Source organism: Hemitrygon akajei, unplaced genomic scaffold (assembly GCF_048418815.1).
Source record: "Hemitrygon akajei unplaced genomic scaffold, sHemAka1.3 Scf000080, whole genome shotgun sequence".
Lineage (NCBI taxonomy): Eukaryota > Metazoa > Chordata > Chondrichthyes > Myliobatiformes > Dasyatidae > Hemitrygon > Hemitrygon akajei.
In genome coordinates, this window is record NW_027331966.1 from 27358 (window position 1) to 310222 (window position 282865).

A 282865-nucleotide genomic window follows, 5' to 3' on the forward strand; every position below is an offset into this window, starting at 1 on the left:
ACTAACTTCGTTACTCCTCTAATTTTGCCCCACTTTCTTTTGCCGATAACATCATTCATGTAGAAGCAACAATGTAGAAACAAGGCCATGCCAGAAGTATTTAGACTGCCTACTCTGATTAACATGCACCGGGAACATCTCTACTATCCATGCACCTATCAGAAAATTTCAAACGTTGAAATCGAGCATGTATACACCACTTGTGCCGGCAGCTCATTCCACACTCTCGCGACCCTCTGAATGAAGCAGATCCCCCACTTTTTCCCCCTTGAACTTCGCATCTTTCAAATTTACCCCATCACATCTGTTTGTTGTCCCCACGAACCACAGTGGAGAAAGCATTTTTTTTGTATTTGCCGCATCTGTGCCCTCATGATTTTCAATACCTCTGCCAAATCTCCTCTCCATCTTCTGCTTTCCAAAGAATGCAGTCCTGACCTATTGAAACTTCCCTTCTCATCAGGAATTCCATACGAGTCAATATATTTGTGAAATGTTGTTGTACTTTCCTGTAGAGAAATAACCAAATTTGCGCACGATACTCAAGTTAGGCCTCACCAAATCATGTATAACTTCACCCCGAGACCGTTTTGCCCAGCAACTAACCTGTTAACCCTGGCCAACCTATTAACTAACCTATTAACCCTGGCCTAACCACTGGGACATTTAGAATTATCAATGAACCTAATAAGAGGTAAGTCTTTTTAATGCGAGAGGAAATCAGAGAATCCCGAGGATCCCATGCCGATTAGGAAAGAACATATAACCTTGCCCGCAGAGGACGCCGTAATTAAACTCCGACGTCCCGAATCTTACTATCGTTATGCGAACTGCTACTGTACCATTGCCCCGATATATCATGATTCCACATCACCCATCTAGTCACTCAGTCTCGCACTGGCAACTTTCTATCCATCTATCTATCTATCTATCTATCTATCTATCTATCTATCTATCTATCTATCTATCTATCTATCTATCTATCTATCTATCTATCTATCTATCTATCTATCTATCTATCTATCTATCTATCTATCTAACTATCTAAATGCGTGTGAATGCATGTATGTATGTACAATACTTAGAGATAAAGCGCGGATCAGGATTTTCCAGCCCAGAGACCGTTTTGCACAGCAACTAACCTATTAACGCAGGCCTAAGTAGTGGTCAACCACGGGTTAGAATTATCAACCAACCTATTAAGAGGTAAGTGGTTTTGATGCGAGAGGAAATCAGAGACTCCCGAGGATCCCAGGTCGATTAGGAAGGAACATATAATCTTTCCCGCAGAGGACACCGTAATTAAACTCCGACATCCCGAATTGTACCATCGTCATGCGAACTATTACTGTACCCTTGCCTCTATATATCATGAGTCCACGTCGCCCATCTCTAGTCACTAGTCATAAGATTGTCTCGCATTGGCCGGTTTGGTCTCTTTTTTCCTATCAGGACTCTGCCAGCACTGATGAATCACACTGTTCTCCAGCCCTGTTTTGCATTGGCTTCCTTTTTCCATTCCCTTCAGCATGTCTGGTACGGTGTTCTGTATCAATAGTTTCATGCGCGCTGATGTCGGAACAGGTCGTGGGAAACGAGAATCCCAGACGGGGAAGGATAAATAAGTAAATGCAGAACACAATCCAGAATATTTAACAAAATGGTTCAAGTGGTTCCAGTTAAATATCAGAGAATGTATACAGTATACAATCTGAAAATCTTACTGTTCGTAGACATCAACGAAAAACAGACGAGGGCACCGAGGAATGAGAGACATAAATTATCTGTGAAATGTCCTCCTATGAACCTCAATGCATGTACGCTGGTGATAGTCATTTCAAACCAATCAAACTGACTTTCTAGTCTAACTATGCCTCTGAATCTCATAAATCTATAAATCCACTCGGTTATACAAAAAGGACGAAACCAGATTTTGTCCAAAATCTTCGAAAGCAAATGTTTTCTAATTCAGTCATCATCTGGAAAACATCATCTGCGCCTTTATCAGACTCTCCACATCCCGACTGAAATACAGAGGCCAGACCCCAATGCAATATTCCACTTGCAGCCTAATGATAATTTTATAAAGAATCGTCAGAAATTTCTCGATTCCCTAATAGTCAGTTCATCGACTGATAAAAGCAATCATCGCACAGGCCTTCCCTACCACCCTACCAACATGTGTAGCCGTTTTCAATGCGGTGTGAACTTGGATCCCGAGATCCGTCTCCTCATGAATATTGCTGTGAATGTCAACATTAAGAACATACTGTCTCTTTACATGTAATGGCCTAAGGTACAAAAAACTGCAACTGGACGCCCAATCATTAGCAGGAAGTAGAGATAGATGTAAATAGGGAGGTAAGGGGAGGATACATTAAAAATAATAGGGTGTAATACTTGATGAATTTATCCTCCGAAATACTGCGCGGGACTGCCCAAGCGTCAACAACTTAGATTGGCTGAAGTGCGTTCATTGCTCCCAGGAATGCTTTGTGAGGTTAAACAAAAAAATGATACTGAAAGTCAAATGGTTGAATTCGATCACCTTTGAAGGAATGAGTTTGTTCGATTGGCTGCTCTGTTAGGGTGGAAGTTGTTTGGGACCGATGGTCATCACTCTGCTGGGTTACAGGTGTTTAGACAGAACAGATGGAACCGATATGCAGACATTGAAGTCTAAGACCTTAAATGCGGGGACCGTAATTTAGGTGGCAGAGGGAAGGAAATCGGAAATGACGCCGGGAAAGTGTGCAGCCTTTAGGAAAACAGTGGAAGAATGTTCGTGTTCGAATCAAGGGCAGTGACGACAAAGTTAGAGCAGTTCTTTTGGCAATGGTCATGGACGGTATGGCCAGGAAGAAATAAACAGGTATGTCCAGATACAGGCAGCTTGGATCAAAACAGGTCCTTGTGACGTAAAAGGGTCGTGGCAGCACTTTAGTAGAACCATGAATACTCCTTTTTTAAAAAAATATAAAAGAGAAACGTGAAATATTGCCTTTAAAATACTGTACGAAATTCTTGAGGATATGTACGTAGTAGATATGTAGGGTGCCACCGACATTTGCACCGTACTGTAGTAATTTTATGCATTGCACAGTCCGGCTGCCGAAAATAAATCATGACACATGTGTGTGATGATAAACCTGTTTCATACATTGATTTCTATCGTAGACTGAGGGCGGGGAGGGGGCAGGGTGAGAGGAGATTCCTGATTGGGAAAAGGGGATGGGAGAGGGGAAGGAGCGGGAAGCACCAGACAGATATTGTGTAATAAACAATAAAGAAATTGTTTGGAATCAATTCTCCTTGCCGGGAATTTCAGGGATTTACATTCCTGCCACCTATCCCACAATCCTCCCGTGGAGGTCCATCCTCCCAATTCCCAACATCTTTGATCCGGAGAGATCTACAAGGATACAAGGCACACTGCAGACGGTGGAAATCTAAGATGATACCCACAATGAGCTGGGTGAGCCGAGCAGGTCAGGCAGCTTCTTTGGATGGGAGAAAACAGTGAACGTTTCAGACAGAAACCCTTCACCTGGACTGGAAAGGCCCAGGGAACGGCTAGAAGCGAAGATTTGCAAACTCGTTCTCCTCTCTACATTGACAATACAGTACTGTAGGAAGGTCTCAGGCACCCTAGGTACATGTATGGGCTTATGACCTTTTCACAGCACTGTCTATATGTATAGGGTATATTTGGTGGAAATAGATATCTCCAGCTTGGTATGGAGTAGACGTCATTAGCGTCATGGGTGATCTATGTGTAGAACCACAGAAAATGATGGAAGTATTAAATGAATACATCTGCATTTACTCGTTAGACGTACGTAGCTTTTCTTTCCAATGGAGGGGACCGAGCTATCTGAAGCACATCAACAGTAAAATGGATGAAGTGTTGAGTTCTTCATGACTGTACTCAAATCATGGACAGGTTTATCCCGGGATATTATAGGAAACCGGAGCAGAGTCTGTTGTGTCTTTGGGAGAGATCCTTGTCCAATACTTATCAGAGCCTAATGTATTGAAAGTGCAGGAGACAGCTAATGTTGTGTCCTTATATAAGGGAAGCAAGATACGAGCCAAGGAACTACTGGTTGAACAGCTTTTCAACAGTCGAGAGTCGGCTAATGGATAGGGTTCGGATGGGCAGGATTTACCTGCAGTGAGAAGGAGTAGCGCCGACATGCAGTGAGTTTGACAGAGTGAGCAACTTGCAGTGGAATTCAGTGTATGGAGGTATGAGGGATGCACTTCGGAACGAAAGGTTAATGTGTCGAAAAGTTTCTAACTGAAGAAAATTCGGAAGTGATAAATACATAAGGAATTTTGGGACTATGTTCTAGATTCCCGGAAGGCTAATTTACAGCTTAATTTGGTGTTATGAAGGCAAATGCACTGCGGGAACTCATTTCCAGAGGACTCGAATTTGCTGCCTCGGAAGGTGTGGAGGCCGAGTCACTGGGTCTAGCGAAGAGAAGGGTTTAAATATTTTGATTGGAGAGGGTGCTAATGGCTTATGGGAGGAAGGAGATTGGGGTTGAGGAACAGGTCACCCTCTAAAGGATAGGTGAAAGAATTCGATGGAACGAATGGCTTACTTCTATTTCTACATCTCGTGGTTTAATTGTTTTATCCGATGTTAGTTGATTGTCTGAATCAGCCATCGGACCTTCGCCCAAACCCTTACTAAATTGCCTATTGGTGGCTTCCACTACATTGCGGTCATTAAACCTCTTTGTTACTGAGTAAAGTACACCCAGGGAAACAAAGAAGGAAGGTTCCTTCCTCATAAGTTCATGCAATAACCTTTAGAAAATTACTCGCTTCACATGATAATTCGACTTTGAGCAGAATACTGTGTGTAGTAGAACACATCCAAAATTTCATACCATCGCACTGAACACAGGTAAACTCGACAGTCGAAGTTAGGATATCAGAGGACGTAGATTTTGCCTGCTGAAAGGGAACTGAAAGACGTGCTGATGTTGGATACAATCAGATAACTCTCTTTGCGATCCGGCCTGCTCAATCTGAGCAATCTGAGCCGGTCCCGATCTGATGTCCGGGAGCTCAGAGAATTCCGCCCCATCTCCTGATGACAGGAGTATTTCCGCTCGGAGACTCGTTTCCTTTCCATCGCCGAGATGCAACGGTTTTGCAGGTCAGTTGAGCGTTGCGTATTTACGCTGTGATGAGGGATACATTATTAAAAGAAGGATGGCGGTAAGGAAAGCGGGAACATGGGGAAAAATGAAGAAAATAAATTTAATGAGTTTAATAACTGGTAGGGGGTCTGCGTCGCGGGCTGCGGGTCTTTTCCCTTGCTGTGTCTCTCGGGAACGAAACCAGTTTTATGCTCCCTGCAACCCCACTCTCCTGTGACAGACCGTTCTACAGTGTGCAGATGGAAAACACTGCGATTGCCTCTGAGAAGAATTTAAATAGTTTGTTTATTAATTAATTGAATAATTGACATGAACGGCTGCTTCGCAGCACTGATGAACTGCTTTCTAAACCTGCTCTGAGTTATTCCATAAATAAAAGTGTTTGTGCAGCAACTGAATACCAGCAGTATGTCGCCAGAGTGTTGAAATATGTATTCCGAAACATTGTAATTATTCTGATCCAATCCGGCAATAGTGTAATAAAGGAATTCGGCAACAGTCACCGACCACAGTATAATGAAGCTTCCGGAGATGGTGAGAAGTAAGATCACAGACCTCCTCCTGCTCTCCATCTCCGGGTCACTGCGGTTCTCCGCCTTGTTCTGACCTCTCAGCCCTTTACGGACGCGACTAGTCACCAAAATGTGCCTGACTGTCAGAGCGTTGAACAGCAGTATTAACACGAACGGGAGTAACGGCGTTAGAACGGTAGAAAACCAGTTATATCCCACCCACCCGGGATCCGTATAGTAGCCCGGCTTTGTAATACAGTCCCAGGGGATATTGTCGATCACCTTCACAGGACGATATCGAAAGAAGTAGGGCACATCCTTCAAACAGAGCAGAACGCCGGTTGTTGTCAGAACTACAGCGGCAATTTTTCCGGTGTAATACTTTACTTTCTGCTTCTGCCAACAGATGGCGACAAACCGATCAAAGGTAAAGCTGACGGTGAACCAGACAGAACAGTCCGTGGCTGCCACTCTCACAACAGAGATCACACTGCATACCGGGGTGATGTCCAGGAAAGTCCCGGGGAAGTAATAATAACTGACCCGCCACAATATGACCTGAAAGATAATAGTTAGTAGATCCGCCGCTGCCATGGCTACCAGGTAGCGAGTGGTGCAGGTGGAGAGGCCGCACTTACCCCGGGACAGGATCACAATCGCCACTAAATTCACTAGGGGAACAGAAAATAGAACTCGTGAATTACTGTCTGTCCGTTCCGTGTGTCTCAGGGCAGAGATAAGCTGGAACTTTGGAATCTATTCATTTCTGGAGGTTTAAAGGTTGCAAAGCGGGAGACGCAGATGCCTCACACGCTTGCATGCTAGATGAAAGGTAACAGTTTTCTATACTGGATAAAGAGCTGCGTTTGGGAAGGATGCATTGTCAACTGATCACTGAGTGTGCGTTGGAGAAATAAATATAAATCTCCTGCCATCAGATTTTCGACTGATGTGTAAAGGCTGGATACCTCGGCAACTTTCTCAGGGGTAGTGTTCACGTCCTCATGTCCTGACACATCCTCCATACGGCGAAGTCCCTCTCCCTCCGCCTCGGTCGATTTACAAAATTCAAAGCAAGTTAATTTCACCGTTTCGCATGTCACCGTCTCCTCCTCGACTCTCCTTTGTCACCCACCCGCAGGCTCCTCCTCGACTCTCCTTTGTCACCCACCCACAGGCTCCTCCTCGACTCTCCTTTGTCACCCACCCACAGGCTCCTCCTCGACTCTCCTTTGTCACCCACCCACAGGCTCGTCCTCGACTCTCCTTTGTCCCCCACCCACAGGTTCCTCCTCCACTCTCTTTTGTCACCCACCCACAGGCTCCTCCTCCACTCTCCTTTGTCACCCACCCACAGGCTCCTTGTTTTAAATTCTGCAACTGCTCTTATCCGCGGTTCCTTCTCATTGTATCAAGGTATTGGATCGGAAAATACCCAGTTTCGTTTTTTAAATATTCTGGACTTTTTAGATATCTTTCATTTAGTGCTTAAAGCATCTAATTTCTGAAGCAACGCCAATGCAGATGCTTCGCAACAGCTTCTCCTTTGGAGTTTGCTTCAAAACACTGCAGCAATATTCTAAATTATTTTCGTTTGTGAGCGGAGTATCACATGTGATACACCCCGTCTGACCTTTACCAAACATTGCTGGTTTGGCTCTTAACTCCCACCCCACTTCACGAAAAATAGAACATGCAAACGAACCCTGGTGCAGTAAAACACCCACAGACCCTGATTTGAATTTTCTATGCTCCTGATGCTTCGGAGTTTCAACCACAAACGATGTTTATCCGTCTACCCTGAATCTCTCCGGGGATTTGCTCTACCCGTTCCATTCAAACTTGCAGCAATTCCTTAAGACACAGTGTAATGCATTTAAATTTGAATTTGAAGCATATTGCATGATCACTACGAAATTACAACAAGTAGGCGGTAAAGGTACCGGTCACGATGGATTATCGGAGTTTACTTTGCCAGCGAATTTGCATTGATCAATCAAAACTACCTTGCATGAATCCGATTCCCAGATCTCCCTCTCTACATCTGTTTAAGCTGCCGGTTTATTTTCAGCCGAGAACACGGATTAAACTGCAAGGGAACTTCTGAACGAACACAGAGTTTTGTCACAATGTCTGCACCGCACTCACTGATACACCAGCAGCACAACGCTGTCGGTAACTGAAAGTGTCCAAGTACTGTGCACACAAATCTGCAAATGCTAGTTCGCCTCTGTTCTTACCAGGAACACCGATAACGGAAACGATCAAGTAATATATCTTTCTCACGCGGTAAAATGTTTCGAGCATGTTGTGTGAGATTCAGCCTGTCTTCCAGCTGCCCGCGATCTCGCTGAAGAAACTCTGAGCTGATGAATCTCCACGGTCATTCATTTATACTCGCTCCAGCATGCTGAGTATTTAAAGATGCACAAGGCTGACGTTTTAATTCCCGACAGATAGGGTAAAAATAAACATGATTTCATTCAAGTAAAATCCCAATTGTGATGAGGTGTGGGTAGCTTGACACAAAATTGCAAAATCTCAAAGACGATTCGTGAAGTCTTTGAACTTTGTTGTTGTGAACGTTGTTGGGAAACGCTCTCCGGCTCATCTCTGGGTTTCATGATTGTTGGTCGTCTTGTCCATTCCAAGGCTTTGCCGTCAAAGGTGTCATCAAAGGTGTAACGTCATTGGGCTGCACTGTTTCACTCCGGAAATCGCCTCGGTTACAGATGATAAAAATCGAAATATGACGTTTGTAAGTTGCTGTTAATGCAATAACCAACATAGTCTCTCTTTCATTTGAATGAGGAAACAAAGAAATAGCGACGAATTCAATAAGCCCTGTTATTTCCCTCCGTGACGGACGCCAGCAGTATGCCAGTCGCTCAAGAATATCAAGCCATAGAAGTTGCTATTACTCAGGAGAAGGTGCCTGCGAGGCTGACAGATATGGAGTTAAATTCGTCATCTGGACCGGATGGAAGAGGCTTTAGTATTCTGAAACAGGGATCTGACAGACTGTGGAAGCATTAGCGGCGAACTTTCAATACAAATTGGATTTTGGAATCATCCACATGACTAGAATAAAGGAAATGTCAATCCACCGAACTTATTAAGAAGAGAGGTAGTCAGTAGACAGCACATTATACGGCAGGTAGCTTGACCTCCGTGGTTGGAAAGATGAACTTTTATGAATGACGATGTCTCGGTTACATGGAGGCACGTGATAAAATAGGCCGAGTTACGGAAAATACGGCCTGAAAGCTGTTGGAATTCCTTGTCAAAAAGAAAAGGCAGACGAGATAAAGGGGAATCAATGGATGTTGTTTCACTGGATTTTCAGAAAGCCTTGTATAAGATGCCACACTCGAGAGTGATAAAGAAGGTGGAACATCATAGGTATTACTGGAAGATGCGATGGTGCATAGAAGATTGGCTGAATGACAGGAAGCAAGGAGAAGAAATAAACAGGACTAATTCCCGTCGGCGTCGTGCGAGAAACGGTCAGTCCTGAAACCACGAGAACGGGTCCCATTCCTCGAAGAACCGAAGTCAGCGTGTAACTCCAGGATAGGGTCTTCAAAAATCTTGAAAGGAAAAGAATAAAGATATTAAAGATGGAAATAGAACTGTTTCCGAAGTTGCAAGCAAATGATTCGCCGTTTAGAGCCATCTTAACTTCGCTACGTATTCTAGATTTACTCTAGAGCACGATATACTCTAGATTTACTGCGACACCAATTCTCCTAACCTTCCATGTTCGCAGATGTACGTCACTTCATCGATATCTGCCTTCAGTGTGTCCAAACAGCGACTTTCCTACCTCCTGCGGTGCCTAGCGGTACCTCGACGCTCAAATTCACTCATTGCCATGGATTTCATAATGGGATTACCACCTTCTGAGGGGGCCACGTGGTCATGAGAGTGGTAGATCAGTCGTTCAAATCGGCCATTTAATTGTCCTACCCACGCTTCCGTCAGCCGATGAGACGGTGATCTTAGTTATACACTTAGCTCACCTCCACCACTGCTTCCGTCAGGATGTTATGCAGTGCCGACGCTCCGAATTCGTCTTCGATCTAGAGAACCTTCAATTTCCTCCTCCGACATCAGTAGAATTCTCCTCTGGTGATTATCCGCAGACCAACGGTCAGTCAGAATGAACAAATCAGTAGTTGAATGCGTTTTTCAATGATATACCGTCTCTAACCTTTACACATGGAAGAAGTATTTTCTCTTCACCGAGCAGTCCCACAGGCTATGCGCCTACTCTGCAAATTGTATATCACCCTTTGATGACTTCCTGGCTACCAGCCTCCGCTGTTCCCTGCGGAGGAGCCCGCGGTGGAGGTTCCGTTAGACAGAGTCCTGGTACGCTGCTGCTCAGTACTTCCATGAGGACATGGAGGGCCATTCCAGCTGCCACCTATGCCTACTGCCGCCATGCCAATTGCTCTGCCGCCCATTTAGACTTAACAGGCTTGGGGAATTGTCTGGCTGTCCACTTGATATCCGCCACTGCACAACTACTTTCTCCCTCCGGTTTGAAGATAATGCAACGCATCATTCAAGTCACTTACCGTCTCCAGCCGGCACCGTCCCTCAAGATCACACCTATCAACCACAAGGTCTACCCCAAGCCGGCTGTCTGTTGATCACTCAACCTACCCGATTCTTTACCTCCGGAACCTCGGACGGTGAAATGTGGTCCGGTGTACACGACTCACAGGTTGTTGAATGCACATTAACATGGATGATCGAATGGAAGGGATGCTGTTTATTGGGTGCCGTTGTTGCATCTTGGATCCTTCGCTCAACGATGATTTCCATCGAATGGATCCGGAACATCCTGGAACGTTAGGGACCGGCCGTCGTTCGTTGCGGGGATCCTATCAATTCTGCTCCCGCTGACATCTCCTAGCCTGCACATGCAGGTCTAAACCTGTATCTACGCAGCTAGTGGGATTACCCCGCCACCCACTGAATACTCGTCACCCGCAGCCTATTTAACCCCAGCTCTCAACCACCGTCATTGTTCTATCATAGAAACAGCCGTCCGCAACCGGTCATTCCTTGCTTTCAGTCTGCCTACATAATGTATACCTTCTTGACCGTTGTGTTTATTTGCATTTCACCCTTGTTTCGTGTCCCCTCGTAGCTTTTTTTTTAATTTTGCCGACTGTAATTAACATGGCTTATCCATTTCGAAACGGGATCAGTTGCATTCTGACAAATTGGAATCTACTTGCATTGGGATAGCGACTTAGTTAGACATGGAATGGAAAGTCGATGTAGGGGAAAGATTATGACCCTACACTGGTGGTTGGCGGTGCAGCTGCAGGACAGGAGCATCTGGTCTAACTCTTACTTGAGCTGTTATTTGCGCTATCTCTTGCGGCAGTAATGCCAATGCCAATGCCGAGAAGTAATGCCGTCGAAGACAACAACGAAAAACAGAAATGCATAAAATACAGGATTGCACTTACTTGATCTCTTTGATCTAGCTCTTGGGCGATCAGCTAACTGACTGCAACGATCGTTCACGGATTTGTATAAATCACTAGCTGAATATTCTACAAAGAGGATAAATTTAAAATATGGATTCTTAGGACTGCATTTCAGTGAATGACCAGCGTACGCTGTGACATCATCACTTTGTTCAGCGACTTTGCAGGAGAAAACATTATCATAATGGTCAACAATGTGCTTGGATTAGTAATGACGCCGTCAACGTTGCCAGAAATGATATCACCATCTCAGCTCATCATCATCATCAGCAGCAGCAGCATCATCATCAACAGCAGCAGTGATAACATCAGAGTGACAAGTGACGTGTTAATCAAAGCGCGATGCAGACCATTCAACCTATGTAACGGAAGTATCTATATGAGCAATAAACCAGACACGTAATAATTCAAACAGTTCAATAGTATAGTTAAGGTGTCCGCTTTATGTCAGCTGTCGTGCTATCCCCGTCCAGGTAGTGACACTCCAGATGATCAGGCAGATGCGGGTGAGTGCGCTTGCTGGACAGTTTAAGCACCTTCATCAAATTGTGTTTCACTTCAATCCCCATCTGCAGAGACCACTTTATTCTATCCATTTTCACTAATTACAGCAATATTTCCAAATTATTTCAAGATCTTTCACAAAATGCATGGAGGTCGGTGACCAGTGGTGTGACTCAGGGATCTGTTCACGGACCCCTAGTCTTTGTGATTTTTATAAATGACCTGGATGAGGAAGTGGAGGGATGGGTTAGTAAATTTGCTTATGACGCATAGGTTGTGGATAGTGGATAGTGTGGAGGCCTGTCAGAGGTTACAGCAGGACTTTGATAGGATGCAAAACTGGGCTGAGAAGTGGCAGATGGAGTTCAACCCAGATGAGTGTGAGGTGGTTCATTTTGGTAGGTCAAATATGTTGGCAGAATATAATATTAATAGTAAGACCCTTTATAGTGTGAATGATCAGAGGGATCTTGGGGTCCGAGGCCAGCTGTGCAGGTAGACTCTGTGGCTAAGTGTGCATACGGTGCATTGGCCTTCATCAACCGTGGAAATGAATTTAGGAACCGAGAGGTACTGTTGCAGCTCAATTGGACACTGGTAAAAACCCACTTGGAGTTTTGTGCTCAGTTCTGGTCGCCTCACTACAGGAAGGATGTGGAAAGGCTGAAGAGGAAATTTGCAAGGATGTTGCCTGGATCGGGAGCATCCCTTCTGAGAATAGGTTGAGTGAACTCAGCCTGTTTACCTTGAAACGAAGAAGGATGAGAGGTGACCTGATAGAGGTGTGAACGATGATGAAATGCATTGATCGTGTGGATAGTCAGAGGCTTTTCCCCGGGGCTGAAATGGCTGCACAACAGGGCACAGGTTTAAGGTGCTGGGGTGTAGGTACAGAGGAGATGTCAGGGATAAGATTTTTTTCGCAGAGAGTGGTGAGTGCGTGGAATGGGCTGTCGGCAACGGTGGTGGAGGCGGATACGATAGGGTCTTTGAAGAGACATTTCGATAGGTACATGAAACTTAGAGAAATAGAGGGCTATGGTTAAGACTAGTCATTTCTAACGGGACATGTTCTGCACAACTTTGTGAGCCGAAGGGAATGTATGATGCTGTAGTTTTTTTTTCGTTTCTATGTTTCTAAACTAAATCTTTTCGTTTGTTCTACATATCCATACTATAAGGAATTAACTACGTCGCTTCTTGACTGTAATTAATCTGATTAGGATTGTGCAACAATTCTCCCTTGTTGTTGTTACTACACATCCTGCTTGGAACCACAAAAACTTGTATATTTATTCGCAGCATACATTATACATTTTTTCAAATGTTAAGTGTATTAAACGTCTAGTAAACATGAGTTAAAGCTGTAAATGATGTCGTCTCGATATTCTAATGTTCTCCGATGGTTCCATTATCAGCAACAAGGCGCACCTATTTTAGTAAATTATGTTCTTTATCCACTGAATAATGCCGGGGTTTGCATCGAGCCCGGAGCGCGCAAATATATGAGCGTAAGACGTCTTGAAAATAAATGAATAACACCGAATTTCATTTAGATATACAAAAATAAAAATATGCCGGAAAATCACTCTCTTTCTCTGGAGGCCTCGAAATATAAGCACGGCCCAAATTGATGATACAAAAAAAAAAGAGTATTTTCGCTAACCACCTGGTCATTCTTTAAAACAGTAACAAAATACAAGTTCAATGTCTTTATGTTCTGCTGTTATTTTGGTCGTTCGTTGGTACAGTGTCCTCACACCTCTCTCTCTCTGAACTGTATAACCGGTAAACTCCAATGGAAATCGACACGTTCCACAGGATGGAAATTCTGCCTGTCATCTCCTACTCTGCAGCCGATCACGAATTCCATCCGTGGCTGCAGTTTTGATGTATTGATTCTGCAGTTTGTGAGTTTTGGCATTACCAGCATTTTTATTCGCTGGCAAAGGAGCGGGACTGACCAATAAATTCATGACCAATGTGTGCCAATATCGAGTGTCAGTGTGATCAGATGCCTGGGCATCATCGCTGACAGTGTGATTGCGTCGGGGAACATATTTATAAAGAGGGATATTTTCGCTGTGTCTATCAACAGACTGGACGAGCTACGAAAGTACCAATATAGCCAGAGGTGATTCTGAATGTGCAATTACATTCTCTCTGTGCTCAGCAATGAGACCCGATAACATTGCGTTAATGAGGGAACAGGACAAGCAGAGACATTATGTGTGTGGTTGCTGACATTTCCGAGTAAGCAGTGATGATACCAGTGTGGCCAGTAATGTACAACTGGAGTGGCCACAGTTCCGTTCATTCCCGTAATGGATACACCTTAAGGAGGGAAATAACCAATCTGTTATCCTTTGCAATCGATGGTGAAATGCCATGATGTTTTTTTGGGGAAAAAAATTCTCATTTGAGCGGTGTATCCATAAGTATTATTGTCATGTTAAACGAAGACTGGTGAATGACACCTGTTCGGTTTTAATTAGCAGACCCACAAGCCGCTGTAGCAGGTAAGGAACAATCACACAATTGGGAGTATTCCATGGATACCACACTCCTCCCCCGTCCTCCCACCCCGGACTGACCATGTGGGGTCTGGTATCACACAATCACACTATTGGGAGTATTCCATGGATACCACACTCCTCCCCCGTCCTCCCACCCCGGACTGACCATGTGGGGTCTGGTATCACACAATCACACTATTGGGAGTATTCCATGGATACCACACTCCTCCCCCGTCCTCCCACCCCGGACTGACCATGTGGGGTCTGGTATCACACAATCACACTATTGGGAGTATTCCATGGATACCACACTCCTCCCCCGTCCTCCCACCCCGGACTGACCATGTGGGGTCTGGTATCACACAATCACACTATTGGGAGTATTCCATGGATACCACACTCCTCCCCCGTCCTCCCACCCCGGACTGACCATGTGGGGTCTGGTATCACACAATCACACTATTGGGAGTATTCCATGGATACCATACTCCTCCCCCGTCCTCCCACCCCGGACTGACCATGTGGGGTCTGGTATCACACAATCACACTATTGGGAGTATTCCATGGATACCACACTCCTCCCCCGTCCTCCCACCCCGGACTGACCATGTGGGGTCTGGTATCACACAATCACACTATTGGGAGTATTCCATGGATACCACACTCCTCCCCCGTCCTCCCACCCCGGACTGACCATGTGGGGTCTGGTATCACACAATCACACTATTGGGAGTATTCCATGGATACCACACTCCTCCCCCGTCCTCCCACCCCGGACTGACCATGTGGGGTCTGGTATCACACAATCACACTATTGGGAGTATTCCATGGATACCACACTCCTCCCCCGTCCTCCCACCCCGGACTGACCATGTGGGGTCTGGTATCACACAATGAACCGGATCAGGTGACAAATCTCTCCGCTGCTGAGCATATCGGACACAGTAACCACAACTCCCTAACCTTTCCCGTCTGCGGACAGACACACTTTGGGGGTGATAAATAAAGCTCCACACTGTATCTGACCAGTGTCCCAGGGGTGGTCGGTGCTCACACTGCCGATGAAGTGGTGTAAATACTGTGGGGTGGGGTGCACAGATAGCTCCATACTGTGACGGACCGGTGTGCTGGGAGACCCCGGTGCCTACACTGTAGGTAAAGTTGGGGAACACGCTGTGGCGGGGATGTTGAGGAAGCCGAGATTGTTCTGGAACAGGTCTCGGATCGTGGTCCACAATTAATATTATAGTTATGGAGAGCGTTCTGTAAGCTGATTGGGGGCAACAACGATTCCTTGCTCTGGGTTTCGCCCACACTCCGACGGCCAGACTGAATGAATCAACCAAGATGTAGAACGGACCCTAAGAAACCTGGCCTTGGAAAGACCTGGTGTATGATGTGACCAGTTGATTTGAGCAGAAGCTGCCCTCAACACCTTACAACATTCGGCGCAGGGGATTTCACAGTTTAAGTGTTAATTTGCTTACCCACTACCTCTCGTTTTGGAATAAGAATCCCAGGTTAGGTTCACTGCGGCCGAAGATTTCCTCCAACGCTGCAAGAACAAAATGATTCGGGGAAGAGCGATTTTTGCTGACTGCCCGTGGAACGGAGACTAATGAAAACCGATTGAGAAGTCAGGGACTGGTTTATAAATCTGTGACTAGTGGCGGGCAGTAGGGATAGTTGTTGGGTTCTGAGGTTTGAGCGGTACAAATTGCTGATGAACCTGAGGATCCTATACACCCCAACGCGTATAAAACATAATTTTGTTAGATGACGTGCCGAATCTGTGCAAACTTCTAGGAAAGCAGACAGGCTGCCGTGGCTTCTTTATAACTGACCAATAAGACCATAGGATGACGATGACATTCGTCTGTATCGAAGGACAATTGTTATGTGTGCTGAACAAACCAGATGGAAATGGGGTCCAGAGCTGACCCCTCCCCCCCCCCCCCGGGAACTATGCTGCTGATGAGAGAGAGAGATGAAGAACAGGGGTAGAGGCAACTGCTACAGATAAGACAGAGACGAATGATTTAAGTATTATGGGTTCTTCACTGATGGAAAGGTAAACAATCATTTGCTACAAGGACACTTCTTTGCTCGTTAACATTCTTGCTGAGACAGGAGGGAGTGGCCTAGTTTGATGGACATGATCATGTTGAGTTGATGGACGGCTGATATCCCATCAAGGTGAGTTAAACGACGGGTCTGCGGAGACACAGACAGACAGACCAGTGGACACTGAAAAAGTGTTTGCACCCACAGGAAGGTGGGGGCCTGGAGGATCGGTTCAGGAGAATCGGTCTGGAGTACGGTGGATGAAGGCAGACCGGTGGGGACTTGTGTGTGTCCGCCCTTGCCTGGGTGACGAGTCCGTCACTGAAGAACGGTCTAACCTGCAACGGAATGGTCATAACCCATGACCCCCAACGGTACAACGGAACAAAAAGACTACGGAAGGTTTGCCTGCTGCAGCTGCTCAACTCTCGTTCTCTCTCTCTCTCTCTCTCTCCAACATTGCAACACAACAACAACTACCTCAACACGAACTGAACTGAACTTTATATTCTTCTATGACAATTCATTTACCCCTAGACATTGATAGAGCTTGTTTCTTATTATTGATTATTATTCCTACACTTCTATGTTTATCATTGCCAACCTGTTTTATATGTGTATTTGCATTATTGATATTGTTTTGCTTATTTTACTAACAAACACCTTTAGTTACAGTATCACCAGACTCCAACGTATCATTCCTTTTCTGCTGGTCATTTAACCCAGTCACGGGGTACGTAACAAATTGGTGCATCGTCTCGGGATTTGAATTACCAAATTGAGGGGCCGGTGAATCTGGATAGATTTCCCTTATCTGATCTGGTTCTGTGAAAAACCACAAAGACAGGCAGCAGAAATAGATGTTGACGAGTTTCTGTCAAGTCCGAACCCTGTGGGTTTATAGAAGGCTAGAAAGTCTGAGTTGTGGGAAATGGTGGAGTCCTTGGAACTCAAGGAGGTTAAGAAAGGGATGACGAAGGATGAGATACAACGTAAGACAGCTGAACATTATGTCACGATGCAGATATTCAAGGCGAAGGTGTTAGAACACTTTCCTGTAGGGAAAGGGGAGGTTCAGTTACGTCTAGAAGAGATGCAGCTGGAGAGAATTAAGTTGGAGGCGGAGGAGGCAGAAAAGCAGCGACATTTCGAGAGGGAGAAATGGCAACGTGTGGATAGCGGGGCAGACCATGGGGAAAAGTTTAATGTTAGTCAGGAGATTAGGTTGGTACCTCCGTTCGAGGAGACGGACATTGATCGGTACTTCTTGCATTTTGAAAAAGTGGCCGCGAGCCAGAAGTGGCCTAGAGATAAGTGGGTGGTGTTGTTACAAAGTGTACTTAAAGGGAAGGCTTAAGGAGCATATGCTGCGTTGTCTGCGGAGGTTGCAGAGGATTATGAAGAAGCAAAACAGGCTATCCTTCAGGCGTATGAGCTGGCACCCGAAGCGTATAGACAGAAGTTCAGGGACTTAAGGAAACAGTGGAATCAGACGTTCACAGAGTTTACCTACGAGAAGTGTGTGTACTTTGACCCTTGGTGCGCTGCAGAAGGGCTGGAGGAGGATTTCTACCGCCTAAGAGAGTTGATCCTGATCGAAGAATTAAAAGCTTGTGTTCTGGATAATATCCGGACATACCTGAACGCGAAGAAGAATAACTCCATATCAGAATCTGCCAAGCAAGCAGATGAATACGCCTTAACCCATAAGATAAAATTTTCCACAAATAAGATCTACCAGAGGGGTAGTAGAGACGGTAGCGAAAGCCCACCGGCTAAGTCAGAGAATAAGCAGGGAACTAGTGGAAAGGGTAAGGAGGAGGAAAAGCAGGCTGGAAGGAAGCTTCCCAGCTTTACGTGTTATAATTGTGGGAAAACTGGACACATAGCATCTAAGTGCCTGGCTCCGAAGAAGGAGAGAGGAAAAGGAAAGACGACAACCCCGACTGGTTGCATTGAGCCGGTCAACAGACCGATGAGGAAGGCGAGGTTAGATAGAGCCCAAGAGGGGCGTGAGAAGTTTATTTCGGAAGGGATGGTATCTGTTAAAGAAGGAGAATCTCCAGTTCCAGTGCAGATCTGGAGAGATACTGGGGCTGGTCAGTTATTTATCCTAAGGAAGGTGTTAGAATTCGGTGTTGAGACCGAGACTGGGGAGGTAAATGGGTTAAAAGGTATCGGAAAAGGGACTGAAGCCGTACCTTTGCACAAGATATATCTGAAATGTGACCTGGTATCTGGACCAGTCGAAACCATGGTGCCAGTAGATGAGGACTGGGCGGTGGTACACCAGGTGGTGGTTCCGAAGGTTCATCGGGACGAAATTTTGAACCTGGCCCATAAGATACCCCTAGGTGGACACTTGGGAGTGAGGAAGACAGTAGATACAGTTATGAAAAATTTTAACTGGCCAAATATGAAGAAGGATATTATCAACTATTGTAGAAGGTGTCACACCTGTCAGGTGGTAGGAAAGCCAATACAGGTTATCCCTAAGGCACCCCTCAGACCTATATCCGCCTTTGAGGAACCTTTTTCCCTAATCCTAGTGGATTTTGTGGGTCCCCTGCCTAGAACTGCGAGTGGGCGACAGTACGTGATGACCATGATGTGTGCTGCCACTACATTCCCGGAGGCTGTGCCTCTGGGGAACATTAAAACTCCCGCGGTGGTAAAGGCACTCATTAATTTATTCACCACGGTAGGATTGCCTAGGGAGATACAGTCAGATCAGGGGAGTACCTTCACGTCCCTGACTTTTCAGCAGATGTTGACTCAAATGGGAGTTAAACAAATTCTGGCCTCGGCATACCACCCGGAATCTTAAGGGGCGTTGGAAAGATTCCACGCGACTTTAATGACCATGATTAAAACTTACTGTCAGGAAAACACTCGAGACTGGGATGATGCATTAACACTTCTGTTATTTGCAGTGAGGGACACGGTTCAGGAATCTCTGGGGTTCAGTCCATTCGAGCTCGTTTTTGGTCATAGGCCCAGAGGACCTCTAACCTTATTTAAAGAGAAATGGGCTAGCCCGACAGTGCATGTCAATGTGATTGACTATGTTTTGAAGTTCCGTGAGAGGCTCCACAAGGTTTGCGACCTTGCAAAGAAAAAACTCAAAGACTCCCAAACTAAAATGAAGCAATGGTATGATAAACGAGCCCGAGAACAAGAATTTCAGGTGGGCGATAAGGTTTTGGTCCTGTTCACTGTAGTTGCCAACCCCCTACAGGCGAGATTCCAAGGGCCGTACAAAGTGATTAAGAAAATAGACTCTCTGAGCTATGTGATCGAGACTCCTGATTGAAAAAAGCCGAGCCAGTTAGTACACGTTAATATGTTGAAAGGTTATCATGATGTAGAGCCCGCGCCAGTCGGTGCTATCACGAAAACTGATGAGGCAGTAAGGATTGATAAGGAGGGGCCCGAACGTTTTGAAAAGATAAACATAGTGCCCACCAGACTAGAGAACTCTGTTATTTTGGCCAACTTTGCTGATAAGGTCAATCATTTGAAGCCTGGACAAAGAGAGCAGCTGACAAAGCTAATTAACCGACATGCAGATTTATGCCCAGATGTTGCAAGGAGGTGCAAGGAAACAGTGCATGGTGTTATTGTTACTTCAGCGCAGCCTATTAAGCAGCCCCTTCGTCGGATGAATTTGGAAAAGAGCAAGCTAGTGGAAAAAGTAATTGAATATAAGCTAGCTGCTGGTAATATCCGGAAATCTTCTTCAGCATGGGCATCTCCATGTCTGGTTGTCCCAAAACCTGATGGAAATGTAAGGTTCTGTAAAAATTACAGAAAGGTGAATGCCATCACAAAGTCTGATGCTTACCCTATCCCAAGGGTGGATGATTGCATTGATAAAGTGGGTAAGGCGAGACACATCATCAAGTTTGAATTGCTAGAAGGATACTGGTGTGTTCCTTTAACTGACAGGACTCGAGAAATTTTAGCATTTGTCACTCCATCAGGGTTATATGAGTATAATGTCTTGCCTTTTGGAATGAAAAACGGTCCAGGGACATTTCAGAGAATGAGTGACTCTGTGATTAAAGTATTAAAGAACACAGGGGCTTACATCGACGATTTAGTGGTTTGGAGTGATACATAGGACGAGCACATTGAGGCTCTGGATGAGCTGTTTAAACGAATATCTGCAGCCAATCTCACAGTAAACCTCGCCAAAAGTGAGCTCGGCCATGCCACGGTCACGTACCTGGGGTATGTGGTAGGACAGGGGCATCTAGCTCCTGTGCAGGCGAAAGTACAGGCTATTTCTGAAGTTCCCGGGCCGACTGATAAGAGGGCACTGAGAAGGTTTCTGGGGATGGTGGGGTACTATCGGAAGTTTTGTAAGAACTTTTCGGATATTGCCCTCCCTCTTACAAAGCTCTTGCAAAAGGATGAAACGTTTGTGTGGAGCGATCCTTGCCAAGAAGCCTATGGGAGGCTGAAAACTATACTATGTTACCTCCCTGAGTTAAAAGCACCTGACTTCGAAACCCTTCTCCCTGGCAACCGACGCAAGTGACGAGGCTGCAGGGGCAGTCCTACTGCAGAGAGCTGAGGACGAAATTGAACACCCATTGGCTCATTTCTCTAGGAAGTTCAATGTGCATCAGAGGTATTATTCCACTGTAGAAAAAGAATTACTGTCACTTGATCTGCAGTAACAGCATTTTGACGTTTACATTTGTCCGGCACAGAAGCAAGTGATAGTTTATACTGATCACAACCCGTTGGTATTTTTGACTAACATGAAGAATAAAAATAGACAGTTATTAAGTTGGAGTCTGGTGTTATAAGAATTTGATATTAAAATACAACATGTAAAGGGAACTGACGCTGTAATTGCTGATTGTTTATCTAGATGTTAGATTTGAAATTATATCTGTGTTACTCTGTTGGTTAATGACTGCATCTGTATTATATTAGATTCTGTAATGTGCCCTACTATTGAATCCCCCCCCCCCCGGTAAAAATACTTTTAAGGGTGGGGGTGTTATGTGTGATGAGCAAACCAGTTGGAGATGGGGTCCAGAGTTGACCCCCCTGTGAACTATGCTGCTAACGCGAGAGAGAGGGATGGGGGGGGAGGCATCCTGTTGCAGATGGGAGAGAGAGAGACAAGGATTAAAATGGATGATTTAGTATTATGGCTTCTTCGCTGATTGTTGACTTTAACGCCAAGGACATTTGGCCTGTTTGTGTGGATCACTGCTGACACAGCAGAGTGATGCCAGGTGCCTGCTGAGACAGGAGGGAGTGGCCAGTTTGATGGACATGGACATGGTCAGTTGATGGATGGCTGATACCTCGTCAGGGGAGATAAAAGACGGGTCTGCTGAGACACCGGGAGATACGTCACGAGACACTGCAAGAGTGTTGTGCACCCACAGGAAGGTGGGGGCTTAGAGGAACGAATCGGGAGATCGGTCACAAAGCTCACAGTGTGACGGCAGGACCGGTGGGGGCTTGTGTGTGTCCACGCACACCAGAGTGACGAGTCCACCACGGAAGAACGGTCCAGCCGAGAACGGAAGGGTCATAACCGAATGACCACATCAGTACAACGGAACAAGAAGACAACGGAAGGTTTGCCTGCTGCAGCTGCTCACATCTCTCTCTCTCTCTCTCTCTCTCTCTCTCTCTCTCTCTCTCTCTCTCTCTCGCTCTCTCTCTCCAACGTCACAACAACAACTACCTCGACTTAAACTGAACTGAACTGAAATCTGCATTATCTTAAGACCATTTACCCCTAGACTACGATAGAGCTTGTTTTTTTTTCTTATTTCTACGCTTCTGTATTCATCATTGCTAACCTGTTTTATATGTATATTTGCATTTTTGATACTGTATTGCAAAGTTTACTAATAAACACCTTTAGTTGCAGTACCACCAGACTCCAAAGTATTATTCCATCCCTGCTGGTTTGGTAACCCGGTCACGGGGTACGTGACAGTATACTCACTTTGCCCTGTTTTCTGTAGTTGCTCGTATGAAGGTGGTTTACCTCCTTATGCAAGTACTTCTCTGACAATAGATGTGTAACAGCCTAATATAATATTGTATGGAAAAACAAGATAACACTGATGCAGACATGTTTTATACGTTCAACAAGGGGCTTTGTTAACGCAACAGAGTTAGTCAGTCTTTCAATGTTCGTCCTCAGCCTGGTCAATCTTTCGTTGAACTCCCTGTCGGTTGCTGCCGCACGTTCCAGTATTTGTTTTTAAGTTTTCCTGCGAGTGAGCTAACGGCTGTCCGTCGTTTTAAGTTTTTCTAGTCTGTAACTACACAAACCCGCACTTCTACGGAGAGATTCGACACCAAACATGTCGCTTGTTGTCGGTAGATGTGTCCTGCGCATGCGCAGCAGGAGGAGATTCGCCGAAATCTCCGTTTCAGTGTGGATAGAGATATTTTCAAAAACGCATAGTGTGGACGCCTATCGTTTTTACGCGAAACCGGCGTTTTCAAAATTATCCGGTCTAGTGTGGATGTAGCCCAAGAGTTAGCAATGTTATGCATATATATAGGTATAAATATAGTTCTCAATCTCATTCAAGCTCAGTGGCAGGAGTTACAGTCTTACGATGGTACGTAAGAAAGTTCCGTTCAGTCCACAGAACTGAGGCGAGAGAGAGAGGTATTTGTAATCCGAATAAACAGGTGTCGCTGATCTTCCCGTTGCTCTCCGTATCCTTCAGGTGAGCCAAATGTTGACTACACCATGGGTTCCGTCTTCAGGTGGTAAAGCTACTGACCCAAGCAGGGGTTAAACACAGCGGTACTTCCCACACAGTGACAGCCATTGGTCCAGTTCCACGACGTATGAAGTAACTCCAACAGTGATTTGCCTTCTTCAGTGAACTATCACGCCCAGACAAGGGTAAACACGCAAGTGGTATTCACAATGGCTTCCGCCTCACTAGAGAACCCACTCCTGAGGATTAACAGTCTGACAATCACACTTCCGTATTCGAACGGAATCGAACTCACCCCTCACGGGCTACTTGGAGGGAGAGTCCAAACAGAGTTCTCTTTGTCACTAGGTTTTCTCTGATTCAAACCTTCCTCTCCTCTCTGCAAACTTCTTCTCGCTGCAGCGCTTGTGAGAGTCATTTATCAACACTCTGGATCGATCTCCACTCACCCCTTTTAAACTCCTGAATGTTTAAATCAGCCACCCCACGCACTGGTGTATTTCATTGACCGAAGCCATCTCGACTCTGACTGTGCCCTTGTATATTGCAAATCTACAAACCTCTGGTGAGACCGCACTTAGAGTATTGTGTTCAATTCCGGTCACCTTATTATAGGAAGGATGTGGAAGCTATGGAGAGGGTGCGGAGGAGACTTACCAGGGTGTTGCCTGGTTTGGAGAACAAGTCACATGAAGTAAGATTAGCAGAGCTGGGACTTTTCTCTTTGGAGTGTAGAAGAATGACAGGGGACGATAGAGGTCTACAAGATTATGAAAGGCATAGTTAGGATGGATAATCAGTCCCTGTTTCCCAGGGCACCAACAGCAAACACCAGAGGGCATCAGTACAAAATTAAGAGGGGAAATTTAGGGCAGACATCAGGGATAAGTTTTTTACACAGAGGGTTGTGAGTGCCTGGAATGACTTGCCAGGGATGGTGGTGGAGGCTAAAACATTAGGGGTATTTATGAGCCTCTTGGACAGGCACATGAATGAAAGAAAAATGGATTTATTTATTTATCTATTTATTTATTTATTTATTTATCTATTTATTTATTTATTTATTTATTTTTCTTTATTCTCTTTCGGGATAATCCTTATCCGTGAATGTTCGGAGATAACTGGAAGGATTTTTTTTCCTCTCACTTTTTAAAAATTTTATCCTCAATTGGACTGCCCAATCTTTCTTTTTCTTTATTTTTTTTCGTTCTTTTTTTGGTTTCAGTTTAGTTAGTGGGGTTTTTGTTCCCTTTATCAAATAAAAATTCCAATTTTTTATGATTGCTATGAGGAGTTTTAATTCTTTTGACCGTAGTATATATAACAATGTAACATTTTACCTGTCTGATTTTGACATTATATACGTTCTGATTTGTATTACTTTCTTTTATATTATCTGTTTGCTAAACTCCTCCTCTGATTTGTATATTCTTTAATGGAAGATCAATAAAAAGATTGAAAAATGAAATGAAATGAAAAATGGAGGATTACGGGTTAGTGTGGGTTTAGTACTGTTTTTAAGGATTATATGGGTCGGCACATCATGGAGGGCTGAAGGGCCTGTACTGTGCTGTAGTGTTCTATTCAAAACAAGCCGCAGGGAAAAACATTCATTGTCCATCAGATAACTCCACCTCCCTCACCATAGTAAACAAGTCTTTCTCACCCCCCCACACATCCCTTCCAATTTCTCTCTCTTCCCCCCCCCCGTTCCTATCTCCTCTTCCTTTCGACTTTCTGGCTCTCTCTCTCTCCCCTCCCTCCCTCTCTCCATCGCCCCTCCCCGTCTCTTATCTCTCTATACCCCATCCCCCTCTCTTTCTTCATCCCTCTCCGTCTCTCACCCACTCTCTATCTTCCCTCTCTGTCTCTCCTCCCTTTTCAATTCCTCTCCCACTCTCTCTGTCCCTCCTCCCGCACCCTTTCCACACACACTCCTTCGCTACCCCCTTCACTCGCTGCTTTCCCTGTTCAGTTTGTCTCCCCTCTCTCTCACATACACTGTCCCTTTCAAACTTATCACTCTCACTCTTTGTCTCTCCCCATCTCTCTTTCTCTCTCTCTCCTCCCCCACCCCATCTCTTCTCAATTTATCTCTCTCTCTTTCTCTATGGCAGACCATCGCCTGCCTGGTTGTGAATGTGATCTGCGCCCTCGCCTGCACTCCCGCCGTCATCCTGTACTCGCTGAACGTCCGCATCTTCCCCTGCATCGGGTACTGCTACACCGGATGGCGGATGGTGAGTGTTCCGCCCGCCCCCCAACACACACACACACACACACACACACACACACACACACTCACACACACACACACACACACTAGCGAACCAGCCCTCATCAACACACCCCCACCTCGCACCCACGGACTTCCCCCTCTCCCACGGCGCTACCTTGCTCCCCTCGCGGTAGCGCTCCCTCACTCCACGCCAAGCCTCCTCCGAACCCTCCCTCCCCTGTGTTGTAGCGGCCTCTCTCTCCCCTCTTCCCCCTCCCTCCCTCGACCACTTGCTCCAGCAGCTCGTTCCAGAGACGGTGCACCCGTATCCCTCTGAACCTTTCCTATCCGTGTCCCTGTCCGAGTGTCGTTAATGTACCTGCCTCGACCACTTCCTCCGGCAGCTCCTTCCAGAAACGGTGCACCCGTATCCCTCTAAACCTTTCCTATCCGTGTCCCTGTCCGAGTGTCGTTAATGTACCTGCCTCGATCACTTCCTCCGGCAGCTCCTTCCACAGACGGACCACCCGTATCCATCTAAGCCTTTCCTATCCGTGTCCCTGTCTGAGTGTCGTTAATGTACCTGCCTCGACCACTCCCTCCGGCAGCTCCTTCCACAGACGGACCACCCTCTGGGTGAAAAAGTTTCCCCTCGGGTCCCCTATTAAATCTCTAAAATCTGTGCCCTCTGGTTCAAGATTCCCCGACCCTGGGGAAAAGTCTGTTCACGTTCACCGTATCTGTGCCCCTCGTGGTTTTCACACCTCTGTAAGGCCCACCCCCCCCCCTACGCTCCAGGGAATGCTGTCCCTACCTGCCCGACCTCTCTCCGTAACTCAGCCCCTCGAGTCCCGGCGACACCCTCGTAAATCCCCGTGAGCTCCCGCCTCCGGTACACGGTGCCCTGTCCGATGGCGGTCATGCCAAACGCCGCCTTCACCGTCCCGTCTGCCTGTGACCCCACTTCCAGGGAACCATAAATCTAGGAAAATCTAGGAATCTAGGAATAATGGTGCATAGTTCCCTGAAGGTGGAATCTCACGTGGATAGGCTGGTGAAGGAAGCTTTTGGTATGTTGGCCTTTATAAATCAGAGCATTGAGTATAGGAGTTGGGATGTATTCATAAATTGTACAAGGCATTGGTGAGGCCGAATTTGGAGTATTGTGTACAGTTCTGGTCACCGAATTATAGGAAAGATGTCAACAAAATAGAGAAAGTACAGAGGAGATTTACTAGAATGTCACCTGGGTTTCATCACCTAAGTTACAGGGAAAGGCTGAACAAGTTAGGTCTTTATTCTTTGTAGCGTAGAAGATCGAGGGGGGACTTGAAAGAAATATTTAAAATTATAGGGGGGTAGAGTTGACGTGGATAGGCTTTTTCCATTGAGAGTAGGGGAGATTCAGACAAGAGGACATGAGTTGAGAGTTAAGGGGCAAAAGTTTAGGGGCAACGCGAGATGGAATTTCTTTACTCAGAGAGTGGTAGCAGCTTCCAGTAAAAGTGGTAGAGGCAGGTTCGATTTTGTCATTAAAAAAATGGACAGGAAAGGAATAGAGGGTTATGGATTGAGTGCGGGTCGGTGGGACTAGGTGAGAGTAAGCGTTCGGCACGGACTAGAAGGGCCGAGATGGCCTGTTTCCATGCATTAATTGTTATATGGTTATAAACCAAAACTTGGCGTGTTCCGTTAATCGAAGGCTAAAGTTCTCCGTCTCTCACCCCTCTCCCTCTTTCACCCCTCTCCGCCTCTCACCCTGTCCATGTCTCACTCTCTCTGTCTCTGCCCCTCTCTGTTTTCCACCCTTCTCTGCCTTCTCTGTCCGACCTCTCTCATCTCCTGCCTCACACCTCTCTCTCCCCCATCTGACTCTCATGTCTCTCCCTCGATCAACTGTCCTCTGCCACCTCTCTTCATTCTCCCCCTTCCCTACCCCCATCTCTCTCCCACCCACCCCCTCTTCCTCACCCATTGCCCCCATTCTCTCCTTCCCCGTTTTGGTCTCCCCACCTCCGCCTACCCCAATACCCACTCTCCCTCACCCCTCTCCCATCCCCGGCCATTTCCACCCATGCCCCTCCCTCCCTCTCTCTCTCTCCTCTCTGTCTCTCACCCCATTTCTCTTTGTCTCCCCACCCCCTCCCTCCACTCCTCTCTTTCCGTCTGACTCTCTCCCCCCTCCCATGCTCCCTCCGCCAAACACCGAATCTCGCAGAGGTTTGTTAGCGGGATCACGGTGATCTTGCTGGTCAACTGCCTGGTCTCGCTGGTGATGTCGGTCCTCACGGCCATCGCCAACTGCAGGGACCTCGAGTGCTGCGTCGCACAGCCTCCGGTGGTGAGTGGGATCTTCCTGTGCACGGGGGGGGGTGGGCGGCGAGGGATGGGGTATGGGTACCAGAGATGGAGGAGGTGAACACCGTGGGGAGGGAGCAGGAGAGCGGGAGGGGTAGAGAGAGATGGGGGCAGAAAAGGAATAAAAGGGTGGGGAGAGGGGTGGAGAGAGGAGGATAGGGTGGAGGGGGTGGAGAGAGGAGGATAGGGTGGAGAGAGGATGATGGGGTGGGGAGAGGAGGATAGGGTGGAGGGGTGGAGAGAGGAGGATAGGGTGGGAAGAGGGGTGGAGAGAGGAGGATAGGGTGGGGAGAGGAGGATAGGATGGAGAGGGGTGGGGAGAGGATGATGGGGTGGGGAGAGGAGGATAGGGTGGAGAGGGGTGGAGAGAGGAGGATAGGGTGGAGAGGGGTGGAGAGAGGATGATGGGGTGGGGAGAGGAGGATAGGGTGGAGAGAGGAGGATAGGGTGGGAAGAGGGTTGGAGAAAGGAGGATGGGGTGGAGAGGGGTGGAGAGAGGATGATGAGGTGGGGAGAGGAGGATAGGGTGGAGAGGGGTGGAGAGGATGATGGGGTGGGAAGAGGGGTGGAGAGAGGAGGATAGGGTGGAGGGGGGTGGAGAGAGGAGGATAGGGTGGGGAGAGGGGTGGAGAGAGGATAGGGTGGGGAGAGGGGTGGGGAGAGGATGATGGGGTGGGGAGAGGAGGATAGGGTGGAGAGGGGTGGAGAGAGGAGGATAGGGTGGGAAGAGGGGTGGAGAGAGGAGGATAGGGTGGAGGGGGTGGAGAGGATGATGGGGTGGGGAGAGGAGGATAGGGTGGAGAGGGGTGGAGAGGAAGATGGGGTGGGAAGAGGAGGATAGGGTGGAGAGAGGATGATGGGGTGGGGAGAGGAGGATAGGGTGGAGAGAGGATGATGGGGTGGGGAGAGGAGTATAGGGTGGAGAGGGGTGGAGAGGATGATGGGTGGAGAGAGGAGGATAGGGTGGAGGGGGTGGAGAGAGGAGGATAGGGTGGGGAGAGGGGAGGAGGATAGGGTGGAGGGGGTGGAGAGAGGATAGGGTGGGGAGAGGGGTGGAGAGAGGAGGATAGGGTGAGGAGAGAGAGGTGGGGGAAGAGATGGAGAGAGAAGAGGGGACATAGAGAGAGGGTCTCATCTCCTCTCCTCACCTTATCTTTCTTCCCTCCCCTCATCGATCTGACCCCTGCCTCTCCCCCACGCTGCAGAAAATGGTGGTGATCCACGCCAACCAGCCCGCACCGCCAGACCTCGCCTCCATCTTCTCCGGCAAGCCGGCGCCCACTCCTGCCTTTGACGGGCCCCAGTGACGACACGTCCACGTACTCCACGGGACAGCCTGAAGGATTCGGGCCGAACGATCTGAGGCTCAGCCCAAAAGAAAAGTCAAAGCAGGACTTTCGAGACTGAGGAGGGGAGGGGAGGGTAACGGTGCTAGCCTCTTCCCGTAGTCACATTCCTCCCCCGTGGGAACCCCGCAGTTCCATCTCCCTTGTTACGAGCCGCCCTCTCCCACCCTCGGCTCCCGTCACTCCTGAAACACTCCGCTCTCTGTCCCCTCGCTCTCCCCTCTATCACCGCCCATCTCACCCTGGCCGGCGGCCATTTTGTGATGGTTACCATTGACAACCGCTCTCCCCGCATCATAGAATGGGGCAAACCCTTTTCCTCACCTTTCACTCACTTCCCTCCCTTTTTATTCAATCTTAACTCCTCATCCCTCCTCTCCTTCCCCTCGGTGCCCGCTCTCACATCTCTCCATTTAACCTTCTGCCGACTGCCATTGTGTGACAGTCAGACCCTCCTTCCCACTCACCATCTTGTCACCCTCCTTCCCATCCCATCACTCGCAAACCCCTTCCCTCCCTCCCCTCGCTCTCCTCTCCCCGCCATCTCGACGCTCTGCATCGTATGCTGGTTGAGGCTGCCATGTTGCGATGCCAATCTTCACCTCTCCTCATCGACCTCTTTCTCTCTCTCTGTTACCCAGTGAGTCACTCCCGTACTCACCCCGTCACTCCTGACACCCTTTCCCCTCTCTGGCCCCTTGCCCTTTCTCCCGCCATCCACCACATTTTGGTGAACATTTTCTGATGGGAAATTTCGCTCCCCCACCCAATCCCTTCTCCCCCGTCCGTTGAGTGAGTCACTCCCCTCTCCCTCGTTGAGACAATGATCTCCCCGATCCATCAGCCCTGACCGCGTCCCCGACCCCCGCTCCCCCTTTCTCCTTCCGACGCCCCACTTTTTTGCTGCTCGTCTTATTTGTGAAGGAAATGTCACCACCCATTCATCCCCCACTATTGAAAACGTCACTCCCCCACACCCCACATCCTGTCCAATCAGACCACTCCCTCCCGTCCCATCACTTCCCCTCTCTCCCCGTCCCATCACTCCCGCTCCCTTCCAGTCGATTCACTCCTCCTCATCCTGTCGTTGTCTTCTCCATGTCGGCCACCAGTTTGTGACAGGGACTTTCGCCCCTCCCCTCTCCGTCCCCTATTGAGTCAGTGACTTCGCCACGCTCACCATCTCCTCAGTCCACTCCTCGTCCCGTCACTCCTCTTCCTCCCAAATCCCTCACCCCTCCTCCCCAAAACCCACATGTATATGTGTATGTGCGAATATCTGAGATATATACATTAGTTTATTCAATGACAACATTATTAGAATTAGAACATATACACAATATGGAAAACGATATAAAGCACACATTAAAATACTGTTATTACAATCAATAACAAACTCGATCCCGGGATTGTATCCATGGGCACCGCATGTTCCTTCGCCATCGATTCTGAGTGTGACAATGGCCATTGTAAGTCAGTGTCTCACTCCATCCCTGGCAGCCACATTAACCAAGGATTCGCCCATTTTAAATCCGCGCGTCCCTCCCTCTCTTGTGCTCACTTCTACCAAAGCCGTCACTCCCTCCCCAGCGGCCATTTCAAGTGAAGCGTCGGACATCCCACCTCTCCCGGATATTGATAGCGGCTCCCTGACGCCCGCGAATTATATACAATATCCCGCAAATCGGTTTTTTTTTTGGGAACGAGAGAGAGAGAGAATTGAATACTCTTCATGGCAGAGTAAAAAAATATAAAACGTACTTCACCCCAGACTACACTAAAGTGTTCCCCTGCCTAATAGGGGTCAGGAATAATGACAGTGTTGCTCGCTGCCCTGTCTGCAACATTGGGTTTTCTATTGCCCATGGGGGGGGGGGGGGGTTAAATCACTGTTGAGGTGAGTTTAACGGGTGTCATTCGTTCATTAGCATAGCTAACGCTATTTAAACTAGCTGGCTGGCTGCTAAGGAGCTACTCTATTGCAGACATCCCACCTCTCCCGGGAGTTCCGGGAGTCTCCCGCATATTGATGGTGTCTGCTTCCCTGAAATGAGATTTTGCAGGGTGGGATTAATTGAGTGATGGAATGGTGCAGAGGGAGATTCACTGTGTGTTTGGCATTGCAAATGTGTGATGGGACGGTGTGGAGGGAAATTCACTCTGTGTCAGGTCCTGGGTGTGAGTAAATTTACAAATGTAAATTAAACAACGTGTGAGCTGCTGACGTGCGGGAATAAATAAACTGCTTCCGACTCACTCACAGTCACACACAATTAACTGACCGGCGACAAGGAGTGACCGGTTGAATAATCAGTCCCGTTTCTCACCATCACTCTGTATCGGGGAACCTATGATTATAAAATCACACTTCAGTCCACTGTGGCCGGGATGTTAATCAAGGCTGTTCACAAGTCTCCAAACAAATCCACGGTGAGTTTGCAGTTCCCTGCCTCCGTATCCCTCCCCCCCGTCCCAGCCTCTCTTTCTCTCCTTCGCCCTTCTCTCTCTCCCCTTCAGGCTTCTCTCTCTCTCTCTTCTTCCCACTCTCCCTCCACCCCTCTGTCTCCTCACCTGCCTCTCTCTCTCTCTCTCTCTCTCTCTTTGTCAATTTAACATCATTATATCGGCCAGACTACCGAATGCACCGTCCTCAGCAAAGGGAGCAAAAGGATTCTCTCCCGGGATCATCCCCCCACCCCGGGACACCGGTGTCCCAGACTGAGCCCCGGACCCCAGGGCTCTTCCTGTCCGGGTAATTCCCCGGGGAGTCTCCCACACGCACTTCCGGCGGAAGCTGCCCCGCCGGACGGCAGGCGGAAACACGTCACTGCGGGACCGCTGCGAGCGACGCACACAGCGCGGGGCCCGAGCCGGTTCCGTTAAAACCGTTGGGAGTCAGCCCCGGCGCGCGGCCGTTAAAGGTAAGGGCGGGAGTTAAAGGGGAGGGCGGGGAGTCGGCCAAATGTCCCCATCCCGCGGGCGGAGATGTTCACACATTCAGATGTTCACAGATTCACTCTCAGTCCGGGTCTGAGTTCCTGCAGAGATCTCAGTTCCTTCCTCCCGGTCCGACTGAACCGATTGGGCGGGGATGTTCACACATTCAGATGTTCACAGATACACTGTCAGTCCGGGTCTGAGTTCCTGCAGAGATCTCAGTTCCTTCTTCCCGGTCCAACTGAACCGATTCCCCCACAGCCTGAAACAGATGGGAGAATAAAGATGAAATAAACAGATTACACTACAGTGTCAGTAACAGGTGACTGGGGTTAATGTTTCAACAACACTCACAGACAAATATCACCAGAAAACCCGCGGATCCGCTGATATTTTATCACATTGAACATTAACACAAACACTCACTGGATCCACTTCAGACTCGGGTGGGTCAGTATGAGGCGGCGGAGAGCGGGGGCAGATCGGTCTGTCAGTGAGTTTGATCCCAGGTCCAGCCCCGTCAGTGATGGGTGTGTACTGAGAGTGGAGACGAGATCCTCGGCACCAGAATCTGTGAGACCGACTTTCCCGAGCCTGGAGATGAGAGAGAGTGAGGGTGAAGGACACAGAGAGACAGGAGACGGTACAAATCCCCAGTGTTTATCAGTAACACAATTACTGATCACATTAATGTTCAGTGTCAGACACCCAGTGACTGTAAACACAATCTCCCCCAGCCTGGAGATGAGAGAGAGTGAGGGTGAAGGACACAGAGAGACAGGAGACGGTACAAATCCCCAGTGTTTATCAGTAACACAATTACTGATCACATTAATGTTCAGTGTCAGATACCCAGTGACTGTAAACACAATCTCCCACAGTCTGGTACTTACCACAGTTTCTGTATTTTACACTCCGGGTTCCTCAGAGCCGCAGACACCAGTTTCACTCCTGAATCTCCCAGTTTATTATAACTCAGGATCAGCTCCGTCAGTGATGGGTTTGTACTGAGAGCGGAGACGAGATCCTCGGCACCAGAATCTGTGAGACCGACACCCATCAGCCTGGAGATGAGAGAGAGTGAGGGTGAAGGACACAGAGAGACAGGAGACGGTACAATACCCCAGCGTTTATCAGTAACACAATTACTGATTTTTTTCTTCAGCACGACTGCGCAAGTCTGCCAGTGAGAACAGCGAGAAGAGTTTAAAAGGAAGACAGATTTACAGAGCGAGCATCAGAGGAGCGGGAGACAGAGTAGGAAGGCTTTGGCTCAACGGGGCTTCGGCGATAAATGGTCGAGGCGAGGTAGGTTATCTGTTTACAATACAGACAGAGAGTATGTGTGTGAGGCTGGTTTTCTGTGCTCGGTGTCAGATGTGGGAGATCCTGGAGACTCCCAGCCTCCCGGACGGCAACATCTGCACCCGTTGTGTCGAGCTGCAGCTCCTTAGGGACCGAGTTAGGGAACTGGAGATGCAGCTCGATGACCTTCGTCTGGTCAGGGAGAGCGAGGAAGTGATAGAGAGGAGTTACAGGCAGGTGGTCACACCGGGGCCACGGGAGACTGAGGAAGTGGGTCACAGTCAGGAGAGGGAAGGGCAATAAGCAGATACTAGAGAGTACCCCTGTGGCTGTACCCCTTGACAATAAATACCCCTGTTCGAGTACTGCCGGAGGGGGGTGGCCTACGGGTTGGGGAGCATCAGTGTCAGTGCCTCTGGCACAGAGTCTGGCCCTGTGGCTCAGGAGGGCAGGGAAAGGAAGAGGAAGGCAGCAGAGATAGGGGACTATAGTTAGGGGATCAGACAAATGATTCTGTGGTGGCAGGAAGGAAACTCGGATGGTAGTTTGCCTCATAGGTGCCAGGGTCTGGGATGTTTCTGATCACTTCCAAGATATCCTGCAGTGGGAGGGAGAACAGCCAGAGGTCGTGGTACATATTGGTACCAGTGACATAGGTAGGAAAAGGGAAGAGGTCCTGAAAGTAGACTACAGGGAGTTAGGAAGGAAGTTGAGAAGCAGGACCTCAGAGGTAGTGATCTTGGAATTACTGCCTGTGCCACGTGACAGTGAGAATAAGATTAGGATGAGGTGGAGGATAAACGCATTGACTGAGGGATTGGAGCAGGAGGCAGGGATTCAGATTTCTGGATCATTGGGACCTCTTTTGGAGCAGGTGTGACCTGTACAAAAATGACGGGTTGCACTTGAATCCCAGTGGGACCAATATCCTGGCAGGAAGGTTTGCTAAGGCTTCTGGGGAGAGTTTAAACTAGAATTGCTGGGGGGAGGGAACCAAATTGATGCGATGGAGGAGAGGGAGGTTGGCTCACAAATAGAGAGAATTTGGAGACAGTGTGAAAGGGAGGATACGCGGGTGATAGTGAAGGAGGCACTCAGTCCGATGGTTTGAGATGTGTCTATTTTAATGCAAGGAGTATGATGAATAAAGCGGATGAGCTTAGAGCGTGGATCAGCTTTCGGAGATATGATGTGGTGGCCATTACACAGACTAGGATGGTGCAGGGGCAGGAATGGCTACTTCAAGTGCCAGGATTTAATTGTTTCAGAAAGGACAGGGAGGGAGGCAAAAGAGGTGGGGACGTGGCACTGTTGATCAGAGATAGTGTCATGGCTACAGAAAAGGAGGACACTACGGCATCTCTGGGTGGAAGTTAGGAACAGGAAGGGGTCAATAACTCTACTGGGTGTTTTGTATAGACCACCCAACAGTAACAGGGACATCGAGGAGCAGATAGGGAGACAGATTCTGGAAAGGAGTTTTAATAACAGGGTTGTTGAGGTGTGAGATTTTAATTTCCCAAATATTGATTGGTATCTCCCTAGAGTGAGGGGTTTAGATGGAGTGGAGTTTGTTAGGTGTGTTCAGGAAGGTTTTCTGACACAATATGTAGATAAGCCTACAAGAGGAGAGGTTGTACTTGATCTGCTATTGGGAAATGAACCTGGTCAGGTGTCAGGTCTCTCAGTGGGAGAGCATTTTGGAGATAGTGATCACAATTTTGTCTCTTTTACCACACCTTTAGAGAGGTATGGGTCAGTTAAGTTAGGGAAACCTTTAATTGGAGTAAGGGGAACTATGGGGCTATCAGGTTGCAACTTGTAAGCATGAATTGGAAACAGATGTTGTCAGAGAATAGTACCGAAGCAATGTAGAAAATGTTCAAGGGATATTTACATGGGGTTCTGAGAAGGTGCGTTCCAATGAGACATGGAAAGGATGGTAGGGGACAAGATCTGTGATGTACAAAGGCTGTTGTAAATCTAGTCAAGAAGAAAAGAAGAGCTTACAAAAGGTTCAAAAACGAGGTAGTGATATGAATCTGGAAGATTATAAGGCTAGCAGGAAGGAGCTTAAGAATGAAATCAGGAGAGCTGGAAGGGGCCATGAGAAGGCCTTGGCGGACGGGATTAAGGAAAACCCTAAAGCATTCTGCAAGTATGTGAAGAGCAAGAGGATAAGATGTGACAGAATAGGACCAATCAAGTGTGACAATGGAAAAGAGCGTATTGAACCGGAGGAAATACCGGAGATATTTAATGAACCATTTGCTTCAGTATTCATGTCGGAAAAGGATCTTGGCAATTGTAGGGATGACTTGCAGTGGACTGAAAAGCTTGAGAATGTAGATATTAAGAAATATGTGGTGGAGCTTTTGGAAAGCATCAAGCTGGATAAGTCACCGCGACCGGAAAAGGTGTACACCAGGCGACTGTTGGAAGCAAGGGAAGAGATTGCTGAGCCTCTGGCGATGATCTTTGCATCATCAATGAGGACATGAGAGTTTCCGGAGGATTAGAGGGTTGCGAATCTCGTTCACTTATTCAAGAAAGGGAGTAGGGTTAGCCCAGGAAATTATAGACCAGTGAGTCTTACTTCAGTGGTTGGTAAGTTGATGGAGAAGATCCTGAGAGGTAGGATTTATGAACATCTGGAGAGGCAAAATATGATTAGGAATAGTCAGCATGGCTTTGTCAAAGGCAGGTTGTGCCTTACGAGTCTGAATGCTTTTGTTGAGGATGTGACTAAACACATTGATGAAGGAAGGAAGAAGATGCAGTGTATATTGATTTCAGCAAGGCATTTGATAAGGTACACCATGCAAGACTTATTGAGAAAGTAAGGAGGCATGGGATCCAAGGGGACATTGCTTTGTGGATCCAGAACTGGCTTGCCCACAGAAGGCAAAGAGTGGTTGTAGACGGGTCATATTCTGCATGGAGGCCGGTGACCAGTTGAGTGCCTCAGGGATCTGTTCTGGGACCCCAAGTCTTTGTGATTTTTATAAATGACCTGGATGAGGAAGTGGAGGGATGGGTTAGTAAATATGATAATGACACAAAGCTTGTGGGTGTTGTGAATACTGTGGAAGGCTGTCAGAGTTTACAATGGGACATTGATAGGATGCAAAACTGGGCTGAGAAGTGGCAGATGGAGTTCAACCCAAATAAGTGTGAAGTAGTTTACTTTGGTAGGTCAAATATGATGGCAGAATATAGTATTAATGGTAAGACTCTTAGCAGTGTGGAGGATCAGAGGGATCTTGGGGTCCAAGTACATAGGACACTCAAAGATGCTATGCAGGTTGACTCTGTAGTTAAAAGGGCGTACAGTGTATTGGCCTTCATCAGTCATGGGATTGAGTTTAAGAATCGAGAGGTAATGTTTAACAGTTGAGAGATTATGAGGGGGGATAGATCGAGTTGACGTGGATAGACTTTTTCCATTGAGAGTAGGGGAGATTCAAACAAAAGGACATGATTTGAGAGTTAGGGGGCAAAAGTTTAAGGGTAACACGAGGGGGAATTTCTTTACTCAGAGAGTGGTAGCTGTGTGGAGCGAGCTTCCAGTAGAAGTGGTACAGGCAGGTTGGGTATTGTCATTTAAAGTAAAATTGGATAGGTATATGGACAGGAAAGGAATGGAGGGTTATGGGCTGAGTGCCGGTCAGTGGGACTAGGTGAGAGTAAGCGTTCGGCACGGACTAGAAGGGCCGAGATGGCCTGTTTCCGTGCTGTAATTGTTATATGGTTATATGTTGCAGCTATACAGGACCCTGGTCAGACCCTACTTGGAATACTGTGCTCAATTCTGGTCGCCTCACTATAGGAAGGACGTGGAAACCATAGAAAGGGTGCAGAGGAGATTTACAAGGATGTTGCCTGGATTGTGGTGCATGCCTTATGAGAATAGGTTGAGTGAACTTGGCCTTTTCTCTTGGAGTGACGGAGGATGAGAGGTGATTTGGTAGAGATGTACATGATAATGAGAGGCATTGATCATGTAGATAGTCAGAGGCTTTTCCCCAGGGCTGAACTGGCTAACATGAGAGGGCATAGTTTTAAGGTGCTTGGAAGTAGGTACAGAGGAGATGTCAGGGTTAAGTTTTTTTACACAGAGAGTGGTGAGTGCTTGGAATGGGCTGCTGGCGGCGGTGGTGGAGACGGAAACGATCGGATCTTTTAACTCCAGGAAGGCTACATGGAGCTTAGAAACATGGAGGGCTATGGGTAAAACTGAGGTAATTCTAAAGTAGAAACATGTTCGGCACAGCGTTGTGGGCCAAAGGGCCTGTATTGTGCTGTAGATTTTCTATGTTTCTTTGTTTCTACTGATCACATTAATGTTCAGTGTCAGACACCCAGTGACTGTAAACACAATCTCCCACAGTCTGGTACTTACCCCAGTTTCTGTATTTTACACTCCGGGTTCCTCAGAGCCGCAGACACCAGTTTCACTCCTGAATCTCCCAGGTCATTCTCCTCAAGTCTAAACACAAACAGACAGATTGATGAACAAAGTGATTCAAACCGTGGGTCTGAGGGACTTTCTGTCTCTCGGATATTTCAGGAAACATTAAACCCTTCAGTAAATCACTGATCGGAGTTCCCATCACTGTCAATGTCCCTCACTGCCCAGCTCCAGCGTATTCACCAAATGTCGGTAATTTAGTCTGTCGGTGTGACCCTGTAAACTCCACATATTCTGTCCCATTCCCCGATGGCTAAACAAAATGTTCCTGACAGAAAAGCAGAAATGTCAATGGGACACAGTGAAATAGACCCACCCGAGCTAAAGGGATGGGGAAGAGAGATCCCACAAGAAGAGTGGGGGATGGGAACAGAGGCCCCACACGAGAAAGGGTGATGGTGAATAGAGATCCCACATGAGGAAGGGGGATGGGGGAGAGAGATCCCGCAGGAGGAAGGGGAATGGGGGAGAGGGATCCCATAGGATGAAGGGGGATGGGGGAGGGGAAAGAGAGATCCCACAGGAGTTCGGATGGACGAGAGATCTGAAAGTAGGAAGGGGGATGGGGAAGAGAGATCCCACAGGAGGAAGGGGGATGGGGAAGAGAGATCCCACAGGAGGAAGGGGAATGGGGAAGAGAGATCCCACAGGAGGGGGGATGTGGTAGAGAGATCCCACAGGTGGAAGGGGGAAGGGGAAGTGATAGATCCCTGAAGAGGAAGGAAGATGTGGAAGGGAGACCCACAAGAAGGGTGGGGTATGACAACAGAAGCCCCACAGAAGAAAGGTGGATGGGGAATAGAGATCCCACAAGAGGAAGGGGGATGGGGAAGGGAGATCCCACAGGTGGAAGGGGGACGGGGAAGGGAGATCCCACAGGAGGAAGGGGGATGGGGAAGTGAGATCCCACAGGAGGAAGGGGGATGGGGAAGAGAGATCCCACAGGAGGAAGGGGGACGGGGAAGGGACATTGCACAGGAGGAAGGTCAAAGGGGAAGGGAGATCTCACAGGTAGATTGCTACCCATGCACCGTGCTAGTGAGGCTAGAAATAGGAAGATAATGCAGCTAAATACGTGGCTGAGGGGATGGTGCATGAGGGAGGGGTTCATGTTTCTGGACAATTGGGCTTTCTTCCAGGAGAGGTGCGACCAGTTAGAATTGGACAGTTTGCACCTGAACTGGAGGGGACGAACATCCTTGCCGGTAGGATAGGCAAGTTCTGCTCAGGGGGTTTTAAACCAGATTGTAAGCGGAGGGTGCAGTGTGTTAGAGCTGATAGTGATGTGGAGGAGGATACGGGTCATGTGAGGACTGCTTGTATAGACAGATATCAAATGTTTGTACGTGATAGAAATGTTCTCAGGTACATCTATTTCCATACGAGGAGTATTGTAGGTAAGGCAGATGAGTTTAGGTCGTGGATTGGCACATGATGATATCGACATCATTGCTATTAGTAAGACTTGGTTGCAGGAGGGGCAGGACTAATAACTATATAAACATATAACAATTACAGCACGGAAACAGGCCATTTCGGCCCTTCTAGTCCGTGCCGAATGCTTACACTCACCTAGTCCCACTGACCCGTACTCAGCCCATAACCCTCCATTCCTTTCCTGTCCATATACCTATCCAATTTTACTTTAAATGACAATACCGAACCTGCCTCTACCACTTCTACTGGAAGCTCGTTCCACACAGCGACCACTCTCTGAGTAAAGAAATTACCCGTCATATTACCCTTAAACGTTTGCCCCCTAACTCTCAACTGATGTCCTCTTGTTTGAATCTCCACTATTCTCAATGGAAAAAGCCTATCCACGTCAACTCTATCTATCTCCCTCATAAGTTTAAATACCTCTATCGTCCCCCCTCAACCTTCTATGCTCCAAAGAATAAAGACCTAACTTGTTCAATCTTTCTGTGTAACTTAGGTGCTGAAACCCAGGTAACATTCTAGTAAATCTTCTCTGTACTCTCTCTATTTTATTGACATCTTTCCTATAATTCGGTGACCAGAACTGTACACAATACTCCAAATTTTTAACATTACATCCCAACTCCTATACTCAATGCTCTGATTTATAAAGGCCAACATACCAAAAGCTTTCTTCACCACCCTATCCACATGAGATTCCACCTTCAGGGAACTGTGCACCATTATTCCTAGATCACCCTGTTCTACTGCATTCTTCAATGCCCTACAATTTACCATGTATGTCCTATTTGGATTATTCCTACTAAAATGCAGTACCTCACACTTATCAGCATTAAACTCCATCTGCCATTGTTCAGCCCACTCCTCTAACTGTTCTAAATCTCTCTGCAAACTTTTAAAACCTACTTCATTATCCACAACGCCACCTACCTTAGTATCATCTGCATACTTACCAATCCAATTTACCACCCCATCATCCAGATCATTAATGTATATGACAAACAACATTAGACCCAGTACAGATCCCTGAGGCCCACCACTAGTCACCGGCCTCCAACCTGACAGTTATCCACCACCACTCTCTGGCATCTCCCATCCAGACACTGTTGAATCCATTTTACTGCTTCAGTATTAATACCTAACGATCAAATCTTCCTTATTAAACTTCTGTGCGGAACCTTGTCAAGGGCCTTAATGAAGTCCATATAGACAACATCCACTGCTTTACCCTCGTCAACTTTACTTGTAACCTCTTCAAAAAATTCAATAAGGTATGTCAAACATGACCTTTCACGCACAAATCCATGATGACTGTTCCTAATCAGACCCTGTCTATCCAGATAATTATATATACCATCTCTAAGAATACCTTCCATTAATTTACCCACCACTGACGTCAAACTGACAGGCCTATAATTGCTAGGTTTACTCTTAGAACCCTTTTTAAACAATGGAACCACATGAGCAATACATCAATCCTTCAGCACCATCCCCGTTTCTAATAACATTTGAAATATTTCTGTCAGAGCCCCTGCTATTTCTACACTAACGTCCGTCATGGTCCTAGGGAATATCCTGTCAGGATCCGGAGATTTATCCACTTTTATATTCCTTAAAAGCGCCAGCTTCATGTTCCGAGGTTCCGTTGTTTCAGACGTGATAGGGGTGAAGGATGAAAGGGGGAGGAGTGGCTTTACTAGTCAGGGAGAATCTCACATCTGTGCGTAGACGGGAGAGCCTGGAGGGCTCGTCTACAGAGGCCATATGGGTGGAGCTGAGGAACGGGAAAGGTGTGACCACATGAATAGGGTTGTATTATAGACCGTCCAATAGGCAGAGAGAATTGGAGGAGCAAATCTGTAGAGAGTTAGCAGACCGATGTAAGAAACAGAAAGTTGTAATTGTAGAGGATTTTAAATTTCCACATATTGACGGGGACTCCCAGTCTGAGAAAGGGTTAGATGGCGTGGAGTTTGTCAAATATGTTCAGGAAAGTTTTCTAAATCAATACATTGAGGTACCAACGAGAGAGGGTGCAGTACCTGATCCCCTATTAGGGAACCAGACAGGTCAGGTGACAGAAGTATATGTAAGCAAACATTTTGGGTCCAGTGACCATAATGTCATTAGTTTCAAGATAATTATGGATAAGGATAGGACTGGTCCACCAGTTAAGGTTCTGAATTGGTAAGGGCCAATTTTGTGGAAATGAGAGAGGATCTGGGAAAAGTGGATTGGGATAAGTTGTTTTCTGGCAAGGATGTGTTCAGTAAGTGGAACACCTTCAAGGGTGAAATTTTGAGAGTGCAGAGTTTGCATGTTCCTGCCAGGATTAAAGGCAAAGTTAACAGGCATGGGGAACCTTGGTTTACAAGGGATATTGGCGATCTGGTTAAGTAGGTGTTTAGCAGGTATAGGCAACAAGGGACAAATGAGGTACTTGAAGAGTATAGAAAATGTAAGCGAATACTAAAGAAAGAAATCAGGAAGGCAAAAAGAAGACATGAGGTTGCTTTGGCAGATAATGTGAAGGTAAACCCAAAGGGTTTCTACAAGTATATTGAGAGTAAAAGGATAGTAAAGGACAAAATTGGTCGCCTAGAAGATCAGAGTGGTTGTCTATGTGTGGAGCCTCACGAGATGGGGGAGATCTTAAACAGGTTTTTTGCATCAGTGTTTACTCAGGAAACTGGCATAGCGGATATGGAATTAAGGCAAACAAACAGTAGTGTCATGGAACATATAGAGATTAAAGAGGAGGTGTTGCTTGCTGCCTTACAGTGAATACAGGTAGATAAATCCCCCAGGCCTGACATGATTTTTTCTCGGACCTTGAGAGAGACTAGTGTAGAAATTGCAGGGGCCCTGGCAGAAATATTTAAAATGCCCTCAGCCACGGGTGCGGTGCCGGAGGATTGGAGGGTAGTTCATGTAGTTCCGTTGTTTGAAAAAGGCTCCAAAAGTACACCAGGTAATTACAGGCCAGTGAGCCTGACATCAGTAGTAGGTAAATTATTGGAAGGTGTTCTGAGAGATCGGATATACAAGCATTTGGACAGCCAAGGGCTGATTAAAGATAGTCAGCATGGCTTTGTGTGTGGTAGATCGTGTTTAATCAACCCTGTAGTGTTTTCCGAGGAGGTTACCAAGAATGCATATGAAGGAAAGGCTGTGGATGTTGTGTAGATCGACTTTTGTAAGGCCTTTGACAAGGTCCCACGTAAGAGGTTAGTTCTAAAGGTCCAGACACTAGGTATCCATGGAGAGGTTGTAAACTGGATTTGAATTGGCTGGGTGGGAGAAGACAGAGAGTGGTAGTGGATGATTGCTTCTCAGACTGGAGGCCTGTGACTAGTGGTGTGTCTCAGGGATCTGTGCTGTGACCATTGTTGTCTGTTGTCTATATCAATGATCTAGATGATAATGTGATAAATTGGATCAGCAGGTTTGTGGATGACACTAAGATAGAGGCGTTGTGGACAGCGAGGAAGGCTTTCAAAGCTTGCAGAGGGATCTGGACCAACTGGCAACATGGGCCAGAAAATGGCAGATGGAATTTAATGCAGACAAGTGTGAGGTGTTCCATTTTGGAAGGACAAATCAAGGTACGACATACACGATAAACGGTAGGGCACTGAGGAGTGCGGAGGAACAGAGGGGGTCTGGGGGTTCAGATACATAAGTCCCTGAAAGTGGCGTCACAGGTAGACAGGGTTGTAAAGAAGGCTTTTGGCATCCTGGCATTCATAAAGCAGAGTACTGAGTATAGGAGTTGGGATGTTATGGTGATGTTGTGTAAGATATTGGTGAGGCCAAATTTGGAGTATTGTGTGCAGTTCTGATCACCTAACTATAGGAAGGATATCAGTAAGTTTGAAAAAGTGCAGAGGAGATTTACTAGGATGTTGCCAGGTCTTCAGGAGTTGAGTTACAAGGAAAGATTGAACAGGTTAGGACTTTATTCCTTCGAGCATAGAGGAATAAGGAGAGATTTGATAGAGGTTTACAAAATTATGAGGGTAGAGACAGGGTAAATGCGAATAGGCTCTTTCCACATAGATTAGGAGAGATAAATATGAGAAGACATGGCTTCAGCGTGAAAGGGGAAAGGTTTATGGGGAGCATTAGGAGGAACTTCTTCACTCAGAGGGTGGTGAGATTGTGGAACGAGCTGCCATCTGCTGTGGAAAATGTGGACTCACTCTTAAGCTAAGAATACATTGGATAGATACATGGATGGGAGAGGACTGGAGGGTTATGGACTGGGTGCAGGTCAATGGGACTAGCGGAATAAGGTTTTGGTACAGACTAGAAGGACCGAATGGCTTGTTTACTGTGCTGTAGTGTTCTATGATTTTATGATTCTATGGGGAGGAGAGTTCCATCAGGCGAAATGGGGATGGGGAAGAGAGATCCCAAAGGAGGAAGGGGATGCGGAAGCGAGATCCCACAGGAGGAAGGGGGATGAGGAAGATAAATCCCACAGGAGGAAGGGGGATGGGGAAGAAAGAACCCACTGGACAATGGGGCATGCCAAAGAGAGATCCGACAGGATGAAGTCGATGGGGGAGAGAGATCCCACAGGAGGAAAGGGTATGGGGAAGAGAATTCCAACAGCAGGAAGGGATGGGGAAGAGAAATCCATAGAAGGAAGGGGGATGGGGAAGAGCGATCTCATAGATGAAAGGGAGATGTGGAAGAGAGATCTCACAGGAGGAAGAGGGATGGGGAGGAGAGATCCCGCAGGAGGAAGGGGGATGGGGAAGAGAAATCCCACAGGATGAAAGGGAGATGGGGAAGACAGATCTCACAGGAGGAAAAGGGATGGGGAAGAGAGATCCCACAAGAAGAAGGGGTTTGGGGAAGATAGATCCCACAGGAGGAAGGGGGATGGGGAAGAGAGCACCCACAGGAGGAAGGGGGATGGGGAAGAGGGTTCCCACAGGAGGAAGAGGGATGGGGAAGAGAGATCCCACAGGAGGAAGGGGGATATAGAGATAGATTAAACAGGATGAAGTGGGAAGGGGTTGAGAGATCGGCCAGGAGGAGTAGAGATCTTGAAGAGAGTTCCCACAGGAGGGTGTGGGATTGGGAAGAGAAATCTCACAGGAGGAAGTGGGTTGGGGAAGAGAAATTCAACAGGACAATGGGGCATGCCAAAGAGAGACCGACAGGAAGAAGTCGATGGGGGAGAGAGATCCCACAGGAGGAAAGGGTATGGGGAAGAGAGTTCCAACAGCAGGAAGGGATGGGGAAGAGAAATCCATAGAAGGATGGGGGAAGGGGAAGAGCGATCTCATAGGTGAAAGGGAGATGGGGAAGAGAGACCTCACAGGAGGAAGAGGGATGGGGAGGAGAGATCCCACAAGGGGAAGGGGGATGGGGAAGAGAGACCTCACAGGAAGGGGGGGGGGGGGGTTGTGGAAAAGACATTCCACAGGAGGATGAGGAAAGAGTAATAGAGAGCCCACAGGAGGAATGGGGATGGGGGCGAGATTCCAAAGAATGAAAGGGGGATTGGGATGAGAGGTCCCACAGGAGGATTCCAAGGGTAAACGATAATCCTACAAGACGAGAGGATGTGGAAATTTTTTGTACGTGTGTGTTGGGTCTGAACAGAGGCCCAGAGGAGATGCGCCCTCGCTCTTTGCGTATCTGGAAGTGAGCAAAGTCACACACGGGGAGGACAATCTCACAATGGTATTTCTTTCCTTCTCACTGGGACAGTCTGCTGACGGTCTCTTGTCCCTCACCGGGAAGGGGGTGTGAATCTCTGACCCACCTGCTGCAGTCAGTGTCGGTCTGGGTGTCAGTAACAGTGAGAAGGAACATTGTCAATGGACGTGTCACAGGCAGCGAGAAACACGGCCATTCCTGTGATTTACTACCATTAAACCAATGGCCGTTGTTCACTGATCTGATGAAGTCTCCAACATCCCTTCACAAGGAACCACAGAATCCTCCCATCATTGGGGAATTACTGACCAATCCCCTGGTCATTTGTCACAATTCATCACAATCTGATTTACTACAAATTTACCAAAATTACTTTACATTGAAACAGCACAATGCGACAGTTTCACAGTTCAGAGTGAGAGATAAATCAAGTTACCTCAACTCCTGGCACTTGTGCAGCCCGGGTCCCAGCCGCTGGATTCCTTCACACTGAATGTGGCATTTCTCCAGGTCGAGGTGTTTTATTGTATCACAGAGTCCAATGGCATGAGACAGGACCGCGCAGTCAATCGGGGTCAGTGTCATTCCACTGAATGAAAGTGTTTCCAGAGATCCCAGTGCGGCCTGAGCCAGTCCACGATTCTGAGACTCAAACAGGTAGTGCAATGTGTTCAGGAGGCTCCTTTTACCAGCTTCACTCCCCATGTTTCCACTCTGATGTTTAACCTCGTTCTTCACCCAGTCAATCACCCGGCAGGTTGTTTGATGAGGAAATGGACCCAGAAACTCCTCCAGGCCCCGAGCTGTCATTGGGTTGGAGAGTCCAGCAACAAAACGGAGAAATACCTCAAATCGCCCATCTCTCGTGTTGTGGACTTCAGTGAGGAATATCAGGATATCCCCGAGATGTGGATTCAGGAATTGTGCGACTGCAGCTACAAACTCTTGGATGGTGAGGTGTGGGAATGTGTACACCACGCTCCGGGCAGAATCCTCTCTCTCCAAAAGCTCCATCAGGAACCCGGACAGGAACTGGGAAGGCTGCAGATTGTAGTTGATCAAATCTCCATCTGTAAACACAATCTTCTTCTCGGACACTCCTCTGAAGGCCATCTGACCAACCCTGAGAAACACATCACGGGGGTTCTCAATCTCACGGCCGTGGTTTTTCAGGATGTTGTAAATATAGTAGGAGTACAGTTGGGTGATGGTCTTGGGAACTCGTTGTGGGTCCCTGACTCTTTGTGTGAAGAAGGGGCCCAGTGCCAGAGCGAGGATCCAGCAGTAGGAGGGGTTGTAGCTCATGGTGTACAGGATCTCGTTCTCCTTCACATGTTTGAAAACAGCTTCCGCCACTGTCTGATCTTCAAAATGCCTGATGAAGTATTTCTTCCGTTCCTCACCAGAAAATCCCAGGATTTCAGCCTGGATACCGATCTTTGCCTTTTCCAATAAATGTAACGCAGTGGGGCGGGTGGTCACCAGCACTGAACACCCTGGGAGCAGCTTGCCCTGGATTAAACTGTACACAATGTCAGACACTTCACACCGCCACTCGGGATCTGGGCACTGGTGCTTGGGTTCTGTATCTCTCCGACTGTCAGCAAAATTTATTGTGTGTTTGAATTCATCCAAACCATCGAATATAAGCAGCAATCCCTCTGGGTTCTTCCAGACCTCTCTCAGTAAATTCCCAAAGTAAGGATACTGATCCAGAATCAGTTCCCTCAGGTTTATTCTGTTGTTAATGGAGTTTAAATCCCGGAATTTGAAACTGAAGACAAACTGGAACTGTTGGTATATTTTCCCCATGGCCCAGTCATAAACAATCTTTTGAACCATCGTTGTTTTCCCGATCCCCGGGACTCCGGCCATTGCTGCCGAACTCCCAGATGTGGAGTAACTTTGGGAAAACCTGCTCTGGAACAACTGATCAGTCCGGATTTTTTCCAGCTCTCCACGGAGATGTTTCTCTCTCCACTCCTCGTGGTCTCTGCCTCTTGCCAGCAGCTCATGTTCCACCAGTGTCCGATCTCGAACAGTAGAAATGACCGTGAGCTCAGCGTATCGATCAACCAGCTGGAAAACCTTCACCTTCTCCCTCATCAGGATCGTGTTCACTCTCAGTGTTTCAGTTTGTGCCCGCAGAGTCTCCTTGTGTTTCTGTTGAACATCTTCCATGGGAACAGACAGTGGACAAACTGTTAGATGCCTCAACTCTGAACTCAGTATTTAAGCACACAAGAGTTAGCTCACAGCTATTGCATTAATGGATTCGTCAATGGATGTTCCTACAGTAAAGTAAATTTGATTAACAGACCCCAAAATGGACAGGGAGGCCTGGTCTAGATAAAAATCCGATCATCACATTTCCACATTAACTGTGATGTGAAGGTCAGTATTTCCCTGGTAGTTTACTGAGCGACGACTGTCCTGTACCGAATAATCTCCCACGACTGTCATAACTGTCATTTTCTTCTGTGGAATAAACTTTTAATCGGATCCTGTCATGGGTGTGTGGTGTCTCACTCTGTGACTGAAACTCAAAGTGTGTTTGGATCCTGTCAGGAGTGTGTGGTGTCTCTCTGTGTGTTAGGACCATGTAAGTGGTGTGGGGTCTCACAGTGTGTCTGGACCCTGGCCGATGTGTGTGTGGTCTCACAGTGTGTCAGGACCCTGTCAGGGGTGTGTGGTGTCTCTCTGTGTGTTAGGACCATGCAAGTGGTGTGGGGTCTCACAGTGTGTCTGGACCCTGGCCGATGTGTGTGTGGTCTCACAGTGTGTCAGGACCCTGTCAGGGGTGTGTGGTGTCTCTCTGTGTGTTAGGACCATGTAAGTGGTGTGGGGTCTCACAGTGTGTCTGGAACCTAACAGGTATGTGTTGGGCCTCACAGTGTGTCAGGACCCTGGCCAGTGTGTGTGTGGTCTCACAGTGTGTCAGGACCCTGGCTGATGTGTGTGTGGTCTCACAGTGTGTCAGGACCCTGTCAGGGGTGTGTGGGGTCTCACGTTGTGTCAGGACCATGTCAGGGATATGTGCCCTCTCACAGTGTATCAGGACCCTGTCAGGTGTGTGTGGCGTCTCTCAGTCGGTCTGGACCCTGTCAAGGATGTGTGGGATCTCACAGTGTGTCAGGACCCTGTCAGGGATGTGTGGGGTGTCACAGTGTGTCAGGACCCTGTCAGGGGTTTGTGGGGTCTCACAGTTTGTCAGGATCCAGTCAGGGTTGTGTGGTGTCTCACAGTGTGTCAGGACCCTGTCAGGTGTGTGTGGGGTCTCACAGAGTGTCAGGACCCTGTCAGGAGTGTGTGGGGTCTCACAGTGTGTCAGGACCCTGTCAGGGCTGTGTGGTGTCTCACAGTGTGTCAGGACCCGGACAGGGGTGTGTGGTGTCTCACAGTGTGTCAGGACCCGGACAGGGGTGTGTGGGGTCTCACAGTGTGTCAGGACCCTGTCAGGAGTGTGTGGGGTCTCACAGTGTGTCAGGACCCTGTCAGGGCTGTGTGGTGTCTCACAGTGTGTCAGGACCCTGTCAGGGCTGTGTGGTGTCTCACAGTGTGTCAGGACCTGTCAGGAATGTGTGGGGACTCACTGTTTGTCAGGACCCTGTCAGTGGTGTGTGGGGTGTCACAGTGTGTCAGGACCCTGTCAGCAGTGTGTGGGGTCACACAGTGTGTCAGGACCCTGTCAGGGGTGTGTGGGGTCTCACAGTGTATCAGGACCCTGTCAGGGGTGTGTGGGGTCACACTGTGTGTCAGGATCATGTCAGGGATGTGTGCCCTCTCACAGTGTATCAGGACCCTATCAGGTGTGTGTGGGGTCTCACACTGTGTCAGGACCCTGTCAGGTGTGTGTGGGTTGTCACAGTGTGTCAGGAACCTAAAATGAGTTTATGGGGCATCACAGTGTGTCAGGACCCTGTCAGGGGTGTGTGGGGTCTCACAGTGTGGCAGGACACTATCAGGGGTGCGTGGGGTCACACAGTGTATCAGGACCCTGACAAGGATGTGTGGTCTCACAGCGTGTCAGGACCCTGACAGGGGTGTGTGGGGTCTCACAGTGTGTCAGGACCCTGTCAGGGTTGTGTGGTGTCTCACAGTGTGTCAGGACCCTGTCAGGTGTGTGTGGGGTCTCACAGTGTGTCAGGACCCTGACAGGGGTGTGTGGGGTCTCACAGTTTGTCAGGATCCAGTCAGGGTTGTGTGGTGTCTCACAGTGTGTCAGGACCCTGACAGGGGTGTGTGGGGTCTCACAGTGTGTCAGGACCCTGACAGGGGTGTGTGGGGTCTCACAGTTTGTCAGGATCCAGTCAGGGTTGTGTGGTGTCTCACAGTGTGTCAGGACCCTGTCAGGAGTGTGTGGTGTCTCACAGTGTGTCAGGACCCTGTCAGGGGTGTGTGGGGTCTCACATTGTGTCAGGTCCCTGTCAGGAGTGTGTGGGGTCTCACATTGTGTCAGGGCCCTGTCAGGGGTGTGTGAGGTCTCACAGTGTGTCAGGACCCTGTCAGGTGTGTGTGAGGTCTCACAGTGTGTCAGGACCCTGTCAGGAGTGTGTGGTGTCTCACAGTGTGTCAGGGCCCTGTCAGGGGTGTGTGGGGTCTCACATTGTGTCAGGAACCTGTCAGGAGTGTGTGGTGTCTCACAGTGTGTCAGGACCCTGTCAGGGGTGTGTGGGGTCTCACATTGTGTCAGGACCCTGTCAGGAGTGTGTGGTGTCTCACAGTGTGTCAGGGCCCTGTCAGGGGTGTGTGGGGTCTCACATTGTGTCAGGACACTGTCAGGAGTGTGTGGTGTCTCACAGTGTGTCAGGGCCCTGTCAGGGGGGGTGTGGGGTCTCACAGTGTGTCAGGGCCCTGTCAGGGGTGTGTGGTGTCTCACAGTGTGTCAGGGCCCTGTCAGGGGTGTGTGGTGTCTCACAGTGTGTCAGGAACCTGTCAGGGGTGTGTGGGGTCTCACAGTGTGTCAGGATCCAGTCAGGGTTGTGTGGTGTCTCACAGTGTGTCAGGACCCTGTCAGGAGTGTGTGGTGTCTCACAGTGTGTCAGGACCCTGTCAGGGGTGTGTGGGGTCTCACAGTGTGTCAGGACCCTGTCAGGGCTGTGTGGTGTCTCACAGTGTGTCAGGACCCTGTCAGGAGTGTGTGGTGTCTCACAGTGTGTCAGGACCCTGTCAGGAGTGTGTGGGGACTCACTGCTTGTCAGGACCCTGTCAGTGGTGTGTGGGGTGTCACAGTGTGTCAGGACCATGTCAGCAGTGTGTGGGGTCACACTGTGTGTCAGGACCCTGTCAGGGGTGTGTGGGGTCTCACAGTGTGTCAGGACCCTGTCAGGGGTGTGTGGGGTTTCACAGTGTATCAGGACCCTGTCAGGGGTGTGTGGGGTCACACTGTGTGTCAGGATCATGTCAGGGATGTGTGCCCTCTCACAGTGTATCAGGACCCTGTCAGGTGTGTGTGGGGTCTCACACTGTGTCAGGACCCTGTCAGGTGTGTGTGGGTTGTCACAGTGTGTCAGGAACCTAAAATGAGTTTATGGGGCATCACAGTGTGTCAGGACCCTGTCAGGGGAGCATGGGGTCACACAGTGTATCAGGACCCTGACAAGGATGTGTGGTCTCACAGCGTGTCAGGACCCTGACAGGGGTGTGTGGGGTCTCACAGTGTGTCAGGACCCTGTCTGGGTTGTGTGGTGTCTTACAGTGTGTCAGGACCCTGTCAGGTGTGTGTGGGGTCTCACAGTGTGTCAGGACCCTGACAGGGGTGTGTGGGGTCTCACAGTTTGTCAGGATCCAGTCAGGGTTGTGTGGTGTCTCACAGTGTGTCAGGACCCGGACAGGGGTGTGTGGGGTCTCACAGTGTGTCAGGACCCTGACAGGGGTGTGTGGGGTCTCACAGTTTGTCAGGATCCAGTCAGGGTTGTGTGGTGTCTCACAGTGTGTCAGGACGCTGTCAGGTGTGTGTGGTGTCTCACAGTGTGTCAGGACCCTGTCAGGAGTGTGTGGAGTCTCACATTGTGTCAGGACCCTGTCAGGAGTGTGTGGTGTCTCACAGCGAGTCAGGACCCTGACAGGGGTGTGTGGGGTCTCACAGTGTGTCAGGACCCTGTCAGGGGTGTGTGGGGCCTCACAGTATGTCAGGACCCTGTCAGGAGTGTGTGGGGTCTCACAGTGTGTCAGGACCCTGTCAGGGATGTGTGGAGTCTCACAGTGTGTCAGGACCCTGTCAGGTGTGTGTGGGTTGTCACAGTGTGTCAGGAACCTAAAATGAGTTTGAGGGGCATCACAGTGTGTCAGGACCCTGTCAGGGGTGTGTGAGGTCTCACAGTGTGTCAGGACCCTGTCAGGAGTGTGTGGTGTCTCACAGTGTGTCAGGGCCCTGTCAGGGGTGTGTGAGGTCTCACAGTGTGTCAGGACCCTGTCAGGGGTGTGTGGTGTCTCACAGTGTGTCAGGGCCCTGTCAGGGGTGTGTGAGGTCTCACAGTGTGTCAGGACCCTGTCAGGAGTGTGTGGTGTCTCACAGTGTTTCAGGGCCCTGTCAGGGGTGTGTGAGGTCTCACAGTGTGTCAGGACCCTGTCAGGGTTGTGTGGTGTCTCACAGTGTGTCAGGGCCCTGTCAGGGGTGTGTGGGGTCTCACATTGTGTCAGGACCCTGTCAGGAGTGTGTGGGGTCTCACAGTGTGTCAGGACCCTGTCAGGGGTGTGTGGGGTCTCACAGTGTGTCAGGACCCTGTCAGGAGTGTGTGGGGTCTCACAGTGTGTCAGGACCCTGTCAGGGGTGTGTGGGGTCTCACAGTGTGTCAGGGCCCTGTCAGGGGTGTGTGAGGTCTCACATTGTGTCAGGACCCTGTCAGGAGTGTGTGGTGTCTCACAGCGAGTCAGGACCCTGACAGGGGTGTGTGGGGTCTCACAGTGTGTCAGGACCCTGTCAGGGGTGTGTGGGGCCTCACAGTATGTCAGGACCCTGTCAGGAGTGTGTGGGGTCTCACAGTGTGTCAGGACCCTGTCAGGGATGTGTGGAGTCTCACAGTGTGTCAGGACCCTGTCAGGTGTGTGTGGGTTGTCACAGTGTGTCAGGAACCTAAAATGAGTTTGAGGGGCATCACAGTGTGTCAGGACCCTGTCAGGGGTGTGTGAGGTCTCACAGTGTGTCAGGACCCTGTCAGGAGTGTGTGGTGTCTCACAGTGTGTCAGGGCCCTGTCAGGGGTGTGTGAGGTCTCACAGTGTGTCAGGACCCTGTCAGGGGTGTGTGGTGTCTCACAGTGTGTCAGGGCCCTGTCAGGGGTGTGTGAGGTCTCACAGTGTGTCAGGACCCTGTCAGGAGTGTGTGGTGTCTCACAGTGTTTCAGGGCCCTGTCAGGGGTGTGTGAGGTCTCACAGTGTGTCAGGACCCTGTCAGGGTTGTGTGGTGTCTCACAGTGTGTCAGGGCCCTGTCAGGGGTGTGTGGGGTCTCACATTGTGTCAGGACCCTGTCAGGAGTGTGTGGGGTCTCACAGTGTGTCAGGACCCTGTCAGGGGTGTGTGGGGTCTCACAGTGTGTCAGGACCCTGTCAGGAGTGTGTGGGGTCTCACAGTGTGTCAGGACCCTGTCAGGGGTGTGTGGGGTCTCACAGTGTGTCAGGGCCCTGTCAGGGGTGTGTGAGGTCTCACATTGTGTCAGGACCCTGTCAGGAGTGTGTGGTGTCTCACAGTGTGTCAGGGCCCTGTCAGGGGTGTGTGGGGTCTCACATTGTGTCAGGACCCTGTCAGGTGTGTGTGGGGTCTCACAGTGTGTCAGGACCCTGTCAGGGGTGTGTGGGGTCTCACAGTGTGTCAGGGCCCTGTCAGGGGTGTGTGGTGTCTCACAGTGTGTCAGGACCCTGTCAGGGGTGTGTGGTGTCTCACAGTGTGTCAGGACCCTGTCAGGGGTGTGTGGTGTCTCACAGTGTGTCAGGACCCTGTCAGGGGTGTGTGGTGTCTCACAGTGTGTCAGGACCCTGTAAGGGGTGTGTGGGGCCTCACAGTGTGTCAGGACCCTGTCAGGAGTGTGTGGGGTCTCACAGTGTGTCAGGACCCTGTCAGGGGTGTGTGGTGTCTCACAGTGTGTCAGGACCCTGTCAGGAGTGTGTGGGGTCTCACAGTGTGTCAGGACCCGGTCAGGGGTGTGTGGGGTCACACTGTGTGTTAGGACCGTGTCAGGAGTGTGTGGGGTCTCACAGTGTGTCAGGACCCTGTCAGGGGTGTGTGGGGTCTCACAGTGTGTCAGGACCCTGTCAGGGGTGTGTGGGGTCTCACAGTGTGTCAGGACCCTGTCAGGAGTGTGTGGGGTCTCACTGTTTGTCAGGACCCTGTCAGGGGTGTGTGGTGTCTCACAGTGTGTCAGGACCCTGTCAGGGTTGTGTGGTGTCTCACAGTGTGTCAGGACCCTGTCAGGTGTGTGTGGAGTCTCACAGTGGGTGTGGGGTTTCACAGTGTATCAGTACCCTGTCAGGGGTGTGTGGGGTCACAATGTGTGTCAGGACCCTGTCAGGGATGTGAGGGGTGTCACAGTGTGTCAGGACCCTGTCAGGGGTGTGTGGCGTCTCACAGTTTGTCAGGATCCAGTCAGGGTTGTGTGGTGTCTCACAGTGTGTCAGGACCCTGTCAGGTGTGTGTGGGGTCTCACAGTGTGTCAGTACCCTGTCAGGGGTGTGTGGTGTCTGACAGTGTGTCAGGACCCTGTCAGGGGTGTGTGGTGTCTCACAGTGTGTCAGGACCCTGTCAGGAGTGTGTGGGGACTCACTGTTTGTCAGGACCCTGTCAGGGGTGTGTGGGGTCACACTGTGTGTCAGGACCATGTCAGGGATGTGTGGGGTCTCACAGTGTGTCAGGACCCTGTCAGGGGTGTGTGGGGTTTCACAGTGTATCAGGACCCTGTCAGGGGTGTGTGGGGTCACACTGTGTGTCAGGACCATGTCAGGGATGTGTGCCCTCTCACAGTGTATCAGGACCCTGTCAGGTGTGTGTGGGGTCTCACACTGTGTCAGGACCCTGTCAGGTGTGTGTGGGTTGTCACAGTGTGTCAGGAACCTAAAATGAGTTTGTGGGGCATCACAGTGTGTCAGGACCCTGTCAGGGGTGTGTGGGGCCTCACAGTGTGTCAGGACCCTGTCAGGGGTGTGTGGGGTCACACAGTGTGTCAGGACACTGTCAGGGGTGCGTGGGGTCACACAGTGTATCAGGACCCTGACAAGGATGTGTGGTCTCACAGCGTGTCAGGACCCTGACAGGGGTGTGTGGGGTCTCACAGTGTGTCAGGACCCTGTCAGGGGTGTGTGGGGCCTCACAGTATGTCAGGACCCTGTCAGGAGTGTGTGGGGTCTCACAGTGTGTCAGGACCCTGTCAGGGATGTGGGGAGTCTCGCAGTGTGTCAGGACCCTGTCAGGTGTGTGTGGGTTGTCACAGTGTGTCAGGAACCTAAAATGAGTTTGAGGGGCATCACAGTGTGTCAGGACCCTGTCAGGGGTGTGTGAGGTCTCACAGTGTGTCAGGACCCTGTCAGTGGTGTGTGGGGTCTCACAGTGTGTCAGGACCCTGTCAGGGGTGTGTGAGGTCTCACAGTGTGTCAGGACCCTGTCAGGAGTGTGTGGTGTCTCACAGTGTGTCAGGACCCTGTCAGGGGTGTGTGGGGTCTCACATTGTGTCAGGTCCCTGTCAGGAGTGTGTGGTGTCTCACAGTGTGTCAGGGCCCTGTCAGGGGTGTGTGGGGTCTCACGTTGTGTCAGGACCCTGTCAGGAGTGTGTGGTGTCTCACAGTGTGTCAGGGCCCTGTCAGGGGTGTGTGAGGTCTCACAGTGTGTCAGGACCCTGTCAGGTGTGTGTGAGGTCTCACAGTGTGTCAGGACCCTGTCAGGTGTGTGTGGTGTCTCACAGTGTGTCAGGGCCCTGTCAGGGGTGTGTGGTGTCTCACAGTGTGTCAGGACCCTGTCAGGGGTGTGTGGGGTCTCACATTGTGTCAGGACCCTGTCAGGAGTGTGTGGTGTCTCACAGTGTGTCAGGGCCCTGTCAGGGGTGTGTGGGGTCTCACATTGTGTCAGGACCCTGTCAGGAGTGTGTGGTGTCTCACAGTGTGTCAGGGCACTGTCAGGGGTGTGTTGGGTCTCACATTGTGTCAGGACCCTGTCAGGAGTGTGTGGTGTCTCACAGTGTGTCAGGGCCCTGTCAGGGGTGTGTGAGGTCTCACAGTGTGTCAGGACCCTGTCAGGTGTGTGTGAGGTCTCACAGTGTGTCAGGGCCCTGTCAGGGGTGTGTGGTGTCTCACAGTGTGTCAGGGCCCTGTCAGGGGTGTGTGGGGTCTCACAGTGTGTCAGGACCCTGTCAGGGGTGTGTGGGGTCTCACAGTGTGTCAGGATCCAGTCAGGGTTGTGTGGTGTCTCACAGTGTGTCAGGACCCTGTCAGGAGTGTGTGGTGTCTCACAGAGTGTCAGGACCCTGTCAGGGGTGCGTGGGGTCACACAGTGTATCAGGACCCTGACAAGGATGTGTGGTCTCACAGCGTGTCAGGACCCTGACAGGGGTGTGTGGGGTCTCACAGTGTGTCAGGACCCTGTCAGGGGTGTGTGAGGTCTCACAGTGTGTCAGGACCCTGTCAGTGGTGTGTGGGGTCTCACAGTGTGTCAGGACCCTGTCAGGGGTGTGTGAGGTCTCACAGTGTGTCAGGACCCTGTCAGGAGTGTGTGGTGTCTCACAGTGTGTCAGGACCCTGTCAGGGGTGTGTGGGGTCTCACATTGTGTCAGGTCCCTGTCAGGAGTGTGTGGTGTCTCACAGTGTGTCAGGGCCCTGTCAGGGGTGTGTGGGGTCTCACGTTGTGTCAGGACCCTGTCAGGAGTGTGTGGTGTCTCACAGTGTGTCAGGGCCCTGTCAGGGGTGTGTGAGGTCTCACAGTGTGTCAGGACCCTGTCAGGTGTGTGTGAGGTCTCACAGTGTGTCAGGACCCTGTCAGGTGTGTGTGGTGTCTCACAGTGTGTCAGGGCCCTGTCAGGGGTGTGTGGTGTCTCACAGTGTGTCAGGACCCTGTCAGGGGTGTGTGGGGTCTCACATTGTGTCAGGACCCTGTCAGGAGTGTGTGGTGTCTCACAGTGTGTCAGGGCCCTGTCAGGGGTGTGTGGGGTCTCACATTGTGTCAGGACCCTGTCAGGAGTGTGTGGTGTCTCACAGTGTGTCAGGGCACTGTCAGGGGTGTGTTGGGTCTCACATTGTGTCAGGACCCTGTCAGGAGTGTGTGGTGTCTCACAGTGTGTCAGGGCCCTGTCAGGGGTGTGTGAGGTCTCACAGTGTGTCAGGACCCTGTCAGGTGTGTGTGAGGTCTCACAGTGTGTCAGGGCCCTGTCAGGGGTGTGTGGTGTCTCACAGTGTGTCAGGGCCCTGTCAGGGGTGTGTGGGGTCTCACAGTGTGTCAGGACCCTGTCAGGGGTGTGTGGGGTCTCACAGTGTGTCAGGATCCAGTCAGGGTTGTGTGGTGTCTCACAGTGTGTCAGGACCCTGTCAGGAGTGTGTGGTGTCTCACAGAGTGTCAGGACCCTGTCAGGGGTGCGTGGGGTCACACAGTGTATCAGGACCCTGACAAGGATGTGTGGTCTCACAGCGTGTCAGGACCCTGACAGGGGTGTGTGGGGTCTCACAGTGTGTCAGGACCCTGTCAGGAGTGTGTGGGGTCTCACAGTGTGTCAGGACCCTGACAGGGGTGTGTGGTGTCTCACAGTGTGTCAGGACCCTGTCAGGAGTGTGTGGGGTCTCACAGTGTGTCAGGACCCTGTCAGGGGTGTGTGGTGTCTCACAGTGTGTCAGGACCCTGTCAGGTGTGTGTGATCTCACAGTGTGTCAGGACCCTGACAGGGGTGTGTGGGGTCTCACAGTGTGTCAGGACCCTGTCAGGGGTGTGTGGGGTCTCACAGTGTGTCAGGACCCTGTCAGGAGTGTGTGGGGTCTTACAGTGTGTCAGGACCCTGTCAGGGGTGTGTGGGCTCTCACAGTGTGTCAGGACCCTGTCAGGGGTGTGTGGTGTCTCACAGTGTGTCAGGATCCTGTCAGGAGTGTGTGGGATCTCACAGTGTGTCAGGACCCTGTCAGGAGTGTGTGGGGTCTCACAGTGTGTCAGGACCCTGTCAGGGGTGTGTGGTGTCTCACAGTGTGTCAGGACCCTGTCAGGAGTGTGTTGGGTCTTACAGTGTGTCAGGACCCTGTCAGGGGTGTGTGGGCTCTCACAGTGTGTCAGGACCGTGTCAGTGGTGTGTGGGGTCTCACAGTGTGTCAGGACCCTGTCAGGGGTGTGTGGGGTCTCACAGTGTGTCAGGACCCTGTCAGGAGTGTGTGGTGTCTCTCGGTGTGTCAGGACCCTGTCAGGTGTGTGTGGGGTCTCACAGTGTGTCAGGACCCTGTCAGGGGTGTGTGGGGTCTCACAGTGTGTCAGGACCCTGACAGGGGTGTGTGGTGTCTCACAGTGTGTCAGGACCCTGTCAGGAGTGTGTGGGGTCTCACAGTGTGTCAGGACCCTGTCAGGGGTGTGTGGTGTCTCACAGTGTGTCAGGACCCTGTCAGGTGTGTGTGATCTCACAGTGTGTCAGGACCCTGACAGGGGTGTGTGGGGTCTCACAGTGTGTCAGGACCCTGTCAGGGGTGTGTGGGGTCTCACAGTGTGTCAGGACCCTGTCAGGAGTGTGTGGGGTCTTACAGTGTGTCAGGACCCTGTCAGGGGTGTGTGGGCTCTCACAGTGTGTCAGGACCCTGTCAGGGGTGTGTGGTGTCTCACAGTGTGTCAGGAGCCTGTCAGGTGTGTGTGGCGCCTCACAGTGTGTCAGAACCCTGTCAGGGGGGTGTGGGATCTCACAGTGTGTCAGGACCGTGTCAGGAGTGTGTGGGGTCTTACAGTGTGTCAGGACCCTGTCAGGGGTGTGTGGGGTCTTACAGTGTGTCAGGACCCTGTCAGGGGTGTGTGGGGTCTCACAGTGTGTCAGGATCCTGTCAGGGATGTGTGGGGTCTCACAGTGTGTCAGGACCCTGTCAGGGATGTGTGGGCTCTCACAGTGTGTCAGGACCCTGTCAGGGTTGTGTGGTGTCTCACAGTGTGTCAGGAACCTGTCAGGGGTGTGTGGGCTCTCACAGTGTGTCAGGACCCTCTCAGGGGTGTGTGGGGTCTCACAGTGTGTCAGGAACCTGTCAGGGGTGTGTGGTGTCTTACAGTGTGTCAGGACCCTGTCAGGGGTGTGTGGGCTCTCACAGTGTGTCAGGACCCTGTCAGGGGTGTGTGGGGTCTCACAGTGTGTCAGGACCCTGTCAGGGTTGTGTGGTGCCTCACAGTGTGTCAGGACCCTGTCAGGGGTGTGTGGAGTCTCACAGTGTGTCAGGACCCTGTCAGGGGTGTGTGGGCTCTCACAGTGTGTCAGGACCCTGTCAGGGATGTGTGGGCTCTCACAGTGTGTCAGGACCCTGTCAGGGGTGTGTGGGGTCTCACAGTGTGTCAGGCCCCTGTCAGGGGTGTGTGAGGTCTCACAGTGAGTCAGGACCCTGTCAGGAGTGTGTGGGGTCTCACAGTGTGTCAGGACCCTGTCAGGGGTGTGTGGGGTTTCACAGTGTATCAGGACCCTGTCAGGGGTGTGTGGGGTCACACAGTGTGTCAGGACCCTGTCAGGGGTGTGTGGTGTCTCACAGTGTATCAGGACCCTGTCAGGTGTGTGTGGCGTCTCTCAGTCGGTCTGGACCCTGTCAAGGATGTGTGGGATCTCACAGTGTGTCAGGACCCTGTCAGGGATGTGTGGGGTGTCACAGTGTGTCAGGACCCTGTCAGGGGTTTGTGGGGTCTCACAGTTTGTCAGGATACAGTCAGGGTTGTGTGGTGTCTCACAGTGTGTCAGGACCCTGTCAGGTGTGTGTGGGGTCTCACAGAGTGTCAGGACCCTGTCAGGAGTGTGTGGGGTCTCACAGTGTGTCAGGACCCTGTCAGGAGTGTGTGGGGTCTCACAGTGTGTCAGGACCCTGTCAGGGCTGTGTGGTGTCTCACAGTGTGTCAGGACCCTGTCAGGAGTGTGTGGTGTCTCACAGTGTGTCAGGACCTGTCAGGAATGTGTGGGGACTCACTGTTTGTCAGGACCCTGTCAGTGGTGTGTGGGGTGACACAGTGTGTCAGGACCCTGTCAGCAGTGTGTGGGGTCACACAGTGTGTCAGGACCCTGTCAGGGGTGTGTGGGGTCTCACAGTGTATCAGGACCCTGTCAGGTGTGTGTGGCGTCTCTCAGTCGGTCTGGACCCTGTCAGGGGTGTGTGGGATCTCACAGTGTGTCAGGACCCTGTCAAGGATGTGTGGGATCTCACAGTGTGTCAGGACCCTGTCAGGGATGTGTGGGGTGTCACAGTGTGTCAGGACCCTGTCAGGGGTGTGTGGCGTCTCACAGTTTGTCAGGATCCAGTCAGGGTTGTGTGGTGTCTCACAGTGTGTCAGGACCCTGTCAGGTGTGTGTGGGGTCTCACAGTGTGTCAGTACCCTGTCAGGGGTGTGTGGTGTCTGACAGTGTGTCAGGACCCTGTCAGGGGTGTTTGGTGTCTCACAGTGTGTCAGGACCCTGTCAGGAGTGTGTTGGGTCTTACAGTGTGTCAGGACCCTGTCAGGGGTGTGTGGGCTCTCACAGTGTGTCAGGACCGTGTCAGTGGTGTGTGGGGTCTCACAGTGTGTCAGGACCCTGTCAGGGGTGTGTGGGGTCTCACAGTGTGTCAGGACCCTGTCAGGAGTGTGTGGTGTCTCTCGGTGTGTCAGGACCCTGTCAGGTGTGTGTGGGGTCTCACAGTGTGTCAGGACCCTGTCAGGGGTGTGTGGGGTCTCACAGTGTGTCAGGACCCTGACAGGGGTGTGTGGTGTCTCACACTGTGTCAGGACCCTGTCAGGAGTGTGTGGGGTCTCACAGTGTGTCAGGACCCTGTCAGGGGTGTGTGGTGTCTCACAGTGTGTCAGGACCCTGTCAGGTGTGTGTGATCTCACAGTGTGTCAGGACCCTGACAGGGGTGTGTGGGGTCTCACAGTGTGTCAGGACCCTGTCAGGGGTGTGTGGGGTCTCACAGTGTGTCAGGACCCTGTCAGGAGTGTGTGGGGTCTTACAGTGTGTCAGGACCCTGTCAGGGGTGTGTGGGGTCTCACAGTGTGTCAGGATCCTGTCAGGGATGTGTGGGGTCTCACAGTGTGTCAGGACCCTGTCAGGGATGTGTGGGCTCTCACAGTGTGTCAGGACCCTGTCAGGGTTGTGTGGTGTCTCACAGTGTGTCAGGAACCTGTCAGGGGTGTGTGGGCTCTCACAGTGTGTCAGGACCCTGTCAGGGGTGTGTGGGGTCTCACAGTGTGTCAGGAACCTGTCAGGGGTGTGTGGTGTCTCACAGTGTGTCAGGAACCTGTCAGGGGTGTGTGGGGTCTCACAGTGTGTCAGGATCCAGTCAGGGTTGTGTGGTGTCTCACAGTGTGTCAGGACCCTGTCAGGAGTGTGTGGTGTCTCACAGTGTGTCAGGACCCTGTCAGGGGTGTGTGGGGTCTCACAGTGTGTCAGGACCCTGTCAGGGCTGTGTGGTGTCTCACAGTGTGTCAGGACCCTGTCAGGAGTGTGTGGTGTCTCACAGTGTGTCAGGACCCTGTCAGGAGTGTGTGGGGACTCACTGCTTGTCAGGACCCTGTCAGTGGTGTGTGGGGTGTCACAGTGTGTCAGGACCATGTCAGCAGTGTGTGGGGTCACACTGTGTGTCAGGACCCTGTCAGGGGTGTGTGGGGTCTCACAGTGTGTCAGGACCCTGTCAGGGGTGTGTGGGGTTTCACAGTGTATCAGGACCCTGTCAGGGGTGTGTGGGGTCACACTGTGTGTCAGGATCATGTCAGGGATGTGTGCCCTCTCACAGTGTATCAGGACCCTGTCAGGTGTGTGTGGGGTCTCACACTGTGTCAGGACCCTGTCAGGTGTGTGTGGGTTGTCACAGTGTGTCAGGAACCTAAAATGAGTTTATGGGGCATCACAGTGTGTCAGGACCCTGTCAGGGGAGCGTGGGGTCACACAGTGTATCAGGACCCTGACAAGGATGTGTGGTCTCACAGCGTGTCAGGACCCTGACAGGGGTGTGTGGGGTCTCACAGTGTGTCAGGACCCTGTCTGGGTTGTGTGGTGTCTTACAGTGTGTCAGGACCCTGTCAGGTGTGTGTGGGGTCTCACAGTGTGTCAGGACCCTGACAGGGGTGTGTGGGGTCTCACAGTTTGTCAGGATCCAGTCAGGGTTGTGTGGTGTCTCACAGTGTGTCAGGACCCGGACAGGGGTGTGTGGGGTCTCACAGTGTGTCAGGACCCTGACGGGTGTGTGGGGTCTCACAGTTTGTCAGGATCCAGTCAGGGTTGTGTGGTGTCTCACAGTGTGTCAGGACGCTGTCAGGTGTGTGTGGTGTCTCACAGTGTGTCAGGACCCTGTCAGGAGTGTGTGGAGTCTCACATTGTGTCAGGACCCTGTCAGGAGTGTGTGGTGTCTCACAGCGAGTCAGGACCCTGACAGGGGTGTGTGGGGTCTCACAGTGTGTCAGGACCCTGTCAGGGGTGTGTGGGGCCTCACAGTATGTCAGGACCCTGTCAGGAGTGTGTGGGGTCTCACAGTGTGTCAGGACCCTGTCAGGGATGTGTGGAGTCTCACAGTGTGTCAGGACCCTGTCAGGTGTGTGTGGGTTGTCACAGTGTGTCAGGAACCTAAAATGAGTTTGAGGGGCATCACAGTGTGTCAGGACCCTGTCAGGGGTGTGTGAGGTCTCACAGTGTGTCAGGACCCTGTCAGGAGTGTGTGGTGTCTCACAGTGTGTCAGGGCCCTGTCAGGGGTGTGTGAGGTCTCACAGTGTGTCAGGACCCTGTCAGGGGTGTGTGGTGTCTCACAGTGTGTCAGGGCCCTGTCAGGGGTGTGTGAGGTCTCACAGTGTGTCAGGACCCTGTCAGGAGTGTGTGGTGTCTCACAGTGTTTCAGGGCCCTGTCAGGGGTGTGTGAGGTCTCACAGTGTGTCAGGACCCTGTCAGGGTTGTGTGGTGTCTCACAGTGTGTCAGGGCCCTGTCAGGGGTGTGTGGGGTCTCACATTGTGTCAGGACCCTGTCAGGAGTGTGTGGGGTCTCACAGTGTGTCAGGACCCTGTCAGGGGTGTGTGGGGTCTCACAGTGTGTCAGGACCCTGTCAGGAGTGTGTGGGGTCTCACAGTGTGTCAGGACCCTGTCAGGGGTGTGTGGGGTCTCACAGTGTGTCAGGGCCCTGTCAGGGGTGTGTGAGGTCTCACATTGTGTCAGGACCCTGTCAGGAGTGTGTGGTGTCTCACAGTGTGTCAGGGCCCTGTCAGGGGTGTGTGGGGTCTCACATTGTGTCAGGACCCTGTCAGGTGTGTGTGGGGTCTCACAGTGTGTCAGGACCCTGTCAGGGGTGTGTGGGGTCTCACAGTGTGTCAGGGCCCTGTCAGGGGTGTGTGGTGTCTCACAGTGTGTCAGGACCCTGTCAGGAGTGTGTGGTGTCTCACAGTGTGTCAGGACCCTGTCAGGGGTGTGTGGTGTCTCACAGTGTGTCAGGACCCTGTCAGGGGTGTGTGGTGTCTCACAGTGTGTCAGGACCCTGTAAGGGGTGTGTGGGGCCTCACAGTGTGTCAGGACCCTGTCAGGAGTGTGTGGGGTCTCACAGTGTGTCAGGACCCTGTCAGGGGTGTGTGGTGTCTCACAGTGTGTCAGGACCCTGTCAGGAGTGTGTGGGGTCTCACAGTGTGTCAGGACCCGGTCAGGGGTGTGTGGGGTCACACTGTGTGTTAGGACCGTGTCAGGAGTGTGTGGGGTCTCACAGTGTGTCAGGACCCTGTCAGGGGTGTGTGGGGTCTCACAGTGTGTCAGGACCCTGTCAGGGGTGTGTGGGGTCTCACAGTGTATCAGGACCCTGACAGGGGTGTGTGGTGTCTCACAGTGTGTCAGGACCCTGTCAGGAGTGTGTGGGGTCTCACTGTTTGTCAGGACCCTGTCAGGGGTGTGTGGTGTCTCACAGTGTGTCAGGACCCTGTCAGGGTTGTGTGGTGTCTCACAGTGTGTCAGGACCCTGTCAGGTGTGTGTGGAGTCTCACAGTGGGTGTGGGGTTTCACAGTGTATCAGTACCCTGTCAGGGGTGTGTGGGGTCACAATGTGTGTCAGGACCCTGTCAGGGATGTGAGGGGTGTCACAGTGTGTCAAGACCCTGTCAGGTGTGTGTGGGGTCTCACAGTGTGTCAGTACCCTGTCAGGGGTGTGTGGTGTCTGACAGTGTGTCAGGACCCTGTCAGGGGTGTGTGGTGTCTCACAGTGTGTCAGGACCCTGTCAGGAGTGTGTGGGGTCTCACTGTTTGTCAGGACCCTGTCAGGGGTGTGTGGTGTCTCACAGTGTGTCAGGACCCTGTCAGGGTTGTGTGGTGTCTCACAGTGTGTCAGGACCCTGTCAGGTGTGTGTGGAGTCTCACAGTGGGTGTGGGGTTTCACAGTGTATCAGTACCCTGTCAGGGGTGTGTGGGGTCACAATGTGTGTCAGGACCCTGTCAGGGATGTGAGGGGTGTCACAGTGTGTCAAGACCCTGTCAGGTGTGTGTGGGGTCTCACAGTGTGTCAGTACCCTGTCAGGGGTGTGTGGTGTCTGACAGTGTGTCAGGACCCTGTCAGGGGTGTGTGGTGTCTCACAGTGTGTCAGGACCCTGTCAGGAGTGTGTGGGGACTCACTGTTTGTCAGGACCCTGTCAGGGGTGTGTGGGGTCACACTGTGTGTCAGGACCATGTCAGGGATGTGTGGGGTCTCACAGTGTGTCAGGACCCTGTCAGGGGTGTGTGGGGTTTCACAGTGTATCAGGACCCTGTCAGGGGTGTGTGGGGTCACACTGTGTGTCAGGACCATGTCAGGGATGTGTGCCCTCTCACAGTGTATCAGGACCCTGTCAGGTGTGTGTGGGGTCTCACACTGTGTCAGGACCCTGTCAGGTGTGTGTGGGTTGTCACAGTGTGTCAGGAACCTAAAATGAGTTTGTGGGGCATCACAGTGTGTCAGGACCCTGTCAGGGGTGTGTGGGGCCTCACAGTGTGTCAGGACCCTGTCAGGGGTGTGTGGGGTCACACAGTGTGTCAGGACACTGTCAGGGGTGCGTGGGGTCACACAGTGTATCAGGACCCTGACAAGGATGTGTGGTCTCACAGCGTGTCAGGACCCTGACAGGGGTGTGTGGGGTCTCACAGTGTGTCAGGACCCTGTCAGGGGTGTGTGGGGCCTCACAGTATGTCAGGACCCTGTCAGGAGTGTGTGGGGTCTCACAGTGTGTCAGGACCCTGTCAGGGATGTGGGGAGTCTCGCAGTGTGTCAGGACCCTGTCAGGTGTGTGTGGGTTGTCACAGTGTGTCAGGAACCTAAAATGAGTTTGAGGGGCATCACAGTGTGTCAGGACCCTGTCAGGGGTGTGTGAGGTCTCACAGTGTGTCAGGACCCTGTCAGTGGTGTGTGGGGTCTCACAGTGTGTCAGGACCCTGTCAGGGGTGTGTGAGGTCTCACAGTGTGTCAGGACCCTGTCAGGAGTGTGTGGTGTCTCACAGTGTGTCAGGACCCTGTCAGGGGTGTGTGGGGTCTCACATTGTGTCAGGTCCCTGTCAGGAGTGTGTGGTGTCTCACAGTGTGTCAGGGCCCTGTCAGGGGTGTGTGGGGTCTCACGTTGTGTCAGGACCCTGTCAGGAGTGTGTGGTGTCTCACAGTGTGTCAGGGCCCTGTCAGGGGTGTGTGAGGTCTCACAGTGTGTCAGGACCCTGTCAGGTGTGTGTGAGGTCTCACAGTGTGTCAGGACCCTGTCAGGTGTGTGTGGTGTCTCACAGTGTGTCAGGGCCCTGTCAGGGGTGTGTGGTGTCTCACAGTGTGTCAGGACCCTGTCAGGGGTGTGTGGGGTCTCACATTGTGTCAGGACCCTGTCAGGAGTGTGTGGTGTCTCACAGTGTGTCAGGGCCCTGTCAGGGGTGTGTGGGGTCTCACATTGTGTCAGGACCCTGTCAGGAGTGTGTGGTGTCTCACAGTGTGTCAGGGCACTGTCAGGGGTGTGTTGGGTCTCACATTGTGTCAGGACCCTGTCAGGAGTGTGTGGTGTCTCACAGTGTGTCAGGGCCCTGTCAGGGGTGTGTGAGGTCTCACAGTGTGTCAGGACCCTGTCAGGTGTGTGTGAGGTCTCACAGTGTGTCAGGGCCCTGTCAGGGGTGTGTGGTGTCTCACAGTGTGTCAGGGCCCTGTCAGGGGTGTGTGGGGTCTCACAGTGTGTCAGGACCCTGTCAGGGGTGTGTGGGGTCTCACAGTGTGTCAGGATCCAGTCAGGGTTGTGTGGTGTCTCACAGTGTGTCAGGACCCTGTCAGGAGTGTGTGGTGTCTCACAGAGTGTCAGGACCCTGTCAGGGGTGCGTGGGGTCACACAGTGTATCAGGACCCTGACAAGGATGTGTGGTCTCACAGCGTGTCAGGACCCTGACAGGGGTGTGTGGGGTCTCACAGTGTGTCAGGACCCTGTCAGGAGTGTGTGGGGTCTCACAGTGTGTCAGGACCCTGACAGGGGTGTGTGGTGTCTCACAGTGTGTCAGGACCCTGTCAGGAGTGTGTGGGGTCTCACAGTGTGTCAGGACCCTGTCAGGGGTGTGTGGTGTCTCACAGTGTGTCAGGACCCTGTCAGGTGTGTGTGATCTCACAGTGTGTCAGGACCCTGACAGGGGTGTGTGGGGTCTCACAGTGTGTCAGGACCCTGTCAGGGGTGTGTGGGGTCTCACAGTGTGTCAGGACCCTGTCAGGAGTGTGTGGGGTCTCACAGTGTGTCAGGACCCTGTCAGGGGTGTGTGGGCTCTCACAGTGTGTCAGGACCCTGTCAGGGGTGTGTGGTGTCTCACAGTGTGTCAGGATCCTGTCAGGAGTGTGTGGGATCTCACAGTGTGTCAGGACCCTGTCAGGAGTGTGTGGGGTCTCACAGTGTGTCAGGACCCTGTCAGGGGTGTGTGGTGTCTCACAGTGTGTCAGGACCCTGTCAGGAGTGTGTTGGGTCTTACAGTGTGTCAGGACCCTGTCAGGGGTGTGTGGGCTCTCACAGTGTGTCAGGACCGTGTCAGTGGTGTGTGGGGTCTCACAGTGTGTCAGGACCCTGTCAGGGGTGTGTGGGGTCTCACAGTGTGTCAGGACCCTGTCAGGAGTGTGTGGTGTCTCTCGGTGTGTCAGGACCCTGTCAGGTGTGTGTGGGGTCTCACAGTGTGTCAGGACCCTGTCAGGGGTGTGTGGGGTCTCACAGTGTGTCAGGACCCTGACAGGGGTGTGTGGGGTCTCACAGTGTGTCAGGACCCTATCAGGAGTGTGTGGGGTCTCACAGTGTGTCAGGACCCTGTCAGGGGTGTGTGGTGTCTCACAGTGTGTCAGGACCCTGTCAGGTGTGTGTGATCTCACAGTGTGTCAGGACCCTGACAGGGGTGTGTGGGGTCTCACAGTGTGTCAGGACCCTGTCAGGGGTGTGTGGGGTCTCACAGTGTGTCAGGACCCTGTCAGGAGTGTGTGGGGTCTTACAGTGTGTCAGGACCCTGTCAGGGGTGTGTGGGCTCTCACAGTGTGTCAGGACCCTGTCAGGGGTGTGTGGTGTCTCACAGTGTGTCAGGAGCCTGTCAGGAGTGTGTGGTGTCTCACAGTGTGTCAGGACCCTGTCAGGGGTGTGTGGGGTCTCACAGTGTGTCAGGACCCTGTCAGGAGTGTGTGGGGTCTCACAGTGTGTCAGGACCCTGTCAGGGGTGTGTGAGGTCTCACAGTGTGTCAGGACCCTGTCGGGTGTGTGGTGTCTCACAGTGTGTCAGGACCCTGTCAGGGGTGTGTGGCGCCTCACAGTGTGTCAGAACCCTGTCAGGGGTGTGTGGGATCTCACAGTGTGTCAGGACCGTGTCAGGAGTGTGTGGGGTCTTACAGTGTGTCAGGACCCTGTCAGGGGTGTGTGGGGTCTTACAGTGTGTCAGGACCCTGTCAGGGGTGTGTGGGGTCTCACAGTGTGTCAGGATCCTGTCAGGGATGTGTGGGGTCTCACAGTGTGTCAGGACCCTGTCAGGGATGTGTGGGCTCTCACAGTGTGTCAGGACCCTGTCAGGGTTGTGTGGTGTCTCACAGTGTGTCAGGAACCTGTCAGGGGTGTGTGGGCTCTCACAGTGTGTCAGGACCCTCTCAGGGGTGTGTGGGGTCTCACAGTGTGTCAGGAACCTGTCAGGGGTGTGTGGTGTCTTACAGTGTGTCAGGACCCTGTCAGGGGTGTGTGGGCTCTCACAGTGTGTCAGGACCCTGTCAGGGGTGTGTGGGGTCTCACAGTGTGTCAGGACCCTGTCAGGGTTGTGTGGTGCCTCACAGTGTGTCAGGACCCTGTCAGGGGTGTGTGGAGTCTCACAGTGTGTCAGGACCCTGTCAGGGGTGTGTGGGCTCTCACAGTGTGTCAGGACCCTGTCAGGGATGTGTGGGCTCTCACAGTGTGTCAGGACCCTGTCAGGGGTGTGTGGGGTCTCACAGTGTGTCAGGCCCCTGTCAGGGGTGTGTGAGGTCTCACAGTGAGTCAGGACCCTGTCAGGAGTGTGTGGGGTCTCACAGTGTGTCAGGACCCTGTCAGGGGTGTGTGGGGTTTCACAGTGTATCAGGACCCTGTCAGGGGTGTGTGGGGTCACACAGTGTGTCAGGACCCTGTCAGGGGTGTGTGGTGTCTCACAGTGTATCAGGACCCTGTCAGGTGTGTGTGGCGTCTCTCAGTCGGTCTGGACCCTGTCAAGGATGTGTGGGATCTCACAGTGTGTCAGGACCCTGTCAGGGATGTGTGGGGTGTCACAGTGTGTCAGGACCCTGTCAGGGGTTTGTGGGGTCTCACAGTTTGTCAGGATCCAGTCAGGGTTGTGTGGTGTCTCACAGTGTGTCAGGACCCTGTCAGGTGTGTGTGGGGTCTCACAGAGTGTCAGGACCCTGTCAGGAGTGTGTGGGGTCTCACAGTGTGTCAGGACCCTGTCAGGAGTGTGTGGGGTCTCACAGTGTGTCAGGACCCTGTCAGGGCTGTGTGGTGTCTCACAGTGTGTCAGGACCCTGTCAGGAGTGTGTGGTGTCTCACAGTGTGTCAGGACCTGTCAGGAATGTGTGGGGACTCACTGTTTGTCAGGACCCTGTCAGTGGTGTGTGGGGTGACACAGTGTGTCAGGACCCTGTCAGCAGTGTGTGGGGTCACACAGTGTGTCAGGACCCTGTCAGGGGTGTGTGGGGTCTCACAGTGTATCAGGACCCTGTCAGGTGTGTGTGGCGTCTCTCAGTCGGTCTGGACCCTGTCAGGGGTGTGTGGGATCTCACAGTGTGTCAGGACCCTGTCAAGGATGTGTGGGATCTCACAGTGTGTCAGGACCCTGTCAGGGATGTGTGGGGTGTCACAGTGTGTCAGGACCCTGTCAGGGGTGTGTGGCGTCTCACAGTTTGTCAGGATCCAGTCAGGGTTGTGTGGTGTCTCACAGTGTGTCAGGACCCTGTCAGGTGTGTGTGGGGTCTCACAGTGTGTCAGTACCCTGTCAGGGGTGTGTGGTGTCTGACAGTGTGTCAGGACCCTGTCAGGGGTGTGTGGTGTCTCACAGTGTGTCAGGACCCTGTCAGGAGTGTGTTGGGTCTTACAGTGTGTCAGGACCCTGTCAGGGGTGTGTGGGCTCTCACAGTGTGTCAGGACCGTGTCAGTGGTGTGTGGGGTCTCACAGTGTGTCAGGACCCTGTCAGGGGTGTGTGGGGTCTCACAGTGTGTCAGGACCCTGTCAGGAGTGTGTGGTGTCTCTCGGTGTGTCAGGACCCTGTCAGGTGTGTGTGGGGTCTCACAGTGTGTCAGGACCCTGTCAGGGGTGTGTGGGGTCTCACAGTGTGTCAGGACCCTGACAGGGGTGTGTGGTGTCTCACACTGTGTCAGGACCCTGTCAGGAGTGTGTGGGGTCTCACAGTGTGTCAGGACCCTGTCAGGGGTGTGTGGTGTCTCACAGTGTGTCAGGACCCTGTCAGGTGTGTGTGATCTCACAGTGTGTCAGGACCCTGACAGGGGTGTGTGGGGTCTCACAGTGTGTCAGGACCCTGTCAGGGGTGTGTGGGGTCTCACAGTGTGTCAGGACCCTGTCAGGAGTGTGTGGGGTCTTACAGTGTGTCAGGACCCTGTCAGGGGTGTGTGGGGTCTCACAGTGTGTCAGGATCCTGTCAGGGATGTGTGGGGTCTCACAGTGTGTCAGGACCCTGTCAGGGATGTGTGGGCTCTCACAGTGTGTCAGGACCCTGTCAGGGTTGTGTGGTGTCTCACAGTGTGTCAGGAACCTGTCAGGGGTGTGTGGGCTCTCACAGTGTGTCAGGACCCTGTCAGGGGTGTGTGGGGTCTCACAGTGTGTCAGGAACCTGTCAGGGGTGTGTGGTGTCTTACAGTGTGTCAGGACCCTGTCAGGGGTGTGTGGGCTCTCACAGTGTGTAAGGACCCTGTCAGGGGTGTGTGGGGTCTCACAGTGTGTCAGGACCCTGTCAGGGTTGTGTGGTGCCTCACAGTGTGTCAGGACCCTGTCAGGGGTGTGTGGAGTCTCACAGTGTGTCAGGACCCTGTCAGGGGTGTGTGGGCTCTCACAGTGTGTCAGGACCCTGTCAGGGATGTGTGGGCTCTCACAGTGTGTCAGGACCCTGTCAGGGGTGTGTGGGGTCTCACAGTGTGTCAGGCCCCTGTCAGGGGTGTGTGAGGTCTCACAGTGAGTCAGGACCCTGTCAGGAGTGTGTGGGGTCTCACAGTGTGTCAGGACCCTGTCAGGGGTGTGTGGGGTTTCACAGTGTATCAGGACCCTGTCAGGGGTGTGTGGTGTCTCACAGTGTATCAGGACCCTGTCAGGTGTGTGTGGCGTCTCTCAGTCGGTCTGGACCCTGTCAAGGATGTGTGGGATCTCACAGTGTGTCAGGACCCTGTCAGGGATGTGTGTGGTCTCACAGTGTGTCAGGACCCTGTCAGGGGTTTGTGGGGTCTCACAGTTTGTCAGGATCCAGTCAGGGTTGTGTGGTGTCTCACAGTGTGTCAGGACCCTGTCAGGTGTGTGTGGGGTCTCACAGAGTGTCAGGACCCTGTCAGGAGTGTGTGGGGTCTCACAGTGTGTCAGGACCTTGTCAGGAGTGTGTGGGGTCTCACAGTGTGTCAGGACCCTGTCAGGGCTGTGTGGTGTCTCACAGTGTGTCAGGACCCTGTCAGGAGTGTGTGGTGTCTCACAGTGTGTCAGGACCTGTCAGGAATGTGTGGGGACTCACTGTTTGTCAGGACCCTGTCAGTGGTGTGTGGGGTGACACAGTGTGTCAGGACCCTGTCAGCAGTGTGTGGGGTCACACAGTGTGTCAGGACCCTGTCAGGGGTGTGTGGGGTCTCACAGTGTATCAGGACCCTGTCAGGTGTGTGTGGCGTCTCTCAGTCGGTCTGGACCCTGTCAGGGGTGTGTGGGATCTCACAGTGTGTCAGGACCCTGTCAAGGATGTGTGGGATCTCACAGTGTGTCAGGACCCTGTCAGGGATGTGTGGGGTGTCACAGTGTGTCAGGACCCTGTCAGGGGTGTGTGGCGTCTCACAGTTTGTCAGGATCCAGTCAGGGTTGTGTGGTGTCTCACAGTGTGTCAGGACCCTGTCAGGTGTGTGTGGGGTCTCACAGTGTGTCAGTACCCTGTCAGGGGTGTGTGGTGTCTGACAGTGTGTCAGGACCCTGTCAGGGGTGTGTGGTGTCTCACAGTGTGTCAGGACCCTGTCAGGAGTGTGTGGGGACTCACTGTTTGTCAGGACCCTGTCAGGGGTGTGTGGGGTCACACTGTGTGTCAGGACCATGTCAGGGATGTGTGGGGTCTCACAGTGTGTCAGGACCCTGTCAGGGGTGTGTGGGGTTTCACAGTGTATCAGGACCCTGTCAGGGGTGTGTGGGGTCACACTGTGTGTCAGGACCATGTCAGGGATGTGTGCCCTCTCACAGTGTATCAGGACCCTGTCAGGTGTGTGTGGGGTCTCACACTGTGTCAGGACCCTGTCAGGTGTGTGTGGGTTGTCACAGTGTGTCAGGAACCTAAAATGAGTTTGTGGGGCATCACAGTGTGTCAGGACCCTGTCAGGGGTGTGTGGGGTCACACAGTGTATCAGGACCCTGACAAGGATGTGTGGTCTCACAGCGTGTCAAGACCCTGACAGGGGTGTGTGGGGTCTCACAGTGTGTCAGGACCCTGTCAGGGGTGTGTGGGGCCTCACAGTATGTCAGGACCCTGTCAGGAGTGTGTGGGGTCTCACAGTGTGTCAGGACCCTGTCAGGGATGTGGGGAGTCTCACAGTGTGTCAGGACCCTGTCAGGTGTGTGTGGGTTGTCACAGTGTGTCAGGAACCTAAAATGAGTTTGAGGGGCATTACAGTGTGTCAGGACCCTGTCAGGGGTGTGTGAGGTCTCACAGTGTGTCAGGACCCTGTCAGTGGTGTGTGGGGTCTCACAGTGTGTCAGGACCCTGTCAGGGGTGTGTGAGGTCTCACAGTGTGTCAGGACCCTGTCAGGAGTGTGTGGTGTCTCACAGTGTGTCAGGACCCTGTCAGGGGTGTGTGGGGTCTCACATTGTGTCAGGTCCCTGTCAGGAGTGTGTGGTGTCTCACAGTGTGTCAGGGCCCTGTCAGGGGTGTGTGGGGTCTCACGTTGTGTCAGGACCCTGTCAGGAGTGTGTGGTGTCTCACAGTGTGTCAGGGCCCTGTCAGGGGTGTGTGAGGTCTCACAGTGTGTCAGGACCCTGTCAGGTGTGTGTGAGGTCTCACAGTGTGTCAGGACCCTGTCAGGTGTGTGTGGTGTCTCACAGTGTGTCAGGGCCCTGTCAGGGGTGTGTGGTGTCTCACAGTGTGTCAGGACCCTGTCAGGGGTGTGTGGGGTCTCACATTGTGTCAGGACCCTGTCAGGAGTGTGTGGTGTCTCACAGTGTGTCAGGGCCCTGTCAGGGGTGTGTGGGGTCTCACATTGTGTCAGGACCCTGTCAGGAGTGTGTGGTGTCTCACAGTGTGTCAGGGCCCTGTCAGGGGTGTGTTGGGTCTCACATTGTGTCAGGACCCTGTCAGGAGTGTGTGGTGTCTCACAGTGTGTCAGGGCCCTGTCAGGGGTGTGTGAGGTCTCACAGTGTGTCAGGACCCTGTCAGGAGTGTGTGGCGTCTCACAGTTTGTCAGGATCCAGTCAGGGTTGTGTGGTGTCTCACAGTGTGTCAGGACCCTGTCAGGTGTGTGTGGGGTCTCACAGTGTGTCAGTACCCTGTCAGGGGTGTGTGGTGTCTGACAGTGTGTCAGGACCCTGTCAGGGGTGTATGGTGTCTCACAGTGTGTCAGGACCCTGTCAGGAGTGTGTGGGGACTCACTGTTTGTCAGGACCCTGTCAGGGGTGTGTGGGGTCACACTGTGTGTCAGGACCATGTCAGGGATGTGTGGGGTCTCACAGTGTGTCAGGACCCTGTCAGGGGTGTGTGGGGTTTCACAGTGTATCAGGACCCTGTCAGGGGTGTGTGGGGTCACACTGTGTGTCAGGACCATGTCAGGGATGTGTGCCCTCTCACAGTGTATCAGGACCCTGTCAGGTGTGTGTGGGGTCTCACACTGTGTCAGGACCCTGTCAGGTGTGTGTGGGTTGTCACAGTGTGTCAGGAACCTAAAATGAGTTTGTGGGGCATCACAGTGTGTCAGGACCCTGTCAGGGGTGTGTGGGGTCACACAGTGTATCAGGACCCTGACAAGGATGTGTGGTCTCACAGCGTGTCAAGACCCTGACAGGGGTGTGTGGGGTCTCACAGTGTGTCAGGACCCTGTCAGGGGTGTGTGGGGCCTCACAGTATGTCAGGACCCTGTCAGGAGTGTGTGGGGTCTCACAGTGTGTCAGGACCCTGTCAGGGATGTGGGGAGTCTCACAGTGTGTCAGGACCCTGTCAGGTGTGTGTGGGTTGTCACAGTGTGTCAGGAACCTAAAATGAGTTTGAGGGGCATCACAGTGTGTCAGGACCCTGTCAGGGGTGTGTGAGGTCTCACAGTGTGTCAGGACACTGTCAGTGGTGTGTGGGGTCTCACAGTGTGTCAGGACCCTGTCAGGGGTGTGTGAGGTCTCACAGTGTGTCAGGACCATGTCAGGAGTGTGTGGTGTCTCACAGTGTGTCAGGACCCTTTCAGGGGTGTGTGGGGTCTCACATTGTGTCAGGTCCCTGTCAGGAGTGTGTGGTGTCTCACAGTGTGTCAGGGCCCTGTCAGGGGTGTGTGGGGTCTCACGTTGTGTCAGGACCCTGTCAGGAGTGTGTGGTGTCTCACAGTGTGTCAGGGCCCTGTCAGGGGTGTGTGAGGTCTCACAGTGTGTCAGGACCCTGTCAGGTGTGTGTGAGGTCTCACAGTGTGTCAGGACCCTGTCAGGTGTGTGTGGTGTCTCACAGTGTGTCAGGGCCCTGTCAGGGGTGTGTGGTGTCTCACAGTGTGTCAGGACCCTGTCAGGGGTGTGTGGGGTCTCACATTGTGTCAGGACCCTGTCAGGAGTGTGTGGTGTCTCACAGTGTGTCAGGGCCCTGTCAGGGGTGTGTGGGGTCTCACATTGTGTCAGGACCCTGTCAGGAGTGTGTGGTGTCTCACAGTGTGTCAGGGCCCTGTCAGGGGTGTGTTGGGTCTCACATTGTGTCAGGACCCTGTCAGGAGTGTGTGGTGTCTCACAGTGTGTCAGGGACCTGTCAGGGGTGTGTGAGGTCTCACAGTGTGTCAGGACCCTGTCAGGTGTGTGTGAGGTTTCACAGTGTGTCAGGGCCCTGTCAGGGGTGTGTGGTGTCTCACAGTGTGTCAGGGCCCTGTCAGGGGTGTGTGGGGTCTCACAGTGTGTCAGGACCCTGTCAGGGGTGTGTGGGGTCTCACAGTGTGTCAGGATCCAGTCAGGGTTGTGTGGTGTCTCACAGTGTGTCAGGACCCTGTCAGGAGTGTGTGGTGTCTCACAGTGTGTCAGGACCCTGTCAGGGGTGTGTGGAGTCTCACAGTGTGTCAGGACACTGTCAGGGGTGCGTGGGGTCACACAGTGTATCAGGACCCTGACAAGGATGTGTGGTCTCACAGCGTGTCAGGACCCTGACAGGGGTGTGTGGGGTCTCACAGTGTGTCAGGACCCTGTCAGGGGTGTGTGGGGCCTCACAGTATGTCAGGACCCTGTCAGGAGTGTGTGGGGTCTCACAGTGTGTCAGGACCCTGTCAGGAGTGAGTGGGGTCTCACAGTGTGTCAGGACCCTGTCAGGGGTGTGTGGTGTCTCACAGTGTGTCAGGACCCTGTCAGGAGTGTGTGGGGTCTGACAGTGTGTCAGGATCCTGTCAGGAGTGTGTGGGATCTCACAGTGTGTCAGGACCCTGTCAGGAGTGTGTGGGGTCTCACAGTGTGTCAGGACCCTGTCAGGGGTGTGTGGTGTCTCACAGTGTGTCAGGACCCTGTCAGGAGTGTGTTGGGTCTTACAGTGTGTCAGGACCCTGTCAGGGGTGTGTGGGCTCTCACAGTGTGTCAGGACCGTGTCAGTGGTGTGTGGGGTCTCACAGTGTGTCAGGACCCTGTCAGGGGTGTGTGGGGTCTCACAGTGTGTCAGGACCCTGTCAGGAGTGTGTGGTGTCTCTCGGTGTGTCAGGACCCTGTCAGGAGTGTGTGGGGTCTCACAGTGTGTCAGGACCCTGTCAGGGGTGTGTGGGGTCTCACAGTGTGTCAGGACCCTGACAGGGGTGTGTGGTGTCTCACAGTGTGTCAGGACCCTGTCAGGAGTGTGTGGGGTCTCACAGTGTGTCAGGACCCTGTCAGGGGTGTGTGGTGTCTCACAGTGTGTCAGGACCCTGTCAGGTGTGTGTGATCTCACAGTGTGTCAGGACCCTGACAGGGGTGTGTGGGGTCTCACAGTGTGTCAGGACCCTGTCAGGGGTGTGTGGGGTCTCACAGTGTGTCAGGACCCTGTCAGGAGTGTGTGGGGTCTTACAGTGTGTCAGGACCCTGTCAGGGGTGTGTGGGCTCTCACAGTGTGTCAGGACCCTGTCAGGGGTGTGTGGTGTCTCACAGTGTGTCAGGAGCCTGTCAGGTGTGTGTGGCGCCTCACAGTGTGTCAGAACCCTGTCAGGGGGGTGTGGGATCTCACAGTGTGTCAGGACCGTGTCAGGAGTGTGTGGGGTCTTACAGTGTGTCAGGACCCTGTCAGGGGTGTGTGGGGTCTTACAGTGTGTCAGGACCCTGTCAGGGGTGTGTGGGGTCTCACAGTGTGTCAGGATCCTGTCAGGGATGTGTGGGCTCTCACAGTGTGTCAGGACCCTGTCAGGGTTGTGTGGTGTCTCACAGTGTGTCAGGAACCTGTCAGGGGTGTGTGGGCTCTCACAGTGTGTCAGGACCCTGTCAGGGGTGTGTGGGGTCTCACAGTGTGTCAGGAACCTGTCAGGGGTGTGTGGTGTCTTACAGTGTGTCAGGACCCTGTCAGGGGTGTGTCTGCTCTCACAGTGTGTCAGGACCCTGTCAGGGGTGTGTGGGGTCTCACAGTGTGTCAGGACCCTGTCAGGGTTGTGTGGTGCCTCACAGTGTGTCAGGACCCTGTCAGGGGTGTGTGGAGTCTCACAGTGTGTCAGGACCCTGTCAGGGGTGTGTGGGCTCTCACAGTGTGTCAGGACCCTGTCAGGGGTGTGTGGGCTCTCACAGTGTGTCAGGACCCTGTCAGGTGTGTGTGGGGTCTCACAGTGTGTCAGGACCCTGTCAGGGGTGTGTGAGGTTTCACAGTGTGTCAGGACCCTGTCAGGAGTGTGTGGGGTCTCACAGTGTGTCAGGACCCTGTCAGGGGTGTGTGGGGTTTCACAGTGTATCAGGACCCTGTCAGGGGTGTGTGGGGTCACACAGTGTGTCAGGACCATGTCAGGGATATGTGCCCTCTCACAGAGTATCAGGACCCTGTCAGGTGTGTGTGGCGTCTCTCAGTCGGTCTGGACCCTGTCAAGGATGTGTGGGATCTCACAGTGTGTCAGGACCCTGTCAGGGATGTGTGGGGTGTCACAGTGTGTCAGGACCCTGTCAGGGGTTTGTGGGGTCTCACAGTTTGTCAGGATCCAGTCAGGGTTGTGTGGTGTCTCACAGTGTGTCAGGACCCTGTCAGGTGTGTGTGGGGTCTCACAGAGTGTCAGGACCCTGTCAGGAGTGTGTGGGGTCTCACAGTGTGTCAGGACCCTGTCAGGAGTGTGTGGGGTCTCACAGTGTGTCAGGACCCTGTCAGGGCTGTGTGGTGTCTCACAGTGTGTCAGGACCCTGTCAGGAGTGTGTGGTGTCTCATCAGTGTGTCAGGACCTGTCAGGAATGTGTGGGGACTCACTGTTTGTCAGGACCCTGTCAGTGGTGTGTGGGGTGTCACAGTGTGTCAGGACCCTGTCAGCAGTGTGTGGGGTCACACAGTGTGTCAGGACCCTGTCAGGGGTGTGTGGGGTCTCACAGTGTATCAGGACCCTGTCAGGGGTGTGTGGGGTCACACTGTGTGTCAGGATCATGTCAGGGATGTGTGCCCTCTCACAGTGTATCAGGACCCTATCAGGTGTGTGTGGGGTCTCGCACTGTGTCAGGACCCTGTCAGGTGTGTGTGGTGTCTCACACTGTGTCAGGACCCTGTCAGGTGTGTGTGGGTTGTCACAGTGTGTCAGGAACCTAAAATGAGTTTATGGGGCATCACAGTGTGTCAGGACCCTGTCAGGGGTGTGTGGGGTCTCACAGTGTGGCAGGACACTATCAGGGGTGCGTGGGGTCATACAGTGTATCAGGACCCTGACAAGGATGTGTGGTCTCACAGCGTGTCAGGACCCTGACAGGGGTGTGTGGGGTCTCACAGTGTGTCAGGACCCTGTCAGGGTTGTGTGGTGTCTCACAGTGTGTCAGGACCCTGTCAGGTGTGTGTGGGGTCTCACAGTGTGTCAGGACCCTGACAGGGGTGTGTGGGGTCTCACAGTTTGTCAGGATCCAGTCAGGGTTGTGTGGTGTCTCACAGTGTGTCAGGACCCTGTCAGGAGTGTGTGGTGTCTCACAGCGAGTCAGGACCCTGACAGGGGTGTGTGGGGTCTCACAGTGTGTCAGGACCCTGTCAGGGGTGTGTGGGGCCTCACAGTATGTCAGGACCCTGTCAGGAGTGTGTGGGGTCTCACAGTGTGTCAGGACCCTGTCAGGGATGTGTGGAGTCTCACAGTGTGTCAGGACCCTGTCAGGTGTGTGTGGGTTGTCACAGTGTGTCAGGAACCTAAAATGAGTTTGAGGGGCATCACAGTGTGTCAGGACCCTGTCAGGGGTGTGTGAGGTCTCACAGTGTGTCAGGACCCTGTCAGGAGTGTGTGGTGTCTCACAGTGTGTCAGGACCCTGTCAGGGGTGTGTGGGGTCTCACATTGTGTCAGGTCCCTGTCAGGAGTGTGTGGGGTCTCACAGTGTGTCAGGGCCCTGTCAGGGGTGTGTGAGGTCTCACAGTGTGTCAGGACCCTGTCAGGTGTGTGTGAGGTCTCACAGTGTGTCAGGACCCTGTCAGGAGTGTGTGGTGTCTCACAGTGTGTCAGGGCCCTGTCAGGGGTGTGTGGGGTCTCACATTGTGTCAGGAACCTGTCAGGAGTGTGTGGTGTCTCACAGTGTGTCAGGGCCCTGTCAGGGGTGTGTGGTGTCTCACAGTGTGTCAGGACCCTGTCAGGGGTGTGTGGGGTCTCACATTGTGTCAGGACCCTGTCAGGAGTGTGTGGTGTCTCACAGTGTGTCAGGGCCCTGTCCGGCGTGTGTGGGGTCTCACATTGTGTCAGGACACTGTCAGGAGTGTGTGGTGTCTCACAGTGTGTCAGGGCCCTGTCAGGGGTGTGTGGGGTCTTACAGTGTGTCAGGACCCTGTCAGGGGTGTGTGGGGTCTCACAGTGTGTCAGGATCCAGTCAGGGTTGTGTGGTGTCTCACAGTGTGTCAGGACCCTGTCAGGAGTGTGTGGTGTCTCACAGTGTGTCAGGACCCTGTCAGGAGTGTGTGGGGTCTCACAGTGTGTCAGGACCCTGTCAGGGCTGTGTGGTGTCTCACAGTGTGTCAGGACCCTGTCAGGAGTGTGTGGTGTCTCACAGTGTGTCAGGACCCTGTCAGGAGTGTGTGGGGACTCACTGCTTGTCAGGACCCTGTCAGTGGTGTGTGGGGTCTCACAGTGTGTCAGGACCCTGTCAGCAGTGTGTGGGGTCACACTGTGTGTCAGGACCCTGTCAGGGGTGTGTGGGGTCTCACAGTGTGTCAGGACCCTGTCAGGGGTGTGTGGAGTTTCACAGTGTATCAGGACCCTGTCAGGGGTGTGTGGGGTCACACTGTGTGTCAGGATCATGTCAGGGATGTGTGCCCTCTCACAGTGTATCAGGACCCTGTCAGGTGTGTGTGGGGTCTCACGCTGTGTCAGGACCCTGTCAGGTGTGTGTGGGTTGTCACAGTGTGTCAGGAACCTAAAATGAGTTTATGGGGCATCACAGTGTGTCAGGACCCTGTCAGGGGTGCGTGGGGTCACACAGTGTATCAGGACCCTGACAAGGATGTGTGGTTTCACAGCGTGTCAGGACCCTGACAGGGGTGTGTGGGGTCTCACAGTGTGTCAGGACCCTGTCAGGGTTGTGTGGTGTCTTACAGTGTGTCAGGACCCTGTCAGGTGTGTGTGGGGTCTCACAGTGTGTCAGGACCCTGACAGGGGTGTGTGGGGTCTCACAGTTTGTCAGGATCCAGTCAGGGTTGTGTGGTGTCTCACAGTGTGTCAGGACCCTGACAGGGGTGTGTGGGGTCTCACAGTGTGTCAGGACCCTGACAGGGGTGTGTGGGGTCTCACAGTTTGTCAGGATCCAGTCAGGGTTGTGTGGTGTCTCACAGTGTGTCAGGACGCTGTCAGGTGTGTGTGGGGTATCACAGTGTGTCAGGACCCTGTCAGGAGTGTGTGGGGTGACACAGTGTGTCAGGACCCTGTCAGCAGTGTGTGGGGTCACACAGTGTGTCAGGACCCTGTCAGGGGTGTGTGGGGTCTCACAGTGTATCAGGACCCTGTCAGGTGTGTGTGGCGTCTCTCAGTCGGTCTGGACCCTGTCAGGGGTGTGTGGGATCTCACAGTGTGTCAGGACCCTGTCAAGGATGTGTGGGATCTCACAGTGTGTCAGGACCCTGTCAGGGATGTGTGGGGTGTCACAGTGTGTCAGGACCCTGTCAGGGGTGTGTGGCGTCTCACAGTTTGTCAGGATCCAGTCAGGGTTGTGTGGTGTCTCACAGTGTGTCAGGACCCTGTCAGGTGTGTGTGGGGTCTCACAGTGTGTCAGTACCCTGTCAGGGGTGTGTGGTGTCTGACAGTGTGTCAGGACCCTGTCAGGGGTGTGTGGTGTCTCACAGTGTGTCAGGACCCTGTCAGGAGTGTGTGGGGACTCACTGTTTGTCAGGACCCTGTCAGGGGTGTGTGGGGTCACACTGTGTGTCAGGATCATGTCAGGGATGTGTGCCCTCTCACAGTGTATCAGGACCCTATCAGGTGTGTGTGGGGTCTCGCACTGTGTCAGGACCCTGTCAGGTGTGTGTGGTGTCTCACACTGTGTCAGGACCCTGTCAGGTGTGTGTGGGTTGTCACAGTGTGTCAGGAACCTAAAATGAGTTTATGGGGCATCACAGTGTGTCAGGACCCTGTCAGGGGTGTGTGGGGTCTCACAGTGTGGCAGGACACTATCAGGGGTGCGTGGGGTCATACAGTGTATCAGGACCCTGACAAGGATGTGTGGTCTCACAGCGTGTCAGGACCCTGACAGGGGTGTGTGGGGTCTCACAGTGTGTCAGGACCCTGTCAGGGTTGTGTGGTGTCTCACAGTGTGTCAGGACCCTGTCAGGTGTGTGTGGGGTCTCACAGTGTGTCAGGACCCTGACAGGGGTGTGTGGGGTCTCACAGTTTGTCAGGATCCAGTCAGGGTTGTGTGGTGTCTCACAGTGTGTCAGGACCCTGTCAGGAGTGTGTGGTGTCTCACAGCGAGTCAGGACCCTGACAGGGGTGTGTGGGGTCTCACAGTGTGTCAGGACCCTGTCAGGGGTGTGTGGGGCCTCACAGTATGTCAGGACCCTGTCAGGAGTGTGTGGGGTCTCACAGTGTGTCAGGACCCTGTCAGGGATGTGTGGAGTCTCACAGTGTGTCAGGACCCTGTCAGGTGTGTGTGGGTTGTCACAGTGTGTCAGGAACCTAAAATGAGTTTGAGGGGCATCACAGTGTGTCAGGACCCTGTCAGGGGTGTGTGAGGTCTCACAGTGTGTCAGGACCCTGTCAGGAGTGTGTGGTGTCTCACAGTGTGTCAGGACCCTGTCAGGGGTGTGTGGGGTCTCACATTGTGTCAGGTCCCTGTCAGGAGTGTGTGGGGTCTCACAGTGTGTCAGGGCCCTGTCAGGGGTGTGTGAGGTCTCACAGTGTGTCAGGACCCTGTCAGGTGTGTGTGAGGTCTCACAGTGTGTCAGGACCCTGTCAGGAGTGTGTGGTGTCTCACAGTGTGTCAGGGCCCTGTCAGGGGTGTGTGGGGTCTCACATTGTGTCAGGAACCTGTCAGGAGTGTGTGGTGTCTCACAGTGTGTCAGGGCCCTGTCAGGGGTGTGTGGTGTCTCACAGTGTGTCAGGACCCTGTCAGGGGTGTGTGGGGTCTCACATTGTGTCAGGACCCTGTCAGGAGTGTGTGGTGTCTCACAGTGTGTCAGGACCCTGTCAGAGGTGTGTGGGGTCTCACAGTGTGTCAGGACCCTGTCAGGGGTGTGTGGGGTCTCACAGTGTGTCAGGACCCTGTCAGGGGTGTGTGGGGTCACACTGTGTGTCAGGGCCCTGTCCGGCGTGTGTGGGGTCTCACATTGTGTCAGGACACTGTCAGGAGTGTGTGGTGTCTCACAGTGTGTCAGGGCCCTGTCAGGGGTGTGTGGGGTCTTACAGTGTGTCAGGACCCTGTCAGGGGTGTGTGGGGTCTCACAGTGTGTCAGGATCCAGTCAGGGTTGTGTGGTGTCTCACAGTGTGTCAGGACCCTGTCAGGAGTGTGTGGTGTCTCACAGTGTGTCAGGACCCTGTCAGGAGTGTGTGGGGTCTCACAGTGTGTCAGGACCCTGTCAGGAGTGTGTGGTGTCTCACAGTGTGTCAGGACCCTGTCAGGAGTGTGTGGGGACTCACTGCTTGTCAGGACCCTGTCAGTGGTGTGTGGGGTGTCACAGTGTGTCAGGACCCTGTCAGCAGTGTGTGGGGTCACACTGTGTGTCAGGACCCTGTCAGGGGTGTGTGGGGTCTCACAGTGTGTCAGGACCCTGTCAGGGGTGTGTGGAGTTTCACAGTGTATCAGGACCCTGTCAGGGGTGTGTGGGGTCACACTGTGTGTCAGGATCATGTCAGGGATGTGTGCCCTCTCACAGTGTATCAGGACCCTGTCAGGTGTGTGTGGGGTCTCACACTGTGTCAGGACCCTGTCAGGTGTGTGTGGGTTGTCACAGTGTGTCAGGAACCTAAAATGAGTTTATGGGGCATCACAGTGTGTCAGGACCCTGTCAGGGGTGCGTGGGGTCACACAGTGTATCAGGACCCTGACAAGGATGTGTGGTCTCACAGCGTGTCAGGACCCTGACAGGGGTGTGTGGGGTCTCACAGTGTGTCAGGACCCTGTCAGGGTTGTGTGGTGTCTTACAGTGTGTCAGGACCCTGTCAGGTGTGTGTGGGGTCTCACAGTGTGTCAGGACCCTGACAGGGGTGTGTGGGGTCTCACAGTTTGTCAGGATCCAGTCAGGGTTGTGTGGTGTCTCACAGTGTGTCAGGACCCTGACAGGGGTGTGTGGGGTCTCACAGTGTGTCAGGACCCTGACAGGGGTGTGTGGGGTCTCACAGTTTGTCAGGATCCAGTCAGGGTTGTGTGGTGTCTCACAGTGTGTCAGGACGCTGTCAGGTGTGTGTGGGGTATCACAGTGTGTCAGGACCCTGTCAGGAGTGTGTGGGGTGACACAGTGTGTCAGGACCCTGTCAGCAGTGTGTGGGGTCACACAGTGTGTCAGGACCCTGTCAGGGGTGTGTGGGGTCTCACAGTGTATCAGGACCCTGTCAGGTGTGTGTGGCGTCTCTCAGTCGGTCTGGACCCTGTCAGGGGTGTGTGGGATCTCACAGTGTGTCAGGACCCTGTCAAGGATGTGTGGGATCTCACAGTGTGTCAGGACCCTGTCAGGGATGTGTGGGGTGTCACAGTGTGTCAGGACCCTGTCAGGGGTGTGTGGCGTCTCACAGTTTGTCAGGATCCAGTCAGGGTTGTGTGGTGTCTCACAGTGTGTCAGGACCCTGTCAGGTGTGTGTGGGGTCTCACAGTGTGTCAGTACCCTGTCAGGGGTGTGTGGTGTCTGACAGTGTGTCAGGACCCTGTCAGGGGTGTGTGGTGTCTCACAGTGTGTCAGGACCCTGTCAGGAGTGTGTGGGGACTCACTGTTTGTCAGGACCCTGTCAGGGGTGTGTGGGGTCACACTGTGTGTCAGGACCATGTCAGGGATGTGTGGGGTCTCACAGTGTGTCAGGACCCTGTCAGGGGTGTGTGGGGTTTCACAGTGTATCAGGACCCTGTCAGGGGTGTGTTGGGTCACACTGTGTGTCAGGACCATGTCAGGGATGTGTGCCCTCTCACAGTGTATCAGGACCCTGTCAGGTGTGTGTGGGGTCTCACACTGTGTCAGGACCCTGTCAGGTGTGTGTGGGTTGTCACAGTGTGTCAGGAACCTAAAATGAGTTTGTGGGGCATCACAGTGTGTCAGGACCCTGTCAGGGGTGTGTGGGGTCACACAGTGTATCAGGACCCTGACAAGGATGTGTGGTCTCACAGCGTGTCAAGACCCTGACAGGGGTGTGTGGGGTCTCACAGTGTGTCAGGACCCTGTCAGGGGTGTGTGGGGCCTCACAGTATGTCAGGACCCTGTCAGGAGTGTGTGGGGTCTCACAGTGTGTCAGGACCCTGTCAGGGATGTGGGGAGTCTCACAGTGTGTCAGGACCCTGTCAGGTGTGTGTGGGTTGTCACAGTGTGTCAGGAACCTAAAATGAGTTTGAGGGGCATCACAGTGTGTCAGGACCCTGTCAGGGGTGTGTGAGGTCTCACAGTGTGTCAGGACCCTGTCAGTGGTGTGTGGGGTCTCACAGTGTGTCAGGACCCTGTCAGGGGTGTGTGAGGTCTCACAGTGTGTCAGGACCCTGTCAGGAGTGTGTGGTGTCTCACAGTGTGTCAGGACCCTGTCAGGGGTATGTGGGGTCTCACATTGTGTCAGGTCCCTGTCAGGAGTGTGTGGTGTCTCACAGTGTGTCAGGGCCCTGTCAGGGGTGTGTGGGGTCTCACGTTGTGTCAGGACCCTGTCAGGAGTGTGTGGTGTCTCACAGTGTGTCAGGGCCCTGTCAGGGGTGTGTGAGGTCTCACAGTGTGTCAGGACCCTGTCAGGTGTGTGTGAGGTCTCACAGTGTGTCAGGACCCTGTCAGGTGTGTGTGGTGTCTCACAGTGTGTCAGGGCCCTGTCAGGGGTGTGTGGTGTCTCACAGTGTGTCAGGACCCTGTCAGGGGTGTGTGGGGTCTCACATTGTGTCAGGACCCTGTCAGGAGTGTGTGGTGTCTCACAGTGTGTCAGGGCCCTGTCAGGGGTGTGTGGGGTCTCACATTGTGTCAGGACCCTGTCAGGAGTGTGTGGTGTCTCACAGTGTGTCAGGGCCCTGTCAGGGGTGTGTTGGGTCTCACATTGTGTCAGGACCCTGTCAGGAGTGTGTGGTGTCTCACAGTGTGTCAGGGCCCTGTCAGGGGTGTGTGAGGTCTCACAGTGTGTCAGGACCCTGTCAGGAGTGTGTGGCGTCTCACAGTTTGTCAGGATCCAGTCAGGGTTGTGTGGTGTCTCACAGTGTGTCAGGACCCTGTCAGGTGTGTGTGGGGTCTCACAGTGTGTCAGTACCCTGTCAGGGGTGTGTGGTGTCTGACAGTGTGTCAGGACCCTGTCAGGGGTGTGTGGTGTCTCACAGTGTGTCAGGACCCTGTCAGGAGTGTGTGGGGACTCACTGTTTGTCAGGACCCTGTCAGGGGTGTGTGGGGTCACACTGTGTGTCAGGACCATGTCAGGGATGTGTGGGGTCTCACAGTGTGTCAGGACCCTGTCAGGGGTGTGTGGGGTTTCACAGTGTATCAGGACCCTGTCAGGGGTGTGTGGGGTCACACTGTGTGTCAGGACCATGTCAGGGATGTGTGCCCTCTCACAGTGTATCAGGACCCTGTCAGGTGTGTGTGGGGTCTCACACTGTGTCAGGACCCTGTCAGGTGTGTGTGGGTTGTCACAGTGTGTCAGGAACCTAAAATGAGTTTGTGGGGCATCACAGTGTGTCAGGACCCTGTCAGGGGTGTGTGGGGTCACACAGTGTATCAGGACCCTGACAAGGATGTGTGGTCTCACAGCGTGTCAAGACCCTGACAGGGGTGTGTGGGGTCTCACAGTGTGTCAGGACCCTGTCAGGAGTGTGTGGGGTCTCACAGTGTGTCAGGACCCTGTCAGGGATGTGGGGAGTCTCACAGTGTGTCAGGACCCTGTCAGGTGTGTGTGGGTTGTCACAGTGTGTCAGGAACCTAAAATGAGTTTGAGGGGCATCACAGTGTGTCAGGACCCTGTCAGGGGTGTGTGAGGTCTCACAGTGTGTCAGGACCCTGTCAGTGGTGTGTGGGGTCTCACAGTGTGTCAGGACCCTGTCAGGGGTGTGTGAGGTCTCACAGTGTGTCAGGACCCTGTCAGGAGTGTGTGGTGTCTCACAGTGTTGTCAGGACCCTGTCAGGGGTGTGTGGGGTCTCACATTGTGTCAGGTCCCTGTCAGGAGTGTGTGGTGTCTCACAGTGTGTCAGGGCCCTGTCAGGGGTGTGTGGGGTCTCACGTTGTGTCAGGACCCTGTCAGGAGTGTGTGGTGTCTCACAGTGTGTCAGGGCCCTGTCAGGGGTGTGTGAGGTCTCACAGTGTGTCAGGACCCTGTCAGGTGTGTGTGAGGTCTCACAGTGTGTCAGGACCCTGTCAGGTGTGTGTGGTGTCTCACAGTGTGTCAGGGCCCTGTCAGGGGTGTGTGGTGTCTCACAGTGTGTCAGGACCCTGTCAGGGGTGTGTGGGGTCTCACATTGTGTCAGGACCCTGTCAGGAGTGTGTGGTGTCTCACAGTGTGTCAGGGCCCTGTCAGGGGTGTGTGGGGTCTCACAGTGTGTCAGGATCCAGTCAGGGTTGTGTGGTGTCTCACAGTGTGTCAGGACCCTGTCAGGAGTGTGTGGTGTCTCACAGTGTGTCAGGACCCTGTCAGGAGTGTGTGGGGTCTCACAGTGTGTCAGGACCCTGTCAGGGCTGTGTGGTGTCTCACAGTGTGTCAGGACCCTGTCAGGAGTGTGTGGTGTCTCACAGTGTGTCAGGACCCTGTCAGGAGTGTGTGGGGACTCACTGCTTGTCAGGACCCTGTCAGTGGTGTGTGGGGTGTCACAGTGTGTCAGGACCCTGTCAGCAGTGTGTGGGGTCACACTGTGTGTCAGGACCCTGTCAGGGGTGTGTGGGGTCTCACAGTGTGTCAGGACCCTGTCAGGGGTGTGTGGAGTTTCACAGTGTATCAGGACCCTGTCAGGGGTGTGTGGGGTCACACTGTGTGTCAGGATCATGTCAGGGATGTGTGCCCTCTCACAGTGTATCAGGACCCTGTCAGGTGTGTGTGGGGTCTCACACTGTGTCAGGACCCTGTTAGGTGTGTGTGGGTTGTCACAGTGTGTCAGGAACCTAAAATGAGTTTATGGGGCATCACAGTGTGTCAGGACCCTGTCAGGGGTGCGTGGGGTCACACAGTGTATCAGGACCCTGACAAGGATGTGTGGTCTCACAGCGTGTCAGGACCCTGACAGGGGTGTGTGGGGTCTCACAGTGTGTCAGGACCCTGTCAGGGTTGTGTGGTGTGTTACAGTGTGTCAGGACCCTGTCAGGTGTGTGTGGGGTCTCACAGTGTGTCAGGACCCTGACAGGGGTGTGTGGGGTCACACAGTTTGTCAGGATCCAGTCAGGGTTGTGTGGTGTCTCACAGTGTGTCAGGACCCTGACAGGGGTGTGTGGGGTCTCACAGTGTGTCAGGACCCTGACAGGGGTGTGTGGGGTCTCACAGTTTGTCAGGATCCAGTCAGGGTTGTGTGGTGTCTCACAGTGTGTCAGGACGCTGTCAGGTGTGTGTGGGGTATCACAGTGTGTCAGGACCCTGTCAGGAGTGTGTGGGGTGACACAGTGTGTCAGGACCCTGTCAGCAGTGTGTGGGGTCACACAGTGTGTCAGGACCCTGTCAGGGGTGTGTGGGGTCTCACAGTGTATCAGGACCCTGTCAGGTGTGTGTGGCGTCTCTCAGTCGGTCTGGACCCTGTCAGGGGTGTGTGGGATCTCACAGTGTGTCAGGACCCTGTCAAGGATGTGTGGGATCTCACAGTGTGTCAGGACCCTGTCAGGGATGTGTGGGGTGTCACAGTGTGTCAGGACCCTGTCAGGGGTGTGTGGCGTCTCACAGTTTGTCAGGATCCAGTCAGGGTTGTGTGGTGTCTCACAGTGTGTCAGGACCCTGTCAGGTGTGTGTGGGGTCTCACAGTGTGTCAGTACCCTGTCAGGGGTGTGTGGTGTCTGACAGTGTGTCAGGACCCTGTCAGGGGTGTGTGGTGTCTCACAGTGTGTCAGGACCCTGTCAGGAGTGTGTGGGGACTCACTGTTTGTCAGGACCCTGTCAGGGGTGTGTGGGGTCACACTGTGTGTCAGGACCATGTCAGGGATGTGTGGGGTCTCACAGTGTGTCAGGACCCTGTCAGGGGTGTGTGGGGTTTCACAGTGTATCAGGACCCTGTCAGGGGTGTGTGGGGTCACACTGTGTGTCAGGACCATGTCAGGGATGTGTGCCCTCTCACAGTGTATCAGGACCCTGTCAGGTGTGTGTGGGGTCTCACACTGTGTCAGGACCCTGTCAGGTGTGTGTGGGTTGTCACAGTGTGTCAGGAACCTAAAATGAGTTTGTGGGGCATCACAGTGTGTCAGGACCCTGTCAGGGGTGTGTGGGGTCACACAGTGTATCAGGACCCTGACAAGGATGTGTGGTCTCACAGCGTGTCAAGACCCTGACAGGGGTGTGTGGGGTCTCACAGTGTGTCAGGACCCTGTCAGGGGTGTGTGGGGCCTCACAGTATGTCAGGACCCTGTCAGGAGTGTGTGGGGTCTCACAGTGTGTCAGGACCCTGTCAGGGATGTGGGGAGTCTCACAGTGTGTCAGGACCCTGTCAGGTGTGTGTGGGTTGTCACAGTGTGTCAGGAACCTAAAATGAGTTTGAGGGGCATCACAGTGTGTCAGGACCCTGTCAGGGGTGTGTGAGGTCTCACAGTGTGTCAGGACCCTGTCAGTGGTGTGTGGGGTCTCACAGTGTGTCAGGACCCTGTCAGGGGTGTGTGAGGTCTCACAGTGTGTCAGGACCCTGTCAGGAGTGTGTGGTGTCTCACAGTGTGTCAGGACCCTGTCAGGGGTATGTGGGGTCTCACATTGTGTCAGGTCCCTGTCAGGAGTGTGTGGTGTCTCACAGTGTGTCAGGGCCCTGTCAGGGGTGTGTGGGGTCTCACGTTGTGTCAGGACCCTGTCAGGAGTGTGTGGTGTCTCACAGTGTGTCAGGGCCCTGTCAGGGGTGTGTGAGGTCTCACAGTGTGTCAGGACCCTGTCAGGTGTGTGTGAGGTCTCACAGTGTGTCAGGACCCTGTCAGGTGTGTGTGGTGTCTCACAGTGTGTCAGGGCCCTGTCAGGGGTGTGTGGTGTCTCACAGTGTGTCAGGACCCTGTCAGGGGTGTGTGGGGTCTCACATTGTGTCAGGACCCTGTCAGGAGTGTGTGGTGTCTCACAGTGTGTCAGGGCCCTGTCAGGGGTGTGTGGGGTCTCACATTGTGTCAGGACCCTGTCAGGAGTGTGTGGTGTCTCACAGTGTGTCAGGGCCCTGTCATGGGTGTGTTGGGTCTCACATTGTGTCAGGACCCTGTCAGGAGTGTGTGGTGTCTCACAGTGTGTCAGGGCCCTGTCAGGGGTGTGTGAGGTCTCACAGTGTGTCAGGACCCTGTCAGGAGTGTGTGGCGTCTCACAGTTTGTCAGGATCCAGTCAGGGTTGTGTGGTGTCTCACAGTGTGTCAGGACCCTGTCAGGTGTGTGTGGGGTCTCACAGTGTGTCAGTACCCTGTCAGGGGTGTGTGGTGTCTGACAGTGTGTCAGGACCCTGTCAGGGGTGTGTGGTGTCTCACAGTGTGTCAGGACCCTGTCAGGAGTGTGTGGGGACTCACTGTTTGTCAGGACCCTGTCAGGGGTGTGTGGGGTCACACTGTGTGTCAGGACCATGTCAGGGATGTGTGGGGTCTCACAGTGTGTCAGGACCCTGTCAGGGGTGTGTGGGGTTTCACAGTGTATCAGGACCCTGTCAGGGGTGTGTGGGGTCACACTGTGTGTCAGGACCATGTCAGGGATGTGTGCCCTCTCACAGTGTATCAGGACCCTGTCAGGTGTGTGTGGGGTCTCACACTGTGTCAGGACCCTGTCAGGTGTGTGTGGGTTGTCACAGTGTGTCAGGAACCTAAAATGAGTTTGTGGGGCATCACAGTGTGTCAGGACCCTGTCAGGGGTGTGTGGGGTCACACAGTGTATCAGGACCCTGACAAGGATGTGTGGTCTCACAGCGTGTCAAGACCCTGACAGGGGTGTGTGGGGTCTCACAGTGTGTCAGGACCCTGTCAGGGGTGTGTGGGGCCTCACAGTATGTCAGGACCCTGTCAGGAGTGTGTGGGGTCTCACAGTGTGTCAGGACCCTGTCAGGGATGTGGGGAGTCTCACAGTGTGTCAGGACCCTGTCAGGTGTGTGTGGGTTGTCACAGTGTGTCAGGAACCTAAAATGAGTTTGAGGGGCATCACAGTGTGTCAGGACCCTGTCAGGGGTGTGTGAGGTCTCACAGTGTGTCAGGACCCTGTCAGTGGTGTGTGGGGTCTCACAGTGTGTCAGGACCCTGTCAGGGGTGTGTGAGGTCTCACAGTGTGTCAGGACCCTGTCAGGAGTGTGTGGTGTCTCACAGTGTTGTCAGGACCCTGTCAGGGGTGTGTGGGGTCTCACATTGTGTCAGGTCCCTGTCAGGAGTGTGTGGTGTCTCACAGTGTGTCAGGGCCCTGTCAGGGGTGTGTGGGGTCTCACGTTGTGTCAGGACCCTGTCAGGAGTGTGTGGTGTCTCACAGTGTGTCAGGGCCCTGTCAGGGGTGTGTGAGGTCTCACAGTGTGTCAGGACCCTGTCAGGTGTGTGTGAGGTCTCACAGTGTGTCAGGACCCTGTCAGGTGTGTGTGGTGTCTCACAGTGTGTCAGGGCCCTGTCAGGGGTGTGTGGTGTCCCACAGTGTGTCAGGACCCTGTCAGGGGTGTGTGGGGTCTCACATTGTGTCAGGACCCTGTCAGGAGTGTGTGGTGTCTCACAGTGTGTCAGGGCCCTGTCAGGGGTGTGTGGGGTCTCACATTGTGTCAGGACCCTGTCAGGAGTGTGTGGTGTCTCACAGTGTGTCAGGGCCCTGTCAGGGGTGTGTTGGGTCTCACATTGTGTCAGGACCCTGTCAGGAGTGTGTGGTGTCTCACAGTGTGTCAGGGACCTGTCAGGGGTGTGTGAGGTCTCACAGTGTGTCAGGACCCTGTCAGGTGTGTGTGAGGTTTCACAGTGTGTCAGGGCCCTGTCAGGGGTGTGTGGTGTCTCACAGTGTGTCAGGGCCCTGTCAGGGGTGTGTGGGGTCTCACAGTGTGTCAGGACCCTGTCAGGGGTGTGTGGGGTCTCACAGTGTGTCAGGATCCAGTCCGGGTTGTGTGGTGTCTCACAGTGTGTCAGGACCCTGTCAGGAGTGTGTGGTGTCTCACAGTGTGTCAGGACCCTGTCAGGGGTGTGTGGAGTCTCACAGTGTGTCAGGACACTGTCAGGCGTGCGTGGGGTCACACAGTGTATCAGGACCCTGACAAGGATGTGTGGTCTCACAGCGTGTCAGGACCCTGACAGGGGTGTGTGGGGTCTCACAGTGTGTCAGGACCCTGTCAGGGGTGTGTGGGGCCTCACAGTATGTCAGGACCCTGTCAGGAGTGTGTGGGGTCTCACAGTGTGTCAGGACCCTGTCAGGAGTGTGTGGGGTCTCACAGTGTGTCAGGACCCTGTCAGGGGTGTGTGGTGTCTCACAGTGTGTCAGGACCCTGTCAGGGGTGTGTGGGCTCTCACAGTGTGTCAGGACCGTGTCAGTGGTGTGTGGGGTCTCACAGTGTGTCAGGACCCTGTCAGGGGTGTGTGGGGTCTCACAGTGTGTCAGGACCCTGTCAGGAGTGTGTGGTGTCTCTCGGTGTGTCAGGACCCTGTCAGGAGTGTGTGGGGTCTCACAGTGTGTCAGGACCCTGTCAGGGGTGTGTGGGGTCTCACAGTGTGTCAGGACCCTGACAGGGGTGTGTGGTGTCTCACAGTGTGTCAGGACCCTGTCAGGAGTGTGTGGGGTCTCACAGTGTGTCAGGACCCTGTCAGGGGTGTGTGGTGTCTCACAGTGTGTCAGGACCCTGTCAGGTGTGTGTGATCTCACAGTGTGTCAGGACCCTGACAGGGGTGTGTAGAGTCTCACAGTGTGTCAGAACCCTGTCAGGGGGGTGTGGGATCTCACAGTGTGTCAGGACCGTGTCAGGAGTGTGTGGGGTCTTACAGTGTGTCAGGACCCTGTCAGGGGTGTGTGGGGTCTTACAGTGTGTCAGGACCCTGTCAGGGGTGTGTGGGGTCTCACAGTGTGTCAGGATCCTGTCAGGGATGTGTGGGGTCTCACAGTGTGTCAGGACCCTGTCAGGGATGTGTGGGCTCTCACAGTGTGTCAGGACCCTGTCAGGGTTGTGTGGTGTCTCACAGTGTGTCAGGAACCTGTCAGGGGTGTGTGGGCTCTCACATTGTGTCAGGACCCTGTCAGGGGTGTGTGGGGTCTCACAGTGTGTCAGGAACCTGTCAGGGGTGTGTGGTGTCTTACAGTGTGTCAGGACCCTGTCAGGGGTGTGTGGGCTCTCACAGTGTGTCAGGACCCTGTCAGGGGTGTGTGGGGTCTCACAGTGTGTCAGGACCCTGTCAGGGTTGTGTGGTGCCTCACAGTGTGTCAGGACCCTGTCAGGGGTGTGTGGGCTCTCACAGTGTGTCAGGACCCTGTCAGGGGTGTGTGGGCTCTCACAGTGTGTCAGGACCCTGTCAGGGGTGTGTGGGGTCTCACAGTGTGTCAGGACCCTGTCAGGGGTGTGTGAGGTTTCACAGTGTGTCAGGACCCTGTCAGGAGTGTGTGGGGTCTCACAGTGTGTCAGGACCCTGTCAGGGGTGTGTGGGGTTTCACAGTGTGTCAGGACCCTGTCAGGGGTGTGTGGGGTTTCACAGTGTATCAGGACCCTGTCAGGTGTGTGTGGCGTCTCTCAGTCGGTCTGGACCCTGTCAAGGATGTGTGGGATCTCACAGAGTGTCAGGACCCTGTCAGGGATGTGTGGGGTGTCACAGTGTGTCAGGACCCTGTCAGGGGTTTGTGGGGTCTCACAGTTTGTCAGGATCCAGTCAGGGTTGTGTGGTGTCTCACAGTGTGTCAGGACCCTGTCAGGTGTGTGTGGGGTCTCACAGAGTGTCAGGACCCTGTCAGGAGTGTGTGGGGTCTCACAGTGTGTCAGGACCCTGTCAGGAGTGTGTGGGGTCTCACAGTGTGTCAGGACCCTGTCAGGGCTGTGTGGTGTCTCACAGTGTGTCAGGACCCTGTCAGGAGTGTGTGGTGTCTCACAGTGTGTCAGGACCTGTCAGGAATGTGTGGGGACTCACTGTTTGTCAGGACCCTGTCAGTGGTGTGTGGGGTGTCACAGTGTGTCAGGACCCTGTCAGCAGTGTGTGGGGTCACACAGTGTGTCAGGACCCTGTCAGGGGTGTGTGGGGTCTCACAGTGTATCAGGACCCTGTCAGGGGTGTGTGGGGTCACACTGTGTGTCAGGATCATGTCAGGGATGTGTGCCCTCTCACAGTGTATCAGGACCCTATCAGGTGTGTGTGGGGTCTCGCACTGTGTCAGGACCCTGTCAGGTGTGTGTGGTGTCTCACACTGTGTCAGGACCCTGTCAGGTGTGTGTGGGTTGTCACAGTGTGTCAGGAACCTAAAATGAGTTTATGGGGCATCACAGTGTGTCAGGACCCTGTCAGGGGTGTGTGGGGTCTCACAGTGTGGCAGGACACTATCAGGGGTGCGTGGGGTCACACAGTGTATCAGGACCCTGACAAGGATGTGTGGTCTCACAGCGTGTCAGGACCCTGACAGGGGTGTGTGGGGTCTCACAGTGTGTCAGGACCCTGTCAGGGGTGTGTGGGGTCTCATAGTGTGTCAGGACCCTGACAGGGGTGTGTGGGGTCTCACAGTTTGTCAGGATCCAGTCAGGGTTGTGTGGTGTCTCACAGTGTGTCAGGACCCTGTCAGGAGTGTGTGGTGTCTCACAGCGAGTCAGGACCCTGACAGGGGTGTGTGGGGTCTCACAGTGTGTCAGGACCCTGTCAGGGGTGTGTGGGGCCTCACAGTATGTCAGGACCCTGTCAGGAGTGTGTGGGGTCTCACAGTGTGTCAGGACCCTGTCAGGGATGTGTGGAGTCTCACAGTGTGTCAGGACCCTGTCAGGTGTGTGTGGGTTGTCACAGTGTGTCAGGAACCTAAAATGAGTTTGAGGGGCATCACAGTGTGTCAGGACCCTGTCAGGGGTGTGTGAGGTCTCACAGTGTGTCAGGACCCTGTCAGGAGTGTGTGGTGTCTCACAGTGTGTCAGGACCCTGTCAGGGGTGTGTGGGGTCTCACATTGTGTCAGGTCCCTGTCAGGAGTGTGTGGGGTCTCACAGTGTGTCAGGGCCCTGTCAGGGGTGTGTGAGGTCTCACAGTGTGTCAGGACCCTGTCAGGTGTGTGTGAGGTCTCACAGTGTGTCAGGACCCTGTCAGGAGTGTGTGGTGTCTCACAGTGTGTCAGGGCCCTGTCAGGGGTGTGTGGGGTCTCACATTGTGTCAGGAACCTGTCAGGAGTGTGTGGTGTCTCACAGTGTGTCAGGGCCCTGTCAGGGGTGTGTGGTGTCTCACAGTGTGTCAGGACCCTGTCAGGGGTGTGTGGGGTCTCACATTGTGTCAGGACCCTGTCAGGAGTGTGTGGTGTCTCACAGTGTGTCAGGGCCCTGTCCGGCGTGCGTGGGGTCTCACATTGTGTCAGGACACTGTCAGGAGTGTGTGGTGTCTCACAGTGTGTCAGGGCCCTGTCAGGGGTGTGTGGGGTCTCACAGTGTGTCAGGACCCTGTCAGGGGTGTGTGGGGTCTCACAGTGTGTCAGGATCCAGTCAGGGTTATGTGGTGTCTCACAGTGTGTCAGGACCCTGTCAGGAGTGTGTGGTGTCTCACAGTGTGTCAGGACCCTGTCAGGAGTGTGTGGGGTCTCACAGTGTGTCAGGACCCTGTCAGGGCTGTGTGGTGTCTCACAGTGTGTCAGGACCCTGTCAGGAGTGTGTGGTGTCTCACAGTGTGTCAGGACCCTGTCAGGAGTGTGTGGGGACTCACTGCTTGTCAGGACCCTGTCAGTGGTGTGTGGGGTGTCACAGTGTGTCAGGACCCTGTCAGCAGTGTGTGGGGTCACACTGTGTGTCAGGACCCTGTCAGGGGTGTGTGGGGTCTCACAGTGTGTCAGGACCCTGTCAGGGGTGTGTGGAGTTTCACAGTGTATCAGGACCCTGTCAGGGGTGTGTGGGGTCACACTGTGTGTCAGGATCATGTCAGGGATGTGTGCCCTCTCACAGTGTATCAGGACCCTGTCAGGTGTGTGTGGGGTCTCACACTGTGTCAGGACCCTGTCAGGTGTGTGTGGGTTGTCACAGTGTGTCAGGAACCTAAAATGAGTTTATGGGGCATCACAGTGTGTCAGGACCCTGTCAGGGGTGCGTGGGGTCACACAGTGTATCAGGACCCTGACAAGGATGTGTGGTCTCACAGCGTGTCAGGACCCTGACAGGGGTGTGTGGGGTCTCACAGTGTGTCAGGACCCTGTCAGGGGTGTGTGGGGTCTCACAGTGTGTCAGGACCCTGACAGGGGTGTGTGGGGTCTCACAGTTTGTCAGGATCCAGTCAGGGTTGTGTGGTGTCTCACAGTGTGTCAGGACCCTGTCAGGAGTGTGTGGTGTCTCACAGCGAGTCAGGACCCTGACAGGGGTGTGTGGGGTCTCACAGTGTGTCAGGACCCTGTCAGGGGTGTGTGTGGGGCCTCACAGTATGTCAGGACCCTGTCAGGAGTGTGTGGGGTCTCACAGTGTGTCAGGACCCTGTCAGGGATGTGTGGAGTCTCACAGTGTGTCAGGACCCTGTCAGGTGTGTGTGGGTTGTCACAGTGTGTCAGGAACCTAAAATGAGTTTGAGGGGCATCACAGTGTGTCAGGACCCTGTCAGGGGTGTGGTGAGGTCTCACAGTGTGTCAGGACCCTGTCAGGAGTGTGTGGTGTCTCACAGTGTGTCAGGACCCTGTCAGGGGTGTGTGGGGTCTCACATTGTGTCAGGTCCCTGTCAGGAGTGTGTGGGGTCTCACAGTGTGTCAGGGCCCTGTCAGGGGTGTGTGAGGTCTCACAGTGTGTCAGGACCCTGTCAGGTGTGTGTGAGGTCTCACAGTGTGTCAGGACCCTGTCAGGAGTGTGTGGTGTCTCACAGTGTGTCAGGGCCCTGTCAGGGGTGTGTGGGGTCTCACATTGTGTCAGGAACCTGTCAGGAGTGTGTGGTGTCTCACAGTGTGTCAGGGCCCTGTCAGGGGTGTGTGGTGTCTCACAGTGTGTCAGGACCCTGTCAGGGGTGTGTGGGGTCTCACATTGTGTCAGGACCCTGTCAGGAGTGTGTGGTGTCTCACAGTGTGTCAGGGCCCTGTCCGGCGTGTGTGGGGTCTCACATTGTGTCAGGACACTGTCAGGAGTGTGTGGTGTCTCACAGTGTGTCAGGGCCCTGTCAGGGGTGTGTGGGGTCTCACAGTGTGTCAGGACCCTGTCAGGGGTGTGTGGGGTCTCACAGTGTGTCAGGATCCAGTCAGGGTTGTGTGGTGTCTCACAGTGTGTCAGGACCCTGTCAGGAGTGTGTGGTGTCTCACAGTGTGTCAGGACCCTGTCAGGAGTGTGTGGGGTCTCACAGTGTGTCAGGACCCTGTCAGGGCTGTGTGGTGTCTCACAGTGTGTCAGGACCCTGTCAGGAGTGTGTGGTGTCTCACAGTGTGTCAGGACCCTGTCAGGAGTGTGTGGGGACTCACTGCTTGTCAGGACCCTGTCAGTGGTGTGTGGGGTGTCACAGTGTGTCAGGACCCTGTCAGCAGTGTGTGGGGTCACACTGTGTGTCAGGACCCTGTCAGGGGTGTGTGGGGTCTCACAGTGTGTCAGGACCCTGTCAGGGGTGTGTGGAGTTTCACAGTGTATCAGGACCCTGTCAGGGGTGTGTGGGGTCACACTGTGTGTCAGGATCATGTCAGGGATGTGTGCCCTCTCACAGTGTATCAGGACCCTGTCAGGTGTGTGTGGGGTCTCACACTGTGTCAGGACCCTGTCAGGTGTGTGTGGGTTGTCACAGTGTGTCAGGAACCTAAAATGAGTTTATGGGGCATCACAGTGTGTCAGGACCCTGTCAGGGGTGCGTGGGGTCACACAGTGTATCAGGACCCTGACAAGGATGTGTGGTCTCACAGCGTGTCAGGACCCTGACAGGGGTGTGTGGGGTCTCACAGTGTGTCAGGACCCTGTCAGGGTTTGTGTGGTGTCTTACAGTGTGTCAGGACCCTGTCAGGTGTGTGTGGGGTCTCACAGTGTGTCAGGACCCTGACAGGGGTGTGTGGGGTCTCACAGTTTGTCAGGATCCAGTCAGGGTTGTGTGGTGTCTCACAGTGTGTCAGGACCCTGACAGGGGTGTGTGGGGTCTCACAGTGTGTCAGGACCCTGACAGGGGTGTGTGGGGTCTCACAGTTTGTCAGGATCCAGTCAGGGTTGTGTGGTGTCTCACAGTGTGTCAGGACGCTGTCAGGTGTGTGTGGGGTCTCACAGTGTGTCAGGACCCTGTCAGGAGTGTGTGGAGTCTCACATTGTGTCAGTACCCCTGTCAGGAGTGTGTGGGGTCTCACAGTGTGTCAGGACCCTGTCAGGGGTGTGTGGTGTCTCACAGTGTGTCAGGACCCTGTCAGGAGTGTGTGGGGTCTCACAGTGTGTCAGGACCCTGTCAGGGGTGTGTGGGGTCACACTGTGTGTCAGGACCGTGTCAGGAGTGTGTGGGGTCTCACAGTGTGTCAGGACCCTGTCAGGGGTGTGTGGGGTCTCACAGTGTGTCAGGACCCTGTCAGGGGTGTGTGGGGTCTCACAGTGTGTCAGGACCCTGACAGGGGTGTGTGGTGTCTCACAGTGTGTCAGGACCCTGTCAGGAGTGTGTGGGGTCTCACTGTTTGTCAGGACCCTGTCAGGAGTGTGTGGTGTCTCACAGTGTATCAGGACCCTGTCAGGTGTGTGTGAGGTCTCACAGTGTCTCAGGACCCTGTCAGGAGTGTGTGGTGTCTCACAGTGTGTCAGGGCCCTGTCAGGGGTGTGTGAGGTCTCACAGTGTGTCAGGACCCTGTCAGGGGTGTGTGGTGTCTCACAGTGTGTCAGGGCCCTGTCAGGGGTGTGTGAGGTCTCACAGTGTGTCAGGACCCTGTCAGGGGTGTGTGGTGTCTCACAGTGTGTCAGGGCCCTGTCAGGGGTGTGTGAGGTCTCACAGTGTGTCAGGACCCTGTCAGGAGTGTGTGGTGTCTCACAGTGTGTCAGGGCCCTGTCAGGGGTGTGTGAGGTCTCACAGTGTGTCAGGACCCTGTCAGGGTTGTGTGGTGTCTCACAGTGTTTCAGGGCCCTGTCAGGTGTGTGTGGGGTCTCACATTGTGTCAGGACCCTGTCAGGAGTGTGTGGTGTCTCACAGTGTGTCAGGGCCCTGTCAGGTGTGTGTGGGGTCTCACATTGTGTCAGGACCCTGTCAGGAGTGTGTGGTGTCTCACAGTGTGTCAGGGCCCTGTCAGGGGTGTGTGGGGTCTCACATTGTGTCAGGACCCTGTCAGGAGTGTGTGGTGTCTCACAGTGTGTCAGGGCCCTGTCAGGGGTGTGTGGGGTCTCACATTGTGTCAGGACCCTGTCAGGTGTGTGTGGGGTCTCACAGTGTGTCAGGACCCTGTCAGGGGTGTGTGGGGTCTCACAGTGTGTCAGGGCCCTGTCAGGGGTGTGTGGTGTCTCACAGTGTGTCAGGACCCTGTCAGGAGTGTGTGGTGTCTCACAGTGTGTCAGGACCCTGTCAGGGGTGTGTGGTGTCTCACAGTGTGTCAGGACCCTGTCAGGGGTGTGTGGTGTCTCACAGTGTGTCAGGACCCTGTAAGGGGTGTGTGGGGCCTCACAGTGTGTCAGGACCCTGTCAGGAATGTGTGGGGTCTCACAGTGTGTCAGGACCCTGTCAGGGGTGTGTGGTGTCTCACAGTGTGTCAGGACCCTGTCAGGAGTGTGTGGGGTCTCACAGTGTGTCAGGACCCTGTCAGGGGTGTGTGGGGTCACACTGTGTGTCAGGACCGTGTCAGGAGTGTGTGGGGTCTCACAGTGTGTCAGGACCCTGTCAGGGGTGTGTGGGGTCTCACAGTGTCTCAGGACCCTGTCAGGGGTGTGTGGGGTCTCACAGTGTGTCAGGACCCTGTCAGGGGTGTGTGGTGTCTCACAGTGTGTCAGGACCCTGACAGGGGTGTGTGGTGTCTCACAGTGTGTCAGGACCCTGTCAGGAGTGTGTGGGGTCTCACTGTTTGTCAGGACCCTGTCAGGGATGTGTGGGGTGTCACAGTGTTGCAGGACCCTGTCAGCAGTGTGTGGGGTCTCACAGCGTGTCAGGACCCTGACAGGGGTGTGTGGGGTCTCACAGTGTGTCAGGACCCTGTCAGGGTTGTGTGGTGTCTTACAGTGTGTCAGGACCCTGTCAGGTGTGTGTGGGGTCTCACAGTGTGTCAGGACCCTGACAGGGGTGTGTGGGGTCTCACAGTTTGTCAGGATCCAGTCAGGGTTGTGTGGTGTCTCACAGTGTGTCAGGACCCTGACAGGGGTGTGTGGGGTCTCACAGTGTGTCAGGACCCAGACAGGGGTGTGTGGGGTCTCACAGTTTGTCAGGATCCAGTCAGGGTTGTGTGGTGTCTCACAGTGTGTCAGGACGCTGTCAGGTGTGTGTGGGGTCTCACAGTGTGTCAGGACCCTGTCAGGAGTGTGTGGGGTCTCACAGTGTGTCAGGACCCTGTCAGGAGTGTGTGGGGTCTCACAGTGTGTCAGGACCCTGTCAGGGATGTGTGGAGTCTCACAGTGTGTCAGGACCCTGTCAGGTGTGTGTGGGTTGTCACAGTGTGTCAGGAACCTAAAATGAGTTTGAGGGGCATCACAGTGTGTCAGGACCCTGTCAGGGGTGTGTGAGGTCTCACAGTGTGTCAGGACCCTGTCAGGAGTGTGTGGTGTCTCACAGTGTGTCAGGACCCTGTCAGGGGTGTGTGGGGTCTCACATTGTGTCAGGTCCCTGTCAGGAGTGTGTGGGGTCTCACAGTGTGTCAGGGCCCTGTCAGGGGTGTGTGAGGTCTCACAGTGTGTCAGGACCCTGTCAGGTGTGTGTGAGGTCTCACAGTGTGTCAGGACCCTGTCAGGAGTGTGTGGTGTCTCACAGTGTGTCAGGGCCCTGTCAGGGGTGTGTGGGGTCTCACATTGTGTCAGGAACCTGTCAGGAGTGTGTGGTGTCTCACAGTGTGTCAGGGCCCTGTCAGGGGTGTGTGGTGTCTCACAGTGTGTCAGGACCCTGTCAGGGGTGTGTGGGGTCTCACATTGTGTCAGGACCCTGTCAGGAGTGTGTGGTGTCTCACAGTGTGTCAGGGCCCTGTCCGGCGTGTGTGGGGTCTCACATTGTGTCAGGACACTGTCAGGAGTGTGTGGTGTCTCACAGTGTGTCAGGGCCCTGTCAGGGGTGTGTGGGGTCTCACAGTGTGTCAGGACCCTGTCAGGGGTGTGTGGGGTCTCACAGTGTGTCAGGATCCAGTCAGGGTTGTGTGGTGTCTCACAGTGTGTCAGGACCCTGTCAGGAGTGTGTGGTGTCTCACAGTGTGTCAGGACCCTGTCAGGAGTGTGTGGGGTCTCACAGTGTGTCAGGACCCTGTCAGGGCTGTGTGGTGTCTCACAGTGTGTCAGGACCCTGTCAGGAGTGTGTGGTGTCTCACAGTGTGTCAGGACCCTGTCAGGAGTGTGTGGGGACTCACTGCTTGTCAGGACCCTGTCAGTGGTGTGTGGGGTGTCACAGTGTGTCAGGACCCTGTCAGCAGTGTGTGGGGTCACACTGTGTGTCAGGACCCTGTCAGGGGTGTGTGGGGTCTCACAGTGTGTCAGGACCCTGTCAGGGGTGTGTGGAGTTTCACAGTGTATCAGGACCCTGTCAGGGGTGTGTGGGGTCACACTGTGTGTCAGGATCATGTCAGGGATGTGTGCCCTCTCACAGTGTATCAGGACCCTGTCAGGTGTGTGTGGGGTCTCACACTGTGTCAGGACCCTGTCAGGTGTGTGTGGGTTGTCACAGTGTGTCAGGAACCTAAAATGAGTTTATGGGGCATCACAGTGTGTCAGGACCCTGTCAGGGGTGCGTGGGGTCACACAGTGTATCAGGACCCTGACAAGGATGTGTGGTCTCACAGCGTGTCAGGACCCTGACAGGGGTGTGTGGGGTCTCACAGTGTGTCAGGACCCTGTCAGGGTTGTGTGGTGTCTTACAGTGTGTCAGGACCCTGTCAGGTGTGTGTGGGGTCTCACAGTGTGTCAGGACCCTGACAGGGGTGTGTGGGGTCTCACAGTTTGTCAGGATCCAGTCAGGGTTGTGTGGTGTCTCACAGTGTGTCAGGACCCTGACAGGGGTGTGTGGGGTCTCACAGTGTGTCAGGACCCTGACAGGGGTGTGTGGGGTCTCACAGTTTGTCAGGATCCAGTCAGGGTTGTGTGGTGTCTCACAGTGTGTCAGGACGCTGTCAGGTGTGTGTGGGGTCTCACAGTGTGTCAGGACCCTGTCAGGAGTGTGTGGAGTCTCACATTGTGTCAGTACCCTGTCAGGAGTGTGTGGGGTCTCACAGTGTGTCAGGACCCTGTCAGGGGTGTGTGGTGTCTCACAGTGTGTCAGGACCCTGTCAGGAGTGTGTGGGGTCTCACAGTGTGTCAGGACCCTGTCAGGGGTGTGTGGGGTCACACTGTGTGTCAGGACCGTGTCAGGAGTGTGTGGGGTCTCACAGTGTGTCAGGACCCTGTCAGGGGTGTGTGGGGTCTCACAGTGTGTCAGGACCCTGTCAGGGGTGTGTGGGGTCTCACAGTGTGTCAGGACCCTGACAGGGGTGTGTGGTGTCTCACAGTGTGTCAGGACCCTGTCAGGAGTGTGTGGGGTCTCACTGTTTGTCAGGACCCTGTCAGGAGTGTGTGGTGTCTCACAGTGTATCAGGACCCTGTCAGGTGTGTGTGAGGTCTCACAGTGTCTCAGGACCCTGTCAGGAGTGTGTGGTGTCTCACAGTGTGTCAGGGCCCTGTCAGGGGTGTGTGAGGTCTCACAGTGTGTCAGGACCCTGTCAGGGGTGTGTGGTGTCTCACAGTGTGTCAGGGCCCTGTCAGGGGTGTGTGAGGTCTCACAGTGTGTCAGGACCCTGTCAGGGGTGTGTGGTGTCTCACAGTGTGTCAGGGCCCTGTCAGGGGTGTGTGAGGTCTCACAGTGTGTCAGGACCCTGTCAGGAGTGTGTGGTGTCTCACAGTGTGTCAGGGCCCTGTCAGGGGTGTGTGAGGTCTCACAGTGTGTCAGGACCCTGTCAGGGTTGTGTGGTGTCTCACAGTGTTTCAGGGCCCTGTCAGGTGTGTGTGGGGTCTCACATTGTGTCAGGACCCTGTCAGGAGTGTGTGGTGTCTCACAGTGTGTCAGGGCCCTGTCAGGTGTGTGTGGGGTCTCACATTGTGTCAGGACCCTGTCAGGAGTGTGTGGTGTCTCACAGTGTGTCAGGGCCCTGTCAGGGGTGTGTGGGGTCTCACATTGTGTCAGGACCCTGTCAGGAGTGTGTGGTGTCTCACAGTGTGTCAGGGCCCTGTCAGGGGTGTGTGGGGTCTCACATTGTGTCAGGACCCTGTCAGGTGTGTGTGGGGTCTCACAGTGTGTCAGGACCCTGTCAGGGGTGTGTGGGGTCTCACAGTGTGTCAGGGCCCTGTCAGGGGTGTGTGGTGTCTCACAGTGTGTCAGGACCCTGTCAGGAGTGTGTGGTGTCTCACAGTGTGTCAGGACCCTGTCAGGGGTGTGTGGTGTCTCACAGTGTGTCAGGACCCTGTCAGGGGTGTGTGGTGTCTCACAGTGTGTCAGGACCCTGTAAGGGGTGTGTGGGGCCTCACAGTGTGTCAGGACCCTGTCAGGAATGTGTGGGGTCTCACAGTGTGTCAGGACCCTGTCAGGGGTGTGTGGTGTCTCACAGTGTGTCAGGACCCTGTCAGGAGTGTGTGGGGTCTCACAGTGTGTCAGGACCCTGTCAGGGGTGTGTGGGGTCACACTGTGTGTCAGGACCGTGTCAGGAGTGTGTGGGGTCTCACAGTGTGTCAGGACCCTGTCAGGGGTGTGTGGGGTCTCACAGTGTCTCAGGACCCTGTCAGGGGTGTGTGGGGTCTCACAGTGTGTCAGGACCCTGTCAGGGGTGTGTGGTGTCTCACAGTGTGTCAGGACCCTGACAGGGGTGTGTGGTGTCTCACAGTGTGTCAGGACCCTGTCAGGAGTGTGTGGGGTCTCACTGTTTGTCAGGACCCTGTCAGGGATGTGTGGGGTGTCACAGTGTTGCAGGACCCTGTCAGCAGTGTGTGGGGTCTCACAGCGTGTCAGGACCCTGACAGGGGTGTGTGGGGTCTCACAGTGTGTCAGGACCCTGTCAGGGTTGTGTGGTGTCTTACAGTGTGTCAGGACCCTGTCAGGTGTGTGTGGGGTCTCACAGTGTGTCAGGACCCTGACAGGGGTGTGTGGGGTCTCACAGTTTGTCAGGATCCAGTCAGGGTTGTGTGGTGTCTCACAGTGTGTCAGGACCCTGACAGGGGTGTGTGGGGTCTCACAGTGTGTCAGGACCCAGACAGGGGTGTGTGGGGTCTCACAGTTTGTCAGGATCCAGTCAGGGTTGTGTGGTGTCTCACAGTGTGTCAGGACGCTGTCAGGTGTGTGTGGGGTCTCACAGTGTGTCAGGACCCTGTCAGGAGTGTGTGGAGTCTCACATTGTGTCAGTACCCTGTCAGGAGTGTGTGGGGTCTCACAGTGTGTCAGGACCCTGTCAGGGGTGTGTGGTGTCTCACAGTGTGTCAGGACCCTGTCAGGAGTGTGTGGGGTCTCACAGTGTGTCAGGACCCTGTCAGGGGTGTGTGGGGTCACACTGTGTGTCAGGACCGTGTCAGGAATGTGTGGGGTCTCACAGTGTGTCAGGACCCTGTCAGGGGTGTGTGGGGTCTCACAGTGTGTCAGGACCCTGTCAGGGGTGTGTGGGGTCTCACAGTGTGTCAGGACCCTGACAGGGGTGTGTGGTGTCTCACAGTGTGTCAGGACCCTGTCAGGAGTGTGTGGGGTCTCACTGTTTGTCAGGACCCTGTCAGGAGTGTGTGGTGTCTCACAGTGTATCAGGACCCTGTCAGGTGTGTGTGAGGTCTCACAGTGTCTCAGGACCCTGTCAGGAGTGTGTGGTGTCTCACAGTGTGTCAGGGCCCTGTCAGGGGTGTGTGAGGTCTCACAGTGTGTCAGGACCCTGTCAGGGGTGTGTGGTGTCTCACAGTGTGTCAGGGCCCTGTCAGGGGTGTGTGAGGTCTCACAGTGTGTCAGGACCCTGTCAGGGGTGTGTGGTGTCTCACAGTGTGTCAGGGCCCTGTCAGGGGTGTGTGAGGTCTCACAGTGTGTCAGGACCCTGTCAGGAGTGTGTGGTGTCTCACAGTGTGTCAGGGCCCTGTCAGGGGTGTGTGAGGTCTCACAGTGTGTCAGGACCCTGTCAGGGTTGTGTGGTGTCTCACAGTGTTTCAGGGCCCTGTCAGGTGTGTGTGGGGTCTCACATTGTGTCAGGACCCTGTCAGGAGTGTGTGGTGTCTCACAGTGTGTCAGGGCCCTGTCAGGGGTGTGTGGGGTCTCACATTGTGTCAGGACCCTGTCAGGAGTGTGTGGTGTCTCACAGTGTGTCAGGGCCCTGTCAGGGGTGTGTGGGGTCTCACATTGTGTCAGGACCCTGTCAGGTGTGTGTGGGGTCTCACAGTGTGTCAGGACCCTGTCAGGGGTGTGTGGGGTCTCACAGTGTGTCAGGCCCCTGTCAGGGGTGTGTGGTGTCTCACAGTGTGTCAGGACCCTGTCAGGAGTGTGTGGTGTCTCACAGTGTGTCAGGACCCTGTCAGGGGTGTGTGGTGTCTCACAGTGTGTCAGGACCCTGTCAGGGGTGTGTGGTGTCTCACAGTGTGTCAGGACCCTGTAAGGGGTGTGTGGGGCCTCACAGTGTGTCAGGACCCTGTCAGGAGTGTGTGGGGTCTCACAGTGTGTCAGGACCCTGTCAGGGGTGTGTGGTGTCTCACAGTGTGTCAGGACCCTGTCAGGAGTGTGTGGGGTCTCACAGTGTGTCAGGACCCTGTCAGGGGTGTGTGGGGTCACACTGTGTGTCAGGACCGTGTCAGGAGTGTGTGGGGTCTCACAGTGTGTCAGGACACTGTCAGGGGTGTGTGGGGTCTCACAGTGTGTCAGGACCCTGTCAGGGTTGTGTGGGGTCTCACAGTGTGTCAGGACCCTGACAGGGGTGTGTGGGGTCTCACAGTTTGTCAGGATCCAGTCAGGGTTGTGTGGTGTCTCACAGTGTGTCAGGACGCTGTCAGGTGTGTGTGGGGTCTCACAGTGTGTCAGGACCCTGTCAGGAGTGTGTGGAGTCTCACATTGTGTCAGTACCCTGTCAGGAGTGTGTGGGGTCTCACAGTGTGTCAGGACCCTGTCAGGGGTGTGTGGTGTCTCACAGTGTGTCAGGACCCTGTCAGGAGTGTGTGGGGTCTCACAGTGTGTCAGGACCCTGTCAGGGGTGTGTGGGGTCACACTGTGTGTCAGGACCGTGTCAGGAGTGTGTGGGGTCTCACAGTGTGTCAGGGCCCTGTCAGGGGTGTGTGAGGTCTCACAGTGTGTCAGGACCCTGTCAGGGTTGTGTGGTGTCTCACAGTGTTTCAGGGCCCTGTCAGGTGTGTGTGGGGTCTCACATTGTGTCAGGACCCTGTCAGGAGTGTGTGGTGTCTCACAGTGTGTCAGGGCCCTGTCAGGTGTGTGTGGGGTCTCACATTGTGTCAGGACCCTGTCAGGAGTGTGTGGTGTCTCACAGTGTGTCAGGGCCCTGTCAGGGGTGTGTGGGGTCTCACATTGTGTCAGGACCCTGTCAGGAGTGTGTGGTGTCTCACAGTGTGTCAGGGCCCTGTCAGGGGTGTGTGGGGTCTCACATTGTGTCAGGACCCTGTCAGGTGTGTGTGGGGTCTCACAGTGTGTCAGGACCCTGTCAGGGGTGTGTGGGGTCTCACAGTGTGTCAGGGCCCTGTCAGGGGTGTGTGGTGTCTCACAGTGTGTCAGGACCCTGTCAGGAGTGTGTGGTGTCTCACAGTGTGTCAGGACCCTGTCAGGGGTGTGTGGTGTCTCACAGTGTGTCAGGACCCTGTCAGGGGTGTGTGGTGTCTCACAGTGTGTCAGGACCCTGTAAGGGGTGTGTGGGGCCTCACAGTGTGTCAGGACCCTGTCAGGAGTGTGTGGGGTCTCACAGTGTGTCAGGACCCTGTCAGGGGTGTGTGGTGTCTCACAGTGTGTCAGGACCCTGTCAGGAGTGTGTGGGGTCTCACAGTGTGTCAGGACCCTGTCAGGGGTGTGTGGGGTCACACTGTGTGTCAGGACCGTGTCAGGAGTGTGTGGGGTCTCACAGTGTGTCAGGACCCTGTCAGGGGTGTGTGGGGTCTCACAGTGTCTCAGGACCCTGTCAGGGGTGTGTGGGGTCTCACAGTGTGTCAGGACCCTGTCAGGGGTGTGTGGTGTCTCACAGTGTGTCAGGACCCTGACAGGGGTGTGTGGTGTCTCACAGTGTGTCAGGACCCTGTCAGGAGTGTGTGGGGTCTCACTGTTTGTCAGGACCCTGTCAGGGATGTGTGGGGTGTCACAGTGTTGCAGGACCCTGTCAGCAGTGTGTGGGGTCTCACAGCGTGTCAGGACCCTGACAGGGGTGTGTGGGGTCTCACAGTGTGTCAGGACCCTGTCAGGGTTGTGTGGTGTCTTACAGTGTGTCAGGACCCTGTCAGGTGTGTGTGGGGTCTCACAGTGTGTCAGGACCCTGACAGGGGTGTGTGGGGTCTCACAGTTTGTCAGGATCCAGTCAGGGTTGTGTGGTGTCTCACAGTGTGTCAGGACCCTGACAGGGGTGTGTGGGGTCTCACAGTGTGTCAGGACCCTGACAGGGGTGTGTGGGGTCTCACAGTTTGTCAGGATCCAGTCAGGGTTGTGTGGTGTCTCACAGTGTGTCAGGACGCTGTCAGGTGTGTGTGGGGTCTCACAGTGTGTCAGGACCCTGTCAGGAGTGTGTGGAGTCTCACATTGTGTCAGTACCCTGTCAGGAGTGTGTGGGGTCTCACAGTGTGTCAGGACCCTGTCAGGGGTGTGTGGTGTCTCACAGTGTGTCAGGACCCTGTCAGGAGTGTGTGGGGTCTCACAGTGTGTCAGGACCCTGTCAGGGGTGTGTGGGGTCACACTGTGTGTCAGGACCGTGTCAGGAATGTGTGGGGTCTCACAGTGTGTCAGGACCCTGTCAGGGGTGTGTGGGGTCTCACAGTGTGTCAGGACCCTGTCAGGGGTGTGTGGGGTCTCACAGTGTGTCAGGACCCTGACAGGGGTGTGTGGTGTCTCACAGTGTGTCAGGACCCTGTCAGGAGTGTGTGGGGTCTCACTGTTTGTCAGGACCCTGTCAGGAGTGTGTGGTGTCTCACAGTGTATCAGGACCCTGTCAGGTGTGTGTGAGGTCTCACAGTGTCTCAGGACCCTGTCAGGAGTGTGTGGTGTCTCACAGTGTGTCAGGGCCCTGTCAGGGGTGTGTGAGGTCTCACAGTGTGTCAGGACCCTGTCAGGGGTGTGTGGTGTCTCACAGTGTGTCAGGGCCCTGTCAGGGGTGTGTGAGGTCTCACAGTGTGTCAGGACCCTGTCAGGGGTGTGTGGTGTCTCACAGTGTGTCAGGGCCCTGTCAGGGGTGTGTGAGGTCTCACAGTGTGTCAGGACCCTGTCAGGAGTGTGTGGTGTCTCACAGTGTGTCAGGGCCCTGTCAGGGGTGTGTGAGGTCTCACAGTGTGTCAGGACCCTGTCAGGGTTGTGTGGTGTCTCACAGTGTTTCAGGGCCCTGTCAGGTGTGTGTGGGGTCTCACATTGTGTCAGGACCCTGTCAGGAGTGTGTGGTGTCTCACAGTGTGTCAGGGCCCTGTCAGGGGTGTGTGGGGTCTCACATTGTGTCAGGACCCTGTCAGGAGTGTGTGGTGTCTCACAGTGTGTCAGGGCCCTGTCAGGGGTGTGTGGGGTCTCACATTGTGTCAGGACCCTGTCAGGTGTGTGTGGGGTCTCACAGTGTGTCAGGACCCTGTCAGGGGTGTGTGGGGTCTCACAGTGTGTCAGGCCCCTGTCAGGGGTGTGTGGTGTCTCACAGTGTGTCAGGACCCTGTCAGGAGTGTGTGGTGTCTCACAGTGTGTCAGGACCCTGTCAGGGGTGTGTGGTGTCTCACAGTGTGTCAGGACCCTGTCAGGGGTGTGTGGTGTCTCACAGTGTGTCAGGACCCTGTAAGGGGTGTGTGGGGCCTCACAGTGTGTCAGGACCCTGTCAGGAGTGTGTGGGGTCTCACAGTGTGTCAGGACCCTGTCAGGGGTGTGTGGTGTCTCACAGTGTGTCAGGACCCTGTCAGGAGTGTGTGGGGTCTCACAGTGTGTCAGGACCCTGTCAGGGGTGTGTGGGGTCACACTGTGTGTCAGGACCGTGTCAGGAGTGTGTGGGGTCTCACAGTGTGTCAGGACCCTGTCAGGGGTGTGTGGGGTCTCACAGTGTGTCAGGACCCTGTCAGGGTTGTGTGGTGTCTCACAGTGTGTCAGGACCCTGACAGGGGTGTGTGGTGTCTCACAGTGTGTCAGGACCCTGTCAGGAGTGTGTGGGGTCTCACTGTTTGTCAGGACCCTGTCAGGGATGTGTGGAGTCTCACAGTGTGTCAGGACCCTGTCAGGGATGTGTGGAGTCTCACAGTGTGTCAGGACCCTGTCAGGGGTGTGTGGTGTCTCACAGTGTGTCAGGACCATGTCAGGGATGTGTGGGGTCTCACAGTGTGTCAGGACCCTGTCAGGGGTGTGTGGGGTTTCACAGTGTATCATGACCCTGTCAGGGGTGTGTGGGGGTCACACTGTGTGTCAGGACCATGTCAGGGATGTGTGCCCTTTCACAGTGTATCAGGACCCTGTCAGGTGTGTGTGGGGTCTCACACTGTGTCAGGACCCTGTCAGGTGTGTGTGGGTTGTCACAGTGTGTCAGGAACCTAAAATGAGTTTGTGGGGCATCACAGTGTGTCAGGACCCTATCAGGGGTGTGTGGGGTCACACAGTGTATCAGGACCCTGACAAGGATGTGTGGTCTCACAGCGTGTCAGGACCCTGACAGGGGTGTGTGGGGTCTCACAGTGTGTCAGGACCCTGTCAGGGGTGTGTGGGGCCTCACAGTATGTCAGGACCCTGTCAGGAGTGTGTGGGGTCTCACAGTGTGTCAGGACCCTGTCATGGATGTGGGGAGTCTCACAGTGTGTCAGGACCCTGTCAGGTGTGTGTGGGTTGTCACAGTGTGTCAGGAACCTAAAATGAGTTTGAGGGGCATCACAGTGTGTCTGGACCCTGTCAGGGGTGTGTGAGGTCTCACAGTGTGTCAGGACCCTGTCAGTGGTGTGTGGGGTCTCACAGTGTGTCAGGACCCTGTCAGGGGTGTGTGAGGTCTCACAGTGTGTCAGGACCCTGTCAGGAGTGTGTGGTGTCTCACAGTGTGTCAGGACCCTGTCAGGGGTGTGTGGGGTCTCACATTGTGTCAGGTCCCTGTCAGGAGTGTGTGGTGTCTCACAGTGTGTCAGGGCCCTGTCAGGGGTGTGTGGGGTCTCACGTTGTGTCAGGACCCTGTCAGGAGTGTGTGGTGTCTCACAGTGTGTCAGGGCCCTGTCAGGGGTGTGTGAGGTCTCACAGTGTGTCAGGACCCTGTCAGGTGTGTGTGAGGTCTCACAGTGTGTCAGGACCCTGTCAGGTGTGTGTGGTGTCTCACAGTGTGTCAGGGCCCTGTCAGGGGTGTGTGGGGTCTCACATTGTATCAGGACCCTGTCAGGGATGTGTGGGGTCTCACAGTGTGTGAGGACCCTGTCAGGGATGTGTGGGGTCTCACAGCGTGTCAGGACCCTGACAGGGGTGTGTGGGGTCTCACAGTGTGTCAGGACCCTGTCAGGGATGTGTGGGGCCTCACAGTATGTCAGGACACTGTCAGGAGTGTGTGGGGTCTCCCAGTGTGTCAGGACCCTGTCAGGAGTGTGTGGGGTCCCACAGTGTGTCAGGACCCTGTCAGGGGTGTGTGGTGTCTCACAGTGTGTCAGGACCCTGTCAGGAGTGTGTGGGGTCTGACAGTGTGTCAGGATCCTGTCAGGAGTGTGTGGGATCTCACAGTGTGTCAGGACCCTGTCAGGAGTGTGTGGGGTCTCACAGTGTGTCAGGATCCTGTCAGGGGTGTGTGGTGTCTCACAGTGTGTCAGGACCCTGTCAGGAGTGTGTTGGGTCTTACAGTGTGTCAGGACCCTGTCAGGGGTGTGTGGGCTCTCACAGTGTGTCAGGACCGTGTCAGTGGTGTGTGGGGTCTCACAGTGTGTCAGGACCCTGTCAGGAGTGTGTGGTGTCTCTCGGTGTGTCAGGACCCTGTCAGGAGTGTGTGGGGTCTCACAGTGTGTCAGGACCCTGTCAGGGGTGTGTGGGGTCTCACAGTGTGTCAGGACCCTGTCAGGTGTGTGTGATCTCACAGTGTGTCAGGACCCTGTCAGGGGGGTGTGGGATCTCACAGTGTGTCAGGACCATGTCAGGAGTGTGTGGGGTCTTACAGTGTGTCAGGACCCTGTCAGGGGTGTGTGGGGTCTCACAGTGTGTCAGGACCCTGTCAGGGGTGTGTGGTGTCTCACAGTGTGTCAGGACCCTGTCAGGGGTGTGTGGTGTCTCACAGTGTGTCAGGGCCCTGTCAGGGGTGTGTGGGGTCTCACAGTGTGTCAGGACCCTGTCAGGGGTGTGTGGGGTCTCACAGTGTGTCAGGATCCAGTCAGGGTTGTGTGGTGTCTCACAGTGTGTCAGGACCCTGTCAGGAGTGTGTGGTGTCTCACAGTGTGTCAGGACCCTGTCAGGGGTGTGTGGAGTCTCACAGTGTGTCAGGACACTGTCAGGGGTGCGTGGGGTCACACAGTGTATCAGGACCCTGACAAGGATGTGTGGTCTCACAGCGTGTCAGGAACCTGACAGGGGTGTGTGGGGTCTCACAGTGTGTCAGGACCCTGTCAGGGGTGTGTGGGGCCTCACAGTATGTCAGGACCCTGTCAGGTGTGTGTGGGGTCTCACAGTGTGTCAGGACCCTGTCAGGGGTGTGTGGTGTCTCACAGTGTGTTAGGACCCTGTCAGGAGTGTGTGGGGTCTGACAGTGTGTCAGGATCCTGTCAGGAGTGTGTGGGGTCTCACAGTGTGTCAGGACCCTGTCAGGGGTGTGTGGTGTCTCACAGTGTGTCAGGACCCTGTCAGGAGTGTGTTGGGTCTTACAGTGTGTCAGGACCCTGTCAGGGGTGTGTGGGCTCTCACAGTGTGTCAGGACCGTGTCAGTGGTGTGTGGGGTCTCACAGTGTGTCAGGACCCTGTCAGGGGTGTGTGGGGTCTCACAGTGTGTCAGGACCCTGTCAGGAGTGTGTGGTGTCTCTCGGTGTGTCAGGACCCTGTCAGGAGTGTGTGGGGTCTCACAGTGTGTCAGGACCCTGTCAGGGGTGTGTGGGGTCTCACAGTGTGTCAGGACCCTGACAGGGGTGTGTGGTGTCTCACAGTGTGTCAGGACCCTGTCAGGAGTGTGTGGTGTCTCACAGTGTGTCAGGACCCTGTCAGGTGTGTGTGATCTCACAGTGTGTCAGGACCCTGTCAGGGGTGTGTGGGGTCTCACAGTGTGTCAGGACCCTGTCAGGGGTGTGTGGGGTCTCACAGTGTGTCAGGACCCTGTCAGGAGTGTGTAGGGTCTTACAGTGTGTCAGGACCCTGTCAGGGGTGTGTGGTGTCTCACAGTGTGTCAGGAGCCTGTCAGGTGTGTGTGGCGCCTCACAGTGTGTCAGGACCGTGTCAGGAGTGTGTGGGGTCTTACAGTGTGTCAGGACCCTGTCAGGGGTGTGTGGGGTCTTACAGTGTGTCAGGACCCTGTCAGGGGTGTGTGGGGTCTCACAGTGTGTCAGGATCCTGTCAGGGATGTGTGGGGTCTCACAGTGTGTCAGGACCCTGTCAGGGATGTGTGGGCTCTCACAGTGTGTCAGGACCCTGTCAGGGTTGTGTGGTGTCTCACAGTGTGTCAGGAACCTGTCAGGGGTGTGTGGGCTCTCACAGTGTGTCAGGACCCTGTCAGGAGTGTGTAGGGTCTTACAGTGTGTCAGGACCCTGTCAGGGGTGTGTGGTGTCTCACAGTGTGTCAGGAGCCTGTCAGGTGTGTGTGGCGCCTCACAGTGTGTCAGGACCGTGTCAGGAGTGTGTGGGGTCTTACAGTGTGTCAGGACCCTGTCAGGGGTGTGTGGGGTCTTACAGTGTGTCAGGACCCTGTCAGGGGTGTGTGGGGTCTCACAGTGTGTCAGGATCCTGTCAGGGATGTGTGGGGTCTCACAGTGTGTCAGGACCCTGTCAGGGATGTGTGGGCTCTCACAGTGTGTCAGGACCCTGTCAGGGTTGTGTGGTGTCTCACAGTGTGTCAGGAACCTGTCAGGGGTGTGTGGGCTCTCACAGTGTGTCAGGACCCTGTCAGGGGTGTGTGGGGTCTCACAGTGTGTCAGGAACCTGTCAGGGTTGTGTGGTGTCTTACAGTGTGTCAGGACCCTGTCAGGGGTGTGTGGGCTCTCACAGTGTGTCAGGACCCTGTCAGGGGTGTGTGGGGTCTCACAGTGTGTCAGGACCCTGTCAGGGTTGTGTGGTGCCTCACAGTGTGTCAGGACCCTGTCAGGGGTGTGTGGAGTCTCACAGTGTGTCAGGACCCTGTCAGGGGTGTGTGGGCTCTCACAGTGTGTCAGGACCCTGTCAGGGGTGTGTGGGCTCTCACAGTGTGTCAGGACCCTGTCAGGGGTGTGTGGGGTCTCACAGTGTCAGGACCCTGTCAGGGGTGTGTGAGGTCTCACAGTGTGTCAGGACCCTGTCAGGAGTGTGTGGGGTCTCACAGTGTGTCAGGACCCTGTCAGGGGTGTGTGGGGTCTCACAGTGTGTCAGGACCCTGTCAGGTGTGTGTGGGGTTTCACAGTGTGCCAGGACCCTGTCAGGAGTGTGTGGGGTCTCACAGTGTGTCAGGACCCTGTCAGGAGTGTGTGGGGTCTCACAGTGTGTCAGGACCCTGACAGGGGTGTGTGGTGTCTCACAGTGTGTCAGGACCCTGTCAGGAGTGTGTGGGGTCTCACTGTTTGTCAGGACCCTGTCAGGGGTGTGTGGGGTGTCACAGTGTTGCAGGACCCTGTCAGCAGTGTGTGGGGTCTCACAGTGTGTCAGGACCCTGTCAGGGGTGTGTGGGGTCTCACAGTGTCTCAGGACCCTGTCAGGGGTGTGTGGGGTCTCACAGTGTGTCAGGACCCTGTCAGGGGTGTGTGGGGTTTCACAGTGTATCAGGACCCTGTCAGGGGTGTGTGGGGTCACACTGTGTGACAGGACCATGTCAGGGATGTGTGCCCTCTCACAGTGTATCAGGACCCTGTCAGGTGTGTGTGGGTTATCACAGTGTGTCAGGAACCTAAAATGAGTTTGTGGGGTATCACAGTGTGTCACGAACCTGTCAGGGGTGTGTGGGGTTTCACAGTGTGTCAGGACCCTGTCAGGGGTGTGTGGTGTCTCACAGTGTGTCAGGACCCTGTCAGGGATGTGTGGTGTCTCACAGTGTGTCAGGACCCTGTCAGGGGTGTGAGGGGTCTCACTCTGTGTCAGGACCCTGTCAGGGGTGTGTGGGGTCTCACAGTGTGTCAGGACCCTGTCAGGGGTGTGTGGGGTGTCACAGTGTTGCAGGACCCTGTCAGCAGTGTGTGGGGTCTCACAGTGTCTCAGGACCCTGTCAGGGGTGTGTGGGGTCACACTGTGTGTCAGGACCCTGTCAGGGATGTGTGGTGTCTCACAGTGTGTCAGGACCCTGTCAGGGATGTGTGGGGTGTCACAGTGTTGCAGGACCCTGTCAGCAGTGTGTGGGGTCTCACAGTGTGTCAGGACCCTGTCAGGGGTGTGTGGGGTCACACTGTGCGTCAGGACCCTGTCAGGGATGTGTGGTGTCTCACAGTGTGTCAGGACCCTGTCAGGGGTGTGTGGGGTCTCACAGTGTCTCAGGACCCTGTCAGGGGTATGTGGGGTCACACTGTGTGTCAGGACCATGTCAGGGATTGGTGGGGTCTCACAGTGTGTCAGGACCCTGTCAGGGATGTGTGGGGTCTCACAGTGTGTCAGGACCCTGTCAGGGGTGTGGCGTCACTCAGTGTGTCAGGACCCTGTCAGGGATGTGTGGGGTCTCACAGTGTGTCAGGACCCTGTCAGGGATGTGTGGGGTCTCACAGTGTGTCAGGACCCTGTCAGGAGTGTGTGGAGTCTCAGATTGTGTCAGGACCATGTCAGGGATGTGTGGTGTCTCACAGTGTGTCAGGACCCTGTCAGGTGTGTGTGGGGTCTCACAGTCTGTCAGTACCCTGTCAGGGGTGTGTGGTGTCTGACAGTGTGTCAGGACCCTGTCAGGGGTGTGTGGTGTCTCACAGTGTGTCAGGACCCTGTCAGGAGTGTGTGGGGACTCACTGTTTGTCAGGACCCTGTCAGGGATGTGTGGGGTCTCACAGTGTGTCAGGAACCTGTCAGGGGTGTGTGGGGTCTCACAGGGTGTCAGGAACCTGTCAGGGGTGTGTGGGGTGTCACAGTGTGTCAGGACCCTGTCAGCAGTGTGTGGGGTCACACTGTGTGTCAGGACCATGTCAGGGATGTGTGGGGTCTCACAGTGTGTCAGGACCCTGTCAGGGGTGTGTGGGGTTTTACAGTGTATCAGGACCCTGTCAGGGGTGTGTGGGGTCACACTGTGTGTCAGGACCATGTCAGGGATGTGTGCCCTCTCACAGTGTATCAGGACCCTGTCAGGTGTGTGTGGGGTCTCACACTGTGTCAGGACCCTGTCAGGTGTGTGTGGGTTGTCACAGTGTGTCAGGACCGTGTCAGGGGTGTGTGGTGTCTCACTGTGTGTCAGGACCCTGTCAGGTGTGTGTGGGTTGTCACAGTGTGTCAGGAACCTAAAATGAGTTTGTGGGGCATCACAGTGTGTCAGGACCCTGTCAGGGGTGTGTGGGGTCTCACAGTGTGTCAGGACACTGTCAGGGGTGCGTGGGGTCACACAGTGTATCAGGACCCTGACAAGGATGTGTGGTCTCACAGCGTGTCAGGACCCTGACAGGGGTGTGTGGGGTCTCACAGTGTGTCAGGACCCTGTCAGGGGTGTGTGGGGCCTCACAGTATGTCAGGACCCTGTCAGGAGTGTGTGGGGTCTCACAGTGTGTCAGGACCCTGTCAGGGATGTGGGGAGTCTCACAGTGTGTCAGGACCCTGTCAGGTGTGTGTGGGTTGTCACAGTGTGTCATGAACCTAAAATGAGTTTGAGGGGCATCACAGTGTGTCAGGACCCTGTCAGGGGTGTGTGGTGTCTCACAGTGTGTCAGGACCCTGACAGGGGTGTGTGGGGTCTCACAGTGTGTCAGGACCCTGACAGGGGTGTGTGGGGTCTCACAGTTTGTCAGGATCCAGACAGGGTTGTGTGGTGTCTCACAGTGTGTCAGGACGCTGTCAGGTGTGTGTGGGGTCTCACAGTGTGTCAGGACCCTGTCAGGAGTGTGTGGAGTCTCACATTGTGTCAGGACCCTGTCAGGAGTGTGTGGTGTCTCACAGCGAGTCAGGACCCTGACAGGGGTGTGTGGGGTCTCACAGTGTGTCAGGACCCTGTCAGGGGTGTGTGGGGCCTCACAGTATGTCAGGACCCTATCAGGAGTGTGTGGGGTCTCACAGTGTGTCAGGACCCTGTCAGGGATGTGTGGAGTCTCACAGTGTGTCAGGACCCTGTCAGGTGTGTGTGGGTTGTCACAGTGTGTCAGGAACCTAAAATGAGTTTGAGGGGCATCACAGTGTGTCAGGACCCTGTCAGGGGTGTGTGAGGTCTCACAGTGTGTCAGGACCCTGTCAGGAGTGTGTGGTGTCTCACAGTGTATCAGGACCCTGTCAGGGGTGTGTGAGGTCTCACAGTGTGTCAGGACCCTGTCAGGAGTGTGTGGGATCTCACAGTGTGTCAGGGCCCTGTCAGGGGTGTGTGAGGTCTCACTGTGTGTCAGGACCCTGTCAGGTTGTGTGGTGTCTCACAGTGTGTCAGGGCCCTGTCAGGGGTGTGTGGTGTCTCACAGTGTGTCAGGGCCCTGTCAGGGGTGTGTGAGGTCTCACAGTGTGTCAGGACCCTGTCAGGGGTGTGTGAGGTCTCACAGTGTGTCAGGACCCTGTCAGGTGTGTGTGGTGTCTCACAGTGTGTCAGGGCCCTGTCAGGGGTGTGTGAGGTCTCACAGTGTGTCAGGACCCTGTCAGGGGTGTGTGGTGTCTCACAGTGTGTCAGGGCCCTGTCAGGGGTGTGTGAGGTCTCACAGTGTGTCAGGACCCTGTCAGGGGTGTGTGGTGTCTCACAGTGTGTCAGGGCCCTGTCAGGGGTGTGTGAGGTCTCACAGTGTGTCAGGACCCTGTCAGGGGTGTGTGGGGTCACACTGTGTGTCAGGACCATATCAGGGGTGTGTGGGGTCTCACAGAGTGTCAGGACCCTGTCAGGGGTGTGTGGGGTCACACTGTGTGTCAGGACCATATCAGGAGTGTGTGGCGTCTCTCACTGTGTCAGGACCCTGTCAGGGGTGTGTGGGGTCACACTGTGTGTCAGGACCATGTCAGGGGTGTGTGGGGTCTCACAGAGTGTCAGGACCCTGTCAGGGGTGTGTGGGGTCTCACAGAGTGTCAGGACCCTGTCAGGGGTGTGGCGTCTCTCAGTGTGTCAGGACCCTGTCAGGGGTGTGTGGGGTCACACTGTGTGTCAGGACCATGTCGGGGTGTGTGGGGTCTCACAGTGTGTCAGGACCCTGTCAGGGGTGTGGCGTCTCTCAGTGTGTCAGGACCCTGTCAGGGGTGTGTGGGGTCACACTGTGTGTCAGGACCATGTCAGGGATTGGTGGGGTCTCACAGTGTATCAGGACCCTGTCAGGGATGTGTGGGGTGTCACAGTGTGTCAGGACCCTGTCAGGGGTGTGGCGTCTCACAGTGTGTCAGGACCCTGTCAGGGGTGTGGCGTCTCACAGTGTGTCAGGACCCTGTCAGGAGTGTGTGGGGTCTCACTGTTTGTCAGGACCCTGTCAGCAGTGTGTGGGGTCTCACAGTGTCTCAGGACCCTGTCAGGGGTGTGTGGGGTCTCACAGTGTGTCAGGACCCTGACAGGGGTGTGTGGGGTCTCACAGTTTGTCAGGATCCAGACAGGGTTGTGTGGTGTCTCACAGTGTGTCAGGACGCTGTCAGGTGTGTGTGGGGTCTCACAGTGTGTCAGGACCCTGTCAGGAGTGTGTGGAGTCTCACATTGTGTCAGGACCCTGTCAGGAGTGTGTGGTGTCTCACAGCGAGTCAGGACCCTGACAGGGGTGTGTGGGGTCTCACAGTGTGTCAGGACCCTGTCAGGGGTGTGTGGGGCCTCACAGTATGTCAGGACCCTATCAGGAATGTGTGGGGTCTCACAGTGTGTCAGGACCCTGTCAGGGATGTGTGGAGTCTCACAGTGTGTCAGGACCCTGTCAGGTGTGTGTGGGTTGTCACAGTGTTTCAGGAACCTAAAATGAGTTTGAGGGGCATCACAGTGTGTCAGGACCCTGTCAGGGGTGTGTGAGGTCTCACAGTGTGTCAGGACCCTGTCAGGAGTGTGTGGTGTCTCACAGTGTATCAGGACCCTGTCAGGGGTGTGTGAGGTCTCACAGTGTGTCAGGACCCTGTCAGGAGTGTGTGGGATCTCACAGTGTGTCAGGGCCCTGTCAGGGGTGTGTGAGGTCTCACTGTGTGTCAGGACCCTGTCAGGTTGTGTGGTGTCTCACAGTGTGTCAGGGCCCTGTCAGGGGTGTGTGGTGTCTCACAGTGTGTCAGGGCCCTGTCAGGGGTGTGTGAGGTCTCACAGTGTGTCAGGACCCTGTCAGGGGTGTGTGAGGTCTCACAGTGTGTCAGGACCCTGTCAGGTGTGTGTGGTGTCTCACAGTGTGTCAGGGCCCTGTCAGGGGTGTGTGAGGTCTCACAGTGTGTCAGGACCCTGTCAGGGGTGTGTGGTGTCTCACAGTGTGTCAGGGCCCTGTCAGGGGTGTGTGAGGTCTCACAGTGTGTCAGGACCCTGTCAGGGGTGTGTGGTGTCTCACAGTGTGTCAGGGCCCTGTCAGGGGTGTGTGAGGTCTCACAGTGTGTCAGGACCCTGTCAAGAGTGTGTGGTGTCTCACAGTGTGTCAGGGCCCTGTCAGGGGTGTGTGAGGTCTCACAGTGTGTCAGGACCCTGTCAGGGTTGTGTGGTGTCTCACAGTGTGTCAGGGCCCTGTCAGGGGTGTGTGGGGTCTCACATTGTGTCAGGACCCTGTCAGGAGTGTGTGGTGTCTCACAGTGTGTCAGGGCCCTGTCAGGGGTGTGTGGGGTCTCACATTGTGTCAGGACCCTGTCAGGAGTGTGTGGTGTCTCACAGTGTGTCAGGGCCCTGTCAGGGGTGTGTGGGGTCTCACATTGTGTCAGGACCCTGTCAGGTGTGTGTGGGGTCTCACAGTGTGTCAGGACCCTGTCAGGGGTGTGTGGGGTCTCACAGAGTGTCAGGACCCTGTCAGGGGTGTGGCGTCTCTCACTGTGTCAGGACCCTGTCAGGGGTGTGTGGGGTCACACTGTGTGTCAGGACCATGTCAGGGGTGTGTGGGGTCTCACAGAGTGTCAGGACCCTGTCAGGGGTGTGTGGTGTCTCACAGTGTGTCAGTACCCTGTCAGGAGTGTGTGGGGTCTCACAGAGTGTCAGGACCCTGTCAGGGGTGTGGCGTCTCTCAGTGTGTCAGGACCCTGTCAGGGGTGTGTGGGGTCACACTGTGTGTCAGGACCATGTCAGGGGTGTGTGGGGTCTCACAGTGTGTCAGGACCCTGTCAGGGGTGTGTGGGGTCTCACAGAGTGTCAGGACCCTGTCAGGGGTGTGGCGTCTCTCAGTGTGTCAGGACCCTGTCAGGGGTGTGTGGGGTCACACTGTGTGTCAGGACCATGTCAGGGATTGGTGGGGTCTCACAGTGTATCAGGACCCTGTCAGGGATGTGTGGGATCTCGCAGTGTATCAGGACCCTGTCAGGGGTGTGGCGTCTCACAGTGTGTCAGGACCCTGTCAGGAGTGTGTGGGGTCTCACTGTTTGTCAGGACCCTGTCAGCAGTGTGTGGGGTCTCACAGTGTCTCAGGACCCTGTCAGGGGTGTGTGGGGTTTCACAGTGTGTCAGGACCCTGTCAGGGGTGTGTGGTGTCTCACAGTGTGTCAGGACCCTGTCAGGGATGTGTGGGGTGTCACAGTGTGTCAGGACTCTGTCAGGGGTGTGTGGGGTCACACTGTGTGTCAGGACCATGTCAGGGATTGGTGGGGTCTCACAGTGTATCAGGACCCTGTCAGGGGTGTGTGGGATCTCACAGTGTGTCAGGACCCTGTCAGGGGTGTGTGGTGTCTCACATTGTGTCAGGACCCTGTCAGGAGTGTGCGGGGTCACACTGTGTGTCAGGACCCTGTCAGGGGTGTGTGGGGTCACACTGTGTGTCAGGACCATGTCAGGGATGTGTGGGTTCTCACAGTGTGTCAGGACCATGTCAGGGATGTGTGGGTTCTCACGGTGTATCAGGACCCTGTCAGGTGTGTGTGGGATCTCACAGTGTGTCAGGTCCCTGTCAGGGGTGTGTGGTGTCTCACATTGTGTCAGGACCCTGTCAGGAGTGTGTGGGGTCACACTGTGTGTCAGGACCCTGTCAGGGGTGTGTGGGGTCACACTGTGTGTCAGGACCATGTCAGGTGTGTGTGGGGTCTCACACTGTGTCAGGACCCTGTCAGTGGTGTGTGGGGTCTCTCAGTATGTCAGGACCCTGTCAGGGGTATGTGGGGTCTCACAGTGTGTCAGGACACTGTCAGGGGTGTGTGGGCTCTCACAGTGTGTCAGGACCCTGTCAGGGGTGTGTGGGGTCACACTGTGTGTCAGGAGCCTGTCAGGTGTGTGTGGGGTCTCACAGTGTGTCAGGACCCTGACAGGGGTGTGTGGTGTCTCACAGTGTGTCAGGACCCTGTCAGGAGTGTGTGGGGTCTCACTGTTTGTCAGGACCCTGTCAGGGGTGTGTGGGGTGTCACAGTGTGTCAGGACCCTGTCAGGGGTGTGTGGGATCTCACAGTGTGTCAGGACCCTGTGAGGGATGTGTGGGGTGTCTCACAGTGTGTCAGGATCCAGTCAGGGTTGTGTGGTGTCTCACAGTGTGTCAGGACCCTGTCAGGGGTGTGTGGGATCTCACAGTGTGTCAGGACCCTGTCAGGTGTGTGTGGGGTCTCACAGTGTGTCAGGACACTGTCAGGGGTGCGTGGGGTCACACAGTGTATCAGGACCCTGACAAGGATGTGTGGTCTCACAGCGTGTCAGGACCCTGACAGGGGTGTGTTGGGTCTCACAGTGTGTCAGGATCCAGTCAGGGTTGTGTGGTGTCTCACAATGTGTCAGGACCCTGTCAGGAGTGTGTGGTGTCTCACAGTGTGTCAGGACCCTGTCAGGAGTGTGTGGTGTCTCACAGTGTGTCAGGACCCTGTCAGGGGTGTGTGTGAGCTCACACTGTGTCAGGACCCTGTCAGGGGTGTGTGGGGTCTCACAGTGTGTCAGGACCCTGACAGGGGTGTGTGGTGTCTCACAGTGTGTCAGGACCCTGTCAGGGGTGTGTGGTGTGTCACTGTTTGTCAGGACCCTGTCAGGGGTGTGTGGGATCTCACAGTGTGTCAGGACCCTGTCAGCAGTGTGTGGGGTCTCACAGTGTCTCAGGACCCTGCCAGGGGTGTGTGGGGTCTCACAGTGTGTCAGGACCCTGTCAGGGGTGTGTGGGATATCACAGTGTGTCAGGGCCCTGTCAGGAGTGTGTGGTGTCTCACAGTGTGTCAGGGCCCTGTCAGGGGTGTGTGGCGTCTCACAGTGTGTCAGGGCCCTGTCAGGGGTGTGTGGCGTCTCACAGTGTGTCAGGACCCTGTCAGGGGTGTGTGGGGTCTCACAGTGGGTCAGGATCCAGTCAGGGTTGTGTGGTGTCTCACAGTGTGTCAGGACCCTGTCTGGAGTGTGTGGTGTCTCACAGTGTGTCAGGACCCTGTCAGGGGTGTGTGGTGTCTCAGTGTGTCAGGACCCTGTCAGGAGTGTGTGGGGTCTCACAGTGTGTCAGGACCCTGTCAGGGGTGTGTGGGGTCTCACAGTGTGTCAGGACCCTGACAGGGGTGTGTGGTGTCTCACAGTGTGTCAGGACCCTGTCAGGAGTGTGTGGGTCTCACTGTTTGTCAGGACCCTGTCACGGGTGTGTGGTGTCTCACAGTGTGTCAGGACACTGTCAGGAGTGTGTGGGGTCTCACAGGTGTCAGGACCCAGTCAGGAGTGTGTGGGGTCTCACTGTTTGTCAGGACCCTGACAGGGGTGTGTGGTGTCTCACAGTGTGTCAGGACCCTGTCAGGAGTGTGTGGGGTCTCACTGTTTGTCAGGACCCTGTCAGGAGTGTGTGGTGTCTCAGTGTGTCAGGACCCTGTCAGGAGTGTGTGGGGTCTCACAGTGTGTCAGGACCCTGTCAGGGGTGTGTGGGGGTCTCACAGTGTGTCAGGACCCTGACAGGGGTGTGGTGTCTCACAGTGTGTCAGGACCCTGTCAGGGGTGTGTGGGGTCTCACAGTGTGTCAGGACCCTGTCACGGGTGTGTGGTGTCTCACAGTGTGTCAGGACCCTGTCAGGAGTGTGTGGGGTCTCACAGTGCGTCAGGACCCTGTCAGGAGTGTGTGGGGTCTCACTGTTTGTCAGGACCCTGACAGGGGTGTGTGGTGTCTCACAGTGTGTCAGGACCCTGTCAGGAGTGTGTGGGGTCTCACTGTTTGTCAGGACCCTGTCAGGAGTGTGTGGTGTCTCACAGTGTGTCAGGACCCTGTCAGGGGTGTGTGGGGTGTCACAGTGTTGCAGGACCCTGTCAGCAGTGTGCGGGGTTTCACAGTGTATCAGACCCTGACAAGGATGTGTTGGGTCTCACAGTGTGTCAGGACCCTGTCAGGGGTGTGTGGGGTCTCACAGTGTGTCAGGATCCAGTCAGGGATGTGTGGTGTCTCACAGTGTGTCAGGACCCTGTCAGGAGTGTGTGGTGTCTCACAGTGTGTCAGGACCCTGTCAGGGGTGTGTGGGGTCTCACAGTGTGTCAGGACCCTGTCAGGAGTGTGTGGGGTCTCACAGTGTGTCAGGACCCTGTCAGGGGTGTGTGGTGTCTCACAGTGTGTCAGGACCCTGTCAGGAGTGTGTGGGGTCTTACAGTGTGTCAGGACCCTGTCAGGGGTGTGTGGGCTCTCACAGTGTGTCAGGATGCTGTCAGGGGTGTGTGGGGTGTCACAGTGTTGCAGGACCCTGTCAGCAGTGTGTGGGGTGTCACAGTGTCTCAGGAGCCTGTCAGGGGTGTGTGGGGCCTCACAGTATGTCAGGACCCTGTCAGGTGTGTGTGGGGTGTCACAGTGTGTCAGGACCCTGTCAGGGGTGTGTGTGATCTCACAGTGTGTCAGGACCCTGTCAGGTGTGTGTGGGGTTTCACAGAGTGTCAGGACCCTGTCAGGGGTGTGTGGGTTCTCACAGTGTGTCAGGACGCTGACAGGGGTGTGTGGGTCTCACAGTGTGTCAGGACCCTGACAGGGGGTGTGTGGGGTCTCACAGTGTATCAGGACCCTGTCAGGGGTGTGTGGCGTCTCTCAGTCGGTCTGGACCCTGTCAAGGATGTATGGTATCTCACAGTGTGTCAGGACCCTGTCAGGGATGGGTGGGGTCTCACAGTGTGTCAGGACCCTGTCAGGGTGTGTGGGGTTTCACAGTGTATCAGGACCCTGCCAGGGGTGTGTGGGGTCACACAGTGTGTCAGGACCATGTCAGGGATGTGTGCCCTCTCACAGAGTATCAGGACCCTGTCAGGGATGTGTGGGGTCTCACAGTGTGTCAGATCCTGTCAGGGATGTGTGGGGTCTCACAGTGTGTCAGGACCCTGTCAGGGGTGTGTCGTGTCTCACAGTGTGTCAGGAACCTGTCAGGGGTGTGTGGGGTCTCACAGTGTGTCAGGACCCTGTCAGGGGGTGTGTGGGGTTCACAGTGTATCAGGACCCTGCCAGGGTGTGTGGCGTCACATTGTGTGTCAGGACCATGTCAGGGATGTGTGGCGTCTCTCAGTCAGTCTGGACCCTGTCAAGGATGTGTGGTATCTCACAGTGTGTCAGGACCCTGTCAGGTGTGTGTGGAGTCTCACAGTTTGTCAGGATCCAGTCAGGGTTGTGTGGTGTCTCACAGTGTGTCAGGACCCTGTCAGGTGTGTGTGGCGTCTCACAGAGTGTCAGGACCCTGTCAGGGGTGTGTGGAGTCTCACAGTTTGTCAGGATCCAGTCAGGGTTGTGTGGTGTCTCACAGTGTGTCAGGACCCTGTCAGGTGTGTGTGGGGTCTCACAGAGTGTCAGGACCCTGTCAGGGGTGTGTGGAGTCTCACAGTTTGTCAGGATCCAGTCAGGGTTGTGTGTGTCTCACAGTGTGTCAGGACCCTGTCAAGTGTGTGTGGGGTCTCACAGAGTGTCAGGACCCTGTCAGGGGTGTGTGGGGTCTCACAATGTGTCAGGACCCTGTCAGTGTGTGTGGGGTCTCACAGTGTGTCAGGACCCTGTCAGGTGTGTGTGGGGTCTCACAGTGTGTCAGGACCCTGTCAGGTGTGTGTGGAGTCTCACAGTTTGTCAGGATCCAGTCAGGGTTGTGTGGTGTCTCACAGTGTGTCAGGACCCTGTCAGGTGTGTGGGGGGTCTCACAGATTGTCAGGACCCTGTCAGGGGTGTGTGGGATCTCACAGTGTGTCAGGACCCTGTCAGGAGTGTGTGGGGTCTCACAGTGGTGTCAGGACCCTGTCAGGGGTGTGTGGGGTCACACTGTGTGTCAGGACCCTGTCAGGGGTGTGTGGGATCTCACAGTGTGTCAGAACCCTGTCAGGAGTGTGTGGGGTCTCACATTGTGTCAGGACCCTGTCAGGGTTGTGTGGGGTTTCACAGTGTATCAGGACCCTGTCAGGGGTGTGTGGGGTCACACTGTGTGTCAGGACCATGTCAGGAGTGTGTGGTGTCTCACAGTGTGTCAGGGCCCTATCAGGGGTGTGTGGGTCTCACAGTGTGTCAGGGCCCTGTCAGGGGTGTGTGGGGTCTCACAGTGTGTCAGGACCCTGTCAGGGTGTGTGGGGTCTCACAGTGTGTCAGGGCCCTGTCAGGAGTGTGTGGTGTCTCACAGTGTGTCAGGGCCCTGTCAGGTGTGTGTGGCGTCTCACAGTGTGTCAGGACCCTGTCAGGGTGTTGTGGGGTCTCACAGTGGGTCAGGATCCAGTCAGGGTTGTGTGGTGTCTCACAGTGTGTCAGGACCCTGTCTGGAGTGTGTGGTGTCTCACAGTGTGTCAGGACCCTGTCAGGGGTGTGTGGTGTCTCACAGTGTGTCAGGACGCTGTCAGGAGTGTGTGGGGTCTCACAGTGTGTCAGGACCCTGACAGGGGTGTGTGGTGTCTCACAGTGTGTCAGGACCCTGACAGGGGTGTGTGGTGTCTCACAGTGTGTCAGGACCCTGTCAGGAGTGTGTGGGGTCTCACTGTTAGTCAGGACCCTGTCAGGGGTGTGTGGGGTGTCACAGTGTTGCAGGACCCTGTCAGCAGTGTGCGGGGTTTCACAGTGTATCAGGACCCTGTCAGGGGTGTGTGGGGTCACACTGTGTGTCAGGACCATGTCAGGGATGTGTGCCCACTCACAGTGTATCAGGACCCTGTCAGGTGTGTGTGGGGCATCACAGTGTGTCAGGACCCTGTCAGGGATGTGTGGTCTCATAGTGTGTCAGGACCCTGACAGGGGTGTGTTGGGTCTCACAGTGTGTCAGGACCCTGTCAGGGGTGTGTGGGGTCTCACAGTGTGTCAGGATCCAGTCAGGGTTGTGTGGTGTCTCACAGTGTGTCAGGACCCTGTCAGGGGTGTGTGGTCTGTCACAGTGTGTCAGGACCCTGTCAGGAGTGTGTGGGGTCTCACAGTGTGTCAGGACCCTGTCAGGGGTGTGTGGGGTCTCACAGTTTGTCAGGATCCAGTCAGGGTTGTGTGGTTTCTCACAGTGTGTCAGGACCCTGTCAGGGGTGTGGGGTGTCACAGTGTTGCAGGACCCTGTCAGCAGTGTGTGGGGTCTCACAGTGTCTCAGGACCCTGTCAGGGATGGGTGGGGTCTCACAGTGTGTCAGGACCATGTCAGGGATGGGTGGGGTCTCACAGTGTGTCAGGACCCTGTCAGGGGTGTGTGGGGTCTCACAGTGTGTCAGGACCCTGTCAGGTGTGTGTGGTGTCTCACAGTGTGTCAGGACCCTGTCAGCAGTGTGTGGTGTCTCACAGTGTGTCAGGACCCTGTCAGGAGTGTGTGGTGTCTCACAGTGTGTCAGGATCCAGTCAGGGTTGTGTGGTGTCTCACAGTGTGTCAGGACCCTGTCAGGAGTGTGTGGGGTCTCACAGTTTGTCAGGATCCAGTCAGGGTTGTGTGGTGTCTCCAAGTGTGTCAGGACCCTGTCAGGGGTGTGTGGGGTCTCACAGTGTGTCAGGATCCAGTCAGGGTTGTGTGGTGTCTCACAGTGTGTCAGGACCCTGTCAGGAGTGTGTGGGGTCTCACAGTGTGTCAGGACCCTGTCAGGGGTGTGTGGTGTGTCACAGTGTGTCAGGACCCTGTCAGGAGTGTGTGGGGTCTCACAGTGTGTCAGGACCCTGTCAGGGGTGTGTGGTGTGTCACAGTGTGTCAGGACCCTGTCAGGAGTGTGTGGGGTCTCACAGTGTGTCAGGACCCTGTCAGGGGTGTGTGGTGTCTCACAGTGTGTCAGGACCCTGTCAGGAGTGTGTGGGGTCTTACAGTGTGTCAGGACCCTGTCAGGGGTGTGTGGGCTCTCACAGTGTGTCAGGACGCTGTCAGGGGTGTGTGTGATCTCACAGTGTGTCAGGACCCTGTCAGGGGTGTGTGGGGTGTCACAGTGTTGCAGGACCCTGTCAGGGGTGTGTCGTGTCTCACAGTGTGTCAGGACCCTGTCAGGGGTGTGTGGGGTCTCACAGTGTGTCAGGACCCTGTCAGGGGTGTGTGGGGTTTCACAGTGTATCAGGACCCTGCCAGGGGTGTGTGGGGTCACATTGTGTGTCAGGACCATGTCAGGGATGTGTGGCGTCTCTCAGTCAGTCTGGACCCTGTCAAGGATGTGTGGTATCTCACAGTGTGTCAGGACCCTGTCAGGGATGTGTGTGGCGTCACTCAGTGTGCCAGGACCCTGTCAGGAGTGTGTGGTGTCTCTCGGTGTGTTAGGGCCATGTAAGGGGTGTGGAATCTCTCAGTCGGTCAGGACCCTGTCAGGTGTGTGTGGAGTCTCACAGTTTGTCAGGATCCAGTCAGGGTTGTGTGGTGTCTCACAGTGTGTCAGGACCCTGTCAGGTGTGTGTGGGGTCTCACAGAGTGTCAGGACCCTGTCAGGGGTGTGTGGAGTCTCACAGTTTGTCAGGATCCAGTCAGGGTTGTGTGGTGTCTCACAGTGTGTCAGGACCCTGTCAAGTGTGTGTGGGGTCTCACAGAGTGTCAGGACCCTGTCAGGGGTGTGTGGGGTCTCACAGTGTGTCAGGACCCTGTCAGGTGTGTGTGGGGTCTCACAGTGTGTCAGGACCCTGTCAGGTGTGTGTGGGGTCTCACAGTGTGTCAGGACCCTGTCAGGTGTGTGTGGAGTCTCACAGTTTGTCAGGATCCAGTCAGGGTTGTGTGGTGTCTCACAGTGTGTCAGGACCCTGTCAGGTGTGTGTGGGGTCTCACAGAGTGTCAGGACCCTGTCAGGGGTGTGTGGGATCTCACAGTGTGTCAGGACCCTGTCAGGAGTGTGTGGGGTCTCACAGTGTGTCAGGACCCTGTCAGGGGTGTGTGGGGTCACACTGTGTGTCAGGACCCTGTCAGGGGTGTGTGGGATCTCACAGTGTGTCAGGACCCTGTCAGGAGTGTGTGGGGTCTCACATTGTGTCAGGACCCTGTCAGGGGTGTGTGGGGTTTCACAGTGTATCAGGACCCTGTCAGGGGTGTGTGGGGTCACACTGTGTGTCAGGACCATGTCAGGAGTGTGTGGTGTCTCACAGTGTGTCAGGGCCCTATCAGGGGTGTGTGGGGTCTCACAGTGTGTCAGGGCCCTGTCAGGGGTGTGTGGCGTCTCACAGTGTGTCAGGACCCTGTCAGGGGTGTGTGGGGTCTCACAGTGTGTCAGGGCCCTGTCAGGAGTGTGTGGTGTCTCACAGTGTGTCAGGGCCCTGTCAGGGGTGTGTGGCGTCTCACAGTGTGTCAGGACCCTGTCAGGGGTGTGTGGGGTCTCACAGTGGGTCAGGATCCAGTCAGGTTGTGTGGTGTCTCACAGTGTGTCAGGACCCTGTCTGGAGTGTGTGGTGTCTCACAGTGTGTCAGGACCCTGTCAGGGGTGTGTGGTGTCTCACAGTGTGTCAGGACGCTGTCAGGAGTGTGTGGGGTCTCACAGTCTGTCAGGACCCTGTCAGGGGTGTGTGGGGTCTCACAGTGTGTCAGGACCCTGACAGGGGTGTGTGGTGTCTCACAGTGTGTCAGGACCCTGTCAGGAGTGTGTGGGGTCTCACTGTTTGTCAGGACCCTGTCAGGGGTGTGTGGGGTGTCACAGTGTTGCAGGACCCTGTCAGCAGTGTGCGGGGTTTCACAGTGTATCAGGACCCTGTCAGGGGTGTGTGGGGTCACACTGTGTGTCAGGACCATGTCAGGGATGTGTGCCCACTCACAGTGTATCAGGACCCTGTCAGGTGTGTGTGGGTTGTCACAGTGTGTCAGGAACCTAAAATGAGTTTGTGGGGCATCACAGTGTGTCAGGACCCTGTCAGGGATGTGTGGTCTCATAGTGTGTCAGGACCCTGACAGGGGTGTGTTGGGTCTCACAGTGTGTCAGGACCCTGTCAGGGGTGTGTGGGGTCTCACAGTGTGTCAGGATCCAGTCAGGGTTGTGTGGTGTCTCACAGTGTGTCAGGACCCTGTCAGGGGTGTGTGGTGTGTCACAGTGTGTCAGGACCCTGTCAGGAGTGTGTGGGGTCTCACAGTGTGTCAGGACCCTGTCAGGAGTGTGTGGTGTCTCACAGTGTGTCAGGACCCTGTCAGGGGTGTGTGGGGTCTCACAGTTTGTCAGGATCCAGTCAGGGTTGTGTGGTGTCTCACAGTGTGTCAGGACCCTGTCAGGGGTGTGGGGTGTCACAGTGTTGCAGGAACCTGTCAGCAGTGTGTGGGGTCTCACAGTGTCTCAGGACCCTGTCAGGGATGGGTGGGGTCTCACAGTGTGTCAGGACCATGTCAGGGATGGGTGGGGTCTCACAGTGTGTCAGGACCCTGTCAGGTGTGTGTGGGGGTCTCACAGTGTGTCAGGACCCTGTCAGGAGTGTGTAGAGTCTCACAGTGTGTCCGGAACCTGTCAGGGGTGTGTGGGATCTCACAGTGTGTCAGGACCCTGTCAGGGGTGTGCGGGGTTTCACAGTGTGTCAGGACCCTGTCAGGGGTGTGTGGGATCTCACAGTGTGTCAGGACCCTGTCAGGGGTGTGTGGGGTTTCACAGTGTGTCAGGACCCTGTCAGGGGTGTGTGGGGTCACACTGTGTATCAGGACCCTGCCAGGGGTGTGTGGGGTCACACTGTGTGTCAGGACCATGTCAGGGATGTGTGCCCTCTCACAGTGTATCAGGACCCTGTCAGGTGTGTGTGGCGTCTCTCAGTCGGTCAGGACCCTGTCAAGGATGTGTGGTATCTCACAGTGTGTCAGGACCCTGTCAGGAGTGTGTGGTGTCTCACAGTGTGTCAGGACCCTGTCAGGGGTGTGTGGGCTCTCACAGTGTGTCAGGACCCTGTCAGGGGTGTGTGGTGTCTCACAGTGTGTCAGGTCCCTGTCAGGAGTGTGTGGTGTCTCACAGTGTGTCAGGACCCTGTCAGGGGTGTGTGGGCTCTCACAGTGTGTCAGGACCCTGTCAGGGGTGTGTGGGGTCTCACAGTGTGTCAGGAACCTGTCAGGAGTGTGTGGTGTCTCACAGTGTGTCAGGACCCTGTCAGGGGTGTGTGGTGTCTCACAGTGTGTCAGGACCCTGTCAGGGGTGTGTGGTGTCTCACAGTGTGTCAGGACCCTGTCAGCAGTGGGTGGTGTCTCACAGTGTGTCAGGACCCTGTCAGGAGTGTGTGGTGTCTCACAGTGTGTCAGGATCCAGTCAGGGTTGTGTGGTGTCTCACAGTGTGTCAGGACCCTGTCAGGGGTGTGTGGGGTCTCACAGTGTGTCAGGATCCAGTCAGGGTTGTGTGGTGTCTCACAGTGTGTCAGGACCCTGTCAGGAGTGTGTGGGGTCTCACAGTGTGTCAGGACCCTGTCAGGGGTGTGTGGTGTGTCACAGTGTGTCAGGACCCTGTCAGGAGTGTGTGGGGTCTCACAGTGTGTCAGGACCCTGTCAGGGGTGTGTGGTGTGTCACAGTGTGTCAGGACCCTGTCAGGAGTGTGTGGGGTCTCACAGTGTGTCAGGACCCTGTCAGGGGTGTGTGGTGTCTCACAGTGTGTCAGGACCCTGTCAGGAGTGTGTGGGGTCTTACAGTGTGTCAGGACCCTGTCAGGGGTGTGTGGGCTCTCACAGTGTGTCAGGACGCTGTCAGGGGTGTGTGTGATCTCACAGTGTGTCAGGACCCTGTCAGGGGTGTGTGGGGTGTCACAGTGTTGCAGGACCCTGTCAGGGGTGTGTCGTGTCTCACAGTGTGTCAGGACCCTGTCAGGGGTGTGTGGGGTCTCACAGTGTGTCAGGACCCTGTCAGGGGTGTGTGGGGTTTCACAGTGTATCAGGACCCTGCCAGGGGTGTGTGGGGTCACATTGTGTGTCAGGACCATGTCAGGGATGTGTGGCGTCTCTCAGTCAGTCTGGACCCTGTCAGGAGTGTGTGGTGTCTCTCGGTGTGTTAGGGCCATGTAAGGGGTGTGGAATCTCTCAGTCGGTCAGGACCCTGTCAGGTGTGTGTGGAGTCTCACAGTTTGTCAGGATCCAGTCAGGGTTGTGTGGTGTCTCACAGTGTGTCAGGACCCTGTCAGGTGTGTGTGGGGTCTCACAGAGTGTCAGGACCCTGTCAGGGGTGTGTGGAGTCTCACAGTTTGTCAGGATCCAGTCAGGGTTGTGTGGTGTCTCACAGTGTGTCAGGACCCTGTCAAGTGTGTGTGGGGTCTCACAGAGTGTCAGGACCCTGTCAGGGGTGTGTGGGGTCTCACAGTGTGTCAGGACCCTGTCAGGTGTGTGTGGGGTCTCACAGTGTGTCAGGACCCTGTCAGGTGTGTGTGGGGTCTCACAGTGTGTCAGGACCCTGTCAGGTGTGTGTGGAGTCTCACAGTTTGTCAGGATCCAGTCAGGGTTGTGTGGTGTCTCACAGTGTGTCAGGACCCTGTCAGGTGTGTGTGGGGTCTCACAGAGTGTCAGGACCCTGTCAGGGTTGTGTGGGATCTCACAGTGTGTCAGGACCCTGTCAGGAGTGTGTGGGGTCTCACAGTGTGTCAGGACCCTGTCAGGGGTGTGTGGGGTCACACTGTGTGTCAGGACCCTGTCAGGGGTGTGTGGGATCTCACAGTGTGTCAGGACCCTGTCAGGAGTGTGTGGGGTCTCACATTGTGTCAGGACCCTGTCAGGGGTGTGTGGGGTTTCACAGTGTATCAGGACCCTGTCAGGGGTGTGTGGGGTCACACTGTGTGTCAGGACCATGTCAGGAGTGTGTGGTGTCTCACAGTGTGTCAGGGCCCTATCAGGGGTGTGTGGGGTCTCACAGTGTGTCAGGGCCCTGTCAGGGGTGTGTGGGGTCTCACAGTGTGTCAGGACCCTGTCAGGGGTGTGTGGGGTCTCACAGTGTGTCAGGGCCCTGTCAGGAGTGTGTGGTGTCTCACAGTGTGTCAGGGCCCTGTCAGGGGTGTGTGGCGTCTAACAGTGTGTCAGGACCCTGTCAGGGGTGTGTGGGGTCTCACAGTGTTGCAGGACCCTGTCAGGGGTGTGTCGTGTCTCACAGTGTGTCAGGACCCTGTCAGGGGTGTGTGGGGTCTCACAGTGTGTCAGGACCCTGTCAGGGGTGTGTGGGGTTTCACAGTGTATCAGGACCCTGCCAGGGGTGTGTGGGGTCACATTGTGTGTCAGGACCATGTCAGGGATGTGTGGCGTCTCTCAGTCAGTCTGGACCCTGTCAAGGATGTGTGGTATCTCACAGTGTGTCAGGACCCTGTCAGGGATGTGTGTGGCGTCACTCAGTGTGTCAGGACCCTGTCAGGAGTGTGTGGTGTCTCTCGGTGTGTTAGGGCCATGTAAGGGGTGTGGAATCTCTCAGTCGGTCAGGACCCTGTCAGGTGTGTGTGGAGTCTCACAGTTTGTCAGGATCCAGTCAGGGTTGTGTGGTGTCTCACAGTGTGTCAGGACCCTGTCAGGTGTGTGTGGGGTCTCACAGAGTGTCAGGACCCTGTCAGGGGTGTGTGGAGTCTCACAGTTTGTCAGGATCCAGTCAGGGTTGTGTGGTGTCTCACAGTGTGTCAGGACCCTGTCAAGTGTGTGTGGGGTCTCACAGAGTGTCAGGACCCTGTCAGGGGTGTGTGGGGTCTCACAGTGTGTCAGGACCCTGTCAGGTGTGTGTGGGGTCTCACAGTGTGTCAGGACCCTGTCAGGTGTGTGTGGGGTCTCACAGTGTGTCAGGACCCTGTCAGGTGTGTGTGGAGTCTCACAGTTTGTCAGGATCCAGTCAGGGTTGTGTGGTGTCTCACAGTGTGTCAGGACCCTGTCAGGTGTGTGTGGGGTCTCACAGAGTGTCAGGACCCTGTCAGGGGTGTGTGGGATCTCACAGTGTGTCAGGACCCTGTCAGGAGTGTGTGGGGTCTCACAGTGTGTCAGGACCCTGTCAGGGGTGTGTGGGGTCACACTGTGTGTCAGGACCCTGTCAGGGGTGTGTGGGATCTCACAGTGTGTCAGGACCCTGTCAGGAGTGTGTGGGGTCTCACATTGTGTCAGGACCCTGTCAGGGGTGTGTGGGGTTTCACAGTGTATCAGGACCCTGTCAGGGGTGTGTGGGGTCACACTGTGTGTCAGGACCATGTCAGGAGTGTGTGGTGTCTCACAGTGTGTCAGGGCCCTATCAGGGGTGTGTGGGGTCTCACAGTGTGTCAGGGCCCTGTCAGGGGTGTGTGGCGTCTCACAGTGTGTCAGGACCCTGTCAGGGGTGTGTGGGGTCTCACAGTGTGTCAGGGCCCTGTCAGGAGTGTGTGGTGTCTCACAGTGTGTCAGGGCCCTGTCAGGGGTGTGTGGCGTCTCACAGTGTGTCAGGACCCTGTCAGGGGTGTGTGGGGTCTCACAGTGGGTCAGGATCCAGTCAGGGTTGTGTGGTGTCTCACAGTGTGTCAGGACCCTGTCTGGAGTGTGTGGTGTCTCACAGTGTGTCAGGACCCTGTCAGGGGTGTGTGGTGTCTCACAGTGTGTCAGGACGCTGTCAGGAGTGTGTGGGGTCTCACAGTCTGTCAGGACCCTGTCAGGGGTGTGTGGGGTCTCACAGTGTGTCAGGACCCTGACAGGGGTGTGTGGTGTCTCACAGTGTGTCAGGACCCTGTCAGGAGTGTGTGGGGTCTCACTGTTTGTCAGGACCCTGTCAGGGGTGTGTGGGGTGTCACAGTGTTGCAGGACCCTGTCAGCAGTGTGCGGGGTTTCACAGTGTATCAGGACCCTGTCAGGGGTGTGTGGGGTCACACTGTGTGTCAGGACCATGTCAGGGATGTGTGCCCACTCACAGTGTATCAGGACCCTGTCAGGTGTGTGTGGGTTGTCACAGTGTGTCAGGAACCTAAAATGAGTTTGTGGGGCATCACAGTGTGTCAGGACCCTGTCAGGGATGTGTGGTCTCATAGTGTGTCAGGACCCTGACAGGGGTGTGTTGGGTCTCACAGTGTGTCAGGACCCTGTCAGGGGTGTGTGGGGTCTCACAGTGTGTCAGGATCCAGTCAGGGTTGTGTGGTGTCTCACAGTGTGTCAGGACCCTGTCAGGGGTGTGTGGTGTGTCACAGTGTGTCAGGACCCTGTCAGGAGTGTGTGGGGTCTCACAGTGTGTCAGGACCCTGTCAGGAGTGTGTGGTGTCTCACAGTGTGTCAGGACCCTGTCAGGGGTGTGTGGGGTCTCACAGTTTGTCAGGATCCAGTCAGGGTTGTGTGGTGTCTCACAGTGTGTCAGGACCCTGTCAGGGGTGTGGGGTGTCACAGTGTTGCAGGAACCTGTCAGCAGTGTGTGGGGTCTCACAGTGTCTCAGGACCCTGTCAGGGATGGGTGGGGTCTCACAGTGTGTCAGGACCATGTCAGGGATGGGTGGGGTCTCACAGTGTGTCAGGACCCTGTCAGGTGTGTGTGGGGTCTCACAGTGTGTCAGGACCCTGTCAGGAGTGTGTAGAGTCTCACAGTGTGTCCGGAACCTGTCAGGGGTGTGTGGGATCTCACAGTGTGTCAGGACCCTGTCAGGGGTGTGCGGGGTTTCACAGTGTGTCAGGACCCTGTCAGGGGTGTGTGGGATCTCACAGTGTGTCAGGACCCTGTCAGGGGTGTGTGGGGTTTCACAGTGTGTCAGGACCCTGTCAGGGGTGTGTGGGGTCACACTGTGTATCAGGACCCTGCCAGGGGTGTGTGGGGTCACACTGTGTGTCAGGACCATGTCAGGGATGTGTGCCCTCTCACAGTGTATCAGGACCCTGTCAGGTGTGTGTGGCGTCTCTCAGTCGGTCAGGACCCTGTCAAGGATGTGTGGTATCTCACAGTGTGTCAGGACCCTGTCAGGAGTGTGTGGTGTCTCACAGTGTGTCAGGACCCTGTCAGGGGTGTGTGGGCTCTCACAGTGTGTCAGGACCCTGTCAGGGGTGTGTGGTGTCTCACAGTGTGTCAGGTCCCTGTCAGGAGTGTGTGGTGTCTCACAGTGTGTCAGGACCCTGTCAGGGGTGTGTGGGCTCTCACAGTGTGTCAGGACCCTGTCAGGGGTGTGTGGGGTCTCACAGTGTGTCAGGAACCTGTCAGGAGTGTGTGGTGTCTCACAGTGTGTCAGGACCCTGTCAGGGGTGTGTGGTGTCTCACAGTGTGTCAGGACCCTGTCAGGGGTGTGTGGTGTCTCACAGTGTGTCAGGACCCTGTCAGCAGTGTGTGGTGTCTCACAGTGTGTCAGGACCCTGTCAGGAGTGTGTGGTGTCTCACAGTGTGTCAGGATCCAGTCAGGGTTGTGTGGTGTCTCACAGTGTGTCAGGACCCTGTCAGGGGTGTGTGGGGTCTCACAGTGTGTCAGGATCCAGTCAGGGTTGTGTGGTGTCTCACAGTGTGTCAGGACCCTGTCAGGAGTGTGTGGGGTCTCACAGTGTGTCAGGACCCTGTCAGGGGTGTGTGGTGTGTCACAGTGTGTCAGGACCCTGTCAGGAGTGTGTGGGGTCTCACAGTGTGTCAGGACCCTGTCAGGGGTGTGTGGTGTGTCACAGTGTGTCAGGACCCTGTCAGGAGTGTGTGGGGTCTCACAGTGTGTCAGGACCCTGTCAGGGGTGTGTGGTGTCTCACAGTGTGTCAGGACCCTGTCAGGAGTGTGTGGGGTCTTACAGTGTGTCAGGACCCTGTCAGGGGTGTGTGGGCTCTCACAGTGTGTCAGGACGCTGTCAGGGGTGTGTGTGATCTCACAGTGTGTCAGGACCCTGTCAGGGGTGTGTGGGGTGTCACAGTGTTGCAGGACCCTGTCAGGGGTGTGTCGTGTCTCACAGTGTGTCAGGACCCTGTCAGGGGTGTGTGGGGTCTCACAGTGTGTCAGGACCCTGTCAGGGGTGTGTGGGGTTTCACAGTGTATCAGGACCCTGCCAGGGGTGTGTGGGGTCACATTGTGTGTCAGGACCATGTCAGGGATGTGTGGCGTCTCTCAGTCAGTCTGGACCCTGTCAGGAGTGTGTGGTGTCTCTCGGTGTGTTAGGGCCATGTAAGGGGTGTGGAATCTCTCAGTCGGTCAGGACCCTGTCAGGTGTGTGTGGAGTCTCACAGTTTGTCAGGATCCAGTCAGGGTTGTGTGGTGTCTCACAGTGTGTCAGGACCCTGTCAGGTGTGTGTGGGGTCTCACAGAGTGTCAGGACCCTGTCAGGGGTGTGTGGAGTCTCACAGTTTGTCAGGATCCAGTCAGGGTTGTGTGGTGTCTCACAGTGTGTCAGGACCCTGTCAAGTGTGTGTGGGGTCTCACAGAGTGTCAGGACCCTGTCAGGGGTGTGTGGGGTCTCACAGTGTGTCAGGACCCTGTCAGGTGTGTGTGGGGTCTCACAGTGTGTCAGGACCCTGTCAGGTGTGTGTGGGGTCTCACAGTGTGTCAGGACCCTGTCAGGTGTGTGTGGAGTCTCACAGTTTGTCAGGATCCAGTCAGGGTTGTGTGGTGTCTCACAGTGTGTCAGGACCCTGTCAGGTGTGTGTGGGGTCTCACAGAGTGTCAGGACCCTGTCAGGGTTGTGTGGGATCTCACAGTGTGTCAGGACCCTGTCAGGAGTGTGTGGGGTCTCACAGTGTGTCAGGACCCTGTCAGGGGTGTGTGGGGTCACACTGTGTGTCAGGACCCTGTCAGGGGTGTGTGGGATCTCACAGTGTGTCAGGACCCTGTCAGGAGTGTGTGGGGTCTCACATTGTGTCAGGACCCTGTCAGGGGTGTGTGGGGTTTCACAGTGTATCAGGACCCTGTCAGGGGTGTGTGGGGTCACACTGTGTGTCAGGACCATGTCAGGAGTGTGTGGTGTCTCACAGTGTGTCAGGGCCCTATCAGGGGTGTGTGGGGTCTCACAGTGTGTCAGGGCCCTGTCAGGGGTGTGTGGGGTCTCACAGTGTGTCAGGACCCTGTCAGGGGTGTGTGGGGTCTCACAGTGTGTCAGGGCCCTGTCAGGAGTGTGTGGTGTCTCACAGTGTGTCAGGGCCCTGTCAGGGGTGTGTGGCGTCTAACAGTGTGTCAGGACCCTGTCAGGGGTGTGTGGGGTCTCACAGTGGGTCAGGATCCAGTCAGGGTTGTGTGGTGTCTCACAGTGTGTCAGGACCCTGTCTGGAGTGTGTGGTGTCTCACAGTGTGTCAGGACCCTGTCAGGGGTGTGTGGTGTCTCACAGTGTGTCAGGACGCTGTCAGGAGTGTGTGGGGTCTCACAGTGTGTCAGGACCCTGTCAGGGGTGTGTGGGGTCTCACAGTGTGTCAGGACCCTGACAGGGGTGTGTGGTGTCTCACAGTGTGTCAGGACCCTGTCAGGAGTGTGTGGGGTCTCACTGTTTGTCAGGACCCTGTCAGGGGTGTGTGGGGTGTCACAGTGTTGCAGGACCCTGTCAGCAGTGTGCGGGGTTTCACAGTGTATCAGGACCCTGTCAGGGGTGTGTGGGGTCACACTGTGTGTCAGGACCATGTCAGGGATGTGTGCCCACTCACAGTGTATCAGGACCCTGTCAGGTGTGTGTGGGTTGTCACAGTGTGTCAGGAACCTAAAATGAGTTTGTGGGGCATCACAGTGTGTCAGGACCCTGTCAGGGATGTGTGGTCTCATAGTGTGTCAGGACCCTGACAGGGGTGTGTTGGGTCTCACAGTGTGTCAGGACCCTGTCAGGGGTGTGTGGGGTCTCACAGTGTGTCAGGATCCAGTCAGGGTTGTGTGGTGTCTCACAGTGTGTCAGGACCCTGTCAGGGGTGTGTGGTGTGTCACAGTGTGTCAGGACCCTGTCAGGAGTGTGTGGGGTCTCACAGTGTGTCAGGACCCTGTCAGGAGTGTGTGGTGTCTCACAGTGTGTCAGGACCCTGTCAGGGGTGTGTGGGGCATCACAGTGTGTCAGGACCCTGTCAGCAGTGTGTGGGGTCTCACAGTGTCTCAGGACCCTGTCAGGGATGGGTGGGGTCTCACAGTGTGTCAGGACCATGTCAGGGATGGGTGGGGTCTCACAGTGTGTCAGGACCCTGTCAGGGGTGTGTGGGGTCTCACAGTGTGTCAGGAACCTGTCAGGAGTGTGTAGAGTCTCACAGTGTGTCCGGAACCTGTCAGGGGTGTGTGGGATCTCACAGTGTGTCAGGACCCTGTCAGGGGTGTGTGGTGTGTCACAGTGTGTCAGGACCCTGTCAGGTGTGTGTGGGGTCTCACAGTGTGTCAGGGCCCTGTCAGGGGTGTGTGGTGTCTCACAGTGTGTCAGGACCCTGTCAGGGGTGTGTGGTGTCTCACAGTGTGTCAGGACCCTGTCAGGGGTGTGTGGTGTCTCACAGTGTGTCAGGACCCTGTCAGGAGTGTGTGGTGTCTCACAGTGTGTCAGGGCCCTGTCAGGAGTGTGTGGGGTCTCATAGTGTGTCAGGACCCTGTCAGGGGTGTGTGGTGTCTAAACAGTGTGTCAGGACCCTGTCAGGAGTGTGTGGTGTCTCACAGTGTGTCAGGGCCCTGTCAGGTGTGTGTGTGGTCTCACAGTGTGCCAGGACCCTGTCAGGGGTGTGTGTGGTATCTCACAGTGTGTCAGGACCCTGTCAGGGGTGTGTGGAGTCTCACAGTGTGTCAGGACCCTGTCAGGAGTGTGTGGTGTCTCACAGTGTGTCAGGGCCCTGTCAGGAGTGTGTGGGGTCTCACAGTGTGTCAGGACCCTGTCAGGGGTGTGTGGGGTCTCACAGTGTGTCAGGACCCTGTCAGGGGTGTGTGGGGTGTCACAGTGTGTCAGGACCCTGTCAGGGGTGTGTGGCGTCACTCAGTGTGTCAGGACCCTGTCAGGAGTGTGTGGGGTCTCACAGTGTGTCAGGACCCTGTCAGGGGTGTGTGGTGTGTCACAGTGTGTCAGGACCCTGTCAGGAGTGTGTGGGGTCTCACAGTGTGTCAAGACCCTGTCAGGGGTGTGTGGTGTCTCACAGTGTGTCAGGACCCTGTCAGGAGTGTGTGGGGTCTCACATTGTGTCAGGTCCCTGTCAGGGGTGTGTGGGCTCTCACAGTGTGTCAGGACGCTGTCAGGGGTGTGTGGGGTCTCACAGTGTGTCAGGACCCTGTCAGGGGTGTGTGGGGTCTCACAGTGTGTCAGGACCTTGTCAGGGGTGTGTGGGGTTTCACAGTGTATCAGGACCCTGCCAGGGGTGTGTGGGGTCACATTGTGTGTCAGGACCATGTCAGGGATGTGTGGCGTCTCTCAGTCAGTCTGGACCCTGTCAGGAGTGTGTGGTGTCTCTCGGTGTGTTAGGGCCATGTAAGGGGTGTGGAATCTCTCAGTCGGTCAGGACCCTGTCAGGTGTGTGTGGAGTCTCACAGTTTGTCAGGATCCAGTCAGGGTTGTGTGGTGTCTCACAGTGTGTCAGGACCCTGTCAGGTGTGTGTGGGGTCTCACAGAGTGTCAGTACCCTGTCAGGGGTGTGTGGAGTCTCACAGTTTGTCAGGATCCAGTCAGGGTTGTGTGGTGTCTCACAGTGTGTCAGGACCCTGTCAAGTGTGTGTGGGGTCTCACAGAGTGTCAGGACCCTGTCAGGTGTGTGTGGGGTCTCACAGTGTGTCAGGACCCTGTCAGGTGTGTGTGGGGTCTCACAGTGTGTCAGGACCCTGTCAGGTGTGTGTGGGGTCTCACAGTGTGTCAGGACCCTGTCAGGTGTGTGTGGAGTCTCACAGTTTGTCAGGATCCAGTCAGGGTTGTGTGGTGTCTCACAGTGTGTCAGGACCCTGTCAGGTGTGTGTGGGGTCTCACAGAGTGTCAGGACCCTGTCAGGGGTGTGTGGGATCTCACAGTGTGTCAGGACCCTGTCAGGAGTGTGTGGGGTCTCACAGTGTGTCAGGACCCTGTCAGGGGTGTGTGGGGTCACACTGTGTGTCAGGACCCTGTCAGGGGTGTGTGGGATCTCACAGTGTGTCAGGACCCTGTCAGGAGTGTGTGGGGTCTCACATTGTGTCAGGACCCTGTCAGGGGTGTGTGGGGTTTCACAGTGTATCAGGACCCTGTCAGGGGTGTGTGGGGTCACACTGTGTGTCAGGACCATGTCAGGAGTGTGTGGTGTCTCACAGTGTGTCAGGGCCCTATCAGGGGTGTGTGGGGTCTCACAGTGTGTCAGGGCCCTGTCAGGTGTGTGTGGGGTCTCACAGTGTGTCAGGACCCTGTCAGGGGTGTGTGGGGTCTCACAGTGTGTCAGGGCCCTGTCAGGAGTGTGTGGTGTCTCACAGTGTGTCAGGGCCCTGTCAGGGGTGTGTGGCGTCTCACAGTGTGTCAGGACCCTGTCAGGGGTGTGTGGGGTCTCACAGTGGGTCAGGATCCAGTCAGGGTTGTGTGGTGTCTCACAGTGTGTCAGGAACCTGTCAGGAGTGTGTGGGGTCTCACAGTGTGTCAGGACCCTGACAGGGGTGTGTTTTGTCTCACAGTGTGTCAGGACCCTGTCAGGAGTGTGTGGGGTCTCACTGTTTGTCAGGACCCTGTCAGGGGTGTGTGGGGTGTCACAGTGTTGCAGGACCCTGTCAGCAGTGTGCGGGGTTTCACAGTGTATCAGGACCCTGTCAGGGGTGTGTGGGGTCACACTGTGTGTCAGGACCATGTCAGGGATGTGTGCCCACTCACAGTGTATCAGGACCCTGTCAGGTGTGTGTGGGTTGTCACAGTGTGTCAGGAACCTAAAATGAGTTTGTGGGGCATCACAGTGTGTCAGGACCCTGTCAGGGATGTGTGGTCTCATAGTGTGTCAGGACCCTGACAGGGGTGTGTTGGGTCTCACAGTGTGTCAGGACCCTGTCAGGGGTGTGTGGGGTCTCACAGTGTGTCAGGATCCAGTCAGGGTTGTGTGGTGTCTCACAGTGTGTCAGGACCCTGTCAGGGGTGTGTGGTGTGTCACAGTGTGTCAGGACCCTGTCAGGAGTGTGTGGGGTCTCACAGTGTGTCAGGACCCTGTCAGGAGTGTGTGGTGTCTCACAGTGTGTCAGGACCCTGTCAGGGGTGTGTGGGGTCTCACAGTTTGTCAGGATCCAGTCAGGGTTGTGTGGTGTCTCACAGTGTGTCAGGACCCTGTCAGGGGTGTGTGGGGTCTCACAGTGTCTCAGGACCCTGTCAGGGATGGGTGGGGTCTCACAGTGTGTCAGGACCATGTCAGGGATGGGTGGGGTCTCACAGTGTGTCAGGACCCTGTCAGGGGTGTGTGGGGTCTCACAGTGTGTCAGGAACCTGTCAGGAGTGTGTAGAGTCTCACAGTGTGTCCGGAACCTGTCAGGGGTGTGTGGGATCTCACAGTGTGTCAGGACCCTGTCAGGGGTGTGCGGGGTTTCACAGTGTGTCAGGACCCTGTCAGGGGTGTGTGGGATCTCACAGTGTGTCAGGACCCTGTCAGGGGTGTGTGGGGTTTCACAGTGTGTCAGGACCCTGTCAGGGGTGTGTGGGGTCACACTGTGTATCAGGACCCTGCCAGGGGTGTGTGGGGTCACACTGTGTGTCAGGACCATGTCAGGGGTGTGTGGTGTCTCACAGTGTGTCAGGACCCTGTCAGGAGTGTGTGGTGTCTCACAGTGTGTCAGGGCCCTGTCAGGGGTGTGTGGTGTCTCACAGTGTATCAGGACCCTGTCAGGTGTGTGTGGCGTCTCTCAGTCGGTCAGGACCCTGTCAGGGGTGTGTGGAGTCTCACAGTGTGTCAGGACCCTGTCAGGGGTGTGTGGAGTCTCTGAGTGTGTCAGGACCCTGTCAGGGGTGTGTGGTGTCTCACAGTGTGTCAGGACCCTGTCAGGAGTGTGTGGTGTCTCACAGTGTGTCAGGGCCCTGTCAGGAGTGTGTGGGGTCTTACAGTGTGTCAGGACCCTGTCAGGGGTGTGTGGGCTCTCACAGTGTGTCAGGACGCTGTCAGGGGTGTGTGTGATCTCACAGTGTGTCAGGACCCTGTCAGGGGTGTGTGGGTGTCACAGTGTTGCAGGACCCTGTCAGCAGTGTGTGGGGTCTCACAGTGTCTCAGGAGCCTGTCAGGGGTGTGTGGGGTCTCACAGTGTGTCAGGACCGTGTCAGGGGTGTGTGGGGTTTCACAGTGTATCAGGACCCTGTCAGGGGTGTGTGGGGTCACACAGTGTGTCAGGACCATGTCAGGGATGTGTGCCCTCTCACAGTGTATCAGGACCCTGTCAGGGATGTGTGGGGTCTCACAGTGTGTCAGGACCCTGTCAGGTGTGTGTGGGGTCTCACAGTGTGTCAGGACCCTGTCAGGTGTGTGTGGAGTCTCACAGTTTGTCAGGATCCAGTCAGGGTTGTGTGGTGTCTCACAGTGTGTCAGGACCCTGTCAGGTGTGTGTGGGGTCTCACAGAGTGTCAGGACCCTGTCAGGGGTGTGTGGGATCTCACAGTGTGTCAGGACCCTGTCAGGAGTGTGTGGGGTCTCACAGTGTGTCAGGACCCTGTCAGGGGTGTGTGGGGTCACACTGTGTGTCAGGACCCTGTCAGGGGTGTGTGGGATCTCACAGTGTGTCAGGACCCTGTCAGGAGTGTGTGGGGTCTCACATTGTGTCAGGACCCTGTCAGGGGTGTGTGGGGTTTCACAGTGTATCAGGACCCTGTCAGGGGTGTGTGGGGTCACACTGTGTGTCAGGACCATGTCAGGAGTGTGTGGTGTCTCACAGTGTGTCAGGGCCCTATCAGGGGTGTGTGGGGTCTCACAGTGTGTCAGGGCCCTGTCAGGTGTGTGTGGGGTCTCACAGTGTGTCAGGACCCTGTCAGGGGTGTGTGGGGTCTCACAGTGTGTCAGGGCCCTGTCAGGAGTGTGTGGTGTCTCACAGTGTGTCAGGGCCCTGTCAGGGGTGTGTGGCGTCTCACAGTGTGTCAGGACCCTGTCAGGGGTGTGTGGGGTCTCACAGTGGGTCAGGATCCAGTCAGGGTTGTGTGGTGTCTCACAGTGTGTCAGGAACCTGTCAGGAGTGTGTGGGGTCTCACAGTGTGTCAGGACCCTGACAGGGGTGTGTTTTGTCTCACAGTGTGTCAGGACCCTGTCAGGAGTGTGTGGGGTCTCACTGTTTGTCAGGACCCTGTCAGGGGTGTGTGGGGTGTCACAGTGTTGCAGGACCCTGTCAGCAGTGTGCGGGGTTTCACAGTGTATCAGGACCCTGTCAGGGGTGTGTGGGGTCACACTGTGTGTCAGGACCATGTCAGGGATGTGTGCCCACTCACAGTGTATCAGGACCCTGTCAGGTGTGTGTGGGTTGTCACAGTGTGTCAGGAACCTAAAATGAGTTTGTGGGGCATCACAGTGTGTCAGGACCCTGTCAGGGATGTGTGGTCTCATAGTGTGTCAGGACCCTGACAGGGGTGTGTTGGGTCTCACAGTGTGTCAGGACCCTGTCAGGGGTGTGTGGGGTCTCACAGTGTGTCAGGATCCAGTCAGGGTTGTGTGGTGTCTCACAGTGTGTCAGGACCCTGTCAGGGGTGTGTGGTGTGTCACAGTGTGTCAGGACCCTGTCAGGAGTGTGTGGGGTCTCACAGTGTGTCAGGACCCTGTCAGGAGTGTGTGGTGTCTCACAGTGTGTCAGGACCCTGTCAGGGGTGTGTGGGGTCTCACAGTTTGTCAGGATCCAGTCAGGGTTGTGTGGTGTCTCACAGTGTGTCAGGACCCTGTCAGGGGTGTGTGGGGTCTCACAGTGTCTCAGGACCCTGTCAGGGATGGGTGGGGTCTCACAGTGTGTCAGGACCATGTCAGGGATGGGTGGGGTCTCACAGTGTGTCAGGACCCTGTCAGGGGTGTGTGGGGTCTCACAGTGTGTCAGGAACCTGTCAGGAGTGTGTAGAGTCTCACAGTGTGTCCGGAACCTGTCAGGGGTGTGTGGGATCTCACAGTGTGTCAGGACCCTGTCAGGGGTGTGCGGGGTTTCACAGTGTGTCAGGACCCTGTCAGGGGTGTGTGGGATCTCACAGTGTGTCAGGACCCTGTCAGGGGTGTGTGGGGTTTCACAGTGTGTCAGGACCCTGTCAGGGGTGTGTGGGGTCACACTGTGTATCAGGACCCTGCCAGGGGTGTGTGGGGTCACACTGTGTGTCAGGACCATGTCAGGGGTGTGTGGTGTCTCACAGTGTGTCAGGACCCTGTCAGGAGTGTGTGGTGTCTCACAGTGTGTCAGGGCCCTGTCAGGGGTGTGTGGTGTCTCACAGTGTATCAGGACCCTGTCAGGTGTGTGTGGCGTCTCTCAGTCGGTCAGGACCCTGTCAGGGGTGTGTGGAGTCTCACAGTGTGTCAGGACCCTGTCAGGGGTGTGTGGAGTCTCTGAGTGTGTCAGGACCCTGTCAGGGGTGTGTGGTGTCTCACAGTGTGTCAGGACCCTGTCAGGAGTGTGTGGTGTCTCACAGTGTGTCAGGGCCCTGTCAGGAGTGTGTGGGGTCTCACAGTGTGTCAGGACCCTGTCAGGGGTGTGTGGGGTGTCACAGTGTGTCAGGACCCTGTCAGGGGTGTGTGGCGTCACTCAGTGTGTCAGGACCCTGTCAGGAGTGTGTGGGGTCTCACAGTGTGTCAGGACCCTGTCAGGGGTGTGTGGTGTGTCACAGTGTGTCAGGACCCTGTCAGGAGTGTGTGGGGTCTCACAGTGTGTCAAGACCCTGTCAGGGGTGTGTGGTGTCTCACAGTGTGTCAGGACCCTGTCAGGGATGTGTGGTGTCTCACAGTGTGTCAGGACCCTGTCAGGGGTGTGTGGGGTCTCACAGTGTGTCAGGACCCTGTCAGGGGTGTGTGGAGTCTCACAGTGTGTCAGGACCCTGTCAGGAGTGTGTGGGGTCTTACAGTGTGTCAGGACCCTGTCAGGGGTGTGTGGGCTCTCACAGTGTGTCAGGACGCTGTCAGGGGTGTGTGTGATCTCACAGTGTGTCAGGACCCTGTCAGGGGTGTGTGGGTGTCACAGTGTTGCAGGACCCTGTCAGCAGTGTGTGGGGTCTCACAGTGTCTCAGGAGCCTGTCAGGGGTGTGTGGGGTCTCACAGTGTGTCAGGACCGTGTCAGGGGTGTGTGGGGTTTCACAGTGTATCAGGACCCTGTCAGGGGTGTGTGGGGTCACACAGTGTGTCAGGACCATGTCAGGGATGTGTGCCCTCTCACAGTGTATCAGGACCCTGTCAGGGATGTGTGGGGTCTCACAGCGTGTCAGGACCCTGACAGGGGTGTGTGGGGTCTCACAGTGTGTCAGGACCCAGTCAGGGGTGTGTGGGGCCTCACAGTATGTCAGGACCCTGTCAGGAGTGTGTGGGGTCTCACAATGTGTCAGGACCCTGTCAGGGGTGCGTGGGGTCACACAGTGTATCAGGACCCTGACAAGAATGTGTGGTCTCACAGCGTGTAAGGACCCTGACAGGGGTGTGTGGGGTCTCACAGTGTGTCAGGACCCTGTCAGGGGTGTGTGGGGCCTCACAGTATGTCAGGACCCTGTCAGGAGTGTGTGGGGTCTCACAGTGTGTCAGGACCCTGTCACGGGTGTGTGGGGCCTCACAGTATGTCAGGACCCTGTCAGGTGTGTGTGGGGTGTCACAGTGTGTCAGGACCCTGTCAGGGGAGTGTGTGATCTCACAGTGTGTCAGGACCCTGTCAGGGGTGTGTGGGGTTTCACAGAGTGTCAGGACCCTGTCAGGGGTGTGTGGGTTCTCACAGTGTGTCAGGACGCTGACAGGGGTGTGTGGGGTCTCACAGTGTGTCAGGACCCTGACAGGGGTGTGTGGGGTCTCACAGTTTGTCAGGATCCAGTCAGGGTTGTGTGGTGTCTCACAGTGTGTCAGGACCCTGTCAGGGGTGTGTGGTGTCTCACAGTGTGTCAGGACCCTGTCAGGGGTGTGTGGTGTCTCACTGTTTGTCAGGACCCTGTCAGGGGTGTGTGGGGTGTCACAGTGTTGCAGGACCCTGTCAGCAGTGTGTGGGGTCTCGCAGTGTCTCAGGACCCTGTCAGGGGTGTGTGGGGTTTCACAGTGTATCAGGACCATGCCAGGGGTGTGTGGGGTCACACAGTGTGTCAGGACCATGTCAGGGATGTGTGCACTCTCACAGTGTATCAGGACCCTGTCAGGGATGTGTGGGGTCTCACAGTGTGTCAGGATCCTGTCAGGGATGTGTGGGGTCTCACAGTGTGTCAGGACCCTGTCAAGGATGTGTGGTATCTCACAGTGTGTCAGGACCCTGTCAGGGATGTGTGTGGCGTCACTCAGTGTGTCAGGACCCTGTCAGGTGTGTGTGGTGTCTCTCGGTGTGTTAGGGCCATGTAAGGGGTGTGGAATCTCTCAGTCGGTCAGGACCCTGTCAGGTGTGTGTGGAGTCTCACAGTTTGTCAGGATCCAGTCAGGGTTGTGTGGTGTCTCACAGTGTGTCAGGACCCTGTCAGGTGTGTGTGGGGTCTCACAGAGTGTCAGGACCCTGTCAGGGGTGTGTGGAGTCTCACAGTTTGTCAGGATCCAGTCAGGGTTGTGTGGTGTCTCACAGTGTGTCAGGACCCTGTCAAGTGTGTGTGGGGTCTCACAGAGTGTCAGGACCCTGTCAGGGGTGTGTGGGGTCTCACAGTGTGTCAGGACCCTGTCAGGTGTGTGTGGGGTCTCACAGTGTGTCAGGACCCTGTCAGGTGTGTGTGGGGTCTCACAGTGTGTCAGGACCCTGTCAGGTGTGTGTGGAGTCTCACAGTTTGTCAGGATCCAGTCAGGGTTGTGTGGTGTCTCACAGTGTGTCAGGACCCTGTCAGGTGTGTGTGGGGTCTCACAGAGTGTCAGGACCCTGTCAGGGGTGTGTGGGATCTCACAGTGTGTCAGGACCCTGTCAGGAGTGTGTGGGGTCTCACAGTGTGTCAGGACCCTGTCAGAGGTGTGTGGGGTCACACTGTGTGTCAGGACCCTGTCAGGGGTGTGTGGGATCTCACAGTGTGTCAGGACCCTGTCAGGAGTGTGTGGGGTCTCACATTGTGTCAGGACCCTGTCAGGGGTGTGTGGGGTTTCACAGTGTATCAGGACCCTGTCAGGGGTGTGTGGGGTCACACTGTGTGTCAGGACCATGTCAGGAGTGTGTGGTGTCTCACAGTGTGTCAGGGCCCTATCAGGGGTGTGTGGGGTCTCACAGTGTGTCAGGGCCCTGTCAGGGGTGTGTGGGGTCTCACAGTGTGTCAGGACCCTGTCAGGGGTGTGTGGGGTCTCACAGTGTGTCAGGGCCCTGTCAGGAGTGTGTGGTGTCTCACAGTGTGTCAGGGCCCTGTCAGGGGTGTGTGGCGTCTCACAGTGTGTCAGGACCCTGTCAGGGGTGTGTGGGGTCTCACAGTGGGTCAGGATCCAGTCAGGGTTGTGTGGTGTCTCACAGTGTGTCAGGACCCTGTCTGGAGTGTGTGGTGTCTCACAGTGTGTCAGGACCCTGTCAGGGGTGTGTGGTGTCTCACATTTTTTCAGGACGCTGTCAGGAGTGTGTGGGGTCTCACAGTGTGTCAGGACCCTGTCAGGGGTGTGTGGGGTCTCACAGTGTGTCAGGACCCTGACAGGGGTGTGTGGTGTCTCACAGTGTGTCAGGACCCTGTCAGGAGTGTGTGGGGTCTCACTGTTTGTCAGGACCCTGTCAGGGGTGTGTGGGGTGTCACAGTGTTGCAGGACCCTGTCAGCAGTGTGCGGGGTTTCACAGTGTATCAGGACCCTGTCAGGGGTGTGTGGGGTCTCACATTGTGTCAGGACCCTGTCAGGTGTTTGTGGGTTGTCACAGTGTGTCAGGACCCTGTCAGGGGTTTGTGGGGTCTCACAGTGTGTCAGGACCCTGTCAGGGATGTGTGGTCTCATAGTGTGTCAGGACCCTGACAGGGGTGTGTTGGGTCTCACAGTGTGTCAGGACCCTGTCAGGGGTGTGTTGGGTCTCACAGTGTGTCAGGACCCTGTCAGGGGTGTGTGGGGTCTCACAGTGTGTCAGGATCCAGTCAGCGTTGTGTGGTGTCTCACAGTGTGTCAGGACCCTGTCAGGGGTGTGTGGTGTGTCACAGTGTGTCAGGACCCTGTCAGGAGTGTGTGGTGTCTCACAGTGTGTCAGGACCCTGTCAGGGATGGGTGGGGTCTCACAGTGTGTCAGGACCCTGTCAGGGGTGTGTGGGGTCTCACAGTGTGTCAGGACCCTGTTAGGGGTGTGTGGGGTCTCACAGTGTGTCAGGACCCTGTCAGGGGTGTGTGGGGTCTCACAGTGTGTCAGGACCCTGTCAGGAGTGTGTAGAGTCTCACAGTGTGTCCGGAACCTGTCAGGGGTGTGTGGGATCTCACAGTGTGTCAGGACCCTGTCAGGGGTGTGTGGGGTTTCACAGTGTGTCAGGACCCTGTCAGGGTTGTGTGGGGTCTCACAGTGTGTCAGGACCCTGTCAGGGGTGTGTGGGGTCTCACAGTGTGTCAGGACCCTGTCAGGGGTGTGTGGGGTCACACTGTGTATGAGGACCCTGTCAGGGGTGTGTGGGGTCTCACAGTGTGTCAGAACCCTGTCAGGGGTGTGTGGGGTCTCACAGTGTGTCAGGACCCTGTCAGGGTTGTGTGGTGTCTCACAGTGTGTCAGGACCCTGTCAGGGGTGTGTGGTGTCTCACAGTGTATCAGGACCCTGGCAGGGGTGTGTGGGGTCACACTGTGTGTCAGGACCATGTCAGGGATGTGTGCCCTCTCACAGTGTATCAGGACCCTGTCAGGTGTGTGTGGGTTGTCATAGTGTGTCAGGAACCTAAAATGAGTTTGTGGGGCATCACAGTGTGTCAGGACCCTGTCAGGGGTGTGTGGGGTCTCACAGTGTGTCAGGATCCAGTCAGGGTTGTTTGGTGTCTCACAGTGTGTCAGGACCCTGTCAGGGGTGTGTGGTGTCTCACAGTGTGTCAGGACCCTGTCAGGAGTGTGTGGGGTCTCACAGTGTGTCAGGACCCTGTCAGGGGTGTGTGGGGTCACACTGTGTGTCAGGACCCTGTCAGGGGTGTGTGGGATCTCACAGTGTGTCAGGACCCTGTCAGGGATGTGTGGCGTCTCTCAGTCAGTCTGGACCCTGTCAAGGATGTGTGGTATCTCACAGTGTGTCAGGACCCTGTCAGGGATGTGTGTGGCGTCACTCAGTGTGTCAGGACCCTGTCAGGAGTGTGTGGTGTCTCTCGGTGTGTTAGGGCCATGTAAGGGGTGTGGAATCTCTCAGTCGGTCAGGACCCTGTCAGGTGTGTGTGGAGTCTCACAGTTTGTCAGGATCCAGTCAGGGTTGTGTGGTGTCTCACAGTGTGTCAGGACCCTGTCATGTGTGTGTGGGGTCTCACAGAGTGTCAGGACCCTGTCAGGGGTGTGTGGAGTCTCACAGTTTGTCAGGATCCAGTCAGGGTTGTGTGGTGTCTCACAGTGTGTCAGGACCCTGTCAGGGGTGTGTGGTGTCTCTCAGTGTGTCAGGACCCTGTCAGGAGTGTGTGGGGTCTCACAGTGTGTCAGGACCCTGTCAGGGGTGTGTGGGGTCACACTGTGTGTCAGGACACTGTCAGGGGTGTGTGGGATCTCACAGTGTGTCAGGACCCTGTCAGGGATGTGTGGCGTCTCTCAGTCAGTCTGGACCCTGTCAAGGATGTGTGGTATCTCACAGTGTGTCAGGACCCTGTCAGGGATGTGTGTGGCGTCACTCAGTGTGTCAGGACCCTGTCAGGAGTGTCTGGTGTCTCTCGGTGTGTTAGGGCCATGTAAGGGGTGTGGAATCTCTCAGTCGGTCAGGACCCTGTCAGGTGTGTGTGGAGTCTCACAGTTTGTCAGGATCCAGTCAGGGTTGTGTGGTGTCTCACAGTGTGTCAGGACCCTGTCAGGTGTGTGTGGGGTCTCACAGAGTGTCAGGACCCTGTCAGGGGTGTGTGGAGTCTCACAGTTTGTCAGGATCCAGTCAGGGTTGTGTGGCGTCTCACAGTGTGTCAGGACCCTGTCAGGGGTGTGTGGGGTCTCACAGTGGGTCAGGATCCAGTCAGGGTTGTGTGGTGTCTCACAGTGTGTCAGGACCCTGTCAGCAGTGTGTGGGGTCTCGCAGTGTCTCAGGACCCTGTCAGGGGTGTGTGGGGTTTCACAGTGTATCAGGACCATGCCAGGGGTGTGTGGGGTCACACAGTGTGTCAGGACCATGTCAGGGATGTGTGCACTTTCACAGTGTATCAGGACCCTGTCAGGGATGTGTGGGGTCTCACAGTGTGTCAGGATCCTGTCAGGGATGTGTGGGGTCTCACAGTGTGTCAGGACCCTGTCAAGGATGTGTGGTATCTCACAGTGTGTCAGGACCCTGTCAGGGATGTGTGTGGCGTCACTCAGTGTGTCAGGACCCTGTCAGGTGTGTGTGGTGTCTCTCGGTGTGTTAGGGCCATGTAAGGGGTGTGGAATCTCTCAGTCGGTCAGGACCCTGTCAGGTGTGTGTGGAGTCTCACAGTTTGTCAGGATCCAGTCAGGGTTGTGTGGTGTCTCACAGTGTGTCAGGACCCTGTCAGGTGTGTGTGGGGTCTCACAGAGTGTCAGGACCCTGTCAGGGGTGTGTGGAGTCTCACAGTTTGTCAGGATCCAGTCAGGGTTGTGTGGTGTCTCACAGTGTGTCAGGACCCTGTCAAGTGTGTGTGGGGTCTCACAGAGTGTCAGGACCCTGTCAGGGGTGTGTGGGGTCTCACAGTGTGTCAGGACCCTGTCAGGTGTGTGTGGGGTCTCACAGTGTGTCAGGACCCTGTCAGGTGTGTGTGGGGTCTCACAGTGTGTCAGGACCCTGTCAGGTGTGTGTGGAGTCTCACAGTTTGTCAGGATCCAGTCAGGGTTGTGTGGTGTCTCACAGTGTGTCAGGACCCTGTCAGGTGTGTGTGGGGTCTCACAGAGTGTCAGGACCCTGTCAGGGGTGTGTGGGATCTCACAGTGTGTCAGGACCCTGTCAGGAGTGTGTGGGGTCTCACAGTGTGTCAGGACCCTGTCAGAGGTGTGTGGGGTCACACTGTGTGTCAGGACCCTGTCAGGGGTGTGTGGGATCTCACAGTGTGTCAGGACCCTGTCAGGAGTGTGTGGGGTCTCACATTGTGTCAGGACCCTGTCAGGGGTGTGTGGGGTTTCACAGTGTATCAGGACCCTGTCAGGGGTGTGTGGGGTCACACTGTGTGTCAGGACCATGTCAGGAGTGTGTGGTGTCTCACAGTGTGTCAGGGCCCTATCAGGGGTGTGTGGGGTCTCACAGTGTGTCAGGGCCCTGTCAGGGGTGTGTGGGGTCTCACAGTGTGTCAGGACCCTGTCAGGGGTGTGTGGGGTCTCACAGTGTGTCAGGGCCCTGTCAGGAGTGTGTGGTGTCTCACAGTGTGTCAGGGCCCTGTCAGGGGTGTGTGGCGTCTCACAGTGTGTCAGGACCCTGTCAGGGGTGTGTGGGGTCTCACAGTGGGTCAGGATCCAGTCAGGGTTGTGTGGTGTCTCACAGTGTGTCAGGACCCTGTCTGGAGTGTGTGGTGTCTCACAGTGTGTCAGGACCCTGTCAGGGGTGTGTGGTGTCTCACATTTTTTCAGGACGCTGTCAGGAGTGTGTGGGGTCTCACAGTGTGTCAGGACCCTGTCAGGGGTGTGTGGGGTCTCACAGTGTGTCAGGACCCTGACAGGGGTGTGTGGTGTCTCACAGTGTGTCAGGACCCTGTCAGGAGTGTGTGGGGTCTCACTGTTTGTCAGGACCCTGTCAGGGGTGTGTGGGGTGTCACAGTGTTGCAGGACCCTGTCAGCAGTGTGCGGGGTTTCACAGTGTATCAGGACCCTGTCAGGGGTGTGTGGGGTCTCACATTGTGTCAGGACCCTGTCAGGTGTTTGTGGGTTGTCACAGTGTGTCAGGACCCTGTCAGGGGTTTGTGGGGTCTCACAGTGTGTCAGGACCCTGTCAGGGATGTGTGGTCTCATAGTGTGTCAGGACCCTGACAGGGGTGTGTTGGGTCTCACAGTGTGTCAGGACCCTGTCAGGGGTGTGTTGGGTCTCACAGTGTGTCAGGACCCTGTCAGGGGTGTGTGGGGTCTCACAGTGTGTCAGGATCCAGTCAGCGTTGTGTGGTGTCTCACAGTGTGTCAGGACCCTGTCAGGGGTGTGTGGTGTGTCACAGTGTGTCAGGACCCTGTCAGGAGTGTGTGGTGTCTCACAGTGTGTCAGGACCCTGTCAGGGATGGGTGGGGTCTCACAGTGTGTCAGGACCCTGTCAGGGGTGTGTGGGGTCTCACAGTGTGTCAGGACCCTGTCAGGGGTGTGTGGGGTCTCACAGTGTGTCAGGACCCTGTCAGGGGTGTGTGGGGTCTCACAGTGTGTCAGGACCCTGTCAGGAGTGTGTAGAGTCTCACAGTGTGTCCGGAACCTGTCAGGGGTGTGTGGGATCTCACAGTGTGTCAGGACCCTGTCAGGGGTGTGTGGGGTTTCACAGTGTGTCAGGACCCTGTCAGGGTTGTGTGGGGTCTCACAGTGTGTCAGGACCCTGTCAGGGGTGTGTGGGGTCTCACAGTGTGTCAGGACCCTGTCAGGGGTGTGTGGGGTCACACTGTGTATGAGGACCCTGTCAGGGGTGTGTGGGGTCTCACAGTGTGTCAGAACCCTGTCAGGGGTGTGTGGGGTCTCACAGTGTGTCAGGACCCTGTCAGGGTTGTGTGGTGTCTCACAGTGTGTCAGGACCCTGTCAGGGGTGTGTGGTGTCTCACAGTGTGTCAGGACCCTGTCAGGGGTGTGTGGGGTCTCACAGTGTGTCAGGACCCTGTCAGGAGTGTGTGGGGTCTCACTGTTTGTCAGGACCCTGTCAGCAGTGTGTGGGGTCTCACAGTGTCTCAGGACCCTGTCAGGGGTGTGTGGGGTCACACTGTGTGTCAGGACCATGTCAGGGATGGGTGGGGTCTCACAGTGTGTCAGGACCCTGTCAGGGGTGTGTGGGGTTTCACAGTGTATCAGGACCCTGGCAGGGGTGTGTGGGGTCACACTGTGTGTCAGGACCATGTCAGGGATGTGTGCCCTCTCACAGTGTATCAGGACCCTGTCAGGTGTGTGTGGGTTGTCATAGTGTGTCAGGAACCTAAAATGAGTTTGTGGGGCATCACAGTGTGTCAGGACCCTGTCAGGGGTGTGTGGGGTCTCACAGTGTGTCAGGATCCAGTCAGGGTTGTTTGGTGTCTCACAGTGTGTCAGGACCCTGTCAGGGGTGTGTGGTGTCTCACAGTGTGTCAGGACCCTGTCAGGAGTGTGTGGGGTCTCACAGTGTGTCAGGACCCTGTCAGGGGTGTGTGGGGTCACACTGTGTGTCAGGACCCTGTCAGGGGTGTGTGGGATCTCACAGTGTGTCAGGACCCTGTCAGGGATGTGTGGCGTCTCTCAGTCAGTCTGGACCCTGTCAAGGATGTGTGGTATCTCACAGTGTGTCAGGACCCTGTCAGGGATGTGTGTGGCGTCACTCAGTGTGTCAGGACCCTGTCAGGAGTGTGTGGTGTCTCTCGGTGTGTTAGGGCCATGTAAGGGGTGTGGAATCTCTCAGTCGGTCAGGACCCTGTCAGGTGTGTGTGGAGTCTCACAGTTTGTCAGGATCCAGTCAGGGTTGTGTGGTGTCTCACAGTGTGTCAGGACCCTGTCATGTGTGTGTGGGGTCTCACAGAGTGTCAGGACCCTGTCAGGGGTGTGTGGAGTCTCACAGTTTGTCAGGATCCAGTCAGGGTTGTGTGGTGTCTCACAGTGTGTCAGGACCCTGTCAGGGGTGTGTGGTGTCTCTCAGTGTGTCAGGACCCTGTCAGGAGTGTGTGGGGTCTCACAGTGTGTCAGGACCCTGTCAGGGGTGTGTGGGGTCACACTGTGTGTCAGGACCCTGTCAGGGGTGTGTGGGATCTCACAGTGTGTCAGGACCCTGTCAGGGATGTGTGGCGTCTCTCAGTCAGTCTGGACCCTGTCAAGGATGTGTGGTATCTCACAGTGTGTCAGGACCCTGTCAGGGATGTGTGTGGCGTCACTCAGTGTGTCAGGACCCTGTCAGGAGTGTCTGGTGTCTCTCGGTGTGTTAGGGCCATGTAAGGGGTGTGGAATCTCTCAGTCGGTCAGGACCCTGTCAGGTGTGTGTGGAGTCTCACAGTTTGTCAGGATCCAGTCAGGGTTGTGTGGTGTCTCACAGTGTGTCAGGACCCTGTCAGGTGTGTGTGGGGTCTCACAGAGTGTCAGGACCCTGTCAGGGGTGTGTGGAGTCTCACAGTTTGTCAGGATCCAGTCAGGGTTGTGTGGCGTCTCACAGTGTGTCAGGACCCTGTCAGGGGTGTGTGGGGTCTCACAGTGGGTCAGGATCCAGTCAGGGTTGTGTGGTGTCTCACAGTGTGTCAGGACCCTGTCTGGAGTGTGTGGTGTCTCACAGTGTGTCAGGACCCTGTCAGGGGTGTGTGGTGTCTCACAGTGTGTCAGGACGCTGTCAGGAGTGTGTGGGGTCTCACAGTGTGTCAGGACCCTGTCAGGGGTGTGTGGGGTCTCACAGTGTGTCAGGACACAGACAGGGGTGTGTCGTGTCTCACAGTGTGTCAGGACCCTGTCAGGAGTGTGTGGGGTCTCACTGTTTGTCAGGACCCTGTCAGGGGTGTGTGGGGTGTCACAGTGTTGCAGGACCCTGTCAGCAGTGTGCGGGGTTTCACAGTGTATCAGGACCCTGTCAGGGGTGTGTGGGGTCACACTGTGTGTCAGGACCATGTCAGGGGTGTGTGGGGTCTCACAGTGTATCAGGACCCTGTCAGGGGTGTGTGGGGTCACACTGTGTGTCAGGACCATGTCAGGGATGTGTGCCCACTCACAGTGTATCAGGAGCCTGTCAGGTGTGTGTGCGTTGTCACAGTGTGTCAGGACCCTGTCAGGGGTGTGTGGGGTCTCACAGTGTGTCAGGACCCTGTCAGGGATGTGTGGTCTCATAGTGTGTCAGGACCCTGACAGGGGTGTGTTGGGTCTCACAGTGTGTCAGGACCCTGTCAGGGGTGTGTGGGGTCTCACAGTGTGTCAGGATCCAGTCAGGGTTGTGTGGTGTCTCACAGTGTGTCAGGACCCTGTCAGGGGTGTGTGGTGTGTCACAGTGTGTCAGGACCCTGTCAGGAGTGTGTGGGGTCTCACAGTGTGTCAGGACCCTGTCAGGAGTGTGTGGTGTCTCACAGTGTGTCAGGACCCTGTCAGGGGTGTGTGGGGTCTCACAGTTTGTCAGGATCCAGTCAGGGTTGTGTGGTGTCTCACAGTGTGTCAGGACCCTGTCAGGGGTGTGGGGTGTCACAGTGTTGCAGGACCCTGTCAGCAGTGTGTGGGGTCTCACAGTGTCTCAGGACCCTGTCAGGGATGGGTGGGGTCTCACAGTGTGTCAGGGCCATGTCAGGGATGGGTGGGGTCTCACAGTGTGTCAGGACCCTGTCAGGGGTGTGTGGGGTCTCACAGTGTGTCAGGACCCTGTCAGGAGTGTGTAGAGTCTCACAGTGTGTCCGGAACCAGTCAGGGGTGTGTGGGATCTCACAGTGTGTCAGGACCCTGTCAGGGGTGTGTGGGCTCTCACAGTGTGTCAGGACGCTGTCAGGGGTGTGTGTGATCTCACAGTGTGTCAGGACCCTGTCAGGGGTGTGTGGGTGTCACAGTGTTGCAGGACCCTGTCAGCAGTGTGTGGGGTCTCACAGTGTCTCAGGAGCCTGTCAGGGGTGTGTGGGGTCTCACAGTGTGTCAGGACCGTGTCAGGGGTGTGTGGGGTTTCACAGTGTATCAGGACCCTGTCAGGGGTGTGTGGGGTCACACAGTGTGTCAGGACCATGTCAGGGATGTGTGCCCTCTCACAGTGTATCAGGACCCTGTCAGGGATGTGTGGGGTCTCACAGCGTGTCAGGACCCTGACAGGGGTGTGTGGGGTCTCACAGTGTGTCAGGACCCAGTCAGGGGTGTGTGGGGCCTCACAGTATGTCAGGACCCTGTCAGGAGTGTGTGGGGTCTCACAATGTGTCAGGACCCTGTCAGGGGTGCGTGGGGTCACACAGTGTATCAGGACCCTGACAAGAATGTGTGGTCTCACAGCGTGTAAGGACCCTGACAGGGGTGTGTGGGGTCTCACAGTGTGTCAGGACCCTGTCAGGGGTGTGTGGGGCCTCACAGTATGTCAGGACCCTGTCAGGAGTGTGTGGGGTCTCACAGTGTGTCAGGACCCTGTCACGGGTGTGTGGGGCCTCACAGTATGTCAGGACCCTGTCAGGTGTGTGTGGGGTGTCACAGTGTGTCAGGACCCTGTCAGGGGAGTGTGTGATCTCACAGTGTGTCAGGACCCTGTCAGGGGTGTGTGGGGTTTCACAGAGTGTCAGGACCCTGTCAGGGGTGTGTGGGTTCTCACAGTGTGTCAGGACGCTGACAGGGGTGTGTGGGGTCTCACAGTGTGTCAGGACCCTGACAGGGGTGTGTGGGGTCTCACAGTTTGTCAGGATCCAGTCAGGGTTGTGTGGTGTCTCACAGTGTGTCAGGACCCTGTCAGGGGTGTGTGGTGTCTCACAGTGTGTCAGGACCCTGTCAGGGGTGTGTGGTGTCTCACTGTTTGTCAGGACCCTGTCAGGGGTGTGTGGGGTGTCACAGTGTTGCAGGACCCTGTCAGCAGTGTGTGGGGTCTCGCAGTGTCTCAGGACCCTGTCAGGGGTGTGTGGGGTTTCACAGTGTATCAGGACCATGCCAGGGGTGTGTGGGGTCACACAGTGTGTCAGGACCATGTCAGGGATGTGTGCACTCTCACAGTGTATCAGGACCCTGTCAGGGATGTGTGGGGTCTCACAGTGTGTCAGGATCCTGTCAGGGATGTGTGGGGTCTCACAGTGTGTCAGGACCCTGTCAAGGATGTGTGGTATCTCACAGTGTGTCAGGACCCTGTCAGGGATGTGTGTGGCGTCACTCAGTGTGTCAGGACCCTGTCAGGTGTGTGTGGTGTCTCTCGGTGTGTTAGGGCCATGTAAGGGGTGTGGAATCTCTCAGTCGGTCAGGACCCTGTCAGGTGTGTGTGGAGTCTCACAGTTTGTCAGGATCCAGTCAGGGTTGTGTGGTGTCTCACAGTGTGTCAGGACCCTGTCAGGTGTGTGTGGGGTCTCACAGAGTGTCAGGACCCTGTCAGGGGTGTGTGGAGTCTCACAGTTTGTCAGGATCCAGTCAGGGTTGTGTGGTGTCTCACAGTGTGTCAGGACCCTGTCAAGTGTGTGTGGGGTCTCACAGAGTGTCAGGACCCTGTCAGGGGTGTGTGGGGTCTCACAGTGTGTCAGGACCCTGTCAGGTGTGTGTGGGGTCTCACAGTGTGTCAGGACCCTGTCAGGTGTGTGTGGGGTCTCACAGTGTGTCAGGACCCTGTCAGGTGTGTGTGGAGTCTCACAGTTTGTCAGGATCCAGTCAGGGTTGTGTGGTGTCTCACAGTGTGTCAGGACCCTGTCAGGTGTGTGTGGGGTCTCACAGAGTGTCAGGACCCTGTCAGGGGTGTGTGGGATCTCACAGTGTGTCAGGACCCTGTCAGGAGTGTGTGGGGTCTCACAGTGTGTCAGGACCCTGTCAGAGGTGTGTGGGGTCACACTGTGTGTCAGGACCCTGTCAGGGGTGTGTGGGATCTCACAGTGTGTCAGGACCCTGTCAGGAGTGTGTGGGGTCTCACATTGTGTCAGGACCCTGTCAGGGGTGTGTGGGGTTTCACAGTGTATCAGGACCCTGTCAGGGGTGTGTGGGGTCACACTGTGTGTCAGGACCATGTCAGGAGTGTGTGGTGTCTCACAGTGTGTCAGGGCCCTATCAGGGGTGTGTGGGGTCTCACAGTGTGTCAGGGCCCTGTCAGGGGTGTGTGGGGTCTCACAGTGTGTCAGGACCCTGTCAGGGGTGTGTGGGGTCTCACAGTGTGTCAGGGCCCTGTCAGGAGTGTGTGGTGTCTCACAGTGTGTCAGGGCCCTGTCAGGGGTGTGTGGCGTCTCACAGTGTGTCAGGACCCTGTCAGGGGTGTGTGGGGTCTCACAGTGGGTCAGGATCCAGTCAGGGTTGTGTGGTGTCTCACAGTGTGTCAGGACCCTGTCTGGAGTGTGTGGTGTCTCACAGTGTGTCAGGACCCTGTCAGGGGTGTGTGGTGTCTCACATTTTTTCAGGACGCTGTCAGGAGTGTGTGGGGTCTCACAGTGTGTCAGGACCCTGTCAGGGGTGTGTGGGGTCTCACAGTGTGTCAGGACCCTGACAGGGGTGTGTGGTGTCTCACAGTGTGTCAGGACCCTGTCAGGAGTGTGTGGGGTCTCACTGTTTGTCAGGACCCTGTCAGGGGTGTGTGGGGTGTCACAGTGTTGCAGGACCCTGTCAGCAGTGTGCGGGGTTTCACAGTGTATCAGGACCCTGTCAGGGGTGTGTGGGGTCTCACATTGTGTCAGGACCCTGTCAGGTGTTTGTGGGTTGTCACAGTGTGTCAGGACCCTGTCAGGGGTTTGTGGGGTCTCACAGTGTGTCAGGACCCTGTCAGGGATGTGTGGTCTCATAGTGTGTCAGGACCCTGACAGGGGTGTGTTGGGTCTCACAGTGTGTCAGGACCCTGTCAGGGGTGTGTTGGGTCTCACAGTGTGTCAGGACCCTGTCAGGGGTGTGTGGGGTCTCACAGTGTGTCAGGATCCAGTCAGCGTTGTGTGGTGTCTCACAGTGTGTCAGGACCCTGTCAGGGGTGTGTGGTGTGTCACAGTGTGTCAGGACCCTGTCAGGAGTGTGTGGTGTCTCACAGTGTGTCAGGACCCTGTCAGGGATGGGTGGGGTCTCACAGTGTGTCAGGACCCTGTCAGGGGTGTGTGGGGTCTCACAGTGTGTCAGGACCCTGTCAGGGGTGTGTGGGGTCTCACAGTGTGTCAGGACCCTGTCAGGGGTGTGTGGGGTCTCACAGTGTGTCAGGACCCTGTCAGGAGTGTGTAGAGTCTCACAGTGTGTCCGGAACCTGTCAGGGGTGTGTGGGATCTCACAGTGTGTCAGGACCCTGTCAGGGGTGTGTGGGGTTTCACAGTGTGTCAGGACCCTGTCAGGGTTGTGTGGGGTCTCACAGTGTGTCAGGACCCTGTCAGGGGTGTGTGGGGTCTCACAGTGTGTCAGGACCCTGTCAGGGGTGTGTGGGGTCACACTGTGTATGAGGACCCTGTCAGGGGTGTGTGGGGTCTCACAGTGTGTCAGAACCCTGTCAGGGGTGTGTGGGGTCTCACAGTGTGTCAGGACCCTGTCAGGGTTGTGTGGTGTCTCACAGTGTGTCAGGACCCTGTCAGGGGTGTGTGGTGTCTCACAGTGTATCAGGACCCTGGCAGGGGTGTGTGGGGTCACACTGTGTGTCAGGACCATGTCAGGGATGTGTGCCCTCTCACAGTGTATCAGGACCCTGTCAGGTGTGTGTGGGTTGTCATAGTGTGTCAGGAACCTAAAATGAGTTTGTGGGGCATCACAGTGTGTCAGGACCCTGTCAGGGGTGTGTGGGGTCTCACAGTGTGTCAGGATCCAGTCAGGGTTGTTTGGTGTCTCACAGTGTGTCAGGACCCTGTCAGGGGTGTGTGGTGTCTCACAGTGTGTCAGGACCCTGTCAGGAGTGTGTGGGGTCTCACAGTGTGTCAGGACCCTGTCAGGGGTGTGTGGGGTCACACTGTGTGTCAGGACCCTGTCAGGGGTGTGTGGGATCTCACAGTGTGTCAGGACCCTGTCAGGGATGTGTGGCGTCTCTCAGTCAGTCTGGACCCTGTCAAGGATGTGTGGTATCTCACAGTGTGTCAGGACCCTGTCAGGGATGTGTGTGGCGTCACTCAGTGTGTCAGGACCCTGTCAGGAGTGTGTGGTGTCTCTCGGTGTGTTAGGGCCATGTAAGGGGTGTGGAATCTCTCAGTCGGTCAGGACCCTGTCAGGTGTGTGTGGAGTCTCACAGTTTGTCAGGATCCAGTCAGGGTTGTGTGGTGTCTCACAGTGTGTCAGGACCCTGTCATGTGTGTGTGGGGTCTCACAGAGTGTCAGGACCCTGTCAGGGGTGTGTGGAGTCTCACAGTTTGTCAGGATCCAGTCAGGGTTGTGTGGTGTCTCACAGTGTGTCAGGACCCTGTCAGGGGTGTGTGGTGTCTCTCAGTGTGTCAGGACCCTGTCAGGAGTGTGTGGGGTCTCACAGTGTGTCAGGACCCTGTCAGGGGTGTGTGGGGTCACACTGTGTGTCAGGACCCTGTCAGGGGTGTGTGGGATCTCACAGTGTGTCAGGACCCTGTCAGGGATGTGTGGCGTCTCTCAGTCAGTCTGGACCCTGTCAAGGATGTGTGGTATCTCACAGTGTGTCAGGACCCTGTCAGGGATGTGTGTGGCGTCACTCAGTGTGTCAGGACCCTGTCAGGAGTGTCTGGTGTCTCTCGGTGTGTTAGGGCCATGTAAGGGGTGTGGAATCTCTCAGTCGGTCAGGACCCTGTCAGGTGTGTGTGGAGTCTCACAGTTTGTCAGGATCCAGTCAGGGTTGTGTGGTGTCTCACAGTGTGTCAGGACCCTGTCAGGTGTGTGTGGGGTCTCACAGAGTGTCAGGACCCTGTCAGGGGTGTGTGGAGTCTCACAGTTTGTCAGGATCCAGTCAGGGTTGTGTGGCGTCTCACAGTGTGTCAGGACCCTGTCAGGGGTGTGTGGGGTCTCACAGTGGGTCAGGATCCAGTCAGGGTTGTGTGGTGTCTCACAGTGTGTCAGGACCCTGTCAGCAGTGTGTGGGGTCTCGCAGTGTCTCAGGACCCTGTCAGGGGTGTGTGGGGTTTCACAGTGTATCAGGACCATGCCAGGGGTGTGTGGGGTCACACAGTGTGTCAGGACCATGTCAGGGATGTGTGCACTTTCACAGTGTATCAGGACCCTGTCAGGGATGTGTGGGGTCTCACAGTGTGTCAGGATCCTGTCAGGGATGTGTGGGGTCTCACAGTGTGTCAGGACCCTGTCAAGGATGTGTGGTATCTCACAGTGTGTCAGGACCCTGTCAGGGATGTGTGTGGCGTCACTCAGTGTGTCAGGACCCTGTCAGGTGTGTGTGGTGTCTCTCGGTGTGTTAGGGCCATGTAAGGGGTGTGGAATCTCTCAGTCGGTCAGGACCCTGTCAGGTGTGTGTGGAGTCTCACAGTTTGTCAGGATCCAGTCAGGGTTGTGTGGTGTCTCACAGTGTGTCAGGACCCTGTCAGGTGTGTGTGGGGTCTCACAGAGTGTCAGGACCCTGTCAGGGGTGTGTGGAGTCTCACAGTTTGTCAGGATCCAGTCAGGGTTGTGTGGTGTCTCACAGTGTGTCAGGACCCTGTCAAGTGTGTGTGGGGTCTCACAGAGTGTCAGGACCCTGTCAGGGGTGTGTGGGGTCTCACAGTGTGTCAGGACCCTGTCAGGTGTGTGTGGGGTCTCACAGTGTGTCAGGACCCTGTCAGGTGTGTGTGGGGTCTCACAGTGTGTCAGGACCCTGTCAGGTGTGTGTGGAGTCTCACAGTTTGTCAGGATCCAGTCAGGGTTGTGTGGTGTCTCACAGTGTGTCAGGACCCTGTCAGGTGTGTGTGGGGTCTCACAGAGTGTCAGGACCCTGTCAGGGGTGTGTGGGATCTCACAGTGTGTCAGGACCCTGTCAGGAGTGTGTGGGGTCTCACAGTGTGTCAGGACCCTGTCAGAGGTGTGTGGGGTCACACTGTGTGTCAGGACCCTGTCAGGGGTGTGTGGGATCTCACAGTGTGTCAGGACCCTGTCAGGAGTGTGTGGGGTCTCACATTGTGTCAGGACCCTGTCAGGGGTGTGTGGGGTTTCACAGTGTATCAGGACCCTGTCAGGGGTGTGTGGGGTCACACTGTGTGTCAGGACCATGTCAGGAGTGTGTGGTGTCTCACAGTGTGTCAGGGCCCTATCAGGGGTGTGTGGGGTCTCACAGTGTGTCAGGGCCCTGTCAGGGGTGTGTGGGGTCTCACAGTGTGTCAGGACCCTGTCAGGGGTGTGTGGGGTCTCACAGTGTGTCAGGGCCCTGTCAGGAGTGTGTGGTGTCTCACAGTGTGTCAGGGCCCTGTCAGGGGTGTGTGGCGTCTCACAGTGTGTCAGGACCCTGTCAGGGGTGTGTGGGGTCTCACAGTGGGTCAGGATCCAGTCAGGGTTGTGTGGTGTCTCACAGTGTGTCAGGACCCTGTCTGGAGTGTGTGGTGTCTCACAGTGTGTCAGGACCCTGTCAGGGGTGTGTGGTGTCTCACATTTTTTCAGGACGCTGTCAGGAGTGTGTGGGGTCTCACAGTGTGTCAGGACCCTGTCAGGGGTGTGTGGGGTCTCACAGTGTGTCAGGACCCTGACAGGGGTGTGTGGTGTCTCACAGTGTGTCAGGACCCTGTCAGGAGTGTGTGGGGTCTCACTGTTTGTCAGGACCCTGTCAGGGGTGTGTGGGGTGTCACAGTGTTGCAGGACCCTGTCAGCAGTGTGCGGGGTTTCACAGTGTATCAGGACCCTGTCAGGGGTGTGTGGGGTCTCACATTGTGTCAGGACCCTGTCAGGTGTTTGTGGGTTGTCACAGTGTGTCAGGACCCTGTCAGGGGTTTGTGGGGTCTCACAGTGTGTCAGGACCCTGTCAGGGATGTGTGGTCTCATAGTGTGTCAGGACCCTGACAGGGGTGTGTTGGGTCTCACAGTGTGTCAGGACCCTGTCAGGGGTGTGTTGGGTCTCACAGTGTGTCAGGACCCTGTCAGGGGTGTGTGGGGTCTCACAGTGTGTCAGGATCCAGTCAGCGTTGTGTGGTGTCTCACAGTGTGTCAGGACCCTGTCAGGGGTGTGTGGTGTGTCACAGTGTGTCAGGACCCTGTCAGGAGTGTGTGGTGTCTCACAGTGTGTCAGGACCCTGTCAGGGATGGGTGGGGTCTCACAGTGTGTCAGGACCCTGTCAGGGGTGTGTGGGGTCTCACAGTGTGTCAGGACCCTGTCAGGGGTGTGTGGGGTCTCACAGTGTGTCAGGACCCTGTCAGGGGTGTGTGGGGTCTCACAGTGTGTCAGGACCCTGTCAGGAGTGTGTAGAGTCTCACAGTGTGTCCGGAACCTGTCAGGGGTGTGTGGGATCTCACAGTGTGTCAGGACCCTGTCAGGGGTGTGTGGGGTTTCACAGTGTGTCAGGACCCTGTCAGGGTTGTGTGGGGTCTCACAGTGTGTCAGGACCCTGTCAGGGGTGTGTGGGGTCTCACAGTGTGTCAGGACCCTGTCAGGGGTGTGTGGGGTCACACTGTGTATGAGGACCCTGTCAGGGGTGTGTGGGGTCTCACAGTGTGTCAGAACCCTGTCAGGGGTGTGTGGGGTCTCACAGTGTGTCAGGACCCTGTCAGGGTTGTGTGGTGTCTCACAGTGTGTCAGGACCCTGTCAGGGGTGTGTGGTGTCTCACAGTGTGTCAGGACCCTGTCAGGGGTGTGTGGGGTCTCACAGTGTGTCAGGACCCTGTCAGGAGTGTGTGGGGTCTCACTGTTTGTCAGGACCCTGTCAGCAGTGTGTGGGGTCTCACAGTGTCTCAGGACCCTGTCAGGGGTGTGTGGGGTCACACTGTGTGTCAGGACCATGTCAGGGATGGGTGGGGTCTCACAGTGTGTCAGGACCCTGTCAGGGGTGTGTGGGGTTTCACAGTGTATCAGGACCCTGGCAGGGGTGTGTGGGGTCACACTGTGTGTCAGGACCATGTCAGGGATGTGTGCCCTCTCACAGTGTATCAGGACCCTGTCAGGTGTGTGTGGGTTGTCATAGTGTGTCAGGAACCTAAAATGAGTTTGTGGGGCATCACAGTGTGTCAGGACCCTGTCAGGGGTGTGTGGGGTCTCACAGTGTGTCAGGATCCAGTCAGGGTTGTTTGGTGTCTCACAGTGTGTCAGGACCCTGTCAGGGGTGTGTGGTGTCTCACAGTGTGTCAGGACCCTGTCAGGAGTGTGTGGGGTCTCACAGTGTGTCAGGACCCTGTCAGGGGTGTGTGGGGTCACACTGTGTGTCAGGACCCTGTCAGGGGTGTGTGGGATCTCACAGTGTGTCAGGACCCTGTCAGGGATGTGTGGCGTCTCTCAGTCAGTCTGGACCCTGTCAAGGATGTGTGGTATCTCACAGTGTGTCAGGACCCTGTCAGGGATGTGTGTGGCGTCACTCAGTGTGTCAGGACCCTGTCAGGAGTGTGTGGTGTCTCTCGGTGTGTTAGGGCCATGTAAGGGGTGTGGAATCTCTCAGTCGGTCAGGACCCTGTCAGGTGTGTGTGGAGTCTCACAGTTTGTCAGGATCCAGTCAGGGTTGTGTGGTGTCTCACAGTGTGTCAGGACCCTGTCATGTGTGTGTGGGGTCTCACAGAGTGTCAGGACCCTGTCAGGGGTGTGTGGAGTCTCACAGTTTGTCAGGATCCAGTCAGGGTTGTGTGGTGTCTCACAGTGTGTCAGGACCCTGTCAGGGGTGTGTGGTGTCTCTCAGTGTGTCAGGACCCTGTCAGGAGTGTGTGGGGTCTCACAGTGTGTCAGGACCCTGTCAGGGGTGTGTGGGGTCACACTGTGTGTCAGGACCCTGTCAGGGGTGTGTGGGATCTCACAGTGTGTCAGGACCCTGTCAGGGATGTGTGGCGTCTCTCAGTCAGTCTGGACCCTGTCAAGGATGTGTGGTATCTCACAGTGTGTCAGGACCCTGTCAGGGATGTGTGTGGCGTCACTCAGTGTGTCAGGACCCTGTCAGGAGTGTCTGGTGTCTCTCGGTGTGTTAGGGCCATGTAAGGGGTGTGGAATCTCTCAGTCGGTCAGGACCCTGTCAGGTGTGTGTGGAGTCTCACAGTTTGTCAGGATCCAGTCAGGGTTGTGTGGTGTCTCACAGTGTGTCAGGACCCTGTCAGGTGTGTGTGGGGTCTCACAGAGTGTCAGGACCCTGTCAGGGGTGTGTGGAGTCTCACAGTTTGTCAGGATCCAGTCAGGGTTGTGTGGCGTCTCACAGTGTGTCAGGACCCTGTCAGGGGTGTGTGGGGTCTCACAGTGGGTCAGGATCCAGTCAGGGTTGTGTGGTGTCTCACAGTGTGTCAGGACCCTGTCTGGAGTGTGTGGTGTCTCACAGTGTGTCAGGACCCTGTCAGGGGTGTGTGGTGTCTCACAGTGTGTCAGGACGCTGTCAGGAGTGTGTGGGGTTTCACAGTGTGTCAGGACCCTGTCAGGGGTGTGTGGGGTCTCACAGTGTGTCAGGACACAGACAGGGGTGTGTCGTGTCTCACAGTGTGTCAGGACCCTGTCAGGAGTGTGTGGGGTCTCATTGTTTGTCAGGACCCTGTCAGGGGTGTGTGGGGTGTCACAGTGTTGCAGGACCCTGTCAGCAGTGTGCGGGGTTTCACAGTGTATCAGGACCCTGTCAGGGGTGTGTGGGGTCACACTGTGTGTCAGGACCATGTCAGGGGTGTGTGGGGTCTCACAGTGTATCAGGACCCTGTCAGGGGTGTGTGGGGTCACACTGTGTGTCAGGACCATGTCAGGGATGTGTGCCCACTCACAGTGTATCAGGAGCCTGTCAGGTGTGTGTGCGTTGTCACAGTGTGTCAGGACCCTGTCAGGGGTGTGTGGGGTCTCACAGTGTGTCAGGACCCTGTCAGGGATGTGTGGTCTCATAGTGTGTCAGGACCCTGACAGGGGTGTGTTGGGTCTCACAGTGTGTCAGGACCCTGTCAGGGGTGTGTGGGGTCTCACAGTGTGTCAGGATCCAGTCAGGGTTGTGTGGTGTCTCACAGTGTGTCAGGACCCTGTCAGGGGTGTGTGGTGTGTCACAGTGTGTCAGGACCCTGTCAGGAGTGTGTGGGGTCTCACAGTGTGTCAGGACCCTGTCAGGAGTGTGTGGTGTCTCACAGTGTGTCAGGACCCTGTCAGGGGTGTGTGGGGTCTCACAGTTTGTCAGGATCCAGTCAGGGTTGTGTGGTGTCTCACAGTGTGTCAGGACCCTGTCAGGGGTGTGGGGTGTCACAGTGTTGCAGGACCCTGTCAGCAGTGTGTGGGGTCTCACAGTGTCTCAGGACCCTGTCAGGGATGGGTGGGGTCTCACAGTGTGTCAGGGCCATGTCAGGGATGGGTGGGGTCTCACAGTGTGTCAGGACCCTGTCAGGGGTGTGTGGGGTCTCACAGTGTGTCAGGACCCTGTCAGGAGTGTGTAGAGTCTCACAGTGTGTCCGGAACCAGTCAGGGGTGTGTGGGATCTCACAGTGTGTCAGGACCCTGTCAGGGGTGTGTGGGGTTTCACAGTGTGTCAGGACCCTGTCAGGGGTGTGTGGTGTCTCACAGTGTGTCAGGACCCTGTCAGGGGTGTGTGGGGTCACACTGTGTATCAGGACCCTGCCAGGGGTGTGTGGGGTCACACTGTGTGTCAGGACCATGTTAGGGATGTGTGCCCTCTCACAGTGTATCAGGACCCTGTCAGGAGTGTGTAGAGTCTCACAGTGTGTCAGGACCCTGTCAAGGATGTGTGGTATCTCACAGTGTGTCAGGACCCTGTCAGGGGTGTGTGGTGTCTCACAGTGTGTCAGGACCCTGTCAGGAGTGTGTGGTGTCTCACAGTGTGTCAGGTCCCTGTCAGGAGTGTGTGGTGTCTCTCGGTGTGTCAGGACCCTGTCAGGAGTGTGTGGTGTCTCTCGGTGTGTCAGGACCCTGTCAGGAGTGTGTGTGTCTCTCGGTGTGTTAGGGCCATGTAAGGGGTGTGTGGCATCTCTCAGTCGGTCAGGACCCTGTCAGGGGTGTGTGGGATCTCACAGTGTGTCAGGACCCTGTCAGGGATGTGTGGCGTCTCTCAGTCAGTCTGGACCCTGTCAAGGATGTGTGGTATCTCACAGTGTGTCAGGACCCTGTCAGGGATGTGTGTGGCGTCACTCAGTGTGTCAGGACCCTGTCAGGAGTGTCTGGTGTCTCTCGGTGTGTTAGGGCCATGTAAGGGGTGTGGAATCTCTCAGTCGGTCAGGACCCTGTCAGGTGTGTGTGGAGTCTCACAGTTTGTCAGGATCCAGTCAGGGTTGTGTGGTGTCTCACAGTGTGTCAGGACCCTGTCAGGTGTGTGTGGGGTCTCACAGAGTGTCAGGACCCTGTCAGGGGTGTGTGCAGTCTCACAGTTTGTCAGGATCCAGTCAGGGTTGTGTGGCGTCTCACAGTGTGTCAGGACCCTGTCAGGGGTGTGTGGGGTCTCACAGTGGGTCAGGATCCAGTCAGGGTTGTGTGGTGTCTCACAGTGTGTCAGGACCCTGTCTGGAGTGTGTGGTGTCTCACAGTGTGTCAGGACCCTGTCAGGGGTGTGTGGTGTCTCACAGTGTGTCAGGACGCTGTCAGGAGTGTGTGGGGTCTCACAGTGTGTCAGGACCCTGTCAGGGGTGTGTGGGGTCTCACAGTGTGTCAGGACCCTGACAGGGGTGTGTCGTGTCTCACAGTGTGTCAGGACCCTGTCAGGAGTGTGTGGGGTCTCACTGTTTGTCAGGACCCTGTCAGGGGTGTGTGGGGTGTCACAGTGTTGCAGGACCCTGTCAGCAGTGTGCGGGGTTTCACAGTGTATCAGGACCCTGTCAGGGGTGTGTGGGGTCACACTGTGTGTCAGGACCATGTCAGGGATGTGTGCCCACTCACAGTGTATCAGGAGCCTGTCAGGTGTGTGTGGGTTGTCACAGTGTGTCAGGACCCTGTCAGGGGTGTGTGGGGTCTCACAGTGTGTCAGGACCCTGTCAGGGATGTGTGGTCTCATAGTGTGTCAGGACCCTGACAGGGGTGTGTTGGGTCTCACAGTGTGTCAGGACCCTGTCAGGGGTGTGTGGGGTCTCACAGTGTGTCAGGATCCAGTCAGGGTTGTGTGGTGTCTCACAGTGTGTCAGGACCCTGTCAGGGGTGTGTGGTGTGTCACAGTGTGTCAGGACCCTGTCAGGAGTGTGTGGGGTCTCATAGTGTGTCAGGACCCTGTCAGGAGTGTGTGGTGTCTCACAGTGTGTCAGGACCCTGTCAGGGGTGTGTGGGGTCTCACAGTTTGTCAGGATCCAGTCAGGGTTGTGTGGTGTCTCACAGTGTGTCAGGACCCTGTCAGGGGTGTGGGGTGTCACAGTGTTGCAGGACCCTGTCAGCAGTGTGTGGGGTCTCACAGTGTCTCAGGACCCTGTCAGGGATGGGTGGGGTCTCACAGTGTGTCAGGGCCATGTCAGGGATGGGTGGGGTCTCACAGTGTGTCAGGACCCTGTCAGGGGTGTGTGCGGTCTCACAGTGTGTCAGGACCCTGTCAGGAGTGTGTAGAGTCTCACAGTGTGTCCGGAACCAGTCAGGGGTGTGTGGGATCTCACAGTGTGTCAGGACCCTGTCAGGGGTGTGTGGGGTTTCACAGTGTGTCAGGACCCTGTCAGGGGTGTGTGGTGTCTCACAGTGTGTCAGGACCCTGTCAGGGGTGTGTGGGGTCACACTGTGTATCAGGACCCTGTCAGGGGTGTGTTGGGTCTCACAGTGTGTCAGGACCCTGTCAGGGGTGTGTGGGGTCTCACAGTGTGTCAGGATCCAGTCAGCGTTGTGTGGTGTCTCACATTGTGTCAGGACCCTGTCAGGGGTGTGTGGTGTGTCACAGTGTGTCAGGACCCTGTCAGGAGTGTGTGGTGTCTCACAGTGTGTCAGGACCCTGTCAGGGATGGGTGGGGTCTCACAGTGTGTCAGGACCCTGTCAGGGGTGTGTGGGGTCTCACAGTGTGTCAGGACCCTGTCAGGGGTGTGTGGGGTCTCACAGTGTGTCAGGACCCTGTCAGGGGTGTGTGGGGTCTCACAGTGTGTCAGGACCCTGTCAGGAGTGTGTAGAGTCTCACAGTGTGTCCGGAACCTGTCAGGGGTGTGTGGGATCTCACAGTGTGTCAGGACCCTGTCAGGGGTGTGTGGGGTTTCACAGTGTGTCAGGACCCTGTCAGGGTTGTGTGGGGTCTCACAGTGTGTCAGGACCCTGTCAGGGGTGTGTGGGGTCTCACAGTGTGTCAGGACCCTGTCAGGGGTGTGTGGGGTCACACTGTGTATGAGGACCCTGTCAGGGGTGTGTGGGGTCTCACAGTGTGTCAGAACCCTGTCAGGGGTGTGTGGGGTCTCACAGTGTGTCAGGACCCTGTCAGGGTTGTGTGGTGTCTCACAGTGTGTCAGGACCCTGTCAGGGGTGTGTGGTGTCTCACAGTGTGTCAGGACCCTGTCAGGGGTGTGTGGGGTCTCACAGTGTGTCAGGACCCTGTCAGGAGTGTGTGGGGTCTCACTGTTTGTCAGGACCCTGTCAGCAGTGTGTGGGGTCTCACAGTGTCTCAGGACCCTGTCAGGGGTGTGTGGGGTCACACTGTGTGTCAGGACCATGTCAGGGATGGGTGGGGTCTCACAGTGTGTCAGGACCCTGTCAGGGGTGTGTGGGGTTTCACAGTGTATCAGGACCCTGGCAGGGGTGTGTGGGGTCACACTGTGTGTCAGGACCATGTCAGGGATGTGTGCCCTCTCACAGTGTATCAGGACCCTGTCAGGTGTGTGTGGGTTGTCATAGTGTGTCAGGAACCTAAAATGAGTTTGTGGGGCATCACAGTGTGTCAGGACCCTGTCAGGGGTGTGTGGGGTCTCACAGTGTGTCAGGATCCAGTCAGGGTTGTTTGGTGTCTCACAGTGTGTCAGGACCCTGTCAGGGGTGTGTGGTGTCTCACAGTGTGTCAGGACCCTGTCAGGAGTGTGTGGGGTCTCACAGTGTGTCAGGACCCTGTCAGGGGTGTGTGGGGTCACACTGTGTGTCAGGACCCTGTCAGGGGTGTGTGGGATCTCACAGTGTGTCAGGACCCTGTCAGGGATGTGTGGCGTCTCTCAGTCAGTCTGGACCCTGTCAAGGATGTGTGGTATCTCACAGTGTGTCAGGACCCTGTCAGGGATGTGTGTGGCGTCACTCAGTGTGTCAGGACCCTGTCAGGAGTGTGTGGTGTCTCTCGGTGTGTTAGGGCCATGTAAGGGGTGTGGAATCTCTCAGTCGGTCAGGACCCTGTCAGGTGTGTGTGGAGTCTCACAGTTTGTCAGGATCCAGTCAGGGTTGTGTGGTGTCTCACAGTGTGTCAGGACCCTGTCATGTGTGTGTGGGGTCTCACAGAGTGTCAGGACCCTGTCAGGGGTGTGTGGAGTCTCACAGTTTGTCAGGATCCAGTCAGGGTTGTGTGGTGTCTCACAGTGTGTCAGGACCCTGTCAGGGGTGTGTGGTGTCTCTCAGTGTGTCAGGACCCTGTCAGGAGTGTGTGGGGTCTCACAGTGTGTCAGGACCCTGTCAGGGGTGTGTGGGGTCACACTGTGTGTCAGGACCCTGTCAGGGGTGTGTGGGATCTCACAGTGTGTCAGGACCCTGTCAGGGATGTGTGGCGTCTCTCAGTCAGTCTGGACCCTGTCAAGGATGTGTGGTATCTCACAGTGTGTCAGGACCCTGTCAGGGATGTGTGTGGCGTCACTCAGTGTGTCAGGACCCTGTCAGGAGTGTCTGGTGTCTCTCGGTGTGTTAGGGCCATGTAAGGGGTGTGGAATCTCTCAGTCGGTCAGGACCCTGTCAGGTGTGTGTGGAGTCTCACAGTTTGTCAGGATCCAGTCAGGGTTGTGTGGTGTCTCACAGTGTGTCAGGACCCTGTCAGGTGTGTGTGGGGTCTCACAGAGTGTCAGGACCCTGTCAGGGGTGTGTGGAGTCTCACAGTTTGTCAGGATCCAGTCAGGGTTGTGTGGCGTCTCACAGTGTGTCAGGACCCTGTCAGGGGTGTGTGGGGTCTCACAGTGGGTCAGGATCCAGTCAGGGTTGTGTGGTGTCTCACAGTGTGTCAGGACCCTGTCTGGAGTGTGTGGTGTCTCACAGTGTGTCAGGACCCTGTCAGGGGTGTGTGGTGTCTCACAGTGTGTCAGGACGCTGTCAGGAGTGTGTGGGGTCTCACAGTGTGTCAGGACCCTGTCAGGGGTGTGTGGGGTCTCACAGTGTGTCAGGACACAGACAGGGGTGTGTCGTGTCTCACAGTGTGTCAGGACCCTGTCAGGAGTGTGTGGGGTCTCACTGTTTGTCAGGACCCTGTCAGGGGTGTGTGGGGTGTCACAGTGTTGCAGGACCCTGTCAGCAGTGTGCGGGGTTTCACAGTGTATCAGGACCCTGTCAGGGGTGTGTGGGGTCACACTGTGTGTCAGGACCATGTCAGGGGTGTGTGGGGTCTCACAGTGTATCAGGACCCTGTCAGGGGTGTGTGGGGTCACACTGTGTGTCAGGACCATGTCAGGGATGTGTGCCCACTCACAGTGTATCAGGAGCCTGTCAGGTGTGTGTGCGTTGTCACAGTGTGTCAGGACCCTGTCAGGGGTGTGTGGGGTCTCACAGTGTGTCAGGACCCTGTCAGGGATGTGTGGTCTCATAGTGTGTCAGGACCCTGACAGGGGTGTGTTGGGTCTCACAGTGTGTCAGGACCCTGTCAGGGGTGTGTGGGGTCTCACAGTGTGTCAGGATCCAGTCAGGGTTGTGTGGTGTCTCACAGTGTGTCAGGACCCTGTCAGGGGTGTGTGGTGTGTCACAGTGTGTCAGGACCCTGTCAGGAGTGTGTGGGGTCTCACAGTGTGTCAGGACCCTGTCAGGAGTGTGTGGTGTCTCACAGTGTGTCAGGACCCTGTCAGGGGTGTGTGGGGTCTCACAGTTTGTCAGGATCCAGTCAGGGTTGTGTGGTGTCTCACAGTGTGTCAGGACCCTGTCAGGGGTGTGGGGTGTCACAGTGTTGCAGGACCCTGTCAGCAGTGTGTGGGGTCTCACAGTGTCTCAGGACCCTGTCAGGGATGGGTGGGGTCTCACAGTGTGTCAGGGCCATGTCAGGGATGGGTGGGGTCTCACAGTGTGTCAGGACCCTGTCAGGGGTGTGTGGGGTCTCACAGTGTGTCAGGACCCTGTCAGGAGTGTGTAGAGTCTCACAGTGTGTCCGGAACCAGTCAGGGGTGTGTGGGATCTCACAGTGTGTCAGGACCCTGTCAGGGGTGTGTGGGGTTTCACAGTGTGTCAGGACCCTGTCAGGGGTGTGTGGTGTCTCACAGTGTGTCAGGACCCTGTCAGGGGTGTGTGGGGTCACACTGTGTATCAGGACCCTGCCAGGGGTGTGTGGGGTCACACTGTGTGTCAGGACCATGTTAGGGATGTGTGCCCTCTCACAGTGTATCAGGACCCTGTCAGGAGTGTGTAGAGTCTCACAGTGTGTCAGGACCCTGTCAAGGATGTGTGGTATCTCACAGTGTGTCAGGACCCTGTCAGGGGTGTGTGGTGTCTCACAGTGTGTCAGGACCCTGTCAGGAGTGTGTGGTGTCTCACAGTGTGTCAGGTCCCTGTCAGGAGTGTGTGGTGTCTCTCGGTGTGTCAGGACCCTGTCAGGAGTGTGTGGTGTCTCTCGGTGTGTCAGGACCCTGTCAGGAGTGTGTGTGTCTCTCGGTGTGTTAGGGCCATGTAAGGGGTGTGTGGCATCTCTCAGTCGGTCAGGACCCTGTCAGGGGTGTGTGGGATCTCACAGTGTGTCAGGACCCTGTCAGGGATGTGTGGCGTCTCTCAGTCAGTCTGGACCCTGTCAAGGATGTGTGGTATCTCACAGTGTGTCAGGACCCTGTCAGGGATGTGTGTGGCGTCACTCAGTGTGTCAGGACCCTGTCAGGAGTGTCTGGTGTCTCTCGGTGTGTTAGGGCCATGTAAGGGGTGTGGAATCTCTCAGTCGGTCAGGACCCTGTCAGGTGTGTGTGGAGTCTCACAGTTTGTCAGGATCCAGTCAGGGTTGTGTGGTGTCTCACAGTGTGTCAGGACCCTGTCAGGTGTGTGTGGGGTCTCACAGAGTGTCAGGACCCTGTCAGGGGTGTGTGCAGTCTCACAGTTTGTCAGGATCCAGTCAGGGTTGTGTGGCGTCTCACAGTGTGTCAGGACCCTGTCAGGGGTGTGTGGGGTCTCACAGTGGGTCAGGATCCAGTCAGGGTTGTGTGGTGTCTCACAGTGTGTCAGGACCCTGTCTGGAGTGTGTGGTGTCTCACAGTGTGTCAGGACCCTGTCAGGGGTGTGTGGTGTCTCACAGTGTGTCAGGACGCTGTCAGGAGTGTGTGGGGTCTCACAGTGTGTCAGGACCCTGTCAGGGGTGTGTGGGGTCTCACAGTGTGTCAGGACCCTGACAGGGGTGTGTCGTGTCTCACAGTGTGTCAGGACCCTGTCAGGAGTGTGTGGGGTCTCACTGTTTGTCAGGACCCTGTCAGGGGTGTGTGGGGTGTCACAGTGTTGCAGGACCCTGTCAGCAGTGTGCGGGGTTTCACAGTGTATCAGGACCCTGTCAGGGGTGTGTGGGGTCACACTGTGTGTCAGGACCATGTCAGGGATGTGTGCCCACTCACAGTGTATCAGGAGCCTGTCAGGTGTGTGTGGGTTGTCACAGTGTGTCAGGACCCTGTCAGGGGTGTGTGGGGTCTCACAGTGTGTCAGGACCCTGTCAGGGATGTGTGGTCTCATAGTGTGTCAGGACCCTGACAGGGGTGTGTTGGGTCTCACAGTGTGTCAGGACCCTGTCAGGGGTGTGTGGGGTCTCACAGTGTGTCAGGATCCAGTCAGGGTTGTGTGGTGTCTCACAGTGTGTCAGGACCCTGTCAGGGGTGTGTGGTGTGTCACAGTGTGTCAGGACCCTGTCAGGAGTGTGTGGGGTCTCACAGTGTGTCAGGACCCTGTCAGGAGTGTGTGGTGTCTCACAGTGTGTCAGGACCCTGTCAGGGGTGTGTGGGGTCTCACAGTTTGTCAGGATCCAGTCAGGGTTGTGTGGTGTCTCACAGTGTGTCAGGACCCTGTCAGGGGTGTGGGGTGTCACAGTGTTGCAGGACCCTGTCAGCAGTGTGTGGGGTCTCACAGTGTCTCAGGACCCTGTCAGGGATGGGTGGGGTCTCACAGTGTGTCAGGGCCATGTCAGGGATGGGTGGGGTCTCACAGTGTGTCAGGACCCTGTCAGGGGTGTGTGGGGTCTCACAGTGTGTCAGGACCCTGTCAGGAGTGTGTAGAGTCTCACAGTGTGTCCGGAACCAGTCAGGGGTGTGTGGGATCTCACAGTGTGTCAGGACCCTGTCAGGGGTGTGTGGGGTTTCACAGTGTGTCAGGACCCTGTCAGGGGTGTGTGGTGTCTCACAGTGTGTCAGGACCCTGTCAGGGGTGTGTGGGGTCACACTGTGTATCAGGACCCTGCCAGGGGTGTGTGGGGTCACACTGTGTGTCAGGACCATGTCAGGGATGTGTGCCCTCTCACAGTGTATCAGGACCCTGTCAGGAGTGTGTAGAGTCTCACAGTGTGTCAGGACCCTGTCAAGGATGTGTGGTATCTCACAGTGTGTCAGGACCCTGTCAGGGGTGTGTGGTGTCTCACAGTGTGTCAGGACCCTGTCAGGAGTGTGTGGTGTCTCAAAGTGTGTCAGGTCCCTGTCAGGAGTGTGTGGTGTCTCTCGGTGTGTCAGGACCCTGTCAGGAGTGTGTGGTGTCTCTCGGTGTGTTAGGACCCTGTCAGGAGTGTGTGGCGTCACTCAGTGTGTCAGGACCCTGTCAGGAGTGTCTGGTGTCTCTCGGTGTGTTAGGGCCATGTAAGGGGTGTGTGGCATCTCTCAGTCGGTCAGGACCCTGTCAGGTGTGTGTGGCATCTCTCAGTCGGTCAGGACCCTGTCAGGGGTGTGTGGGGTCACACTGTGTATCAGGACCCTGCCAGGGGCGTGTGGGGTCACACTGTGTGTCAGGACCATGTCAGGGATGTGTGCCCTCTCACAGTGTATCAGGACACTGTCAGGAGTGTGTAGAGTCTCACAGTGTGTCAGGACCCTGTCAAGGATGTGTGGTATCTCACAGTGTGTCAGGACCCTGTCAGGGGTGTGTGGTGTCTCACAGTGTGTCAGGACCCTGTCAGGAGTGTGTGGTGTCTCACAGTGTGTCAGGTCCCTGTCAGGAGTGTGTGGTGTCTCTCGGTGTGTCAGGACCCTGTTAGGAGTGTGTGGTGTCTCTCGGTGTGTCAGGACCCTGTCAGGAGTGTGTGGCGTCACTCAGTGTGTCAGGACCCTGTCAGGAGTGTCTGGTGTCTCTCGGTGTGTTAGGGCCATGTAAGGGGTGTGTGGCATCTCTCAGTCGGTCAGGACCCTGTCAGGTGTGTGTGGCATCTCTCAGTCGGTCAGGACCCTGTCAGGTGTGTGTGGCATCTCTCAGTCGGTCAGGACCCTGTCAGGGGTGTGTGGCATCTCTCAGTCGGTCAGGACCCTGTCAGGTGTGTGTGGAGTCTCACAGTTTGTCAGGATCCAGTCAGGGTTGTGTGGTGTCTCCCAGTGTGTCAGGACCCTGTCAGGTGTGTGTGGGGTCTCACAGAGTGTCAGGACCCTGTCAGGGGTGTGTGGTGTCTCACATTGTGTCAGGACCCTGTCAGGAGTGTGTGGCGACTCACTGTTTGTCAGGACCCTGTTAGGGGTGTGTGGGGTGTCACAGTGTGTCAGGACCCTGTCAGGGATGTGTGGGGTCTCACAGTGTGTCAGGACCCTGTCAGGGGTGTGTGGGATCTCACAGTGTGTCATGACCCTGTCAGGAGTGTGTGGGGTCTCACAGTGTGTCAGGACCCTGTCAGGGGTGTGTGGTGTCTCACAGTGTGTCAGGACCCTGTCAGGAGTGTGTGGGGTCACAGTGTGTCAGGACCCTGTCAGGGGTGTGTGGGGTCTCACAGTGTGTCAGGACCCTGTCAGGAGTGTGTGGGGTCTCACTGTTTGTCAGGACCCTGTCAGCAGTGTGTGGGGTCTCACAGTGTCTCAGGACCCTGTCAGGGGTGTGTGGGGTCACACTGTGTGTCAGGACCATGTCAGGGATGGGTGGGGTCTCACAGTGTGTCAGGACCCTGTCAGGGGTGTGTGGGGTTTCACAGTGTATCAGGACCCTGGCAGGGGTGTGTGGGGTCACACTGTGTGTCAGGACAATGTCAGGGATGTGTGCCCTCTCACAGTGTATCAGGACCCTGTCAGGTGTGTGTGGGTTGTCATAGTGTGTCAGGAACCTAAAATGAGTTTGTGGGGCATCACAGTGTGTCAGGACCCTGTCAGGGGTGTGTGGGGTCTCACAGTGTGTCAGGACAATGTCAGGGGTGCGTGGGGTCTCACAGTGTATCAGGACCCTGACAAGGATGTGTGGTCTCACAGCGTGTCAGGACCCTGACAGGGGTGTGTGGGGTCTCACAGTGTCTCAGGACCCTGTCAAGGGTGTGTGGGGTCTCACAGTGTGTCAGGATCCAGTCAGGGTTGTGTGGTGTCTCACAGTGTGTCAGGACCCTGTCAGGGGTGTGTGGTGTCTCACAGTGTGTCAGGACCGTGTCAGGAGTGTGTGGGGTCTCACAGTGTGTCAGGACCCTGTCAGGGGTGTGTGGGGAGTGTGTCAGGATCCAGTCAGGGTTGTTTGGTGTCTCACAGTGTGTCAGGACCCTGTCAGGGGTGTGTGGTGTCTCACAGTGTGTCAGGACCCTGTCAGGAGTGTGTGGGGTCTCACAGTGTGTCAGGACCCTGTCAGGGGTGTGTGGGGTCACACTGTGTGTCAGGACCCTGTCAGGGGTGTGTGGGATCTCACAGTGTGTCAGGACCCTGTCAGGGATGTGTGGCGTCTCTCAGTCAGTCTGGACCCTGTCAAGGATGTGTGGTATCTCACAGTGTGTCAGGACCCTGTCAGGGATGTGTGTGGCGTCACTCAGTGTGTCAGGACCCTGTCAGGAGTGTCTGGTGTCTCTCGGTGTGTTACGGCCATGTAAGGGGTGTGGAATCTCTCAGTCGGTCAGGACCCTGTCAGGTGTGTGTGGAGTCTCACAGTTTGTCAGGATCCAGTCAGGGTTGTGTGGTGTCTCACAGTGTGTCAGGACCCTGTCAGGTGTGTGTGGGGTCTCACAGAGTGTCAGGACCCTGTCAGGGGTGTGTGGAGTCTCACAGTTTGTCAGGATCCAGTCAGGGTTGTGTGGTGTCTCACAGTGTGTCAGTACCCTGTCAAGTGTGTGTGGGGTCTCAGAGTGTCAGGACCCTGTCAGGGGTGTGTGGTATCTCACAGTGTGTCAGGACCCTGTCAGGGGTGTGTGGTGTCTCACATTGTGTCAGGTCCCTGTCAGGAGTGTGTGGTGTCTCTCGGTGTGTCAGGACCCTGTCAGGAGTGTGTGGTGTCTCTCGGTGTGTCAGGACACTGTCAGGAGTGTGTGTGTCTCTCGGTGTGTTAGGGCCATGTAAGGGGTGTGTGGCATCTCTCAGTCGGTCAGGACCCTGTCTGGTGTGTGTGGCATCTCTCAGTCGGTCAGGACCCTGTCAGGGGTGTGTGGCATCTCTCAGTCGGTCAGGACCCTGTCAGGTGTGTGTGGAGTCTCACAGTTTGTCAGGATCCAGTCAGGGTTGTGTGGTGTCTCCCAGTGTGTCAGGACCCTGTCAGGAGTGTGTGGGGTCTCACAGTGTGTCAGGACCCTGTCAGGGGTGTGTGGTGTCTCACATTGTGTCAGGACCCTGTCAGGAGTGTGTGGCGACTCACTGTTTGTCAGGACCCTGTTAGGGGTGTGTGGGGTGTCACAGTGTGTCAGGACGCTGTCAGCAGTGTGTGGGGTCTCACAGTGTGTCAGGACCCTGTCAGGGGTGTGTGGGATCTCACAGTGTGTCATGACCCTGTCAGGAGTGTGTGGGGTCTCACAGTGTGTCAGGACCCTGTCAGGGGTGTGTGGTGTCTCACAGTGTGTCAGGACCCTGTCAGGAGTGTGTGGGGTCACAGTGTGTCAGGACCCTGTCAGGGGTGTGTGGGGTCTCACAGTGTGTCAGGACCCTGTCAGGAGTGTGTGGGGTCTCACTGTTTGTCAGGACCCTGTCAGCAGTGTGTGGGGTCTCACAGTGTCTCAGGACCCTGTCAGGGGTGTGTGTGGTCACACTGTGTGTCAGGACCATGTCAGGGATGGGTGGGGTCTCACAGTGTGTCAGGACCCTGTCAGGGGTGTGTGGGGTTTCACAGTGTATCAGGACCCTGGCAGGGGTGTGTGGGGTCACACTGTGTGTCAGGACCATGTCAGGGATGTGTGCCCTCTCACAGTGTATCAGGACCCTGTCAGGTGTGTGTGGGTTGTCATAGTGTGTCAGGAACCTAAAATGAGTTTGTGGGGCATCACAGTGTGTCAGGACCCTGTCAGGGGTGTGTGGGGTCTCACAGTGTGTCAGGACAATGTCAGGGGTGCGTGGGGTCTCACAGTGTATCAGGACCCTGACAAGGATGTGTGGTCTCACAGCGTGTCAGGACCCTGACAGGGGTGTGTGGGGTCTCACAGTGTCTCAGGACCCTGTCAAGGGTGTGTGGGGTCTCACAGTGTGTCAGGATCCAGTCAGGGTTGTGTGGTGTCTCACAGTGTGTCAGGACCCTGTCAGGGGTGTGTGGTGTCTCACAGTGTGTCAGGACCGTGTCAGGAGTGTGTGGGGTCTCACAGTGTGTCAGGACCCTGTCAGGGGTGTGTGGGGAGTGTGTCAGGAACCAGTCAGGGTTGTTTGGTGTCTCACAGTCTGTCAGGACCCTGTCAGGGGTGTGTGGTGTCTCACAGTGTGTCAGGACCCTGTCAGGAGTGTGTGGGGTCTCACAGTGTGTCAGGACCCTGTCAGGGGTGTGTGGGGTCACACTGTGTGTCAGGACCCTGTCAGGGGTGTGTGGGGTCTCACAGTGTGTCAGGACCCTGTCAGGGGTGTGTGGGGAGTGTGTCAGGATCCAGTCAGGGTTGTTTGGTGTCTCACAGTCTGTCAGGACCCTGTCAGGGGTGTGTGGTGTCTCACAGTGTGTCAGGACCCTGTCAGGAGTGTGTGGGGTCTCACAGTGTGTCAGGACCCTGTCAGGGGTGTGTGGGGTCACACTGTGTGTCAGGACCCTGTCAGGGGTGTGTGGGATCTCACAGTGTGTCAGGACCCTGTCAGGGATGTGTGGGGTCACACTGTGTGTCAGGACCATGTCAGGGATGTGTGCCCACTCACAGTGTATCAGGAGCCTGTCAGGTGTGTGTGGGTTGTCACAGTGTGTCAGGACCCTGTCAGGGGTGTGTGGGGTCTCACAGTGTGTCAGGACCCTGTCAGGGATGTGTGGTCTCATAGTGTGTCAGGACCCTGACAGGGGTGTGTTGGGTCTCACAGTGTGTCAGGACCCTGTCAGGGGTGTGTGGGGTCTCACAGTGTGTCAGGATCCAGTCAGGGTTGTGTGGTGTCTCACAGTGTGTCAGGACCCTGTCAGGGGTGTGTGGTGTGTCACAGTGTGTCAGGACCCTGTCAGGAGTGTGTGGGGTCTCACAGTGTGTCAGGACCCTGTCAGGAGTGTGTGGTGTCTCACAGTGTGTCAGGACCCTGTCAGGGGTGTGTGGGGTCTCACAGTTTGTCAGGATCCAGTCAGGGTTGTGTGGTGTCTCACAGTGTGTCAGGACCCTGTCAGGGGTGTGGGGTGTCACAGTGTTGCAGGACCCTGTCAGCAGTGTGTGGGGTCTCACAGTGTCTCAGGACCCTGTCAGGGATGGGTGGGGTCTCACAGTGTGTCAGGGCCATGTCAGGGATGGGTGGGGTCTCACAGTGTGTCAGGACCCTGTCAGGGGTGTGTGGGGTCTCACAGTGTGTCAGGACCCTGTCAGGAGTGTGTAGAGTCTCACAGTGTGTCCGGAACCAGTCAGGGGTGTGTGGGATCTCACAGTGTGTCAGGACCCTGTCAGGGGTGTGTGGGGTTTCACAGTGTGTCAGGACCCTGTCAGGGGTGTGTGGTGTCTCACAGTGTGTCAGGACCCTGTCAGGGGTGTGTGGGGTCACACTGTGTATCAGGACCCTGCCAGGGGTGTGTGGGGTCACACTGTGTGTCAGGACCATGTCAGGGATGTGTGCCCTCTCACAGTGTATCAGGACCCTGTCAGGAGTGTGTAGAGTCTCACAGTGTGTCAGGACCCTGTCAAGGATGTGTGGTATCTCACAGTGTGTCAGGACCCTGTCAGGGGTGTGTGGTGTCTCACAGTGTGTCAGGACCCTGTCAGGAGTGTGTGGTGTCTCAAAGTGTGTCAGGTCCCTGTCAGGAGTGTGTGGTGTCTCTCGGTGTGTCAGGACCCTGTCAGGAGTGTGTGGTGTCTCTCGGTGTGTTAGGACCCTGTCAGGAGTGTGTGGCGTCACTCAGTGTGTCAGGACCCTGTCAGGAGTGTCTGGTGTCTCTCGGTGTGTTAGGGCCATGTAAGGGGTGTGTGGCATCTCTCAGTCGGTCAGGACCCTGTCAGGTGTGTGTGGCATCTCTCAGTCGGTCAGGACCCTGTCAGGGGTGTGTGGGGTCACACTGTGTATCAGGACCCTGCCAGGGGCGTGTGGGGTCACACTGTGTGTCAGGACCATGTCAGGGATGTGTGCCCTCTCACAGTGTATCAGGACACTGTCAGGAGTGTGTAGAGTCTCACAGTGTGTCAGGACCCTGTCAAGGATGTGTGGTATCTCACAGTGTGTCAGGACCCTGTCAGGGGTGTGTGGTGTCTCACAGTGTGTCAGGACCCTGTCAGGAGTGTGTGGTGTCTCACAGTGTGTCAGGTCCCTGTCAGGAGTGTGTGGTGTCTCTCGGTGTGTCAGGACCCTGTCAGGAGTGTGTGGTGTCTCTCGGTGTGTCAGGACCCTGTCAGGAGTGTGTGGCGTCACTCAGTGTGTCAGGACCCTGTCAGGAGTGTCTGGTGTCTCTCGGTGTGTTAGGGCCATGTAAGGGGTGTGTGGCATCTCTCAGTCGGTCAGGACCCTGTCAGGTGTGTGTGGCATCTCTCAGTCGGTCAGGACCCTGTCAGGTGTGTGTGGCATCTCTCAGTCGGTCAGGACCCTGTCAGGGGTGTGTGGCATCTCTCAGTCGGTCAGGACCCTGTCAGGTGTGTGTGGAGTCTCACAGTTTGTCAGGATCCAGTCAGGGTTGTGTGGTGTCTCCCAGTGTGTCAGGACCCTGTCAGGTGTGTGTGGGGTCTCACAGAGTGTCAGGACCCTGTCAGGGGTGTGTGGTGTCTCACATTGTGTCAGGACCCTGTCAGGAGTGTGTGGCGACTCACTGTTTGTCAGGACCCTGTTAGGGGTGTGTGGGGTGTCACAGTGTGTCAGGACCCTGTCAGGGATGTGTGGGGTCTCACAGTGTGTCAGGACCCTGTCAGGGGTGTGTGGGATCTCACAGTGTGTCATGACCCTGTCAGGAGTGTGTGGGGTCTCACAGTGTGTCAGGACCCTGTCAGGGGTGTGTGGTGTCTCACAGTGTGTCAGGACCCTGTCAGGAGTGTGTGGGGTCACAGTGTGTCAGGACCCTGTCAGGGGTGTGTGGGGTCTCACAGTGTGTCAGGACCCTGTCAGGAGTGTGTGGGGTCTCACTGTTTGTCAGGACCCTGTCAGCAGTGTGTGGGGTCTCACAGTGTCTCAGGACCCTGTCAGGGGTGTGTGGGGTCACACTGTGTGTCAGGACCATGTCAGGGATGGGTGGGGTCTCACAGTGTGTCAGGACCCTGTCAGGGGTGTGTGGGGTTTCACAGTGTATCAGGACCCTGGCAGGGGTGTGTGGGGTCACACTGTGTGTCAGGACAATGTCAGGGATGTGTGCCCTCTCACAGTGTATCAGGACCCTGTCAGGTGTGTGTGGGTTGTCATAGTGTGTCAGGAACCTAAAATGAGTTTGTGGGGCATCACAGTGTGTCAGGACCCTGTCAGGGGTGTGTGGGGTCTCACAGTGTGTCAGGACAATGTCAGGGGTGCGTGGGGTCTCACAGTGTATCAGGACCCTGACAAGGATGTGTGGTCTCACAGCGTGTCAGGACCCTGACAGGGGTGTGTGGGGTCTCACAGTGTCTCAGGACCCTGTCAAGGGTGTGTGGGGTCTCACAGTGTGTCAGGATCCAGTCAGGGTTGTGTGGTGTCTCACAGTGTGTCAGGACCCTGTCAGGGGTGTGTGGTGTCTCACAGTGTGTCAGGACCGTGTCAGGAGTGTGTGGGGTCTCACAGTGTGTCAGGACCCTGTCAGGGGTGTGTGGGGAGTGTGTCAGGATCCAGTCAGGGTTGTTTGGTGTCTCACAGTGTGTCAGGACCCTGTCAGGGGTGTGTGGTGTCTCACAGTGTGTCAGGACCCTGTCAGGAGTGTGTGGGGTCTCACAGTGTGTCAGGACCCTGTCAGGGGTGTGTGGGGTCACACTGTGTGTCAGGACCCTGTCAGGGGTGTGTGGGATCTCACAGTGTGTCAGGACCCTGTCAGGGATGTGTGGCGTCTCTCAGTCAGTCTGGACCCTGTCAAGGATGTGTGGTATCTCACAGTGTGTCAGGACCCTGTCAGGGATGTGTGTGGCGTCACTCAGTGTGTCAGGACCCTGTCAGGAGTGTCTGGTGTCTCTCGGTGTGTTACGGCCATGTAAGGGGTGTGGAATCTCTCAGTCGGTCAGGACCCTGTCAGGTGTGTGTGGAGTCTCACAGTTTGTCAGGATCCAGTCAGGGTTGTGTGGTGTCTCACAGTGTGTCAGGACCCTGTCAGGTGTGTGTGGGGTCTCACAGAGTGTCAGGACCCTGTCAGGGGTGTGTGGAGTCTCACAGTTTGTCAGGATCCAGTCAGGGTTGTGTGGTGTCTCACAGTGTGTCAGTACCCTGTCAAGTGTGTGTGGGGTCTCAGAGTGTCAGGACCCTGTCAGGGGTGTGTGGTATCTCACAGTGTGTCAGGACCCTGTCAGGGGTGTGTGGTGTCTCACATTGTGTCAGGTCCCTGTCAGGAGTGTGTGGTGTCTCTCGGTGTGTCAGGACCCTGTCAGGAGTGTGTGGTGTCTCTCGGTGTGTCAGGACACTGTCAGGAGTGTGTGTGTCTCTCGGTGTGTTAGGGCCATGTAAGGGGTGTGTGGCATCTCTCAGTCGGTCAGGACCCTGTCTGGTGTGTGTGGCATCTCTCAGTCGGTCAGGACCCTGTCAGGGGTGTGTGGCATCTCTCAGTCGGTCAGGACCCTGTCAGGTGTGTGTGGAGTCTCACAGTTTGTCAGGATCCAGTCAGGGTTGTGTGGTGTCTCCCAGTGTGTCAGGACCCTGTCAGGAGTGTGTGGGGTCTCACAGTGTGTCAGGACCCTGTCAGGGGTGTGTGGTGTCTCACATTGTGTCAGGACCCTGTCAGGAGTGTGTGGCGACTCACTGTTTGTCAGGACCCTGTTAGGGGTGTGTGGGGTGTCACAGTGTGTCAGGACGCTGTCAGCAGTGTGTGGGGTCTCACAGTGTGTCAGGACCCTGTCAGGGGTGTGTGGGATCTCACAGTGTGTCATGACCCTGTCAGGAGTGTGTGGGGTCTCACAGTGTGTCAGGACCCTGTCAGGGGTGTGTGGTGTCTCACAGTGTGTCAGGACCCTGTCAGGAGTGTGTGGGGTCACAGTGTGTCAGGACCCTGTCAGGAGTGTGTGGGGTCTCACTGTTTGTCAGGACCCTGTCAGCAGTGTGTGGGGTCTCACAGTGTCTCAGGACCCTGTCAGGGGTGTGTGTGGTCACACTGTGTGTCAGGACCATGTCAGGGATGGGTGGGGTCTCACAGTGTGTCAGGACCCTGTCAGGGGTGTGTGGGGTTTCACAGTGTATCAGGACCCTGGCAGGGGTGTGTGGGGTCACACTGTGTGTCAGGACCATGTCAGGGATGTGTGCCCTCTCACAGTGTATCAGGACCCTGTCAGGTGTGTGTGGGTTGTCATAGTGTGTCAGGAACCTAAAATGAGTTTGTGGGGCATCACAGTGTGTCAGGACCCTGTCAGGGGTGTGTGGGGTCTCACAGTGTGTCAGGACAATGTCAGGGGTGCGTGGGGTCTCACAGTGTATCAGGACCCTGACAAGGATGTGTGGTCTCACAGCGTGTCAGGACCCTGACAGGGGTGTGTGGGGTCTCACAGTGTCTCAGGACCCTGTCAAGGGTGTGTGGGGTCTCACAGTGTGTCAGGATCCAGTCAGGGTTGTGTGGTGTCTCACAGTGTGTCAGGACCCTGTCAGGGGTGTGTGGTGTCTCACAGTGTGTCAGGACCGTGTCAGGAGTGTGTGGGGTCTCACAGTGTGTCAGGACCCTGTCAGGGGTGTGTGGGGAGTGTGTCAGGAACCAGTCAGGGTTGTTTGGTGTCTCACAGTCTGTCAGGACCCTGTCAGGGGTGTGTGGTGTCTCACAGTGTGTCAGGACCCTGTCAGGAGTGTGTGGGGTCTCACAGTGTGTCAGGACCCTGTCAGGGGTGTGTGGGGTCACACTGTGTGTCAGGACCCTGTCAGGGGTGTGTGGGGTCTCACAGTGTGTCAGGACCCTGTCAGGGGTGTGTGGGGAGTGTGTCAGGATCCAGTCAGGGTTGTTTGGTGTCTCACAGTCTGTCAGGACCCTGTCAGGGGTGTGTGGTGTCTCACAGTGTGTCAGGACCCTGTCAGGAGTGTGTGGGGTCTCACAGTGTGTCAGGACCCTGTCAGGGGTGTGTGGGGTCACACTGTGTGTCAGGACCCTGTCAGGGGTGTGTGGGATCTGACAGTGTGTCAGGACCCTGTCAGGGATGTGTGGGGTCACACTGTGTGTCAGGACCATGTCAGGGATGTGTGCCCACTCACAGTGTATCAGGAGCCTGTCAGGTGTGTGTGGGTTGTCACAGTGTGTCAGGACCCTGTCAGGGGTGTGTGGGGTCTCACAGTGTGTCAGGACCCTGTCAGGGATGTGTGGTCTCATAGTGTGTCAGGACCCTGACAGGGGTGTGTTGGGTCTCACAGTGTGTCAGGACCCTGTCAGGGGTGTGTGGGGTCTCACAGTGTGTCAGGATCCAGTCAGGGTTGTGTGGTGTCTCACAGTGTGTCAGGACCCTGTCAGGGGTGTGTGGTGTGTCACAGTGTGTCAGGACCCTGTCAGGAGTGTGTGGGGTCTCACAGTGTGTCAGGACCCTGTCAGGAGTGTGTGGTGTCTCACAGTGTGTCAGGACCCTGTCAGGGGTGTGTGGGGTCTCACAGTTTGTCAGGATCCAGTCAGGGTTGTGTGGTGTCTCACAGTGTGTCAGGACCCTGTCAGGGGTGTGGGGTGTCACAGTGTTGCAGGACCCTGTCAGCAGTGTGTGGGGTCTCACAGTGTCTCAGGACCCTGTCAGGGATGGGTGGGGTCTCACAGTGTGTCAGGGCCATGTCAGGGATGGGTGGGGTCTCACAGTGTGTCAGGACCCTGTCAGGGGTGTGTGGGGTCTCACAGTGTGTCAGGACCCTGTCAGGAGTGTGTGGGGTCTCACAGTGTGTCAGGACCCTGTCAGGGGTGTGTGGGGTCACACTGTGTGTCAGGACCCTGTCAGGGGTGTGTGGGATCTCACAGTGTGTCAGGACCCTGTCAGGGATGTGTGGCGTCTCTCAGTCAGTCTGGACCCTGTCAAGGATGTGTGGTATCTCACAGTGTGTCAGGACCCTGTCAGGGATGTGTGTGGCGTCACTCAGTGTGTCAGGACCCTGTCAGGAGTGTCTGGTGTCTCTCGGTGTGTTACGGCCATGTAAGGGGTGTGGAATCTCTCAGTCGGTCAGGACCCTGTCAGGTGTGTGTGGAGTCTCACAGTTTGTCAGGATCCAGTCAGGGTTGTGTGGTGTCTCACAGTGTGTCAGGACCCTGTCAGGTGTGTGTGGGGTCTCACAGAGTGTCAGGACCCTGTCAGGGGTGTGTGGAGTCTCACAGTTTGTCAGGATCCAGTCAGGGTTGTGTGGTGTCTCACAGTGTGTCAGTACCCTGTCAAGTGTGTGTGGGGTCTCAGAGTGTCAGGACCCTGTCAGGGGTGTGTGGTATCTCACAGTGTGTCAGGACCCTGTCAGGGGTGTGTGGTGTCTCACATTGTGTCAGGTCCCTGTCAGGAGTGTGTGGTGTCTCTCGGTGTGTCAGGACCCTGTCAGGAGTGTGTGGTGTCTCTCGGTGTGTCAGGACCCTGTCAGGAGTGTGTGTGTCTCTCGGTGTGTTAGGGCCATGTAAGGGGTGTGTGGCATCTCTCAGTCGGTCAGGACCCTGTCAGGTGTGTGTGGCATCTCTCAGTCGGTCAGGACCCTGTCAGGGGTGTGTGGCATCTCTCAGTCGGTCAGGACCCTGTCAGGTGTGTGTGGAGTCTCACAGTTTGTCAGGATCCAGTCAGGGTTGTGTGGTGTCTCCCAGTGTGTCAGGACCCTGTCAGGAGTGTGTGGGGTCTCACAGTGTGTCAGGACCCTGTCAGGGGTGTGTGGTGTCTCACATTGTGTCAGGACCCTGTCAGGAGTGTGTGGCGACTCACTGTTTGTCAGGACCCTGTTAGGGGTGTGTGGGGTGTCACAGTGTGTCAGGACGCTGTCAGCAGTGTGTGGGGTCTCACAGTGTGTCAGGACCCTGTCAGGGGTGTGTGGGATCTCACAGTGTGTCATGACCCTGTCAGGAGTGTGTGGGGTCTCACAGTGTGTCAGGACCCTGTCAGGGGTGTGTGGTGTCTCACAGTGTGTCAGGACCCTGTCAGGTGTGTGTGGGGTCACAGTGTGTCAGGACCCTGTCAGGGGTGTGTGGGGTCTCACAGTGTGTCAGGACCCTGTCAGGAGTGTGTGGGGTCTCACTGTTTGTCAGGACCCTGTCAGCAGTGTGTGGGGTCTCACAGTGTCTCAGGACCCTGTCAGGGGTGTGTGTGGTCACACTGTGTGTCAGGACCATGTCAGGGATGGGTGGGGTCTCACAGTGTGTCAGGACCCTGTCAGGGGTGTGTGGGGTTTCACAGTGTATCAGGACCCTGGCAGGGGTGTGTGGGGTCACACTGTGTGTCAGGACCATGTCAGGGATGTGTGCCCTCTCACAGTGTATCAGGACCCTGTCAGGTGTGTGTGGGTTGTCATAGTGTGTCAGGAACCTAAAATGAGTTTGTGGGGCATCACAGTGTGTCAGGACCCTGTCAGGGGTGTGTGGGGAGTGTGTCAGGATCCAGTCAGGGTTGTTTGGTGTCTCACAGTCTGTCAGGACCCTGTCAGGGGTGTGTGGTGTCTCACAGTGTGTCAGGACCCTGTCAGGAGTGTGTGGGGTCTCACAGTATGTCAGGACCCTGTCAGGGGTGTGTGGGGTCACACTGTGTGTCAGGACCCTGTCAGGGGTGTGTGGGATCTCACAGTGTGTCAGGACCCTGTCAGGGATGTGTGGGGTCACACTGTGTGTCAGGACCATGTCAGGGATGTGTGCCCACTCACAGTGTATCAGGAGCCTGTCAGGTGTGTGTGGGTTGTCACAGTGTGTCAGGACCCTGTCAGGGGTGTGTGGGGTCTCACAGTGTGTCAGGACCCTGTCAGGGATGTGTGGTCTCATAGTGTGTCAGGACCCTGACAGGGGTGTGTTGGGTCTCACAGTGTGTCAGGACCCTGTCAGGGGTGTGTGGGGTCTCACAGTGTGTCAGGATCCAGTCAGGGTTGTGTGGTGTCTCACAGTGTGTCAGGACCCTGTCAGGGGTGTGTGGTGTGTCACAGTGTGTCAGGACCCTGTCAGGAGTGTGTGGGGTCTCACAGTGTGTCAGGACCCTGTCAGGAGTGTGTGGTGTCTCACAGTGTGTCAGGACCCTGTCAGGGGTGTGTGGGGTCTCACAGTTTGTCAGGATCCAGTCAGGGTTGTGTGGTGTCTCACAGTGTGTCAGGACCCTGTCAGGGGTGTGGGGTGTCACAGTGTTGCAGGACCCTGTCAGCAGTGTGTGGGGTCTCACAGTGTCTCAGGACCCTGTCAGGGATGGGTGGGGTCTCACAGTGTGTCAGGGCCATGTCAGGGATGGGTGGGGTCTCACAGTGTGTCAGGACCCTGTCAGGGGTGTGTGGGGTCTCACAGTGTGTCAGGACCCTGTCAGGAGTGTGTAGAGTCTCACAGTGTGTCCGGAACCAGTCAGGGGTGTATGGGATCTCACAGTGTGTCAGGACCCTGTCAGGGGTGTGTGGGGTTTCACAGTGTGTCAGGACCCTGTCAGGGGTGTGTGGTGTCTCACAGTGTGTCAGGACCCTGTCAGGGGTGTGTGGGGTCACACTGTGTATCAGGACCCTGCCAGGGGTGTGTGGGGTCACACTGTGTGTCAGGACCATGTCAGGGATGTGTGCCCTCTCACAGTGTATCAGGACCCTGTCAGGAGTGTGTAGAGTCTCACAGTGTGTCAGGACCCTGTCAAGGATGTGTGGTATCTCACAGTGTGTCAGGACCCTGTCAGGGGTGTGTGGTGTCTCACAGTGTGTCAGGACCCTGTCAGGAGTGTGTGGTGTCTCACAGTGTGTCAGGTCCCTGTCAGGGGTGTGTGGGGTCTCACAGTGTGTCAGGACCCTGTCAGGGGTGTGTGGGGTCTCACAGTGTGTCAGGACCCTGTCAGGAGTGTGTGGTGTCTCTCGGTGTGTCAGGACCCTGTCAGGAGTGTGTGGTGTCTCTCGGTGTGTCAGGACCCTGTCAGGAGTGTGTGTGTCTCTCGGTGTGTTAGGGCCATGTAAGGGGTGTGTGGCATCTCTCAGTCGGTCAGGACCCTGTCAGGTGTGTGTGGCATCTCTCAGTCGGTCAGGACCCTGTCAGGGGTGTGTGGCATCTCTCAGTCGGTCAGGACCCTGTCAGGTGTGTGTGGCATCTCTCAGTCGGTCAGGACCCTGTCAGGGGTGTGTGGCATCTCTCAGTCGGTCAGGACCCTGTCAGGTGTGTGTGGAGTCTCACAGTTTGTCAGGATCCAGTCAGGGTTGTGTGGTGTCTCCCAGTGTGTCAGGACCCTGTCAGGTGTGTGTGGGGTCTCACAGAGTGTCAGGACCCTGTCAGGGGTGTGTGGTGTCTCACATTGTGTCAGGACCCTGTCAGGAGTGTGTGGCGACTCACTGTTTGTCAGGACCCTGTTAGGGGTGTGTGGGGTGTCACAGTGTGTCAGGACGCTGTCAGCAGTGTGTGGGGTCTCACAGTGTGTCAGGACCCTGTCAGGGGTGTGTGGGTTCTCACAGTGTGTCATGACCCTGTCAGGAGTGTGTGGGGTCTCACAGTGTGTCAGGACCCTGTCAGGGGTGTGTGGTGTCTCACAGTATTTCCTGACACTGTCAGGGGTGTGTGGGATCTCACACTGTGTCAGGACCCTGTCAAGGGTGTGTGGGGTTTCACAGTGTGTCAGGACCCTGTCAGGGGTGTGTGGGGTCTCACAGTGTGTCAGGACCCTGTCAGGGGTGTGCGGGGTTTCACAGTGTGTCAGGACCCTGTCAGGGTTGTGTGGGATCTCACAGTGTGTCAGGACCCTGTCAGGGGTGTGTGGGGTTTCACAGTGTGTCAGGACCCTGTCAGGGGTGTGTGGGGTCACACTGTGTATCAGGACCCTGCCAGGGGTGTGTGGGGTCACACTGTGTGTCAGGACCATGTCAGGGATGTGTGCCCTCTCACAGTGTATCAGGACCCTGTCAGGTGTGTGTGGCGTCTCTCAGTCGGTCAGGACCCTGTCAAGGATGTGTGGTATCTCACAGTGTGTCAGGACCCTGTCAGGGGTGTGTGGTGTCTCACAGTGTGTCAGGACCCTGTCAGGGGTGTGTGGTGTCTCACAATGTGTCCGGAACCTGTCAGGGGTGTGTGGGGTCTCACAGTGGGTGTGGGTTTTCACAGTGTATCAGGACCCTGTCAGGGGTGTGTGGGGTCACACTGTGTGTCAGGACCCTGTCAGGAGTGTGTGGTGTCTCACAGTGTGTCAGGACCCTGTCAGGAGTGTGTGGTGTCTCACAGTGTGTCAGGACCCTGCCAGGGGTGTGTGGGGTCTCACAGTGTGTCAGGACCCTGTCAGGGATGTGTGGGGTCTCACAGTGTGTCAGGACCCTGTCAGGAGTGTGTGGGGACTCACAGTGTGTCAGGAACCTGTCAGGAGTGTGTGGTGTCTCACAGTGTGTCAGGACCCTGTCAGGAGTGTGTGGTGTCTCACAGTGTGTCAGGACCGTGTCAGGGGTGTGTGGAGTCTCACAGTGTGTCAGGACCCTGTCAGGAGTGTGTGGGGACTCACAGTGTGTCAGGACCCTGTCAGGAGTGTGTGGGGACTCACAGTGTGTCAGGACCCTGTCAGGAGTGTGTGGGGTCTCACAGTGTGTCAGGACCCTGTCAGGAGTGTGTGGGGACTCACAGTGTGTCAGGACCCTGTCAGGAGTGTGTGGTGTCTCACAGTGTGTCAGGACCCTGTCAGGAGTGTGTGGTGTCTCACAGTGTGTCAGGACCCTGTCAGGGGTGTGTGGAGTCTCACAGTGTGTCAGGACGGTGTCAGGGATGTGTGGGATCTCACAGTGTGTCAGGACCCTGTCAGGAATGTGTGGGATCTCACAGTCTGCCAGGACCCTGTCAGGGGTGTGTGGTTTCTCACAGTGTGTCAGGACCCTGTCAGGGGTGTGTGGTGTCTCACAGTGTGCCAGGACCCTGTCAGGGGTGTGTGGTGTCTCACTGTGTGTCAGGACCATGTCAGGAGTGTGTGGGGTCTCACAGTGTGTCAGGACCCTGTCAGGAGTGTGTGGGGTCTCACAGTGTGTCAGGGCCCTGTCAGTGGTGTGTGGTGTCTCACAGTGTGTCAGGACCCTGTCAGGGATGTGTGGTGTCTAACAGTGTGTCAGGACCCTGTCAGGGATGTGTGGGGTCTCACAGTGTGTCAGGACCCTGTCAGGGGTGTGTGGTGTCTCACAGTGTGTCAGGACCCTGTCAGGGATGTGTGGGGTCTCACAGTGTGTCAGGACCCTGTCAGGGATGTGTCGGGTCTCACAGTGTGTCAGGACCCTGTCAGGGGTGTGTGGGATCTCACAGTGTGTCAGGACCCTGTCAGGAGTGTGTGGGGTCTCACAGTGTGTCAGGACCCTGTCAGCAATGTGTGGGGTCTCACAGTGTGTCAGGACCCTGTCAGGGGTGTGTGGGATCTCACAGTGTGTCAGGACCCTGTCAGGAGTGTGTGGGGTCTCACAGTGTGTCAGGACCCTGTCAGCAATGTGTGGGGTCTCACTGTGTGCCAGGACCCTGTCAGGAGTGTGTCGGGTCTCACAGTGTGTCAGGACCCTGTCAGGAATGTGTGGGGTCTCACAGTCTGCCAGGACCCTGTCAGGGGTGTGTGGTTTCTCACAGTGTGTCAGGACCCTGTCAGGGATGTGTGGGATCTCACAGTGTGTCAGGACTCTGTCATGGACGTGTGGGATCTCACAGTGTGTCAGGACCCTGTCAGGGGTGTGTGGGGGTTGACAGTGTGTCGGGACCCTGCCATCGTTGTGTGGCGTCTCCCTGTGCGTTTGGAAGCTGCCATGGTGTGAGTGATCTCACAGTGTGTCAACCCCGTGTCAGAATGTGTGGGGTCTTTCAGTGTATCTTACTCTGTCAGGGGTGTCTGGGATCTCACAGTGTGCCAGGACCCTGTCAGGGGTGTGTGGTGTCTCACAGTGTGTCAGGACCCTGTCAGGGGTGTGTGGGGTTTCACAGTGTGTCAGGAACCTGTCAGGGGTGTGTGGGGTTTCACAGTGTGTCAGGACCCTGTCAGGGGTGTGTGGTGTCTAACAGTGAGTCAGGACCCTGTCAGGGATGTATGGGGTCTCACAGTGTGTCAGGATCCTGTCAGGGGTGTGTGGTGTCTAACAGTGAGTCAGGACCCTGTCAGGGATGTGTCGGGTCTCACAGTGTGCAGGACCCTGTCAGGGATGTGTGGGGTCTCACAGTGTGTCAGGAACCTGTCAGGGGTGTGTGGGGTCTCACAGTGTGTCAGGACCCTGTCAGGGGTATGTGGGGTCTCACAGTGTGTCAGGACCCTGTCACGGGTGTGTGGGTTCTCACATTGTGTCAGGACTCTGTCATGGACATGTGGGGTCTCACAGTGTGTCAGGACCCTGTCAGGGGTGTGTGGGATCTCACAGTGTGACAGGACCCTGTCAGGGTTGTGTGGGTTCTCACATTGTGTCAGGACCCTGTCAGGAGTGTGTGGGGTCTCACAGTGTGTCAGGACCCTGTCAGGGCTGTGTGGTGTATCACAGTGTGTCAGGACCCTGTCAGGGGTGTGTGGTGTCTCACAGTGTGTCTGGACCCTGTCAGGAGTGTGTGGGGACTCACTGTTTGTCAGGACCCTGTCAGGGGTGTGTGGGGTGTCACAGTGTGTCAGGACCCTGTCAGCAGTGTGTGGGGTCTCACAGTGTGTCAGGACCATGTCAGGGATGTGTGGGGTCTCACAGTGTATCAGGACCCTGTCAGGGATGTGTGGGGTGTCACAGTGTGTCAGGACCCTGTCAGCAGTGTGTGGGGTCTCACAGTGTGTCAGGACCATGTCAGGGATGTGTGGGGTCTCACAGTGTGTCAGGACCCTGTCAGGGATGTGTGGGGTGTCACAGTGTGTCAGGACCCTGTCAGGGATGTGTGGGGTGTCACAGTGTGTCGGGACCATGTCAGGGATGTGTGGGGTGTCACAGTGTGTCAGGACCCTGTCAGCAGTGTGTGGGGTCTCACAGTGTGTCAGGACCATGTCAGGGATGTGTGGGGTCTCACAGTGTGTCAGGACCCTGTCAGGGGTGTGTGGGTTTTCACAGTGTATCAGGACCTTGTCAGGGGTGTGTGGGGTCACACTGTGTGTCAGGACCATGTCAGGGATGTGTGCCCTCTCACAGTGTATCAGGACCCTGTCAGGTGTGTGTGGGGTCTCACACTGTGTCAGTACCCTGTCAGGTGTGTGTGGGTTGTCACAGTGTGTCAGGACACTGTCAGGAGTGAGTGGGGTCTCACACTGTGTCAGGACCCTGTCAGGTGTGTGTGGGTTGTCACAGTGTGTCAGGAACCTAAAATGAGTTTGTGGGGCATCACAGTGTGTCAGGAACCTGTCAGGGGTGTGTGGGGTCTCACAGTGTGTCAGGACACTGTCAGGGGTGCGTGGGGTCACACAGTGTATCATGACCCTGACAAGGATATGTGGTCTCACAGCGTGTCAGGACCCTGTCAGGGGTGTGTGGGGTCTCACAGTGTGTCAGGATCCAGTCAGGGTTGTGTGGTGTCTCACAGTGTGTCAGGACCCTGTCAGGGGTGTGTGGGGTCTCACAGTGTGTCAGGATCCAGTCAGGGTTGTGTGGTGTCTCACAGTGTGTCAGGACCCTGTCAGGGGTGTGTGGTGTCTCACAGTGTGTCAGGACCCTGTCAGGAGTGTGTGGGGTCTCATTCTGTGTCAGGACCCTGTCAGGGGTGTGTGGGGTGTCACAGTGTGTCAGGACCCTGTCAGGAGTGTGTGGGGTTTTACAGTGTGTCAGGACCCTGTCAGGGATGTGTTGAGTCTCACAGTGTGTCAGGACCCTGTCAGGAGTGTGTGGGGTCCCACTGTGTGTCAGGACCCTGACAGGGGTGTGTGGGGTCTCTCACTGTGTCAGGACCCTATCAGGTGTGTGTGGGGTCTCACTGTGTCTCAGGAACCTAAAATGAGTTTGTGGGGTCTCACAGTGTGTCAGGCTCCTGACATGGGTGTGTGGGGTCTCACAGTTTGTCAAGAACCTGACAGGGGTGTGTGGGGTCTCACAGTGTGTCAGGACCCTGTCAGGAGTGTGTGGCGTCTCTCAGTGTGTCAGGACCCTGTCAGGGGTGTGTGGTGTGTCACAGTGTGTCAGGACCCTGTCAGGAGTGTGTGGGGTCTCACAGTGTGTCAGGACCCTGTCAGGAGTGTGTGGTGTCTCACAGTGTGTCAGGACCCTGTCAGGGATGTGTGGGATCTCACAGTGTGTCAGGACCCTGTCAGGAATGTGTGGGATCTCACAGTCTGCCAGGACCCTGTCAGGTGTGTGTGGTGTCTCACAGTGTGTCAGGACCCTGTCAGGTGTGTGTGGCGTCTCTCAGTGTGTCAGTACCCTGTCAGGGGTGTGTGGTGTGTCACAGTGTGTCAGGACCCTGTCAGGAGTGTGTGGGGTCTCACAGTGTGTCAGGACCCTGTCAGGAGTGTGTGGTGTCTCACAGTGTGTCAGGACCCTGTCAGGGGTGTGTGGGGTCTCACAGTTTGTCAGGATCCAGTCAGGGTTGTGTGGTGTCTCACAGTGTGTCAGGACCCTGTCAGGGGTGTGTGGGGTGTCACAGTGTGTCAAGACCCTGTCAGGTGTGTGTGGGGTCTTACAGTGTGTCAGGAGCCTGTCAGGGATGGGTGGGGTCTCACAGTGTGTCAGGACCATGTCAGGGATGGGTGGGGTCTCACAGTGTGTCAGGACCCTGTCAGGGGTGTGTGGGGTCTCACAGTGTTTCCCGACACTGTCAGGGGTGTGTGGGATCTCACACTGTGTCAGTACCCTGTCAAGGGTGTGTGGGGTTTCACAGTGTGTCAGGACCCTGTCAGGGGTGTGTGGGGTCTCACAGTGTGTCAGGACCCTGTCAGGGGTGTGCGGGGTTTCACAGTGTGTCAGGAACCTGTCAGGGGTGTGTGGGATCTCACAGTGTGTCAGGACCCTGTCAGGGGTGTGTGGGGTTTCACAGTGTGTCAGGACCCTGTCAGGGGTGTGTGGGGTCACACTGTGTATCAGGACCCTGTCAGGAGTGTGTGGGGTCTCACAGTGTGTCAGGACCCTGTCAGGAGTGTGTGGGGACTCACAGTGTGTCAGGACCCTGTCAGGAGTGTGTGGTGTCTCACAGTGTGTCAGGACCCTGTCAGGAGTGTGTGGGGACTCACAGTGTGTCAGGACCCTGTCAGGAGTGTGTGGGGTCTCACAGTGTGTCAGGACCCTGTCAGGAGTGTGTGGGGACTCACAGTGTGTCAGGACCCTGTCAGGAGTGTGTGGGGACTCACAGTGTGTCAGGACCCTGTCAGGAGTGTGTGGTGTCTCACAGTGTGTCAGGACCCTGTCAGGGGTGTGTGGAGTCTCACAGTGTGTCAGGACCCTGTCAGGGATGTGTGGGATCTCACAGTGTGTCAGGACCCTGTCAGGAATGTGTGGGGTCTCACAGTCTGCCAGGACCCTGTCAGGGGTGTGTGGTTTCTCACAGTGTGTCAGGACCCTGTCAGGGGTGTGTGGTGTCTCACAGTGTGCCAGGACCCTGTCAGGGGTGTGTGGTGTCTCACAGTGTGTCAGGACCATGTCAGGAGTGTGTGGGGTCTCACAGTGTGTCAGGACCCTGTCAGGAGTGTGTGGGGTCTCACAGTGTGTCAGGGCCCTGTCAGTGGTGTGTGGTGTCTCACAGTGTGTCAGGACCCTGTCAGGGATGTGTGGTGTCTAACAGTGTGTCAGGACCCTGTCAGGGATGTGTGGGGTCTCACAGTGTGTCAGGACCCTGTCAGGGGTGTGTGGTGTCTCACAGTGTGTCAGGATCCTGTCAGGGGTGTGTGGTGTCTCACAGTGTGTCAGGACCCTGTCAGGGATGTGTGGGGTCTCACAGTGTGTCAGGACGCTGTCAGGGATGTGTCGGGTCTCACAGTGTGTCAGGACCCTGTCAGGGGTGTGTGGGATCTCACAGTGTGTCAGGACCCTGTCAGCAATGTGTGGGGTCTCACAGTCTGCCAGGACCCTGTCAGGAGTGTGTCGGGTCTCACAGTGTGTCAGGACCCTGTCAGGAATGTGTGGGGTCTCACAGTCTGCCAGGACCCTGTCAGGGGTGTGTGGTTTCTCACAGTGTGTCAGGACCCTGTCAGGGATGTGTGGGATCTCACAGTGTGTCAGGACCCTGTCAGGGGTGTGTGGGGGTTGACAGTGTGTCGGGACCCTGCCATCGTTGTGTGGCGTCTCCCTGTGCGTTTGGAAGCTGCCATGGTGTGAGTGATCTCACAGTGTGTCAACCCCGTGTCAGAATGTGTGGGGTCTTTCAGTGTATCTTACTCTGTCAGGTGTGTGTGGGGTCTCACACTGTGTCAGGACCCTGTCAGTGGTGTGTGGGGTCTCTCAGTATGTCAGGATCCAGTCAGGGTTGTGTGGTGTCTCACAGTGTGTCAGGACCCTGTCAGGGGTGTGTGGGGTCTCACAGTGTGTCAGGACCCTGTCAGGGGTGTGCGGGGTTTCACAGTGTGTCAGGAACCTGTCAGGGGTGTGTGGGATCTCACAGTGTGTCAGGACCCTGTCAGGGGTGTGTGGGGTTTCACAGTGTGTCAGGACCCTGTCAGGGGTGTGTGGGGTCACACTGTGTATCAGGACCCTGTCAGGAGTGTGTGGGGTCTCACAGTGTGTCAGGACCCTGTCAGGAGTGTGTGGGGACTCACAGTGTGTCAGGACCCTGTCAGGAGTGTGTGGTGTCTCACAGTGTGTCAGGACCCTGTCAGGAGTGTGTGGGGACTCACAGTGTGTCAGGACCCTGTCAGGAGTGTGTGGGGTCTCACAGTGTGTCAGGACCCTGTCAGGAGTGTGTGGGGACTCACAGTGTGTCAGGACCCTGTCAGGAGTGTGTGGGGACTCACAGTGTGTCAGGACCCTGTCAGGAGTGTGTGGTGTCTCACAGTGTGTCAGGACCCTGTCAGGGGTGTGTGGAGTCTCACAGTGTGTCAGGACCCTGTCAGGGATGTGTGGGATCTCACAGTGTGTCAGGACCCTGTCAGGAATGTGTGGGGTCTCACAGTCTGCCAGGACCCTGTCAGGGGTGTGTGGTTTCTCACAGTGTGTCAGGACCCTGTCAGGGGTGTGTGGTGTCTCACAGTGTGCCAGGACCCTGTCAGGGGTGTGTGGTGTCTCACAGTGTGTCAGGACCATGTCAGGAGTGTGTGGGGTCTCACAGTGTGTCAGGACCCTGTCAGGAGTGTGTGGGGTCTCACAGTGTGTCAGGGCCCTGTCAGTGGTGTGTGGTGTCTCACAGTGTGTCAGGACCCTGTCAGGGATGTGTGGTGTCTAACAGTGTGTCAGGACCCTGTCAGGGATGTGTGGGGTCTCACAGTGTGTCAGGACCCTGTCAGGGGTGTGTGGTGTCTCACAGTGTGTCAGGATCCTGTCAGGGGTGTGTGGTGTCTCACAGTGTGTCAGGACCCTGTCAGGGATGTGTGGGGTCTCACAGTGTGTCAGGACGCTGTCAGGGATGTGTCGGGTCTCACAGTGTGTCAGGACCCTGTCAGGGGTGTGTGGGATCTCACAGTGTGTCAGGACCCTGTCAGGAGTGTGTGGGGTCTCACAGTGTGTCAGGACCCTGTCAGCAATGTGTGGGGTCTCACAGTCTGCCAGGACCCTGTCAGGAGTGTGTCGGGTCTCACAGTGTGTCAGGACCCTGTCAGGAATGTGTGGGGTCTCACAGTCTGCCAGGACCCTGTCAGGGGTGTGTGGTTTCTCACAGTGTGTCAGGACCCTGTCAGGGATGTGTGGGATCTCACAGTGTGTCAGGACCCTGTCAGGGGTGTGTGGGGGTTGACAGTGTGTCGGGACCCTGCCATCGTTGTGTGGCGTCTCCCTGTGCGTTTGGAAGCTGCCATGGTGTGAGTGATCTCACAGTGTGTCAACCCCGTGTCAGAATGTGTGGGGTCTTTCAGTGTATCTTACTCTGTCAGGGGTGTCTGGGATCTCACAGTGTGTCAGGACCCTGTCAGGTGTGTGTGGGATCTCACAGTGTGTCAGGACCCTGTCAGGGGTGTGTGGGGTTTCACAGTGTATCAGGACTCTGTCAGGGGTGTGTGGGGTCTCACTGTGTGTCAGGACCCTGTCAGGGGTGTGTGGGATCTCACAGTGTGTCAGGACCCTGTCAGGTGAGTGTGGGGTCTCACTGTGTGTCAGGACCCTGTCAGGGGTGTGTGGGATCTCACAGTGTGTCAGGACCCTGTCAGGGTTGTGTCGGGTTTCACAGTGTGTCAGGACCCTGTCAGGTGAGTGTGGGGTCTCACTGTGTGTCAGGACCCTGACAGGGGTGTGTGGGATCTCACAGTGTGTCAGGACCCTGTCAGGGTTGTGTCGGGTTTCACAGTGTATCAGGACCCTGTCAGAGGTGTGTGGGGTCACACTGTGTGTCAGGACAATGTCAGTGATGTGTGCCCTCTCCCAGTGTATCAGGACCCCGTCAGGTGTGTTTGGCTTCTCACAGTGTGTCAGGTCCCTGTCAGGGGTGTGTGGAGTTTCACAGTGTATCAGGACCCTGTCAGGGGTGTGTGGTGTCTCACAGTGTGTCAAGACCCTGTCAGGAGTGTGCGGTGTCTCACAGTGTGCCAGGACCCTGTCAGGGGTGTGTGGTGTCTCACAGTGTGCCAGGACCCTGTCAGGGGTGTGTGGGGTTTCACAGTGTGTCAGGAACCTGTCAGGGGTGTGTGGGGTCTCACAGTGTGTCAGGACCCTGTCAGGGGTGTGTGGTGTCTAACAGTGAGTCAGGACCCTGTCAGGGATGTGTGGGGTCTCACAGTGTGTCAGGATCCTGTCAGGGGTGTGTGGTGTCTAACAGTGAGTCAGGACCCTGTCAGGGATGTGTCGGGTCTCACAGTGTGTCAGAACCCTGTCAGGGATGTGTGGGGTCTCACAGTGTGTCAGGAACCTGTCAGGGGTGTGTGGGGTCTCACAGTGTGTCAGGACCCTGTCAGGGGTGTGTGGGGTCTCACAGTGTGTCAGGACCCTGTCACGGGTGTGTGGGTTCTCACATTGTGTCAGGACTCTGTCATGGACATGTGGGGTCTCACAGTGTGTCAGGACCCTGTCAGGGGTGTGTGGGATCTCACAGTGTGACAGGACCCTGTCAGGGTTGTGTGGGTTCTCACATTGTGTCAGGACCCTGTCAGGTGTGTGTGGGGTCTCACAGAGTGTCAGGACCCTGTCAGGAGTGTGTGGGGTCTCACAGTGTGTCAGGACCCTGTCAGGGCTGTGTGGTGTATCACAGTGTGTCAGGACCCTGTCAGGGGTGTGTGGTGTCTCACAGTGTGTCTGGACCCTGTCAGGAGTGTGTGGGGACTCACTGTTTGTCAGGACCCTGTCAGGGGTGTGTGGGGTGTCACAGTGTGTCAGGACCCTGTCAGCAGTGTGTGGGGTCTCACAGTGTGTCAGGACCATGTCAGGGATGTGTGGGGTCTCACAGTGTTTCAGGACCCTGTCAGGGGTGTGTGGGTTTTCACAGTGTATCAGGACCTTGTCAGGGGTGTGTGGGGTCACACTGTGTGTCAGGACCATGTCAGGGATGTGTGCCCTCTCACAGTGTATCAGGACCCTGTCAGGTGTGTGTGGGGTCTCACACTGTGTCAGTACCCTGTCAGGTGTGTGTGGGTTGTCTCAGTGTGTCAGGACACTGTCAGGAGTGAGTGGGGTCTCACACTGTGTCAGGACCCAGTCAGGTGTGTGTGGGTTTTCACAGTGTGTCAGGAACCTAAAATGAGTTTGTGGGGCATCACAGTGTGTCAGGAACCTGTCAGGGGTGTGTGGGGTCTCACAGTGTGTCAGGACACTGTCAGGGGTGCGTGGGGTCACACAGTGTATCATGACCCTGACAAGGATGTGTGGTCTCACAGCGTGTCAGGACCCTGTCAGGGGTGTGTGGGGTCTCACAGTTTGTCAGGATCCAGTCAGGGTTGTGTGGTGTCTCACAGTGTGTCAGGACCCTGTCAGGGGTGTGTGGGGTCTCACAGTGTGTCAGGATCCAGTCAGGGTTGTGTGGTGCCTCACAGTGTGTCAGGACCCTGTCAGGGGTGTGTGGTGTCTCACAGTGTGTCAGGACCCTGTCAGGAGTGTGTGGGGTCTCATTCTGTGTCAGGACCCTGTCAGGGGTGTGTGGGGTGTCACAGTGTGTCAGGACCCTGTCAGGAGTGTGTGGGGTTTTACAGTGTGTCAGGACCCTGTCAGGGATGTGTTGAGTCTCACAGTGTGTCAGGACCCTGTCAGGAGTGTGTGGGGTCTCACTGTGTGTCAGGACCCTGACAGGGGTGTGTGGGGTCTCACACTGTGTCAGGACCCTATCAGGTGTGTGTGGGGTCTCACTGTGTCTCAGGAACCTAAAATGAGTTTGTGGGGTCTCACAGTGTGTCAGGCTCCTGACATGGGTGTGTGGGGTCTCACAGCTTGTCAAGAACCTGACAGGGGTGTGTGGGGTCTCACATTGTGTCAGGACCCTGTCAGGGTTGTGTGAGTTCTCACATTGTGTCAGGACCCTGTCAGGAGTGTGTGGGCTCTCACAGTGTGTGAGGACTCTGTCATGGACGTGTGGGATCTCACAGTGTGTCAGGACCCTGTCAGGGGTGTGTGGGGTCTCACAGTGTGTCAGGATCCTGTCAGGGGTGTGTGGGGTCTCACATTGTGTCAGGACCCTGTCAGGGTTGTGTGAGTTCTCACATTGTGTCAGGACCCTGTCAGGAGTGTGTGGGCTCTCACAGTGTGTGAGGACTCTGTCATGGACGTGTGGGATCTCACAGTGTGTCAGGACCCTGTCAGGGGTGTGTGGGATCTCACAGTGTGTCAGGACCCTGTCAGGTGTGTGTGGAGTCTCACAGTGTGTCAGGGCCCTGTCAGGGGTGTGTGGGGTCTCACAGTGTGTCAGGACCCTGTCAGGAGTGTGTGGTGTCTCACAGTGTGTCAGGACCCTGTCAGGGGTGTGTGGGGTCTCACATTGTGTCAGGACCCTGTCAGGGGTGTGTGGGATCTCACAGTGTGTCAGGACCCTGTCAGAGGTGTGTGGGATCTCACAGTGTGTCAGGACTCTGTCATGGACGTGTGGGATCTCACATTGTGTCAGGACCCTGTCAGGGGTGTGTGGGATCTCACAGTGTGTCAGGACCCTGTCAGGGGTGTGTGGGATCTCACAGTGTGTCAGGACCCTGTCATGGACGTGTGGGATCTCACAGTGTGTCAGGACCCTGTCAGGAGTGTGTGGGCTCTCACAGTGTGTGAGGACTCTGTCATGGACGTGTGGGATCTCACAGTGTGTCAGGACCCTGTCAGGTGTGTGTGGAGTCTCACAGTGTGTCAGGGCCCTGTCAGGGGTGTGTGGGGTCTCACAGTGTGTCAGGACCCTGTCAGGAGTGTGTGGTGTCTCACAGTGTGTCAGGACCCTGTCAGGGGTGTGTGGGGTCTCACATTGTGTCAGGACCCTGTCAGGGGTGTGTGGGATCTCACAGTGTGTCAGGACCCTGTCAGAGGTGTGTGGGATCTCACAGTGTGTCAGGACTCTGTCATGGACGTGTGGGATCTCACATTGTGTCAGGACCCTGTCAGGGGTGTGTGGGATCTCACAGTGTGTCAGGACCCTGTCAGGGGTGTGTGGGATCTCACAGTGTGTCAGGACCCTGTCATGGACGTGTGGGATCTCACAGTGTGTCAGGACTCTGTCATGGACGTGTGGGATCTCACAGTGTGTGGGGGTTGACAGTGTGTCGGGACCCTGCCATCGTTGTGTGGCGTCTCCCTGTGCGTTAGGAAGCTGCCGTGGTGTGAGTGGTCTCACAGTGTGTCTACCCCGTGTCAGAGTGTGTAGGGTCTTACAGTATATCTTACCCTGTCAGGGGTGTCTGGGATCTCACAGTGTGTCAGGACCCTGTCAGGTGTGCGTGTGGTCTCACAGTGTGTCAGGACCCTGTCAGGAGTGTGTGTGGTCTCACAGTGTGTCAGGACCCTGTCAGGGGTGTGTGGGGTGTCACAGTGAGTCAGGACCCTGTCAGGGGTGTGTGGGGTCTCACAGTGTGTCAGGACCCTATCAGGGGTGTGTGGGGTGTCACAGTGTATCAGGACACTCTCAGGGGTGTGTGGTGTCTCACAGTGTGTCAGGACCCTGTCAGGGGTGTGTGGGGTTTCACAGTGTGTCAGGACCCTGTCAGGGGTGTGTGGGGTCACACAGTGTATCAGGACCCTGTCAGGTGTGTGTGGCGTCTCTCAGTCGGTCAGGACCCTGTCAAGGATGTGTGGTATCTCACAGTGTGTCAGGACCCTGTCAGGGGTGTGTGGGGTCTCACAGTGTGTCAGGACGCTGTCAGGGATGTGTCGGGTCTCACAGTGTGTCAGGACCCTGTCAGGGGTGTGTGGGATCTCACAGTGTGTCAGGACCCTGTCAGGAGTGTGTGGGGTCTCACAGTGTGTCAGGACCCTGTCAGCAATGTGTGGGGTCTCACAGTCTGCCAGGACCCTGTCAGGAGTGTGTCGGGTCTCACAGTGTGTCAGGACCCTGTCAGGAATGTGTGGGGTCTCACAGTCTGCCAGGACCCTGTCAGGGGTGTGTGGTTTCTCACAGTGTGTCAGGACCCTGTCAGGGATGTGTGGGATCTCACAGTGTGTCAGGACCCTGTCAGGGGTGTGTGGGGGTTGACAGTGTGTCGGGACCCTGCCATCGTTGTGTGGCGTCTCCCTGTGCGTTTGGAAGCTGCCATGGTGTGAGTGATCTCACAGTGTGTCAACCCCGTGTCAGAATGTGTGGGGTCTTTCAGTGTATCTTACTCTGTCAGGGGTGTCTGGGATCTCACAGTGTGTCAGGACCCTGTCAGGTGTGTGTGGGATCTCACAGTGTGTCAGGACCCTGTCAGGGGTGTGTGGGGTTTCACAGTGTATCAGGACTCTGTCAGGGGTGTGTGGGGTCTCACTGTGTGTCAGGACCCTGTCAGGGGTGTGTGGGATCTCACAGTGTGTCAGGACCCTGTCAGGTGAGTGTGGGGTCTCACTGTGTGTCAGGACCCTGTCAGGGGTGTGTGGGATCTCACAGTGTGTCAGGACCCTGTCAGGGTTGTGTCGGGTTTCACAGTGTGTCAGGACCCTGTCAGGTGAGTGTGGGGTCTCACTGTGTGTCAGGACCCTGACAGGGGTGTGTGGGATCTCACAGTGTGTCAGGACCCTGTCAGGGTTGTGTCGGGTTTCACAGTGTATCAGGACCCTGTCAGAGGTGTGTGGGGTCACACTGTGTGTCAGGACAATGTCAGTGATGTGTGCCCTCTCCCAGTGTATCAGGACCCCGTCAGGTGTGTTTGGCTTCTCACAGTGTGTCAGGTCCCTGTCAGGGGTGTGTGGAGTTTCACAGTGTATCAGGACCCTGTCAGGGGTGTGTGGTGTCTCACAGTGTGTCAAGACCCTGTCAGGAGTGTGCGGTGTCTCACAGTGTGCCAGGACCCTGTCAGGGGTGTGTGGTGTCTCACAGTGTGCCAGGACCCTGTCAGGGGTGTGTGGGGTTTCACAGTGTGTCAGGAACCTGTCAGGGGTGTGTGGGGTCTCACAGTGTGTCAGGACCCTGTCAGGGGTGTGTGGTGTCTAACAGTGAGTCAGGACCCTGTCAGGGATGTGTGGGGTCTCACAGTGTGTCAGGATCCTGTCAGGGGTGTGTGGTGTCTAACAGTGAGTCAGGACCCTGTCAGGGATGTGTCGGGTCTCACAGTGTGTCAGAACCCTGTCAGGGATGTGTGGGGTCTCACAGTGTGTCAGGAACCTGTCAGGGGTGTGTGGGGTCTCACAGTGTGTCAGGACCCTGTCAGGGGTGTGTGGGGTCTCACAGTGTGTCAGGACCCTGTCACGGGTGTGTGGGTTCTCACATTGTGTCAGGACTCTGTCATGGACATGTGGGGTCTCACAGTGTGTCAGGACCCTGTCAGGGGTGTGTGGGATCTCACAGTGTGACAGGACCCTGTCAGGGTTGTGTGGGTTCTCACATTGTGTCAGGACCCTGTCAGGTGTGTGTGGGGTCTCACAGAGTGTCAGGACCCTGTCAGGAGTGTGTGGGGTCTCACAGTGTGTCAGGACCCTGTCAGGGCTGTGTGGTGTATCACAGTGTGTCAGGACCCTGTCAGGGGTGTGTGGTGTCTCACAGTGTGTCTGGACCCTGTCAGGAGTGTGTGGGGACTCACTGTTTGTCAGGACCCTGTCAGGGGTGTGTGGGGTGTCACAGTGTGTCAGGACCCTGTCAGCAGTGTGTGGGGGTCTCACAGTGTGTCAGGACCATGTCAGGGATGTGTGGGGTCTCACAGTGTTTCAGGACCCTGTCAGGGGTGTGTGGGTTTTCACAGTGTATCAGGACCTTGTCAGGGGTGTGTGGGGTCACACTGTGTGTCAGGACCATGTCAGGGATGTGTGCCCTCTCACAGTGTATCAGGACCCTGTCAGGTGTGTGTGGGGGTCTCACACTGTGTCAGTACCCTGTCAGGTGTGTGTGGGTTGTCTCAGTGTGTCAGGACACTGTCAGGAGAGTGGGGTCTCACACTGTGTCAGGACCCAGTCAGGTGTGTGTGGGTTTTCACAGTGTGTCAGGAACCTAAAATGAGTTTGTGGGGCATCACAGTGTGTCAGGAACCTGTCAGGGGTGTGTGGGGTCTCACAGTGTGTCAGGACACTGTCAGGGGTGCGTGGGGTCACACAGTGTATCATGACCCTGACAAGGATGTGTGGTCTCACAGCGTGTCAGGACCCTGTCAGGGGTGTGTGGGGTCTCACAGTTTGTCAGGATCCAGTCAGGGTTGTGTGGTGTCTCACAGTGTGTCAGGACCCTGTCAGGGGTGTGTGGGGTCTCACAGTGTGTCAGGATCCAGTCAGGGTTGTGTGGTGCCTCACAGTGTGTCAGGACCCTGTCAGGGGTGTGTGGTGTCTCACAGTGTGTCAGGACCCTGTCAGGAGTGTGTGGGGTCTCATTCTGTGTCAGGACCCTGTCAGGGGTGTGTGGGGTGTCACAGTGTGTCAGGACCCTGTCAGGAGTGTGTGGGGTTTTACAGTGTGTCAGGACCCTGTCAGGGATGTGTTGAGTCTCACAGTGTGTCAGGACCCTGTCAGGAGTGTGTGGGGTCTCACTGTGTGTCAGGACCCTGACAGGGGTGTGTGGGGTCTCACACTGTGTCAGGACCCTATCAGGTGTGTGTGGGGTCTCACTGTGTCTCAGGAACCTAAAATGAGTTTGTGGGGTCTCACAGTGTGTCAGGCTCCTGACATGGGTGTGTGGGGTCTCACAGCTTGTCAAGAACCTGACAGGGGTGTGTGGGGTCTCACATTGTGTCAGGACCCTGTCAGGGTTGTGTGAGTTCTCACATTGTGTCAGGACCCTGTCAGGAGTGTGTGGGCTCTCACAGTGTGTGAGGACTCTGTCATGGACGTGTGGGATCTCACAGTGTGTCAGGACCCTGTCAGGGGTGTGTGGGGTCTCACAGTGTGTCAGGATCCTGTCAGGGGTTTGTGGGGTCTCACAGTGTGTCAGGACCCTGTCAGGGGTGTGTGGGGTCTCACAGTGTGTCAGGACCCTGTCAGGGGTGTGTGGGATCTCACAGTGTGTCAGGACCCTGTCAGAGGTGTGTGGGATCTCACAGTGTGTCAGGACCCTGTCATGGACGTGTGGGATCTCACAGTGTGTCAGGACCCTGACAGGGGTGTGTGGGATCTCACAGTGTGTCAGGACCCTGTCAGGGTTGTGTCGGGTTTCACAGTGTATCAGGACCCTGTCAGAGGTGTGTGGGGTCACACTGTGTGTCAGGACAATGTCAGTGATGTGTGCCCTCTCCCAGTGTATCAGGACCCCGTCAGGTGTGTTTGGCTTCTCACAGTGTGTCAGGTCCCTGTCAGGGGTGTGTGGAGTTTCACAGTGTATCAGGACCCTGTCAGGGGTGTGTGGTGTCTCACAGTGTGTCAAGACCCTGTCAGGAGTGTGCGGTGTCTCACAGTGTGCCAGGACCCTGTCAGGGGTGTGTGGTGTCTCACAGTGTGCCAGGACCCTGTCAGGGGTGTGTGGGGTTTCACAGTGTGTCAGGAACCTGTCAGGGGTGTGTGGGGTCTCACAGTGTGTCAGGACCCTGTCAGGGGTGTGTGGTGTCTAACAGTGAGTCAGGACCCTGTCAGGGATGTGTGGGGTCTCACAGTGTGTCAGGATCCTGTCAGGGGTGTGTGGTGTCTAACAGTGAGTCAGGACCCTGTCAGGGATGTGTCGGGTCTCACAGTGTGTCAGAACCCTGTCAGGGATGTGTGGGGTCTCACAGTGTGTCAGGAACCTGTCAGGGGTGTGTGGGGTCTCACAGTGTGTCAGGACCCTGTCAGGGGTGTGTGGGGTCTCACAGTGTGTCAGGACCCTGTCACGGGTGTGTGGGTTCTCACATTGTGTCAGGACTCTGTCATGGACATGTGGGGTCTCACAGTGTGTCAGGACCCTGTCAGGGGTGTGTGGGATCTCACAGTGTGACAGGACCCTGTCAGGGTTGTGTGGGTTCTCACATTGTGTCAGGACCCTGTCAGGTGTGTGTGGGGTCTCACAGAGTGTCAGGACCCTGTCAGGAGTGTGTGGGGTCTCACAGTGTGTCAGGACCCTGTCAGGGCTGTGTGGTGTATCACAGTGTGTCAGGACCCTGTCAGGGGTGTGTGGTGTCTCACAGTGTGTCTGGACCCTGTCAGGAGTGTGTGGGGACTCACTGTTTGTCAGGACCCTGTCAGGGGTGTGTGGGGTGTCACAGTGTGTCAGGACCCTGTCAGCAGTGTGTGGGGTCTCACAGTGTGTCAGGACCATGTCAGGGATGTGTGGGGTCTCACAGTGTTTCAGGACCCTGTCAGGGGTGTGTGGGTTTTCACAGTGTATCAGGACCTTGTCAGGGGTGTGTGGGGTCACACTGTGTGTCAGGACCATGTCAGGGATGTGTGCCCTCTCACAGTGTATCAGGACCCTGTCAGGTGTGTGTGGGGTCTCACACTGTGTCAGTACCCTGTCAGGTGTGTGTGGGTTGTCTCAGTGTGTCAGGACACTGTCAGGAGTGAGTGGGGTCTCACACTGTGTCAGGACCCAGTCAGGTGTGTGTGGGTTTTCACAGTGTGTCAGGAACCTAAAATGAGTTTGTGGGGCATCACAGTGTGTCAGGAACCTGTCAGGGGTGTGTGGGGTCTCACAGTGTGTCAGGACACTGTCAGGGGTGCGTGGGGTCACACAGTGTATCATGACCCTGACAAGGATGTGTGGTCTCACAGCGTGTCAGGACCCTGTCAGGGGTGTGTGGGGTCTCACAGTTTGTCAGGATCCAGTCAGGGTTGTGTGGTGTCTCACAGTGTGTCAGGACCCTGTCAGGGGTGTGTGGGGTCTCACAGTGTGTCAGGATCCAGTCAGGGTTGTGTGGTGCCTCACAGTGTGTCAGGACCCTGTCAGGGGTGTGTGGTGTCTCACAGTGTGTCAGGACCCTGTCAGGAGTGTGTGGGGTCTCATTCTGTGTCAGGACCCTGTCAGGGGTGTGTGGGGTGTCACAGTGTGTCAGGACCCTGTCAGGAGTGTGTGGGGTTTTACAGTGTGTCAGGACCCTGTCAGGGATGTGTTGAGTCTCACAGTGTGTCAGGACCCTGTCAGGAGTGTGTGGGGTCTCACTGTGTGTCAGGACCCTGACAGGGGTGTGTGGGGTCTCACACTGTGTCAGGACCCTATCAGGTGTGTGTGGGGTCTCACTGTGTCTCAGGAACCTAAAATGAGTTTGTGGGGTCTCACAGTGTGTCAGGCTCCTGACATGGGTGTGTGGGGTCTCACAGCTTGTCAAGAACCTGACAGGGGTGTGTGGGGTCTCACATTGTGTCAGGACCCTGTCAGGGTTGTGTGAGTTCTCACATTGTGTCAGGACCCTGTCAGGAGTGTGTGGGCTCTCACAGTGTGTGAGGACTCTGTCATGGACGTGTGGGATCTCACAGTGTGTCAGGACCCTGTCAGGGGTGTGTGGGGTCTCACAGTGTGTCAGGATCCTGTCAGGGGTGTGTGGGGTCTCACATTGTGTCAGGACCCTGTCAGGGTTGTGTGAGTTCTCACATTGTGTCAGGACCCTGTCAGGAGTGTGTGGGCTCTCACAGTGTGTGAGGACTCTGTCATGGACGTGTGGGATCTCACAGTGTGTCAGGACCCTGTCAGGGGTGTGTGGGATCTCACAGTGTGTCAGGACCCTGTCAGGTGTGTGTGGAGTCTCACAGTGTGTCAGGGCCCTGTCAGGGGTGTGTGGGGTCTCACAGTGTGTCAGGACCCTGTCAGGAGTGTGTGGTGTCTCACAGTGTGTCAGGACCCTGTCAGGGGTGTGTGGGGTCTCACATTGTGTCAGGACCCTGTCAGGGGTGTGTGGGATCTCACAGTGTGTCAGGACCCTGTCAGAGGTGTGTGGGATCTCACAGTGTGTCAGGACTCTGTCATGGACGTGTGGGATCTCACATTGTGTCAGGACCCTGTCAGGGGTGTGTGGGATCTCACAGTGTGTCAGGACCCTGTCAGGGGTGTGTGGGATCTCACAGTGTGTCAGGACCCTGTCATGGACGTGTGGGATCTCACAGTGTGTCAGGACCCTGTCAGGAGTGTGTGGGCTCTCACAGTGTGTGAGGACTCTGTCATGGACGTGTGGGATCTCACAGTGTGTCAGGACCCTGTCAGGTGTGTGTGGAGTCTCACAGTGTGTCAGGGCCCTGTCAGGGGTGTGTGGGGTCTCACAGTGTGTCAGGACCCTGTCAGGAGTGTGTGGTGTCTCACAGTGTGTCAGGACCCTGTCAGGGGTGTGTGGGGTCTCACATTGTGTCAGGACCCTGTCAGGGGTGTGTGGGATCTCACAGTGTGTCAGGACCCTGTCAGAGGTGTGTGGGATCTCACAGTGTGTCAGGACTCTGTCATGGACGTGTGGGATCTCACATTGTGTCAGGACCCTGTCAGGGGTGTGTGGGATCTCACAGTGTGTCAGGACCCTGTCAGGGGTGTGTGGGATCTCACAGTGTGTCAGGACCCTGTCATGGACGTGTGGGATCTCACAGTGTGTCAGGACTCTGTCATGGACGTGTGGGATCTCACAGTGTGTGGGGGTTGACAGTGTGTCGGGACCCTGCCATCGTTGTGTGGCGTCTCCCTGTGCGTTAGGAAGCTGCCGTGGTGTGAGTGGTCTCACAGTGTGTCTACCCCGTGTCAGAGTGTGTAGGGTCTTACAGTATATCTTACCCTGTCAGGGGTGTCTGGGATCTCACAGTGTGTCAGGACCCTGTCAGGTGTGCGTGTGGTCTCACAGTGTGTCAGGACCCTGTCAGGAGTGTGTGTGGTCTCACAGTGTGTCAGGACCCTGTCAGGGGTGTGTGGGGTGTCACAGTGAGTCAGGACCCTGTCAGGGGTGTGTGGGGTCTCACAGTGTGTCAGGAACCTATCAGGGGTGTGTGGGGTGTCACAGTGTATCAGGACACTCTCAGGGGTGTGTGGTGTCTCACAGTGTGTCAGGACCCTGTCAGGGGTGTGTGGGGTTTCACAGTGTGTCAGGACCCTGTCAGGGGTGTGTGGGGTCACACAGTGTATCAGGACCCTGTCAGGTGTGTGTGGCGTCTCTCAGTCGGTCAGGACCCTGTCAAGGATGTGTGGTATCTCACAGTGTGTCAGGACCCTGTCAGGGGTGTGTGGGGTCTCACAGTGTGTCAGGACGCTGTCAGGGATGTGTCGGGTCTCACAGTGTGTCAGGACCCTGTCAGGGGTGTGTGGGATCTCACAGTGTGTCAGGACCCTGTCAGGAGTGTGTGGGGTCTCACAGTGTGTCAGGACCCTGTCAGCAATGTGTGGGGTCTCACAGTCTGCCAGGACCCTGTCAGGAGTGTGTCGGGTCTCACAGTGTGTCAGGACCCTGTCAGGAATGTGTGGGGTCTCACAGTCTGCCAGGACCCTGTCAGGGGTGTGTGGTTTCTCACAGTGTGTCAGGACCCTGTCAGGGATGTGTGGGATCTCACAGTGTGTCAGGACCCTGTCAGGGGTGTGTGGGGGTTGACAGTGTGTCGGGACCCTGCCATCGTTGTGTGGCGTCTCCCTGTGCGTTTGGAAGCTGCCATGGTGTGAGTGATCTCACAGTGTGTCAACCCCGTGTCAGAATGTGTGGGGTCTTTCAGTGTATCTTACTCTGTCAGGGGTGTCTGGGATCTCACAGTGTGTCAGGACCCTGTCAGGTGTGTGTGGGATCTCACAGTGTGTCAGGACCCTGTCAGGGGTGTGTGGGGTTTCACAGTGTATCAGGACTCTGTCAGGGGTGTGTGGGGTCTCACTGTGTGTCAGGACCCTGTCAGGGGTGTGTGGGATCTCACAGTGTGTCAGGACCCTGTCAGGTGAGTGTGGGGTCTCACTGTGTGTCAGGACCCTGTCAGGGGTGTGTGGGATCTCACAGTGTGTCAGGACCCTGTCAGGGTTGTGTCGGGTTTCACAGTGTGTCAGGACCCTGTCAGGTGAGTGTGGGGTCTCACTGTGTGTCAGGACCCTGACAGGGGTGTGTGGGATCTCACAGTGTGTCAGGACCCTGTCAGGGTTGTGTCGGGTTTCACAGTGTATCAGGACCCTGTCAGAGGTGTGTGGGGTCACACTGTGTGTCAGGACAATGTCAGTGATGTGTGCCCTCTCCCAGTGTATCAGGACCCCGTCAGGTGTGTTTGGCTTCTCACAGTGTGTCAGGTCCCTGTCAGGGGTGTGTGGAGTTTCACAGTGTATCAGGACCCTGTCAGGGGTGTGTGGTGTCTCACAGTGTGTCAAGACCCTGTCAGGAGTGTGCGGTGTCTCACAGTGTGCCAGGACCCTGTCAGGGGTGTGTGGTGTCTCACAGTGTGCCAGGACCCTGTCAGGGGTGTGAGGGGTTTCACAGTGTGTCAGGAACCTGTCAGGGGTGTGTGGGGTCTCACAGTGTGTCAGGACCCTGTCAGGGGTGTGTGGTGTCTAACAGTGAGTCAGGACCCTGTCAGGGATGTGTGGGGTCTCACAGTGTGTCAGGATCCTGTCAGGGGTGTGTGGTGTCTAACAGTGAGTCAGGACCCTGTCAGGGATGTGTCGGGTCTCACAGTGTGTCAGAACCCTGTCAGGGATGTGTGGGGTCTCGCAGTGTGTCAGGAACCTGTCAGGGGTGTGTGGGGTCTCACAGTGTGTCAGGACCCTGTCAGGGGTGTGTGGGGTCTCACAGTGTGTCAGGACCCTGTCACGGGTGTGTGGGTTCTCACATTGTGTCAGGACTCTGTCATGGACATGTGGGGTCTCACAGTGTGTCAGGACCCTGTCAGGGGTGTGTGGGATCTCACAGTGTGACAGGACCCTGTCAGGGTTGTGTGGGTTCTCACATTGTGTCAGGACCCTGTCAGGTGTGTGTGGGGTCTCACAGAGTGTCAGGACCCTGTCAGGAGTGTGTGGGGTCTCACAGTGTGTCAGGACCCTGTCAGGGCTGTGTGGTGTATCACAGTGTGTCAGGACCCTGTCAGGGGTGTGTGGTGTCTCACAGTGTGTCTGGACCCTGTCAGGAGTGTGTGGGGACTCACTGTTTGTCAGGACCCTGTCAGGGGTGTGTGGGGTGTCACAGTGTGTCAGGACCCTGTCAGCAGTGTGTGGGGTCTCACAGTGTGTCAGGACCATGTCAGGGATGTGTGGGGTCTCACAGTGTTTCAGGACCCTGTCAGGGGTGTGTGGGTTTTCACAGTGTATCAGGACCTTGTCAGGGGTGTGTGGGGTCTCACATTGTGTCAGGACCCTGTCAGGGTTGTGTGAGTTCTCACATTGTGTCAGGACCCTGTCAGGAGTGTGTGGGCTCTCACAGTGTGTGAGGACTCTGTCATGGACGTGTGGGATCTCACAGTGTGTCAGGACCCTGTCAGGGGTGTGTGGGGTCTCACAGTGTGTCAGGATCCTGTCAGGGGTTTGTGGAGTCTCACAGTGTGTCAGGACCCTGTCAGGGGTGTGTGGGGTCTCACAGTGTGTCAGGACCCTGTCAGGGGTGTGTGGGATCTCACAGTGTGTCAGGACCCTGTCAGAGGTGTGTGGGATCTCACAGTGTGTCAGGACCCTGTCATGGACGTGTGGGATCTCACAGTGTGTCAGGACCCTGTCAGGAGTGTGTGGGCTCTCACAGTGTGTGAGGACTCTGTCATGGACGTGTGGGATCTCACAGTGTGTCAGGACCCTGTCAGGTGTGTGTGGAGTCTCACAGTGTGTCAGGGCCCTGTCAGGGGTGTGTGGGGTCTCACAGTGTGTCAGGACCCTGTCAGGAGTGTGTGGTGTCTCACAGTGTGTCAGGACCCTGTCAGGGGTGTGTGGGGTCTCACATTGTGTCAGGACCCTGTCAGGGGTGTGTGGGATCTCACAGTGTGTCAGGACCCTGTCAGAGGTGTGTGGGATCTCACAGTGTGTCAGGACTCTGTCATGGACGTGTGGGATCTCACATTGTGTCAGGACCCTGTCAGGGGTGTGTGGGATCTCACAGTGTGTCAGGACCCTGTCAGGGGTGTGTGGGATCTCACAGTGTGTCAGGACCCTGTCATGGACGTGTGGGATCTCACAGTGTGTCAGGACCCTGTCAGGAGTGTGTGGGCTCTCACAGTGTGTGAGGACTCTGTCATGGACGTGTGGGATCTCACAGTGTGTCAGGACCCTGTCAGGTGTGTGTGGAGTCTCACAGTGTGTCAGGGCCCTGTCAGGGGTGTGTGGGGTCTCACAGTGTGTCAGGACCCTGTCAGGAGTGTGTGGTGTCTCACAGTGTGTCAGGACCCTGTCAGGGGTGTGTGGGGTCTCACATTGTGTCAGGACCCTGTCAGGGGTGTGTGGGATCTCACAGTGTGTCAGGACCCTGTCAGAGGTGTGTGGGATCTCACAGTGTGTCAGGACTCTGTCATGGACGTGTGGGATCTCACATTGTGTCAGGACCCTGTCAGGGGTGTGTGGGATCTCACAGTGTGTCAGGACCCTGTCAGGGGTGTGTGGGATCTCACAGTGTGTCAGGACCCTGTCATGGACGTGTGGGATCTCACAGTGTGTCAGGACTCTGTCATGGACGTGTGGGATCTCACAGTGTGTGGGGGTTGACAGTGTGTCGGGACCCTGCCATCGTTGTGTGGCGTCTCCCTGTGCGTTAGGAAGCTGCCGTGGTGTGAGTGGTCTCACAGTGTGTCTACCCCGTGTCAGAGTGTGTAGGGTCTTACAGTATATCTTACCCTGTCAGGGGTGTCTGGGATCTCACAGTGTGTCAGGACCCTGTCAGGTGTGCGTGTGGTCTCACAGTGTGTCAGGACCCTGTCAGGAGTGTGTGTGGTCTCACAGTGTGTCAGGACCCTGTCAGGGGTGTGTGGGGTGTCACAGTGAGTCAGGACCCTGTCAGGGGTGTGTGGGGTCTCACAGTGTGTCAGGACCCTATCAGGGGTGTGTGGGGTGTCACAGTGTATCAGGACACTCTCAGGGGTGTGTGGTGTCTCACAGTGTGTCAGGACCCTGTCAGGGGTGTGTGGGGTTTCACAGTGTGTCAGGACCCTGTCAGGGGTGTGTGGGGTCACACAGTGTATCAGGACCCTGTCAGGTGTGTGTGGCGTCTCTCAGTCGGTCAGGACCCTGTCAAGGATGTGTGGTATCTCACAGTGTGTCAGGACCCTGTCAGGGGTGTGTGGTGTCTCACAGTGTGTCAGGACCCTGTCAGGGGTGTGTGGTGTCTCACAATGTGTCCGGAACCTGTCAGGGGTGTGTGGGGTCTCACAGTGGGTGTGGGGTTTCACAGTGTATCAGGACCCTGTCAGGTGTGTGTGGGGTCACACTGTGTGTCAGGACCCTGTCAGGAGTGTGTGGTGTCTCACAGTGTGTCAGGACCCTGTCAGGAGTGTGTGGTGTCTCACAGTGTGTCAGGACCCTGTCAGGGGTGTGTGGGGTCTCACAGTGTGTCAGGACCCTGTCAGGGATGTGTGGGGTCTCACAGTGTGTCAGGACCCTGTCAGGAGTGTGTGGTGTCTCACAGTGTGTCAGGACCCTGTCAGGGGTGTGTGGAGTCTCACAGTGTGTCAGGACCCTGTCAGGAGTGTGTGGGGACTCACAGTGTGTCAGGACCCTGTCAGGAGTGTGTGGGGTCTCACAGTGTGTCAGGACCCTGTCAGGACTGTGTGGGGACTCACAGTGTGTCAGGACCCTGTCAGGAGTGTGTGGTGTCTCACAGTGTGTCAGGACCCTGTCAGGAGTGTGTGGTGTCTCACAGTGTGTCAGGACCCTGTCAGGGGTGTGTGGAGTCTCACAGTGTGTCAGGACCCTGTCAGGGATGTGTGGGATCTCACAGTGTGTCAGGACCCTGTCAGGAATGTGTGGGGTCTCACAGTCTGCCAGGACCCTGTCAGGGGTGTGTGGTTTCTCACAGTGTGTCAGGACCCTGTCAGGGGTGTGTGGTGTCTCACAGTGTGCCAGGACCCTGTCAGGGGTGTGTTGTGTCTCACAGTGTGTCAGGACCATGTCAGGAGTGTGTGGGGTCTCACAGTGTGTCAGGACCCTGTCAGGAGTGTGTGGGGTCTCACAGTGTGTCAGGGCCCTGTCAGTGGTGTGTGGTGTCTCACAGTGTGTCAGGACCCTGTCAGGGATGTGTGGTGTCTAACAGTGTGTCAGGACCCTGTCAGGGATGTGTGGGGTCTCACAGTGTGTCAGGACCCTGTCAGGGGTGTGTGGTGTCTCACAGTGTGTCAGGATCCTGTCAGGGGTGTGTGGTGTCTCACAGTGTGTCAGGAGCCTGTCAGGGATGTGTGGGGTCTCACAGTGTGTCAGGTCCCTGTCAGGGATGTGTCGGGTCTCACAGTGTGTCAGGACCCTGTCAGGGGTGTGTGGGATCTCACAGTGTGTCAGGACCCTGTCAGGAGTGTGTGGGGTCTCACAGTGTGTCAGGACCCTGTCAGCAATGTGTGGGGTCTCACAGTCTGCCAGGACCCTGTCAGGAGTGTGTGGGGTCTCACAGTGTGTCAGGACCCTGTCAGGAGTGTGTGGGGACTCACAGTGTGTCAGGACCCTGTCAGGAGTGTGTGGTGTCTCACAGTGTGTCAGGACCCTGTCAGGAGTGTGTGGTGTCTCACAGTGTGTCAGGACCCTGTCAGGGGTGTGTGGAGTCTCACAGTGTGTCAGGACCCTGTCAGGGGTGTGTGGGGACACACAGTGTGTCAGGACCCTGTCAGGAGTGTGTGGGGACTCACAGTGTGTCAGGACCCTGTCAGGAGTGTGTGGGGTCTCACAGTGTGTCAGGACCCTGTCAGGAGTGTGTGGGGACTCACAGTGTGTCAGGACCCTGTCAGGAGTGTGTGGTGTCTCACAGTGTGTCAGGACCCTGTCAGGGCTGTGTGGTGTATCACAGTGTGTCAGGACCCTGTCAGGGGTGTGTGGTGTCTCACAGTGTGTCTGGACCCTGTCAGGAGTGTGTGGGGACTCACTGTTTGTCAGGACCCTGTCAGGGGTGTGTGGGGTGTCACAGTGTGTCAGGACCCTGTCAGCAGTGTGTGGGGTCTCACAGTGTGTCAGGACCATGTCAGGGATGTGTGGGGTCTCACAGTGTGTCAGGACCCTGTCAGGGGTGTGTGGGTTTTCACAGTGTATCAGGACCTTGTCAGGGGTGTGTGGGGTCACACTGTGTGTCAGGACCATGTCAGGGATGTGTGCCCTCTCACAGTGTATCAGGACCCTGTCAGGTGTGTGTGGGGTCTCACACTGTGTCAGGACCCTGTCAGGTGTGTGTGGGTTGTCACAGTGTGTCAGGAACCTAAAATGAGTTTGTGGGGCATCACAGTGTGTCAGGAACCTGTCAGGGGTGTGTGGGGTCTCACAGTGTGTCAGGACACTGTCAGGGGTGCGTGGGGTCACACAGTGTATCATGACCCTGACAAGGATGTGTGGTCTCACAGCGTGTCAGGACCCTGTCAGGGGTGTGTGGGGTCTCACAGTGTGTCAGGATCCAGTCAGGGTTGTGTGGTGTCTCACAGTGTGTCAGGACCCTGTCAGGGGTGTGTGGGGTCTCACAGTGTGTCAGGATCCAGTCAGGGTTGTGTGGTGTCTCACAGTGTGTCAGGACCCTGTCAGGGGTGTGTGGTGTCTCACAGTGTGTCAGGACCCTGTCAGTAGTGTGTGGGGTCTCATTCTGTGTCAGGACCCTGTCAGGGGTGTGTGGGGTGTCACAGTGTGTCAGGACCCTGTCAGGAGTGTGTGGGGTTTTACAGTGTGTCAGGACCCTGTCAGGGATGTGTTGAGTCTCACAGTGTGTCAGGACCCTGTCAGGAGTGTGTGGGGTCTCACTGTGTGTCAGGACCCTGACAGGGGTGTGTGGGGTCTCACACTGTGTCAGGACCCTATCAGGTGTGTGTGGGGTCTCACTGTGTCTCAGGAACCTAAAATGAGTTTGTGGGGTCTCACAGTGTGTCAGGCTCCTGACATGGGTGTGTGGGGTCTCACAGTTTGTCAAGAACCTGACAGGGGTGTGTGGGGTCTCACATTGTGTCAGGACCCTGTCAGGGTTGTGTGGGTTCTCACATTGTGTCAGGACCCTGTCAGGAGTGTGTGGGCTCTCACAGTGAGTCAGGACCCTGTCAGGGGTGTGTGGGGTCTCACGGTGTGTCAGGACCCTGTCAGGGGTGTGTGGGATCTCACAGTGTGTCAGGACACTGTCAGGGGTGTGTGGGGTCTCACAGTGTGTCAGGACCCTGTCAGGTGTGTGTGGGGTCTCACAGTGTGTCAGGATCCTGTCAGGGGTGTGTGGGATCTCACAGTGTGTCAGGACCCTGTCAGAGGTGTGTGGTGTCTCACAGTGTGTCAGGATCCTGTTAGGTGTGTGTGGGGTCTCACAGTGTGTCAGGACTCTGTCATGGACGTGTGGGATCTCACATTGTGTCAGGACCCTGTCAGGGGTGTGTGGGATCTCACAGTGTGTCAGGACCCTGTCAGGGACGTGTGGGATCTCACTGTGTATCAGGACTCTGTCATGGACGTGTGGGATCTCACAGTGTGTCAGGACCCTGTCATGGACGTGTGGGATCTCACTGTGTATCAGGACCCTGTCAGGGACGTGTGGGATCTCACAGTGTGTGGGGGTTGACAGTGTGTCGGGACCCTGCCATCGTTGTGTGGCGTCTCCCTGTGCGTTAGGAAGCTGCCGTGGTGTGAGTGGTCTCACAGTGTGTCTACCCCGTGTCAGAGTGTGTAGGGTCTTACAGTATATCTTACCCTGTCAGGGGTGTCTGGGATCTCACAGTGTGTCAGGACCCTGTCAGGTGTGCGTGTGGTCTCACAGTGTATCAGGACCCTGTCAGGAGTGTGTGTGGTCTCACAGTGTGTCAGGACCCTGTCAGGGGTGTGTGGGGTGTCACAGTGAGTCAGGACCCTGTCAGGGGTGTGTGGGGTCTCACAGTGTGTCAGGACCCTATCAGGGGTGTGTGGGGTGTCACAGTGTATCAGGACACTCTCAGGGGTGTGTGGTGTCTCACAGTGTGTCAGGACCCTGTCAGGGGTGTGTTGGGTCTCACAGTGTGTCAGGACCCTGTCAGGCATGTGTCGTGTCTCACAGTGTATCAGGACCCTGTCAGGGGTGTGTGGGGTCACACTGTGTGTCAGGACCCTGTCAGGGATGTGTGCCCTCTCCCAGTGTATCAGGACCCTGTCATGGGTGTGTGGGTTCTCACAGTGTGTCAGGTCCCTGTCAGGGGTGTGTGGGGTTTCACAGTGTGTCAGGACCCTGTCTGAGGTATGTGGTGTCTCACAGTGTGTCAGGACCCTGTCAGGAGTGTGTGGGGTCTCACTGTGTGTCAGGCCCCTGTCAGGGGTGTGTGGTGTCTCACACGGTGTCAGGACCCTGTCAGGGATGTGTGGTGTCTAACAGTGTGTCAGGACCCTGTCATTGGTGTGTGGGTTCTCACAGTGTGTCAGGACCCTGTCAGGGGTGTGTGGTTTCTCACAGTGTGTCAGGACCCTGTCAGGAGTGTGTGGGATCTCACAGTGTGTCAGGACTCTGTCATGGACGTATGGGATCTCACAGTGTTTCAGGACCCTGTCAGGGGTGTGTGGGGTTTCACAGTGTGTCAGGACTCTGTCAGGAGTGTGTGGGGTCTCACAGTGTGTGAGGACCCTGTCAGGAGTGTGTGGGATCTCACAGTGTGTCAGGACTCTGTCATGGACGTGTGGGATCTCACAGTGTGTCAGGACTCTGTCATGGACGTGTGGGATCTCACAGTGTGTGGGGGTTGATAGTGTGTCGGGACCCTGCCATCGTTGTGTGGCGTCTCCCTGTGCGTTTGGAAGCTGCCGTGGTGTGAGTGATCTCACAGTGTGTCAACCCCGTGTCAGAGTGTGTGGGGTCTTTCAGTGTATCTTACTCTGTCAGGGGTGTCTGGGATCTCACAGAGTGTCAGGACCCTGTCAGGGGTGTGTGGAGTTTCACAGTGTATCAGGACCCTGTCAGGGGTGTGTGGGGTCTCACTGTGTGTCAGGACCCTGTCAGGGTTGTGTCGGGTTTCACAGTGTATCAGGACCCTGTCAAGGGTGTGTGGGGTCACACTGTGTGTCAGGACAATGTCAGTGATGTGTGCCCTCTCCCAGTGTATCAGGACCCTGTCAGGTGTGTTTGGGTTCTCACAGTGTGTCAGGGCCCTGTCAGGGGTGTGTGGGATCTCACATTGTGTCAGGACCCTGTCAGGGGTGTGTGGAGTTTCACAGTGTGTCAGGACCCTGTCAGGGGTGTGTGGTGTCTCACAGTGTGTCAGGACCCTGTCAGGGATGTGTGGTGTCTAACAGTGAGTCAGGACCCTGTCAGGGATGTGTCGGGTCTCACAGTGTGTCAGGACCCTGTCAGGGATGTGTGGGATCTCACAGTGTGACAGGACCCTGTCAGATGTGTGTGGGATCTCACAGTGTGTCAGGACTCTGTCATGGACGTGTGGGATCTCACAGTGTGTCAGGACTCTGTCATGGACGTGTGGGATCTCACATTGTGTCAGGACCCTGTCAGGGGTGTGTGGGATCTCACAGTGTGACAGGACCCTGTCAGAGGAATGTGGGATCTCACAGTGTGTCTACCCCGTGTCAGAGTGTGTGGGGTCTTACAGTATATCTTACCCTGTCAGGGGTGTCTGGGATCTCACAGTGTGTCAGGACCCTGTCAGGTGTGCGTGTGGTCTCACAGTGTGTCAGGACCCTGTCAGGAGTGTGTGTGGTCTCACAGTGTGTCAGGACCCTGTCAGGGGTGTGTGGGGTGTCACAGTGAGTCAGGACCCTGTCAGGGGTGTGTGGGGTCTCACAGTGTGTCAGGACCATGTCAGGGGTGTGTGTGATCTCACAGTGAGTCAGGACCCTGTCAGGGGTATGTGGGGTCTCACAGTGTGTCAGGACCATGTCAGGGGTGTGTGTGATCTCACAGTGTGTCAGGACCCTGTCAGGGGTGTGTGGGGTCTCACAGTGTGTCAGGACCCTATCAGGGGTGTGTGGGGTGTCACAGTGTATCAGGACACTCTCAGGGGTGTGTGGGATCTCACAGTCTGTCAGGACCCTGTCAGGGGTGTGTTGGGTCTCACAGTGTATCAGGACCCTGTCAGGGGTGTGTGGGGTCACACTGTGTGTCAGGACCCTGTCAGGGATGTGTGCCCTCTCCCAGTGTATCAGGACCCTGTCATGGGTGTGTGGGTTCTCACAGTGTGTCAGGTCCCTGTCAGGGGTGTGTGGGGTTTCACAGTGTGTCAGGACCCTGTCTGAGGTATGTGGTGTCTCACAGTGTGTCAGGACCCTGTCAGGAGTGTGTGGTGTCTCACAGTGTGTCAGGACCCTGTCAGGGATGTGTGGTGTCTAACAGTGTGTCAGGACCCTGTGAGGGATGTGTGGTGTCTAACAGTGTGTCAGGACCCTGTCAGGGATGTGTGGGGTCTCACAGTGTGTCAGGACCCTGTCAGGGGTGTGTGGTGTCTCACAGTGTGTCAGGACCCTGTCAGGGATGTGTCGGGTCTCACAGTGTGTCAGGACCCTGTCAGGGGTGTGTGGTGTCTCACAGTGTGTCAGGACCCTGTCAGGGGTGTGTGGTGTCTCACAGTGTGTCAGGACCCTGTCAGGGGTGTGTGGGGTCACACTGTGTGTCAGGACCATGTCAGGGATGTGTGGGGTCTCACAGTGTGTCAGGAACCTGTCAGGGGTGTGTGGTGTCTCACAGTGTGTCAGGACCCTGTCAGGGGTGTGTGGGGTCTCACAGTGTGTCAGGACCCTGTCTGAGGTATGTGTGGGGTCTCACAGTGTGTCAGGACCCTGACAGGAGTGTGTGGGGTCTCACAGTGTGTCAGGACCCTGTCAGGAATGTGTGGGGTCTCACAGTCTGCCAGGACCCTGTCAGGGGTGTGTGGTTTCTCACAGTGTGTCAGGACCCTGTCAGGAGTGTGTGGGATCTCACAGTGTGTCAGGAATCTGTCATGGACGTGTGGGATCTCACAGTGTTTCAGGACCCTGTCAGGGGTGTGTGGGGTTTCACAGTGTGTCAGGACTCTGTCATGGACGTGTGGGATCTCACAGTGTGTGGGGTCTCACAGTGTGTCGGGACGCTGCCCTCGTTGTGTGGCGTCTCCCTGTGCGTTTGGAAGCTGCCGTGGTGTGAGTGATCTCACAGTGTGTCAACCCCGTGTCAGAGTGTGTGGGGTCTTTCAGTGTATCTTACTCTGTCAGGGGTGTCTGGGATATCACAGAGTGTCAGGACCCTGTCAGGGGTGTGTGGGGTCTCACAGTGTGTCAGGACCCTGTCAGGGGTGTGTGGGATCTCACAGTGTGTCAGGACCCTGTCAGGTGTGTGTGGGGTCTCACTGTGTGTCAGGACCCTGTCAGGGGTGTGTGGGATCTCACAGTGTGTCAGGACCCTGTCAGGGTTGTGTCGGGTTTCACAGTGTATCAGGACCCTGTCAGGGGTGTGTGGGGTCACACTGTGTGTCAGGACAATGTCAGTGATGTGTGCCCTCTCCCAGTGTATCAGGACCCTGTCAGGTGTGTTTGGGTTCTCACAGTGTGTCAGGTCCCTGTCAGGGGTGTGTGGTGTCTCACAGTGTGCCAGGACCCTGTCAGGGGTGTGTGGTGTCTCACAGTGTGCCAGGACCCTGTCAGGGGTGTGTGGGGTCTCACAGTGTGTCAGGACCCTGTCAGGGATGTGTGGTGTCTAACAGTGAGTCAGGACCCTGTCAGGGATGTGTGGGGTCTCACAGTGTGTCAGGAACCTGTCAGGGGTGTGTGGGGTCTCACAGTGTGTCAGGACCCTGTCAGGGGTGTGTGGGGTCTCACAGTGTGTCAGGACCCTGTCACGGGTGTGTAGGTTCTCACATTGTGTCAGGACCCTGTCATGGACGTGTGGGATCTCACATTGTGTCAGGACTCTGTCATGGACGTGTGGGATCTCACAGTGTTTGCGGGTTGACAGTGTGTCGGGACCCTGCCATCGTTGTGTGGCGTCTCCCTGTGCGTTAGGAAGCTGCCGTGGTGTGGGTGGTCTCACAGTGTGTCAACCCCGTGTCAGATTGTGTGGGGTCTTACAGTGTATCTTACCCTGTCAGGGGTGTCTGGGATCTCACAGTGTGTCAGGACCCTGTCAGGGGTGTGTGGGGTTTCACAGAGTGTCAGGACCCTGTTAGGGGTGTGTGGGGTCTCACAGTCTATCAGGACCCTGTCATGGGTGTGTGGGGTTTCACAGAGTGTCAGGACCCTGTCAGGGGTGTGTGGGGTTTCACAGTGTATCAGGACCCTGTCAGGGGTGTGTGGGGTTTCACAGTGTATCAGGACCCTGTCAGGGGTGTGTGGGGTCTCAACGTGTTTCAGGAGCCTCTCAGATTTGTGTGTGGTCTCATGGTGTGTCAGGACACTGCCAGGCACGTCTGGTGTCTCACATTGTGTCAGGACACTGCCAGTGTTTTATGGTGTCTCACTGTTTGTCAGGACCCTGCCCGAGTTGTGTGGTGTCTCACAGTGCGACAGGATCCTGTCAGGGGTGTGTGGGGTCTCACAGTGTGTCAGGACCCTGTCAGGGGTGTGTGGGGTTTCACAGTGTGTCAGGACCCTGTCAGGGGTGTGTGTGTCTCACAGTGTGTCAGGACCCTGTCAGGGGTGTGTGGGGTTTCACAGTGTGTCAGGACCCTGTCAGGGGTGTGTGGGGTCTCACAGTGTATCAGGATCCAGTCAGGGGTGTGTGGGGTCTGACAGTGTGTCAGGACCCTGCCCGAGTTGTGTGGTGTCTCACAGTGCGACAGGATCCTGTCAGGGGTGTGTTGGGTCTCTATTCAATGTATTCGGCTGTGATACGGAGTGTAGGAAAACAGTGATTGTGGACATATTCACTTTAGAGAATGTGACAGTGGCAGAAATGATGTTCTTCAATAATCAGGGACTGTATCTGTTTCATATTCAGAAATTGGTGTGGGAATTTCACTGTTGGGTGTGTTCCCTCTGCAAACAGGATGAAGGACAATGATGATCAAGCTTGTAGTGATTTACTAAACCCGTGGTCAGGGACACTGAGGGGTTTCATTGACCGGGTGTGGACTGGAGCAATATTTACAGAGGTCCCAGAAACGTGAGTAGTTTGTAAACTTCCAGATTCGTCTATCTCTGGCCCCATATTTAAATTATCATCTTTGGGATTTGTTGTCGTAAATGAGAGAGACTGAACCAGGGTTCTGTCCAAGATTCCTTGTATTTCTGGTGAGAGCTGCTCTGTAGTTGAACAGACCAGTTGGGATGTTACCTGCTTTTCTAATTAAAGTGATGCTATTATTACTATTCTGTGACTGGAACTTCAGTGGATGCCCAACGCTAAGAAAAGATAATCTGCGGGACCTGGGGAAGTTTAGAAAATGGTTAACGATCAGGCTGTTCAGGAGGGGGCAGTGGTTGGCAAGAGAAGGTTTTGACTATTTGCTGTTAAGAAATATAAGTTTTTTTTCCATTCTCCAGATCGCCCCCTTCTCCACTCAGATTCCAGTGGGGATCTGTAGTTGCAGGCCCCAGCGCAGTGTGACCACTTTCCTCAAACTCGCCAGCTCTCTGCCTCTTTCCTCAAAATGTCCTGTGAAAACTCTCCCTCTAGCAAACACGTTTCCCTGTGTCTCACTGTGTTCTCTGTCACAGTGCCAGTATTTACCTGGTCAGATCCTCGTGTCTCAACAACTGAACCGCCCGACACAAATTACAACCGTTGATGGAAACAGAGGTCAAGTTTCAACCTTTTGAACTCCGCTTCAGCCACATCTGGGCCATTGCGTACCGTTCCGATCGCCCCACTACCGGAGGGATGTTGAGGCTTTAGAGAGGGAGCAGAAGAGGTTTACCAGGATGCTGCCTGGTTTAGAGGGTATGTGCTATCATGAGAGGCTGGATGAAATTAGATTGTTTGCTCTGGATCATCGGAGGCCGAGGGGAGCTCTGACACAGGATGACAAGATTACGAGAGGCATAGATAGAGTGGACAGAGATAATCGGTTTCCCGCGGTTGAAATGTCTATTACCGGAGGGAATATATTGAAGGTGAGAGGGTGTAGAATGAAGGGGGATGTGAAGGACAGCTTATTTTTTAAATCAGAGAGTCGTGGCTGCCTGGAACACACTGCCTGGTAAGGTGGTAGAGGCAAATTATTAGAAGCTTTTAAGGGACGTTTGGACAGGCACATGGATGTAAGGAAGATGGAGGCATGTGGACATGGTGAAGGAAGGAGAGATTAGACTTCAGGGTTGTTTGATTTATTTCTTAGCTGTTTCGGCACAATATTACTTGCCTAATGGCTTATTCCTGTGTTATACTCTACAATGTTCAATGAATGTTCACTTACCTTTCAGCTCACTGAGAAGCTTTAGTAAAAGTTGAGCGGGAATTGGTCGATGGGAAAGGTCACAACCTGTTTGAATTTAAACAAATTGAGGAAATCATTTTTGTAAAGTTTTAAAGTGTGCTGTATTCAATCCAAATTTGAATTAATCTCTGATATAATCTCACCATACATCTGTATTTCCTTCAGTATTTTGTCCAACGTTGGGACACCAATCCGCATTTTCACAAAGGTTTCCCACATCACCCTCCGGGCGCGGGAGCCTTTCTCCATCACCAGGCTCAGGAGGAGTTTAGAACTGTCCGCCCGCTCTCCCTTATCAGCGAGATCAGAGATTTTCTGTGAAGAGTAACGGTGAACATATTGGGGACTGACAGATTCACACAGAGAATAAGAAGTAAATGATGTGCTCTGTAACGGGATCACACTGAGCAGTCACCCGGACGGGTGCTGATCCTGTCTGGACATGGACTGTACATTCTGAGTGCAGAGCACACGGAGGGACATTCACCGTGAACCTGGTCCACCAGTCAATGAGATCCTGGCTGGTCTGTGACCGCTTCATTGACGTGGCTCCAAATCCATAAATAATTCCTCACTGGATTTGACGGAGCAAAACAGAAATATGAAAATAACCATCACAGATGAAAGAAATCAGGAAGGTTATTGTATCAGCGTGAGCAGTCTCAGAGAAGTTTGCAGAAAAGATGATGTGATTCATCTCCTCATTCCGCCAGTGTCCAACATGACAGCGGATTACCAGCTGACACCTGATGCCTTTCCTTTGCCTTTTCCAGTGGAGATTTATTCAGAGATTACACATTACAACATGGCAGTATTGACCGATTCACACTGTTTGCAATTCCAGATTGAAACACAGTCATTTCCACCCAGAACAGAACACACTAATGCTCCTGTGGCATACACAGATGATGCCCTGGTTCTCACGGCCATCCTGCCGTCACGCTGCACGGTCTTCCCAAAATAAAATTTCCTACCGTATTTGATGACACCAAGGTTAGAGGTGTTGTGGATAGTGTGGAGGGCTGTCAGGGGTTACAGCGGGACACTGATAGGATTCAAAACTGGGCTGAGAAGTGGCAGATGGTGTTTAAATATAAATATAATATAATGATAAGTGTGGAGGATCAGAGGGATCTTGTGGTCCGAGTCCATAGGACACTCAAAGCAGCTGGGCAGGTTGACTCTGTGTATAAGAAGACGTACGGTGTATTGGCCTTCATCAATCATGGAATTGAATTTAAGAGCCGAGAGGTAATGTTGCAGCTATATCGGACCCTGGTCAGACCCCACTCGGAGTACTGTGCTCATTTCTAGTCGCCTCACTACAGGAAGGATGTGGAAGCCATAGAAAGGGTGGAGAGGAGATTTACAAGGATGATGCATGGATTGGTGAGCACGTCTTATGAGAATAGGTTGAGTGAACTGGGCCTTTACTCCTCAAAGCGACAGAGGATGAGAGGTGACCTGATAGAGGTGTATAAGATGATGAGAGGCATCGATCGTGTGGATAGTCAGAGGCTTTTTCCCAGGGCTGAAAAGGCTGGCACAAGAGGGTGGTGAGTGCGTGGAATGGGCTGCCGGCAATGGTTTTTGTATGTTTCTATACCTATTTAAACTCATTTATTGCAACCTCATTTAATTGTTACCCGCTCCTCTTGCTCTGAACATTTGGCTGCCACTGGGGGTATTTACACCTCTTTCAATCATTGCTTCTGATTCACAGTTTTAAGAATTATATACATTTATTTGTGAAATATTTTTATGCTTTACTATCCGATGAGTGAGAGTTCCGACACCCATCAGTCCTGTGATGTGTGAAAATTCAAACCCATTCTCCCTCACACTCACCCGATGTTCCTCTCCGCTGAACTGATTCTCGGCCGTTAACGCCAGGCTCACTCCGTGCACCCCTCCTTCCATCGCCTGCTCCAGCCTGTCCCGGTAGAAGTCCATCAACTGCAGCAGCTGGGAATCGTCCCAGCTTGCCAGGAGCTCGGTGATCACTGAGCCTGGACCTGTGACAGAAAATGGAGAAAATTAAAGACAATACCGAACACCTATAGGTCAGTAAATTTCTCTTTGGAGCCTAAAGACGGGGATTCTGTGCAGCAGGTGACGGAACACAATCCGAAATAGACGCACTAATGTGTTACAATTTGAAAGGACAAGTCAGGGAAGGAATTACACAGTGAAAGACAGGACAGTGCAGAGTGCACTGAGAAAGTAGATACAACCCAAAGGAATTTAATTAATTGAAAGTAGTGTCACGTGGAGATAGGGTTGTAAAGAAAGCTTTGATGCAAAGGATGTTATAAATCTAACTGTTGAGGATAGGCACACACAATGCTGGAGAAATTCTGCAGGCAGTCAGCAATTAAGGAGACGTTTATACAGCCGACGTTTTAGGCTGGGACGCTTCCAGAAATATTGATTCCCATAGCTGCTGACTGACCTGCTGAGATCCTCCAGCATTTTGTGTGCATTGCTTTGATTACCGGAATCTGCAGATTCTCTCGTCTCTGTTGAGCAGAGAAATTGGCATGTCTTGTTGGAGTCGTATGGGTCGTTTGCGAGGTCTGATTTGGAGTATTGCGTGCAGTTCCAACTTGGATCAGCTTTGGAGGCATTCAGTTCTCAGTAATTACACCTGCGTTTACCTACTTCAGAAACTTGCCTTCAACGGGCAAATGGTGCCTCAGAAACTGACAGGCAGCGATAAACCGAGACAGTTTGAATGTTGTGAGATACCTAACATTACCTTAGTCAAATTACAACCGTTGGTGGAAACAGAGGACAAGTTTCAACTTTATGAACTCTGATTCTACCTCATCTGGGCCACTGCGTACCGTTCCAATTGCCCCACTACCGGAGGGATGTTGAGGCTTTAGAGAGGGAGCAGAAGATATTTACCAGGATGCTGCTTGGTTTAGAGGGCATGTGCTATCATGAGAGGCTGGATAAAATTAGATTGTTTCTCTGGATCATCGGAGGCCGACGGGGGCTCTGACAGGCTGACAGGATTCTGAGAGGCATAGATAGTGTGGACAGAGAGAATCGATTTCCCACAGTTTAAGTATCTATTACCGGAGGGAATATATTGCAAGTGAGGGGGTATAGAGTGAAAGGGGATGTGAGGGACAGCTGTTTTTATAAATGACAGAATCGTGGCTGCCTGGAAGGTACTGTCTGGTAAGGTGGTAGAAGCTTTTAAGAGACATTTTGATACGCACATGGATGTAAGGAAGATGGGGGCATGTGGACATGGTGTAGGAAGGAGAGGTTAGAGTTTGGGCATGTTTGATTTGTTTCATATCCATTTCGGCACAATATTATATACCTAATGGCTTATTCCTGTGTTATACTCTTCAATGTTCAATGAACGTTCACTTACCTTTCAGCTCACTGGGAAACTGTAGTAAAAGTTGAGCACGAATTAGTGGATGGGAAGGTTCACAACTTGTTTGAATTTAAACAAATTGAGGAAATCATTTTTGTAATATTTTGAAGTGTGCTGTGTTGTGATTCAAATTTAAATTAATCTCTGATATTATCTCACCATACATCTGGATTTCCTTCAGTACTTTGTCCAACGTTGGGACACCAATCCGCATTTTCACGAAGGTTTCCCACATCACCCTCTGGGCGCGGGAGCCTTTCTCCATCACCAGGCTCAGGAGGAGTTTAGAACTGTCCGCCCGCTCTCCCTTATCAGCGAGATCAGAGATCACTGCTCCGGGCTCCATTTTCACAGACATGATGGGCTTATGGATGTAGTGAGCTTCCCATCCAGACGGTCACAGTTTAACTAATTGCAATATTATTTATAGATATTTTCAGTCCTTTGCACCTTCCTTGCCGCAATCCCACAACCCTCGGTTTCCCTGTCCTAATTCCCATCTCACCCTTCCACAGTGTCTATCACACAACACCGGCAGACAGGAATTTCAGCTTCTGTGGACTGAGCTGAGGAATATGTCCCCCAGTCTCACCCTCTCTGACACTGTAGCAGTGTTTGCACTAGGGAGTGCAGATGTGAACACAGCGGGGTTCATCTGCTGCTCTGTGGATGAACAGACCAGTTGGGATGTTAGCTGCTTTTCTAATTAAAGTGATGCTATTATTACTATTCTGTGACTGGAACTTCAGTGGACGTCCCACTCTAAGAAAAGATAATCTGCAGGAACTGGGGGAGTTTAGAAAATAGTTAAGGGTGAGGCTGTTCAGGAGGGGGCAGTGGCTGACAAGGGAAGGTTTTGACTTTTTTGGTGTGAAGAAATATAAATTTTTATTTCCATTCTCCAGATCGCCCCCTCCTCCACTCAGACTCCGGTGGAGATCTGTAGTTGCAGGCCCCAGAGCAGTGTGACCACTTTCCTCAAACTCGCCAGCTCTTTGCCTCTTTCCTCAAAAAGTCCTTTGAAAGCTGTCCCACTAGCAAAGATGTTTCCCTGTGCCTCACTGTGTTCTCTGTCACAGTGCCAGTATTTACCTGGTCAGATCCTCGTGGCTCAACAACTTAACCGCCCGACGCAAATTACAACCGTTGATGGAAACAAAGATCATGTTTCAACCTTATGAACTCTGCTTTGGCCACATCTGTTTTGAAAGGACTCTGCTAATTCCTGAGAATATAGTAACCCATCACCATCACTCTCCTGGTACTGCCCATCACCGCCGCTTTGCTCTGGGTTACTGTCTGCCTGCCTGGTCAACCCCTTCCTCAGCAAATCTCTGGGATTTCTCACAAAATGCTGGAGGTGCTCAGTAGGCCAGGCAGCATCTATGGAGGAGAATAAACAATCAATGTTTCGAGCCAAGGCCCTTCATCGGACTGGTGATGACGGGACAGAAATTCTAGATATTGCTGTATTACTTTCTATTCCTTGTGGTCCCGATCTGAAACGTTAACTGTTTATTCCTCTCCATGGATAATTGCCTGACCTGCTGAGTACTGCCAATATTTTGTGTGTCTTTGTTTCACCCAAAACTTTCAGCATCTGCAGAATGTCTTGTCTTCTGGAGTAACTCGTTATTTTAATGTGCATCACAATCTGTTAGAGGAGCAGGAGCAGACGGTAAATGTACTCCTTCCACGTGTGTCTGTGTTTCCCCCTGAAATGTTAACTCTCTCTCTCATCTCTCTGCTCAGTTTTCACATTTTGTGAATTGCCATTATTGAATTAAACCCAGACGGAGAATCCGCAGAGTATTTATAAATTAAATTACTTCACCAACATACCCGTGTCCTTACTCGATGTTGACGTCACTGGAGCTCCTCCTCTGCTCCAACGTTGACCCATTTTGTGGACAGGAGTTTTCAGTTTTTGCTGCTCTGTAACAAAAAAAAATAACAGGAGGGTCAAACATTAATTGGGGTTTAAAGCAGAACACTGTTTTGTTTTTCAACTGAGGTGAACACTTCCAAACATCTTGGGCCTATCCACTGAACACGTGACATGGCCGGATCCACCTGCACCCATCCACCCACAATCACACAATGTCCATTTCCGCTCTCCATGGATTGTGCACTGGACCAGGATTCTCCAGTGTATCTACTCTCTGTATTGCAGGCAATTCCCTTTTAGGAACCAATTTTGTGTCCTGGACCGGGAGTGATGAGTCTACGGAATGCAAGCCAGGTTGAGCAGACAGAGCCCACTGCTTTGGTCCTGCTATCGCTGGTGGCGCTGTGGTGAGTAATGGACAAGTGTTACAGCGGTGTGGGCTGAATCATTTCTCCTGACGATGAGACTTCTATTCCTCTCGTCACTGGATTATACAGATTTCTCAGTCACACCTGATTCTCACCGTCTCCTTTCAGGTGAACATCGCCTGGCATTGACACCTATGGCAATATATGATTTGTGTCTATACAGATAGATAGATAGATAGATACTTTATTCATCCCCATGGGGAAATTCAACATTTTTTTTCCAATGTCCCATACACTTGTTGTAGCAAGACTAATTACATACAATACTTAACTCAGTAAAAATATGACATGCATCTAAATCACTCTCTCAAAAAGCATTAATAATAGCTTTTGAAAAGTTTCTTAAATAGTTTACTTAAATACATTAAATACAATCAACCCCGGCACTTTAACATATCGTACTCCTGGCGGTTGAATCGTAAAGCCGAATGGCATTGGGGAGTATTGCCCTCTTCATCCTGTCTGAGGAGCATTGCATCGATAGCACTCTGACAGAAACACTCTGACAACCTGAACAATGCAATCCCACACATAGCACCATGACATCTTGTCCTGAACCACTATAGTTTTTCCAGCAGGACTTTAAAATTATTATTAGCACCAAAACTTGGTTAAGATTCCTTTGAGCATATCACCTGGCTATTATCAGATAGTTAGTTATATGACACCTTGTTAAACACAATGTCGACACGCCATACATCCAAAACAGTCAGTTCAGAAAAATTGTCAATATAATTAAAAGAGAATGATGGAATTATTCATCAAGACAGAGAGTATGTTAATATTTCAGGTGGAGGACCCTGTATCAGATCTGAGCCTGTGTGTGGGAACCATGTATCTGTTCTCTATCAGCATTGCATCCTGCATTGTGTATTTATGATGTTTTTTTTACGGCAACAAGTTGCATCAGTCGGGGTGTGGTAAATGCAAAGGGAATCAGTTACATAGTTTGCTTTGTTCCATGCAGTACACAGCTGGGGACTGACCGATGTCATATATTTTGTTATTATTAACTCAAATACGATGAATTTATGTTTGGGTACAGATCAGTTTTATCACTTCAAGATTGTATGTTTACTGATTGCTAATAAAGGATGGAATACATATCACCGACTTTTGTAACAATCATTATTGGAGTTGAGGGTGCATCATGCAAGTACAGGAAATGGCCAGCAATGGCAAATTAGCTTGGTTAAATCTCACTGCTAGATTCTCAACAAATGTTTCTCAACCTGCCGATCATTGAAATATTCTGAGATACTGAGTATTTTGCTTCAGTATTCACCGGTGAAAAGGACCTTGGCAATTGTGGGGATGACTTACCGCAGACTGAAACACATGAGTGTATGAACTATAAGAAAGAGCATGTGCTGGATCTTTTGAAAGGTATTCAGTTAGATAAGTCACTGGGACTGAACGAGATATACCCCATGCTACTGTTGGAATCGAGGGAGGAGATTGCTAAGCCTCTGACGATGATCGTTGCATCATCAATTAGGTGGGGAGAAGTACCAGAGGATTGGAAGGTTGCAAATGTTGCTCTCTTGTTCAAGAAATGGAGTAGAGATAACTCAGGAAATTACAGACCAGTTAGTGTTACTTCAGTTGTGGGCATGTTTTGGAGAAGATCCTGAGAGGCAGGCTTTATGAGCATTTGGAGAGACATGGTCTGATTAGGGATAGTCAGCATGGCTTTGCCGAGGGCAGGTCACGCCTTATGAACCTGATTGAATTCTTTGAGGATGTAACAAAACACATTGATGAAGGTAGAGCAGTGGAAGTACTGTATATGGATTTCAGTAAGAGGTTTGCTAAGGTTCTCCATGGAAAGCTCATTCAAAAAATAATGAGGTATGGGATCCAAGGAGACATTTCTTTGTGAATCCAGAACTGGCATGCCCACAGAAAGCAAAGGTCGAATGTAGATGGTTAGTATTCTGCATGGATGACTGTGACTAATATTGTTCCGTTGGGCTCTGTTCTAAGACCTTGATCAGACTCTGCTTGGGAGTACTGTGTTCAGTTCTGGCCACCTCACTACAGGAATCGATATGGATGCTATAGAGAGAGTACACAGGAGATTTACAAGGATGTTGCCTGGATTGGGGAGCATGCCTGATGAGAATAAGTTGAGTAAACTTGGCCTTTTCTCCTTGAAGCAATGGCGGATGAGATGTGACATGACAGAGGTGTATAAGATGAGAGGCTTTGCTTGTGTCGATAGCCAGAGGCCTTTTCTCAGGATTGAACTGACTAAGAAGAGGGAGCATAGTATTCAGGTGCTTGGAAGTAGGTACAAGGGGGATGACAGGGTTACATTTTTCTCACAGAGAGGGATGGGTGTGTGGAATGCACTGGCAGCAATGGTGGTAGAGGTGGATCCATTGCGGTCTTTTAAGAGACTCTTAGATTGGTACATGGAGCTTATAAAAATAAAGGTCTATGCTGCAAGGAAATTGTAGTCAACCTCTAGAGTAGGTTACTCGATTGACACAATATTGTGAGATGAATGGCCTGTAATGTGATTTAGATTTCTATGTTCTATCTTCTTTACATTTTACCTACCGAGGTGCCAAACTGATCATCACTAATAAAATCTCACTGAGATTTCTCAGGTCCTGTTGAATTTATTGCCAAGTTCACAAGTACGGGAAGGTACAGGTACAGAGAAACACTGACTTGTAGCAGCATCACAGGCAAGTACATTCAGATAACACACGGAACAGTAATTATACGATTCTGTGTCACTAACAATATGAGCATACAGTCTCCCACTGTTTGCCCACCGATGAGGTGAATATCTCTGCTCACCACCACTGTGGACTCAGACGTTTCCATAGACGAGTCCCTCATTTCTTTTTCCCGCTGTCAATGGGCTCCTTCCCCAATCCTGCTCCTGGATCCCCCACCGGGGCAAACAACTTCGCAGACCCTATCCTATTCAACCCCTCACACCATATTTATCCTCTCAATTAATTCACCCTCCCTCCTCCTCCTGCTGGGTTCCCTCCCTCCCCAGGGAGATGGCAGCAATCCAGTGGGCCGAGTGGTCTCCTCCTACCTCTCAGCAATTCATCAGACACCGACCGAAGGAGAAGCTTCTTAAACACCCCCAGCTTCCCTCGGAGGGATATTGAAATAATTCAAAAAGCGGGGCATTTACTTTGGGATTTGTTCCGCTTTGACGTGGCGTGAGTGTGAGATGTCCTCAGCGGGGGTAATGCCCTCTCGACTGGCCCATCTCTGCTATTGGGTGTAACCAGTGACTGACATCGCTTTGCACCAATGGGAAGAGTGTAACTCCTCTGTAGACTGTGGGGTGGGGTGGGTGATTCAGGGAATTGTTACCTTAGCCGGTAAAGCTCAACTGTCTGTTGAATGCTGCTCTTTCTTGTCCCCATGGATATACCTCTCTGTTTGCAAAAGACTTTGCTAATTCCTGGGAATCTAGTAACCATCACCATCACTCTCCTGGTACTGCCCATCACCACTGCTTTGCTCTGGGTTACTGTCTGCCTGCCTGGTCAACCCCTTCCTCGGCAAATCTCTGGAATATCTCACAAAATTCTGGAGGTGCTCAACATGTCAGGCAGCGTCTCCGGAGGAGAATAAACAATCAGTGTTTCAGGCCAAGGCCCTTCATCGGACTGGAAATGAGGGGACAGAAATTCTAGATATTGTTACATTACTTTCTGTTCCCCGTGGTCCTGATCCAAAACATCATATTCTTCTCCATGGATGCTGCCTGACCTGCTGAGTTCAGCCAATATTTTGTGTGTCTTTGTGTTGCTTAAAACTTTCAGCATCTGCAGAATGTCTTGTCTTCTGGAGTAACTCGCTATTTTAATGTGCATCACAATCTGTCAGAGGAGCAGGAGCAGACGGTAACTGTACTCCTTCCACGTGTGACTGTGTTTCCCCCTGAAATGTTAACTCTCTCATCTCTCTGCTCAGTTTTCACATTTTGTGAATTGCCATTATTGAATTAAACCCAGACGGAGAATCAGCAGAGTATTTATAAATTAAAATACTTCGCCAACATACCCATGTCCTTACTCGATGTTGACGTCACTGGAGCTCCTCCTCTGCTCCAACCTTGACGCATTTTGTGGACAGGAGTTTTCAGTTTTTGCTGCTCTGTAACAAAAAAAAATTAACAGGAGGGTCAAACATTAATTGGGGTTTAAAGCAGAACACTGTTTTGTTTTTAAACTGAGGTGAACACTTCCAAACATCTTGGGCCGATCCACTGAACACGTGACATGGCCGGATCCACCTGCACCCATCCACCCACAGTCACACAATGTCCATTTCCGCTCTCCATGCATTGTACACTGGACCAGGATTCTCCAGGGTATCTACTCGCTGTATTGCAGGCAATTCCCTTTTAGGAACCAATTTTGTGTCTTGGACCGGGAGTGATAGTCTACGGAATGCAAGCCAGGTTGAGCAGACAGCACCCACTGCTTTGGTCCTCCTACCACTGGTGGCGCTGTGGTGAGTAATGGACAAGTGTTACAGCAGTGTGGGGTGAAACATTTCTCCTGACAATGAGACTTCTTTTCCTCTCGTCACTGGATTACACAGATTTCTCAGCCGCACCTGATTCCCACCGTCTCCTTTCAGTTTAACATCGCCTGTCATTGACACCTATGGCAATATATGATTTGTGTCTATACAGAAACACTCTGACAACCTGAACAATGCAATCTCACACATAGCACCATGACATCATGTCCTGAAACACTATAGTTTTTCCAGCAGGACTTTAAAACTATTATTAGCACTAAAACTTGGTTAAGATTTATTTGAGCACATCACCTGGCTATTATCAGATAGTTAGTTATATGACACCTTGTTAAACACAATGTCGACACGCCATACATCCAAAACAGTCAGTTCAGAAAAATTGTCAATATAATTAAAGCAGAATGATGGAGTTATTCAACAAGACAGAGAATATGTTAATATTTCAGGTGGAGGACCCTGTATCAGAGCTGAGCCTGTGTGCAGGAGCCACGTATCTGTTCTCTATCAGCATTGTATTCTGCGTTGTGTATTTATGATGCTTTTTTGTGGTAATAAGTCGCATCAGTGGGGTTGTGGTAAATGCAAAGGGGATCAGTTACATAGTTTGCTTTGTTCCATGCAGTACACAGCTGGGGACTGACCGATGTCATATATTTTGTTATTATTAACTCAAATACGATGAATTTATGTTTGGGTACAGATCAGTTTTATCACTTCAAGATTGTATATTTACTGATTGCTAATAAAAGATGGAATACATATCACCGACTTTTGTAACAATCATTATTGGAGTTGATGGTGCATCATGCAAGTACAGCAAATCCACGGGGGGTTACCAGCAATGGCAAATTAGCTTGGTTAAATCTCAATGCTAGATTCTCAACAAATGTTTCTCAACCTGCCGATCATTGAAATATTCTGAGATACTGAGTATTTTGCTTCAGTATTCACCAGTGAAAAGGACCTTGGCAATTGTGGGGATGACTTACCGCAGACTGAAACACATAGTGGGGTGTGTCAGGAATGGACAGGAGGAGGAGTATAGGAAACTGATACAGGACTTTGTGATATGGTGCAACTCAAACTACCTGCGTCTCAATGTCACCAAGACCAAGGAGATGGTGGTGGACTTTAGGAGATCTAGGCCTCATATGGAGCCAGTGATCATTAATGGAGAATGTGTGGAGCAGGTTAAGACCTACAAGTATCTGGGAGTACAGTTGGACGAGAAGCTAGACTGGACTGCCAACACAGATGCCTTGTGCAGGAAGGCACAGAGTCGACTGTACTTCCTTAGAAGGTTGGCGTCATTCAATGTCTGCAGTGAGATGCTGATGATGTTCTATAGGTCAGTTGTTGAGAGCGCCCTCTTCTTTGTGGTGGCGTGTTGGGGAGGAAGCATTAAGAAGAGGGACGCCTCACATCTTAATAAGCTGGTAAGGAAGGCGGGCTCTGTCGTGGGCAAAGTACTGGAGAGTTTAACATCGGTAGCTGAGTGAAGGGCGCTGAGTAGGCTACGGTCAATTATGGAAAACCCTGAACATCCTCTACATACCACCATCCAGAGACAGAGAAGCAGTTTCAGCGACAGGTTACTATCGATGCAATGCTCCTCAGACAGGATGAAGAGGTCTATACTCCCCAATGCCATTAGGCTTTACAATTCAACCGCCAGGACTTAAGAACTTTTTAAAAGCTATTATTAATGCTTTTTGAGATAGTGATTTAGATGCATATCATATTTTTTACTGAGTTAAGTATTGTATGTAATTAGTTTTGCTACAACAAGTGTATGGGACATTGGAAAAAAAAGTTGAATTTCCCCATGGGGATGAATAAAGTATCTATCTATCTATCTATCTATCTATCTATCTATCTATCTATAAGAAAGAGCATGTGCTGGATCTTTTGAGAGGTATTCAGTTAGATAAGTCACTGGGACTGAACGAGATATACCCCATGCTACTGTTGGAATCGAGGGAGGAGATTGCTAATCCTCTGACGATGATCGTTGCATCATCAATTAGGTGAGGAGAAGTACCAGAGGATTGGAAGGTTGCAAATGTTGCTCTTTTGTTCGAGAAAGGGAGTAGAGGTAACTCAGGAAATTACAGACCAGTGAGTCTTAATTCAGTGATGGGCAAGTTTTGGAGAAGATCCTGAGAGGCAGGGTTTATGAGCATTTGGAGAGACATGGTCTGATTAGGGATAGTCAGCATGGCTTTGCTGAGGGCAGGTCATGCCTTATGAACCTGATTGAATTCTTTGAGGATGTAACAAAACACATTGATGAGGGTAGAGCAGTGGAAGTAGTGTATATGGATTTCAGTAAGAGGTTTGCTAAGGTTCTCCATGGAAAGCTCATTCAAAAAATAATGAGGTATGGGATCCAAGGAGACATTTCTTTGTGAGTCCCGAACTGGCATGCCCACAGAAGGCAAAGGTCGATTGTAGATGGTTCGTATTCTGCATGGATGATCGTGACTAATATTGTTCCGCTGGGATCTGTTCTAAGACCTTGATCAGACACCACTTGGGTGCACTGTGTTCAGTTCTGGTCAACTCACTACAGGAATCGATATGGATGCTATAGAGAGAGTGCACAGGAGATTTACAAGGATGTTGGCTGGATTGGGGAGCATGCCTGATGAGAATAAGTTGAGTAAACTTGGCCTTTTCTCCTTGAAGCAATGGAGGATGAGATGTGACCTGACAGAGGTGTATAAGATGAGAGGCTTTGCTTGTGTCGATAGCCAGAGGCTTTTTCTCAGGATTGAACTGACTAAGAAGTGGGAGCATAGTATTCAGGTGCTTGGAAGTAGGTACAAGGGGGATGTCAGGGTTACATTTTTCTCACAGAGAGGAGTGGGTGTGTGGAATGCACTGGCAGCAATGGTGGTAGAGGTGGATCCATTGCGGTCTCTTAAGAGACTCTTAGATTGGTACATGGAGCTTATAAAAATAAAGGTCTATGCTGCAAGGAAATTGTAGTCAACCTCTGGAGTAGGTTACTCGATTGACACAATATTGTGAGATGAATGGCCTGTAATGTGATTTAGATTTCTATGTTCTATCTTCTTTACATTTTACCTACCGAGGTGCCAAACTGATCATCACTAATCAAATCTCACTGAGATTTCTCAGGTCCTGTTAAATTTATTGCCAAGTGCACAAGTACGGGAAGGTACAGGGACAGAGAAACACTGACTTGTGGCAGCTTCACAGGCAAGTACATTCAGATAACACATGGAACACAAATTGTACGATTCTCTGTCAGTAACAATATGAGCATACAGTCTCCCACAGTTTGCCCACCGAAGAGGTGAATATATCTGCTCACCACCACTGTGGCCTCAGACGTTTCCATAGACGAGCCCCTCATTTCTTTTTCCCGCTGTCAATGGGCTCCTTCCCCAATCCTGCTCCTGGATCCCCCACCGGGGCAAACAACTTCGCAGATCCTATCCTATTCAACCCCTCACACCATATTTATCCTCTCAATTAATTCACCCTCCCTCCTCCTCCTGCTGGGTTCCCTCCCTCCCCAGGGAGATGGCAGCAATCCAGTGGGCCGAGTGGTCTCCTCCTACCTCTCAGCAATTCATCAGACACCGACTGAAGGAGAAGCTTCTTAAACACCCCCAGCTTCCCTCGGAGGGATATTGAAATAATTCCAAAAGTGGGGCATTTACTTTGGGATTTGTTCCGCTTTGACGTGGCGGGAGTGTGAGATGTCCTCAGCGGGGGTAATGCCCTTTCGGCTGGCCCATCTCTGCTATTGGGTGTAACCAGTGACTGACATCGCTTTGCACCAATGGGAAGAGTGTAACTCCTCTGTAGACTGTGGGGTGGGGTGGGTGATTCAGGGAATTGTTACCTTAGCCGGTAAAGCTCAACCGTCTGTTGAATGCTGTTCTTTCTTGTCCCCGTCAATATACCTGTCTGTTTGCAAAATACTCTGCTAATTCCTGGGAATATAGTAACCATCACCATCACTCTCCTGGTACTGCCCATCACCACCGCTTTGCTCTGGGTTACTGTCTGCCTGCCTGGTCAACCCCTTCCTCAGCAAATCCCTGGGATTTCTCACAAAATGCTGGAGGTACTCAGCAGGTCAGGCAGCGTCTATGGAGGAGAATAAACAATCAATGTCTTGGGCCAAGGCCCTACATCGGACTGGAAATGAGGGGACAGAAGTTCTAGATATTGTTACATTACTTTCTGTTCCCCGTGGTCGTGATCCAAAACATCATATGTTTATTCCTCTCCATGGATACTGCCTGACCTGCTGAGTTCAGCCAATATTTTGTGTGTCTTTGTGTTGCTTAAAACTTTCATCATCCGGAGAATGTCTTGTCTTCTGGAGGAACTCGCTATTTTAATGTGCATCACAATCTGTTACAGGAGCAGGAGCAGACGGTCACTGTACCCCTTCCACATGTGACAGTGTTTCCCCAGAGATGTTAACTCTCTCTCATCTCTCTGGTCAGTTTTCACAATCGTGTTGTGAATTGTCGATGTTGAATTAAACCCAGACATAGAATCAGCAGAGGTAACAAAAAAAAAACAAAAACCGGTGGGTCAAACATTAATTGAAAAACTCGGTTTTGTTTGTTAACGGAGACAAACACTTCCAAACATCTTGGGCCTATCCACTGAACACGTGACATGGCCGGATCCACCTGCACCCTTTCACCCACAATCACACAATGTCCATTTCCACTCTCCATGCATTGTGCACTGGGCCAGGATTCTCCACGGTCTCTACTTCCTATATTGCAGACAATTCCCTTTTAGGAACCAATCTTGTACCCTGGACCGGGAGTGATGTATCAATGTAAAGACAAAGCAGGCTGAGCAGACAGCTTCCACTGATTTGGTCCTCCTACCACTAGTGGCGCTCTGGTGAGTAATGGATAACAGATACAGCAGTGTGAGCTGAAATATTGCTGCTGACGATGAGACTTCTGTTCCTCTCTTCACTGGATTATACAGATTTCTCATTCAGACCTGATTCTCACTGTCTCCTTTCTTTTTGACATCCCCTGGCATTGACACCTATGGCAATATATGATTTGAGTCTATTTAGAATCACTCTGACATCCTGAACAATGCATGGGAGACTGTAGGTCTGACGCAGTGGTCAGCAGCACAGGAGCGCCACAGGGAACCGTACTCTCTCCGGTCCTGTTCACCCTGTACACATCTGACTTCCAATATAACTCGGAGTCCTGCCATGTGCAGAAGTTCGCTGATGACACGGCCATAGTGGGGTGTGTCAGGAATGGACAGGAGGAGGAGTATAGGAAACTGATACAGGACTTTGTGATATGGTGCAACTCAAACTACCTGCGATGGTGGTAGACTTTAGGAGATCTAGGCCTCATATGGAGCCAGTGATCATTAATGGAGAATGTGTGGAGCAGGTTAAGACCTACAAGTATCTGGGAGTACAGTTGGACGAGAAGCTAGACTGGACTGCCAACACAGATGTCTTGTGCAGGAAGGCACAGAGTCGACTGTACTTCCTTAGAAGGTTGGCGTCATTCAATGTCTGCAGTGAGATGCTGATGATGTTCTATAGGTCAGTTGTTGAGAGCGCCCTCTTCTTTGTGGTGGCGTGTTGGGGAGGAAGCATTAAGAAGAAGGACGCCTCACGTCTTAATAAGCTGATAAGGAAGGCGGGCTCTGTCGTGGGCAAAGTACTGGAGAGTTTAACATCGGTAGCTGAGCGAAGGGCGCTGAGTAGGCTACGGTCAATTATGGAAAACCCTGAACATCCTCTACATAGCACCATCCAGAGACAGAGAAGCAGTTTCAGCGACAGGTTACTGTCGATGCAATGCTCCTCAGACAGGATGAAGAGGTCAATACTCCCCAATGCCATTAGGCTTTACAATTCAACTGCCAGGACTTAAGAACTTTTTTTTTTTTAAAGCTATTATTAATGCTTTTTGAGTTAGTGATTTAGATGCATATCATATTATTACTGAGTTAAGTATTGTATGTAAGGAGTTTTTGCTACAACAAGTGTATGGGACATTGGAAAAAATGTTGAATTTCCCCATGGGGATGAATAAAGTATCTATCTATCTATCTATCTATCTATCTATCTCACCCATACCATTGTAGCATCTTGTCCAGAACCACTACATTTTCTCCGGAAGGATTTTAAGATCATTATTATCTCCTAAACTCCGGTCAACATGTTATTGAGTATTTAAAGACAAATACACTGCAGATGCTGTGGTCAAATCAACACGTACAAACAGGCTGGATGAACTCAGCAGGTCGGGAAGCATCCGTTGAAATGAGCAGTCAATGATTCGGGCCGAGACCCTTCGTCAGGACTGAAGAAGGAGGGGGCAGGGGTCCTATAAAGAAGGTGGGGGGAGGGGGAAGGTGCAGGTGAAAAACCAATTAGAGGAAAGATAAAGAGGGTGGGGGAGGGGAAGTAGGGAGGGGATAGGCAGGAAAGGTGAAGAAGGAATGTAAAGGGAAAGCACAATGGGTAGTAGAAGAAGGCAGAATCATGAGAGAGGTGATAGGGAGCTGGAAGAGGAGGCAGAGTGAAAGTGGGATGGGGAGGAGAGAGGGAGGGAATTACCGGAAGTTGGAGAATTCGATGTTTACACCAAGGGGCTGGGGACTACCCAGAAGGTATATGAGGAGTTGCGCCTCCAACCTTAACATGGCAGTAGAGGAGGCCATGTATGGACATACCCAAATGGGAATGTGAAACAGAGTTGAAGTGGGTGGCAACCGGGAGATCCGGTCTGTTGTGGAGGACGGAGCGGTGGTGCTCGACGAAGCGGTCCCCCAATCTGCGTCGGGTCTCGCCGATGTAGGGGAGGCCGCACCGGGAGCACCGGATGCAATAGATGACCCCAACAGACTCAGAAGTGCAGTGTTGCCTCACCTGGAAGGACTGTCTGGGGCCCTGAATGGTGGTAAGGGGGGAGGTGTAGGGACAGGAGTAGCATTTGCGCTTGCAGGGATAAGTGCCCGGTGGGAGATCTGTGGGGAGGAATGTGTGGACCAGGCAGTCGCGGAGGGAACGATCCTTGCGAAAAGCAGAGAGGGGTAGAGAGGGAAAAATGTCCTTAGTGGTGGGGTGATGCCCTCACCCGCATCGCCTCCATTTCCCGCACTTCGACCCTCACCCCATCCTCCCGTCACCACAACAGGGACCGAGTTCCCCTTGTCCTCACCTACCACCCCGTCAGCCTCCGGATCCAGTATATTACCCTCCGCAACTTGCGCCACATTCGACTGGATCCCATACACCTCATTTACCTCTCTCATGATTCTGCCTTCTTCTACTACCCATAGTGCTTTCCCCTTACATTCCTTCTTCACCTTTCCTACCTATCCCCTCTCTGCTTCCCCTCCCCCACCCCTTGATCTTTCCCCCGATTGGTTTTTCACCTGGCACCTATCAGCCTTCTCCTCCCCACCCTCCCCCCACCTTCTTTATGGGGCCCCTGCCCCCTCCCTCTTCAGTCCTGACGAAGGGTCTCGGCCCGAAACGTTGACTGTTCCTTTCACCGGACACTGCCCGGCCCGCTGAGTTCATCCGGCCTGTTTGTACGTGTTCCTGTGTGTTTACCTGGCTATTAGCAGCTTGTAAATTCGCACCTTTGTTAAACACAATGTAGACACGCCATACATACAAAACAGCAAGTTTGCAAACATCTTTAACATAATAAAACAAAAATGCTGGAGTTATTCAACAAGACAGAGAGTATGTTAATATTTCAGGTGGAGGACCCGGTATCAGAGCTGAGTTCTGTGTAGGAGCCAGGTATTGTTCTCTATCTGCATTGTAGTCTGTGTTGCATATTAATGATGTTTTTTTGTTTCTCAATCTGTTACACAACTCTCCCTGCCCTCCCATTCACTATACCAGTCCCACCGTGGTGACTGTCCAAATGATCCATCCCTCACTTGTTCGAGTTGAAAACCATTCGCCATTTCTCAGACCATCTCCATAACTAATCAAGATGTCTTTGAAATTTATTGTAACCTGTTGCAATATCAACCAGACTCCCGAATTTAGTATCAAACTTGATACCGTGCCATGTACATTCATATACAAATCAATGGCACGAATAACAAATTAACGAGGTCTCGACACGGACACGCACGTCCCACTTGTCACAGGCCTCCATTCGCTAAATTCATCTTCAGTCATCACCCTCTGCTTCTTGTTCTCGAGCCCGGTGTGAATCCACCTCGCCAGCCCCCTGTGAATCCCACGTGACCGAACCTTCCCGATCAGCTGCCATGTGGGATCTTGTTAGACTTTACCAAAGTTCAGATGAACAACATCACTGCAAACCAACAACAACCCAACTCTCTCAAACTACCTGCGTCTCAATATCACCAAGACCAAGGAGATGGTGGTGGACTTTAGGAGATCTAGGCCTCATATGGAGCCAGTGATCATTAATGGAGAATGTGTGGAGCAGGTTAAGACCTACAATTATCTGGGAGTACAGTTAGACGAGAAGCTAGACTGGACTGCCAACACAGATGCCTTGTGCAGGAAGGCACAGAGTCGACTGTACTTCCTTAGAAGGTTGGCGTCATTCAATGTCTGTAGTGAGATGCTGAAGATGTTCTATAGGTCAGTTGTGGAGAGCGCCCTCTTCTTTGTGGTGGCATGTTGGGGAGGAAGCATTAAGAAGAGGGACGCCTCACATCTTAATAAGCTGGTAAGGAAGGCGGGCTCTGTCGTGGGCAAAGTACTGGAGAGTTTAACATCGGTAGCTGAGTGAAGGGCGCTGAGTAGGCTACGGTCAATTATGGAAAACCCTGAACATCCTCTACATACCACCATCCAGAGACAGAGAAGCAGTTTCAGCGACAGGTTACTATCGATGCAATGCTCCTCAGACAGGATGAAGAGGTCTATACTCCCCAATGCCATTAGGCTTTACAATTCAACCGCCAGGACTTAAGAACTTTTTAAAAGCTATTATTAATGCTTTTTGAGATAGTGATTTAGATGCATATCATATTTTTTACTGAGTTAAGTATTGTATGTAATTAGTTTTGCTACAACAAGTGTATGGGACATTGGAAAAAAAAGTTGAATTTCCCCATGGGGATGAATAAAGTATCTATCTATCTATCTATCTATCTATCTATCTATCTATCTATCTATCTATCTATCTATCTATCTATCTATCTATCTAGTTAACTCTGAAATAATCTCCAAAATACTTAACAGATATGATATCCTATTGGACAGTGTTGACTGTGATTTCCCCATAACCAATGCCCAACCGCCCTGGATTTCAGCTTCACTGCAGACTGAGAAAATTTCGATCCCAGCTGTAGAATAACCAACCTGGACTGAAGCCCATATACTGTCAGTTCCATATCCTCAGAGTCACCAGCCCAATATTATCACCCATACAAAGACGCCTTGGTGCCGGCAATTTGCCGTGGAGTTCCTGCCATTTCCGATTCACAAACTAAGGTGGAATTAGAAGCTAATGACCCTCTGCCGGGGCCGGTGCTCAGGCTGGTTCCCCGGTCTGTATAGAGGATGCGGATACACTTCAGCCTGACCCCAGCAGCTAAACCGAGCACATTTGATAACAATCTTCCTGCTGTGTGGGATCTTGCCCAGCACAGCTGGCTGCCATGTTTCCTGCAGCGTAGCAGGAACAAAATGTAAAATTATAAAGTAGAAAGTGCCGGGAACTCAGTACATCAGACTACATCTCTGAAAGGAGAAATGGTGGAAGACCCAGTTCCAGAACTGAGACTGTCCGAGATGCTGCCGATCTGCTGAGCGTCTCCAGTATTTTCTGCACTTCACTTTAAATTTCCTGCAACTGTAGTATTTCTCCCTCTTCATTTTGATGCACAGATAGTAAACTGATTGCCACCCTAGACTGTAAATGCCACCCCACCCCAACCACTCTGTTAGTTCTGAGTTCATTCTGACCCTGGTGTAACACATCCCACACAGTCAATGCTCACAGCATCCTTTCCTCCCACTGTCACTCTGTTACATTTGCTCCCGAGGCCACTGTCTCTACCCTGAGAGGCGGTGACCACAGAGCGATAAAAACTGCAACACTTGCTGCAGCTCTGACGGGCCGTTACCCTGGAAACAGAGGAAATGGTTCACCGAAAATAACCGAAAAAGGAAATAACAAACTCTACATCAGATGCAATGAGTTCAATTATGATAAAGTTTAACACTGCAGCCATTTTGTAACAATGAAACTAAAACTGAAATGGCTGCTTTTACCCTGCCTCGTGCTGTGTTCAATTAAACCTCTGGTATATCTAGCAAGCGAGAAACAAATTTGGGAAAAGATGCAAAACAAAACTTCACAATGAAGACCAAGTTTCTAAGAGAGATTGCTGAAATATTTCATTGCTGCTATGGGAACAGTCTGGGCAAAGGTTGAACAAGATGGTTGATATATATCATTGAGGTGGTGGGATACAGACTGGGCAGAGGTTGAACAAGATGGTTGATATATATCATTGAGGTGGTGGGATACAGACTGGGCAGAGGTTGAACAAGATGGTTGATATATATGATTGAGATGATGGGATACAGACTGGACAGACGCTGAACAAGATGTTTGATATATATCATTGAGGTGGTGGGATACAGACTGGACAGAGGTTGAACAAGATGGTTGATATATATCATTGAGGTGGTGGGATACAGACTGGACAGAGGTTGAACAAGATGGTTGATATATATCATTGAGTTGGTGGGACAGAGGCTGGACAGAGGTTGAACAAGATGGGCAGGGGATGAGCAAATGGAGCCAGATGGGAGAATGGGATGAAGGGCGATCTCTGATGATCCTCCCGCAATCCACAGACCCTGAAATAATAGTACGCACTAGTAGATAACAGATTCCAATATAACAAAACCAGAACAAACAATAAGAACTTTGGTATGTGTCCTTTTCTACTCTACACACTTTATCAATGCACGGCAGAAAGTATCCCATCCCGATACTTCACATCTTCATACGGCTACTGCTCTTCCTTTACCTGAATGAAATAGTGGAGAACAGTGGATACAGCTGAGTACATCATAGAAACCAACCTCCCCTCCATGGACTTAGTCTACACTTCCCACTGTCTCAGCAAAGCAGCCAACATCATGAAAGATCCTCAGAACTGTTTCACTTCTAATACTCTCATCGGGCCGACGATAAAATAAAACAGAAACACACCACCAGGCTCAAGGACGGCATCCATTCTGCTGTTAGAAGCGAAGAGCGTGATGAGTGGACTCCTGACCTCACAGTCTAAATCGATGTGACCTGCACTGCACTTTCTCTGTAACTAGAATGATTTATTACACCTGGCACCAGCCAGCCTTCTCCTTCCCACCCTTCACCCACCTTCTTGATAGGGCCCCTACCCCTCCTTCTTCAGTCCTGACAAAGGGTCTCGGCCCGAATCTTTGACTGTTCACGTCCACGGATGCTGCCCGACTTGCTGAGTCCTCCAGTGTGTTGTACGTGTTGCCTTGACCCCAGCATCTGCAGAGTATTTTGTGTTTATGATGGCGGCTCCTCTCCTATCTCAGCCACATGTTTCTCCTCGATTCATTCGTTCTGCTGATCTCTGTTTCCCTCCAGGAAACAGGCTGGTAAATCTCTAAAATAAATACTCTCTAACCTCTTTGTTAATCCTCTATAGAAATAAATTCCATCTTCTGCTGCCCCGTGTTGACCAAACCACTCATGTTCCACCCCCTGTTACTATTTCCAACTTCCCACCTCCCCCATCACCTGGATCCACCTCCCACTCCCTAGTTCTTGCCCCATCCCGAACCCTCACTTGTTTTCTCTGACTTTTTCCTGTCTGCTCCCAATCCAGAGGGAGGGACTCGGCCCGAAATGTTGACGGTCCATTTCCCTCCACAGATGCTGCCCGACCCACTGAGTTCCTCCGGCAGTTTGTTCTTTGGTCTGTATAACCCGTGTTAGTAAGGGGAGCGGGATTTTACACCATATTCTAGGTACAATCTCAACAAAGCCTAAGTGTTCAACACTCCTTGGAGCTCTGGTGGTCTGTTACCCTGGTGATGTAGGAAGCAGAACTAACTGGAAAAGGAAATAAGGAACTGAACCTTACATGCTCTGTGTTTCATTATGACAAAGATGAATACTGAGCTCTCAGCCATTTTGTAATGTGGAAGCTAAAATTCCAGTGGCTGTTTTAACCCTGTCACGAGGTGCATGCTGTAAATATATTGGTAGTTCCATCTCTACAGAACTTTCAGCAGAGCAGAAGCTGGTCCAAAATCAAACACGTTGTTGGATGTGGCCTATCTGTTCCAAATGTCAGCTGTGGGATATGTACAAAGGACATCACACAATGCATTCAAAGGCAATACGAGTGAATCTGCAGATGCTGGAAATAAATAAAAAAACACGAAATGCTGGCAGAACTCAGCAGGCCAGACAGCATCTATGGGAGGAGGTAATAACGACGTTTTGGGCCGAAACCCTTCATCAGGTGTGAAATAACATGGGATGGTCGAGGGGGGATAAGAAGTCGAGGGAGGGATAAAGTAGAGAGCTGGGAAGTGATAGGCTGGAGGGAAATGGGATAGGGGAATGGTGGAGAATTATGGGAAATAAAAGCGAAAGAAAGGCAGGGCTGGGGGGAGAGATTATAGTGAGGGGGAAAGAGAGAGAAAGAGAACCAAAGAGAAACATCTCTCCCCCCCTAGCCCTATCTTTCTTTCTCTTTTATTTCCCATAATTATCCACCTTCCCCCTATCTCATTTCCTTCCAATTCTTATTCCCCCTCGACAATCCCATGTCACTTCACTACTGATGAAGGGTTTCGGCCCGATAAGTCTTTATTACCTCCTCGCATAGATGCTGTCTGGCCTGCTGAGTTCTTCCAGCATTTCGTGTTTTTTTTTAATTTCACGTTTTCATGTAGTGATAACCATGAAGTTTCCTTCTTTGTTTAATTAAGTGGTTAAAACTTTCGTCACATTCCTGTGTCTGCAAATATCTTCTAACTACGATAAACCCCCGGCATTGCTACAGGTGGACTTCAGATCCTGCTACTGGACAGAATGGTGAAAGGGAAGTTCCTCAGATACAATTAAATGGATTGAGATTGTGACCTCAGGTTCCAGACTCCCCTACTGTTGAAAACATCTTGTCCCCATCGACTCTATCCAGAACATAGGATTTCACGGAGGTTGCTGTTCCCATAGTCACCATCCCTCCATCGATAATAGGAGCAGAGACTTATCTAGCTTCCGTTAATGCCCCTCCTCCCCTTCTTACCCCATCCCTGATATATAGATTCCCCCCCTCCCTTTTTTCTTTCTCTCTCTGCCCATACTCTGCCCGTTCCCCATCTCCTTCTGGTGCTCCCCCCCCCCCCACTCCTTTCTTTCTCCCTAGGCCTCCCGTCCCATGATCCTTTCCCTTCTCCAACTCTGTATCCCTTTTGCCAATCACCTTTCCAGCTCTTAGCTTCACCCCACCCCCTCCGGTCTTCTCCTATCATTTCGCATTTCCCCCTCCCCCCAATACTTTCAAATCTCTTACTATCTTTCCTTCCAGTTAGTCCTGACGAAGGGTCTCGGCCCGAAACGTCGACAGCGCTTCTCCCTATAGATGCTGCCTGGCCTGCTGTGTTCCACCAGCATTTTGTGTGTGTTGTTTGAATAACCAGCATCTGCAGATTTCCTCGTGTATTCCTCATACATAACGCCTTTCATTCCAGAATCACTCTTGTGAACTTTGTAAACAACAACTGTAATGAGCACATTCTCATGAATAGCAGACAATGTGGTAGTAGGATAAATTATTGAGAAAACCTGTTATTTCCTCCCCGCCCCGATAACAGTTACAAAATAACATCTGAAGATCAGCGTGCTCATCTACGCATGAAGCCGTAAGAGATGGGAGAGATCTTCAATGACATCTCTGTGCCTGTGTTTACTTAGGAGACAGATAGAGACTACAGAAATGACGAAAGCCAGTCAGGTCACGGATTGTGTACGGATTACACCACAGGAGTTTGCCGCCTTGAAGAGAATTAGGATGGATAAATCCCCAGGGCCTGACAAGGTCTCCCTCGGACCCTGTGGCAGGCTGGTGCAGGAGGCCTGGCAGACACGGATGTTGCTGTCATTTAAGGAACTGAGTTACAGCGGCAGTTTGAACAGATTAGAAATTGATAACCTGAAGCACAGGAGAATCAGGAGAGATGCTCGCAGGGGTTCCGAACCATTTTCTGCTATGCTAAACGGTGGGGCCTGCGGACCCCAAGTTGGGAACCCCCCCTAGAGCATACAAAACCTATAATGGTATAAATAGGGTGAATGTATGTAGGCTATTGCCCATCGGGATGGGTGAGGGCATGGATTTGGGCCGAAAATTTAAATATTTAAGGGGAATTTGAGGGGGAGCGTCACTGAGAGGCCGTGTTCACGGAGCGATAAAGATCTGCAGCAGTCCTTGCAGCTCTGGTGGTTTGTTACCCTGGAAACGGAGGAAGTGGCTCACTAAATTTAACCGAAAAGGGAAATAACAAACTCAGCATCAGATGCTGTGTGTTTCATCATGACAAAGATTAACACTGCAGCCATTTTGTAACGGTGAAACAAAAATTGTAATGGCTGCTTTTACCCTGCAACGAGTTGTATTCAACTTAATCTCTGTTAGTTCTAGCTAATAATAATAATTTAAAACGATCCCCCTGCAACGTGTTGTATTCAATTTAACCTCTGGTAGTTCTAGCTAATAATAATAATAAAAAAAATCCTGGAATGGGTGCAAGACAAATCTTCACAACTAAGACAATGTTTAGTAGCGAGATGGTTGATATATATAATTAAGGTGGTGGGATGCAAGCTGGACAGATGTTGAACAAGATGGGCAGGGAATAAGCAGATAAAACCAGGAGGGAGATGGAATCAAGGCAATGTCTGATGGTCCTCCAGCAATACACAGATACTGAAATAATAGTACACCCTGCTAGATAACAGATTCCAAAATAACAAAACCAAAACAATCAATAAAATTGTGGTATATGTCCTTTTCCACTCTACAAGCTTTATCAATGCTCCACAGAAAGTATCCCATCCCGATGCTTCACATCTACATACGGCTATTGCACTTCGTTTAAATGAATGAAACAACAGAGAACAGTGGGCACATCATAGAAGCCAAACTCCCCTCCATCGACTCGGTCTATATGCCCTGCTGCCTCAGTAAAGCAGCCAACATAATGGAAAATCCCCTTCACTTCTCAGTCTCTGATTGGGTCGAGAATAAAATAAAACAGAAACGTAACACCAGGCTCCAGGATAGTTTCCTTTCTGCTGTTATAAGCGAACTGAGTGCTCCCCAGCGTGATAAGATGGACTGCTGACCTCACAGTCTAACTAGATGTGACTTTGCATCATATATCTACCTGTACTGTACTTTCTCTGTGACCATAATGATTTGTTACACTCTGTTATTGTTATACCTTTTATCACCTCGCTGTACTATTGTAATGCTTGATCTATGCCGATCATGGCAAAGACAGGATTTTCACTGTACCTCGGTTCATGTAAAAAAAAAACAGATTCCTCATTTAACTCATTTAGATCTGTATCCCTTTTGCCTATCACCTTTCTGGCTCTCAGCTTCACCCCACCCCCTCCGGTCTTCTCCTATCATTTCACTTTTCCTCTCCCCCTCCTTCTTTCAAATCTCTTACTATCTTTCCTTTCAGTTAGTCCTGACGAAGGGTCTCGGCCCGAAACGCCGCCAGCTCTTCTCCCTATAGATGCTGCCCGGCCTACTGCGTTCCATCAGACCCGAGCAACAGAGGCTGAGCGGCGGCTTATCTCTCAGGCGGTTCGGTGTGAAGGTCCCACAACTTGGACCAAACCCGGCAGGTTGTGTCCAGGAAGCGGGTCGCGGCCGCCCGTTCGGGGAAGTTAACGGCACTCACTCAACAACATTTAAATGAGATTCCTCATTTTAATCGTGTGGGAATATTAGGCAGTCCAGGTTGCTCCTATGGAAATTCTGGAGGGAGTACACACATTTCCGAGAAACCCAGATAAATGAATAAGACTTAATTCTCGCATTAATAGGGCCAGATATCTGGAAACACTGTCAGGACTTCGGCAAGTCGTAGCAATGGAAATAAGATGGAAATAAACTTCCCAGTCCCCCGAGAGGACGTGAGAGATCTGGATCTCACTGTCCTGTCTGAACGAGGAAAGATGAAATTACCCATACACGTGGAGGAGTCTCCCCAGGGTGCGATTACTCTGTTTAACCCTCTCTGTCTGCAAGAACACAAAAAGGCCGAACGGCCGCTTTCAGTGTGCTGTAAAACCATTATCGACCCCAGGCATCGATGCAGATGAAGTTTGGATCCGATACCGGGCCGGGTGATGGAGGTGAAGTTCCCCAGGTACAACTGAACGGATGGATTTAGTCCGGGCATCAGCACCTCATCCCGCTCCTGTGACCCGAGCAACAGAGGCTGAGCGGCCGCTCATCTCTCGGGCGGTTCGGTGTGAACCGAACTCCGGCAGGTTGTGTCCAGGAAGCGGGGAAGTTAACGGAACTCACTCAACAACATCAGGTCTCCCCCCAGAAATTTTCGGTCCCGTTCCCTCTCTGGAGCGGCCTCAATACTCACCGATGAGACCTTGATCAATTTGCCCCGCAGACAGTGATCCGACCCCCGGATTTACGCCGACGATCTGCTTCAACAGAGAACGGAAAGAAAACCAATGCCCATCCGGGGACTGTGAGAGCGGGGGCGGAGCCTCGAAAAGCCGCAGATGCTGCAGATCTGCGTTTGAAATGGGAACGAGAAGTGAATCACGTGACGGGGAAGTTCTCCCATCTGAACCGGTGTCACATGGTGCCCGACCTACTTGCCGGATTTTACACATAATTTCATATTTACACCAGCTACGTTTATAGCTTTTCCCTCAGTGCCTTCGTCGTCCCCTCAGCTCCACCTTCAGGTTCTCAGAGTTACGGGTTCGATTCCCATCCCGGTCCGATGCACAATTCAGACCCAAACCGGAATTGTGCTGTTTTCATTCAAATTAGCTCTATATTTACAAACACAAATTCCTATTAACATTCCTACAGGACTTCACAAGACAGGAACACTGAAACAGCACGTGAAAAACAGCAAGAAGTGGCCTTTCAGCCCCTCTAACCTTCAAGAAGATGGCGGCTGCTCTCCGATCTCAGCCACATCTTCCTGCCTGATCACCATTTCCTCGATCCCTTTGGTTTCCACACATCTGCCGAACTCTGTTTTATGTGACGATGATCACCGATCTTCATCGTCCTCCAGGAATCAGTCTGGTGAATCTCTAAAATAAATACTCTCTAACCTGTTGGATAATCCTCCATGGAATTAAATACCACCTTCCGCAGCCCCGTCTTGCCCCAACCACTCTCATTCCACCCCTTGTCACTATTTCCACCTTCCCACCTCCCCCTCACCTTGACCCACCTCTCACACCCCAGCTCTTGCCCCATCCCCACCCATCACCTCTTTTCTCTGACTATTTCCGTCAACTTTTCTGGCCCGGAACCTCCCTCCGGACTGAGAGTGGAGTCTCTCCACAGATGCTACCCAGGTGTTGCCCCACCTGGAAGGACTGTTTTGGCCTCTGAATGGAGGTGAGAGAGGAAGGGTACGAGTAGGTGTAGCACTTAGGCCATATGCCAGGATAAGTTTGTGGAGGAGGGTTAGTGAGGAGGTATGAATGAACAAGGGAATTGTGGAGGGAGTGACCCCTGTTTGTGACATCATAAACAGATTTGCATAAATGCAATCCCTACATTCGTTAGTTATCTCTTTATTGCAACATAAACATCATATATTCCATACAGTGGATGCTCAAGGCATCCGGGCCTCCACACCAGCTCCTGAGGCCACTGAGGGGCAGTGACCAGAGAGTGATAAAAATGTTCAACACTCTGCAGCTCTGGTGGGCTGTTACCCTGGTGATGGAGGAAGTGGCTCAGCAGGACTAACTGAAAATAGGAAATAAGGAACAACCTCACATACTTTGAGTTTCATTATGACAAAGATAAATGCTGAGCTCTCAGCCATTTTGTAAGGGGGAAGGTAAAATTCTAATGGCTGCTTTAACCCTGTCTCAAGGTGCCTCCAGTAAATCTGTTAGTAGTTTCATCTCTACAGAACTTCCAGCAGTGCCGAAGCTGGTCCAAAATCAAAACACGTTGTTGGATGCGGCCTGTCTTTTTCAACTGTCAACTATAGGATATTTACGAAGGATATCACACAAAACATTGTGGTGATAACCATGAAGTGTCCTTCTTTGTTCAATTAAGTGGTTAAAATTCCGTTATATTCTCGTGTCTGCAAATAACCTATAACTACGATCTTTTTTCTTTTTACAATATTTTTATTCAGAAGAAAAAAAAGATTTACAGAGTGCAACACATAGATACATCTCAACATAAGTTGTGTACATTCATATATTGTAATAAAATTGATCAAAATGTTATAGCATAACACATAAAGGTATACAACTCTGTAATCAAAAATTTAAAGATAGGTCATACATCATAAAATAATTTTTTTATATATATATAAAATCAACCCAGGCATTGATGCAGGTGATAATCAGATCCTGCTACCGGACAGAAGAATGGAAGAGAAGGTCCACAGATATAAATAAATAGATTGATGTTGTGATCTCAGATCCTACACTCTCCTACTGCTGAAAACATCTTGTCCCTAACACTCTATCCAGTCCTCAGGATTTCATTGACATTTCTGTTTCCAAGTCACCATCTCTTCATTGAGCACAGGCCCAGAGACACCAAATGCCCCTTATACTTAGAACTTCTCATTCCAGAATCATTCTTGTGAAATCTGTAAGCAATAACTGTAATGAGCACATTTCCACCAAGTTGGTGGCAGGATAATTTATAGAGAGAAATTGAGCTTTCCTTGTTGCCCTGTTAACGGTCACAAAATATCTCCCGATGTTCAGTGTACCTATCTATGCATGGAGCCGAAAGAGATGAGAGAGATTTTCAACAAATTCTATGTGCCTGTGTTTCCTTGGAAGACAGGAAGGGACTGTGGAAATGATGAAAGCCGGCTAGGTCATGGATTGTGCACGGATTACACAACAGGTACTTGCTGTCTTGGGCTGAATTAGGATGGATAAACCCCCGGAACAGGGTAGAGATTGCAGGATCCCTGCCGGACACGGATGATGCTGGTATTTAAGGAGTAGAGTCACAGGGGTAGGTTGAACTGGTGAGAAGTTGATTCCCTGAAGCACAGGAGATTGAGGGTAGTGGCTAGCAGGGGTTCCCAAACTTTTTAATAACGTGGACCCCTACCAGACGGGCGTGATTGTGGACCCCAGGTTTGGAACCCCTGGTAGAGGTAAACTAAACTATGGTAGTAGAAATAGGGTGAATGCAGATATGTCGTGCATGTCGTGTATTTTCCCAAGGATTCAAAATTCAGGATTGTTTAATGTCATTCCAGTAAACTGTTGTAAAGGGGAACGAAATAATTGTTGCTGTGGATCTCATGCAGAAACAAAAATCACAAAGAGATAAATATAAGAATTATATAAAAACACATATCATGGCTTAAAACATTTGTGGTATATCCATAAAGTGACGTTAGGCAAAGCAGTGTCTGTACATATTGTTAGTGACAGGAAATGTTAAACTCGTGGTAATGGGTGTGTGGTGGGGTGAGTTTGTGGGTGAATGTGTACCAGGCCTTGAGCCCTTCTCTCTCTATGCCATCTCATTGATATGTGATAGACTCAACAACTGTCGTGTCTTTGGCGAACTTGACAATGTGATTCCCCGGGCGTTTGGCCGTGCGGTCATGTGTGAACATAGTGTACAGGAATGGGCTCAGCACACCGCCTGTGTTGAGGATGATTGGGAGTGAGGAGCGGTTGTACATCCTGACTATCTGAAGACGGTTGGTTCAGTAGTCCAACAGCCAGTTGCACAGGGCTGTATTTAGATGGGTGAGTTGGAGTTTGTTACAGAGCGGTTCTTTCACTAGGAATATTGGTGAGTGACCTGTGCGCAGGATTGGAGTTGTCGATATGTGTCATTACCAGCCGTTTCACACTCTTTGTCATGATTGGTGGCAGTTCCACCCGGCGGTAGTCGTTTCATTCTGACGGTGTAGAATTATTTGTTGCAGGGATGATGCTGGCCGATGTGAAGCCTGGATGAGTGAAGTGTTGACGATGGCTGTGAAGTCATCAGTGAGCTGGTGTCCACACTGCCGGAGCACTCGGCCTGGGATGATTTCTGGCTCGGTAGCCTGACAGGGGTTGAATCTTGGCTGAGTCTTTTCATTGTTGTCACAGAGAGTGGCTGCTCACCTCTGAAATGGCGACAACTTATTTTTCCCCTATTGGGGAGGGGAGGGAGGGAGAGAGAGAGGGAGAGAGGGAGGGAGAGAAAGGGAGAGTGAGAGGGTGTGTGTGTGTGTGTGTGTGTGTGTGTGTGTGTGAGAGAGAAAGAGAGAGAGAGAGAGAGAGAGAGAGGGAGAGAGAGAGAGAGAGAGAGAGAGAGAGAGAGAGAGAGAGAGAGAGAGAGAGAGAGAGAGAGAGAGAGAGAGAGAGAGAGAGAGAGACTGTGGTATGTCGAATTATTACCGGGTGAACGAGTAGTCTTTGGGGTACTGCAAGTCTGTGTTTTTATTGATGCTTTTTGTCCGGTGGGGGTTGCCGATGCTTGTTTTTTTGCTGGTGGTGAGGTGTTGTTGCTTTTCTGCTGCTTATGCATGGAAGGGGGAGCTTGGGTGGCTTTGGGGTTCTAACATTTAACTGCCATTTATTCTTTGGGGCACTCCTTTGTTTTCATGGATGTTTGCGAAGAAAAAAATAATTTCAGGATGTATATCGTATACATTTTCCTGACATTAAATGTACCTATTGAAATCTGTTCAAACGTAGGAAGGGGTAGTTTTCGGGGCTGGTTTGTGTTGGGTGCCTTGAAGCATTGATTAGAGCACGGGGGGGGGGGGTGCCTCATCACTGTTACAGTCAGAGCTATTTTTCCTGACGTAGTCTGCAAAGCCGTTGATGCCCAGTCAAATGTACCAAGGATTGTTCCTCAGGGTTGGAAAGTCCAAAACCAAAAGGCACAGATACAATTGAGCGGAGAGATCAAATAGACATGGAGCTAATCTCAACACACAGAGTTAGTGAGTATCTGGGACGAGCTGTTCAGTGTTTGCATCGTTGGTTATCTACCTCGGATTCCGTATTCTCACCGTGTTTGAAAATGTCCACTCACTGTCGTCTGTCCGTGAGCAGCTGGAAATTAAAGAAACATTCAAGATGCTGGGGACCTGAAATCAAATCAGAAAATGTTTGAAACCATTCCGACACAGGGGGTTGGAACTGAAGCATTAACTTTGTTCCTCTCCACAGATATTCTTTATTTCCAGAGTGTTTCTTGTATTTGCAGCGTTTTCGAACATTACGATATCCATGTACCCATACAAACTTCTCCTATATGCTGCATTGGCAACCTGCAACTGCTTCCGTGCCACTGTCTGAGTGAAATAGTTCCTACTCCAATTCCCCTTAAATATTTCACTTTTTTCCCTAAACCTATGACCACACACAACATGAGGGGCAATGCCCTTCCTGCATTCACCCTATTTCTACCATCATAGGTTTATTTACCTGTAGCAGGGGTTCCCAACCTGGGATCCGCAGACTCTCCCGTTGATGGTAGGGATCCACGGTATTAAAAAGTTCGGGAACAGCACCTGGCATCTCCCCTCATTCTCCTGTGCTTCAGGGAAACAATTTCGTACCTGTTCAACCTACCCCTGTAACTCTACTCCTTAAATACCAGCATCATCCATGTCCAGCAGGGCTCCTGCAGTTTCCATCCTATTCTTGGGAATTTATCCATCTTAATTTATCCCGGTACAGCAAGCACCGCTTGTGTAATCTGCACACAATCCATGACTTGACTGGCTTTCGTCATTTCTACAGTCATTTCCTGTATCCCAAGGAAACACAGGCACAGAGAATTTGTTGAAAATCTCTCCCATCTCTTTCGGCTCCATGCATAGATAGGCACACTGAACATCGGGAGATATTTTGTGACTGTTAACAGAGCAGTAAGGAAAGCTCAGTTTCTTTCAATAAATTATCCTGCCACCAACTTGTCCGTTATTCGTGGAAGTGTGCTCATTTCAATTGTTGTTTACAAACATCACAAGAATCAGTCTGGAATGAAAAGTTTTATGTATGAGGGGCATTTTGTGTCTCTGGGCCTGTTCTCAATGGAGGGGTGGTGACTCTGGGAACAGACATGTCAATGAAATCCTGAAGACTGGATAAAGTGACAGGGACATAATGTTTTAAACAGGAGAGGAGTCTAGAATCTGAGATCACAATCTCAATGTATTCAGTTGTATATGGGGACATTATCTTCCATACTTCTGTCCAGTAACAGGATCTGAATATCACCTGTATCAATGCCTAATGTTGATCGTAGTTATATGTTAATTGCAGGCACAAGAATATAATGGTATTTTAACTACTTAATTGAATAAATAAGGACCCTGAATGGTTATCACCACAATGCATTGAAAGATGGTGTATCTGAGAATGTTCTCAATGGAGGAGTGGTAACTCTGGCAACAGAAATGTCAATGAAATCCTGAGGACTGGATAGAGTGATAGGGGCAAGATGTTTTCAACAGTAGGGGAGTCTGAGATCGCAATTTCAATTTATTCAGTTGTATCTGGGGTCCTTCTCTTCCATCAGTCTGTCCAGTAGCAGGATATGAATATCAGCGGTAACAATGCCTGGGGTTGATCGTAGTTATAGGTTATTTGTAGACAATAGAATATAATGGAATTTTTGACCACTTAACTGAACAAAGAAGGACACTTAATGGTTACCACCACAATGTACTGTATGATGTCCTTTGTAAATATCCTATAGTTGACATCTGGAACAGACCGGCCGCTAACAACAACGTGTTTTGATTTTGGAACAGCTTCGGCACTGCTGGAAGTTCTGTAGAGATGAAACTACTAACAGATTTACTGGAGGCACCTTGAGACACGGTTAAAATTCCCAATATAATTTTATCTCCCCCATTGCAAAATGGCTGAGAGCTCAGTTTTCATCTTTGTCACAATTAAACGCAGAGCATTTGAGGTTGTTCCTTATTTCCTATTTTCCGTTAGTCCTGCTGAGCCACTTCCTCCATCACCAGGTTAACAGCCCACCAGAGCTACAGAGTGTTGAACATTTTTATCACTCTCTGGTCACTGCCCCTCAGGGGCCTCAGGAGCCGGTGTGGAGGCCCGGATGCCTTGAGCATCCACTGTATGGAATATATGATGTTTATGTTGCAATAAAGAGATAACTAATGAATGTAGGGATTGCATTTATGCAAATCTGTTTAGGATGTCACAAACAGGGGTCACTCCCTCCACAATTCCCTTATTCATTCATCCCTCTTCACTAATCTTCCTCCAGATACTTATCCCCATATACGGCCTTTTCGGGTAGGAATTGTGTATCGTACCGGGTTGGGAATCGAACCCGTACTCTGAGAACCGGGAGGTGGAGCGATGGCGAGGGGGAAGATACAGAGGGAAAAACAAAAAATGTAGCTGATGTAAATATGAAATAACGTATAAAATGCGGCAAGTAGGTCGGGCAGCGTGTGAGGGGCGAGGAGCAGAGTCACCGGTTCAGATGGGAGACCTTCCACCCGTCAACTGATCCCGTTTCCAGCTCCCATTTCAAACACAGATCGGCAGTATCTCAGGTTTTCGCTTCCGAGGCCCCGCCCCCGCTCTCACAGTCTCCGGGTGGGCGGGGGTTTTCTTTCCGTTCTCTGTTGAAGCGTCGTCTGCTGGGAGCGGGTGGTCCGCTCGCTGTCTCCGGGACAAATTGATCAAGTTCTTATCGGTGAGTATTGAGGACGGTCATTAGGGGTGGACGTGACGAATAATTTGCCATCGGTGAGTGCTGAATCCGATCCCGGGGCAGGGGGGAACCTGACGTTGGGCAGAGACTCACGTTAACTTTCCCGAACTGGCGGCCTCGTCTGGCTTCCTGGATACAAACTGTCTTGGTCGGTTCCGGGTTATGGGACCTTCTCACCGAATCGCCTGAGGTGAGCCGCCGCTCAGCCCCTGGTGTTCTGGTCCCAGGAGCGGGATGAGGTGGTGATGCCGAGACTGAACCCATCCATTAGGTGAACGTTACCTCGATCACCCGGCCCGGTATCGGATCCAAACTTCACCTGGATCGACGCCTGGGGTCGAGAACAGTTTTACATATTTCCAGCACACTGGAAGCGGCAGTTCGGCCCGTTGTGTTGTTGCAGACAGAGGGTTAAACAGAGTAATTGCTCCCTCGGGAGACACCTCCACGTGTATCAGTAGTTTCATCTTTCCCCCGTTCAGACGGGACAGTGAGATTCAGATCTCTCACGTCCTCTGGGGGGACTGGGAAGTTTATTTACATCTTCTTTCCATGACTACGACTTGCCGAAATGCTTACAGTGTTTCCCGATATCCGGCCCTGTTAATACGAAAATTAAGTTTTTCTTTTTCGTTTATCTGGGTTTCATCCCCATCGCCATCTGGATCCAACTGCTCATCCCCTGCGCATCCTGTTCAACATCTGTCCAGTCTGTATCCTATTGCAGCAATGATATATATCAACCATCTTTTTCAACCTCAGTCCAGCCTGTATCCCATCACCTCAATCATATATATCAACCATCTTGTTCAACCTCTGCCCAGTCTGTATCCCACCACCTCAATGATATATATCAACCATCTTGTTCAACCTCAGTCCAGCCTGTATCCCACCACCTCAGTGATATATATCAACCATCTTGTTCAACCTCTGTCCAGTCTGTATCCCACCACCTCAATGATATATATCAACCATCATGTTCAATCTCTGTCCAGCCTGTATCCCATCATCTCAGTGATGTATATCAACCATCTTGTTCAACCTTTGCCCAGCCTGTATCCTATTGCTACAAAGATATATTTCAGCAATCTCTCTTTAAAACTTTGTCTACATTGCGAAGTTTTGTTTTTCATCTTTTATAGGATTGGTTGAACACAACACGGGGCAGGGTAAAAGCAGCCATTTCAATTTTAGATTCACCGTTACAAAATGGCTGCAGTGTTAATCTTTATCATAATGGAACTCATAGCATTTGATGTTGAGTTTGTTATTTCCTTTTTCGGTTATTCTCAGTGAGCCACTTCCTCCGTTTCCAGGGTAACAGCTCGTCAGAGCTGTAGCAAGTGTTGCAATTTTTTATCGCCCTGTTGTAACCGCCCCTCGGGGTAGAGACAGTGGCCTCGGGGCAAATGTAACAGAATGATAGTGGGAGGAAAGGATGCTGTGAACACTGTGGGGTGTGTTATACCAGGGTCAGAATTACCTCAGAACTCAGAAATTGGTTGGGTGGGTTGGCATTTACAGTTTAGGGTGCTGCTGATATTTTACAATCAGTTACTATCTGTGCATTAAAATGAAGAGGGAGAAAATACTACAGTTGCAGGAAATTTAAAGAAGGGGGAGAAAATACTGGAAACGCTCAGCAGATCGGCAGCATCTTGGACTGTCTCAGTTCTGGAACTGGGTCTTCCACCATTTGTCCTTTCAGAGATGTAGTCTGATGTACTGAGCTCCCAGCATTTTCTACTTTATAATTTTACATTTTGTTCCTGTTACGCTGCAAGATCCCACACAGCAGGAAGATTTTGATCAAATGCGCTCGGTTTAGCTGCTGGGGTCAGGCTGAAGTATATCCGCATCCTCTATACAGACTGGGGAACCAGCCTGAGCACCGGCCCCGGCAGAGGGTCATTAGGTTCCAATTCCACCTTAGTTTGTGAATTGGAAATGGCAGGAGCACCACGGCAAATTGCCGGCACCAAGGCGTCTTTGTGTGGGTGATAATATTGGGCTGGTGACTCTGAGGATATGGTACTGGCACTATACGGGCTACAGTCCAGGTTGGTAATTCGACAGCTGGGATCGGAATTTACTCAGTCTGCAGTGAAGCTGAAATCCCGGGGGGTTGGGCGTTGGTTATGGGGAAATCACCATCTACGCTACCCAATAGGACATCATATCTGTCAAGTATTTTGGAGATTATTTAAGAGTTAACTAGAGAGTTGGGTGAAGTTGGGCAGTGATGTTGTTCATCTGAACTTTGGTAAAGTCTGTAACAAGATCCCGCATGGCAGCTGATCGGGAAGGTTCGGTCACGTGGGAGTCACGGGGAACTGGCGAGGTGGATTCACACCGGGCTCGAGAACAAGAAACAGAGGGAGATGACAGAAGATGGTTTTAGCGAATGGAAGCCTGTGACAAGGGGGATATGTGTGACAGTGTCGAGATCTCTCAAATTCATTATTAATGCCATTGATTTGTAAAATAATGTACAAAATTAGCAATTTTGAATTGAATTGATTTCTTACATTCTTCACATACATGAGGAGTTAAAAATTTTTATGCTACGTCTAGGTCTAAATGTGCAATGTGCAAACAAAGTAATTTATAATAATTTGTAATAAATTGAACAGTCCATATAATAGAGTATACAGTACTCAAATCAACATGAGTTAATTAGTCTGATGGACTGGTGAAAGAAGCTGTCCCGGAGCCTGTTGGCCCTTGGAAATTGGGATATAAACTGGGTTTTTTTTTTCCCCAGTCTAAAGGCCATTTACCATTTACCAGATCAGCTGACAAACTACATACAACACTTTTCCATCATCACCTTTTAAAGTTTTAAGCAATTCAACTGGACTCCTGTCACATCCTGCAGCCTTATTTTTAGTATTTTTTTTCTATCGCGCATTCGACTTCACTTCCAGAATGCCCGGCTCTAGATCGACGAGAGAGTCACTGCAGGTGGCTTCACTGTTGAAATATTTCCTGTACAATTCTTTTATGTATTCACGCCATCTCTTTTTGATGTCTTCTGCTTCTGGGAGCGGCGGGAATTGCAATCGGGTTGTTCGACCTGTAAAACGTTGTGTTAGCCTGTATGGCGCCGTTGTGTAAGTCGTTGGTGAGACCGTGTTTGCAGTACAAAGTATAGTTCTAGCCGCTATATGTTTGAAAAGGCTTGGTTAAAGTGGAAAGAGTGCAGAGATTTTCGAGTCTGTTGTCAAGGCCAGAAGGCCTCAATTCTGGGAAGAGAATGGTCACTCTACGTATTTCCCACCTGGAATGTGGGAGACTGAGCAGCGACCTTACAGAAGTATTTTAAATTTGAAGGACAGAGTAACTGACTCATAGTTATTTTTTAATTGTGTAATTCAGATAATCGCCAGCAGGTGGTGTTTTCTTCTACCCGGACGGCAGACAAACAACGACATTCAACCAACGACAGTCAGAGTCAGAATGGAAACAGGTATGCTCACTGGCCTCGTTCTCATTAAAACTCTGTCATCCTGGTACACGTGTAGCCAAATCGTCATTAGTTCAGAGGAATAAATTTAGGCGCTAAAAGGACACATAGCAACACTTCCTTCATTGATCGTACTGGTAATGCGACATTGAACACTGGAACAATTCACTAGGTCCAGCGCAGGGACCTAAGAAAGGGAATGGTCGAATCACTCCGCTCACTATGCAGATCTTCACCTGAGTGAAAGGAAAAGGAGCTGCTGGAAAAAAAACAGTGGATGTGGGTGAAACTCAGATAGAAATACAAGAGCGGGCAATGTAACAGTCCAGGGAACAGACAGAATTTCCGTCAGTATTTGGTACGCCCTGATGTGGGAAATGCCTCCGACAGCCAGTGAGAGAAATAGATGGTGTTTTCTGTTTTGAAGGGCAATGGTGAATTCTCCCCGGATTTTCGGGTTGTTGCTCAATGGAGGTGAGGGGAGTTTCCCGGTATCTGTTTTCTGTGGCCCAGTTAAGGAACGTTATATTGTGGGAGAACGGGCTGGGTGTGGGAAACTGTGAACAGGAGAAATTTTAAACAGAGAATCTGAGTGGGCTATCGGGGCAATGAATGTCGTTTGCGAATAAGATTAAAGTAAAACAAAAGAGTAAGTAGAGAAGGCAATGCACACAATGGTGGAGGAACTCAGCAGGTCAGGTAGCACCTACAGTGGGAAACGAACAATCGCTGTTGCGGTTGAGGAATCTTCAACGGAGACTTTGTACATTGATTTCAGTGTTGTCTTGGGCACATAAAATAGTGTCAGGTCTGTGAGGACTGGAGGATCATTCTTCTGGGTGAAGACTTGTGACCAGTAGTCTCTACAAGGATCACTGTCTCGTTATGCATCGTGTGTGATGTAAATAGTTCAATAATAAACTATGTATTCCTCAAACTAATTATATATATGTATATCAAATCATATAGGTGGACTGATTGGTCCATTGACAGTCTCGGCGGGGTCGTGTAAATTTGGGACTGTAGTCAAAATTAGAAATTGAAACAGAAAATCACCAAGTACAGTGAATTTGGGCAAATGTGAGGAGTTCCAACTTGGGAGGTCAAGTTTGCGAGCAATGTACGCAGTGAATGCTGGGACCATTAGGATGGCTGATGTACAGACGGGTCCTGTGATGGATGTGCATAGCTCCCTGAAAGTGGCAACACAATTGGTAGCATGCTAACGATAAGTTGATGTGCGAATATGTATTTTTCAAAGTTATGCTGTAACTGGATGAACGTTGCTTCAGAGTCAATCTCAGCATTGTGCACAAATCTGGTGTGGAAAGATGATGTGGAAGCTCTGGCAAGGGTGCAAATGAGTTTCACCACGATTACAGAATACTTGCTGCCGGGAGAGGTCGATCAAGCTTGGATTGCTTCATCTGGAGCGTCGGAGACTGAGGCCTCAATCTCAGAGAATTCATACATTTATGATCGATAATCTGTGACTCGGTGCAAATATCAAGTACTGGTGTGAATAGGTTTAAGGTTAGAGGGTAAAGTTTAAAGGGGATTTCGGATGAAGGTTTTCCACAGAGAGTGATCGGTGTCTGGAACGAGCTGCCGAGGGAGAGACTGGAAATAGATACTCAGCAGCATCTGAGAGGCGTTTGAACTCATGAGTAGGCCGGGAACGGAGGGATATTGACCATGTTCCTGAAGCTGGGATTGGTTTCAATTGGCATCGTGTCCGCATACGCATGGTACACTCTACTGTTTTATGTTCTATGACTGACTACAGATCTTACCTCCGCTATCTCCGCCTTCCTGTCAAATTGTGAGGATCACCAACTGTTCCAGTTGACGAGATTCTACATGGAGAGACTGGAGCAGGCGATTGAGGAGGGTGTGGAGGGAGTCAGCTTCATGTTAATGGGCGAGGATCACTTCACCGGGCCACAGTATCACGTAAGTGGGAGGAACACAGACTGAGTGTAGATTCTACTGAATCAATCACAGACCGATGGAACCGGTGTAACGGCATCTCTGGGCCATAAAAATCCTGTAACGTTTGTGGTTAACATCAAGAAAAGAATTTTCGTTTGCAGAAACCCTGAACTTTTGTTAACCAATACAAGTCTCTGTCCATATTTCTGAACATATTCTCTTTTAGACAGACTAAATTACAGACAATGATTGAGAGGTGAATTTAGTGAAATGACACTTGACGGACATTGCAAGTGGGCAGAGAACCACTTTACACCATTCAGTCTGACATCACATCATGTTCCCCATGCTCGACCTTAATGGCCATCACCAGACTCTCTTGATTACCCTGGGGTTTCCGAAAAGTCAAATATATAGTGACTTAATTCTCAGCTCATTTCTCGAGTCTACCTTCAATCCCATCGTCAATTGAACAGGCAATACTGAATATCGTCTCTCTTTTCAATTGCTGACCCTCTTGCATTTGATCAAGTATCCCAACATGCCTCATGGTTCAGTTACCTTCTGTTCCTTGTGACTGTTCCATTTGGAGTTTGTAATTACCACAACACAGAGAACTGCAAAATAATACAATTAGAAATATTCCAAGCGTCTGCAGCTAACACAGAATTACCAAGAAACACCTTTATAATGATCCTCGTGTTACTGGGATACATTTACCTGTTGCTCAGCAGACTGAATTTTAGTGAAGAGCCCAACATTATCCCCAACCCTAACATTCCACAGGAGACAGCTGACAATTTCAATCCAAACTTCCTTCGCTGAATTACTGCCGTTTGGCTTTGGTCTTTCACACATGCATAAACGCCCTGAAATAGTGCAGCTCCTCACTGTCAATTCCTGGCTGTAGGCTGACACTGGACCCTCATGGAGCCTGGCATTGAAGTGTGAACATGCTTCGGTTCACCAGGGATTGCCCCAGGGAAAATCAACTGTGACCCGGTAATAATTTGATTTAGCCGTAGCCATCAAACTCTACACTACAGCAACAGGCTGTTCGGCCCATCATGTCCACACTGACCTATTATATGTCTAGTGGCATTGATCTGCACACCGACTAGAGACATCCATACCTCTCCCATTCATGTACTTATCCGAATTGCTTTTAAATGTTCAAATCAAATGCACATATACCACTTCCGGTGGCAGCTCATTCCATACTCTCACCAGCCTCTCAGTGAAGAAGTTCTCCCTCAAATTTTCTTTCCTCTTTCATCCTTAATTCATAACCTCTAATTCCCGTCTCACCCAACCTCGGTAATAGATGCCTGTTTGCATCTACCCTCACTATACCTTTTATAAATTTGTATACCTCTATCACATCTCTCCTGGTACATCCTGCACTCTATGGCAGTTTTGACCTATTCAAACTTTCCCTATATCTCAGGCCCTCAAGTCCTGACAACACCTTGTAATTTTTTCCTGCACTCGCTCAATCTTATTGATATCCTTCCGAGAGGTAGATGCACACTTTGTTCCCAATTTGCCTCTGCAACATCAATTTCAACATAATATCCCAACTTCTGTATTCAATATTTTGATTTATGAAGGCCTATGTCCGAAAAGCTTTACAACGCAATCTACCTTCGACAACACTTTGAAGAAATTTTGGATATGTATTCACTGATATATTGGTTTTACCATACCACTCAATGCCCAACCTCTCAATGTGTTAGTGCTATCGTGGTTCGTCCTCAAACAGTGCAACACCTCACACTTGTGTTCATTAAATTCTATCTGCCGATCTCCATCCCACCTTTTTCCAGCGGTTCCAATTCCCACTGCAAACTCTGATAACCTTCCTCGCTATCCCTATGTTGGTGTCATCCACAGATTTGCATACCTAGTTTGCCACATGATATATCCCTGCCGCACACCGCTCGTCATTGACCTCCAGTCAGAGAAGTAAACCTCTACTGCCATTCTTAGCTTCTCTCACGAATGCAATATCTGATTGAACTTATTGCAATGTCATGAATCCCAAGCGATTTAATCTTATTGACCAGGCTGCCATGAGGGATTGTGTCAAAGGCCTTGCTGAAGTCCATGTAGACAACATTCACTGACTTGTTTTCATTAATGTTTTCATTACTTGCTTGGGAACTTGCTTCGTAACTTCCGTGAGAAACTATAAGACTGGTTATACAGGATCTACCAGGCACAAATCAGTGTTGACTATCCCTAATCAAACCTTGCCCATCCGAATACTCATATCCAGTCCCTTAGAATACCTACCAATAACTTTACCACCACTTGTGTTAGCCTCACCAACCTGTAATTTCCTGGCTTATTCTTACAGCCTTTTGAAACAGCAGAATAACATTAGCTACCCTTCAATATTTCCGCATTTGACGCTTTGAATATTTTTGCTGGAGCACCTGCAGTCTCTGAACCACTTCAAGCAAGTTAGGAAGAGCAACCTGGGTATAAATCAACCCTATTCTCTCTCAGTGCAGCAAACACTTCCTCTTCTGTAATCTGTATAGAGCCCATGATTTCACTGCTGTTTCGCCTCACTCAAAATACTCTGTATGTCTGCTGAGTAAATATAAATGCATAAACATCCATTTTAAATCTCCCCCGCCTTTTTCAGCTTCATGCATAAAGGCCCACTCGGACCTTCAGGAGGACCAATTTTGCCCGTTGGTCTGCTTTTGCTCTAAGAATATTTGATGAAGATTTTGCGGTTCTCTTCTCCCTTGTCTGCAAACTCATGCCATACTTCAGCCCTCCTGATTTCCTCTTTTAGTAACTTTTACAGTTATTTTACTCACCAAGTAACTCATTTGATCTTTCGGGCCTGTACTTGCTATGCGCTACTTCTTCTTCACCAGGGCCTCAATATGTCTCAAAAACCAAGATTTCCTAAACATGTTACTCTTGCCTTTTATTTTGTCATGAATATTCAAATAGTGTACTTGCGGTCATTTATACATTGTACTCTCAAAATATCAGTTTTGAAAGCCTTGCACTTATAAGCACATCTGTCACCTGAAAACAACCTGTCCCATAGAATCATAGAACCATAGAACCATAGAACATTACAGCACAGAAATAGGCCTTTTCGCCATTCCTGGCTGTGCCGAACCATTTTTCTGCCTAGTCCCACTGACCTGCACCTGGACCATATCCCTACAAACCCCTCTCATCCATATACCTATCCAAGTTTTTTCTTAAATGTCAAAAGTGAGCCCGCTTTCACCACTTCATCTGGCAGCTCATTTCACACTCCCAACACTCTCATGTTCCCCCATGTTCCCTTTAAACTATTCCCCCTTCAATCTTAACCCATGACCTCTATTTTCTTCACCCCTAGCCTCAGTGGAAAAAGCCTGCTTGCATTCACTCTGTCTATACCATAATTTTATACACCTCTATCAAATCACCTCTCATTCTCCTGCGCTCCAGGGAATAAAGTCCTAAACTATTCAACATTTCTCTATCACTCAATTTCTCAAGTCCCGGCAACATCCTTGTAAACTTTATTTGCACTCTTCCAATCTTATTAATATCCTTCCTGTAATTAGGTGACCAAAACTTCACACAATACTCCAAATTCGGTCTCACCAATGTCTTATACAACCTCACCATTACATTCCAATTCCTATACTCAATACTTTGATTTATAAAGGCCAATGAACCAAAAGCTCTCTTTACTGCCCTATTTACATGTGATGCCACTTTTAGCGAATTTTGTATCAGTATTCCTAGATCCCTCTGTTCTAGTGCACTCCTCAGTGCCCTACCACTTACCTTGTATGTTCTACCTTGGTTTTTCCTTCCGAAGTGCAATACCTCACACTTGTTTGTATTAAACTCCATCTTCCATTTTCAGCCCATTTTTCCAACTGGTTCAGATCCCTCTGCAAGCTTTGAACACTTTCCTCACTGTCCACTCTACATTCAATCTTTGTATCATTAGCAAATTTGCTAATCCATTTTGCCACATTATCATCCAGTTCATTGATATAGATGACAAATAACAATGGACCCAACACTGATACCTGTGGCATACCACTAGTCACAGGCCTCCACTCAGAGTACCAATCCTCCACTACCACTCTCTGGCTTCTCCCGTTGAGCCAATGCCTAATCCAATTTACTACCTCTCCATGTATACCTAGTGACTGAATCTTCCTAACTAACCTCCCATGCGGGACCTTGTCAAAGGCCTTACTGAAGTTCATGTATACAACATCCACTGCCTTCCCTTCATCCAATTTCCTGGTAACTCCCAATCCACTTTCTTCAGATACCTTCTGATACCATAAAAATTGGCCTTTCTCCAACTTAAATACTTAACTCGATAGCCAGACCTATTTTTTTCATAATGATCTTTAACCTAATGGCATTATGATCACCAGATCCAAAGTGTTCTCCTGCACACTCCTCTGTTACTTGCCCTGTCTTGTACTCTAATAGAATTCCAGTATGCACTGTCTGTAGTTGTGACCTCAATATATTGATTACGGAAACTTCCCAGATGCCAGTCCTGCACCTCCTCCATCCAAATCACATTAATGGTCACAATGTTGTAATTCAATGTTCTAATCCATGCTCAAAGCTCATCTACCTTTCCCTACAATACTTCTTGCAGTGAAATAATACGCATTTCGAAGCATTAGTTTCCTGACTTTGCATGTCAGCTTAACAGAATCTTTTCCACACAACCGCTCCATTATCCACTCTGGTTCTTCAACCCCTGCAACTCAAGTTTAACACCTCCCCACTCCCCACGCAGCGCTAACAACCCTTCCCGCAAGTCGATCAGTCCCCCTCCAGTTCGGATGCAAAACGATCACGTCTGTCCAGGTACCATATTCTTTGGAAAAGAGCCCAATCATCCAAACAACTGAAACTTTCAATCATATACCATCTCATCAGCCACGCGTCAGACTATATTATCGTCCTATTTCAGGCCTCACTAGCACGTAGCACATGTAGCAATCCTGAGAACACAATCCTGGAACTCCTGACCTTCAGCTTAGCATGTAACTACATGAACCTTCCTACTGTTGTCATTGGAACCGACGTGGACCAGGACCTCTGGCTGCTCGCCCTGCCCTTAAAAATATTTCAGACTCGATCCGCGATATCCCTTACCTTGGCAACACACCATTCAGAAATCTTGTTCTCGTCAACAGAATCTCCAGTCTGTTCTCCTAACCATTGAATTCTCACAGTCAGTGCAGCTCAGCTCTTCTCACCCTTTCCGAGTCACAAAGCCAAACTGAGTGCCAGAGGTATAATCTCTGGGTATCTACTCAGCTAGCTCATACCCCAGAACAGTAAGCCTCATACCTGTTATAGAGGGGTTTCTTGCATCGAAGCATTCCGTTTTCCCCCTCCTGACCGTCACGAAGTTCCCTGTGTCCTGTGCCTTGGGTATAGCCCCCTCCATTTATATCCTGTCAGTCAACCTCTCAGCCTCCTGAATGATCCTGGGTTCAACAGCCCCAGCTCAAGTTCCTTAGCGCAGTCTGTAACAAGCTGCAGCTGGATGAAACTGCTGAAGGTGCAGGAATGTACTGGAGGTCTTCCGGTCTTACCACACCCTGTAGGAAGAGCATTCCACTATGCTGCCTGGCATTCCCACTGTTCTACCCGTGAAAAATAGAATGGAAAATACTATCCAAAATCTACCTAAAGCCTCCGCCTCTCCTCACTGAATCATTCCCGACACAAAGCATCAACACCACATTCTATCTCTGAGCTCACATACACGATGTCCGTTCCACTTAAACCTTGCCAAGCGGATACTGCCCCGCAATCTGTGGCGTTGAACAAAAAAACGACTGACCACGCTCGCTTCTTTAAAAATCTTTCCCCCATTATGAACAGTTCAATGGCTCTCAGTGCTCTGCGGTGTGCAAAATGTGCTGGATCAGTCCATGTTCCGGGTAGATTTGTACCCATCCCTTCGCTCCTCAATATGTCCCCATTGTTCATTACAGAGGGTGACTGAGCTCGCGGAGAAGGGAAACCGAGCGGACGCTTCCAAACTCCTCCTGGATCTGGTGATGGAGAGGGGCTCCGGGGCCCAGAGGGTGATGTGGGAATCCTTTGTGAAACTACATCACCATTTACCGAAGCTGAGCAGAATATTGAATGAAATACGGGAACGAGGTACGGTGAACAATACACTGTGTGTTACAGATGTCAATGCTGATGAATTTACAGTATTACACGGAACAGACTTCATGCAGGTTAATCTGTTTGAACAGGTGTCGGCCAGTTCGCCTACATGGACACTGAGCGGGGTTTATCTGAAGTGCCCAGACATCTGAAAGGTAAGCGATGGAACGGAAATCTCGAAGTCTTTCTTGAATTCTGAGAGTCTGAATCCTTGTCTTTCGAGGCATGTTTCTGCACTGTCAGAATCTGGGAAGCAGGTTTTTGTTGCTGTGGCTGAGGACAGGAAACCAAATGCATTTGTCACAGCCCCCTGCACCTTCCAGGTCTCGGGCTGTGCATGCAGAGACCTCCATGAGTTAGATAAACAGACATTCCGGTCGCCTAATATTTGGAGATTTGACAAAACTGAAGCCAGACCTTACCAATTGGAGCATTCAACTCCAGCAAAGGAAATCTCACACCTCAGATCCGAAGTGGAGCGGAGCTTTGCTGTGACCACAAGACATAGAAGCAACATTCGGCCATTCAGCCCACCGAGTCTGTTCCGCCATTCCATCATGGCTGAATCTGGATCCCACTCAAGCAAACTGGTCACCATATCCTTTGATGTCCTGATTGATCAGCTTCCGTCTTAAATATATGCACGGACTGGGTCTCCAACGCGGACTATGGCAGAGTATTGTACAGAATCACTACTCGCTAAAAAAAAACAAACAAACTCCTTACCTCTGTTCTAAAGGGTCGCCCCCTCAATTTTGAGGCTGTGCCCCTAGTTCTGGATACTCCCACCAGAGAAAACATCCTCCCCTCATCCATCCAATCTTGTCCTTTCAACATTCGGTAGGTTTCAAAGAAATACCCCCGCATTCTTTTAAATTCCACTTTTGCCCAAAGTTGCCAAAGCTCTCCTCATATGGTAACCCCTTCATTCCCGCAATCATCTTCGTAAAACTCCTCTGTACTCTCTCCAATGACACCTCCTTTCTGAAATATGGGATCCAAAACTGTTGACAATTCTCCAGGTGCGGCCTGACGAGTGTCTAATAAAGGCTCAGCATCACTTTTTTGATTCCCCTTGAAAAAAATACCAACATTGCATTTGCCTTCATTACCACAGACTCGACCCATAAATTAAAATTCTGAAAGTCTTGCACGAGGACTCCGAAGTCCCTCTGTACGTCTGATGTTTGGACCTTCTTCCCATTCAGATAATGATCCGCTGTATTGTTCCTTTTACCAGAAGGTATTTTCATACATCTCCCAACACTGCATTCCATCTGTGACATTTCTGCCTATTCTTCCAATTGGTCTAAGTCCTGCTGCAAACGCCTTGCTTCCTCAGCATTACCTAAACCTCCATCTACCTTTGTATCATCCGCAAAACCATCAATTCCATTAAATTATTGACAAACAATTTGAAAAGTAGTGGTCCCAATACTAACCCTGAGGAATACTACTAGTCACGGGTAGCCAACCAGAAAAGGCCCCTTTTATTCCCAATCGCTGCCTCCGGTCTGTCAGCGATTCCATTACCCTTGCCAGTACCTTTACTGCAATACCATACGATTGTAACTTTTAAAGGAGTATCATAAAGGTATTCAGAAATACCTTCTGAAAATCCATGTAACTGACATCCACTACCTGTCCTTTGTCCACTCTGCTTGTTACTACCTCGACGAACTTTAACAGATTTGTCAGGCAAGACTTCACGTAACAGGGACCTCAATGACTTTGTCTTATTTTGTCATTAGTCTCCAAACACCTCGAATCATCAAAATTAATAATAGACTCGAACAATTTCCCAACCACTGAGGTTTGGCTAACTGGCTTATAATTTACTTTATTTCTCCCTTCTCCCTTCTTAAAGAGTAAAGTGACATGTGCAGTCCTCCACTCCTACGGGACCATGCCAGAATCGAGCAATTCTTGAAAGATCATAGCCAATGCATCTGTTATCTCTTCAGGAACCTCTGTTAGGACTGTGGGATGTAGTCCATCTGGCCCCGATGACTTATCCCCCTTAAGACCTTTTAGTATGCCGAGCACTTTTTCATTTATAGCAGCAATGACACTTACTCCTCCTGCCTGTCACTGCACACTGCTAGCGTGTTCCACAGTGAAGACATATGCAGAGTACCCATTAGGATCTTCTGCCATTTATTTTATCCACATTACTATTTCACAGCATTACTATTGGATTTTCCAATGATCCAATGTCAATTTTCATCTCCTTTTACTCTTTGTAACTGAAAAACAGGTTAGTTATCGTGCTGTATATTACTAGCTTGCCTGGCCTCATAATTCACCTTTTCCATTTTTATAGCTTTTCTCGTTGCCTTTTGTTGTTTTAAAAGGTTTCAGCTTCCCACTCACTTTTGACCTTTCTTTGGCTTCTATCCAGTCCTTAACGTCCTTTGTCAGCCACCGTTGCCTGCACATGCCATTTGGAGTCTTCTTACCCTGTGGACCATATCTATCCTGCGCCTTGTGAACTGTTCCCAAAAAACTTCAGCCATCTCTGCTTTGCCGTAATCCCCAATGGTATCCTTCTCTAATCCATCTGGGCAAGCTCCTTTCTCATGCCTCTGTAATTCGCTCTGCAATACGACATACGTGACTTGTGCTTTTCTCTCTCTCAAAGTTCAGCATTAATGCCATCATATTATGACTACTGCCTCCTAAAGGTTTCTTTACTTTAAGCTCCCTGATAACATCTGCTTTATTACTTAACACCCAGTCTAAGATAGCCTTTCCCCGAGTAGACATTCAATAACTTCCCTCTATTGCGATGAGATACTCCAAAGTATGCTTGATTGTCCTATTCCTCTTGTATATTGAAGTCCCCCATTTCAAATGTTTCATTAACTTTATTACATACCTTTTCCACCTCACTTTACCATCTCAACCCTTCTTCTTTGCTACTATTTTGAAGCCCATATATGATTCCAATAATGGCTTTATTACCCTTGCAATTTCTTAGCTCCACCCACAAGGATTCAACATTCTCTGACCCCATCTCACCTCTTTCTAGAGATGTAATTCCATCTCTAGCCAACAGAGCTACACCACCGTCTATGTCGACCTGCCGGTCTATTCGGTACAAAGTGTATCCTTTGTTGAGCTCCCAACTATGGCCTTCTTTCATCCATGACTCTGTGATGCCCACAATGTTATACCGACCAATCTCTAACTGTGCCCAGAGTTTATGGACCTTATTCCAAATTCTGAGCACATTTAAATACAACACCTTCAAAACCTTCAGTCCTGCATCTGCACCTTTTGAATTTTGCCTCTCTCCACATGTGGAACCTGTAACAGCGAATCTCAAACAGATCAGAAATGTTTCTGGACCATCGTTCATTTTCAGACACTCTTGTCTCTGATCTCCCGATTTCACCCAAACACTGTCTTTAACAAGTATTTTTACTCAGGAAAATATGTTGTGTGCTCCATGTTCATCAGTTCAAGCACTGACAATCTACTTCTGTCCGTCATAAGATGTTCGAAGGAAACACATGGAGACTCTGCGGGCACAAACTGAAACACTGAGAGTGAACACGATCCTGATGGCGGAGAAGGTGAAGGTTTCCCAGATGGTCGATCGATACGCTGAGCTCACGGTCATTTCTACCGTTCGAGATCGGAGACTGGTGGAACATGAGCTGCTGGCAAGAGGCAGAGACCACGAGGAGTGGAGAGAGAAACATCTCCGGGAGAAGCTGGAAAAAATACGGACTGATCAGTTATTCAGGAGGAGTTTTGTTCAAAAATTGAAAAGGTCTCTCTCTGGAAACAAATTTGGGATGTCCGCAGCAGTGGCCGGAGTCCCGGGGATCGGGAAAACAACCATGGTACAAAAGATTGTTTATGACTGGGCGACGGGGAAAATATTCCAACGATTCCAGTTTGTCTTCAGTTTCAAATTCCGAGAGTTAAACTCCATTAACTGCAGAATAAACCTGAGAGAACTGATTCTGGATCAGTATCCTTACTTTGGGAATTTACTGAGAGAGGTCTGGAAAAACCCAGAGGGATTGCTGTTTATATTCGATGGTTTGGATGAATTCAAACATATAATCGATTTTGCTGACAGTCAGAGAGATACAGAACCCAAGCACCAGTGCCCAGATCCAGAGTGGTGGTGTGAAGTGTCTGATATTGTGTACAGTTTAATCCAGGGCAAGCTGCTCCCAGGGTGTTCAGTGCTGGTGACCACCCGCCCCAATGCGTTACATTTATTGGAAAAGGCAGAGATCAGTGTCCGGGCCGAAATCCTGGGATTTGTTGGTGAGGAAAGGAAGGAATATTTCACCAGACATTTTGTAGATCAGACGGTGGCGGAAGCTGTTTTCAAACACGTGAAGGAGAACGAGATCCTGTACACCATGAGCTACAACCCTTCCTACTGCTGGATCCTCGCTCTGGCACTGGGCCCCTTCTTCACACAAAGAGTCAGGGACCCGCAGCGAGTTCCCAAGACCATCACCCAACTGTATTCCTACTATATTTACAACATGCTGAAAAACCACGGCCGTGAGATTGAGAGCCCCCGTGATGTGTTACTCAGGGTTGGTCAGATGGCCTTCAGAGGAGTGTCCAGGAAGAAGATTGTGTTTACAGATGGAGATCTGATGAAGTACAATCTGCAGCCTTCCCAGTTCCTGTTCGGTTTCCTGATGGAGCTTTTGGAGAGAGAGGATTCTGCCCGGAGCGTGGTGTACACATTCCCACACCTCACCATCCAAGAGTTTGTAGCTGCAGTCGCACAATTCCTGAATCCACATCCTGGGGATATCCTGATATTCCTCTCTGAAGCCCACAACACGACAGATGGGCGATTTGAGGTATTTCTCCGTTTTGTTGCTGGTCTCTCCTCCCCAATGACAGCTCGGGGCCTGGAGGAGATTCTGGGTCCATTTCCTCATGAAACAACCTGCCGGGTGATTGACTGGGTGAAGGAGGAGGTTAAACGCCAGAGTAGAAACACGAGGAGTGAAGCGGGTAAAAGGAGCCTCCTGAACACATTGCACTACCTGTTTGAGTCTCAGAATCGTGGACTGGCTCAGGCCGCACTGGGATCTGTGGAATCACTTTCATTCAGTGGAATGACACTGACCCCGATTGACTGCGCGGTCCTGTCTCATGTCATCGGATTCTGTGATACAATAAAACACCTCGACCTGGAGAACTGCCACATTCAGCTTGAAGGAATCCAGCGGCTGGGAGCCGGGCTGCACAAGTGCCAGGAGTTGAGGTAACTTGATTTATCTCTCACTCTGAACAGTGAAACTGTTCCATTGTGTTGTTTCAAAGTAAATGAATTTAGGTTTAACTGCGATAAATCAGATTGTTGAGCAGTGTGACAAATGCCCAGGGGATCGGTCAGTAATTCCCCAAAGACAGGAGTGTTCTGTGGCTCCTTGTGAAGGGATGTTGGAGACTTCATCAGATCAGTGAACAACGGTCATTGGTTTAATGGTAGTAAATCACAGGAATGGCCGTGTTTCTCGCTGCCTGTGACACGTCCATTGACTATGTTCCTTCTTGCTGTTACTGACACCCAGACCGACACTGACTGCAGCAGGTGGGTCAGAGATTCACACCCCCTTCCCGATGAGGGACAAGAGACCGTCAGCAAACTGTCCCAGTGAGAAGGAAAGAAATACCATTGTGAGATTGTCCTCCCCTGCCCTTCCCCGTATGTGACTATCACCATCAGTCCACCGGTGTGACTGTGCTCACTACCAGATACACATACCCCATGGGTGAATCTTCTCTCCCGATTGTGGGACTCAGTTCAGACCCACCCCTTCCGTGTATCCATTTGTCTTGTGGGATTGTGTTTTCACATCAGTATCCTTATGTGGGATCTCTATTCCCCATCCCACTTCCTCCTTCAAGTTCCGTCCTTTTCCTCACTGTGAGACGTTCTCCAACCCTGCTCCTTCCTACTGTCTCACATCAGGTACACTTTTCTAACCATTGGGGAATGAGACAGAATATGTGGAGTTTACAGGGTCACACCGACAGACTAAATTCCTGACATTCGGTGAATACGCTGGAGCTGGTCAGTGAGGGACATTGACAGTGATGGGAACTCCGATCAGTGATTTACTGAAGGGTTTAATGTTTCCTGAAATATCCAAGTGAGAGAAATTCCCTCAGACCCACGGTTTGAATCACTTTGTTCATCAATTTGTCTGTTTGTGTTCAGACTCGGGGTGAATGAATTGGGAGATTCGGGAGTGAAACTGGTGTCTGCGGCTCTGAAGAACTCGGAGTGTAAAATACAGAAACTGTGGTAAGTAGCAGACTGTGGCAGATTATGTTTCCAGTTACTGGGTGTCTGACACTGACCAGTAATGTGATGAGTAATTATGCTACTGCTAAACACTGGGGATTTGTACCGTCTCCTGTCTCTCTGTGTCCTTCACCCTCACTCTCTCTCATCTCCAGGCTGGGGGATGTCGGTCTCACAGATTCTGGTGCCGAAGATCTCGGCTCCGCTCTCAGTACAAACCCATCACTGATGGAGCTGGACCTGAATGGTAATAAACTGGGAGATTCCGGAGTGAATCTGGTGTCTGCGGCTCTGAGGAACCCGGAGTGTAAAATACAGAAACTGGGGTAAGTACCAGACTGTGGGAGATTGTGTTTACAGTCACTGGGTGTCTGACACTGAACATTAAGGTGATCAGTAATTGTGTTACTGATAAACACTGGGGATTTGTACCGTCTCCTGTCTCTCTGTGTCCTTCACCCTCACTCTCTCTCATCTCCAGGCTGTTGAATGTCGGCCTCACAGATTCTGGTGCCGAGGATCTCGTCTCCGCTCTCAGTACAAACCCATCACTGACGGAGCTGGACCTGAGATCAAACTCACTGACAGACCGATCTGTCCCCGCTCTCCGCCGCCTCATACTGACCCTTCCGAGTCTGGAGCGGATCCGGTGAGTGTTTGTGTTAATGTTCAATGTGATAAAATATCAGCCGATCCGCGGGTTTTCTGGTGATATTTGTCTGTGAGTGTTGAAACATTAACCTCAGTCCCCTGTTACTGACACTGTTGGGTAATCTGTTTATTTCGTCTTTATTCCTCCATCTGATTCAGGCTGTGGGGGAGTCGGTTCAGTGAGACCGGGGAGAAGGAACTGAGATCTCTGCAGGAACCCAGACCCGGACTGACAGTGACCGTGTAAACAACTGAATGTGTGAACATTCCCGTTCGCGGGATGGTGGCATTTGGCTGATTCCCTGCCCTCCCCTTTAACTCCCACTTTACCTTTAATGGCCGCGCATCAGGTTTAATTCCCAACCGTTCCAACGGAACTGGCTCCAGTCTCGCGACATCGAAAGTGATCCCGCAGTGACTTATTTCCGCCTATTGTCCAGCGGCCCAGCTTCCGCTGGATGTGCTAGTTCTAGACTCCCCCTGGCAATCAGACAGTCAGGAAGAGCCCGGGATGGCGGGCTGGGACACTGGTGTCCCGGTGTGGGATTATCCCGGGATAATAATCTTTTTACTCCCTTTGCTGAGGATGGTGCATGCGGCAGCCTGGCCGATATAATGATGTTAAATTGACAAATACCTCGGCAGTGACCCTGGATCTGCAGCGATCCCGGACACGGCCCTGAAGTGTGATTTTATAATCATCGGTTCCCCGATGCAGAGTGACGGTGAGAAACGGGACGGAATATTCAAACTGGCACTGGTTCTCGCCGGTCAGTTAATTGTGTGTGACTGTGAGTGAGTCGGGAGCAGCTTATTTATTCCCGCACGTCAGCAGCTCACACATTGTTTGATTTACATTTGTCATGATGAAATCAATAAACTGCTGTAACTTCCTGTCCTGGTGCCGGACTCGAGTTTTATTTGAGGTTTCTGCTGCCCCCGCACCCTCTGCACTGCAACAGTGGGTCGGAGCTCCTCACACTGACGCAGTAGCGTCTCAGCTCCAGGCTGAGGGAGGGTGGACCGTCAGAGTCTGGGTGCCCAGGATCTCATCTCCACCCATCATCCATTCTGGCTAAATGATCCCCTCCTGTCTTCCGCAGATAGTTAAAATCGACTGCAATAACAGACATGAGTACTCTGAGGTACTCATCGTCCCATCACACACTCCCGGGGTCAGACACAGAGACAATCTCCCTCCACACCGTCCCATCACACACTCCCGGTGTCAGACAGAGAGTGAATCTCCCTCCACACGGTCCCATCACACACTCCCGGTGTCAGACAGAGAGTGAATCTCCCACCACACCGTCCGAATCACACATTCCCGGGGTCAGACACAGAGTGAATCTCCCTCCACACCGTCCCATCACACACTCCCGGGGTCAGACACAGAGTGAATCTCCCTCCTCACCGTCCCATCACACACTCCCGGGGTCAGACACAGAGTGAATCTCCCTCCACACTGTCCCATCACACACTCCCGGTGTCAGACACAGAGTGAATTTCCCTCCACACTGTCCCATCACACACTCCCGGGGTCAGTGTGATGTGAATCTCCCTCCACACCATCCCATCACACACTCCCGGGACCAAACACAGAGTGAATCTCCCTCCACACCGTCCCATCACACACTACCGGGGTCAGACACGGAGTGAATCTCCCTCCACACCGTCCGAATCACACACTCCCGGGGTCAGACACAGAGTGAATCTCCCGCCACACCGTCCCAACACACACTCCCGGGGACAGAAACAGAGTGAATCACCCTCCACACCGTCCCATCACACACTCCCGTGGTCAGACACAGAGTGAATCTCCCTCAGCACCGTCCCATCACACACTCCCGGGGTCAGACACAGAGAGAATCTCCCTCCACACCGTCCCATCACACACTCCCGGTGTCAGACAGAGAGTGAATCTCCCTCCACACCATCCCATCACACACTCCCGGTGTCAGACAGAGAGTGAATCTCCCACCACACCATCCGAATCACACATTCCCGGGGTCAGACACAGAGTGAATCTCCCTCCACACCGTCCCATCACACACTCCCGGGGTCAGACACAGAGTGAATCTCCCTCCTCACCGTCCAATCACACACTCCCGGGGTCAGACACAGAGTGAATCTCCCTCCACACCGTCCCATCACACACTCCCGGGGTCAGACACAGAGTTAATCTCCCTCCTCACCGTCCCATCACACACTCCCGGGGTCAGACACAGAGTGAATCTCCCTCCACACCGTCCCATCACACACTCCCGGGGTCAGACACAGTGTGAATCACCCTCCACACCGTCCCATCACACACTCCCGTGGTCAGACACAGAGTGAATCTCCCTCAGCACCGTCCCATCACACACTCCCGGGGTCAGACACAGAGACAATCTCCCTCCACACCGTCCCATCACACACTCCCGGTGTCAGACAGAGAGTGAATCTCCCTCCACACCGTCCCATCACACACTCCCGGTGTCAGACAGAGAGTGAATCTCCCACCACACCATCCGAATCACACATTCCCGGGGTCAGACACAGAGTGAATCTCCCTCCACACCGTCCCATCACACACTCCCGGGGTCAGACACAGAGTGAATCTCCCTCCTCACCGTCCCATCACACACTCCCGGGGTCAGACACAGAGTGAATCTCCCTCCACACTGTCCCATCACACACTCACGGGGTCAGACACAGAGTGAATCTCCCTCCCCACCGTCCCATCACACACTCCCGGGGTCAGACAGAGAGTGAATCTCCCTCCACACCGTCCCATCACACACTCCCGGTGTCAGACAGAGAGTGAATCTCCCACCACACCATCCGAATCACACATTCCCGGGGTCAGACAAGAGTGAATCTCCCTCCACACCGTCCCATCACACACTCCCGGGGTCAAACACAGAGTGAATCTCCCTCCTCACCGTCCCGTCACACACTCCCGGGGTCAGACACAGAGTGAATCTCCCTCCACACTGTCCCATCACACACTCCCGGGGTCAGACACAGAGTGAATCTCCCTCCTCACCATCCCATCACACACTCCCGGGGTCAGACACAGAGTGAATCTCCCTCCACACTGTCCCATCACACACTCACGGGGTCAGAAACAGAGTGAATCTCCCTCCCCACCGTCCCATCACACACTCCCGGGGTCAGACACAGAGTGAACCTCCCTCCACACCGTCCCATCACACACTCCCGGGGTCAGACACAGAGTGAATCTCCCTCCACACCATCCCATCACACACTCCCGGGACCAAACACAGAGTGAATCTCCCTCCACACCGTCCCATCACACACTCCCGGGGTCAGACACAGAGTGAATCTCCCTCCACACCGTCCGAATCACACACTCCCGGGGTCAGACACAGAGTGAATCTCCCTCCACACCGTCCCAACACACACTCCCGGGGTCAGACACAGAGTGAATTTCCCTCCACACTGTCCCATCACCCACTCCCGGGGTCAGACACAGAGTGAATCTCCCTCCACACCATCCCATCACACACTCCCGGGACCAAACACAGAGTGAATCTCCCTCCACACCGTCCCATCACACTCTCCCGGGGTCAGACACAGAGTGAATCTCCCTCCACACCGTCCGAATCACACACTCCCGGGGTCAGACACAGAGTGAACCTCCCTCCACACCGTCCCATCACACACTCCCGGTGTCAGACAGAGAGTGAATCTCCCTCCACACCGTCCCATCACACACTCCCGGTGTCAGACAGAGAGTGAATCTCCCACCACACCATCCGAATCACACATTCCCGGGGTCAGACACAGAGTGAATCTCCCTCCACACCGTCCCATCACACACTCCCGGGGTCAGACACAGAGTGAATCTCCCTCCTCACCGTCCCATCACACACTCCCGGGGTCAGACACAGAGTGAATCTCCCTCCACACCATCCCATCACACACTCACGGGGTCAGACACAGAGTGAATCTCCCTCCCCACCGTCCCATCATACACTCCCGGGGTCAGACACAGAGTGAACCTCCCTCCACACCGTCCCATCACACACTCCCGGGGTCAGACACAGAGTGAATTTCCCTCCACACTGTCCCATCACACACTCCCGGGGTCAGACACAGAGTGAATCTCCCTCCACACCATCCCATCACACACTCCCGGGACCAAACACAGAGTGAATCTCCCTCCACACCGTCCCATCACACACTCCCGGGGTCAGACACAGAGTGAATCTCCCTCCACACCGTCCGAATCACACACTCCCGGGGTCAGACACAGAGTGAATCTCCCTCCACACCGTCCCAACACACACTCCCGGGGTCAGACACAGAGTGAATCACCCTCCACACCGTCCCATCACACACTCCCGTGGTCAGACACAGAGTGAATCTCCCTCAGCACCGTCCCATCACACACTCCCGGTGTCAGACACAGAGTGAATCTCCCTCCACACCATCCCATCACACACTCCTGGGACCAAACACAGAGTGAATCTCCGTCCACACCGTCCCATCACACACTCCCGGGGTCAGACACAGAGTGAATCTCCCTCCACACCGTCCGAATCACACACTCCCGGGGTCAGACACAGAGTGAATCTCCCTCCACACTGTCCCATCACACACTCCGAGGGACAGTCTCGGGAAAAAAGGTCTCTCGTGTGAGATATATGAACTGAGTTGAATCAGATTACAGAGGACACTGTCATTGTGCAGGGGACACACACACACACACACACACACACACACACAGACACACACACACACACACACACACACACACACACACACACACACACACACACACACACACACAAACACACGCACGCACACGCACACGCACACAAACGCACAAACACACACGTTGAATATATGTAGAAGTGCTCACAGAGACTAGGAGGGATGCAATTTGCACAGACCAGGGGAGGGTGGGAGGGAGTACAAACGGGCAAGGGAGTACAGATGAAATTCATAAACAAAGCAGCTAACAATCACATTTGAATTCTAGAGTCGAGAGATCGCCCAGGATGAAGTCAAAGTTGAGGATAATTTTGCAAAGCGGGACTCCACCCCTTCGTCCTCTACTACGGTCCGCACTCCTCACAGGACGCTGTCCCTTCCCTTCTACTCACACGGACCGCGATCCCAATTAAATGCCATTCTTTCCCATTTTATTCCCACCATTCGCATTACCAAAGGACCCTACCCCTTCACATTCACTCCCACTCTTTGCCTGCCAGTGGGGACATGGCCCTTCCCATTTACTCCCACCCTCTGCACCGCTTCCCATTCACGCCAATCGTCCGAACTTCCAATCCATACATTCCCATTCACTCCCAATGAGACCCAAACCTTCCCATTCACTACCACCCTCTGCACCGCTTCCCATTCACTCCAATCGTCCGAACTCCCAATCCATACATTCCCATTCACTCCCAATGGGACCCAAACCTTCCTATTCACTACCACCATCTGCCTCCCAATGGGACTCCTTCCAGTTCATTTCTAATGGGTCTGTGAACCTGGAAATTGGCTGGGAGGCCCGAATTCTTTGTTTGACAGAACTCGGAGTGGCGTTTAGGAAAGTTGACGAGAACACCGATGGTTTATTAGTTACAAGGAAAGTCGAGGATCGTGTGGATGTTGACGACTTTGTAAAACTGACGAGATTCTAACTTTTGGTGTACACGGTGTAGATGATCGGACTGATGGACATTCGGCACGCCTTCCTGAAGATGGTGGGGGGTGGGGGTGCGTGTGAGAGAGGTTTATGGTTTCCGTGTCCCCACGCCGGAAGATTCATTGCGCCCGGTTCCCGGTGTCCACATAGCACACAGGAAGTTATACAGGGCACGGTTCCCGGTCTCCATATCACAAACTGGGAATTTTGCCAGGCACGGTTCCCGATCTCTGTCTCCACACCGAGAGTTTTACCGCGCACGGTGTCGGTTCTCTGTATCGACACCGGGAATATTACCGCACACGTTTCCTGGTGTCTGTATCCTCCTCTCTCCACGACACTCGGAGTGATGACGCACAGGATCCGGAGATGAGGATGTCGGATCGGTCTCTATTGTTTGCGATATATTTATTATTAGTGATAAACAGTCTGCGCAATCGAGTGGACGGTGGTCGAGAGTGTATGTCCTGCGAGGGGCTCCTGATTGAAAATGGTGAATATGGAGGGAACAACAGAAGGATTTAGAATGGTCACTAGGGAGGGAGTGAAAGGTTGACTGAAAATGGACTCCGGGGAGAGAATGAGGGGCTGAGTGACAATGGGCGCCAGGAAGGGGACGATGGGCGGAATTAAGATGGCCGTGGTCAGCTTGTTTCTCATGGCCGGCAGGGAGGGAGTGATACACTGACAAGAGAGTGGGAGTGACAGGCGGAGTAAAATGACCAACAGGGTTGGTATTGTGCACTGACTGAAAATTATCACGGGGTGGGGGGGGGGGAAGTTATGTGCTGATTAAAAATAAGATTCTGGATTAAAGCCAGGATATAAAATTATCACCAGGGAGAGAGTGACGCCCCGAGATAACATTGTCACCAGGGAGGGAATGACGCGCGAATTGAAAATGATCCGTGAGGGAGGGATGCACTGAGAGAAAATGGACGCCAGGAAGGGAGCAACACACTGACAACCCGGAGGAAATGGCGGCCCGACCTGAAATAGTCCCTGATTCCTTTGTTACAATGGCCGACAAGGAGAGAATGATGGACGGAACTCAAATGGCCAACAGGGAGGGAGAGACGCACCGGGTAAAATGGCCTAAATGGAGACAATGGCACATTGAGAAGAGGGAGGGGGTAATAGGTCGATGTAAAACGATCTATTGGGAGAGAGTGACGCTCTGACAAAAAATGGTCGCTGCTTCGCTTAAGATGTCTGACGGGGCAATTTAGGGTTAGTGATACATTGTTTAAAGTGAGCGCCGGGAAGGGATGTTGTGAGACTCCGATTGAAAACTGCTGTCACCATCGTTAATTTTGTTGAGAAATAGGGAGAGATGTGGTGACTGAAGGAGACCCCGTTCGGCCGGGTTGAAACGGGACCAAGGAGGGAGAGATGTGGACTGAAGGAGACCCCGTTCAGCCGGGTTGAAACGGGACCTAGGAGCGAGCGACGCCTCGGTTAAAGTGATCGGCAGAGTGGGAGTGAAAGACACGTTGACTTCAAACGGCCGACGCTTCACTTGAAATGGCCTCTGGGGAGAGAGTGACGGCTTTGGTAGAAGTGAGCACAAGAGAGGGAGGGACGCGCTGATTTAAAATGGGAGAATCCTTGGTTAATGTGGCCGCCAGGGATGGTGTGAGACACTGACTTACAATGGCCACTGTCACACTCAGAATCTATGGCGAAGGAACATGCGCTGCCCATGGATACAATCCCGGGATCGAGTGTGTTATTGATTGTAATAACAGTATTTTAATTTGTGTTTTATATAGTCTTGCATATTGTATATATGTTTTAATTCTAATAATGTTGTCATTGAATAAACTAATGTATATATCTCAGATATTTACACATACACACATACATGTGGGTTTTGGGGAGGAGGGGTGAGGGGTTTGGGAGGAAGAGGAGTGATGGGACGAGGAGTGGACTGAGGAGACGGTGAGCGTGGCGAAGTCACTGACTCAATAAGGGACGAAAAGGGGAGGGGCGAAAGTTGCTGTCACAAACTGGTGCCCGACATGGAGAAGATAGAGACGGAGTGAGGAGGAGTGAAACGACAGGAAGGGAGCGGGGGTGATGGGACGGGGATGGAGGGGATGTAATGGGACGTAGAGGGAAGGGAAGTGATGGGACATGGAAGAGGGGGAAGTAATGGGACGGGGGGGGGAATGATCTGAGAGGACAGGTCTGAGAGAACAGTATGAACGATTGGGGAATGACTTTTTCAATAGTGGAGGATGAATGGGTGATGACATTTCCTTCGCAAATAAGACGCGCTGCAAGAAAGGGGGCGTGTTCTGGGGAAAGTGGGAGCGAGGGGTCGGGGACGCGGTCAGGGCTGATAGGACGGAGAGTTGAGTGTCTCAACGGAGGGAGAGGGGAGCGACTCATTCAACAACTGAAGGAAGGGAATGCGTGGGGGAGCGAAATTTCCTATCAGAAAATGTTCGCCACCCAGGATGTGGTGGATGGCGGGAGAAAGGGCAAGGGGTCAGAGAGGGGAGGGTGTCAAGAGTGACGGGGTGTGTAGGGGTTTGACTCACTGGGTAACAGAGGGAGGGAAGGCGATGAGGAAAGGCGAAAATTGGCATCGCGAAATGGCAGCCAACCAGCATAAGATGTAGAGCATCGAGGTGGTGGGGATAGGAAAGCGAGGGGAGGGAGGGAAGGGGGTTTGCGAATGATGCGATGGGAAGGAAGGTGTCAAGATGGAGAGTGTGAGGGAGTGACACACTTCGTGGTGGAGGAAATGAGAGGGAGGATTACACACTGTCACAAAATGTCTGTCGGCAGAAGGTTCAATGGAGAGTTGGGAGACCGAGGAGGGAGGGAATGGAGAGGAGGGATGAGGAGTTGATATTGAATAAACAGGGAGGGAAGTGAGTAGAAGGTGAGGGTAAGTGTGTGCCTCATTCTATGATACTAGGAACGTAGTTACCAATATTAACCTTCACAAAATGGCTGCCAGCCAGCGTGAGATGGGCGGTGATAGAGGGGAGAGCGAGGGGACAGGGAGCGGAGTGTTTCAGGAGTGACGGGATGGGGTGAGGGTGGGAGGGGCGACTCGTAACAAGGGAGCGGGAACACTGAGGGGTACCCATGGGGAGGAATATATATAGTTTGGCACAGTTACCACCCCTCACATCTCCTAAATACCGCCTTGATTTTTTTCCCTCCCTTCCTCAGGTCTCCTGCCCCGAATACTTCAGTCTGTCCCGTGGATTGGGGGACGCGTTGTCACTGAGGCCCCTGAAAGGCAGGAGTGGGCGCGGGCTTACTGGAGAAGATGGAGGCTAGGTCTATCGGTGCCGGCTGGTTAGGAGCGGGCGGGGTGAGAGGAAGTGATCAGATTGAGGAGGGGAGGGGAGGGGAGAAAGAAAGTTGAGGAGAGGAGACGAGAGGAGTCTGAGCGTCGTCCATTACCCACGCTCTCAGCCTCTCTCTCCCACACTCCCCTCTCTTCCCCCTCTGTCCCCTTTTCCCTCTCCATCTATTCCCCCTCCTCTCTCTCCCCCACCCTATCCTCCAGCCCCTCTCACCACCCTTTGTTTCCGTCCTCCCCCATCACCATCTCTCTCTCTATCCTCCCCCACGCTGCCTCGCCCCGTCTCTATATCCCCGGTCTCATCCCAAAGCTCTCCCTCATCCCGGCTGTTCTCTCATCTACGATTTCTCTCCCTCTCCTAC

The 282865-nt window shown here is 53.5% G+C and overlaps 2 protein-coding genes across 2 annotated transcripts; one reads left to right on the forward strand and one right to left on the reverse strand.

Annotated features, from left to right (window-relative positions):
• Positions 1-30786: 30786 nt before the first annotated feature.
• Positions 30787-230623, reverse strand: LOC140722580 (NACHT, LRR and PYD domains-containing protein 3-like). The gene is made up of 9 exons (XM_073037295.1): positions 230483-230623; positions 225965-226057; positions 222574-222740; positions 220869-221040; positions 220705-220770; positions 45190-46927; positions 37569-37655; positions 32755-32925; positions 30787-32455 (listed from the first exon to the last, which is right to left on the reverse strand). Exons 1-9 carry the CDS (start codon positions 230541-230543, stop codon positions 32284-32286), a joined length of 2727 nt encoding a protein of 908 aa, XP_072893396.1. The 5' UTR covers positions 230544-230623; the 3' UTR covers positions 30787-32283.
• A 20615-nt stretch (positions 230624-251238) lies between these two features.
• On the forward strand, positions 251239-274409 carry LOC140722549 (NACHT, LRR and PYD domains-containing protein 3-like). The gene is made up of 11 exons (XM_073037255.1): positions 251239-251256; positions 254792-254950; positions 258347-258437; positions 260221-260387; positions 266381-266552; positions 266651-266716; positions 270060-271815; positions 272776-272862; positions 273018-273188; positions 273344-273511; positions 273673-274409. Exons 1-11 carry the CDS (start codon positions 251239-251241, stop codon positions 273758-273760), a joined length of 2943 nt encoding a protein of 980 aa, XP_072893356.1. The 3' UTR covers positions 273761-274409.
• The last annotated feature ends 8456 nt before the right edge of the window (positions 274410-282865 follow it).

Bases quoted from the DNA above. Each gene is read 5' to 3' on its own strand.
- LOC140722549 (XM_073037255.1), top strand. The intron at 271,816-272,775 runs GTAACTTGATTT...GTTTGTGTTCAG, and splicing joins CACAAGTGCCAGGAGTTGAG to ACTCGGGGTGAATGAATTGG. The intron at 272,863-273,017 runs GTAAGTAGCAGA...TCTCATCTCCAG, and splicing joins TGTAAAATACAGAAACTGTG to GCTGGGGGATGTCGGTCTCA.
- LOC140722580 (XM_073037295.1), bottom strand. From the start codon at position 230,543: ATGCGTCAAGGTTGGAGCAGAGGAGGAGCTCCAGTGACGTCAACATCG. The intron at 220,771-220,868 runs GTGAGATTATAT...AAATTCAAACAG, and splicing joins GAAGGAAATACAGATGTATG to GTTGTGACCTTTCCCATCGA. The intron at 37,656-45,189 runs GTAACTTGATTT...GTTTGTGTTTAG, and splicing joins CACAAGTGCCAGGAGTTGAG to ACTTGAGGAGAATGACCTGG.